Source organism: Stenella coeruleoalba (genome assembly GCF_951394435.1).
Source record: "Stenella coeruleoalba genome assembly, chromosome: 12".
NCBI lineage: Eukaryota > Metazoa > Chordata > Mammalia > Artiodactyla > Delphinidae > Stenella > Stenella coeruleoalba.
The window spans coordinates 34,909,554-35,174,922 of record NC_137158.1 but is presented as its reverse complement, the minus strand read 5'-3'; the positions used below and the strand labels follow the sequence as shown (position 1 = coordinate 35,174,922).

At 34.5% G+C, this 265,369-nt stretch overlaps 1 protein-coding gene, 1 long non-coding RNA gene and 1 pseudogene across 9 annotated transcripts in view; 1 reads left to right on the top strand and 2 right to left on the bottom strand.

The window, feature by feature from the left end:
• Positions 1 to 37,343: 37,343 nt before the first annotated feature.
• LOC307195376 lies at positions 37,344 to 235,168 on the top strand. The gene is made up of 3 exons (XR_013830821.1): positions 37,344 to 37,416; positions 171,465 to 171,582; positions 234,736 to 235,168. It is a non-coding gene; the product is annotated as an uncharacterized lncRNA (long non-coding RNA).
• Positions 162,499 to 164,490, bottom strand: LOC307195447 (poly(A) polymerase beta-like; annotated as a pseudogene). The gene has a single exon. The product of its transcript is annotated as a poly(A) polymerase beta-like (transcript).
• A 27,769-nt stretch (positions 235,169 to 262,937) lies between the features above and the next one.
• The window catches only part of GRIK2 (glutamate ionotropic receptor kainate type subunit 2), a 641,759-nt gene continuing 639,327 nt past the window's right edge, over positions 262,938 to 265,369 (bottom strand). For 6 of the 7 annotated variants that reach the window (XM_079938723.1, XM_079938728.1, XM_079938724.1 and 3 more), the window contains one exon: positions 264,756 to 264,876. Coding sequence is in view for 1 of the 7 variants with exons in the window: in XM_079938731.1 (XP_079794857.1) it covers positions 264,712 to 264,876 (165 nt within the window). In the remaining 6 variants the exon portion in view is untranslated. Of the gene's footprint in view, positions 264,877 to 265,369 lie in introns of all 7 variants that reach the window. The other variant, XM_079938731.1, reaches the window with a different exon arrangement.

The following is a 265,369-nucleotide window of genomic DNA, read 5'->3' as shown; positions in this document are numbered from 1 at the left end:
TTGAATCACTCTCAGATGTGCTATGTTCTCTCTACTACATATTCTATGCCTATCCTTCCTCAACTATCATCTCATCCCCTAGGCTCCTAACTGATATCACTAACTGTGAAAAGACTTTTCCAGAAGCCTCCTCCAAATCTAAATACAATCCTGTCTACACTAGCAAAACATCCTCCTTAAATCAACATCACATAATGGCTAATTTTCTTTACCTTGATCCTCCCACCCAAGATCAGAAGCTCATTAAAATTCAGAAAATTTTATTCATTGTTATGTTTCAGAGCCTGGTTTAGTGTTAAATAGTTAAGAGTTCCATACATGTTTACTTAGAAAGGTCCAAATTAATGGACAAAAAGAATTTCGTGCAAAAATAATAAATTCCAAAGAAGATTTATTGTGTGCTCTAGAAAGAATAATGAGATGAGTTATCTTTTGTAATAATTCACAGATAAGTATATAGGTACATAGATAGATTGGGTAGATAATATCTCAAGCATAAAGAAAAAGATCTAGTAATAAAGTGACCTTCAAAGAAAATATTAAAGAAAATTACTAAAATAAGAATCTTACTAATTTTTTAAAAGTGAGAACATATATATTAAAAATAACTTTAGTTCCATTTCTTATACCACATCAATATAAAATGTTTACTCAGTAGACAGTTAGTTATTAGAGTTTATTGAATTATTAGAGCTTTAGAATTTGAGGACTAATAAGAGTTTGTAAGGAGAGTGAAAAAAAGAAGTAAACCAAGATTCACTATTTTAGAGGTTTTTAAGCTGGAAATAATTACACTGATAATGTAGTTGCTAATGACTTCACTAGTATCTCTAATTCAAAAATATGTGATACAAGCAAAACTATTTTGTTATTGTATTTCTGATTTGCCTAATGCCTCATAGTTTCTAATTGTGAAATATGGTCTTCAAAATTGTTTAGTGAAATATGATATTTTGTTGTACTTGCATTTTCTAGTAACTTCCTCCACTGTCCCATTACCTTTGTCAAGTTGTCCACATAATCTTAAAATTCATCAATAATTGTTGAACTATAGCATCTTTCACTTTATTGTTATTTCCTTGGTATATTCTTACTAAGACTGATACTCATGTGTTTCCCCTTTGGTATGTCTGAGTTTTTGGATGAAAAGAAAGTCAATATTTTCCTTATGAAAATATTATGACATGATTTATTATGTTTAAATAGAAATTTCTAAGACCAAAGGAATTTACCAACTAAAGAATTGTTATATGCTGCCAATGGTGATGCCACCAGCATATCATTACTGGGGTAAGGTGTGTCAAATGACCTCATATCATCTATATTTTTATTACTGTCCATGATATGGCCCTTGGGTTTATGAGATTAAAACACATTTCACGTAAACATAAGTCAAGAAATATACAATATCAAAATGCCAAAATATGAATGTGAAATGAAAAATTACACTCGTTATCAGTGTAATGAATGTATATATTCTTTTGTTAATATATTTATGAGAGAAAAAAAATTAAAAGATTGACTAGAGAACATGAGTGGGGGAATATTGAGTGAATGTAATATTTAATAAAATATTTAGAAATACCATGCAGACAACTTAATGAATGTGTATTTCTGCCAGTGTGGCAAGAAACAACCTACTGTAATTTACAAATACACATGCCAATGGAAGTGGAATACAGAAATTCCATTTGCTAAAGCTACAAGTCTCTTTGGAGAAAGTTTGGATAGGAGTTATTATTGCACTGTGACTCTCCCTTTTCATACTTATAGTATCCAAAGTCCCTTTATTTTGATAAATATTTTATATCTAAATTTTTAATTACTTTAGATTCCAATATTTATTGAATAGAAGCTAATTTTGTCCCTTTTATGTGTGAAGAAGAACAAGATAGGCTATCTGGAAAAGACACTGTGTTCTATGACAAACCATAGATCATTGTGGTTAAGGTTATCAGTGTCAGGATCAAATCAACTCCTCCCTGTTTCATTTAACATCTGTGTGGACTTCAAAGAATCTAACAGATTTAATCTTCATTTATCTCATAAGTAAAATGGGAATAACATGCTTTGTAAATGTAATAAGAGAATACTTACCAAAGTATCTGGCACATAATAAGTATTGGATAAATGTCAGTTGTTATTATCATTGATATTATTAATTTAGGCCAGTGAAGAAAAGTACTGAAACCCAGATCAAGACTTTTTATCAAATATATTTTGAATTTTGTTTATAAGTTAGTTATGAACAAAATATATGTAAGTACATGTAATGTAGTAAATAAAGTTATAAATACTACATATTTCATTATCTATTAAGACTTTCAAAATTCCTGGAGAAATTCTTCTCTAGTATTTTAGGCTCACTGTCTTAAGGGTATGTGCTTATTTGCTATATTATAAAGTTATGTCTTGGGCTTCCCTGGTGGCGCAGTGGTTGAGAGTCTGCCTGTCGATGCAGGGGACACGGGTTCGTGCCTCAGTCCGGGAAGATCCCACATGCCGCAGAGCGGCTGGGCCCGTGAGCCATGGCCGCTGAGCCTGCGCATCCGGAGCCTGTGCTCCGCAACGGGAGAGGCCACAGCAGTGAGAGGCCCGCGTACCGCAAAAAAAAAAAAAAAAAAAAAGTTATGTCTTTGATTTATTCTTTCCGAAAGTCAAATTAGTAAAGTTGTGTCAGAGTTATAGCATTATCGTGGCATTTTTAGAAACCATGGGATTTGGTTACATTACTGAAAAATTTAAAACCAAGGTCTGATAGAGAGTTGATCTGGTTTGTAACTTTAAAATTTTAACGTACATTTACTATTTACAATTTACTTTACTATCATTGATTTTAAAACATTAAGTGAGGCTTCCCTGGTGGCACAGTGGTTAAGAATCCGCCTGCCAATGCATGGGACACGGGTTCAAGCCCTGGTCCGGGAAGATCCCACATGCTGCAGAGCAGCTAAGCCCGTGCACCACAACTACTGAGCCTATGCTCTAGGGCCCGCGAGCCACAAATACTGAGCCCACGTGCCACAACTACTGAAGACCGCGTGCCTAGAGCCCGTGCTCTGCAACAAGAGAAGCCACCGCAATGAGAAGCCTGCGCACCGCGACAAAGAGTAGCCCCCGCTCGCTGCAACTAGAGAAAAGCCCGCATACAGCAACGAAGACCCAACACAGCCAAAAATAAAATATATAAATTTATTAAAAAAAAAAACTTTAAGTGACAGAGAAATATTAAAATCTATGCTTAAGATTAATATAGAGCCAATCAAAATTATTTTATCATTTACACAGTGATTTCTCTCCTTTCCTTTGGTTATGTGATAAATTTTAGTTCTATAGTATGTTATATTCTGAGCCGTGTGTATTCTTAAATAACTATCAACAAAAAGTTAAACTGACTTTTTGGATATGATTTATAAAATGGATTAGTAAATGTAGCCTAAGGATTGTGTAAGCTTTTTTTTGACTGGAAATTCACTTGGCTTCAGAATAATACAGCAAACCACAATTTCAGGTAGACTCCAGAGAAGTAGTACTTCTGGGAATGAGTGTAGTGTTCTAAATGTTCTGGAGGCTTGCTATAGTGTTTTTCCTGCCTTCCTTCACTTCTTTTCTTCTTCATATGCCTGAAGAAAACCTCGGGCACTAGATACTGCAATAAATTGTTATAAGTGTTATATTAGGAAAGAAAAGGAGCTCTGAGGCACAGAACAGGGATATATTGTCTATTCTGTGAGGTCAGGAAAGTCCTTCCTGAGGAAGTTTTGAAGGGATAGAACGAATACTAATTACATGGGACAAGTTTTCCAGGCAGAGACAATAGCATATTTAAAGACTCCAGGAAAAAAAGTAAAGAAAAAAATCCATTTACCTTTCTATCTAGCTGTTTAACTGTCTGTCTGTGTGTATGTCCTTCACAGCTTTCACTGAAGTTACAATGGTGATTATACCCACAGATTAAAGCCACACGCTAGACAACCAATGCAGACTCTGCAAGGAGATGCCCTGAAACCTGTGTTGTCTCTTAGCCCACCTTACTCTAAAAGGCTTTTGTTGAAAGAAGCTGAGATATTTACTTGGCAGATAGTTTTGGAATGCTATAGGATATACTGTCCTCTCCCAATGGAAAGAGATGTTTGCTTCCCTTTCACCTCAAGTTAAAAGCGCCAGATTTGAAAGGGACTGCTTGGAGACCAGGGCATGCACATCTGAAACTTACGAGACAGGTTTCTGAATAGAAAGGAGAAAGGTTGGGGCCATTGGCTTGAAATGGCAGAGTAGTAAAAAAACTCCAGGTTAACTGCACTTCTACTTCTGGCAGCAGTGGAAAAATACAGAAAGGATCGATGACAATTTATCTGGTTCAAATATGGGTCATAGTGTAGGGATAATGGGATCTACCTTTAAAAAGTATGCTAATTGAAAGAAGCAAAACACAAAATCTGTGTACTGTATGATTCCATTTATATAAAATTCTAAAAACATATGTTATAGTAACAGAAAGCAGATTAGTGGTTGCCCCAATTTAGAGAGGTTTGAGTGCAAATGGGCACGGGAAACATTTTCCAGGTGAAGGAAATTTCTACATATTAATTGTGGTTAGATAATTGCAGAAAATTACCCAAATTTATTAATCTGTACTCCTAAAAATAGTGAATTCATTTTATGTAAATAATATTTTAAGAAATATTCATTTTATGTAAATAATATTTTAAGAAAGTTAGAGGGAAACTAAAGAGAAAATGGATGTATGATAGCAAAATTACTTTCTTTCCAGCACACCTGCATTGAAAGAGGTGCTAAAAAATTCTTCAGGCTACTGGCAGTAATTACGAGATGAAAGCTCAAATCTCCAAAAAAAGGAAAGAGTCAGAAAGCATAAATATTTACATATACATTAAAGTTTATTCATTATAGCCATAATTTAATACAAAATTAATGAAGTATTCTGCAGAATATGTGGAAGTATAATATGACAAGGAAAGCACAAAGTGAAAATCCTTGAAAAGGTATCTTGTCACTGACATTGACAGAGGGCTTTTAATTATCTAAAGGAAATTGAACAGATTTAAGGCCAGTCCCAGATTTTACATAAAAGCAGCAACAATATCAGAATTTTATGGGAGGAAAAAATTAAGGTTATTTTCTACTTGTACTCTAAGAGAGTCTTTGTCTTAATGCAGGCCCTTTATAAAGCAGAGCATTTAAGTCCTGATTACTAGGATTATTTATTTTGGATGTGCAAACCTAGAGAGTTGAAGGTGAGAAGGAAGAAAATGTGGGATAAGAAGAAATAGGAGCAATGTGTGCTACAAGGTAATGAAAGATAGCTGCGTGAGCTGTGAAGAAGACCTTTATTATGTTTAAGGTTCACGAGGAAACACCAGACAGTGGGACAATGTATATACGGATGAAAGAAGAGCATTTCATCTGCTCAGCTTTTTCATGTCTGTTATTTCCCATTTCTAAAGTTAACCCTAAAAGGGAGTGAACTCCCAGGCATTTCCACATTGTCTCATCCCAGCCTCACAGACTGCTCAGGAATATAGGTAAGATTCCCCATGAAATAGAGATAAAAATTTGAAGGCAGAGAGTTTAGTGAGTTGTGCTCTCTCGAACAGCCACTATAAAGGAGGAAGAACAGTGAGTGAGGCAGTTACAACAGAATGCTGAGTTCAGCTGAAGAGCCCTATATAGTCATCCTCAAGCCAGGCAAAAGGGTCAGAATTTTGTCTGTCCAGGGTGAACGTTTGACTTTACAGGAGCCTTCTGCTGAGGATAATACCTAGAAAATTTCAGCTGTGTCAGCAGGCAACATTTCCAGCCGCTAAAGAAACAAGTTTCCTGTCTTTGGAGGGAATATATGAGTGACTCATTGCAGTGTCCACCATATCCCACTTTGTGATGTGCTTTTTATTCAAGTAGCAGAGAAGTCACTCCATGCAGTATGTGGGACATGCGGGGGCATGCTAGCCAGGGAAACTTTAGCCAGATGGGGTAGCTTAGCCAAGGTAAGACTCAGGGTATGCCCCTGGAAGAAAAATGTAGTTGCCAAACTGGAGTAGGTGCATAAAGTTGTGTCTGACCAGTCAATTTTTTATATGTAGAAGTTATTACCCAGAGGATTCAGGGATTCATAGAGTATTCAGTTAATTGAAGGAAGTTCAATATGATGTGGAGTTAAGTGTAAGTAGGGCAGAATGTGAGATGCACTTAGAGAGTAAAGAAAGTGCCAGTTTATGTCATGCCTGAGAAGTAACATTTGAAAGTTTAGACTTTATCCTACGATAAATCAGGAAACATTGCCAGAAGTGACGTGATCCAATGTGAATTGCAGAAAGATTGCTTTTCTGCAGAATGAAAAATGGAGAAAATGAATGTTTAAAAATCGGGAAATTACTTGATCAAGGACTTCACAAACAGCATATTCAAAACACCAAAAAGCATATAAGTTGCTGAGCATAATTAATCACTCAGGAAATGAAAATTTATCCAAAATTAGACACTATATACCCATTATGTAAAAAAATGTTTTCTTGGAGATGCAGAGTACTGGGAACTATAATTACTGTCATGATTTTGGATTGATAAATGAATGAGAGTCCATCCATTTACAACATAAAACATACAAATAAAGGAGTGGAGACTATGAGAAAGAGATCAAATTCATTTTTATATTTTTTGAGTTTTAGGTGTCTCTGGACAGCCAAATGCAAGTGCCCAGGTGTTAAGTAGACAGGGGTAATAATATTAAAATATGGGTAGTATTAGGAACACTGGTTATAGATGAGGTTTACTATAAATTTTATGGAAAGTGATAATAACAAGATCTTGGGAGGAATATCAATATTCAAGGGCTGTGTAAAGGATGGTAGATCCATGAATGAAACTAAGAACAGATGGCCCTCTACAGATGTTTGAAGAATACTTACTGCTCAGAAAGTGCCAGTAGGTGTGGTCAAGTGAGAGAAATGATACAGAGAAGTAAATAAGATAAGTACAGAAAAGAGCATATTAAGAATGAAGTTTTGAATGTATTAGTGAGTGCTGTGTTACTAGAGTGTTGAGGGAAAAGTTAGGTTGATTGGTGAGGAGAAGTGCATGTAATAATATGAAACGATGAGTATAGAGCATGCTCTGAAAAACACTTTCTGAATCACATATATGGAATATGAGAGAACCTATTTCTCTTATTATATTGACTTCCTTGAATGTATGCATTTTCAGTAGAAACAACTATGTTTAAGTTGAACTCCTTGAAGGCAAATATAAAAAGCTGTACACATTCAACAACTTTTGTTTTATCTATTTAAAACCATTACCAGAGGTCTTACTCTAGAAGGGTATATCAACCAAAAGATAATAATAACATACTCTCAGTGTCATTGTTCCCTTTGTTATCGATTGGATTCTTAACTTTTTGCTGCACTTATATATTTTTACCTCGCAGCTATTGGGTTAAAATTTAAACAAGTTAACTAGCAGCTCTGCAGGTGACTTATGCCTGAACAAAAGAAAAATAACACTAATAAAGCATATGAAGAAGAATGAAAGATGTATCCAAAGCTTGACTTTACAGATAAGAATGCTTCTAAACTTTGAGTGATAATTGGATAAATTTTTAAGAAAAAACATTTGTAAAGCCCATTGTTGATTAATTGTTTTAATAATAAAACTAAGTGTAATGCCTCTTATATTTCAGCTCTCATCAACCATTTTATATACATATATGTATATATATACATACACACATATGCTATGTTATATTATTATAATAATGGTATATATAAATTAAATTAAAAGAAACCATATGCACATCATCAATATTAATATAATGTGATAGCTGAGGTTTTACACCTCTCAAACTGAGTGTGATATTGACTGCAGCAAACAAATTCTTCTCAGTTTGGCATGTTATAATACCATTTTCAATTCTGCCTCAATTGTTCTTTAATTTCATTATTTCACAATGTGCAATTTTGCTCATATATTTAGATGTGCACTTGTGGACTAAGTTCACTTCTTTTTCCCCCTTCCACTATAGTTCCTGATAATGAAAGTAGCACTTGGCACCAGTAAGATATTAAATATAAAGGGAAACACATATTGACGTGAAATGGTAGCTTTCTCTTTTTAAGTGTTTAACTAGATAATACAAAATTTATATATGCATTTATATAATTATTGAAGAGACCACAAGATTTTAAAATTTCATAAGGAACCTAGAAAATTACCAACAATATGTTTACTGATGCTTCTGCTGGGTTCATGGAACCCAGCTGGAGAATCACTGGAGAAGTGGGATCTGGAATTGGACAAACCTTCAAATCCTGGATCTAGCACTCTCCAGTGATATGATCTTGAACAAATTGCTTAACCATTCTAAGATTTCTTTTGTTTACGTACATGGTGAGTAATAATAGTAATATTACCAAAGAAGAGCAAAGTGTTCATCATACTTTCTTATATTTATTAGGCACTTAAAAATGTTAACTATTATAGTATTAGGTTGTCTGTATCCTCATCTCTGAGAGGAGATGATGAAGATTGGCCAGCAAAACTATAGACAGTACTAAAGGTGCTGGAGTGAAGCTACCTGGTGTATAGGCTTATTGGAATGTGAAAGTTTAAGGTTTGTAGCATTCTAAACTGATTTAATTTAAGAGTTGACAATACATGGTATGGATTTTAATAGCTTGCTAACCTTTACTGAGTCCAGATAAAATGTTGCATAAAGCAAAAGGATTTTGATACCTTCAATCCTTTTGATTTCCTTTTCTTACCCTATACTTTCTCAGTTTCTCACTCCCCAACAAACTGTTCCTCCAGCTTCAAAATGAGACTGCATTTTACTTGAACTTTCCAATTAGTTATTATTGATTTCAGTCTTTCATTAAGTTAGCATTTATTAATCCATCCTACCCTACTCCATGAATGTGGTGTTATCATAAAACTGAATAATTATATTTTAAAAAGTCATATTAAATTATAAACATCCAAACTGCTACTAAGGGTATAGTTGCTTTCTCAGTGTTTTAATCTAATAAGAGCTCTACTGGTTAAGTATACAAGGAATATATTTGAACATGGGTCTTCTTGGCTTTAGAATCAACACAATTTCAGCCCCATCTAGTTATCTCTCAGGACCCAGGCATTGCCTCATCTTTCTAAATGCCTAATTCATTACCTTTCATATTCCTTCAAAGCACAATAAAACACAGTTAGTGAAAGCCCATAATTAGTACAAGGTCTGAACCTAGAGAGGAGAGATGTCACAAATTTATTTTATTTCTATTCCAATGTTCCTTCTTCAACTTAACATAGCACCTCCTTGAATATACCAGGAAAAATAATATGAGAATATAAATTAATCAATTGTGTAATCATACAATCACAAATATTTATTTTATAAGAAAGGAGTTTTACAAATGACAATGAGTAGAGCTCAAATGAAGAAGTGTTCTCCTGAGTGCCTCCCATGAGCACTCTGAGAATTAATGAGTTAATATTTTAAAAGTACTTTGAAATATTTTGATGAGAAATACCATTAAGTACTTCATAACCTCAACTTCTTAATTAAGTTTTCTGAGGAATATCATTTTATTACTGCCAAATGCAAGTATAGGGTGTCTTCTTCAGTGTGACCTACAGTATAAAATTATAAATTTTTCCCCTCAAATTAAAAAGACTATACAGTGTTTTGTCAAAGTTAGATACTTAGGGTGAAAATTTAAAAGAAAGAGGTCTCTATCCAGAAGAAAAAAATTTTACTCAATTTTAGAACATAGACCTTACCTGAAGTGAGGCTGTTAAAATATCAAAATATATGTAGTTTCTTGATAATGCATTCAATCACTTACAAAACACCAATGAAGAAGTAAGTTCTAGATGGTAGCTAAATAAATGACTGATACGATACTCAGCAGACGTAGTTAAAGTGCAAACATATTAAATTTGTGCAATTAAAGGTTGGAAGAGATGGCAAGGGAGGCAGTAGTTATTAAAATCTCTGCAAAAAAAGAAGTTTCCATATTAAAAAGATAAATGCAAAGCAGATAACCAGTTTTTGTGTGGTGTTCTTAGCTCATTTATATGACACAGTTATATGAATGGCACAGCCAATGCTCATTCCAATCTGTAATTCTATAAAATGTACAAGAGGGAGCTAAAAATGTATCATTAATACTAGGTCTAATTTCCATAATTTATAGAACTCAGAACTCTAGGCAATAATAAAAGCAGCATTAAATAGCTTGGTTTATGTCATTTAGTGACTTTCTTCTTTACATGACCATTGTTAATTCTTTCACTAAAAGGTACTTCAAATTCTCTATTTAAAAAAATCACCAAAACAACATCACCAAGTCAAGAACCTATCTAAAATTAATAACATTTTTGTTATTTATAATACTGCAAAGTTTTCAACTGATAAGAAGAATAACATTGAATATTGCCTATACTTCTTAATAAATCTTGTTTCTACTAAGAAAATGATTTTTCTAACTGATACGTTTCTTATTTTATTTTATTTGAAATGTACACAGTCAGAAAGTGAGATATTGCCTTAGTGGCATTATTAGGAGGAAAAATGCTTTCAGAGGTACTGAACTGGTTCAAATATTAAAACTTTGGCTTTACAGTGAGGTCTGTGTTAATGGATAACTTAATTATCCAACTTTAAAAAAACTTATCTACCAAATATCAGTTGAAACATTTTACCATACAAAATGAAACAAATATGCTTCAATGTTCATGCTATCCAAACAATCACTGACAAATATTTACTTCTGATATATAGCTCTTTCGTGACTTAGGATGGGGTTACATGCTGATAAATCCATCATATATTGAAAATAATCCTAAGTTGAAAATGCATTTAATACACCTAACCTACCAAACATCGTAGCTCAGCCTAGCCTACCTTAAAAGTGCTCAGACACTTTGCATTTGTCTACAGTTGGGTAAAATCATCTAATACAAAGCATATTTTATAATGAATTGTTGACTCATGTAACTTATTGAATACTGTACTGAAAGTGAAAAAGGGAATGGTTGTGTGGGCACAAAGTGGGTGCAGAGTGTATGGGTTGTTGATTCTCACAATTGCGTGGCTGACTGGGAGCTGTGGCATCCTGCATCACCAGAGAGTATCTCACCACATGTCACTAGCCTGGGGAAAATATCAAAATCTGAAATTCGAAACTCAAAGAATTGTTTTTTACTGAGTGTATATTGCTTACACACCATAATAAAGTTGAAAAATCGTGAAATTGAACCATTATAAGTCAGGATCCTCTGTATTAAGGGACTGTAAACATAAGCTTTTATGTAGTTTTACGTTAAGTCTAGAAAAATCTGAAGATTTCCATGTTGCATTTTTTCCTAGTAATAATGCTTTGAAGTTTTATTTTTATTATTATTACTAGATGCATTTAAATGAGAATACTTTTGCAGTTTTTTTTGTATTTTAAGAGGGTTTTAAGGCATTTTTAAAAAATAATTTCACCAGTCAACTATTATCTATAATTACAGGTGCTGTTGTATATCCTACTTACTTTAGAGGATTAGAAAACTTTAGAATCTCACCAACGTACTAGAGCAAAATAAGTCAGTTGTCATAATTTTTTTTCTCTCAGCTCCACAATTTCTTTTTCTCATGTGAGATGATCAGAAATGTTTCCTACGCTGCTCTGAAAGTGTTGGGTCATAGCCTGAGCTTGGGGCAAAGGCACCAGAGAGAGTTCTTAAAGCAAATACTTTTTGGAAGATTCTGGAAAAGTAAGCCTCAGGATAGCTTCTACTGATGATTATCCTTGTTATAACAGATCACAGAAAAAATATTTCTGTGTCTTGAAGGAAAATGTTCTCAAAGGAGATGGACTTTAAACTGGATTCCATAAGGACAATAGAATTCTGTTAGGTGGAGAATGATGTGGAAGGCTAATACAAATGGGGAAATATTATGGGATATTAAAATAATTCTACAAAGAGTAGTATGGGAAACAATTGTGTTAAAGAAGTAGCTTGGTATCTTTGATCTGTCAACAAATCAGTAATGTAATTTAATATCCCCTCTAGACTGTGGAGGTCAATTTGTTTTATGTTAAAGTATGGTATTATCCTGTGGGTTAAAAACCACAAAACTTTTGATCATATAACATATTCGTTAAAAAAAAAAAAGCTAAAAATGACTTCTGTATGTTATCTATTTCTGTGTAGCAAATCACCCCAAAATGTAATGTCTTTAAACAATAAGCAGTTTATCTGTTCATGATTTTCTGGTCAGCAATTTGAGCTAAGCTCAGCTAAGTGCTTACTTATCTATCTATCTATCTGTCTGTAATCTATGTGTCTATCTGTCAATCTTCCATCTATTTTTACGATATGCTGAGCACTCTTCTAAGGGCTTTACAATGATTATAATCCTTCCAGAAAATTCTATGTAGAATTTTTTTATTATTATTATCCTTATTTAGAGCAATGGAAACTGAAGCGCACACATAAGGGACATGCCCAAGTCACAAAAGAAGTAATTGATGTAACCAGGATGTAATTATAGAAAAGTGAGATTTCACTTTTCAATCATAATTGGTGACATAGGAACGTATGAAATGGTCCATAGAGAAAATTAAATCAGGGGCTCAGAACAGAATCATAAAGAATACCAACATAGAAGTGATAGACAAAGGAAGAAAAACATTTTAACTATGCTCATAAACCTGGCAGTGCAGCAGAAACCTGAGGAGTTTGAAAGAATAAATACCCATACCCTGGGATCCAGTAAATACTGTGTGGGGCTTCAGAACCTGTATTTTCTCATACCAGAATTAGGTAATTCTGATGCATCCACTTTGCAAACATGCATTAAAAACTTTGAGATTATCTAAAAATTGTAAATGAGTAGCCAGAAAGTTGGTAGATGATCTGTTAGAGTTTAGGAAGTCAAGAGGAGATACTATTTCAGGTAAGAAGATGTGGTTGGTACTTTGCTAGGAGAGACTTGAACATTTTAAATTCTAATGAAAAAAAATAATCAATAGAGAAAGAGAATTAGAAGATATAGGAGGGATATTTGATAACTGTGGAATAAGTCCCTAAAGAGGTAAGAAAGTGCTAAAATAGAAATTGAGAGATTAGTCTTTAACAAGAGAAGGGGCATATTTCCCAAGTGCAAGCAGATGTGGGAAGTTTGAGCATAGAAAGTGTAAACAAAGCAATTTACAATGTATGATAAATAATTTCCCAAGGATACAAAGTAAAATTTAAAGAAAGATTTGAAAGCCTAGTTTTACTTAGAGAAGAATATAGTTTCCTTGTACCGGTCTGAAAATTTGTGATATTTCCCCTCACCAGCTCCCAGCAGCCATTGTTTAAGACAGATGAATCAATCCAAGTTCAATGTTTTGCCAGACATGGATAATGAAAAGGAAGTGAAACTCACTGACTGAACTTGATCAGGGTGGGAACATCAAGTCTAGGTTGCACAAGGAAGGGAGTTGTCATTAGGTACTTGGATATTTGGGGATATGGGGAGAGACAAGATTAAATTACAGTTTAGAACAAAGTATTTCAAGACAGAAGGGACCAGGTATGCATTCTAGTTTTGCCATGAACTGGCTCAATGACTTTGGGTACAGTTTATTTATCATTGTCATTTATCTGAGACTAAAACTCTGCAACTTAGTCTCTTTAGCAGAAAATATCAATCAATGAATGTATTCAGTTATTCAGCTGTTACCCACTCAAGGCTTTCTTTCCAAGTTTTGTCCTCCTCTCACCTGGCAATCTGAGGAGAACTGACAAAGATCCCCAGCAGTGTTTTCACCATGATCCCTGGTACATTTTTCCTAATTTCTTTCTTTCACCCCTTTTCTCTCTTCTAAAGTCTAAGCACCTGCACACAAGTGATGATGAAATATTTATTTAAGTGGACATTTACAGATCTCAGTGGAATTTAAAGGAAGGGGATTACTTTCTCAGTCTTTTCAATTTTAAAGCCTGGTGCTGTCACTTACACCCATGAGGCTGTCTGTACATCGTATCTGCCCACCAGGGGTCTGGGTAGGCTGGGGTTTTTGCTGTTCTTAGTACAAATAGATCAGAATTCTCAGGTAGCTCTCTGTCCTTTCCAAGCTTCTTGGCTTCTGGTTTAGTGGATCCTCAGAAAAGTGGTCTCATCTCTCCATAAGCCCCACAACTATCCCATTAACTAGTGCCACGCAGTTCTTTTGGGTTCACGGTCAATCCCTCACCTGAATCAGTTTCTGTGCACTCAGCTCACTTCTACCACAATAAGCACTATCAGAATTCTTTTCATCATCTTCTGTGCCTGACTGTGCATAAAAACCCATGTTCCTTCTGGCAACACTACAAGATATTTCAGTCATGCCTTACTGAAAGGATCTATTTCAGTGAGTTGTCAACATGTAGCAAATTTTAGAAAAGTTAACAGTCACCAGACCACTCTATTTATAAAACCAACAAATATGACTGTTCTAATCAAATTTTTCTAAAAATCATCCCTAGAGGTAGAGGGGAAGTGGAAATCATTTTTAGGTTCACCAAAACTCTTTTGTACTGCTCTGGTCCCTCAAAACTCCCCACTGTTTTTTCCACTGGTAGCCAGGTTTTATAGCTGGCCCAGGGATGGGGCAGTAGGCAGAGGAGGGAGAGTACAACTATGGTTAGAAATTCCCTGCGAAGACCGACTGCTACAGAGCCGAGCAGTTTGCAGTTCTCTGGGTTTGTACTCAGGTATTTATACTATAAGGAAGGAAGAAGTATTCTCTTGGAAAAGAAAAAAAGAAATGTTCCTATCTCAAGTTATTACCACAAGTACATATTTCAATCTTAGAATGTTACACTAGGTATGTGACCTTGTGATTAAAGTTTAAAGCCCTAAGAGTTTATTCACATAGAACTTGCTCAATAAACATAACTATTAATATTATACTATTATAAAATCAGCCCATGGTTATTATATTTTTAATCAGAGAGTGAAAATGATGACCACAAATTTTAAAGACAAAAGCAGGTTCTGCAATTAAACTAGGGGAGTGTAGGAGACAAAGATAGGATTCAAAATATTAATAATTGAAAGGGTAACAATCCATCTTTGAATAAGCTGGCTTTTTGATACAGTAGCACCTTTCCAGATGCTCATTTATTTTCTTTTGAGGACCTAAGGTGTTGGCTGTCTCTTTGATTTTTTTTTTTTTTTTTGTGGTATGCGGGCCTCTCACTGTTGTGGCCTCTCCCTGTGCGGAGCACAGGCTCCGGATGCGCAGGCTCAGTGGCCATGGCTCACGGGCCCAGCCGCTCCACGGCATGTGGGATCTTCCCGGACCGGGGCACGAACCCGTGTCCCCTGCATCAGCAGGCGGACTCTCAACCACTGCGCCACCAGGGAAGCCCTGTCTCTTTGATTTTTAACATTGTTTTTTAGTCCTTTCAAGGATCATTGCTCTTTACCTGGATCACTACTTCTATACCCAAAACACTCACACAGCTTCTGTTTCTGAATAAAAGAAATAACTTACAAGATATTTTGTAAGTTTTCTTTATTGTTAGTAACTACTGGGGAAACAGCTCACCGTCCAAAATTCAAAACAACAAAATCTTAATTACTCTGCTCACTTCCTAGGTCTATATTCATTTTTTCCAACTAGGTTCTTAGGAAAGACTATAACATACTGAACAAGTGAAAATGGAGAATGGGGAGGAGGTTAGAGATTTCAGCATATCTAAACCATGAAGAGAAGGGGTTCTATGGTTTATTAATTGTATTGTGCTACTCTCGGGTGGCTGGTTCAATACGAGGACAGGTAATAAATGTTTCCTACATTAAGAGATGGACAAGCTTCCCAGTGCTGCAGGATTACCCAGTTAGACTTGGAATCAACATAGTTAGAATGAAATCACTATTATAAACATTTAAAGTAAGTAGGGACTTTTAAATGAATTTCTAAATTTCAAAAATGTTAAAAAAACATTTATAACCACTTATGTTTTATGGGTTTTTTTCTTGGATGACATTACCTTCTGAAAATGTTTCTGGTGTAACTGTAAAATAAAGTATGTTGTTTAATTTGCTGTACATTGCCCCTGTCAGGTAGTTAATGCAAGCTCATCATGAGGAAGAGGTGTATAAAAAAAAGAGAGTATATCTTCTTTATGAAAATTTAACCATTTTGGACAGAAGACTGAGGGAATTAACTACTAATCAAAATTTTTAATTTATAAACTGGAAGTAGCCTACATACCAAAGGTGTATTAAATTTACATATTGTCATCTCAAAACATTCAAAATGCCTCATGTGTCTAATTATTAGTAATTTTTGTATTATCACAATAAAGCATAATAAAGTCATATTTGCTTCAATTTACAAATCAAATGGTAATAAAAATGTGAAGGGATCAAAGTAAGATCAGGCTAAAAGAGGTTGTTAGTGTTTAATATGCCTAGAATGTCAATTTTCAAATATTTTTATTATTTTTCTAGTACTTCGCTTTTTGAAAGACTAAGTAAATTAAACTAAAGACTTACAGGACCCTTAATCCTCAATTTCAAAGTGTGTGTGTGTGTGTGCGCGTGTGCATGTGTGTGCGTATATATATATATATATATATATATACACAAAAGCTCAGTTATTTTTATATACCCAGGGCTGTAATCCTCAAACATCTTGCTTTTCTGAGGAACTTGATATATAAAATTCCAGTAAGAAAAAATTCTTAGATTTAATATTTACCATCTTTTATTATCTCTTTTTTGTTGTTGTTGATCCATATTGAAATAATTCTCAAGTAGAAGTTTTTTTTAACTGTATTCAAAACCATCGTCCCTTAACTGAAATTCTTAAGGAATATATGTTTAAGAATTAATAAATTTTTGGATTTTTGAACTTTAATACAGGCATATGCCAAGTATTCTTTAACATGCACAGTAGTAACAAGCACCACACATAGAGTCCAAAATTGATATCTCTGTGTTAAAATAGCAAGTGGGATGAATATTTGTAAGTAGCCTCACACTATTTTAGGTTAGATTTTGCCATCAAGTAATTTAACAAGATACTTTTAATTCACATTTTGTTTTTTGATTCTTCCAAATTATATATAGTTAATAATGAACCTATATTCTTTAATGTTATGCTTATCTTTTTATAATGCATTCTTCCATGGTGTCAATAATGCAAATTATGTACATTATTCTTCTTAGAAACTTCATTCTCCATTTTGATTACCATGTTCTAGTCAAAATAATTTTGTCACTTTTGCTAATTTTTCTTCCTACTAACACTACCATTCTCTACTTTCATCCATTTGCTTCTGAGTTAAGTTTAAATTCTTTGCATAGTTTTGTACCCTTTCAAAATGATACATTCTTGCTTGTGTCCCTCATATAAGTCTTGCTACTACTCCATCCTTCTGGTGTAACTTTTATACCTGGATTAACATTCATTGATAAGCTGTACATGTAGTATGTTTATCACTTTTGAAATTAATGTTTTTGTTATAGTCATGAAAGTATGTTTTCTCTCACTAATTTACCACCTAAGTAACTACATAATCTTAGAAGATATCATTTCATCAATTATATCAATTTATTATTTCTTCATTAGCCAATTCAGATATTTTACATCATCTAGCTAGATGCACCATCCTCATCTCACTGTTATCCCTGGTCACTACACAAGATAGAAGCCACTCTGGGCATGTGTCCCCTCATGTATTCATCCCCATATTGCTTTTAACTACTTTTCTTCCAACCTAACCTCCCCTTGCTGCCCCAATCCCGATGTTGTCCACTGTGCTAGATCAAACCCCAATTATTTTGTAAACCAACAGCTGGCATCCTCAGAACTTTTTGTTGAAGGCTTTGCCTTACTACAGCTTAATTGAAAACTGGCTCTCTTCTAAGGACATGGCTTTCATGGAAGAAAACTGCTTTTTCACAGACTGTGAATCTCAGGACTAGAATGTGAAGCACATGTCTTCCTCATTCTACCTTGTTGAATTAAGATTTTCACTCATATGCTTTCATAAGGAAGAAAATCCCCATATCCCAATTCCTTTCATTTTTACACCATCTGACTATCTCAACATCTGTTCTTTTTACTTGCAAATGTATGTTGCTTTTCTTGTTCATTTGTGTAATTCTTAAACGTTGAGGCAGAACCTGAAAAGTGATCAGAAATCATATTTTCTTTTCCTCCTAAGTGCACAGTAGACATCATTTTCCAGTCTCTTTTACAGTTAGCAGGTGCCATGTGATTGAGTTCTGATGGAGAGAATTTGGGCAGAAGTGATATATAGCATTTCTGGGACCCAAATAAATCTCCAGTGTTCTTCTCCCTCCTCTCTCCCAATCTGCAAACTAAATATAGCAATAGAGGATGCTCTATAAGTGGCATAGTAACATGTAGGAAGAAGTATAGATCCCTAAATGACTGTGTGGTGGAGAGTGTCCAAACTGAGACTCAAGTAAGAAACTTCTGTTTTGTAGAACTACTGAGATTTAGGGGTTGGCTTTACAACAATTGGCCTACCTAGAGTAATGCAAAAACTAACCCATATTTTCTTTTCCCACCCTCTATGCTTATATTGTTTCAGTGACTTTGGCATATGGATGGTGTGTTGATGGCAATATTGGCCTTGGGAAACCCAAACTACATGACCCTTAATACTCAAGATTTCAGAGAAAATATAGATTTTCTCTCTCTCAGCATCCATAAACCTCTGTAAGAATGATTTTTACTGGCCTTACTTGACCTGTTTGGTCTTACTTTGGACCAGTCATTGTTTGAAGGACTTTGGGTATTTTGATTGTTCAGTTTGACTCAGATACTCCTCCCTGAGTTGAGATCAGAGCAGGGTAAGTTGGCAGACTGTCAATATCCCAAGTAAATGAGACTTTGGATATTATTTTTAAGAAAAAGAAAAGAAAGGGACAAGGGACAAAAACAACAGATATCCACAAAAAATGATGATAGTCCATGAATTCCTTGTTACCTGTCAGTAAAAAAAATTGAAATGAGAAATTTGACCTAATAATATTATATATATTTAATCTAATAAAAATGGGGCTTTTATTTCGCTTTTCTAACAATTCATTTTACTGTATTTTACAAAAGTATCTATCTTAAATGGATTTCAATCAAAGAATAAATACAATCTTTCACCACAGATAGCTTGTGAAGAACTGTACTGTACCTTCCAACATTTTCTCTCACCTGCAGAAAAAAAGCTCTTGATGAAGCCATCAAAAGCCTTTTAAAATACTTCTTATATTGTAAAGGAAATTGTAATATGTACTTTTTCTGTGTTGGTCATCATCATAAATTCACAAATTATTTTCTGATATTTGATGATCTCTGTCTTTAATGAATTAAAACCTATAGATACTAATCAATTTTTGTTCTTTAGAGTGACCATAATATTCTGGGCCCAAAAATATGATGCATAAATAATTACAGTAATGAAAGAATGAAGTGTATATTTTGCCCTTATAATATTTACAGTTGATATCTATCCTAATATGAATGTTAGCCACTTCAGAAAATTTTCTATATTCTGTATAAGAAATTAAAAAAAATTAAGTGGGAATGAAAGAGAAAGGAAAAGAAGAAACCATCACACCACTCCAGAGATTTAACATTTACTTTCAGGAACATGTTTACTGCCAATGAGCAGTTTAGGGACTTTTTTTTTTCAGCAAAACACCTGCAAAATTATTCAAATAATTAAACTTATTCTTTTTTTAAAATTTTTCACCTAAGGAGAACTTATATGTTAAAGTATACTACCTTCAATTCTTAGATTATTTAACTTTCAGATGTTCCACGGAGCTTGAATATTTAATTAGCTAAACTAGTATTGCCATTGCTCCAGGTATTTATTCGCACTCACTAAGTGGGTGACTTATATGGTAAGTGCTGGATGAGGAAGATTTCAGCCAAGGTAAGTAGCATATTTATTGAACTCTAAATAGTATTGCACATATATGAAAGGAAGGAAAGAAGAAAAGAAGGAAGGGAGAGAAGGAGGAGAGAAAGAAGAGAGGGAGAGGGAGAACGGAAAAAAATGAATGGAAAGAGAGAAAAACAGAGAAAAGAGAAAGCTTCATATCATTGTTTGATAGGAGTGTATCACATATGTATTGCTCTAATGAAACATCACAAATTTAGACAAAATCACATCATGACCATGTCTTATTTAGTTCATAAATCTGAATCTTCCTTAATGAAATATGCAAATAGCTTACTTCGTAGTATACTAAATCTTCTTGAAATCAAATACACATGATTCATTTAAAAATACTTTAGTGGATTAGTTTAACTCAGTATGTAACTTTGGTGTTCTTGTTCAGTTGTATTAAGAGAAAAATATAGTGCATATTTACATAATTTTTGTATGTTTGCCTCTACTTTCTTAAGATATTTAAGATAATTTTGACTCATCGTAATTGCATTTGTACAAATTCAGTAAAAATCTGTAAATAATGTGAACTCAATTCCTTTGAGTAGGTATATTTGTTCCCATGTATTTTATTTTTGTGTGTGTGTTTTATTTTATTTATTTTTTTATTGGAGTATAATTGCTTTGCAATGTTATGTTAGTTTCTGCTGTACAACAAAGTGAATCAGCTATATGCATACATATACCCCCTACCTCTTGGACCTCCCTCACCCTCCTCATCCCACCCATCTAAGTTGTTCCCATGTATTTTAAATAAGGAATTGGATTGCGTATATTTGAACAAACTTTGTTATATTCATGATACAATACATATATATTCTCATAAAATCAAAAAAAGATAATTCAAAAGAATAATTATTTAATGCAATTTTACTAAGTCGTGGAGCAATCATTTAAAAAATGGATTATGAATATGACTCCAGAAATATCTAACTTTTCCTAAAATAAACTGTCAACTAAGAAAAAACTTAAATTAAAAGCAATGCATTTAAAAATTATCCTGGAGCATCACTCTTTTTCAGAGTTTATCATTGTACAAACCCTCCCTGTCTTCCACTTTAGGTCTCAACTTCATTTTCTTCTCTTGACCTAAATGATTGGCACTATTTTTTTTTTTAATTCAATGCCCCTGTCCATTTTTATTTTATTGTATTTATTTTATCATTTAATTAATTTATTTATTTGGCTGCTTTGGGTCTTTGTTGCTGCGCATGGGCTTTCTCTAGTTGCGGCGAGCGGGGGCTACTCTTTGTTGCGGTGCATGGGCTTCTCATCGCGGTGGCTTCTCTTGTGGCAGAAAACAGGCTCTAGGTGCATGGGATTCAGTAGTTGTAGCACAAGGACTCAGTAGTTGTGGCACATGGGCTTAGTTACTTCGTGGCATGTGGGATTCTTCCGGACCAGGGCTCGAACCCATGTCCCCTGCACTGGCAGGCAGACTCTCAACCACTGCGTCAACAGGGAAGTCCTTGATTGACTCTTCAAATGAAATATTTATCAGAGTTATACAGCTTTGTTATGACTGTAATATCATAGTACCCAAATAATGAGAGAAAATTTTTGGATTTGAGTAGGAGTACAGTAGTTTAAAGTGTCAATTTAAGGGGCATAATTAATATGTTTCACAATGCTCCAAACTAAGTATTTCATCAGTCCAGAAAACAAACAGATTAATTATCATCAAATTACAACTGTGGCTTCAAATACCAGCATACACCCCTCCCACCCTCTAAGAAAGGCAATCTCTCTATAAAATTTAATAATATTGGGCTTCTCTGGTGGTGCAGTGGTTGAGAGTCCGCCTGCTGATGCAGGGGACGTGGGTTCGTGCCCCGGTCCGGGAGGATCCCACATGCCGCGGAGCGGCTGGGCCCGTGAGATATGGCCCCTGAGCCTGCGTGTCCCGAACCTGTGCTCCGCAACGGGAGAGGCCACAACAGTGAGAGGCCCATGTACCGCAAAAAAAAAAAAAAAAAAAATTAATAATATTATCATAAGTATCTGTGATCTAATCTTTGGACATGAAGGATATTAAAGTCCTTCAAAATCATTAAATTTTGAAGTATATTTATTTACTGAAAGTGTTTCAATTGTCCAAATTTCTGTATCTGGAAATATATTTAATTTTCATACATTATCTATCACCTTTCAAAAATCTATACCAACAACATATCTAAAAGTATGTTTTTAAGAAAGGCCTCTGTATTGGCTAGCTACTGCTGCATAACCTATCACCCCAAATTTGTTGGCCTAACAGAATAAACATTAATTATGCTCATGAATCTGCAGCTCATGTAGGAGGTTCTGATGATGTGGTCCACGCTCAGTTGATTTTGGCTGAGGTCACTCATACGCCAGCTGCTAGCTTACCAGTTGGCTGGAGGACAGATGGCTTATGATAACCTTATACACATGTCTGCTGATTGGGTAGACTGTAGATGACTTAGCTGTATATCTCTCATTATCCAGTAGGTTAGCCAGGTTTGTTCACAGAGCAGTGGTAGACTTCTTAGAAGCTTATGAAGTCTCTTAAATCTAAGCTGGGAACTGGAACACTATCATTTCTGTCACATCCTTGTAGTAAAAGCAAGTTATAAACCCGGCTTAGATGTTAGGAGTAGGAAGAGACACCTGATCTCTTGATGTGAGGAGCTGCAAAGAAGGGTTTGATTAATGGAAATGTGAAGAATTGGAGCCAATTTGAAGTCAATCTATCACAACGAGTCATGTAATTGTAACACCATAATATAATTTAAAAATACTTAGAAGAAAAAGAAAAAAATAAAAAAAAAATTTAAAAAATTTAAAAAAAATACTAGAAAATAATCCCTATAGCTGCCAAATACTCTCAAGATTTTAGATAAATTGAGTATAGTATTGTTAATTATGTATAAAATTAGTAAGAAGGTCATAATTTAAAATCAGGCAACTTAAAGGGAGGACATTAAAAGTGAAATATAGAATTAGCTTTGATTAAGAATAGAACTTCTGGTACTTAAATGAACACAACTCATTAATTGAGTTTAGTAGGAAGAGTAAACAAAAAAAAAAGAAAGAAAACACAGGTAAAAGTATATTAGAAAGAGTACATATAAGTTGATGGTGATATTTTGTCTTAAAAAAAGAAGAAACAGATACAAGTGGAAAAGTCCTATTTGGCAAGCTGAAAGAATGATTTTAGCAGAAATAATTCAGCAAAGATAATAACCAACTCCCTTTGAAAGGATTTTAATAGACTTTAAAGACAGAGGAGCACAATCCACCACTTCACAGTTTTACATCAAATTGTGTAAGGCAATATGCAGAGAATGGATAAGCAAATGGGTGAAAATAATAAGCAAATACATTTTTAAAATGTATTCTTATAAAATTAGCCCAAAATACTCCTGACTTGAAATCACTCAGGTGCCTTTATACTGATATACTTACTGGTAAGTTTGAAAGTGAATGCTTCTGAGGGAGCCAATAACAACCTGATTAGCAGAAAACCGAGTCAGTCTGAAGAATGAGTAGGAGCATAGGTTGACAGGGAAGGACACGAGGGAACTTTCTGTGTTGGTATGAATGCTCTAAATCTTATTAAGGGTATGGAGTACATGGGCAAATGAATATTTCAAACTTTATCTAATAGCACAGTTAAATTTTGTGCATTACACTTGTATATAAATGCCTAATAATAAAGTATATTTCATTATTTGTAAATATAATAAATACCACATAATAAGCAAATAACTAAATAACTGTAAACAAATATTGCTCTTGAGTTAGTTATTACGTTTGATATTTTCTGTGATATGGATAAACAATCTGCTGTATGTTATAAGTTTCAGCAAATGAGTAATTACGTTAAAGATAATGAGATGCAGGTCTCTCATAGTTGACGAAGGCAGATACAAATAAAAAAAATAAGAAATATTAAAACAAACTCTAGAATCTTGGATCAGAAGTATGTGAATTCATGGATTTAAATATAGATATTTAAATATATACATGAACTATAAATATATAAATGTATATGCACATATATAAACATATACTGTATGCATATTTTAGAGATAGAGAGATTAGATAGATAGTTGATAGATGATGTACACATATTCCCTAGTCACTTTGTCTGCTTAGAGAATTTAGAAGCAATGGTATACAGGTAGCAAAGGGTACACTAGCATCAGGATTTTAGTTTATAATATCATTCTCAAGTATTAGGAGTCTGGATCCTTAATGATTTGGATGATTCCAGAGCTGGGGCATAGAAAAAGTAAGTTAGCAACATCTTGCCATTGCAGAAGCTAAGTGAATTCTCAGATAATAATAAGGGCAAGTCAAAAAGTCAGGGAACCATTTTGAAGGGGTTCCCACTGGCTGTATCTGGGGTAAGATGAGTATTAAAATAGTGATAATATAGGCTTACAGTTTGTAATGTTTAATTCTCTGGTGAGCATTTTGCAATGGCTCCTAGCAGTGACAGCAATCAATATGACTAAACTAACAGCTCCTAAGAGGAGGTGCAACATTTTCCTTCTTTAATTTTTGAGATTATCATCAAACAAATTTGTTTCTTAACAGTCATTAACATATGTGCTCAGTTCAGTCTTCTACTTAACTGAAACCAATTAATTATACATATTCAAACTTCAGCACTTACTTTCATTACATTATACAATTGTCTAATGCATTTTTAAAAGAAGTCTCATTACAAGAAGAATAAAAGACTGAAAGGCCATGTCCAAAGTCATTCTTCTGGCAGCCTTGCTAAAATTACAGAGAATGTAGAATAAGAAGGCTTGTGTTTAAGTCTTGGTCTGACACTTTAAAATGCCTTGTATTATTGAGAAAATCACTTAATCTTTAACCTTTATCGTAGCTAAAAGATGTGGGCAATAAAAATAACAATCATAGCAACAATGTCTTCCTCACAGAGTTTTTGTCAGGGTTAAGAAGCTTTCCTTACAGCCATGTGATCCTCTTTTACTTCAGGCCTGTTCCAATGTCCCAATATAACTTTGGCACCCAAGGAGGTCTTATTCCTATTCCAGTGTCTTCAATAATATGTATCATCAGAAATATATCTCAGGGAAAACTTTCTGTTTCATTACAAATAATGTAAAGGGCGAACAGGAACCAAAACAGAGTTATGGTCTAATTTGGGTGTTTGGTTCTTCAAATATTTTTTTCTACTTAAGCTCTTCTTGTGAGTATATTATAGATTTTTCATGAAAGAATAGTTGAATGGGAAAGGAAAATCTTCAAATATCTCTAAGAAAGTTTTATATAAGAGAACTAAAAATCATTCAATATATTATTTAAATTAAGAGATATAGTCATATTAGATTTTGTTGAAGGGATAAATGAACACAAAGCCTACACATGTATTCCATTGATGCTTCATGTCAAATACAAAATAAAATATACCAGAATCTATGCACTTGTCAATGAGACAATAAAATACATTTTGCCATAATCCCCAGTCAAAAAAGATTTTGCAAATCAAGTTTACATGCTGAAATGCAATTGTAATGTCCTAAGGTTATATTCTACCAGATTCAAAATGAATACTCAGTATTTTCTCTGTAGGATTATAAATATGAATAAATAAAAATATAAATTTCTTACTCTAACTCCACATGTTTACAGTGAATCCTAAATATCCCTTAAGGTTATAAAAATGTTATGGCCTAAAACCAGAATTGAATTTGAGCTCTGAATTACTTTAATTAAAAAAAAAATCTATATATTACAAAAGATTTTAAATTGTAGAAAGGTCTTTTTTATTTAAAATTGTAAATTTTGTAGATTTACAAATATATTTAATTTAGTTTATTTTTTCTCTTTGAGTATAATTTTTAAGAACAAAGAAGTTGTTCTCAAAGAAATGAGAACTTTTTCAAGTTGCTTCATTCTCTCTACAGTGGATATACTACAGATCTCAAAACCTTTATCCACAATTCAGAAATCCAAAAAGCTCTGAACACTAGAAGGTTTTTTTCCAAAGGTTTGAAGTAAACTCATTTGGTGATAATATAACATGACCTATACCTACTTAGGCTATTATAGTCTTTTGAAAATCTCAGCTATGCAGTGAAGGTAAATTACTGGTTTAGGAACCTCTGAACTAAATTCATTCATTGGATTGGCCCTAGGCTTCCTCTCCTACTCCCAGTGAAAACAATGCTCATGGACAGTTACCAGAAATTAGGAGATTCCCTCTGGGGCAACTGTCAAATTCTTTGCAAATTTCTTTCCTTGTATTTTCTGCTTTCCTACTGCTCTTGGCCTCTGATTTCACACATACTTTCTTTCTGACACAGTAGTGCATTAGAAAACAGGATTCTTGTACGTTAGCCAACATGTTTACAGAAGTTTTACAGCACATCATTTAAGATTTAATTTAGCTTAATAGTGTAGATCCAGATTTCCTAGGTTTGAGTTCTAGTTCTGCCATGTCCCAGCTACAAGACCCTGAACAAATTATAAAACTTCCAAGATTTTCAATTCCTTTATCTATACATTGGGTGAAAATAACAGTAGCTACATCATGGCTTAACTGTGAAAAATACATGAGTTAACTTACTTAAAATAATTAGTCCTCAATGTTGCTGAAATTGTTGGTACTCAGTATTACTGGAAATGGAAAATTCAGTTATTTCTTCAATAGAATAAAATGATCAGATTTCAGAATCAAAATTAAAAAGCAAGATACTTGGATCCAACATGAGGTTTTTAAGAAGTAGCAACAATTCTGAGATCAGGATAAAGATGACTTCAAACTGGTCCATTACGTAGACTCACTTGATTTCGGAGAAACACATTCATTTTAATCTACAAGTGTGGTAGAGAGTCACCATATTACAAAAGGAAATAATTCTGCCCTCAAATACATTTAAAGACATCCTATGAAGAAACATGATATTTAACTTCAAAGGCATTGGATGATGCTTCCAGTGTTAAGCTTACAGCTTTTGCAAGTTTAGAATCAGAGCTTTTGGTTTATTCCTCAAAGTGATTAAAGTAGTTTATGCAATATTTTATGCAATATGAAAAAGTCTCAACTTCTATGGAATATCATTTTTCCTAAAAACCACTTTTCTAAAAAAGAAAGCTTGAGAATTTGATGCCCAAGCTTCCAAATCATGCTTTTATCTGGAAAGTTATCACATGAAATATACCTGTTAGTATAGCAGCATGGTGACATGGGACCAATAGATCTGTCCAGTTATTAATTTTGAGATTTCAAATCAAAGACACAGTTAAGGTAATTTTAAGAGAAAAATAATGTAAAATATAAATCTCTAAAGCATCAGTTCTTAGAAACAAAAGGAAGAAAAATTAGGTTATTACTTTACCCTTGTTTGTGACTTATTTTGTCATTTAACAATAGCCACCATCTTTTTTCATTTACAAAATCTAAGAAAATGTCATCTACAAGTTTAAAAAAATCATTTAGATTTATTTCAGATCAATCATTAAGGAAACTCAGTCACTGAGTTTGACACATTTTATGTGTTCATGAAATATTTCTGAAAGAATCTGTCCAAAAATTATTATCAGTGAGTTGAAGAGATAACTTTTCTGAGCTTTGCTACATTCATTAAAATCTGTGACATGCCAAGTTTTTTCTTTAACTTACTTCAATCTTTAATTTTATCTTAATATTCTTGCATTTTACAAAGTAAAACAGATTTTATTTCATTTGTATATTTCTTTGGTATAATTTTCCAACTAACCCTTCTTTCTTTCTTAATTTTGAATCCTAAATGATTTCTATATGTTTCCAAATCACACAGATTTCACAAATTGTGATGCTTGAAGTTATTCCATTGGTTCTGTTCCTCTCTTTCCAGTATGATATTAATATCCTATAATTCTAAAATCCATTCCATATATTACTCATTTCTCTAATAAAGCATTAATAAGTACATATTCTTCTGTACATTTTCTTTCCCTTTAATACTGCCTTTCAATTCTTAATTAAATGCTTTAAACTAAAAAAAATACTGTATATGAATTTATTTCATCATCTTTTCAGAGGTGTCCATTTCTGTAACTTTATTAGATACGTAACAGTTAAGTCTATCCTCCATAAACTATGCAATTACCATTTTTTCCAAAGTAGCTTTCACAGTGAGTCATTCTCTTTTATGGCATTAGGCCTACAAGTGGCAACAGATGCACTCACATGTAATGAAGCACAAGGCCCCAATTTGGCACTGCTAGTCAAGAGTTTCCTCTTATAGGAGATGTCACTTTTTGTACTCAACAAGCTCTCCTGCTAAATTAATCTTTGGTTGGCATTTGTGTCTACTTGAAACGAGCTTGCCACTTCCTCAGTATGGCACCATGACAACCTAACAGATGGGGCTAAGGACATGCATGCCAGATGATCTCAATGACAACCAGGTTTAAGTATTATGGGACAGATTCCCATCCTCAAATATTGAAATAATGATTCACATCAAATATGTGACTATTTTAAAAAATGAGTACGTATCTACCACTTAAACCTTATATAAGTTTTAAAATAATTTTTGCAAGTATATGTCAAAGTTGAAGATAAATCACACTCATAGGTACACCTATGTGTACTTCTTCCCAGATACCAGTTAAATGAAAGTGAGGCCAAACTGACTGTCCCAAGGCTCCTTAGAATTACAGTGGATAAGAAAGGCACCTTCCATTAGACAAAACATTGAAATATCTGAAGTCAGCTACTTGGTTTCTTACTCAACTTATTCTCAAATGTCTTGTCTCAGTTACAGGCTAGCTCTCTGTCCTAATCCTTGGATACTGTGCGTCTTCTGGCTCCTGCCGTACTCTAGATCACTAACTTTCCCTTATTCTTTGTTGCCTGTCTCTTTCATACTTCTATCTTCCAGTGTAGGTTTTACTCCTCATAATTACTCCAATCTCTGAAAACCTTGGCTCTTCATTATCAGTCCAGTTGTGCATATTTTAATTTACTGTGGTTATTATTTTACTCATTATTATTATTGCATTGCAGCATTAACTTCCCCTTTGAGCAATGATGTACTTAGCTATAGGATCCTGTGTTTGGCCAGTTTTCATTATTAATACTTTTACTGCCTTTACCTCATCTTTATCTTCCCTTTTCTGGTTTTGTACCTATTGTTTTCCTTGTGAAGAAACTTTAGGTTTATATATTTCTCACGCTTAGTGACAGTATTAATGAAAATAGTTCCAAAATCAGAGTGAATTAATGTTTGAAAGTGATATGGCTAAATGTGACGGTGTTCTCCTAAAATAATCATATTTTCCCCTGAGGGTTAGGAGGATTTAAGCGTTCTGTAATTTGGTTAGGTTTACCCAGTACCGGTTAAAATAGAAAACTAACTCAATTAGACAATTTGGAACCAAAAGCACTGTCATTGAAACATTGCATTGGGATGGCCTAATATATGATAGAAATGTTTTATTGTTTAAGAAATGTTATTATTATTTAAACCTTCTCAATTTTGAACTTGGATTTCCACCACATTTTTCATAAAGTTTCATCATATAGTTAGAGAGGAATTTACACAATACATTAGCATTTTACTTTTAAAAAGTTAACGTCACATGTTATTTTATAAGTATATAAGTAATATTAAGTGTTTAATTATGCCCTACAGAGTCACCCAAAGACTTTCTTAAGAAGATCAATATTCCTTCTTTCTTCACACCTTCTGCACATTCTTTCCAGTATACTGTGCATACAGCTTATACTTAAATAAAGATTTCCATAAGTATGAGTTAAGCTTCATTAACTACATTAAATTCCCAAATCACCTGAGAGTCTGGCATATACTTATTGCTTGATAAAACCCAATGTTTTTCTCTAAAATTATTTAAAATAAGACAATAAATGGCAATTTAAAGGATAGTAGACATTTAGAAAGAGAGAATGACTAATAGAATCAGCCAGATGTAGCCTAGCTATGTCGAACTCTTGACTCCAACTCCAGAACTAATTCCTTCTTTCTGTGAACCTCTGCGATTTTGAGTGCTTCCACTTTTCCTCTTTGAATTTACGTATTTTTACAATAGCTTACTGCATAAATTTTTCCTAGCCTAACTTTGTTATACTGAGTTTTAGAACCACAGTTTTATTTGAAGATCATGCTGAACTAAGACAGGGGAGCATTGCCTATAGGGAGCTGACTGCCCACTGGTCTAGGTCAACCCTGTAACATTACTTTAGTGCTGAATTGGGTCTTTATATTCTGGGAGCTGGACCTCACCTCTTCAGTCTCAGGATTTCTGCTATTCTTACATCAAGAGATGATCAGAATCTAAAGCAGGATATTCATTTACATTAACTAAACTCAAGGAGACTGATATAAATTCTAATAATGACTATGAATTTACATACAAGTTAACATGACGATCAAGTGAACTGGATCCATGATTACCAATTTGCTTATTTTCTCTTTATGGACATATCCACATAGAAAGTCTAATTCTAATCAGAAGATTTCTTAGTGAACTTGGAGTTAGGGGAATGGTTTTCTGTGTTCTCTTATATAATGATGAGTCAGGTGCAGCCACAAAAGGGGGCACTGGAAGACTTAAGAAAACAAAGTTTATTTTATTGACAGATCCTAGAGAGGGTATAGAGCTGCTGAAAGGGCCACATACTCATATATAGAGCACCCTCCAAACTAGTCAGGTTGTTAAGGGACACTTCTTTTTTTTTTTAAACTTTTCCAACCCTCCCTCATCTGTGCCAGCATTGCTCTGATATACTAATTCTTTTAGATATGTTAGTAATTTTATTTAGACTTCTACCAGCCCTTAGGTTAGGGATCCAGCTGTGTCTTCTAAGAGTATATATTTTGTCTGTCTCTCAGAAAAATCACCTTCTTCTGCAAGTTTGGATTAGGAGACCTTTATTGTAAAAAATAACTTAGCAATGTGGAGAAATATATATATTTTTAGTGTGTGTAACTTGAGCACTGTGCCACCTGACTGAGGCTGAACTTTCAGCCTAAACTTTTAGTTCAGTGCTACCTCAGAGCTTCTGAAATTCAGTATGAGTCACTGAAGCCTTTTAACTATGCTAAGTTTCATGCTCTCTGGCTAGCTCACTGCAGGAGGCTAATAGCCTGGCTCAAACCCTGCAGATCTAAAAAATCAAATTTTGAAAGTTGGGTTAAATATACTCTTTGTTTTGTCTACTAGTCTGAATCTCAGATTAATCCACTGAGACAGAGATAACTCAACCTTATTACCACATTTTTATAATAAATTCATCTTTTATAGCCTAGTCTTCCTATATCAGGCCCCTATCTACCTTCTTGTATCTTATTAGTAGGGGCAGGCAAATCAAACACCTGTGGTTTTGGTTTCTAAAGAATTTCTAAAACCACTTTCTGGCTTTCACTTCTAATATCTATGGGCTAACCATCAACATGACTTTAATTAATTTTGCCAACTTTGATCACTCTTTATGTTTTTTGATCAAGCAAAATCTTCCTTATCTTATTGATACTTCTGAATTGGGTTCTGTTAGACAAATGAAACATTTTTACACACAATTTCATCTCTGGCTCATCTTTTTTATTAATGCTTTACATGCCTAAGGATATCTTCAACACCAAAAGCAATTTCTATATACTTTATAGCCATCTTCTCTTTTTTACAGGCTGAGCATGCTATGCCTAGAAATTACCTTACACTGTGAAGAAACTTCTATCCATGTATTTATTTCTTTGACTTGGCTATTGTCTAGATTTTCTTTACGGACTAAAAAGGTGACAGCTCTCCTGAAATTCATATATTTGTCCCCTTCCTCACCTATGTAAAGGAACGTTAGGAAATCTAGATGAAAGATGAAAATGCTGCACACAGATGCACATTATCTGAGGAATTCCTCACCCAGTGGGGAAAAGGACACAATCAGAGTCTTAGTATATTACTCCACACTGTATTTTCTGCAATAAGAATAATAGCACCTATCTGCAACCATTTATTTCACTTAGTAACTGCCAAGGGAACAATAATTTTAAGAAACACATAAAAGCCTTTGAAGTTCTTAAAAGGAGAAAAACTTGAGATGAATTCCAGGGAGAAATTTAACTTACAGGTAATGAAACAATGGCAGTTTTTTTTTTTCCTTTAAATCTTTGTCTTTTCTATATTCAGTCCTTCCATTTTGCCAGTAGACCATCTTTATTCCCTTAACCTTCTCAAAAAAGAAAATATAAACAAACAAAAGCAATTAACAAAACTACACACAGACATACATATACAAATACTTTCTTATAGCAAACTCTAAGATTGCTCCATTCGTGTGTTCTTTTTTAGAAGTAGTTGTGTCTCTACTTGAAAGAACAGCTGAAGTGGTCAAGGTAAAGGTCATATGAAACTGATATTATTCATATCAGAACTTGCTAAGCTCTATTTTTTTTCAAAATTTTGAAAAGCAAAATCACACAAAGTATAGTAGTTTAGCCAGCTTATGGACAGATGTGTGATTTCTAGGTAGGAAATTAAGTGAGATTCTATCGTTATTAGTGATACTAGAAGGAATTCCTTCCTCACTTGAAATCCAACAGCACTCTACTTGTAATTCTTCATTTTTCTGCTGTCTATTATAAGAATGCACCAATCTGATCTCCCTTATTAGACCGCATACTCCATGAATATAGAGTCCATATCTAATGCAAAGTGGTATCCCCCTCTGTGCCTAACACTTAGAGTGAGCTCAATAAATATTTGTTGTATAAATGTCTAAGAAGCATTATGCAAGGATCATCTCTGGCTTGGGATAAAACAAAACATAATAGCATAAACGTGGATCATAAAGTTGCTATGCCAACATTTATCCAATTGAAACTGGACATGCTCACATTTTACCAGATGGACAGGCTTCCAGTAAATAGTATATAGAAACATTTTATGTAAGGTTAGAGAGATCTGGCTGTTATCAAGCTCAGGTCTGGCTGCTCACTGCTTGAAAGCCAATACTCAAGGCTAGTGGTGGTTGAAAGGAAAGTTGCTTTTAATCGGAAAGCCGGAAATCTGAGGAGGAGGCAGACATGTGTCCCCAAAACCAACTCAGAAGATTCTGCTCAAGCATGACAGTTTTTAAAAGGAAAAGGAAGGGGGAAGACTCTCGGTGAATCATCGAGGCAGGAGGTTGGATTCTGCATCATTCTCTATTGTGAGCAGACTGGCTGCCTATTTCTTCAGATGTTACCTTGCCCGTGTGATCTGTCTGCAGGATTACTAAGAGGGCAGGTAGAGAGCTAGTCATTCTTTAACTACTTAATTGTTCAATCTTACTTCTTTTAGTCTAGGAAAAGAGTCAGCAGGTTAGGCAAGGCATGGTGTGCATTCAGGAGAACATCAGTCAGGAGTTAGGTTAAATTGCCTAGTGATCTCATTCCTGTAAAGTTTGAGGGGAACAGAAATGGATGAACAGGAAAGAGGCAAAAGAGCTGCTTACAAATCCCTACTTGTCAGACATCATTTCTATGGGATTAGGAGTGAAGGTGGGTCTTCTGTAGCTTCATGCTGACATAGGGCACCATATTGCTAGAGTGAGATGTTGACATGGATCTGTAGCATCTCTTTGCTGACAATTTCAGTTGCCTGCTTACATATACAGGGAGAACAGCCTACAATTATTTTGATGCCCACAAAGATATAGATTATTATGGGCAATAGTGTTAATCCCATTCTCTTAAGGTCAGTTCTTGGAATTGTACTAGCCGTAAATTCTGTACTACTCAAGATGCAGCAGCTTATGTCATGACTACAGTCTGGTCATCACACAGTTAGCTTTTTCTCTCTCGTGGCAGTGATAGCATCTGTAAAACAACTCAGGAATGTGCATCAGGCACTGAGTCTGTGACTCTTTTGCCCTGATCACTAACTGCTCGAGCCTGCTCTTTTGTGACTCAGGGAGGCCTGAGAGACTTCACCTTTTCTACAAACAAGAAGCAGGGAACATGGAGGGGCCTTTGTACTTGGGGGGCCCCCCACAGGGTTCTGCTCAGTTCCATGGCCAGGCAGATAGCTCTTATCTTTTCATAGCTGCATCATGGTCTAAATCTCAGCCAGTCTTATGGCTGTCCCATGTCTTGCTATAGTCCCCTAATAATAAAGAACAAGAAGGGGGATATGGTCTTATGATAACTGTTTGGAAGGCATGTCATAGTGAAATAGCAGGCAATAAAATAGAACATGAGTCTTAAAGCAACTTTTTAAGACTTAGGCTATCTCCTAGATGGGATGGATTCTGGTCTCTGTCATGTAGGTAAATTCAAAAAGTGTATTTAAGTAGATTTTCTGAGTTTGCTCCTTGGTAGCTACTGAGTCTTGGTAAAGTCTCTTAGGTTTTTGAGTTGGCCAATGATAGGTGGGAATAAAGGAAGCTTGGGCCTTGGCAATATTTGTAGGTTTCTGAAGGTTTCTGAGGCTTCTTAGTCTGGTCTTCAGAGGCACATGCTGTGATCCAAACTTAAGCTGCCCTGGTTGGCTGCATTAGATAGGTATAGTGTGTAGTGGGCACTGATTGAAATTAACCCAGGGATATTCAGATAAGCCTCTAATATTTTTTTTTTTGAGCAGGAATGTGGGAGACTCTATCGAATCTTGAAAAAAATACACACACACACACATATATATATATATATATATTTTTTTTTTTTTTTCTGTATAGTTCTGGATCAACTGTCTTTTCCTGGTATCACTTCAGAGAATATTACTCCTGGAGAAAATTATTAGTGTAAAATGGACATCCTTGAAAATACATTCTATATCTATTACTTGGTCAGTCATAACTAAGAGGAAATCCTATATATGATTGATAGGAATTTCTCCCAGAGGAACTGTCAGAAGATTAGAACCTGGACAACAAAGGTGAAGTGGTCTCAGACTTTTAAGAGGCTTAGCCTTGCTTATGGCTTGGTTATCTGAAGAATTAAAATATGCCGGGTAAGAGAAGATGATAAGGATATCAAAGATTTTGATATCTTTATCAAAAAAGATAAAGAATTGACTTCCCCCACTGGAAAAAAACAATATTATAGGCAATTAGGTAGACTGAGAAGTAGTGGGAGAGTTCTCTGAAAGGGTGATAAGTTTTATGTAAAATGTTTAGGTTGCAGGAACGGGGACCCCTTCCAGGACCTGAGAATGGGCTCATGTCTAACACTCGGAAATGAATTGCCCGAGGAGACACATGTACTGACAAAGCAAGACTTTATTGGGAAGGGGAGCCCAGGCAGAGAGCAGCAGGGTAAGGGAACCCAGGAGAACTGCTCTGCCACATGGCTCACAGTCTCAGGTTTTATGGTAATGGGGTTAGTTTCCCGATTGTCTCTGGCCGATCATTCTGACCTCAGAGCCCTTCCTGGTGGCATGAGCATCGCTCAGCCAAGACGTATTCCAGAGTGAGGGTTTCTGGGAGGTTGGCAGGACATATCATCTCCACCTTCCTCCCGAATTCTTCCGGGTTAATTTCACAAGGCATACTGTGGGCTGGCATATCCTCCCTCCTTTTGGCCCCTCCCAAATTCTCCTGGTTAGTTTACAGTTACAGCACCGAGTTCTTTTTCATGACCTCCTGCTGTGAGAGAACTCAGGCAAGCAGTTACCATTGTGCCTGGCCAAGGTGGGCAGTTTTGGTCAATGGTTCCCTAACATTCAGGCAAAGAACATGCTCCTTTTTGGGAGGGGCAGGGTGTCAGACTTATCCCACTTGAGGCTTAATCATAGCTATCTGAGAGATTATAATTGAAAATTAAAAGTCCTGTAACAGATACCATCCCAGGCACAGGAAAAACAAACAAACAAACAAACTGAATGCTGATGGCTGTTAGAAAGAATAACCAGGGCTGAAAGTAAACAAGTAAAGCAAACCAGGAGGCAGGGCAAGAGAGAAGAAATCAGGATTTCCTAAACACTGAATAGAATATACCCCTCACATTGTGCCAGGGTGAACTCTGTGTGTCACATGTCATAGTCATGAAAGTAAACGTCCTAGTTGGGGAATTTAACATTCCATAAATAGAATGCAGGAGTCTTAAGCTATGTTGGATTCTCCAAGTCAATGGCTTTGCCTCAGGGTCTCACACCTGCCAATTCTGGATCAAAAGATCAAGGGGAAAAAAGAAGGAAGTGTATTAGAGAAAAGAATGTTTCACTGACCCCCTTGATGAAGTTAACTAAAAAGAGAGAAAAATAAACATGAGTAGAAATAAAAATGCTCTAATTTGGAACCTGTGTGAGTTGCAAGTAATATAATTTTTCTTGATTCTAAAGGAATTTGCTTAACATTGTGGGAACATATTTCTTTTTTTTTTGCTTTAAGGCAAAATATGTTTCCCTTAGATAAACCCAAACTATGAAAAACTCTAAATTTGTTCACAAAATCCAGTATTAAGAGATTTCAGAGTTTAAAATGTAATTGTTAATTTGGGGGAGTTACCTCCGAATGAATGACTGGCATTGCTTAACTGGAAAAAGAAAATCCCATCGTTAAAATTATGAGTTTTCTCTCCATGAATCTGTGAGTTGTGCCTGTACTTGGTTCATGTGTCTCCCACTCAGAATCTGCATCCTCTCCTTAGCTATTTGTGTGCACTTGTAACTTCTCACTTTCCTCTCTGGGATTAGATGGAGTTATGACTTGAACAGTAAAAATTTACACACATTAATATAATTATTATAATTAGTGGAGAAAAATGGACTTTAAATAATTACACCAAATTTTTCTTGATTAAATATGCTTAATCATCAGTTTACTTTCTTATTTTATCATGATTTTCCCTTTCTGTGGCAATTCCTTTTTGTATTTCACACATAATTTCTTGATGTTTGAGTTGATTTGTTGCTGCTGCTGCTGCTGTTGTTATTGTTATTATGGTTGGTTTTGCTTTTCAAAAGTAATTTCCCCTGCCTTTCAGGAAAGATTTTTTTTTAACATTTTAAAAGCAGAATTTATTGAAAATGCTTTTTGAAGCATTTAAAAAGCAGAGTTTGAAATCAACCAGAGATAAAAAGCAAAGACCGTTATACACAGAACTGCTACGTCTTAATGGTTAAGTAAAAGTTTTTACACATCTTTAGTATTTGCGGGGTAGCTCAAGCAGTAAAGGATAGGAGAATAAACAACTTCCTCCTTTATTTAGTAATAACAACCTTAATAATAATTTTTTAATTGGAAATAAAAGATGAAAATAATGCAAAACATTTTTAACCAAGAAAATTGTTATGTTTTAATCTCTGGAATTTTCTTACCTGAGTATTACAATAAAAATAGAATAATTTTATGTTTGGTGACTTTGGCTTTGTGTGTTTATTTGTGTGTTGAGGGGACTTTAATTTTATATAAGTAAATATATAAATATATTTTTATCTCTAGGTGACAGTACTATACCTAGAGAATGCTACGTCACAGAATGCAAAAATTTTGGAGAGCCCATGAAAACAAACGTGAGTCAAACTTTTTCTGTCTTTATGTAGGGCACTTCAGTTATATAGCAAAAATATCTAAAAACAACAATGTAAATATAAAGTATTATGAATTATCGCATAATTAAACATATCACACATATCGTGTCATTCAAAAGCAAAAAACAAGAATTGCTAGTATTATTTTTCCATGATTAAAGAGCAATTCAGTTTATGCATATTTAACCCCTTAATAACAGAGTCCAAGTTTTCTCATTAAACTGTTACAAAAAAAAGATTCTGAATTATTGTGGCAATATTTGGCAGAATTGAAAGGAAAAAGTTGTCTTTCTGTTGAAAGGAATGTGAGCAACAGAAAGTTTCAGAGAGGTGATGCAATATCACGTTGTCTTCAAAGTCTTCTACATATTTTATCATAGCTGTCATAATCTGTCAAATTATCATTTTATCTTTAAATTTTCTCCAAAAAACTGTATCTTTTTTTCGTTTTGCTATTTTTGCTTACAATTTTTCCCACATAAAACTAGCAATAAATTCGTGATTTTTATGTTATCAATGTATAATGTAATATTCATGCCTGCGAATATATATAGTTATCTTGAAAACTGTACAATTTAAAGATTTCTCATATTATATAGTTATTTTAGTAACTTTTCTAACTCTACAAAATAATCTCTAAAATGCAGTTTCACAGAACTGTATATGTCCCAGATACAGTTATTTATGCCAAAAAATATTTTACTAAATCCATGTCTGTCTCTACAAGTATTTTGCTCTATACTCTCTTATGAAACTGAAATAAAACATAGCATTCACACAAGAAATATAAAAACTATGTGCAATTTAAAGAATAATAATACCTAGGATCCCTGCTGCTTATGACTCAGACCTGTGTAGACTGAGAAAACAGCGCACAATGTCAAAGTTGTGAGTTAAGTTTTATTTGGGGTGAAATGAGGACTATAATCCAGGCGACAGCCTCTCAGATGGCTCTGAGGACCCGCTCCAAAGAGGTGAGGGAGGAGGTGAGTGTACATGTGATTTTGGTGAAGGGGGATACATGCAGTGAAGCATACATTTTGGCAGAGGGCTGCTGCCAGTCACAAGGAGGTTGCTTCTAGTCATGAGGAGCAGATGTCGCCATTAATGATTTTAGTGCTCTTCTAGATACAAGAAGATGCAAGAAATTGAGCTTATAAAACCTTCTCCTGAAATTATCTAACTGTCTGAAGCCCTGTTCTGCCAGTTTTTCCCAGAACGCAGAATGCCTCACCCCTGATCTCCACCCTGAACTCCTTTCAGGGTGTGTTGAAGGTCAGCAGCTGCAGTGGCTAGTGACTTCATTCTTATAGAACCAGATAGCAAGGGACAATTTTTAGTTGTCTCCTGTGAAGGAGAACTTTACCATATCTCAGAAGACCCTCAGGAGCCCTGCCCATCATGATAGTCTCCTTCCTCCCTCAAATACAAGTAGTATTTACCATCTCTATATGTATTCTTCCCCAAATACATTATTTTTAACTCTATTTGAAGTTTACATAAACAAAATCTACTTTACATTTTCTTCTGATTCATATTTCTTTTGCTTTGAGACAGATGGTTGTAATCCTTTGTTTTTTAACAGCTGTAGACTACTCTCTTGTAGATATAACACAACACACAACTTATTTTTCCATTCTAATACTGATATTTTTTTATTATTTCCAGTTGTTGCTATTTTCAACAATAGTTATATAAATCCTCTTGTACATGTTTTCTGATTCCCATGTGTAACTAGAGGTTTTAGGGGAAGCACATGTTTAATATTTCTAGAAAATCAAAACTATTTTGTAAAATGAATATATCAATTTACACTTAGACCCCAAAAGTGGAAAGTGTATTCCTGTTTTCACCCTTACCATCATTTAGAACTACATGGCTTAAAAAAAAAATAGTTTGCCTGTCTCTTGCTTGTAAAATGGTGTTATATTGTGGCTTTACTTTGTATTTGCTTTTCCCTTTTCAAAATTTATTGGTAATTTGCACATCTTATTTTGGTAAATTTCTGTGTGTTTTATTGGTCCATGTTCTATTGAGCTATAATCTTTCTTAATTCATATCTTTTTTATTTTTATATATTATAGACGTTAATACTTTGTTGGTAATTTGTATTATAAATAACTTTTCACTGCCTGTGATTTTTTTTCTGATGAACAGAATTTGCTAATTTACTGTTGTCAAAACTGTTAGTAATTTTCTAGTGTTTAAGTACCTGACAATCAGTTCTTTTGATTGTCATGTAAGTGCCTGACATTAAACTTTTGATTACCAAGACATCCACTTCAAAGAGATCAATCTCCAATAAACAGATTGCCAGCTACACAAGCAGATAAAGAGCTAGGCTGCCCGGCCCATGAAGTTCTCTGTATTAAGAAAGCTCTACTTGACTTAGATAACTGACCATTTTTATTTATTTATTTTTATTTATTGAGGTAACATTGATTTATAACATCATATAAGTTTCATGCGTACAACATTATCTTTTGACTTCTACATACACTACAGCATGCCCATCACCAAAAGTTTAGTTTCCATCTGTCACCACACAGTTAATTCCCTTTACGCATTTCCCCCTTCCCTCCCTTTCCCCCTCTGGTAACCACTACCCTGTTGTCTGTACCTGTGTGGTTTTGTTGTCATTATTGTTGTTTGGTTTGGTTTATTATTTATTTATTTATTTTTATATTCGACATATGAGTGAAAATTTACAGGATTTGTCTTTCTCCATCCTACTCACTCATTTCACTTAACATGATACACTCAAGATCCATTCGTACTGTCACAAATGGCAAGATTTCCTTTTTTATGGCTGAGTAGTAGTCCTTTTGTGTGTATGTGTGTGTGTGTGTGTGTGTGTGTGTGTATATATATATATATATATATATATATATACCACATCTTTTTTATCCATTCATCTGTTAATGGGTACTTAGATTGTTTCTATATCTTGGCTATTGTCAGTAGTGCTGCACTGAACATAGGAGTGCATATATTTTTTCAGATCAGTGTTTTTGTATTCCAGAGGTAGAATACCTGGATCATATGGTAATTCTAGTCTTAATTTTTGCTTGTTTGTTTGTTTGAATTTATTTTTGGCTGTGTTGGGTCTTTGTTGCTGCGTGCAGGCTTTCTCTAGTTGCCTGAGCAGGGGCTACTCTTTGTTGCCATGCGTGGGCTTCTCATTGCGGTGGCTTCTCTCGTGGTGGAGCACGGGCTCTAGGCACATGGGCTTCAGTAGATGTGATGCTCGGGCTTAGTTGCTCTGCAGCATGTGGCATCTTCCCCGACCAGGGCTCGAACCTGTGTCCCCTGCATTGGTTCTGGTCAGGGAAATGTCTGTGAGAGCTGCCGAAAATAATATGTCTAGGTAAGTGCCCCAGGCATTTCTAGTTAATAGCATCGTTATCAATAGGCTGAAGCTGACACAAAACAATTTTCCATTATGGTTTGCACTTTTGGATCCTTATTTACAAGGTCGTTTCACATACCAAGATCATAAAGTAATTGTCCTGTTTTGTAAAATTATATACATCTTTTTTATGTTTCATCATTTAATATTTATGGAATGTATTTTTTTGAATGATGAGAGGTAGGATCCTATTTTTACATTGTCTTTCCATATGACTAGTCATCGTTCCATCACTTATTTAAAAGTTCATGTTTCCTGATTGATCTGCAACACCATCTGTTCACAAATTGGGTCCATATGTATGTGGTTTTCTTCTGGGCTTGATATTCTGCTTAATTGTTCTATTCATATCATAAAGGTCCTATCTTTTTTATACTATACGGATTTGTATTAAGTTATGATATATGATAGAGCTAGTTCCCTAATTTTGTTTTTATGCTTAACATGATGCTGAATCATTCTGGAACATTTGTTCTTCAATATAAATTTTAGAATACATCAAGCTCCACCTAGGAAATGAGTTAGAAACTGTTGGAAATTTTATTGGAATTTCATTGAATTTATAGATTTTTTCTTAGAAGTGTATGTCTTTTATCGTATTAAAAATTCAAATTTAATAGTATGTTATCACCATTTTTTAAGGCTTTCCATTAATTATTTCAGTAATTTGTTATATTTTCACCAATATTCTCTTGTTCACCTTTTGTTATATTTCTTTATATTTGTCATGCAATTAAAAATATTGTTTTTAATTTATCTTTTATCTCTTTTGATTGCTAGATTATAGTAGTATATGTTGTTAAATTCTCATTAATTCCAATTATTAGATTCTATTTAATTCTTTATGTTGACAATCATCTCATTTGTAATTAGGATAGTTTTCTTTCTTTTATCAGAATCCAGTAGATAAAGACCACCATGAACATACCTGTATTTGAACAAAGTTTTGTTCATTGGTATATGTTGCATCAAGGGAAACTGTACACCATGAGGAACCATCTAGGTATTAGGAGGGGATAGTTATAGGATCTGGGTTGTGTTAGGAGGTTTTTGGAAGGCTTCATGGCAGTGTAGTTTTAGTCTATATTATTAACTGTCAGAACATGTGTGTAATTCTAGGATTAAGTATCCTAATATGCAATTTTTATTTCAGTTACTGGTAGAATGCAACATGGCTAAAGCTAAAATTGGTTTTAAAAAATGGAAAGCAGTTGTCACTCCTTTGGAAGAGGGAGATATTTGGTCATTTTTATATTGTGTATAGTACTTTTATGTTTTCTGTGCATAGACGTTATTATAATGGATTATATTTTTTCTCATTCTGTCATGGACAAAGAGTGACTCTGTATGATGTTAGTGTTCCATGAAATCGTTTAGGTTCAGTAGGGAACACCTTAGCATTGCTTCCCCCACCCCCATATTTCTAATCTTTCTACCTGTCATATATTTCTTATAGTTTCCTAACCAGTACAATGCTTAATAGAAATGATAGTGGGAACACTGGTTTTATTAATGATCTTAAAGGTAATAATACCTTCAACGTTTTATTACCAAGTACTTTGCTGAGGGGGTTCGATAGACATCTTTTATAATGGTAAAAATAAATTTCCTATTTTTAGGATTTTTTTTTCTGCATCAATTCATACAACTATAGTTATTATTTTTGTTTCCTATCTAAGAATCTTTTTTCTAGGTTTTCTTCTAGATGTGTTACAGTTTTATAGTTTATGTTATGTCTATTATCCATTTGGGATTGAGTTTTATATATAATGAGATAATTTTCTATATATTGATGCCCAGTTATTCCAGTTCCATTCTCATTTATTGAGTCTATTTTTCTTTATTAAATTACTTTGGCAATATATATATATATATATATAATCAATTATGTGGGGAGATATACTTCTGTATTCCCACTCTCATACATTGATGTATGTGTCCACTCTTTTGCCCACATCACACTGCCTTGATTATAAATATGATTTATAATATATCTTGAAAGTAAGTAGTTTGCATATTCTGTTTTGCAATTGAATTACATTTTGTATAGTAGTATATAGTGCAAAATACCAAATTTTAGAATATGTGTGTATTTATGAGAAGACATTGTAAGTCAATTGAGAGTATCAACATGATTTAATGACACCAAGGAATTTGTGAGAATACTCCATCAATAACACAGTGAAATAGTTGCTTAAGATGCCTCTTATCCATAGCATCCAAACTTTGGCCAACTTACATTTATATCCTGGTAAAATTCAGAGCTTTTGAAGGAGTGTTGGCATAACACCATAAACAAGGACAAAAACAAGGTGAATCTCAAAATTTTGTTGTGTTAGAAAATAAAAATCTTTTCAAATATGCTTGAAGTTGTGTTGAAAATAGAAACAAGTGTCCAACTTGTAGAGGACATTCACTGAAGAACTAGTCACTAATTAAGTACATATACATGTTACATATGCATACAATGCACACTCCTCACACACACACTTTTCTCAATGTAAATATAGATATAACTACTATTATGTGATAATTAAGCTATCACAGAATGTAAAAATTGGGGAACGAGCACAGGCACATCACATTGTAATTCATAAGAAGTATTATTTTATAAATTATTAATGGACTAAATCTGTCATAATAAAATAATTAAAATAATATGAAGCTGTAGTAAAAATATTGATTTTCAAAGTATATGTAAACAGACTGTATATAAATGAATCTTTGCTCAGTGAAATTTCCTTTCTAAGTCTAACATCCTTTTCACAAATTATGAAAAGTATAGAGAATGAGGAAGCATAAATAGAGCAGACTGAAACTCATAAAATATATGGGAGTATTTTATGGGAAAGATATTTATGCTGACCACATAGAATTTAAAACATTGTCATTATAAGAATAGGTTTTTCACAATTCTATATCCAAATTCTGTTCACAGAATTTTCTCAACAGTGTCTTTTCGTATGCCTTTTATACTTACAGTTTTCTTTAAAAATGCTTATTCCTCCTGTGTCTCATTGTACTTTTGTCCTCTGTAAATTAATCCAGTGACCATTAGGGATGCTTCCTGTGGGAGTGTTCTGGAGTATCTGATGTACACCAAGAGGGATGAATCTCAGGTGTTATTACAGTGCAAAGTCTCAAATTGCTAATAGTTGTAACCTACTGCAACATCTGGAACTGTTTTTTTAAAAAATAGTTCAAAAGGTCACTATTTTTATATTTTAACATTAGTTTGGAGAAAAGTTAAGTCACAGATGGCATAATTCTTTTTATATATCACCAGAGAGCTTTAATATATCATATTACAATAGAATGGTTTAGACATATGAGCTTTTTAAAATATAAAATTTGATATGTAATCCCTTGAACATGTTCTCAGAGGCCATAACATGGAGGTCAGGTATTATTAACCTTGAAAAATAAGGGCAATATAAAATGTTGAAGAAAATAAGAAATAAGAGACAATTATCTTCAAGATATATGGTAACCTTGTTTTTTATTTTTCCTAAAAAAAAAGTTTGCTTTCCAATTATGTTAAATTTAATGAATTTAAATATACTGTCTATATAATTAAATATTAATAGTTAATGTATAGATAAGTATATACATATCTTTGTTTTCAACAATATTACCACCTTTCTGAGCCTTTTTATTTCATAGTTTATTAATTAAAGGTACAAGCTTAAATATATAGACAAGAAAATGAAAGAGGCTAGAAATCTGTGATCTGGGTTAATTAATAAAACATTATATAAGAAAAATAAGGGGCTTCCCTGGTGGCGCCATAGTTGAGAGTCTGCCTGCCGATGCAGGGGACACGGGTTCGTGCCCCGGTCCGGGAAGATCCCACATGCTGTGGAGCAGCTGGGCCCGTGAGCCATGGCCGCTGGGCCTGCATGTCTGGAGCCTGTGCTCCGCAACGGGAGAGGCCACAACAGTGAGAGGTCTGCGTACCCCAAAAAAAAAAAAAAAAAAAAAAAAGAAACGATATAGAACTGATAAAGGAAATGTAAAAAATAAACATAAATTAGTGAAACAGAAATATATTTTTCTATATATAAAATCAACAAAGCCATTAGTTACTTCTTTGAAGATATTAATAATATCATAAATCTCTAGATATATTACTATAAAGTGAAACAAATAATAAAATAATGTTTATAATTGAGAACAACAAAGGAAAGCCAACACATAGTTTATAAATAATGAAAAGTTATTAAGATAATATTATGAACATGTTTTTGGCAATAAATTTAAAATGGAAAAGTTCTCCAAAATACAATGTACTGAAATTAAAAGAAAAGAAAATTGAATATCTGCATATTCCCTATTAAGGTAATTAAATGCATTATTAAAAATGTATCCATAAACAAAATCCCTGATGAGATTAATTCACCACTGAACTATTCCAGACATTTAAGAAAGAAGTAAAACCAGTCTTACCTAAAACTTCCCAAGTAATAAAAATATTGATGGAATAATTTCAAGCTAGTTTATGAATCCAGCATATCTGGATCCAGCATAAACCAAAATCTGACAAAAACATTACAAGAAAGAAAAATTAAAGATCTATAGCTTTTGTGGACAAAGATAGAAAAATCCTAACCAAATAAAATAATATATAAAGGACAATCTATAAAATAAAACTGATATGTGATGTAGGATAATCCATCATGCCCATGGGACATATTCCTCAAATTCATGGATGAGTTAACAATTAAAAACAAAGGAAAAAAAGCTATACAATCATCTCAATAGATTTAGAAATCACATTTGCTGAAATAAATTGATGTTGAATTTCAGCAAATGTGATTTCTGTTTAGGATCTTTTATCTTTGTCCATGAAAGGTATAGAAGGTGAGAATGTGGGAGAGTAAGCTAATTCTTTCAAAGGGTCAGTAGACCTATAAAATTGATAAACCACTAGCCAGGCAGAGCAAGAAGAAAAAGAAAGAAAAGAAAAGACACAAATTACCAATATTAGAAATGAAAAAGTAGTCATCACTTTGATTCCATAGACATTAAAAGAATAATAAGGGAATACTACAACCAAATCTATGCCTACAAATTTAATAACTTAGATTAAATGAATAAATTCCTTGAAAGACACAAATTACAAAAAAGTAGGATGATTATAGGCCTATATTTATTAAGGAAATTGAATTCACCTTAATATCCTCCCCCTTGCCCCCTGCCCCCAGAATTCTCAGGTCCAGACTTTTCACTGGTGAATTTCACTAAGCACTTACACAGATGTAGAACCAATTCAATACACCAAATTCACCAGAAAATAAAAAGGAGAGAAAACTTCTCATTTTATGAGGACAGCATTATCCTGATACCAAATTCAGACGAAGAGACCAATATTCATCATGAGCACAGGCCCACAATTCTCAAAAAGATAATTGGTCCATCAAATCTAGCAATATGTAATAAAACCTTACATTTAAGTAGGACTCATAAACGAAATGCAAGGCTGGTTCAACGTTCAAACATAAATCAGTGGTGGCAAGCACACCTAATGGCCAGGTCTTGGTTTGTCATATCATTCTCCAACAAAAGGAACCAGGGCTCCTTGAGTAAATGGCTTATTCTAGGGCTATGGTCTGGAATGTACGAGATGAATCTGGAGCATCTTGCTCAATGCCAGAAAGTAAAGCAATGTCCAAACCTCACCAAATACATACACATATACAAACACACACAAGGCAGGCCAAGGCATGAGTGTTCATTCTCATTACCTATGTTCAACATTGTATTTGAAATTTTAGCAGTTTACTAAGGCAAGAAAAAAAAAAATGAATGCAAGCAAATTGGAAAGGAAGAAACAAAATTGCCCATATTTACAGATGACAATATTATTTACCTGGAAAATCATAAACAACCTACAAATAAAAGTTTCTGAAATTAATAAATGAGTTTAGCAAGGTCATAGAATACAACTTAAAACTACATTGAAAAATTTTATTTCTATATCTTAGCACTGAAAACTAGAAACCACAATTTGAAAAACTATGATTTACAATAGGTCAAAAAATTGAGATGCTGAGCTATAAATCTTACAAAGCATGTGAGAAACTGCGGGCTGAAAATAAGGAATCAGAGATGCAAATAAATAGAGAAATATGCTATATATATAGGTTGGAAGACTCAACATACTGAGGAAGTCATTTCTTTCCCAAATTGACCTGTAAATTTAATGCAACCACAATCAAAATCACCTAAGGATTTCTTTTTTAGGTTATTGGCAAGCCAATTCTAAAATTTATATGGAAAGATACAGGAACTAAAATTACTAAAATATTTTTGAGAAAGAAAAACATAGTTGAATTACTCACATTAACCAATATCAAATAAACTATAATGCTACTTGCTATAACAAACAGAAAGTTGTGTTACTGGTAAAAGTATAGTCAAAAAGATCAATGGGAGAGAGTAAATACTAGTAATAAACCCACACAAATACAATCAGTTGTTTTTTTTACAAAAGTACAAAGGTGTAAGTAACAATAGAGAGGAGGTAGTATTTTCAACAAGTGGTGTTGATTCCATCTATATAAAATTCTAGAAAATGTAAACTATGGCGCCAGAAGACAAATCAATGGTTGTCTTGTAATTAGGAGATAAGGAAAGTTGCATCTTTGAGGGGCTGATGTTTGATATTTTGATTTTGGTAATGGCTTCCTGGGGCATGTATGCAGTTTAGTGTATGTCAATTATAGTTCAATTAATCTATATGAATTCTAAAAATCACATTGGCAGAAAAACACATTTCATATTATTATTTTAGATTATAGCATCCAGTAATCATCAGTTATTTAAAAAGATGTTTTACATACAGAAGAGATAATTAAAAAAAAGAAACTATTACTGAACTAATACTATCAGGCAGTGTGTGAGCGCTTATCCTGCTCAATTTTTACTACTGCCCTTTGAGGTAATACTTCATTTTAGAAATAAAATCAGAAGTTCGGAGAAGTTAGGTAAATACTGAAAATTACAAAACAGTGTCAGAGGAAATTTTATGAAAATTATGAAACTTACTGAACTGAACTTTTCTAATAAAATATGTATCTCCCTAAGAATGTAGTTTGTATGTTTGGGTATGATATCATCACATTTGCAATTTGAAAAAAATCACTGGAGAACAGGTGGAAAAGGGGTGGTGGGAACAATTAGTTGCAGAAAGACCAAGATAGGAGAGCTAGTTCAGTGTGCTATGCAGCAGACAAATGCAATACAAATGCAGTCTAGGAAAATGGGAATGAAGTGAACTGGACATATAAGAAAATTTATATATGTGTGTGTGTGTGTGTGTGTGTGTGTGTGTGTGTATGTATATATATCCTAGTGATTAAGTTAATAACAAAATTAATTACCTTTGCTTAACTTATTGGGGTATATTTGAATATGTTAAAGTTAGAGGCTCTAAATACTGCTTAATCTCAACTCTATCGTTAAAATTAATTTAACTTATATTTATTAAGATTCTACATTGTTTCCACTACTTGGCTAAATATGAAGGAAGCCAAGTTGTTGAATATATAATTGTAACATATACCAAATCCAAGTACATTAATATTGTTTTGAATTTCAGTTATCAATTTAGTGTTAACACCATCTGCTTTCAGGGACTGCAATTCCCAAACTTCTTTCAGGTGTGATTCCTGGATAGTCTGTTAATGTGAAGCAATATGAATGGTATTTGTGAGTTGGAAGAAGAGGAGAGACCATTATTCCCCAGAGGCAGTTACTGGCCTAGGGGTTTTCAGAGCAGCTCCAGTCAAGCCCCTGTGAAGCACTAGCTTTGCTGTAGCTGCTGGGAGACTAGCAAGGGCTCTAGACTTTATCCGACTACGTAAAGATTACTTCAGATGCATTCTTAGGCTTTTATTGTGCTCCTCCACACCTCTATATACTTATATAAAACTGCCCATAAGTGTTTACTGGACTTTTGAAAAACATTTATATCTCCTTTTATTAAGCTCAGAATTTTTAAACATAGATAATTTACTTTTGGATCTACGGTCCCTGCACTGCAGAGCCTCTGCCTGGAACCACCAAGTGCTCAGTCTGTCTATTAAATGAGAAGTGAAATGTTTATAGTATCAAGTGAAGTTATTTTTACCCAGGGATCAACTATTATGCTATATATTTTGAAAATAATAAAAAGAGTGTTATGACAGTGTCCATATGGACTGGGGAAGTATAGAGATACATTTTATGTAAAATTTTATATTATCCTCCCCTCTGCTAGTAAAAGAATCTCTGAAACCAATATTGGAAAATTAATGGTGTGGAGCCACAGTTTTATTATTTTTAACAACCTAAAGTTTGAGTAACCCATAATAGTTTTTGATAACTTAAAAAAGCAGGAAACTTATCTCATTCACTTAAAAGAAAAATGTGAAATGAATTCCCTGAAGAAAAAATTACCCAGGGGATATTCTGAATTTTGCAATATAAAAAACTTGCATAATTTCCTTTTATTAGTTTTGTAGACATAACTGCAAAATTAACAAACCATGAAATTCAACACCACACCAAACAGTAACAGACAGATGCCTGACTTTGCAGTTGCTAGAGCAAAAACCAACGAATATATTTCAAGAATTGGAAGAGAGTTCATTTTGCTTCTTTTGAAAATTCAGACATTTGCATGCTTTATACATACCCGTTTAGAAAAGATTCATTTTAAAGGTACACTCTAGATAACTGGTGCAATATAAGAAACATTTCAAAACTCATTAGAGCATTGCCATCCTTTGTCAACTTGCAAATATAACTTGTAGACAATAGTGATAATCACAAATAGTTCACATGGAGTAAAAATTAAATACCATGTCTTTGTGTGTGTTATTGCAGATCTACTCACAAGGGCTGTAACTCTTTCAGATAAGATATTAAAATTACAAGCAAAATTTTATTTCTAATTAAAGTAATATTTTAATGGTTAATGGATTTTTTCCTTCATACATTCACAGGATTACCAATATTAATTTTGTGGAGAATTATATTGCTGTATGTTAAAATTCTTTTGGAATGCTTAGATTTTGTGTAAAATAACTTTGAAATTATTGAGATGAAATTTAGTCTATTTATAGATAAACTACTAAAGTAAAAATAAAATCATACTCTTTGATAGAAGTATTCAATTCTTAAGGTCTTATCCTAAGGACAGAATCAGAAATGTACAAGAAGACTTATATACCAATATGGTCAGTTACATACTGGTGATATTTCTAATAGTGAAAAACTGAAGATAAGCTAAATATCCAATGATAACAGAATGATTAAATACAATGTATCCATGTAAGGAACCATGCAACCATAAGTATCTATGTGTTAGAAGGGACTATTAAATTGCATGATGAAATTGCTTATAGAAATTGCTTACAGTATAATGAGGAATAAAATGACAACAACAATTTTTTTAAAATGTTATAAAATATCAGCTACCACTCAAGTGCAAAATACAAATAGATAAACACACACATGAAATTTGTGACTGGTATATAAGTAAAGCAAAATGTTAGTAATAGTTATTTCTGAGATGAGAACATAAGTAGGTCTTTTATCTCCCTCTTTGCATATTTCTAGTTCTTAAAATTTTCTATCATAAACATTAGCAAAAACACAGTACTTCCTCCTGTTTTAATGGTAGAACATAGTTCACCCTCTCAGTGACCTGTAAAGTATTTAATATTATGTGAATTCAGTTTATGTGAAGTATGTAATTGACATCATGAGAACAGTAGATCTATAAAGTCTTGACTTAGAAATTAACAGATCACACAATTTTTTATATAATGATCAGGCATAAAGTTTCAGAATACTGAAATAGTCTCAATCAAATTCAATACAATCATGCAAATATCAATTTCTTGATAATATGCTAGAGGTAGGAATTCAGCAGTTATTACAAATAAAGAAAAAAGAAAAATAGGTACATTCCTTACCATCATAGGTATGAACTATGGTAAAGATTTTTTAAATTGGTTATTAAAAATATTTTCAAATACTCAAAGTATTATCAAATAGTTCAAGTACAGGAGAACTCATAACAAGTATACCAACCCATATATGAAAAGAAGGATCTAATTTGTGAAGGCTTCTCAGAGAAAAAAATGTTTGAGCTGAGACATGAAGGATAAACAGAATAGATAAAAAAAGAACATTTTGAACAGACAATAACTTTAGCTAAGAGGCAAAACTGGAATAACGAGCATTTAAAGAACTGTAAAATCCCAGCATTAGAATGGAGATGACATTAACAGAGTAACCTGAGGTGCTCCTGGAAAGCTAGGTGAGCCCTGTTCAAGCAGGGTCTTCTGCCACCTGAGGCAAGTGGTCTTTTACTGTGGAGACAAGGGGAAGCAAGTGTCTTAGTAAAGAAACGGCATTATCACATTTTTAAATGGTTATTCTCTGCGCTGGAGAGACCAGGCTGTAGGAGGAGGCTCAGCAAATGGATGTTAGAAGATTACCAATAAATTGAGAATGATGTTAATCCGGATAATAGTTGTGGCAATAAAGATGGACTGTAGTAGACAGCTTTGTGAGATCTGGGGCTGAAGTAGTAGGAAAAATCATGCATGACTCACAGGTTTCAAGCTTGAACAACTGGGTGAATGATGATGGCATTTATTTAAACTGAACTTTGGATGTGGGGAAGATTTAGAAGAAGATACTAAAACCAGTTTGATGTTCAATTTCAAGTATCTTTGTGATATGTAAGTGGAGATTTCGAGTAGGTGGTTTGATATTTACAGATGGAGCTCAGAAAACAATCTAGACTTGGAATTTTGTATTACTGGAGGTGGTCAGACAAATTTCTCACTATGGATCTGGACATCTTTTATCACTTGCTATTCAAATAATGATTTTTCTTTTTGTCCTTGGGGAAAATATATGATTAATAAATTATGAGTATTAAGTAAAATACACAAATATCTGTGTTTCTTTCAAATATTACTACAAAGGGAATAATAATAATAATGTTAAAGTTCTAGAGTAAAGATTTTCATACATATACCTATATGTGTATATGTAATATACATATATATACACATATATGTGTATATATATATATATATATAATTAGAAGTAGAGTATAATGTTCCACTTAATTTTCTATATGAGATAGGTAGATTGTGATAGGATGTCACCAATAAATCCATTCCAAATATTAATAGAAATATGCAATGCCTGGAGACTGCCTTTTCTGTCTCAAGGATTAAGACAAAAATGGATCAAAACACTATTCAATTCGAAACAGGTTCCCAGCCTTACCTTCAGACCTTGTCTGTTAGTTACAAGTAAATCCCTCTTTGTTCACTCATTTATTAAAATTAGCTCAGATAGTTGACTGCCAAGAATATTTGAAGATCTCTCCTTTGGTAGAGGGCTGATAGCAGTACTGATAATATCTAAATGTTGCTTACCATTTCACTGAAGACAAGTGTTCTGTTTAAAACACAACAGACAGAGACCCATCTTTGGAATCCTGAAACATCCTTTACATATGCCTAAAGCAAACAATGTAGGTTCTGTGTATTTATTAATACTTTTTCCAAGAAACCTTAAGAGTTCTAATTGAATTACCTGAGGCCATAAGTGTATTAGAATATTCTTCTGTGAATTACAAGTTGGTTAAATATAAATTTCTTGAGACATAACTTTATCCCTCAAAAACAGATAGACATGGCTCCACTATTTCCTAGCTTTACATGTAGTTGTAGCAAAGTCTGAGGTCAACCCATGTCATGGGCATGCTTATTTTTGCCTTGATAGCTTTTGTTCTGTCTCAATATTTCAAAGCTCTGTAATTTCACTTGAAGATGTCTTCATATTGCTGATTTTCTATGTATGTTTCTCCAGAAACATTGTACTTCCTTTCTATCAACAGATTTTTTTTCTTCTATCATCACATATAAATTAAAAAAAGAAAGAAAAGTAAAAAACTTTCCCCTATTTTGGTTCTGATTCTGTCTATCATCTATATCTATCCATAATCTATCTTTTTCTTCCTTACTTTTGTTACATAAGTTACTGTGATATTTTGTCTTTTTCATCGCCATCCCCCCACTATACTTTAATTCTTGTCAGCTACATGACTTTCCTCTCCATAGTCTATATGTTTATTTCAAATTCTTTCTTCATGCCATTGATTCATTACCAGGTTTGTTTCTATTCTTCCTTTTCTCCTCTTTATTTTCCTTTATTTCTAAGTCCCATGATAGGTTTACTTCAGTTTAACTATCCCTCAACTTGGATCTTAATCTTTTATATCACATTTCATAGTCCTTAAATAATCTAATATTTCTTCTCCTTCTTGACCTTTAATGATTCTGAGAAGGTATGAAACATTTATTTTTGAAAATTATGTGTTTCTCTCTGTAAAATATATTATTCATCTGTCTTTTCTATATTTTATATTACTTTTTACTTTTTAACTCTTGCAGTGTTTCTGTGTGGTCACTATTTTTTTCTGGTTATTTTTTTAAAGCAGAGAGAATATGTATGTTTTTAATTTAATTCAATTTTGTTTCTCTCCAAATATATCATTGGTACAGTCTCTTTCTTGCTTTTACTGCCATCACATATAGTTATTTATACAATTACAGTTGGTACTTGAACAATGTAGGATTTGGGGTGCCTGTCTTCCATGTGGGGGAAAATTCACATATAATTTATAGTCTGCCCTCCATATCTGAGGTTCCTCTGTATCTATGGTTCAGCATTTACAGAGTCAACCAACCATAGATCATGTAGTACTGTTGTATTTACTATTACAAAAAGTCTGCATGTAAGTGGACCCATGCAGTTCAAATCTGTGTTGTTCAAGGGTCAACTGTACTTCTAAACACGAGTTTGAAGACTGTGGGCTGATGGTCTTTATCCTGGGCATCTGGTTTCATATCTGGTAGCATTATGCTGTCTCACCTATCCACCAATTCACAAAGCAACCCATGTTCTTATGCCTAAAAATCAAACCTTTTAAATATCTTGTTAATTGAAAATCACTATGGATCAGTGCCACAGTTCTCAAACACATGTGATCACAATATTACAGGGTATTAATGAGACACAAATTGGAATTCATGAACTATACTGTGTCTTTTATTTAAATACTCTTCAGTCAGAAACTTTGATGCAAAATCAAGTCCATTTCTATATATGTTATTTTTATCCAAACATAACATAAAGTACTGTTTCAAATCGTATTGATATATTTGAGCAAAAGAGCAAAGAATATGAACTGTAAATTCTACTATGTTAGGATGTAATTAATAAAGCCATGCCAAATATCAATGACTATGCAATCTCTGGTAACTGACATCCTGATAGTTTTGTGTCTGAAATTTTTCACATTTACTTTGCAACACTAAAAATTTGCTTGTTGATTAATCATATATGATGATATATCATTTTGTTTAAAGGTATTTTCCATCATAGATCCATGGTTAATTAATTTGTATAATGTGTAAGTTTCATGTATACAATAGTAAAGGTAGTGTACAATGAAAATATAAGAAATAATGATATTATTTTTAATACTATCTGCACAATACTCTGAAATGATCTTTATATTTTTGCTCATTTAATCATTGCAACATAACAAATATAGGGGTATGATCATTCTGCCTGTTTAGAGTTAACTGAAATTTAGAGGCACTAAATAACCCGCCCAAGTCACAGTAATAAAATTAGAATTAGAAGACAGTCTGACCTAAGAGACAATATTCTTTATCACGATATATTAATTTGCTATACTGCTTTTTTTATTCTTCCCTCTCTCTCTTCTTTCCTCCCTCTCTCCCTCCCTCCCTCCCTTCCTTCCTTTCTCCCTTTCTCTTCTCCCTCATCTTGGTCTTTCTGTTTTGTTAATGACCAAATAAAACTTTGAAATATTTCTACTACTCCTTATCCCTTTCTACCACACTGTGATAAACACCTCTGTCTGGATTTCACATTTTATCTGTACTCAAATACTGATACATATGTATATGCATATGTGTATATGTATATATTATATGTACATCTATTATATCTTAATGTCCCTATGGACTTTTAGTATTGTTTTAAAAAGTGTATTATTTCATTTCTTTTTATGGCTGAGTAATATTCCATTGTATATGTGTGCCACATCTTTATCCATTCATCTTAACACATATATATGGAATCTAAAAACAAAAACAAAAGAATCGTTCTGAAGAACCTAGAGGCAGGACAGGAATAAAGGCGCAGATGTAGAGAATGGACTTGAGGACACGGGGAGCGGAAAGGGTAAGCTGGGATGAAGTGAGAGAGCAGCATGGACATATATACACTAGCAAATGTAAAATAGATAGCTAGTGGGAAGCAGCTACATAGCACAGGGAGATCAGCTCGGTGCTTTGTGACCACCTAGAGGGGTGGGATAGGGAGGGTGGGAGGGAGACGCAAGAGGGAGGAGATATGGGGATATATGTATACGTATAGCTGGTTCACTTTGTTATAAAGCAGAAACTAACACACTATTGTAAAGCAATTATACTCCATAAAGATGTAAAAAAAATTAAAAAATAAAAACATAAAAAACGATTTTAAAAAAAGTATATTATGCCAGAAAAAACAATTAGAAAATGATAGATAAATAACAATTCCATTAAAATGAAAAAAAAACTTAGCTACTAGAATGAATTACATGGTATATACAGTTGCTCATTGAATAGGTGATATACATCAATGTTATGGTTATTTGTTAATGCCATCACACTTCTTAGACCAAAATATCATGCATGCATTCACTCAATGGGATAGCAAATAAAACTTCCTGGCATTATCAAGAATGGCATATTGTCATTTATTACAGAAGTCTTACAATCAAAGGTATAGGATTAGATCTACATATGTGTTTAGCATGTTTACAGTTGTATATAATTTATTTAGTAATTTAAAAAAATTACTAAAGATATTTTTGTAGGACAATTAGTAACATTTCCAATAATACATTTTCAGAGATATTTGATTAGTTGCAACATTAATGAGTGATTGCTTTACAGAGAAAAGCAATCAGGTTATCTGTCCTCACAGGTATAAAATTAATGTTTTTCGTAAAAATTTGAAAATACTACTTTCACTGTGGTTAGGACATCTTTTACATGAGTGGTATTGATCATCTCAAATATACCAAAATTTATGAGTATTTCTCCTTAGGCAAATCATTTTCCCCTGAGTTGGAAAGAGGTTAGCATTTAAAATATTAAGAAATACGTGATGAAATTGTAACATCTTGAAATGATATCGATTTATTACATCATTGAGGTTTCCCTGATTAAGAAGAACAATTAAATTGGATAAAAAATACCTGACCTCCTCTTTTCAAAAGAAGGGACACTCTCTCCAATATGAGTGTTCCTAAATAAAATATTTGTAGAAGGTCAAGTGGAACATTAATTCTGTAAGTTATGATCAGTTTTGAACTATGCTTCAGAGATGATCACTTAATTCTAGCACTTACAAAATAAATGTTCATATAATCTTATCACACAGGAAAGCAGTGAACACTATAAGGTTCTTGAGAAGAATGCAACCAAAAGGAAAATAATTTAGATTTTAATCTAAGTTCTTAAACAGAATATCCAATCAGCTAAAATTGGATGAGTTGTCAATATATTAACAAATATAACATTTGAATTGTAACTTGAAAAAACAAACAGCTCTCCAATAATTGGACTATAGCTTTCAAACAGTAATTTAGTTTCAAGAATAATAACATTTATTGCTAGCTGTCATGAATAACTAGAATTATATGCAATCTATCTAGTATTGGCAGCAAAAGTGAACCCATATTAAGCACAATTCCTGTAGGAGTGTCTGCATATTTATTATTAGTGTATTTATTTTAAGAAAGATGTTTTAAATCTGATGTATCTTTTTAAAATTTCAGATAATAGTTAAAATGGATAATGATAAGACTGACAATTTTTAGATAACTTTTCAAGGTAAAAATGCTATTATATTTTCTCATCACAAAATATGAATATCTACAAGTATATCTTGAAAGAGTGGTTAGAGTGTTGTCATGGAAACATTGTTCCTATGCTACCATTCCATGAGGTCATGGCAAAATTTCCCAGACTCTGCTCACAATAACCTCAGTATTATGCAATAATGCCGTTGATGGGATGCACCCCTCTTTGTACCATGTATATTGAAATTGGTATGCAATCCTTTAATTTCCATCTAAAAGTGAAAAAAAATACAATCTATATAAATTGACAGTAAGACATTTTTAATTCACATAATAGAATACCTACTGATAAAGAATCTGGATTATAACAAAGGTTTATTTTTTAGTCATTAATTTATGTTTAGAGTTTTGTAGGAAGATACTTACAGCTACTGCAAAATTTTCAATAATATTTTGAGATGGCCATGATTCATGGTAGAATTTAAATCTGAGTGATGTACATTAACAACCATTAAAATTAACTTCCATTATAATGGGCTTAACTTACTGATTATTTTCCAGATCGTTTAACACTGAACTTGTTCTCATCTCTTGGTCTTAGTAAGCAATTTTGTGTATTTTGAACAGACATTGAGTAAATTAAACAAGCACTTATTAATTTTCTATTATGGATAATCTTTGGGTATGAAAATCAAGTAAATAATCATTACGATAGCATCAATAAGTTATGTGTAATTCATAATGGGTGGACAGGGAATAATAATAACAGCTAATCTATATTATTTGTCCTATTACAGGCACTTTGATTAGAACTTGCAAGTCTCTGTTGAATTCTATGAGACTTTATTCCTATTTTATAAACTAGGAAATCCAGGCTCAGAAAGATTATGTAATTTGCCTAATATTGCAAAATTATTAAGTGATGAATATGAAACTAGAACACCAATTTATCTGACATTAAAAACAATTTTCATAGCATTAATATATACTGCTTCTCAGAGCAGTGGACTCTGGCTATTATAGTTGAGTCTAGCTTCAAACAAGATACAAACATTAATTTAGGTTTTAAAAGATTAGTAAGAATTCATCAGGCAAAAGAAAAAATTATGAGCAGTAGAATCAAACATGTTGATTATCCTGAGATTGTTTTGATTATTGTTCCACATAAATCCTTATGATAACCATTCTCTTCCTGACTTCTTAACTGAGTGATCTACATTTCTTGCAGAGTAAAAAGTTACCACTAGAAAAAGTGAAATTTTTCCTCATTAACATAGAAGTATTTAAAAAGCTGATCTACCTTTGCTTTCTTGTCTTTATATTTGTCTTTTCCTCACCCCCTTCCCTTTTGTTTCTTCCTTAAATCTTTTCCTCATCCATAAGACAAGAGAAGCAAATGGCTGGAAAAAGAGTCATTAATGTGAGCTGAGGTGGATCCCATGCTTAAGAGACCATTCATTGAAGCTAGGTACACTAGAGAGTCAGAAGGAAACAAACAAACAAACAAACAAACAAAAGTGAAGATCATGATGAATATGGAGAATGGAAGTAACAGAAGTGAGAGATTGGGAGAGTCAGAATGATAAGATGTTTTGATTTTTTTTAAAAAGGGATAGTTGTGTAGGGAGAAATAACAGCTATTATAAAGTTTAACAAAGACAGAAGTTTATATTGTTAAAAATTTAAACTAATCTTTACAGATTTCTTTATGGATCTATATCATACATATGCAGTATACGTGTGTGATATACTGGACTGTATGTGTGATATATATTGGATATATATATATATAATTGGATATATAGGGTATGTGTTGATATATTGTATGTATAATTATACATATAGGGTATATATATTACATAATTGTAAATATATATTGTATATATAATCAAATCGATCTGCCAGTTGTAATAGAGCAGAATGGTATGAACCTCTGTAGAATGAAAATATATGAGTTTGAATATTAACAACTTTTTAGCTATTTGATTTGGGGTGCTATTTAAATTCTTATTGCTTCAGTTTTTATACCTCTAGAAGTGCTATAACAGCTTACATAAACAATGTATTTATATTAAAAAAATAAAGCATATAGTTTCTATTACAGTCCTTAGACATAGTTATCTTTCAACAAATCTCACTTAAATTTTAACTAAGTATATATGGACGTACTGCCATCTTTACACATTAGGCTAATGAAATTTAACATACTGTAAGCTAAAGGTTTAAAAATCCATTTAAAATCTGATTCCCTGAGGTTTTCTCTGATTAAAACACTCGGTTGCCCTCTATTTGATATAATAATTCTTGATTGAAACTCTTGGACTTAACTGCTTAAGATATAGTGTGACTCGTTAGGTTTTAGGAGTTCCTCAGTTCATGTATGTTAATTAACTTCCATAAGAAATCAGGTAGTTTTGCTTTTGCATAAGGTTAAAAATGCCACAATTGAAGATCATTCCTATCTTAAAAAGTGGGAAACCCTTCAAAATCATAATTTTTTAAGCCCATGAGAGACTAAAGTCACAAGTTGACTAGGTGAACTGAATTCCAAACGATGACATGCTCCTTGCAGAAAAGAGACATGCAAACTGTTTCACTGGGAAAATCATGGGATGAAGAAGTAATTACCATAAAAGTTTGTAAGAAGAAAATAACTACAATTTAGCAAGTTCTTAAGGGCTAAATGGACTGATGTGATACTTTAGAATCTCTGGGAGCCCCAAACTGAAGAGGAGTCTGACCCAATTGCCATCATTTGCCCTTACTGGTCCACAGAGAAGTGATCATGAGAAATATCAGGATATGATATTCGAAAGAGCTCTTCTGGGTGGTGCTAATATGCAGGCCCTGCTAAGATCTGATATGGATAGGAGTACCCAACAAAGTTCATCAGTGCTCTGAAACTTGCAAGACAACAAAGTGGTAATTAGCAGTTGATTTCCTCATGTCCCCAAGACCATTTTCTGACAAGAAAGTCGTCTTCTGCTTTAAGAGAAGCAAGCCTTTATTCCACACTAACAATTAGCAATTGTAATCATGTTTTAGTCACGTGGACTTGACCTTCATTGTTGAACAAAAAGAGCATGGAAAAACAAGAAATAGAGCTGCTAAAATCACTTGCAACCTAAGCTGATTCCCCAAATCCATCAATACAATTATCTCTACCATTCTCCAGTTTAGGAATAGTTTCTATGCAGTGGTAACAACTAGGGAGAATAGATGAGGCAACTTGGATTCATGAGCAGCTGGTTTATTTACATTGCCAAGAATATTCAGCTCTGGAGATATCATAAGTCATTGGAACCCAAGAAGTTCCAGAGCTCCTATACTCAGCACAATCTCATTTAGTTACAAGTCACATTGAAATTGTTCACATCACATTCTTTGTGCAGGAACAATAACACACTCCTTCCAATCAAATTCCTGTTCTAATCTTTCATAGGAGAATCTATCTAGATCATGTGGCTTTCTACCTCTAATTACTGTTTAACTCATTTGCATGTGGATTTTTGCAATAAAATATTGTAAATAAGAAAAAAGAGTCACATAAATGGTTCAAAAGGGAGTTGTATGCAATGCACTTGATGTGCCATTTGGTTGATTCCATTTTTCTTCTTGGCTTAAATCTCTATCATGGATATGTGATTTTCAAATTGCACAGTCTCTTTCTCCATAACTTGACAGGTTCTTTAAAAAGAACTCCAACAAATTCCCTTATTTGATGTATTCCATTTTTATTAAGTAAACCTAAAATATATTACCTACTTCCAATATAATAGATTTCCCTTCTTATCATACTATTCTTCACTTATATGTAGGTGCTGGTCTCATTTGTTCAGCATAATGATTAAGAGAGATTTCTCTGGAATCAGATGTATAAGTTCAAATCTAGACTATGCCACATTTTGTCAAGTGTCCTTGGGCAGGTCATTGAACCTCTTTTTTGCTTCAAAATGTTAATCTGTAAAATACAGGTTAATTAGTATCTATCATACAGGAGTGTTGTGATAACAAAATTAATTTATTGATGAGAAGCATTTAAAATAATCGTCACACTTAATAGCCACTCAAAGTTAGCTACTTAAAAGTAATTATTTAAAAATGGTTTTCAGGTAAACAGTGTGAGTTCCAAATAAAGTATGGTTACTTCTGTAGAATTATGAAAAATGAATTCACTGAAATATTCAAAATGAAAAAGAATAATAAAATACAATTCTTTTTAAAAATATATTTGACACCTAATGTAAACTTATAATTAATCATTTTGGTTATTTTATTTAGTTTTTTTTCTGTTTTTTTAGAAACTTGGTGTTATTTGAATAAAAATTAAGATTTAATCAATCCGACTTTTCTATGATAACCTTTCGGTAATTTTCTTAACCTCTTTTTAGCTTAGTTTCTTCATTATATAATAAGGATAATAGAAGTTTCTATATCAAGTAATCATTGGGGGGTTGATAATTTAATATACGTAGAAAATTAATAAATATTACTTTTTAAAAGAGGAGGAGTTAAAAGAGAAACATCGACAATTTCATATGATTCAACCCAATACTTACTGTCCTATATACTCTTACTCCAAATTCACTCACTAAATTTGGACATTTTTGTTGTGGTGGTAGTCATTATAAAACAAAACAAAACAAAAAACATTATAAAGCAAAAAAAAACAAAACTCATTCAATAAATGATTATGAAATTGAACTTAATTTTAGGCTACTCTGTTATGATCTCTTCAGTGCCTTTACCTGTTCAGGTTAATTAATTGGTATACGGTCTATAGCAGTAAGTCACACTGAAAGAATGAAGGTATTTACTGTCTGGCAAGTACCTCCTCTGTGCCTGATGACCTTCGCATGACAATAATGTTATTATGAATAATAATGAGTAATATTTATTGAGCATTGACTATGTGCCAGGCACCATGTTAAGATGGTCACATGCATTTAATACTCTAAACAATCCTATGAAGCACTTATTTTTTTAATCTTATTCAGCTATATCTAATCCTCAGTAAAACTCCAGAAGCTGTGACTTGTTTTTTGTTTTTTTATTTTATTGTAGTATAGTTCATTTACAATGTTGTATTAATTTCTACAGTACAGCAAAGTGATTCAGTTATACATACATATATATTCTTTTTTAATATACATTCTTTTTCATATTCTTTTGCATTATGGTTCATCAGAGGAAATTGAATATAGTTCCCTGTGCTATATATACAGTAGAACCTTGCTGTTTATCAGTTCTATATGTAATAGTTTGCATCTGCTAATCGCAAACTCCCAACCCCCACCAACTTGGCAACCACAAGTCCATTCTCTATGTCTGTCAGTCTGTTTCTGTTTCATAGAAAAGTTCATTTGTGTCATATTTTAGATTGCACGTATAAGTTATATGGTATTTGTCTTTCTCTTTCTGACTTACTTCACTTAGTATGATAATCTCTAGGTTCACCCATGTTACTGTAAAATGGCATTATTTCATTCTCTTTTTATGGCTGAGTAGTATTCCATTGTATATATGTGCCACATCTTTATCCATTCATCTGTTGATGGACATTTAGGTTGTTTCCATGTCTTGGCTATTGTAAATAATGCTGCAATGAACATTGGGATGCATGTATCTTTTTGAATTATAGTTTTCTATATATGCCCAAGAGTGGGCATATATATATGCCCAAGAGTGGGATTGCAGGATCATATGGAAGCTCTATTTTCAGTTTTTGAGGAACCTCCATACTATTTTCCATAGTGGCTGCACCAATTTACGTTCCCACCAACAGTGTAGATGGATTCGCTTCTTACCACACCCTCTTTGCATTTGTTATTTGTCAACTTTTAATGATGGCCATTCTGACCAGTGTGAGGTGATTCCTCATTGCAGTTTTGATTTGCATTTCTCTAATAATTAGTGATGTTGAGCATCTTTTCATGTGCCCATTGGCCATCTCTATATGTTCTTGGGAGAAATGTCTATTTAGGTCTTCTGCCCATTTTTCAATTGGGTTGTTTGTTTTTTTGTTATTGAGTTGTATGAGCTGTCTGTATATTTTAGAAATCAAGCTTTTGTCAGTCACATCATTTGCACATTTTTTCTCCCAGTTTGTAGGTTTTTTTATTTTGTTTATGGTTTCCTTTGCATACAGGAGTTTGTAAGTTTGATTAGGTCCCATTTGTTTATTTTTGCTTTTACTTCTATTGCCTTGGGAGACTGACCTAAGAAAACATTGGTACAATTTATGTCAGAGAATGTTTTGCCTATGTTCTCTTCTAAGAGTTTTATGGTGTCATGTCTTATATTTAAGTCTTTAAGCCATTTTCAGTTTATTGTTGTGTATGGTGTGAGGGTGTGTTCTAATTTCATTGATTTACATGCGGCTGTCCAACTTTCCCAACACCACTTGCTGAAGAGACTGTCTTTTCTCCATTGTATATTCTTATCTCCTTTGTAGAAGATTAATTGACTGTAGGTATGTGGGTTTATTTCTGGGCTCTCTATTCTGTTCCATTGATCCACATGTCTGTTTTTAATGCCAATACCATGCTCTTTTGAATACTGTAGCTTTGTAGTATTAGGAAGCAATTATTTTATTGTTTCTCAGTATACAAAATAAATAAAATTTATTTTGTTTCCCCAAATATAAAACTCATAGTGCTTTGTCCAAGATCACAGAGGTATAAGCTGGAAAAGCTGGAAAAGCTGGAATTCAAATCCTAGATTATCTGACCAAGTGGCTATACTCTTAATCACATATATATACTGCCTCCATAAAATGGGAGGTAGACATTATCCTTCCATTTCAATAGGGAACCTGAAGGTGAAGTGGTTAATTTCCTGTGGTGCATTTTTTGTAATCTGAAAATGCATGTAAAGTATATTTAGCTAGCACATCTAGCATATCGTAGGTGATCAGCACATGCTGATATCATTTTTAATATTATCATTATTTAAGGAATTTAACCAGTTTTGGAAAAGCTAGGGCTTCAGCCCAGGACTCCGTTCCAAATGCGTTTATAATTGCTGGCACAAAAAGGACAAACATGTATTCAATGTTCCAATGCCTACAGTGCTGTAGATTAAAACTGATTCAGCCTTCCTGGTTATGTCAACAAGAAAAGACAATCTCACTTTTATTTGGGGTTAATTTTTTGTACATATAAGGAAAAAATTTAAAGAGTCACTTTTTAAAGACACTTTCCTCTTAGACTTTATTTACATCTGTGTTACTAAACAATCCTATTATTCCAGGTTGTAGCTTTTTTTTTTTTTTTTTTTTCTTTTGCGGTACGCAGGCCTCTCACTGTTGTGGCGTCTCCCGTTGCGGAGCACAGGCTCTGGATGCGCAGGCTCAGTGGCCATGGCTCACAGGCCCAGCTGCTCCGCGGCATGAGGGATCTTCCCGGACCAGGGCACGAACCCATGTCCCCTGCATCGGCAGGCGGACTCTCAACCACTGCGCCACCAGGGAAGCCCCAGGTTGTAGCTTTTAGCTTCCTTCCCAAGGTTCACATTGTTGATCATTGAATCAGAATATTTTCTTTTCTAATCATGCTCCAGTTACTCTTTACATCATCCTGGGTTGTGCTCCAAGGAGATTTTAAGACTTGAGTATTAAACCTTAAGCATTATTAGCTTACAGCAAAAAAACTCAGATATTCATTTCTATCATTTAGCAGGTAGTGAAATAAGGACACTGGAATTTTGTGGTAGTAGTTTGTAGACTCATACATGTTATGATATTATTTTTAGGTCATAACCTCAAAATGATTCTCAGGAGAGAGCATGGCCTGATGGACAGAGGACAGATTTTGGCATTGGACAGACTTGGCACAAACACTTGCTTCCTCACATACTCATTGTGTGAGCTGTAAAATACTACTTTAATTTTGGCTCTTGGTGTCTCATTTTCCCAATCTAGTAAATGGGAATAATGAAATCTACCTTACATGTGTTGAGGACTAAGATAATATATGAAAAGTCATTCTATGAGTATTAGTCATTATAAATTCAAGTCATTTCTCAACACTACATCCATTGATATAATAACCTTTGGATTTTCAGCTTATTGTTTATGTTAATGAGTTTCATGTGAGAGTTTGGAGAAGGTTATTTTGATAGAAATAAAATTATCTGTTAGTATTTTATCAGTCAGTTAATGCTACTAATATTAGCAGAATTTTCTGTCAGTCATCATCATTACCACCATCATCATCAGCAAATCTGACCACACCAGCTTAATGGAAAATCCATAATGATCCATAAATCTACACGAAGGACTAACTATGTAGAAGCTATTAATATTTTATTAGCAACATAGTTGCAGCTGTCTTTATAAAAAATTAATTTTAAGAGAAGATTTTGAAAGACTTTTCTCTGTTAAACAATTGAGAATATAGTTATTTTCATTCTTTAAAAATATGGCTTTTAACATCAGCTATGTCATTGAATTCAGAAAGGAACATTCAATCATGTTTAACGGAAATAACTTATTAAATATTGTAGAGAGATGACTTTGATGATACTTTCATTAATTGAAGGTTGCCATAACAACTGAAGCTCCACATTCACCACCTTATAGTTATAAAGGGAACTAGCTGTCCTATATCACCTTTATTATAATTCTTAACACTTGCACATGTGTGGCATGCCTAATTTATCTCAAAATGATATTGAGGTGAAAAGGACACGGTAAAAATGCAAATATGGAGACTTATGTCCATTTTGTTCGCACAGAGTATCACAACTTAATTCATTTTCTCTCATTTTCTTTCCCTGAATATGTTAGAATGTATTTATTGTTTTCAAACACATAATTGTGCAAGGCAATGCTCATCAAATTGGATCTTTACGAAATTTTCTAAATATGTTATTTATAAATTCCTTTTTATATAGTCGTAACTCTAAATATCAGACAGATCTTTTCATCTGATATAACATATGCACTAGGAGTAAGCCCCAAATACATGTTTGTTGAATGAATATCATATTAGAAAATAAATAAGAAATTTAATTAACAAACAAATACAAAGAGTTAATGTTATCTGTAGAGCAGCATGAAGTAGGGTTTCCAGGGAAGTGGTGGGTATGTAGCTCAGTCATCACCTTGCTGAGACCAAACATACGGTAAACCATAGAAATCCACATAGTTTCCACTCTGTAAAGTATATACTGAATCCAAATCCCCATTTGGATAAGCTGATTTAAAATTTAACTTCATGCCTTTCTGGGGTTCTTTCTCCTATCCTCAGGACTGGTAAATATGTTTGATTACACAAAAAATTAGCCAACATTTTCATGAAATGAGAAAATTTCTTTTGATTCTGTTTTAATATGGTCAAAGGCCCTTTTTTACCACCTGCTGTTAGCAACCCAGAGTTCTCCCATTACTGTACTATTCATTTATGTAGTTGAATTTTATTAATACTAAAAAATTCCTGGGTAGAAAGGCAAAGTTTTAATTAGTCATTTACGTCTTTGTTCAAACATTTTAATAGGACCTACACTTCTCTGACCCACCTGACCTGCCTACCACACCTGAATATTTGAGCTCATTTTGCTCTGCCACCATAGCTTCAGACATAGTGGCTCTTTCTCATTTGTGAAAACATACTCTACTTTTTTTGCCTTGATTCTGTCTTGCATGCTCCTTCTTTGATTTGAAGTGTTCCCATCTCAGTGTGATAGAGGCTTTACACAGGCAGATATAGCCAAGAATATGGGGCTTCCTTCCCACAGCAACTTCCAGTCTAGGGGGATGGTTCTTGTGGGAGGGGCAGGTGACCAGCATGTCTCATCACTCTCACCCCCATGTTGCAGAAGCATTATTTTAAGAATGTACATCTGAGACATGTGGGCCTCCTACCCTCTACTCATCCTCCACTTGTAAGATGGAAGCTCTATCCTCGGTATGGCAGGCCAAGGACTTTGATGGGCTTTGATGGCCCTCAGCCTATCTGACTCTTGGGGTGGGAGTTCCAACCCAGGAGAGGCAAGCTGAGGAGATCAGGGACTGCCATCACCACTCAGTGCCTCACTAGTGAAGCAGAGTTGTCACCCTAAGAGACGAAGGCCCGAAAAAAAAAAAAAGTCCTTGATCCTGGGGTCAGGTATACCTGGCACTTTTATATAAGCAGTTCTTTTTTCTGTCTACTTGTTGCTTTCATAGTATCATTCAGCTCAGAACCACACAATCTGAATTTCAGAAGGAATGCCTCTCAGTTTTTTTCTAAAACTCTAACAATCTTCTTTATGTATTGCTCCTTCATCCTGTTGCCGTTTTCATTGCTGAAGGAAAAGAAGCTTTCTCATTTTCCTTCCAGATCCATGGATCCAGACTGTTAGATATAGTATAACATTTTCAATGAAAACAGAAAAAATTGTTTGAAGCACTTTACAAAGTACATGTTACATATTAAGCAATATTTAATTTTCTAGAATGGGTAGTGCAAAAATTCTGAGCACATTTATTGAAGTTAGAAGTCAAGTGTTTTTTTTTCTTATTACATACTAATATGTTTAATTGTTAAAACTCAGTTTTAGTGTAATTTATTCTTTTAGTCTGCTCAGGCTGCCATAACCAATTGCCATAGACTAGTGGCTTTAAATAACAAATTTATTTCTCACAGCTCTAGAGGCTGGGAAAACCAAGTTCAAAATGCTGCAAATAGAAAAAAAAAAAAATGCTGCAAATAGGTTTCATCTGAGGCCTCTTCTCTTGGTTTGTACGTGGCTACCATCTTGCACTGTATTCATGTGATGTCTTTATGCATGGGTAGAGAGATCTTCCTTCTTCCTGCTGTAAGACTACCTATCAGATTAGAGCTTCACTCTTATGACTTCATTTAACCTTAATTACCACTTAAAAAACATCTTCAAATACAATCACATTGGAGGGTTATGGTTTCAACCTAATTTGGTTGGCGGGGGGGGGGAACAATTTATTTCCTAGCATTTAAATTGGGCTTTTACTGTGAATATGTAGTGGAAGATACAGTCATTGCCCCAGTAGGAGTCTATTTTAACACTTCATATCCTTGAAAATGTTTTGTGGTGAGATTTCCTAGCCTGATGCAGTTTAATACTTGACCTTTCTTTCCTTTTAGGTTGGTTGTCAAATGGTCTATAACCTCTGCTATGGCTAATTTTATAGTCACTTTCATAGCAAAGTCATTATCATTTAGCAGTTTCTGAATGATTTTCCAAGGATATTTCACGTGTGAAACCTGTAAACATTCCAATGTAATATTTGCTTCCAATTGCATTGTAGCATTTTCAAATATGCCTGCATAAAATAGATTGACAAAAACTGAATTTAATATAGAACTTCAATTTTTGCTTTGGAGAATAGATCACAAATGGAAGGAATCTAAGATATTTTCCAGATACTGGGGAGGAGGCTAAGGATATTATTAAAGTGACCTGGGCTAAAATATTTAACTTGATGCTAACGTAATTTACATGTGCAAAATGTCAAATGTTTTAATGATGATGATAAATTTAAGTTGAATTGTTACTATTTTCCTCTAAACTACTTCAACTGATATTCACTGGAAATATCAACATGAAATTTTAGCAAACTCTTTCATTAAAAGAGTTTTATACCACTACTAGGAAATAGAAATAAAACTAAGCAATAAAAAGACAACATGGTAAAAAGATACAGGAGAGCAAACAGCTTCAGGATAATTGGGGGTTAAATAAATTTATAAATAAAGATAAAGATAAAAATTTACAAATAAAGATAATAAATCTATGGGGTTTTTTGTTTGTTTGTTTTGCGGTACGCGGGCCTCTCACTGCTGTGGCCGCTTCCATTGCAGAGCACAGGCTCCGGACGCACAGGCTCAGCGGCCATGGCTCACGGGCCCAGCCGCTCCGCGGCATGTGGGATCTTCCCAGACCGGGGCACAAACCCGTGTCCCCTGCATTGGCAGACGGACTCAACCACTCTGCCACCAGGGAAGCCCTAAATCTATGTTTTCATCATTGTATTTAGCAAGCTTTTTTTGCATTAAAGATTGACTACATTGCTCAGATATTAAATAGCCACAACTGAAATATTTAGTATCTGTAAATTTGAGATTCTAATACTTAAGATTTTTTCCTTAACTAAATCCATTATCCTAATTAGGAAGTTACTATTTTTCAAGTGTGTTGTCTTAAATTACAAATATTTTTAAGGAGCTAATTAATGTTGCTTCTCTAAGATGAGTGACAGCTGTTTAGTTTTGCCATTTATTATATCAAAATGCATTCAGATTAACAAAAATAATCTATTTTAACTTTACTTTGCTATTACAACTTAAAACTATGTCCTCCATGACAACAGATCAAAATGCATATTTTAATGTTAGAAGTGGAAACATCTTCATGTGACTTGATATTTCAAAACTCTTTTTATACAGTCCTATTTTTAGTATTCGCAACTTGCTCTTTTTTATATTATTTCTTCTTAGTTTGTCTCATGAATATGACAAGCATAAATAGAATTTGTTCTGTATTGGAATATTCAAAGAAATATAGATAGCCTGTTCTTATTAAAACAAATTGAAGGAAAAAAATTTCTGCTTACTCTAAATCATATGTCTCCAGAAGTTCCCTTTCATTTCAAAAGGTATAATTTCTTATTCTGACCTTCAAAGAAAGGGGGCATGAATTGGGACCTAACTGCTAACTACTTACATTTTTGTGGCCCACATTCTAGGTAAGTGTAGGAGGCCCATAAAATCTATTTTGAGACTTATATCCCTAATACCTGGACCTTAGTAGAAACTGCTAACAGTTGATCCAGAATAAGGGAAAAACTTAAAGGAGAAGTAAAGGACTCACCCTCATATTTCTTCACATATGAAGAAGTCAGCAAGATTATAACAAAAGGAATGTAGTTTTTAAAGGGGAATTATCCCAAATCAAAATCCCAGCTGGGTATTCTGTAGATATTGATATATGGATTCCAAATTTATATGGAAAGGCTAGTTGTAGGTTTTTTTCCTTTCATCACTTTAAATATATAGTGCCACTCACTTCTGGCCTGTAAAGTTTCTGCTGAAGAGTCATCTAGGAGTTTTCTTGTTGCTTTTGCTTTGTTGCTTTTAAGATTCTCTCTTTATCTTTAATGTTTGCCACTGAAATTATAATGTATCTTTGTGTGAACCTCTTGGGTTTTTTTTTTTTTTTTTAGGCAACTGGTCAATATGGTTTTATTTCAATTTTTTTTTTTTTTTTTTTTTGTGGTATGCAGGCCTTTCACTGTTGTGGCCTCTCCCGTTGCGGAGCATAGGCTCCGGACGCGCAGGTCCAGCGGCCATGGCTTACAGGCCTAGCCGCTCCGCGCCATGTGGGTTCTTCCCAGACCAGGCCACAAATCTGTGTCCCCTGCATCGGCAGGCAGACTCTCAACCACTGCACCACCAGGGAAGCCCTTTATTTCAGTTTTTACTAAAATTTTAAATATAATCACATAAAAAACATTTCTCAAAGTGAATTAGAAAGCTAATCAGTGTTATTAATCTTTCCACACAAACAATCTCTTTTGCTGAGATAAGCAATACCAGTTCTGCAGCTGGGAATATGTATTTTGTTTGACTCTCTGTGCATCCTAGACCTGGATGGAGCTATTATTTCTTCCAATAAGGTATCTGCCCCTTTCTCTCTCTCTCTCTCTCTTCTTTTCCTATAACTTCTATAATGCAAATGTTAGTACACTTGATTTTGTCCCAGAGGTTTTTTTAAACTCTCCTCACTTTTTTAAAATTCTTTTTTCTATTCAGTTTGGGTGATTTTTACTACTCTGTCTTCTAGGTCACTGATATGTTCCTCTATATCATGTAATCTACTGTTGATACCTTCTAGTGTATTTTTTATTTCAGTTATTATATTCTTCAGCTCTGTTTGGTTCTTCTTTATGTTTTCTAACTCTTTGTTAAAATTCTCACTGTGTTCATCTATTCTTATTCCAAGTTCATTGAGCACTTTATCATCATTACTTTTAACTAATGGGTAGATTGAGTATCTCTAATTTATTTAGTTCTCCTTCTGGGTTTGCACTTTGTTTCTTTGTTTGAAGCATATTCCTCTGTCTCCTCATTTTGCCTAATTATCTGTGCTTATTTGTATGTATGAGGTAGGTGGGTTATGTCACCTGATCTTGGAGAAGTGACCTTGCATAGAAGACATACTATGGAACCCAGCAGCATACTCACCTCTGGTCACTAGAACTGTGTGCTTTAGAGGTGCCCCCCATGTGCACTGCATACACCCTTCTGTTGTGGGCATTTTAGTAGGTGTGACTCATCCCTGGTTGGCTACAAAATCTTAACTCTTATGGTGGCTATGGGCCTGCTGAAGGGTGGGGTAGTCTTCCTCCAAAGTTGGCTGTGTGGCCTGGTGGTGTTTGGCTGCTATGAGCCTGCTGGTACAGGGGACAGGCTCCCTGCATGGCTGGCAGCGTGGCCTGGAGGCATGCACCTGCTGTGGTCCAGATGGTGGGTGGGGCAAGCCCTTGGCATCAGTAGGCTGGAAGGAGGATTCCAAAATAGCACTTACCAGCACCCATGTCATCAAGGTGGATTGAGCTCCTCAAAATGGCTGCCACCAGTGACTCCATCTCCAGGGGGAGTCCTAGTTGCCTCCTGCCTCTCCATGAGGCTCTCCAAGGTCAGCAGGTGGGCTTCACCTACACTCCTTTCAATCTATTACCTCTACCCTGGGTCTCAGAACATGTGGCACCCTTTAAGAGCGGAGTCTCTTTCCTATAACCCGCCAGCTCTCCTAAATGTAAGCCCCACTGGTTTTCAAAGATGGAAGTTCTGGGGGCTCATCTTCCCAATGCAGGACCCCCAGGCTGGGGAGCCCAATGTGGGGCTCAGAGCCCTCTTTCCTTGGGGAGGACCTCTGCAGTTGTGATGCTTCTTCCTTCTGTGGGTTGCCAATTCTGGGTGTGGGTTCGACTGTACCATGTCTCTGCCCCTCTTACCTGTCTCACTGTGACTCCTTTATATCTTTGGTTACAGAAAATCTGTTCTACTAATCTTAGGATTCTTCTCTTAAATAGTTGCTCTGTAAGCAATTGTAATTTTGGTGTGCCCCTGGGAGGAGGTGAGTTCAGGGTCTTGTACTCTACCATCCTGACCCGCAAAAGCATGTTAATATGTTATTTAAGTTGCCTATACCTTTCATGATTTGTTTTTATCTCCCTGTATCTTGATAGAGGCATATTAAATATTTTATTTACAATTGTGGATTTACCAACTCACCCATGTGATTTGGTTTAATTTTTCCAGTTTTATTGAGATATAATTGACATATAACTTCACTAATCTTCAGGGAAATGCAAAATAAAAACCGTAATGAGATTTCACCTCACACCTGTTAGAATCATTATTATCAAAAAGAGAAGAGATTAACAGGTGTAAGCTGTTAATCCTTGTGCACTCTTGATGGGAATGTAAATTGATACCATCATTATGGAAAACAGTAAGGAGGTTCCTGAAAAATTAAAAATAGAACTACCAGATGATCCAATATTCCCACTTCTGGGTATTTATCTGAAGGAAATGAAATCACTATCTCAAAAAGATATCTGCATCCCCCATGTTCATTGCAGCATTATTTACAATAGCCAAGACATGGAAACAACTAAAATAAATGACCATCAAAGGATAAATGGGTAAAGAAATTGTGATATATATTTCCCTGATGATTAGTGATGTTAACCACATTTTCATATACTGTTTCTCTCTTTTAATTGTGTCTCTCTTTAATTATTTCTCTCTTTCACATGCAAAAATATTTGTAGCAAATTTTTGGTAAGATTGGGAAGGAAGAAAGGAATATGGGACTTAGGGTGCAGTAACGTCTTTCCAATTGATGGAACTATGTACTATTGTGTTCTAAACAAAAAAGGATGCTGTCACATGATAAAGATTTCAACTGTAGTAAGAGAAGATTTTATGTTGTGGTAATTTCTATATCGGATCTGGATGTGTTTTCTTTATACAGCAACCTGTGAGCAATCCTGCTACCTATTACTTCATACTCACAGGAAGATGGTAGACAGGGACAGAATAGCCACAGCAATCACTCTAATTTATGGGAAATAGGGCAATTCTGAAATCCTCCTACTAGGAAAATACTATGAATGCTGCAATCTTGTGGAAGAAGAATGTTCCTTGATTCTACCCAACTTTTGTCTTCTGCACTGCTTTGTTCATTTTACTCCATGATTTCTCTGGGAGACCTTCTTTTTCTATTAACTTTCTAAAACTCAGGATGAAGTGTACCTTGGGTACATATACTCCTTGAATGGTTTGCATATTTTTAAGATGCTTCTTCCTGAAGGAGATTGGATGTCCACTGTTCTAAGTCTCAAACAGTCACAACCGTAACTAGCTTGTGGTTTCTTGGAGGTACAACTCTCACACAAACATTGTACAGTTTGTATCTGTTTGATTCCTGGCATCTCCAGTTTTCCAGGAACCACTCTCACCGTTGTTTTCACATTTTAGTTTGTGAATATGTTATATTTTTTCTATTTTTTTTCCCTGTCGTTTTATTCTTTCTCAATTTAAACCAGACTACCTTAAAGCTGTTGTGATTCCTTGGGAAAGGCTTGATCAGGCATTTGCTCTGAAATACTTTATTCATCTAAAAGGTTTAACAGATATCACACTTTTAGTCTGATATTAGCCCTGATTCAAATTTACTCGCTTAAAATGTTACTGGATGTTTATCTCTCGAAGATTTTCTCAATTTTTTTTTCCTTTGGTGGGGGTGGACTTAGGGGTCTCAAATCAATTGGCTTTTATGACTTTGAAAAGCCCTAGATTGCTCAAATTTTCTATTTCATTTCATTTCTTCTTTCAAACCTAACGATTCTTTCCTTGACTTACTTTTATCCCTCACACACCTCTCCAAATATAGCCAACAATAAAAATATTACTTATATTTGGTTTACTGAACTCTTTTGCTATAGCCACAGGTTCAGAAGGGAAAATTTCAGACTTCCAAATTTTCTCAAGTAACAGTTTTATTAAATATTTTGCCCCGATTGCCAGTTTTCCAGAATGTTTCTTCATCATCTATTTTCCTAAAGTATAATTTTCCTAATGATAACTCTTATTTCTTAAACAGTTACTTTATTCAAATTATTTGATTTTTCTTTACAAGAAAACAATGTATAATATATATTTAAAGGATTTATTTAATAATTGCTGAATTTAAAGTTGGTACATTACACAGAAATGATTATTTATGAAAATTTCAGTCATGTAAAGTAATCTCTCCAGTACATCAGAGGCCATATCCTTATCTTTGTTTTCATTAGAATAGAATAAGTTAAGAAAGTCTGTATGATCATTGACCATTTATACCTATAAGAGTACAAAAGATAATTAGAGAAAATTCTAGTTAATGTTCAGAGAAGAAGCCCAGATTGAAGGAAGAATAGTGATAAAATTCCTTGGTCACTTTTAATCTTTGTAATATGTATAAGATACTGTGGTTGGGAGGTAAAAGTGAGGACTCGTATGTTTGACAACAAGGAGTTACAGAACCTGAGGTAAAGTAGAAAGCTCCAGGCTCTGAAAGGTTATACAGGGCAAGAGTCACAAGGATGTCAGGAAGAGAATCAGAGCAGGGATTCAGGTAAGTAGGAATTATATAAGGCCCTAGTTAATGAAGATGAAAGGTCATTCTGTGTGTTTGTTATAAACCAGTAAATTAGTTACTATAACCAATGTAAGAAGGAATATCAAGGGTGATTAAAAGTTAAGCTATTAATAAAATATTTTTAAAAATTAAAAAATTTTTAAATATTCTCAACTAATTTTTAAAAGTTATCACTGAACTCATAGATACAGAGAACAGATTGGTGGAGGATGCCAGAGTTGGAGGATGGGGGCTGGGCGAAATGGGTAAAAGTGGTCAAAAAGTACAAACTTCCAGCCTTAAAATAAATAAATCTGAGCGATGTAACGTACAGCATGGTGACTATAGTTAATAATACTGTATTTTATACTTGAAAATTGCTAACAGAGTAGATCCTACTGTTCTCATTACAAGAAAAACAATTGTAACTATGTGTTATGTAACTATGATAGTTGTTAACTAGACTGACCACTAATTGTGGTTATTGTTTCACAATATTTACACATATTGAATCACTGTGTTGTACACCTGAAACTAGTACAATGTTATATGTCAATTATATCTCAATTCTAAAAAATATTATCTAAGTCTGGGATACACCTCAACTACAGATGGGTAATTTTTTGTCATTTAAAAACAATTTATTGAAGTACAGTTCATTTACAATGTGTTAACTTCTTCTGTACAGCAGAGTGATTCAGTTATATATATATATTCTTTTTCACATTCTTTTCCATTACGGTTTATCACAGCATACTGAATATAGTTCCCTGTGCTATCCAGTAGGACCTTGTTGTTTATCCATCCTATATATAATAGTTTGTGCCTGCTAATCTCAAACTCCCAATCCTTCCCTCCCCCACCCCTTTAAATGGGTATTTAGTGGCCAAAACTAAAAAATGTAATATTTTTATAGAAATATAGAGGTAATGAAGTAAATATATCCTTATAGTAGTCACTAGGAAATACTAACTCATTTGTAGTATTTACCACTTTAAATACTTTTTCCTATAATATATGTTTTAAGTGTTCTCATAAGCTGGGACATTACCAAGTGATCCATTAATTTCTATGATTACTATAAGTAAAAATGAAATGCATAAAGATTTGATCATTATAACACACGAAGAGCGTTAGAAAGGTGGAGCCTAAATGTATACCAAGCACCATTAGATGTTTTATTCATATTGTGGCATATATTCCCAAAGAATGAGTTATTGCTATTATTTCATAACATTTTCCATAAAAATATCCAAACATAAATTAATTAAAAGCTAACACCTCTGGGGAAATTACTAAGAGTTATGATGTGTAATCAAATTACATATATTATACTAAAAGTCTCTACTATGAGCTTATAAAATATCTCCAGCTGGTAGGTAATGGTAGTCTGGTATCAAATCGTGATATATTAAACAAAGACACCTTTAGTACATGTTCCAGTGGCACAATAAGCTACTTTTATATTATAAACCCTTCCAGTCTCATTGTAAACCCGGGAGCTGTTTCACAATTGTGAAACACACGAAGTAGAACATTTATTGCTATTATGCCAAATAAATGAAGTGAAACAACCACGAGGCCTTTAAATGAGCTGTATTTTATGGCTAAAGCACACAGAAGATTAAATGAAAAATCAACCTGGAGTTCATTCAGCCATTTTACTTATTCATTTATGTGTGTGTAAGAGCACAGTCCATTCAGAACAGAAATGCTAGGTTCTGGTGCTCCATTATTACAGTAGAGTTATGAAAGAGCCTAAACCAAGAGAAAGAAAATGGGCATGGCATATAATATCTGAATTATATAATTTAAAATACAGAGAAGAGAAAGGATAAAAACTGATCATTTTTCAACTCCATGTGGGTACAATAAAGTCAAAGCGTTTTAAATTTCATAGGAGAAATTTGCTCATATCTAAGTACATATCAAAAATAACATATTTTAAAATATTCATTTAAAACCAAATTTTTAAAACTTTAGTCTCCAAACTTTTAAAAATGTGGTTTTGGAAAGACAAAGTATGGATTTGCTTTTTTTATGTCTTGACAAATGGCTTCTGTCCTAGTTCCTTAATTCATGTCCTGTGTTATTCTCATTAGTCTTATTAGCCTAAAAGACTCATGTTCCTATAAAATAAATTTGCTGGTATGGGAATATTAATTTGTGTGGAACTGTGGCAATGTTGTCTTCAAAAAAAGTAGCATATACTGTCATAAGCTATTGCAGAAAATCAATAGTCATACATAGTTAAAATCAGTATGATGTTGAAATGGGTTACAATGATATGTTATTGATCTCCTCTTAAAATATTATAACAACCATAGGTCAGTTTTGGGACCATAGCATTAGCTATATATGAGGCCAGCAGCAGTGCTCATTTACTGTCTCTGTTGATTATCCCTTAATCCTTTTCTTTAGAAATAACAAAACGAGAAGAAATCAGCTAACCTTAAGGTAGCAAAAACATGTGTCTTTCAGTGCTGCTGGGGTTTTCTCTCTCTTTAAATCTGTTTAATCTCTCCTTTTCCTGAGCCACTAGCCTTCATAATGCACTAGAATTTGAAAGAAGGACAGAGTGAGAGAGAGGCAGGGGGAAGAAGAAGAAGAGGATGAAGAGGAGGATGGGTGGGGAAGGGGGAAGAAGGAGGGGGCGGGAGAGGGGGAGGAGGTGGAAAGAGGGAGAGAGGAGGGGAAGAGGAGGGACGAAAGAAAGGAAGGACTGTAGCTAATCTCATTACTACTGGTATATTTTTCTTTTCTCACAGCTAGTAGTTTTGGGGAAAAAATGGTTTATTTCAAATGTCTCCATTTTATCTCTTCTAATTCCTTTCTTTTTTTTTTCCTTTATAATTGTTTAGGAAGTCTGTCAACCTCTCCTCCATGGAATTTATCATTACTTTGGCTTTGAGTACACTATATTATCCTAGTTCTTCACTGTCTTTATAATAAAAGCCTCTATCTCGGGCTTCCCTGGTGGCGCAGTGGTTGAGAGTCCGCCTGCCGCAGGGAACACGGGTTCGCACCCCGGTCCGGGAAGATCCCACATGCCGCGGAGCGGCTGGGCCTGTGAGCCACGGCCGCTGAGCCTGCACGTCCGGAGCCTGTGCTCCGCAGCGGGAGAGGCCACAGCAGTGAGAGGCCCGCGTACCGCAAAAAAAAAAAAAAAAAAAAAAAAGCCTCTAACCCCATTCCCAACAATACTCTGACATATTATCTAAAGTTGATCAGTCCAACTAGTTGATCAGCTTCATTCTCATTAGAGGCTGTCTATTCTGTATGAGTAATAAGTAGGTTTTAGTCTTTCCCTTTCTCTGTCTCACATTTTCTCCCTTCCTTTTTGCTCCAGTGATACATTGTAAAAAGAGTAATATATTACTGATTTATTTCTGGAATTTTTGAGTGGAATTTTGGCTAAAATTGGGTGAGGATTATATAATTGTGTTGTAGAATCTGGAAGACAATCAAGGGTTGTAGAGATGTACCTTATCTTCCAAGTGACTGCAGACATGCCAGTTGAAAAAATTTTTTAATAATTTGGCATTCTGCTCACCAAAGATCTACCCCGAATATGGATCCTATTTTCTCATTTCCTCCATGAGAGCTCCATATGAACCCTAACACATCAAAAGGACATAAGTCATTTTGGGATAAAGACACTGTCTGTTTTCTAGGGACTCTCAGTCCCTTAAGGACTTTTGTTCCACAGCTGCTAAAAACACTGATGATCTGAAGTGCAGCAATGGAAAGAAGGCAGTTTTACTGACAACTTTTTAAAAGAAATATGCTCATGAGTAATGATCAAGCGACGCTGCATCATAAGATAATCCGGCCTTGGCTCACTGGCCTATCTTGATTTCTTTTGGGCTATTCAAATTATCTGACTAAATAAGACTTTAAGCTGAATTTTTCTTAAACAAGATTTAGTAACAAAAGTTCCAGTCACACTAAACCGGCATTAGATCCTGTCAATTCTATTTTATTAGCCAGGGTTTCTAATTCCTACATTTTTGTTTCCCACTTCAGATCAGTCAATCAATCAAAATAAATAAGTGAAACAGAACCATAATACGAAGCTATCTGGGGTTTAAACTGCCTGTCTTCCCTCTAGCACCTTGATTTTGTAAGATCTTTCTTACATGAACTGAGAAGCATGAGCCTCAGTGTGTAGTCGAAGAGCTAGGGAATAAAAGGAAAGGTGTAGGGAAATTGATTTTTCCTTTATCTGGGTTGTTTAAAATAAGTTATTTTAGAGGCCTCTATCCTAGAATGGCTTGGGTAAGGTGTTGTCAGCTGTGCCTAATGTCTACAGCATACTATATAGTGGTTCAGAAAATAATACCACGTGAAAGTGTGCATGTGCACAAGTGCAGAGGAAGAAAACAAAAGAGACAGAGCCACAGAGAGAATGAAAACCAAATGGTGCAAAATGAAAGCAATGTGGGAATCAGGGAAAGGGTATATTGAAACTTCTCGTACTATTCTTGTAACGTTTTTGTAACTTTGGAAATAAAAACAAAAATGTACAGAAACAAAATTTAAAATGTAGAAGGAAAAAGACTGAGCAGGATGGAGAAGAGCCCAAGATGAGTTTGGAGAAATAAATAGGAACTGGATGATCTATGGCTCTGTGGCCCATGGCCCAGGTTTGGATTTTACTCCAGCTGCAATTGAAATTCATTAATTGGTTTCCAGTAAAACCTGGTGTGATGGAGGAGTTTCAAATCATTGAGCTACAACTTGCATGAGATTTTTGGTTTGGGGTTATTTGTTTTGCTATTGTTTTTGCATTTTCTCTAATAATTGCTATCAGCTGTGTTAAGTGAACTTCATTTCCCAGTGAGAAGCAAGTTCACTTATTGACATCAGTCTAGTTCAGAGCACTTCAGATACTTTGATGTCCAGTTCTCCCTACCTGCAAGACAATATAGGGTGGTGGCTCCAAAAGAGTGTGGCACAGTAGTGGAGAACCGTCTCACATTCCATCCTTGCCCCTTTGTTCGATTCTCTGCTCTAGGATCTGAGAGAGAGGGTTGGAAAACAAAGGCCTTGTCCGAAGCCTTTGGTGATATTATTTTTCTACTTGTTTTTTAGAATCAATGTTCCTAAATGACAGCAATAATGGGAGTGAACAAGCTGACCCCTTTCTGTTTCCTCTGATTATTTAGCTGAAGTTTTAAGTGGCTAAGAATTTGACTTTAGTTCTTACTTCAGTTGACTTTGTTAAGATCAACCCAATGTTCTTTTTCAATGATTATATTTAAACATATTTATCATATTTTACTTGAAAAGTACTGTTTCACAAAGCAGCATAATTAAAATAGGCTTTTGTTCACATAGTAGGCTTAAAAAATAGAAGTTAAAATTTGTTATATATAAAAATAAGGGGTATGACTAAATAATGTATATCAATATATAATTATGGACATAATGAAAGAAAAGATTTTAAATAGCAGTAAAAAATAAAATTATGCTTAATTTTGATTGTGAACCAACATATGTAGATCACTGATTTTTTTCTAATTATTTTCTAGAATCCTTCATTCAAATAAAATGTCATATGAAACCCAACATAAAATAGATGGGCATCAGTGGCCTTCACCTCTTCAGCTCTCCCCAGTTCCCATCACTTGCAGAGACCCCTTAGATCACTTCTAAGCTCTGCATAACAAACTTAAACACTTGCCTAAATAATACTCAGTGTTTGCCATATATCTCGTTTTTCCTCTTAATAAAATAAGTTTAAAAATTAGTGTAATAGTTTATTAAATAATTGTAATATAAGATACTACAATTAACATAATGTTTTCTATAAAAACAAAAATACCACTGATATTATATTTACAAAACGCATGATATAAAATGTGTTTACAATGGGACCTCTCTTTTCTAAAAGAATGGGTATAAATATAAAATATATTGGAGTAGAGAAAAATGTTAACCATATTTTTCTGTTTTGTAATTTTTTTTTTACATCTTTATTGGAGTATAATTGCTTTACAATGTTGTGTTAGTTTCTGCTGTACAACAGAGTGAATCAGCTATATGTATACATATATCCCCAAATCCCCTCCCTCTTGCGTCTCCCTCCCGCTCTCCGGATCCCAACCCCTCTAGGTCGTCACAAAGCACTGAGCTGATCTCCCTGTGCTATGCAGCACATGCCCACAAGCTATTTTACATTTGGTAGTGTATATATATCAATGCTACTCTCTCACTTCTTCCCAGCTGACCCTTCCCGCCCTGTGTCCTCAAGTCCATTCTTTACGTCTGCGTCTTTATTCCTGCCCTGCCACTAGGTTCATCAGTACCAGTTTTTTAGATTCCATATATATGCACTAGCATAGGGTATTTGTTTTTCTCTGACTTACTTCACTCTGTATAACAGACTCTAGGTCCATCCACCTCACTACAAATAACTCAATTTCATTTCTTTTTATGGCTGAGTAATATTTCATTGTATACATGTGCCACATCTTCTTTATCCATTCATCTGTTGATGGACACTTAGGTTGCTTCCATGTCCTGGCTATTGTAAAAAGTGTGGCAGTGAACATTGTGGTACATGACTCTTTTTGAATTATGGTTTTCTCAGGGTATATGTCCAGTAGTGGGATTGCTGGGTCATATGGTAGTTCTACTTTTATTTTTTGAAGAAACCTCCATACTGTTCTCCATAGTGGCTGTATCAATTTACATTCCTACGAACAGCGCAGGAGGGTTCCCTTTTCTCCACACCCTCTCCAGCATTTATTGTTTCTAGATTTTTTGATGATGGCCCTTCTGACCGGTGTGAGGTGATACCTCATTGTAGTTTTGATTTGCATTTCTCTAATGATTAGTGATGTTAAGCATTCTTTCACGTGTTTGTTGGCAGTCTGTATATCTTCTTTGGAGAAATGTCTGTTTAGGTCTTCTGCCCATTTTTGGGTTGGGTTGTTTGTGTTTTTGATATTGAGTTGCATGAGCTGCTTGTATATTTTGGAGACTAATCCTTTGTCAGTTGCTTTGTTTGCAAATATTTTCTCCCATTCTGAGGGTTGTTTTTTCATCTTGTTTATGGTTTCCTTTGCTGTGCAAAAGCTTTTGTTTTATTAGGTCCCATTTGTTCATTTTTGTTTTTATTTCCATTACTCAAGGAGGTGGGTCAAAAAGGATCTTGCTGTGATTTATGTCATAGAGTGTTCTTCCTATGCTTTCCTCTAAGAGTTTTATAGTGTCTAGCCTTATATTTGGAGTGAGTTTTACTTTATTTTGAAATTGTATATTTTTTCTCAATTATTTAAAATATATCACATAAATATAATAATATCAGGAAAAAGTTTAAACTTAGATCACTCCCAAAGATCTCAGAAAAAATATTTGTTTAAATTTTATTTAAATTGTTTTTAACCCAAACTCTTTCCTAATAAAATTATTGTGGGAATTATAAAACAGTATAGATTTTCTCCTTAAGTCCATATAAAATCAGTGTTCTTGAAAACACTTTTATGTTATTATATAGTCAAATAATTTGGGAAATACCACATAGAAGCCTTTAACTTTAGATTCATAATTATATTAGAATCTTAAAGGCTAAAAATTAAAGATATTTAACTTTGTTTAATCAATCATTTTCCAAAGTCATTTCATTTAACACCCATTATAATTTTTGGTAACACATGATGCAGTATTAGCAATAGGCTACTCACTTTAGAGGTGGGATACCTAAATCTAAGAATGAGGTCTCTGCCAGAGATCACGTATCAGGATAGAAATAGGAGCTAGAACATAGGTTTTTAAACTAGTGTGCACAGTCTATGGATACAGTCCACTGTTTAGTACTGTCTTCTAGTCTTTTCAAAAAAGTGTATCCTGGATATTTAATTGAAGGCACACCAAAAGGTTTACTGTATTCAGACAGATAGTTAAATTTTATTAAAAATATTTATCACATTTGCCACAGCATTCAGGAATTATCACAAGTCCATAGACTATCATTCTTTTTCAAGTATGAATTGTAATTAAATATCTGTCATGCCAGATAAGCAAAAGATAGGAGTTGAGAAAGAAAGCAAAAAGAAAAATAAATATAAATAATCTATTTAAAAATAATTATAAGATATGAGAAAGTAGTCAGTTTGATTCTTTTGTATGTAATTGTCCAGTTTCCCCAACACCATTTATTGAAGAAGATGTCTTTTCCTCATAGTATATTCCTGCCTGCTTTGTCCTGGATTAATTGACCATCTAAGTATAGCTTTATTTCTTGACTCTGTATTCTGTTCCACTGCTCTATGTGTCCATTTTTCTGTACCACCATACTGTTTTGATTACTGTAGCTTTGTAGTATAGTTTGAAATCAGGGAGCATTTTCCTGATGATTAGTGATATTGAGCATCTTTTCATGTGCCTGTTGGCCATGTGTATGGATTCTTTGGACAAAATGTCTTTTCAGGTCCTCTAGTCATTCTTAATATTTTTGTTTGTTTTTGATGTTGAGTTGTATGAGTTCTTTGTATATTTTGGATATTAAATCCTTGTTGGATATCTTATTTACAAATATCTTCTTCCACTTAGTAGGTTGCCTTTTTGTTTTGTTGATGATTTCTTTTGCTGTGCAAATGCTTTTTAGTTCAATGTAGTTCCGTTTGTTTATTTCTTCTTTTGTTTCCCTTCCTTGAGGAGATATATCCAAAAAAATATTGCTAAGATCAATGTCAAAGAGCATACTGCCTATGTTTTCTTCTAGAAGTTTTATGGTTTCAGGTCTTAAATTTAAGTCTTTAATCCATTTTGAGCTTAGTTTTATCACTAATGATGCATGATTATTCTTTTAAATACTGCTTGGATAGACTAATATGTGACCTTTCCAACCTCCTCTTTCTTTACTATAGACAGTGACCCTTCTCTGAATAGGCCATTACTCTCTCCCATATGTACAGGTGATAGAATGAATTCATTTTACTTTACCTGATAAACTCCAGGTTGCCCTTAAAGAGACCGCTCAGCTACTACTCTATAAAGCATTATTCGGTGCCATTATAGACAGAATGAATGCACTGTGCTTCTACAATACAAAGCACAAGTAAACAGTGACAAAACCTAAAAAAATTAACCTTTCTTTTTTTTAATTTTTAAAATTTTTTGGCCACACTGGGATCTTAGTTCCCTGACCAAGAATTGAACCTGGGCTCTCAGCAGTGAAAGCACAGAGTCCTAACAACTGGACTGCCAGGGAATTCTCAAAAATTAACTTCTTTTAGGGCTTCCCTGGTGGCGCAGTGGTTGAGAGTCCGCCTGCCGATGCAGGGGACGCGGGTTCGTGCCCCGGTCCGGGAAGATCCCACATGCCGCGGAGCGGCTGGGCCCGTGAGCCATGGCTGCTGGGCCTGTGCATCCGGAGCCTGTGCTCCGCAACAGGAGAGGCCACAACAGTGAGAGGCCCACGTACCGCAAAAAAAAAAAAAAAAAAAAAAAAAAAAAATTAACCTCTTTTAAAACAACTCTAAGGAATACTGCTTAATATTACCCACTGGGACAGATTACCTTTTTCAAAAACGGCCAATTGCAGTTTTATGTGATCTTCCAGAAACATGTCAAAATCTGTTTTCCCTTTGAACTGGTGCAGAATTCTATGCCTCGAGGAATATATAAAAATGATGCTGTATTATAATACTTCCTAGTCTAAGTCATAAAGGTGAAATGGCTCTCATGCTTGAACTGGCTCTTTCTCTCGACATTTGCCACTAGACACCAGCAAAATGAAAGATTATTTCCTGTCACTAAGTTTTGAAGTAATTTGTTACACAGTTCACAGAGTTACTGATATGCCCATTGTAGACACTAAAAGCCACATAGGTCGACAATTTTAGATACTTATTAAATTACAATATCGAGAAGATGTAGAGATGCTATGAAGTCAATAAAAAGTATGGTTGAGAATGATTAACACATACAGTGAACTTAGACTATAAACACATTAAAATATTCATAATATAAGCACAAACAAATCCAAAACTTTTGCATTCTAATAATAATTTATAATTATCTTCTCAATAAGGAATTATCAAAAATCCTAAATATGGCGTACCAAGGGAAAATGTCTTTATTCTGATCATATTCACATCTTTTCTAAGTTTTGTTCTTTGTCTTATGTCCTTTCTTTGATGATTTTTATCACATGCAATTTTATATTAGGATATCCCTCCCATGTATAAGACCCATATTATCAGTCTTTGTTAATAGACATCCTCAGTATTCACTAAAAATAGAGCTTCAATCAATCAAGTTGAAAGCAGATTGACTGCTTCTAACACTTTCTTTGTAATAGCTTGTCCACTTATTACCAGTTAGCTTTAGAGTGGCTTTTCTGTGTATCTTTGTGACCCTGCAGCTTTCTGATCTCAGTTCTGAGCCAGGGTCAGGATCCCGGGTATGGCCTATGCTGTGGTGAAGGTAGGGATTAATTCTCATCCTGTTCAGCATAGAAATACCTTGCTGTGTTGTAAGCTGATGATTGACTCTCCCAGTTGGACAGCACACACCGAAATGCCTGAGGCTATCTGTGTTGCATTGTTAAACAACTGCCCTGGCTGAGGGAGGTGGGAAGTGTTTTCTTTCACCCTGTCACCTCTGCAGTGCAGACTATCAGACCACATTATTCTTTTATTTTGATATTATCCACTTGGCTAGAATCTCAGCTTCGTAAGAGGGTAAAACTTGTCCCACCTTCATTTCCACAATGCTAAGGACAATTTCTCTTATACAGGAGTTGCTCAATAAATATTTTTGAGTGAATCTTTTATTTGTAAATCTTAAAATCAAAATTAATATCTGAAAATAATACTATTCATTTAATTCTTACCAATTGTTCACTCTGTAGTTGTTCTTTAATCTTATCAAACATCCAGGTTCTAACTCCTCTCCTTTCTCTCAGTCTATAAACCCTGTTGTATATTCTTCTTTTCCTATATAGGCTATTCTCCACAACCAAGGCCCTGCCTATACCCACAACTGCAATATATAAAATTGCAAGTCCAGAGTAACCAGAATATATGCCATTTTCACCCCTTTAACAAGCTGAACTTGACCAGAGAAAAAAATATCGTTGAATATATAATGTATTATTAGCACCCAAAATTCCTAGTCTCCCATCTTCACGGCCCTTTAGAGCTACCAGGCAATCATTCTGTTTTTCCAGTAAGTCCATCTCCCATTATCCTTCAAGGCTCTTTCAAAATGTGTTCACTTACCCAAATCCCTTTATCCACTACTTTTCTACTCACTCTGGATAGACGGTCCCTTCCTGACAGAGAAGATAGCCTCTATCAAACACATCATCATTCATTCCTCTGTACTCTTTCGGAAACTTATTGCTATCCTTCCATCCATCTGTCCACCCATCCTTCTTTCATATCTAATAGATGAAATGTATCTCCCTCCACTTGTGCTTGAGATCAAGGCTACCATCTATGTCAGCCTCCTCTTCACTCCAAAAAATCTGACAAATTATGCCAAATCTCTCATTTTTCAACCTCTCACTTATACTGGTTCTTCACATCAACATTTAAACACAAACGTTCTTGCAAATTTTGTGAAAAAACAGATTCTTCCTCTACCCTGTACCATACTGTAAGTGCCAGCCTGTCTCTCTGCTCCCCTTCAGAAATTATCTTTCCTTGACTTTTCTACTTCCACACTCCTAATGAAGTCCTCAAATACTTCACTTTCTTCCTTTCCTTATCCAACCACTTTCTCATTGAAATAGTTACCTACTTATGGTTAATGCAATTGGTGTTAATTAGTACTTTTATATTTTGTCATCAGACCACATTCTAGCTTTTGATAGTTTTAATTGCCTTGATGTTTTTACTTCGATTTACTCCAGTTACAAAACCCTGATTTTCAGGCCATTTCTCCAGCTACTTCTTAATTTTTAAAATAAGCTTCTTTTTCTCTTACTACACCCTCAGTACTTGTTTCTCTGTATAACATTCTATTTTTCCTTTCTTAACTCTATACTATTTCCCTGGGTGATATTGTCTGTATCTTGCTGATGCCCACCCTTAGCCCCTATGTTTCAATCATGTTAACATTCTTTCACTTTTAACCAAGCTACCAAGATAAGTATTTTCTCAGGAACTGTGCAAATATTTTTCAATCATCCTGAAATATTCAGCTGCATATGCTACCTTCATCTTGATTCCTACTCTTCCTTCAAGTCATAGCTCATTTCCTCAGAGGAGCTCATGAATGAGCGCATGAAGAACTCAGCAGAGGCTAGTATAACAGGATGGTTTCACCATTAAAATGCAAAAACAATAAAAATTGGGGGAACTGTGATGATGAATAAACAATGGTAGATCACAGAAAGGTCTTCTCTGAAAAAAATTAACAGATATGTGATCCCTTGGGAACATTATTACTGTTTGATGAAAGGTACGGAGAATAAAATATTAAAATAAGGAATTGAGTCATGAGAGTGAGATACTTTAAGAGGTATAGAAAAAGCAGATGGAACACAGGTCATTATGACAGAGAAACTCTCAGCAGGGAATCAAGGTCTACACTCTGTACAGAGGCTATAGATTTGTTTTCACAAATCCACAACCCATTGCCCAAACCATGTGCAAAGAGATATCTTTTGGAATTCAGATTTTTTTTTCAGATTTTAGGAAAGTAACATGATGAATGTTATTACTAAGCAATCCTGGCAATACATGACACAGCACTCTATAATGAGTTGCAGGAAAAAAAGAATGTGGATCTTTATCTCTTGAGAATCAGAATGCAGTGAACACAAGTAAAAATGAAAATCAAGACCTTCAACATAGGATTAGAAATGTAGGTACATAATCCCTGTACTGCATATGGTATATTAAATCAAACTAGAAATAATTAACTTGTTGGAATTTACTTTTAAGGTCATAAGAAGATAGAACAAGGCAAAATGGAAGGAAACAATTAGTGGCTAGGGTACATGCGTAAAAGTTCAAAGTTTTAAATTCTGAGGTAATATCCTGGTTTAGATAACGTAATCAGCCATTTAGTGTTTCACATGCTTAATCCCTAAAATGGAAATCTGTCCCTGACATCTCCTACCTGTGGGAAAAACTAGCTAATCTCAAAGTATATATAATATAGTGTGAAGGTCATGGACTAAAAACAATAACCTTTATAAAGATTAATGAACTATTTAATTAGAATATATTTCTGTACTTATTTGGAGGAAATTAAGCTTTAAAAAGTTTATAATAAAATAATTAAGAAATTCTATTCCCCTGGGGAGAATAATTATTTGTATTAAAATATAACATTAAAGTGTTCTCAAATAAATATGTCTCTAGGTTTTTAAATGTTTAGAGATGTTCACAAGTTTCAATACCACATCAAGTTTAAAAGACTAATGAACACGATTAGCTTAAGTAATGCTATCAATTTAGTTTTATCCAGAAGAACTTGATTTAAAATGTCAACTTGATTCTTTTATCACAGAATATAAAAAAAATTTAGTGGAGTATTTTCCTCCTGTTTTCTAGATGAAACAAATTCTACATCTCACCAATGTGTTCTTTAATTGAATGATAATTTCATTTCAAGTTTTTATATGCCTTCCTAAATTTTGCCATTACTCCACATGTTCTTTTTAATTTTAAGCATTAGAGACCTGCTTTTATGCATATGATTTTACCTCTAAAATAATCCTTAGATCTGCTTCCATCTCTTCATTCAATCCTCTGCTGCTATAGCACATGATCTTACCTCCTGGCACTTGCATTGCTGCAAACTTTTCCTATTGATATATTCTATAATTCTTAGAGGCTTCTGCCCATGGAAAGAAATAACTTTGAAAATGTGTGTCTTATTTAATATTCAATTATTGAATAATATTCAATTACTGAAAATATTTATCCCCAAACAAAACTTTGTATATTGGGGTTCTCCAGAGAGACAAAGAATCAGTAAGATATATTTGGATATATATAAATACACACACACATATATGAGGAGACTTATTATAGGAATTAGTTCATGTAGTTATCGAGGCCATGAATTCCCACAATCTGCTGTCTGCAAGTTGGAGACAGAGAAAAGCTGGTGATACAATTCAATTCAAGTCCAATTGCCTGAAAACTAGGGGAACCAGTGGTGTAATTCATAGCCTGAGGCTGAAGGCCTGAGAACCAAGAGCTCTGATAACTGAAGGCAGAAAAGATGGACATCTCTGTTCAAGAAACAAGAGAGAAAATTCACCCTTCCTTTTTCTTTCTGTTGTATTCAGGTCCCCAGTGGATTGGATCTTGTAGGTCCACATTGGTGAGGGCAGATCTCTTCAGTCTAGTGAATCAAATGCTAACCTTCCACAAACACCCTCACAGACACATCCAGAAATAATTTAACAATGTTTTACCAACTATCTGGGCATCTCCTTGCCCAGTCAAGGTAACACATAAAATTAACCATCACACTTTGAAAATCAAAAAACTGCATTTATTTTGCTTTAAAATATTGATGAAAATTTTGATAAATTGTATTCTACTAGAATTAATCTGTAATTGCAAGATTTATTCAGAGGATTCTTTTGGATGGATAAAACACAGGAAAATACATTGCTGATATCAAGAAAGAAAAGTGCATCATCACAGGAGAACCTACAGATGCTAAAATCCCAATAAAGCAATATTAAGAACACATTTATGTCAATAATTTTGGCAGCCTACAACAGAGGTCAGTAAACTACAGGCCATAGGCCAAATCTGCCTACAGCCTATTTTTGTATAGCTTAAGGGCTAATTTTAAATGATTGAAAAATAATCAATAGAAGAATCATATTTTGACACATGAAAATTACATGAAATTCAAATTTCAGTGCCCATAATTAAAGTTTCATTGGAACACAGCCACACATTCATTTGTATATTGTCTATGGCTGCTTTCATGCTATAACAGCAAAGTTGAATATATGCTCTCATCATCACTGCTCTTCTGCACACTACAAATTGCTGTAAAACAGTTATAACTCTATAGTGTTTCACTCCAATTAAGTGAAATGTAATCCCCCAGGAAAGACTTTAATTCTTCTTGTTAGTCAACTTGTGTTACAAAGTATAGTAGATGTATATTGCAAAAAATTATAATCTATTATCATATTTAAAATTTCTCTCTTGTATGGAAGTATCTACTTAATTACCTTGATGTTGTCTTGGCCCACAAAGCCTAAAATATTTATATGTGGACACTTAGAGAAAAAAAAATTTTGACCTCTGGCAAAGATGAAATAAATTACTTGATATGTACATACTACCAAACAAAAGTAAGGGATAGAAATCTGAGTCGTCTTATATCTATTAAATAAAATAAATTTATAATTTAAAAACTTTCCACAGAGGAAATTTCAGGCACAGATGGATTCCCTGATAAAAATTTCATCAAAAATAAATGTATTTAAGAAAAATATATAAGAAAAAAATAAACGTGTAAAATTATCTACGCAAACTCTGTCAGAAATTAGAGAAAGGTGGATCACTTCCCAACTCATATTATGAGGCCAGTATCACTCTGACCAGGCAAAAGTTCACAAGAAAAGAAAGCTACGGAACAGTAACTTTCATAAACCTCAACAAAAAAATCAAAAACAAAATATTAGCAAATCAAATGCAACCATATGTAAATGGACAGTATGTCATGACCAAGTGGGTTTATTTAAGGAAAGCAAGTTTGGGTTAACTTAAAAAAAAAAAACAACAATATAATTCACCATATTAAAAAAATAAAAGAGAAGAATTAGATGCCCATATAAATAGATAAAAATTTTTTTGACTAGTTTAATACTCATTCATAATAAAATTTTAACAAACTAGGAATATAAGCGAACTTCCTGAATCTCATTAAAGATTACTATATAAAACCTACCAACATGCTTAATGGTGAAAGACTAAATGGTTTCTCTTAAGATGGAGAATAAGCTAGAGAAGTCTACTCTCACATTTCTATATGTTCCAATCTATTCCGTACATATACATGATTCCCCTTATGTCAATACCACACTGCCTTGATAGCTGGATCTTTCTATAGCATGTCTTCAAATAAAGCATTATGAATCCTCAAAATATGTTATTTTGTAAAAAATAGTTTTTGGCTCATTCTTGGTTCTTTGCCTTTCTATATGAATTTTAAAGTAAGATGATCAATTTCTTAAAAAAATAAAAAAGAGAGGGAAACCTGTTGGAATTTTTATTGGTGTTATGTGGAATCTGTAGATTCATTTGGGGAGAACTGGCATCTTAAAATTACAGTCTTCTAATTCATGAATATGGTATCTCTTTTTCTGTAATTATCTAGACTCTTAAACACATAATTCAGGAATACTATATAGATTTCAGTGTACAAATCTCACACATATTTCATTAAATTTAACCCTAAATATTTCATGTTTAGGGTATTGCTAAAGGTATGTTTGACATTTCATTTGCCAATATTTTTATTACTAGTATTCAGGAATAATATGTTTTGTGTAATAACCTGGTATTTTGCAGGCTTGTTAAATTCCCATGTTATTTCTGGTTGTTTATTTATTTAGTTAGTTAGTTAAGATTTTCTAAAGGCACAGTCATATTCTCTATGAATAAACCAGATTCTTTATTCTTTTCATTTATTTTGATGTCCTGTTGCATCAGCTAGGATGATCATATGACCATAACAGTATTACATTCTACCTATATTATGCCATCTTTAGTGCTCCATGTAACATACAAAATATCTTCTTAAGGTTTTAAATTGCTAACTCTAATCTGAGTTTACATATTTCCTCATTGTTTACTGTTTTACTTCCTACTGTGATGACAATCTATGTCATTAAGGGAGATTTGAACTGTCAAATATTGTAGTAGTTCTTACTTCAAACCCTCTACACTTGGGCCAGCAAGGACACATATTCTTCTCTGGGCATGGGAAAGAGGAGGGAAAAGATCAGAAGAGATATGCAGGTATTCCTAAATAGATTCTTTATCCTCTGCTGTGTAGGAAAATCCATTTTATCCACTCCCAAGTAAAACATGTAAACTAACAAGAAGAAAGACATTGCAAATCATGTGCTGATAGTAAGTTAATAGGTAAATATTAAAATAGTAGGACATATTAAAACTTGAAAAGTAGAAAACTTAAGGTTTTATTTCATTTCCTTGAGTTATTTATTTATACCTTAAAAGGAAAGAACCATATTAAAAAAAAGAAATCAAGCAGTGAAATTTTCCCCACTATAATTACAATGTTTTTGATATAATTGTTCCCTCAACTTTAACATACATATATATACTCAGCAGTGTACACTGACTAAAAATTATGTATAATTATGAAATTATTTACTTATCATTTTCAAATATAACCGTACCCGGTTCTGTGAGTTAGGTCCACATGCTACTATTCACTGTTGCCTATGCTAGTGTTATTTAGCACTTCTTCAGGCAATAATAGCTCCAGAGTAATTATGTAGACAAAGTATTTCTTTGTTATGGGGTTTTCTATACTTTAGAATTCTCCCATTTAACTGTCTTCTGTCTTATCTTCAATACTGCTTTTTATTGAGAAGCTCTCATCAATTTCAAGTTGGAACTGAGTAACAATTAACTAAAATTGGAAATAAAGCTCAGAGTGGCAAGTGTCTGGTTTTCAAGAAGTGAATACTTTTAAGGGAACTTTAGGAAACATATATTTTTCTTAAAGACACCTGAATGAAATTATCTAGTATTAAAAACATTATTAATACAGTTGTATATAAACAAATATATTTTGGTCTTTATAGAGAAATCTAAGGCCTTTGGCATAATTATTATATTCTTATGACACACATAGCATCTTTTTTATGATTAGCAATATTTGTGAACTGTTTTATGGAAACAAGGGAGATTGGAATAATAGAGATAAATCTAAATGAACAAGTGGTAAACACAGAAGAAGAAATATAAAGGTCAAAATTACCATTTCTAGCTAGATATATTAAGATCTTTTATTCTTTTACTCAATTTGTTTAAATATTTTCATGTTAAAAAGTCAGAGTGGTACATATTAAAATTTTATAGTGCAGTTTGTCTTCCACAAGCATGACCAACAAATTACCTAAGCCACAGACAGCACCTAGAGTTGACAACGTGAAATTAAATTTTGTATATGAATTATGACACGCTACGTCTTTGATATTCTAGACTAAAATTTCAAGGAGGAACCTCATGTACCCAGAATGGTAGACAGATTATTGGCCCCTAAAAGATGTCCACATCCTAATCCCTGGAATCTGTGAATATGTTACCTTGCATGGCAAAGGAAGATTAAGGTAGCAGTTGGAATTAAGGGTGCTAATCAACTGACCTTAACATGGAGAGATTATCACAGTGGGTCCAATGTGATTACAAGGGTCTTCAATGTGAAACAGGGAGGCAGAAGTTTCCGTGTTTGAGTGATGCTTTGTCAGAAAGACTCCACCAGATTTTGCTGCCTTTGAACCAAAGAAATGTGGGCACCCTCTAAAACCTGGAAAAGAAAAGGAACTGGATTCTCCCCTAGATCTTCCAGAAAGGAATGCAGTCCTGCTGACACCTTGATTTTAGTTCAGTGAAACAGACCCGTGTAAGATTTCTGACCTAAAGAATAATAAAGATAATAAATTTGTGTAGCTAAGTTTATGATAACTTGTTACAAACAGCAGTAGGAAACTAATACATTCACCAAAAACAGATATTAAAGAAGAGATAATGTGTAAGCCAAATTTATATTTTAAATGCATTTTGTAGAAATTAATATATAATAATTATAAAAATTAAACCTAGTTATCAAGCTGTTTTCAAATGTATTTTTATATCTAATATTTTAAGACTCTCACTTCCTCTATCAGACCTTTCCTAAAAAGTTCAAGGTAAATCTAGTATTTCACATTTTCTAGGTTTACCTGAACTTTTTAAAAATTTCAAAATGTAAATATTTAATGTAAAATGTATGACATCCACATAGTCAAATATGCAGTTAACTCCCAAAGTAGCCACTTTAGTTATAACATGACTACTGTCTCACAGCCTTTAGTTTCTGTTGTGCACGTGACATCTCATTGAACAGTCTATTACCACTACAAATGCTACAAGCCTTAACACAAATTTATAAATTCTCCAGCTTCCCACTTCTGTACATGTTTATCCTGCTTTTGATTAATATCACTTTTGTCTCCATTATCTACATAAAACATTGTGTGGGTAATTGTTTTTATTCTGACCACGTAACCAGTCACTATGTTTTGTCAAATCTTCTTTTACTTCTAGTCTCATTGCCATTATCTTAATTCTAAGATCTTTCATTCCATGCCTTCTTGACTACTTAACCTGAGATTTAGTGTCCTTGTTTGTAAAATACAAAGGAGTGAGAAACAGGAGTATTAAAGTTCATTACACATACAATCTAATTTAATGAACATGATGTTCTTGTAATGTATTCTTTCTAAAACATTCTATGAAATACAACAAGCATGCAGTAAACTGAGTTAAATGTATTAATTTCAGTATACAGCTCAATGAATATTTACATATGCACATTTAAATATGTACACGTGGATACATATTTACCCAGGAAAGTTCCTTAGTGCCTTTTCCTAGCCAATTCTGGCCCCTAGGACCCAAACAATACCTCATTCTGACTTCAAACACCATTGAATCATTTTACCTGCGCAGGCATACCTTGGAGATGTTGCCGATTTGGTTCCGAACCATTGCAGTAGAGCAAAGATCAAAAATAAAGCGAGTTACTTGAATATTTTGGTTTCCCAGTGCATATGAAATTTATGTTTAGAAATTAAGCCCTTGTTGGTCGCATTGTTTGTAAATATTTTCTCTCATTCCATGGGTTGTCTTTTTGTTTTGCTTACGGTTTCCTTTTTTGTGCAAAAGCTTTTAAGTTTAATTAGGTCCCATTTGTTTATTTTTGCTTTTGTTTCCCTTACTGTAGGAGACAGATCCAGAAAAATGTTGCTGTGATTTATGTCAAAGAGTGTTCTGCCTATGTTTTCCTCTAGGAGTTTTACAGTACCGGTCTTCCATTTAGGTCTTTAATCCATTTTGAGTTTATTTTTGTGTATAGTGTTAGAGAATGTTATTTTATTCTTTTACATGTAGTTGTCCAGTTTTCCCAGCACCACTTATTGAAGAGGCTGTCTTTTCTCCATTGTTTATTCTTGCTGCCTTTGTCATAGATTAATTGACCATAAGTGTGTGTGTTTGTTTCTGGGCTTTCTATCCAAAATAGCCGAACAGTTTATACAGCCCAATATCAAACAGACAACCCAACAAAAAATGAGCAGAAGATCTAAATATATCTTTGCCAAAGAAGACATACAGATGGCCAACAGGCATATGAAAAGATGCTCAACATTGCTAATTATTAGAGAAATGAAAGTCAAAACTACAATGAGGTATTACCTCACACCGATGAGAATGACTATCATCAAAAAGACTACAAATATAACAAATACTGGAGGGGGCTGTGGAAAAAGTGAGCCCTCCTACACTGTTGGTGGGAATGTAAATTTGTGCAGCCACTATGGAGAATAGTATGGAGATTACTTAAAAAACTAAAAATAGAGTTACCGTATGATCCAGCAATCCCAATCCTGGGCATATATCTGGAAAAGATGAAAACTCTAATTCAAAAACATACACGCACCTCAATGTTCATAGCAGCACTATTTACAATAGCCAAGACATGAAAGCAACCAAAATGTCCATTGACAGATGAATGGATAAAGAAGATGTGATATATATATATATATACACACACACACACACACACACACACACACACACACACACACACACACACATTGGAGTCTTACTCAGCCATAAAAATGAATGAAATAATGCCATTTGCAGCAACATGGGTGGGCCTAGAGATTATCATACTAAGCGAAGTAAGTCAAACAGAGAAAGACAAAAATCATATGATATTACTTATATGTGGGATCTAAAAAAATGATACAAGTGAATGTATTTACAAAACAGAAATAGACTCACAGACATAGAAAACAAACTTATGGTTACCAAAGGGGAAAGGTTGGAGGAAAGGATAAATTAGGAGGTTGGGATTAACAGATACATACTACTATGTATAAAATAGATAAACAACAAGGATCTACTATATAGCACAGGGAACTATATTCAATATCTTGTAATAACCTATAATGTAAAAGAATCTGAAAAACTGATCACTTTGCCATACACCTGAAACTAACACAAAACTGTAAACCAACTATACTTCAATTAAAAAAGAAATTTTAAATACTAAAAAAGAATTAGTTTTAAAAGATGCATATATCTGAATAATGAAGGTTTTGTAAAGTTTTCTTATCAATTATGTTAATAATTATGATGATGTAATGTAAATGGAAGATTCATTTTAACTAAAAATCCAGTTACGATTATTTTACTTTGCATATTCCTCCACATAATTGTTACTGCATGTTGTGTTATTTGCGCTGAACACTTCATTGTGGTTGCTATGTGTTTAGAGTAATCCCATCGCTAAAAAAAAGGAAAATAATTCTTTATCAATTTGACCTTGGAGGGAGTTTGAGGATAAAATGTATAAAATCTATGAAGCACTTTGAGATCTTTGAAGTAGGAGTTGCACTATAATGTAATATCATAGAAATCTAAGAGATTATGAAAGAGCAATGTATTAAAGATAGTTTATCCTTCAACAGACTAATCTCTGACAGAACCCCAGGCAACTGCTAGGATGCTAGCACCACTGTCAGTTAGACTCCTGAAGAGATACAGTAAGAGCTATACAAATACTTACATGTTACTTTTTATTTTTTATGACTCATACTGATAGAAAGAGAAAAAAATGGTGCAAATAAATCAAGAATTAATATGCTGTTTTCTGTAGTCTTTTAAAATGCTTGGCCCTTTTAACCTTCCACAAAGTAGAAAAATTGGAACTAGTCATTTTAAAATGGAAAGTTATATTCTTGTTTAAGTTTATAGAATATTTCCTGAACTATATTTTACACATGAATGCTTCTATAAACAGTATATATTTTTCTTCCACAAAAAGCCCCAATATAAAACTCCAATGTAAGTGTACCACAGAAGTTATTTTCATCTTTGAAAGTATGTTATAAAATTCCATATTAGTGTATCAGATTGACATTGAAACAAATGCTTGTAGTTTGGGGACTTTATTTTTATTGCATGTGTAGTTTTAATTTTAGAATTTATAGTATATAATAAAAGACAATAGATTTAGAGATAAGGGAGCATTTTTCAATATATATTTTGTCTAAAATTTACTATAAACACCTTTGAGATTAAAAGCCATATATGCTGAAATGTCCACTATTCTCTGCCAGCACCAGTAGTCTTGGGCTTGAATAGATGAACACACTCCTGCAACACAATAAAGCAAGTTTATTTAGCTTTAATAAAACATAGAAGGCAGCCAATAGCATATACACAACAGAATAGTGAACTTCGTACTCTCACTTGGCACCCAGATCAAGATAGATGCAGCCAAGTGGATAAGAAACTCTTCTGTTTAGGGAATTATCACCTCTGGCATCCCTTTAGATCTTTTACTTTGGTGGTCACATGACCCCCTCACAATGACATCACTAGCCCCTACCCTTTAGTTTAGCAACATTCCATCAATTTATGACTACTCATCAATTTTAGGTTATAAATAATCAATTTCAACAACCAGGTGGCTACACAACAACCTCAGTAGTATGGTCATTTAATTTGAATCTGATATATTCCTATCCATGAGTAAGGAATATTAAGGAGAATCAGATTCTCAGGCATTCTTGATGTTAGAGGAAAGACTGAAGGACAGCTGTTTAACCATTTCTTTTGAGATCTTTCTGAGTCAAGCTTATGCACTAGACTTAATTAGCCAAATACCTAAAGCCAATGTCTTTCTGCCAAGGGCTCCCATAGATGTTGTTTCTAATTTTCGTTTGGGATGTTAGATATTTTTCTCTTCTGTACAAAATCTATTCATATATATGTGTGTGTGATTTTGTACAGAAGAGAAAATAATTTGCTCTTTATAGATTAGAAAATGCTCTGAAGGCATTTTCTGAAGAAAATGCTCTGAAGGCATATATATATATATATATATATATATATATATATATATATATACACACACACACACATATATATATATATATAAATGCACACACACACATATTCTAGCTGTTTCTCTTGAGAGGGTCTGCAAATAACCAGTGATAACCTAATAGTAATGAACACATCTAGTTCTCAGATCTTTGTTTCTAAAAGTTATTCTCCAATAAAAAGAACTAAGATTCCTTGACAAAATCACTGATTCTCGTGCTAGGAAAAGGAAAGCATACGATGAGCATGGAGCCTCTTGTAGTGCCATAAGGTAAAAAATTCGTCAAAAAGATAAATAAATAAAAAGGATTGGTGTCATGTCAAAGGACAAAGGAGCCAACCTCAAAAGAGCTCCTAATGGTCAAAACTGGACCAATTAGAGCAACAAAATAAATAATGTTTCTTATAACTCAAAGAATAAAATAAACAACATCCACACATCTTTGAAACCAAAATAAAATAGAGACATGGTTGAAAAAATAAAGAAATTAGAGAAAAAGGAAGTCTTTATTATAGAAGAATTCCAATAAAACTTATAGAAGGCAGGTGGTCGTAGAAAATCACCGTTAGTACTCCACAATAATGAGTACTGCAGGTAAGATCCATTCGTGAATATTAAATTAGCAAGCCAAACATTAAGGAGGAACAAGATATTTGCATACTTTCATATAATCTTTTCAAAAATATATAAATTGATGTGATCATTTTAACATATATTCACAAAATCATTAATATCTCTCCTCCTAGGGGTAGGCATTAAATACATTTTCCTTGAAAGCTGGCTGGACTTAGTGAATTGCTCTAACAGATAAATTATGGAAAGTGAAAAATAGTAACTTTAGAGAGGAGAAATCTGGAAGATATCATGTTAATTTAATGATCAATGTTAACATCACTAGTGTAAGTCATGGTGACATGTACCCTCTGATATGACATGATGAGAAGGGCACATCATGTTTGTGTTATTCTTCTACAAAAAATATAATCTAGTGTAATCATAAGAAAACATTAGGAAAATTCAAATGAGAGACATTCTACAAAATTTGACCACTGAAGTTCAAAATCATCAAAGTCAACAGAAACAAGGTAAGCCTGAGAAACTATCACAGATTAAAGGAAACTAAGGAGATATCATGATATCAAGCTCAACGTGGTCTTCTAGATTGTATCCTGGGACAGAAATGGGACATCAGAGGAAAGACTTGAGAATTCTGAATGCAGTGTGTTAGTTTAGTTAACAGTCTTGTACCAGTGTTTATCTCTTACTTTTGATAAATGAACTGTTTGTCATAAGATGTTGACATTTGGAGAAGATGAGTGAGGAGTATATAGGATGTCTCTATACTGTCTTTGCAGTTCTTCTGTATATCTAAAATTATTTCAAAATTAAAATGTTTAAAAGACCAATAACAAAGATAACTCAACATGCAATCAGTGAAAACTGTCTGACAAAAGACTATGGGAATGCCTGGGCGTGCATGTGCATGCGCAGCCAAGGCCGCAGTACTGCCAAGAGATCACTGCAGAAATCAAAGAGGAAATCAAAAAATACCTAGAAAAAAATGACAATGAAAACACAACAGCCCAAAACCTATGGGATGCAGCAAAAGCAGTTCTAAGAGGGAAGTTTATAGCAATACATTCCTACCTCAAGAAACAAGAAAAATCTCAAAGAAACACCTAACCTTACACCTGCAGCAATTAGAGAAAGAAGAACAAAAAAACCCAAAAGTTAGCAGAAGGAAAGAAATCACAAAAATCACATCAGAAAAAAAATGAAAAAAGAAATGAAGGACACAATAGCAAAGATCAATAAAACTAAGAGCAGGTTCTTTGAGAAGATAAACAAAATTGATAAACCATTAGCCAGACTCATCAAGAAACAAAGGGAAAAGGCACAAATCAACAGAATTAGAAATGGAAAAGGAGAAGTAACAACTGACACTGCAGAAATACAAAAGATCATGAGAGATTACTACAAGCAACTATATCTCAATAAAATGGACAGCCTGGAAGAAATGGACAAATTCTTAGAAAAGCACAACCTTCTGAGACTGAACCAAGAAGAAAGAGAAAATATAAACAGACCAATCACAAGCACTGAAATTGAAACTGTGATTAAAAATCTTCCAACAAACAAAAGCCCAGGACCAGATGGCTTCACTGGCAAATTCTACCAAACATTTAGAGAAGAGCTAACACCTATCCTTCTCAAACTCTTCCAAAACATAGCAGAGGGAGGAACACTCCCAAACTCATTCTAAGAGGCCACCATCACGTTGATACCAAAACCAGACCAAGATGTCACAAAGAAAGAAAACTAGAGGCCAATATCACTCACGAACATAGGTGCAAAAATCCTCAACAACATACTAGCAAACAGAATCCAACAGCACATTAAAAGGATCATACACTATGATCAAGTGGGGTTTATCCCAGGAGTGCAAGTATTCTTCTATATATGCAAATTAATCAATGTGATACACCATATTAACAAATTGAAGGATAAAAACCATATGATCATCTCAAGAGATGCAGAAAAAGCTTTTAACAAAATTCAACACCCATTTATTATAAAAACCCTGCAGAAAGTAGGCATAGAGGGAAATTACCTCAACATAATAAAGGCCATAAATGACAAACCCACAGCCAACATCATTCTCAATGGTGAAAAACTGAAAGCATTTCCTCTAAGATCAGGAACAAGACAAGGATGTCCACTCTCACCACTATTATTCAACATAGTTTTGGAAGTCCTAGCCACAGCAATCAGAGAAGAAAAAGAAATAAAAAGAATACAAATTGGAAAAGAAGAAGTAAAACCGTCACTGTTTGCAGAGCACATGGTACTATACATAGAGAATCCTAAAGTCATTACCAGAAAACTACTAGAGCTAATCAATGAATTTGGTAAAGTAGCAGGATACAAAATTAATGCACAGAAATCTCTTGCATTCCTATACACTAATGATGAAAAATCTGAAAGAGAAATTAAGGAAACACTCCAACTTACCATTTCAACAAAAAGAATAAAATACCTAGGAATAAACCTACCTAAGGAGACAAAAGACCTGTATGCAGGAAACTATAAGACACTGATGAAAGAAATTAAAGATGATGCAAAAAGATGGAGGGATATACCATGTTCTTGTATTGGAAGAATCAACACTGTGAAAGTGACTATACTACCCAAAGCAATCTACAGATTCATTGCAATCCCTATCAAACTACCAGTGGCATTTTTCACAGAACTAGAACAAAAAAATTCACAATTTTTATGGAAACACAAAAGACCCCGAATAGCCAAAGCAATCTAGAGAAAGAAAAACGGAGCTGGAGAAATCAGGCTCCTGGACTTCAGACTATACTGCAAAGCTACAGTAATCAAGACAGTATGGTGCTGGTACAAAAACAGAAATATAGATCAATGGAACAGGATAGAAAACCGAGAGATAAACCCATGCTCTTATGGTCACCTTATCTTTGATAAAGAGGCAGGAATATACAATGGAGAAAAGACAGCGTCTTCAATAAGTAGTGCTGGAAAAACTGGACAGCTACATGTAAAAGAATGAAATTAGAACACTCCCTAACACCATACACAAAAATAAACTCAAAATGGGTTAAAGACCTAAATGTAAGGGAAGATACTATAAAACTCTTAGAGGAAAACATGGGGAGAACACTGTATGACATAAATCACAGCAAGGTCCTTTTTGACCCACCTCCTAGAGAAATGGAAATGAAAACAAAAATAAACAAATGGGACCTAATGAAACTTAAAAGCTTTTGCACAGCAAAGGAAACCATAAACAAGTCAAAAAGACAACCCTCAGAATGGGGGAAAATATTTGCCAATGAAGCAACTGACATAGGGTTAATTTCCAAAATTTACAAGTGGCTCATGCAGCTCATTATCAAAAAAACAAATAACCCAATCCAAAAATGGGCAGAAGACCTAAATAGACATTTCTCCAAAGAAGATATACAGATTGCCAACAAACACAGGAAAGGATGCTCAACATCACTAATCATTAGAGAAATGCAAATCAAAACTACAATGAGGTATCACTTCACACTGGTCAGAATGGCCATCATCAAAAGGTCTACAAACAATAAATGCTGGAGAGGGTGTGGAGAAAAGGGAACCCTCTTGCACTTTTGGTGGGAATGTAAATTGATAGAGCCACTATGGAGAACAGTATGAAAGTTCCTTAAAAAGCTACAAATAGAACTACCGTACGACCCAGCAATCCTTCTACTGGGCATATACCCTGAGAAAACCATAATTCAAATAGAGTCATATACCACAATATTCATCACAGCACTATATACAATAGCCAGGACATGGAAGCAACCTAAGTGTCCACTTAGCACTATCATCAGATGAATGGATATAGAAGAAGTGGCACATATATACAATGGGATATTACTCAGCCATAAAAAGAAACGAAATTGAGTTATTTGTAGTGAGGTGGATGGATCTAGAGTCTGTCATACAGAGTGAAGTAAGTCAGAATGAGAAAAACAAATACCGTATGCTAACACATATATATGGAATCTATAAAAAAAAAAAATGGTCCTGAAGAACCTAGGGGCAGGATTGGAATAAAGACACAGACAAAGAGAATGGACTTGAGGACATGGGGAGGGGGAAGAGTAATCTGGGACGAAGTGAGAGAATGGCATGGACTTATATATACTACAAAATGTAAAATAGATAGCTAATGGGAAGCAGCTGCATAGCACAGGAAGATCAGCTCTGTGCTTGGTGACCCCCTAGAGGGGTGAGATAGGCAGCTTGGGAGGGAGACACAAGAGAGAGAGGATATGGGATATATGTATATGTATAGCTGATACACTTTGTTATACAGCAGAAACTAACACAATATTGTAAAGCAATTATACTCCAGTAAAGATGTAAAAACAGAAAAGACTATGAAGAACAACAGACAATAAGAATAGATGTATAAGTAATCTAGATAATGCAGTCATCATTATGGAGACTTTAGAATAAGTATGGTTAATATGATCAAAAGAATAAAGAACAATGTTAAAAATTTCACCAGAGGACTGGAAACTATAAAAGAAGAATCAAATATATATTTTAGAACTTGAAGCTACAGTAACTGAAATTAAAATCACCAAAGACCATGGCATTGCTTTGCTGAGAAGGCACTTCTCTGCTCCTATTTTACTTGTGTCTCCAGAGTATTTGAAGTTGTTGATCAACTGTCCCTTTTAGCTCTTACTGCTTCTGATCAATTTTCTCCTCCAGCGTCATTCTGTTGGCTCAGTCTCTAAAATCTGTGCCTTCTAAAACTCTTCTGTTTTGTGTATTCATCTCTATATGCCCAAGATTTCCAGATTTGTGTTCTATGTCATCCTACACAATTCGTGATAAGTTGCTTTTGATGGGTATAGTATTTACCACATATTTGGCAAGTATTTACTTCTCAGAATTTTTCTTTGTTCCTCTTTTTTATCATTTCTTTTACCAAAAAGTAATTAAGCTCCTTGAGGATTTGTGTTTTTTTGAGACCCTAAAGCTTTTAATACTGTGATTTCCATATAGTAGACACTCAAAACATATTGACAAATAAAACTTTTACAAGGAGCTTTATTATAGTTTAGTGTCACATTATTACAGTCTAAGAACAAATGCAAATATTCTTAGTATTTATGGTAATATCAGGCTTTCAAAATTAATCTTTAATAATCTTTTTTTATTATGATGACACCATTTAATTAGAAATGACTTATGTGGAAAATTAAAATGTCACTTTTAAAAATTCTGTATGCAAAGCAGAATTTTTTTGATTTATGGTCCTTAATTTTGAAAAACAGATTATTTTTCTCTTGTTATTACATTTCACCATTTTAATTATTGAATATGTTCAGAGATGAAAATTACTATGAAATGAAATGCCTTTTTGTCATAAGCAACACTGAATGATTGTTTTACTCTAACAGGTACTTTGGGAATGAAACACAGTTGCTCTGTGCTTACAGCCTATTTGTCTTCTGAGTTACTAGATATACTCACTAGGCATCCACTTATGCAGCAGAGGAACTAATATTCCTGATGAGGACAATAAATAAGGCAATCTATGCTCCTAGTACAGAATGTGTATAAGCAAAATGGAAAAACTAATCAAACTAACTAGACTGTGCAAAGATAGAATGAGATGAGTTATATGAATTCACTTTTTTTTTTTTTTTTGCGGTACACGGGGCTCTCACTGTTGTGGCGTCTCCCGTTTCGGAGCACAGGCTCCGGACGCGCAGGCTCAGTGGCCATGGCTCACGGGCCTAGCCGCTCCGCGGCATGTGGGATATCCCCGTACCGGGGCACGAACCCGTGTCCCCTGCATCGGCAAGCGGACTCTCAACCACTGCGCCACCAGGGAAGCCCATGAATTCACTTTTTAAATGGGAAATCAAGACACAAATGCAAGATGATAGAAGCATAATTAATCTCAAACTTCTGTTTAATGATTTATTGAATTTAAAATATATACACAATTTTTATTAAATATTATACGTTTATAACAAATTTAAAAATATTTCACACTAGAGAAAGCTCAAAGAAAAATAGCAGTTCAGAACTTTTAGCACCTCAAAGCCAAAAAAAAAGGGTTGGGGGTAGAGTGTGAGAGAAAAAGGAAGGGGAAGGGGAGAAGATAATTCCCATATATGAGAATATATGTGGCTGGAGTTGCAAAGCAAACAGCACATGAAGAATAATAATTGCATTATTACTGTTACTACTATTATTATATAAAGCAAACAGAATTGAGCTCTGATGAACTTACTATATATAAAACGTGTATGTGAAAGTCCCAGTGAACATTGGCACTGTGTAATCCACCACATCATATTTCTCCATTGAAAGATGAGTAGCATTTTCAGAGCTGTTTAAATGTTAGAAATGATGATCCAAGGTTATAGACTGGTAATACATTATTCAGGATCATGAATTCAAAAGCAATCCTTTGAGTATATCTTGAGATCTATGCTTGAGGTTATATTATAAGGTGGTTTAGGGTCATTTGCCTTTTTTAAAGAAACTGACCCATATATGTGTTGCCTACTCTTTTCGCCATGTAAATTTCCTTGTATTAACTTCCATCAGATTGTTGATCTTTATGTAAGCAGCTGCTCATCAATAACTTTTTGAACCATAGGATTATAGGAAGTATATTCAATTAAAAACATGTCAACACAATTTTAATCTCTTCTACCAATTTAACCCTAGATTCATGCTGCTTCAAAGTATTAAAAATCCCCAAAACCTTGTTTTACATTCTGACCCACCTCAAAAGTATACAATGGAAAAATACATTCCGTAGTTTTAGTATCAAGCCTTTTCCTGTCAGCCACAATATTTGTCCGTTGCTTTATAATAGACATGTCAATATCAGTTTCACTAACTTTTATTTTCTTGGGCATCTTGAAAAGTTGAGTATGAAACAATAGTAATTCAATAAGTCTGTTTTCTTTCCTCATCCAAATGTTCTAAAATTGAAAACCAAATGATTTTTCACCTTAGCAGTAGTGGTATATTTCTGTCATTTTAAGAATATTTCTTTGGGAGTGACCTATCTTGAATATATCCATCTAAAACTGCCTAAATGTTATATGCTACTACATACATACATACCCAAACTGGTCTCTTTTTTTTCCTGTGTTTTAACTTCTAGGAAATCCTTCTCCTGGGCTTTATTAAGACTTGGACTCTTTCTAGTGACCAGTAAAAGTGCTAAGTGGAGGCACAGAGACATAATGCCCTATAGGAAACGAGCCATACATTTGGAGTGAAATGTGTTTGCCTCTGAACTATGCAAATTTTAGCCATATTAACTTAGTCAGTGTACTTAAATTCTAAAAAACAACTTCCTTAGATATGATACATAGTTTACAGATAAAGAAAACGTAATTATATGCCTTCTGCATAAATCACTACTTTAAGCACATAGGATACAAACAGGAAAGCATTTTAAATTGTAAAAGCCTAGAAGTACATACAGTAATATTTTAATAGGCTGCCTGATGTATATTTACATATCTAGTTTGTCTATTGAAAATATCATAAGTGGATCAAATTGGGCATTAAATGTGAAATTATAAAATAGTCAGGACCCTCTAAATATTAGTTTATGTTGAATTCACCCAAAGACAAGAAGCATATTAACTAAATTCCATTGTTTTAGGAGTACTAACCATCTTGCCATGAGCTTTATTATTAATTTGTAGTTAAAATAATGCAAGTTTGGAGAATTTCATTCGAAATGTGAATCAAGATATAATTAACAAGGGAAATGATGTGCAAGTTAACAATTGTTTTCATATGAGGAATTTGATCTTTACGTTTATTTAAAAATAGGCAAATTATTGCAGGTCTAATTAAAATTTTACTGTGATACAACCTTGATCGTAGGTGAGATAAATAAAGAATGCATACTCTTTAGACTAAAATATTATGGTTTACTATGGCATTGACACTCTTCCTTATTAAATTTTCTGTCTTTTATGTGAAAAAGTAAAAGTGCATTTTCAGGCTTAAAAGAAATTCATGTGGTATTAAATATGACTTCAGTACTCTCTAGTATATGTTTTTAGAAAGATTGTAAAGAATATAGATTTTATTTAAAAGTAAAAAATCTTTAGAGGAATAAAGAAATGTATGAATGAATTTTATACACAGACATTGCCTCAAAATTAATTTCATATAGGGATTGAATGTTGAAAACATATAGAGAAAAAAGAAGAATAAAATGAAATATGTGTAAACATCCCAGATTAACCTAGAGTAGATGCTGATTCTAATACAGTAATGTCTCTGTAACTTCTGTCTCTACTGCCTGCTTTCAATCTACAAAAATTAAAAGCAATACCATTATTAATTCAAATGATAGTAATATAGTCTGTCAAAATATGTTAAAAGGTAAAAACATCTAAAATTATGAAGCAAACTTCTTTTTGAACAAGAAAATATTAGTCCGCAACAGCAATATTTTACATGTTAGTTTTTATATAGTTGGTAAAGCAATATGAAGATATACGTGTTGTTGCTTCATTTGGAATGCTGCCAATAAATTAAATTTGTCTCTGACCTCTGTCTTATCTACATTTCCAGGTTACTTAAAAAACCTTGTTAATAAGGTAAAAGTATAGAAATCAATACATATTGGCAAACTCATCACTTAAACCTAATAGCTGACATTTACAATTTTGTGATACAATAAGTCACCTGGATATTCTTTTTCACTTTAAGCACACATTTTGAAATATAAATATATTATCATATCACCATCAACAGAAAAGCTTCTTCATGGTGAAACCACTATTTAAAGGCTAAGTAGGAAATCTGTGTCTTTGAGGAAAGTAGTTTTTAATGCCTTTCAGACACCTATATAAAGTAGATGAAACAATGTATTATATCAAGTAATGACTGATTTCAATATTATTTTTCTTTTGTTTGTGCCTACATACAAACTATATTCTTCAGTCTTTTAAAAATTAGACCTACTATCAGGTATATAATAAAAATATTTAGATCAAATCTTGATTTTAAACTTATTTGATATTGTTTCATTTTATAGAATGTTCTTTACATTATGTTTGTCTACTAAAGGCCAACTGTATTGGAGTGTAAAGATGTGAATAAAATGCACAAGTTGTATTATTGATCAGAGAAGAACTAAATGTGATAGACATACATGATGTCAGTTATCAGAGAAACCCATGCTGTGACAGGGCAGAACATTATTATTAGTTGTTACTGTGACCTATAAAACCGACAGGGGAGCATATGAGAATTTCCTCTTCGGAGAAGATGGGGCACATACACAATTTTCAAAAACATCACAATTGGCTTCAATATCTGTACACAATGAGTCATTGCCCCAGAACACTATTTCTCAAACTCTAGTGAGAGTCAGATCACTTGGAGGCCATGTTAAAATACAGATTTGGCCTACCCTGAGGCTTCTATTTCAGTAGTTCTGTGAGAACCCTGAGAATTTACATTCCTACCAAGTTCTTTGTGCTATTGATGTGGCTGGCCCAGGCCCCACAAGTTGAGAAACACGACCTTAGAAGAAGGTCCTGTTTCTCCAGGACATCACCATTCATGAGACCTTGTCAAGGGTGAGGGAAGGTATTCTTTCCAATGGTGATTCTACTCTCTGGATCTTCAACTGATATTAGACACATAGCCTGCATTTTTACATACTAGAAATATAAAGTACTAACAATTTTTTAAACTTAGTATCTATGATGTAATAGACATGTGAATACTAAAGTGAATGCACTGGGGCCTTTCTTTTAACATAGTATCACCTAGTTCAACCTAGTCAGGGGTTATGTCTTAAAAGATGGATAGGAATTACCCAGGTGTCACAGTGAAGTATTTTCAACAATGGAACACTCTGTGATGTAATCTAATCCATCTTTTTCATATGTGTGAAACATTAAGACAAAAATAAGTTTTCTGTTATTACCTGCTCACAAAATGATTTGACCGTAGTGACCCTAGTATGTGCCCTGCTTTTTTTTTTCTCTTTATGATTTTGCTCAATTCTGAATACAAATTTTGTATTTGTTTTTTGAGTTGGAGATAGATTTGTATTTCCAGACTGATTCTCATTTCACTAAAAAGTTTGTTCCCTTGACTTACACTGGGAAAAACTGAACCTTCAGATAAATGTCTATGTGTTGTTTTCCAATGCTAAAAAGAAATATAAATATAAACACAAACAGAGTGACTCATACCTCCTACTGCAAGAATGGTGGATCACAGGGAGAATGCAGACATACATGGAGGTAGTTTCTTGCTGCTCTGTGCTTGTCCACTAGAGGGGTTAGTCTGAGGGCAAGACTGGCCTGGGCTTTTGAAGAGAAAAATCTTAGCATACTGCAAGAGTAATTTTTGCCACTTCTGTCTCCTCCCATCCCCTTTAGGAGCTTGAAGGGATTTCTTATATAGGGGAAAGGAAAGCCTAAATGTCTACTAACTAGAAAGGACTGTTTATGAGATATTTAGTGGGGCCATACTTGTTCCAGCCAAATCAATTTGGATTTAAAACTGTTGATCTTAAACATTTCAATATTTAATATTTAATCGCCCTAACAATGGCAGAAAAGAAAATCATTCCAGGCAGAGGATCTAACATGAATAGCAGCATTAAAACATAAATCTGAATGTGAAAAAATCCAAGCAGTTGTTTTTCCTGGAACATAAAATTAAGATATAAGTAAAGCTGGAGTAAAATAGAAAAAACAAATCATATAAAAACTTATGTATCATTCATTGATACACTGATAAAGTTCTCTTTGTATTTAGAGTGTGTGTGTGTGTGTGTGTGTGTGTGTGTGTGTGTGTGTGTGAGAGAGAGAGAGAGAGAGATAAATCCACATAATGCAGTGGTATACAGTTATTAAGAATTAAGAATACTAAGTTTTGCATAAGATTAAAAAGTCACTTGTGTTAAAATAAGTGAACATTTAGTTTGTAAAATTGCATATGCTACTAAATTCTCAAATATTTATTAGGAATGCTATCATGTGTCAGATGCTTTTTCATGATACTGATGATACAGTGTTAAACAACACAATTCCTGGCCCTCATCAAGACTATATTCTATATCAAAGAGACACAAAATAAATTGGAAAAAAGAAGAAATATATCATATATTTCTAACAGAATTCATTATGTATATAATTACTGGATAAATACATCTGAAATATCTAAAGTCTTTTCATAAAATTAATTTTCAAGAGACACTGGAAGGTCATCTCATGACGGACACCACTGTTAAAAAAAAACACTCAGAGAATAAGAGAAAAATAATGGAAACCAGGGTTGCATAGTATAAATATTCCCAATACAATAAAGAGCTTTGATAGGGCATATGAGATAGGAAAATAAAATTTAGTTTAAGATACTATTTTTAAAGATGATAGAACTGAAATATAATATGTAAGTGAAACTCTCATACTTTTCAAAGGCTAACTTTAGTGTTGAGTGAAAGAGCTAAAAGTTGGATCATAAGTTTATTTTAAATGTCCCTTTGGAAGATTCTCCTCAACACCACAATCTTGTCCTATTTCTCCTCTTTTTGATGCAGTCCGTTGCTCCCTTTGCTGTTAACCAATGCCCAGAATAATAGACTTTGCCCCTTAGAGGATTTTACTCCTCTCTGCAAGTATCTGAGAGAGTTGGGTTAAAGGCAGTGTCTCTCATCTGCCCTTTTTCAGACATTCTCAATGTTCTGTTTACTTATCCAAATAATTTTTGGGGTTTTTTTCTATCCTAACATTCCTTGCTTGTTCTCTTCCACATAAACAAAAAATGATAGATTACTCCAAACTATATTTCCTCTCGTTAGTGTAAGCACTTAATTTATCCTTGTATACTGGCTTGCTAAGTTTTCCTGCTAATGTTAAAATCAGTTTCTCATAACTAGGAAGTTTCTCATAACTAGGAAAATAAACGTGATTTACAGTTATAAACTTAAATATAAGAAGATCCTTATTTCTGAATGAAAGCAATAATGAAAGTTTAAAAACAGATTTATGTGTAATTATACATAAAAAGAAGAAACATGTTCTCCAGATAGAAAAAAAAAATTTTTTAAGTGTGATCAGTGAGAATAATCAATGTCTCAGTGATAACAAAATCTTCAAATTTTCTTTCCCTCTACACAGTCTGAAACAAAACAATTAAAAAAAAGAAGTTAGGCTCTGGATGTTGTACACCAATAAAATGAAAATGTAGAGCATTTCTGATAGAAAGTTTTGGTTTTAACTAAAATAAACTTGTATACATCTACTCATTTCATAAAACATTAAATTACACAATGTAAAAAGTATAAAAGACACGTATCTATATTGCCTGTGAGACTCTAAATTGGTTGAAATTTCTAAAAAAGTAAATTAACATGGAAATACCATTTGACTGCATAACCTATATCTTGTCAGATGACTTCTAGAAAAATTAGAAATGCTGACACTATCTAAAATATGTATAATCATTATTGTCTTGAATAAAAACATTATAAATGATAGTTAACATTTCTTGACTGCTTTGTATACAGCAGGAACTGGGCTAAGTGTTTTATATATGTCATGGGAATCAGAGATTTTAGGTTCAGATTTCAAGTGTGCAACTTATTAGCCATATTGACCCAACGCAATAACGTAACCCTTATGAAATTCATGATCTTCATCTCCAAAGTGTGGTTGTAATAACAAATAGCAAGAAGTGTGGTTGTGTAAATGAAATGAAACAATACATACGGAAACACCTAGCAAAAAAGTTATTTCTCTTCATTAACATTTCTGACCTGTAAGAATAGGCTGAAGCCTGGTTAATTTTTAAAAAGCAAGAGTTTTGATATGCGTATTTAAAAGTTGCTGCCACTTAAAATGTAAAACCAAAACGTATTTCAAAAGTAGCCAATAGCTATGGGTTACTTGATGGGAAATTATATAAGCAAGGATGTTAGTTCATAAATATACTACACATAATTGAGTCAATACTGAATGTCTGTCCAAAGGGAAGAAAAAAAAAAAAAAACTAAAGAAAGCCAAGTCTCGAAAAATGTCCCCTATGATTAGACATGTTCAAGACATGCATAAAACACTTCAAAAAGCAGAAGGATGCTGACTGTTATTATGAGTCTTTTGTTCTTTTTTCTTGAATCTCAGAAGGTTAAGAACTTGAAAGATGAAATTTCATAATACAGGGAAATGTAACTGAAACAATAGGCAGGAAAACATATAGATAAATGACAAGATGATTTAGACCAAACGTAATAAATAATGAATAAATTAAGTGAGTTAAGAACAGAGAGTTCAAGCCTGAAACTTAACAGAGAAAATAAATGGAGAAACACTCTTCTAACTCATTATATGACCCATTATATGACCTAATTACTACCTACAAATAAGAACTATACAAGGAAGTAAATTTAATGGCTATGACAGGTATTATTTATTTCAGTTTTTAGCATAAAAATTATCCCAAAGTAAGTGGCATAAAACAACAACCATTTCATTGTGTGGGGCAGGCATTCTGATAGGGCACATCTGGATCATTATCTCTATTTCCTTTCTCTATTTGCACTCCTCTGGTAGCAGTATATGGTGACCCAGCTTAGAAACATCTGGCCCATCTGGAAAGCATCAGCTATTTCTATGAAACATTCTCTTAAAATACCTGCAGGTGAGGAGTGCAACAGAAGGCAAGAATTACCTTGATACTCATTTGCATCTCATCTAGGCTGAGATGACTTATAGATCAGGATCAGCTAGGAATGTTTACCTACCTGTGGCCTCTCTGTGTAACTTGAGCTTCCTCACAGCACGGTGACCACTAAATGTTTGAACTTTTAGTATAGTGGCTGAGGGCTCCAAGAACAAAGCAAAGGCTGAAAGTTTAAGTAACTAGTGTATAGAACTCACCTCTTATTGGGAGGAGAGTAAAAGATGTAGTCCTATTTTACAATCACAGTATTACTCGTGCTCCATGCCATATCCCCTCGGTCTACCTCTGATTTCAGCTTTATGTGCCATGGACCAGTCCTTTACATGCTGCAAGCAGTCTGTCTGTCAAGTTCCCACTGCGTGCCTCACCTGCTCTTTTGCTCCCTGCTTTTCTCTCCCTCCACCTCTTTTTTTGTGGTTTGGGTACAGATATGTATATTCTATTTCACAAATCATGGGGAAATTGTTCTTTTGCAAATAATAATAAATTAAACATGTTCATATCAGGAAAAGTAAAACTAAGAAAATAAATAAATAGATAATTCTCATAACTGATTCAGCAAGTCCTTAGCAAGACAGGGCCACAGTTAACACACTGTGGTAACCAACCAGCTTAGTGATTCCATCTGTATTTGTTTTTGGCTTTCTCTTTCTCATGTTCTTTGCTCTCTCATGTTTTTGAACTCTTCCCAAAGAAACTTCCTGCAGACAAGTTGTGGTCTTGGTTATGTTTTTGGACAAGGGGTAAAAACAAAATAGAAATCAATCTCATTTATGAATGAATATAGAAGTAAATACACTAAAATAAAACAAAGCAAAAATAAGAAACCATATTAAATAGTACATTGTGAAAAAGTGGCTTACTTTATGAACGCAAAAGACTTTTATATTTTATTGAGGTATAACTGACATACTATGTATATAGATGTAAAGCATACAATTTGATATATTCACCATAATTAAGATAATTACCATAGCCGTCATCCCCAAAATTCCTTTGTGCTCTATTTTAATCTACTCCTTTATCTATAGTATCAGTGAAATATAAAACTAGAAAGGCATCTTATTTAATATTAAGCAATTGACAAAATCTGACAATAGTAAATATGAATGAAGATTAAAGGGATGAGAGTATAACATAAGAATGTAAACTGGTACATCTACCTTGGAAAATAACCTTTCATTATTTTTAATATGAAACATGAACAGAATTTATGACTTAGAGATCCTCTTTTAGATTTATATCCTAGATAAACATATACATACATATATGCTATATGCTCATGATAGCATAGTTGTGGATGCAAAGCTCTCCTTCGAAAAGATAAAAACAAAATAATATTACAGAGAAGTGAAAATAAACCATAGCACCAAACAAGTAATAGTAGAGCATTGCTAATGGAGGGGCCACCTGACTTAATGAGTTTCCTAATGTCACATCACTTGCAAAGAGTCTACACCAAATAAAATTTCACGTGACTATAATCAGTTCTTTAAACCTGCCTTCTTTTTTTTTTTTTTTGGAAATACAAGAGGTGAAGATCAGTTTAATAACACCTCAAGGACACAGTCAGACAAATCCAGACTATGTGACATTCTACAAGACAACAGCACTTGTCTCTTAAAGTAAATACCATGAGGAAGATGTAAGAGGGTGATCTGTTTCAATATTAAAGGAGGCTAAAGAGATGTCAGTATACAACGTGTGCACACTGAAAAAAGCCGAAGAAGGCATTTTTGAGACAATTATGAAATTTCAATATGGATTGAATGTTAACTGTTCTAGGGAATTTCAAATTTTTGTGTGTGTTTTTTTTTTTTTGCTCAATGGTATTGTTCATTTAGAAAATACTTCTAATTTCTGTAGATGCATGCTGAATTGTTGTATACAGCAAATGTGGTAATAAGTTAAAAACTGAATCTAGCTGGGGTACATGTTCAATGAAATTTTATTAATTTAAATGTTTAAAAATAAATTTTATAATTATTAATGAATTCAAATTTATTTTAAAATGTTGAAAACAAATATTCCTCTCTCGCTTCTCTAGATCTCTGTCATTCTTTACATTGCTGTCAGAGTTATCTTAGTCACACACAGGTCTGATTAAGCTATTTATTCCTCAAGGCTTAATTTAAATAGCACTCCTTCTGAGAAGCTTCATTTAACTTCCCAGGAATAATCCATTGTTTTGTTTGGTTTGTTTTGGTTTTGGTGATCCCCTATATGTTTTGCCGTAATAATTACACAATTGATATTCTATCATAGTCTAGTTTTTTATTCAACTATTTATTACACTTTCTAAACTCTAATGTCTTTTTGTATGCAACTGAACTCCTGAGATTTAGTCTGCTATCATACCTTATATATGAGAAATAATATGCACATTGTAATATGTACATCTGAATATTTATTCTTAAACATTTTAGTATGCTATTATTTAAGCATTGAATTGAATTTAAAAAATCACTTAATTAAAAATCATTATAAATAGCTATTGTGTCAAATACGTAACATTGATTTCATAATATATATTGAAGAATAAAACTTTCCCAAGGGTCTAATACAGTGCTCTAAAAATTAGAGATATCTACATCAAATTTACTATTATACATTATGATACGAACTATTATACATTATGATACATACATTTTGACAAAACTATGGCAATTGTTACTCAAAGAAGTTTACCATTTTTTAATTTTAAATCTCCTTTTAACTAATATAGAAATTTTATGCTAAGCACCAATTTCTTTTTTTTTGTTTTTTTTTTTTTTTTGCGGTACGCGGGCCTCTCACTGTTGTGGCCTCTCCCGTTGCGGAGCGCAGGCTCCGGACACACAGGCTTAGCGGCCATGACTCACAGGCCCAGCCGCTCCGCGGCATGTGGGATCTTCCCGGACTGGGACACGAACCCATGTCCCCTGCATCGGCAGGCAGACTCTCAACCACTGCGCCACCAGGGAAGCCCAAGCACCAATTTCTTGAAATAAATTTCTGGCAGTGTTTTTCCTTCTGAGTTGTTTTTAAAATAATGTATAATAGATATGAGAGAAAATCCCTCAATAATAGAAGAAATTCTGACCATCTAAACTACTCTGATATGTTCCACTCTAACATGTGAGTCATTGATTCCATTTCTGTTGGCTTCTTAGATTGTTATTGTTACCGACATTTTAATAATCATTGTTGAGAGAAAATTTAGGTAATGGAAGGTTTTGTATTTAATTAGCTCTCAGATTTTATAGTTTGGATGACAAATCAATTTCTTTAATATACAAAACTAAATGAAAAACAAACACTATCTCATTTAGTCTATTGATTTCTCCCTAGTTTTTGCTGTTCCGCTTTTAGTTATTTATTTTTTTATATTTTTCTTTTCATGCTTGGATTGAAGCCTAAGCTTCCAGCCACAATTGCTACCATTCAAGCTAGTCTTAAAAGTGAAGTAAAATATGCTTCTCTCGCTGACCTTCCTGCCCTTAGCTTAGAATTAGACAACTTATTCCCTCTCTTATACCAATGGCAGAACTACTCCTTTCATGAAAAGCTGCTACATCCATATGTATTAGACAAGGCATGAAGCACCGGCTGCTATGTACTGCTTTTCTAGCACACAGAGCTTGCTCACTGCTTATACCTCAGCTCAGGAAACAAACAAAAAGGCTTAAGAAGGCTCCTATTTGTTTTGAGGTCTTAGTTTATTCTGCCAAGTAGAACTACAAAAGGCTTTGTATTATTATATCTTTTTTGATGATGAGTCCACAAAGGAAATAATTTATATGGCTTCCCTCCTGATACTTGCTTAAAAGAAATACACTTAAAAGTAATAGATATAATTAAATTACAATACACCTGTAAACTCTAGCCTTTATTTTATAGATTGATGGTCAGAATTCCATGTTTGTGCAACATAAATAAATATTACTTTTTAAATTGAGGCTGAAACAAATGAGAAGGCATCCATCATTTTCCCGTTGTCAAATTGCATTATTCCATTGCTGAGGAATAACAATACAGCTATTCTGAAACATTCCCATGGTGCCAACCTCAATAATGATAGTACAACTACAACTATTTCTGTAAATCCTTTACAGCTTACAGTATATGCATTAGATCCAGTGATATGTATACAGATTTAATTTTATATTTGCTAAAACTGGGACTGGGAGACCTCTTAAGTCAAGTAGTTTCTTAACATTAAAAAACATTACTGGATAGATCACTCTTTTATATTTCAGATGTCATTTTCTATAGGCAATATATCATAGTGGTTAAGGACTTGGATTTTGAAGTGAGGTTGTCTGGTTCTTTGTTTCACAAATTCTGTCGATTAGTAGCTGTGTAATTTTTGACAGTTTACTTAACTTTCTATGCCTCAGTTTCCTCATATTCATGTTTGGAAGACAAATTGAGCTCAGCAGAGTGGATGGAACATAACATGAGTCAAAGTAAACAGTAGTTGTGTGTGTGTGTTTATTTTTTTTTGATTTGGTTTGTCTTTTTTTTTTTTTGCGGTACGCGGGCCTCTCACTGTTGTGGCCTCTCCCGTTGCGGAGCACAGGCTCCAGACGTGCAGGCTCAGTAGTTGTGGCTCACGGGCCCAGTTGCTCCGCGGCATGTGGGATCTTCCTGGACCAGGGCACGAACCCACATCCCCTGCAGCGGCAGGCAGACTCTCAACCACTGTGCCACCAGGGAAGCCCATAATCTTGATACATTTTAGTACTCTTAAAATCTTTTGTTTCCTATAAGGATATTTTTAATTCTCCCATAGACATTAACACATTTAAAATGTATAAGACAGGTGATTCTTAATGTATGTGTAAATGTTTTTATGATTATAAAAAGTAATTATGTTGACAAGCAATTGATTTGAAAATGAAAGAAGCTTATGAAAGATTAACGTCATTAATGAGCATGATGGCTCTTAAAAATGTGATAATGAAATGAAATATAGAAGTCACTTTGGCATAACTTCTTTGGCATAACTTTTTTTGGCTTCATATTTTTTCTCATAACCAAACAACAAAGGAGTTTTTCTTGAAATCTTTGCTCACTCACATTGCAGTTAATTACTTTAAATTAAAGATTAGTCATGAGCTGTGTAAATGTTATTAGAAGATAATAGTATTATGAACCACATAGTCATGGCAAGAGATACTTAGGATATTAAAGAAATTAATGTGGCCTATTCTCAATGAACTAAAGGAGATTCAAATAATTTGATGATAAATACGTACTTGAAAACTTTACAAGATGGAAAGAGAGCTTTGATGTACAAAATTAGACTTATGGGTCAAAATGTTACTGTATGATACAGAGCTTTTGAAATCGACAGTTAAACAACTAAAATTTCCAGATGGCACAGGTTCATTTCCTACCTGATGCAAGTTTATCTAGCTATGTACTTTACATGAGAATCATGGTAAAGTAATATGCTTTAACTGTCTAAAGGCATGCTTTAATTCAAGTGGCTTAATGATTTCATTGTTTTTCTAAACCAAAATAAAAACACGAAGCTCCAAGTGAACAGGCTAGCACTCTGGAAGAATTACAACTTTATCTTATATTATATGGAAAAGCACAACAACAACAAAAGGATATGCTTGCCTTTTATGATGGTTGAAACCCACAAGTGAGAAGAAGCTGACTGTAGATACCGAAGTGTAGAGCTGGGTAGTGTTAAAAACTGAGAGCAGATGCCAGCGGTTTAAAATATAAGTTCAAAAGGCTGGAGAGACCCTTTATTCTGAGAAAATTTAATAGCTGCGAGAGCATTTAAAGCTCAGAATCAGCAGCAAATGTGTAATAATAAGTTATGTAATACCTTTATTCCAGCTGGTAGGTGCATGTAAGCAAAAGCTATGGTCATAAAAAGAGAATGGACTGAGATTTATCATAGGTAATAGAAAGGATTAAAAAAAATACAAACACAAGCAATAAAAGAGATGAGTTGAAAGTGAGAGCTGTGGTTAATAGTGCAGTCTCAACTCCAAATGAGACTTGTTTCTTTTAGTGCTTACTTGAACATCTTTCATCAGTTGCTTAAAAAAAGATTTAAGCAACTTGGGAGACATTATCTAAAGAATGAGTGCTGTATTTATGTATTAAAAAGCACAATTAAGTATGCTAACTTGGGGCTTCCCTGGTGGTGCAGTGGTTGAGAGTCCGCCTGCCGATGCAGGGGACACAGGTTCGTGCCTCGGTCCGGGAAGATCCCACATGCCGCGGAGCGGCTGGGCCCGTGAGCCATGGCCGCTGAGCAGATATCTCTAGTTTCTACTTCTACCCATGCTGGATATACATCATTTTATTTGTTTCAGTTACTTGTATCACCATTCAACTGATGGCAAGCTACAAGAATGAAAGAGAAAAATTAAAAGAACTTATTTGTAACTTTTGGCAATACTGTATGTTAGGGATTTGGGAAATCTTCCCTATTCTATTTCTACATGCATAGCTAGTTGGGTTATTTTTATGGAATTTACCACACAGTAATAATAAATAAATGTTTGTCACATTCATAGTACAGATATTTTTCAATAACAATCTCTAGAGCCAGAAAAGAGAAAAGGATAAAGAAATAGTTTCATGAACTAGTAATTCTTATATCATAACTGGCATGTGACAAAGCACAGATTAGGTGCTCAATCAGTGCTGAATGCAATTACAAGTTTATCGGGATATATACAAAATGTCCCCTACATCTCATCAATCTGTGGTTCCTGTAGGAGTTGCCTTAATAGTCTGTCCCTAAATCCAATAGACTTATGGACTTCCTAACAATTTAAAAACCTTAATCCCTTCCCTTCCTTGAATTGTGGCTCTTTAGAAATGAGGATGAGGCAGGACAATGGATTAAAGTACTTGCATTTGCCTTCTGCAGTTTTGCAGATCTTCTCACACTCTTTGGTGTCCTTTGCTTTAAGTCTGCAGATTCCCTGGCCTTGTAAAGAAGTGGGCTGGCCCACTCCTGATCTTTTAGTCTTGCAATTTAACCATGTTGTCAGCCTCCCAGGGTCCAGGTGCAGACACCTGAAAATAAACAAAAAACGCCTTACCTTTTACTGTTCATTAATTTTAGATGGTTGTGTCTGCAGAGTAGCTCAAGAAATTAGAAGTTGTTTTCTTTCTTTTTTGTTGTTTTTTACATTATTTTACTACCACACTCTCTCCTCTTTCTTAGGACGTATAGGCTAGTGGAACTCCATCGTTTTTCTACAGCTTTGCATCTGAGGAATGTGACATATCCCTATCTTTATCACTGAATCACTAATGATTTTTGTGGCAGTGTTTGAGTTTCTGTGTGTGTTGGGTGGGGGTGATTGGACTGGGAGAAATTGATGGGTAAGAGGAAAATGACCTATAAAATGTATCTGTATCTCCAGGGTGTCCACAAAAAATTAATCAGTCAATGTAAGAAAGAAATGGAATTTTTTATTTGTGTAAAATTGAGGATTATAAACTGGGAACAGCCTCTGAGAGACATCTGAGAACAGTTCCACTCACTAGAAGTTAAAGTACAGTTATATGGGTTTTCTGAGACAGAGGGCTGTACATTAAATGATGTATTATTGACAGTTTGCACAATCCAGGTCTGTAAGTACAAAGTGGTGGGTCATCGTGACCCTTACGATGTCACGAAGGAATATTGTCTTTTAAGGAGTTGTCTTGATGGTGATAGGAGAATGTTGCTCTTTATGGCTGAGCAGGTATTTCCGCCAGTGGGGAGGACTGGTCGTCGATGCATAATGCAGATACATAATGCACAATAGAGGAGAGAGAAGAGGCCAAAGGGCAGAGAAGAAATTTTTTGTTTAAATTTTTCTTGTCTTGCCATAAAATATGAATTTTATTTCACAAAGGTGTATGCATTGTTTGAAACATTCATTGCCACCACTGCCACTGTAATTTTGATAAAATTCCTTGCCTTAGAGTCACTGATAGGCAATGGTAGAAGCATAAGGAAAGAGTTCTGAACTTCAAAGGAGAGTTTGTGCTCAGTCTCATACTGTGTCCACCACAACCTCATTAGGCCAGCTTCCTACATGACATGCAAATCATCTTCCTTCACGTTTCCCATTGTCCTTCACTAAAATTTGGCTTTTATTGTCCCTCTACAGTCTGTCTATTTGCATGTAAAACCAACTGTTAAATGAAGACATTTGACTAGATGCCCATGTAAGTGTTTCAAGTACACTGACAGTTAAGAAGCCTTTGTCTGCTCAGAAAAGATGGAAGTTCTGGGCAGGGTGAATGGGATGTTACCTGATCCACATATTGGCACTTCAACATGTAAACTTCAGCCAAAAAAAGGCTAAGAAACATTGTTACAAATATACTCTTTAAATCTTTCCTCTCTTCATCCAAAAAAATCCCCAGAAAACTCAAGTAGGTTCTGGATTAAAATCTAAAAAAAAATTCTTATGTGGATATAATCTATTTATAATTGTTGCACATAGCTTAATAAGTTGAAAAGCATCTGTTCACACTGGATGGCCGGCTCCTTAGAAAAAGGAACCATGTTCTATCCATTTTTGTACATTCAGATTTTATTTATTCAATAGTTTATGTCAAATATTTAGGGAGTATGGTATTAGGTACTTTCCAAGGAGCTAAACCTTTGCATCTGGATATTGCAGTCTGTTTGCTTAGAGAAAGACAATTAAGCCATCAGTTTAATACCTTTTCATAGCTACCATAATGGAGGTAAGCACAGTGCTGTATGGGGGCATAGGAAGAAACACCAATTCTTGCTGGAGTGGAGAGGTCAAGGTGTCCTGGAGGAGGTGACACTTGAGTTGAGTTAGGAAGGATAATAGAATATTGGTGAGTAATGTATGAAAGGGAGAAAGATGAATTGCAATTCAGGAAGATGTAACAACATCATAAGGAACTGGTATGTTTGGGGAAGTAAAGGTAGAGGCCAGGTTGAACTTGAGAGGGGACGCAGAAGGAAGGGTTTTGTTCTTTATTCTGAGGCATATTGGAGAACAGAAGGAATTTTTTTACAGGGAGTAGTATGATCATATTTGGATTTTATAAATATCCCATCTGCAGCAGCATGGATAATTCATAGGAGTGGAACTGGACTGAAAGCAGAGGTACAAGTTATATTTTATTAAATGTATCACACTTACATGGATCGGATATTGGGTTCCATCGAGCTTTAAATTGGCCCGGATTATTTATTTTCTTATCAAAATATTATTATTAATAATTTTAGTAAAGGGAATTCCCTGGCTATCCAGTGGTTAGAACTCTGCGCTTTCACTGCCGAGGGCCCAGTTTCGATGCCTGGTCAGGGAACTAAGATCCCACAAGCTGTGCAGTGGGTCCAAAAAAAAAAAATTATTAATATAAGCCAGAATGGGTTTGGTACTTGGTACTTCCAGTCCTGACATTGTCTTACCTAGTAATATGTGCAACCCAGGTGTGGCAAAGAGCTTTCACATTCACATGTGGTAAAATCTGAGACAGACCTTATCTCTTTCCCCTACACTTGTGACTCAGTGTAACCAACATCTCTCTTTCAAGAGCAGCAAGCAAGGTCTTCACTAATAAACATGAAAGAAAATGTGACCAGTGAGGATTCACTTCCTGTTGATGGTGCTAAGTGAAACATTGGTTGCCATTTGGTGTAGCAGTAAGTTGAACCAGAGTGAACAGTGACTTAAACTGCATGAGTTCCACAATTCACCAGACTGTGATGGAGTCACTAGGGGCACGTGGAAAGATACCTTCAGAGGACATGAAATAGGTGTAGGAAATGCAGACAGAAGGTCCCTATTTGCACTCTGGAGTATCTTAACATTTGGGAAGAATCTTTAATGGAATTCCTGTATTTAACTGGATAGACATATATTCTACAGTGAAATAGAATACATTGGATAAGGCTATGATTTTTCAACACTTGAATTTGGCAAACTCTTCAAAAGAAGCATACAGGTAACATTTTGCTTTCTTGCCTCATAAAAATATTTATTGGCAAGAAAAGCACTCTAGCTGTTGACAAAAAGATAGTAGCTGTGTAAATATTTGGCTTGAAATATTTATATATATAAGGAAAAGTCTTAAATTGAGAGTATCCTTTCATTCTGCAATATTGGCTCTGAGCTTTTTAATGAATTTCCATTAAAAGACAAAGGGAAGAGTACTAATGCCTTAGATTGGGTTCCCTAAAAGCAGAGAGAGTGTTTTTGAGAAAGGAATTGATTGAGGGAGTGCTCTCAGGAGAAGAGGAGTGTAGGAAACAGGGAAGGTTATGGGATCAAAGGTAAAAAAGGATGTTATCTTGGCAGGCGATTAACTTGGGCCTGGTGTCACAATGATTTTCCTATTTCTTTTTCCCACCCCCTCTGATTACTTAACCACCAAATTTACCACAAGGGGTGAGACATTCAAATTGTTAATTCTAGATATAAAAAGGGGGGTTCATAGAAAAAAATCCTTATCAGTTTCCAAAGTCATCAGCTTTATGTCTGACTTTCTTTTCTCCCCTGAGGGACTTCCCTTTCCTAGTCTTTTGTGTGAAACCTGCCCACAATCCCCTAGTTTAATACCCTCAAGCTGTGTATATATCAGGACATAAACTCATAATCTCCATCCCCATCATTTTTCTATGTAAACAGAAGACCAAAATGTCTAAACCCTAAACCTAGCAAAAATAAAATAAATAAAATTTGTCCCATTTAATGCCAGGGGACCATATTTTTTAACTCCTTTGGTGAAGAGTCTAATAGTCCCCAGTAAGACAGATAGAGCTGTTCTTGGCCTGTTGAGAGCTATTCTCCAGGAGGAAGTAGCAACTCAGAGTATGAGAGCATCACCGGCTAAAGGTATGGGGAGGAACAGAATCAACAGTGTCGATTACAACTGAAAACCAGACTTGTGCATTTACATGTTAATTTTATATTTACTACATATGAATCTTCCATAGAATTTCCTTTATAATATACATGTGCTGCTACATTTTAAAATATATCATGTCTTCAAAATGTAGCTTAAAAAATCATGAAAATATCTCCTTTTTTTCAATGATTTCATCACTCCAAATTACCCAGTTACTTTTCTAATTTAATTGGAAAAAAATATACAGTTACCCTTTAAACATTAAATACCAATTTAAAATTTTTCATAGTACCATTTAAAATCCTTGAAAAATAGGGGTTACAGTAGAAGTACTGAGAAGACCTTAATTATAGCACTGGGAAAAGTAATGCTCTAATGGCTATATAGCAGATTGTATTTCAAGTGAAGAAACAATAAAACTGTAAACCATGAAGTGCAAGCAGGGGATAAGACATATGTCTCATGCATTCAGCCTCGACTAAAGTGACAATTTTCAGGCGCAGTTGGATTCTTAATCAGATAATTTTATCAGGTACAAAGAGCTGTCATTCTCACTGGCCATTAAAAAATAGCTTTTAGATGGTGTAAAAAGATCATTTTCTCTTTTCCTTTTCACTGGCACTAGTTTGCCAGCAGTATATCTGTACTCACTTCTAAGAGCCCAACTCACTTTCATTTAGGTCTTTTTAATTTTTTCTCAGAAGTGACAAAATTTAACAATGCTAAAGAATTTAATCATACAGCATCCATAGCAAAATAAATAACTAAAACATTTTCACATTTGCAGTACGTTTTTTATTTGAGGATGAAGTCATAGGCTTTTTTGTTTTTTTGCGGTACGCGGGCCTCTCACTGCTGTGGCCTCTCCCGCTGCGGAGCACAGGCTCCGGACGCATAGGCTCAGCGGCCATGGCCCACGGGCCCAGCCGCTCCACGGCATGTGGGATCTTCCCGGACCGGGGCACGAACCCGTGTCCCCTGCATCGGCAGGCAGACTCTTAACCGCTGCGCCACCAGGGAAGCCCCATAGGCTTTTTTTTTAAAGAGATAATTTGTTAATTCAAATAAGGATTGAAAGGCTTCTGGACAACAGGTGAAGAAACCTATTTGTCCAGTGTAGGTCACTGTGATAACAAGCTGTGAAGAGCTAAAACAACCATGTAAAACTATTTCAATGTTATATCCAATGCCAGAGTTTCTCTACAAATGAAATAAAATACAAACATACAGGCAAAAAAATTACATAACCTCCTTTTTCTGAGATACAAGATTGAAAGGAAGAAGACTAAAAGATAATGAATAAAGAAAAGAAAGAATATATATATATAAAATATATTCACATACACAACAACATCTTATACAAATCTTATTCCCAGCCACAAAAATATGAATTGTGTCTTCATTTATCCCAAACAATGAAACGCAAATTTACTTTTGTAATCAGGTTCAATTCCTGCAGTATTTGCTAAATTTTTTTATATAATAATGGATGATAGGTAATAGTTAATCCATTAATAAAAGTTATGTAATGATCTTTTAATTTCTGAGTTTCCTTCAGATTCATGCTTCCTATTTAGTAACCCAGTTTCCGTTCTGGTAGGCATGAGAGTGACAGAGTGAATAAATGTTATTTTAGAAAATCAGAAGATGGGACATATGTGTGTCTTAACCAGGAAAAAGGGAAAAGAGAAAGCACATCTTTTCTGCTCCTGTGGACTGTCAAAAGAGGAAGGGGAAAAGCTGACTCTTGCCACTCAGTGGGATTGTGGGATGAAGGGTAGGGATTTTCAGGAAGGCAGAGAGAGGGTATGCTGTGACCTCCACTCATTTTTTGCTAAACTGCAATCCCAGGGTCCCTGAGGAGTGATAAACAGGTTGAAGAGACAGCCCAGGGCAGAGGAGTTGTTTCTTTTCTGTTTGCGCTGTTGTGGGAAGACTTCTAGACTTGTAGACTGTGTCTTTCACATTGTAACCGCCATGAGAATAAAATGAGCTTTGAGACCTGTTGAAGCAGAAGGAAGGCCTGAGGGTCTCTTCAGCACCTGTGTCACATGAATCTGATGGTTCTGTTTGGCAAGTTTACTGGGGATTTCAGGGAAGTGGAAGAGAAAGTACTTTGTAACTGAAACCTCCAGAGCAGAAACCTGGGGTCAGACTAAAGGGGAATTGCAGTGGTGGTATGGCATAGCTAAGGTGAGGTTAAGTGACCTCTGAAAAGCCAGAGAAGAGATCACAGCAGCCATCAACTTGACCTGCACTGGGCCCAGGAACAGGTTCTGCCTGATCTCTTCTCTGGGAACAGTAACCAGTATATATTTCCCAAAACATGATCATGCAAACTTCCGTATACTGATACTGTCTGGGGAAGAATCTGGAGGTGTGATTTGAACCTGAAATGTTGAATTATCAAGAACAAATAGATTGCATAAACTGATGGTAAAACTATTTGGCCATTCTGAGCTTATCAAACAGGGTTATACTGCACTTTCAGGACATGCATGTGTTTGTATGTTTGTGTGGGGAGAGTGTGCATGCATGTGAGTGTGAGTGTGTTTAACACCACACTTCTCTGTAAGTCGAGCGAAGAGGGTACATGGAGAAGGATCAGATGAATTACGGGAAGAGTTAAAGAAGCTAAATTTGCTTATCTGAGTACAATGTGGATAAATTTGCAACTTCATCATAGTCAACATTTAAAAATTCTAATTGGGATACCAATTCTCCAACAAAGACATAAAATATAGGCATAAACCACCTAGGGTCTCCCATGCCTTCTTCTTGTCACTACTTTGGCTATTACCCAAAAAATTAAGAGAGATTTGTACTTCCAATTCTGAATTGGGTCAAGGGCAAATCACTCGAAGCATAATATTCTATTCTTAGCCAGATAATCAAAGTATGAGTCTCAGGAAACAAATTATCCATAAGTAATTTAGGCTTAGTTTTTAAAATATCTTAATATCAAATACTTTGTGCCAAGTTCCTTCTCTTTTGCTTTTCGTCTCATTAATGTGTTGTCACTGCAAAGGGATTGCACATTGTACAGATGGGGAGACTGAGGCGCCAAGAGATGAATTGTCTACACTCACATAGCTAGAAGTAAAAGACTTGCGGTTTGAATGTGGAGACCATGGCCTTTTTACTTCACAGGACTCATAAGTTAGCACTCTCAAGGGCAGGAAAAGTACTTGAGAACTTCGGTTGTAGTTGAGAGATGATACATGAGAGAAGGTGGCAGAAAATCCCTACTCAGACTATGGGGAAATGGGATATAGAAGATGGGTAGGGGGGCAATGAGTCTCTGGAAAAGAAGTAGTAAAGGCCAATATAAATTGTGCCATTACATGCATTCATCAGAATTGCTTGACAATTTAATATCCATTACAGAGCTAATGAGAAGATTGAAAACTAAAGCCAATTGAAAACTAAAGCCAAACTAAAGCCCTCTCTCCCTCTCCAGATCCTGAATTGAGATACAGCATTAGTGTTTGGCTTATTGGTCCCCAGTCATGTCAGTGTGATTTTAGACGGACTATACACGTTCCTAAAAGAATTGCTGCGGTATTTTAAGAACCTTGTACTTCGTTAGAAGTTTGAATCCATCCTAAAAATGTCTCTTCCTAGGAAGGGCAATTGAGTTGCTATTTAATAGAGACAGCCGTACCTAGCTGTCAACTCCAAAGGAGCAGTTTTTCAGTTTCTCTTGAGGCATGGACTTCTATTTATTCACCTGTTTCTGACTGCATATATGATTTTATATTCATAATCTGTGGAGATAAGCATTTCATCTTTAAAAATAGAATGCAAGTGATTTTATACTTTATGAACTGAGAAAGTAAAATGCTTAAGAAGATTATAGATTATCATCACAATCTGCATATAAGATGTCTTTCATCTGGGGAATATTAAAAAAATCAAGAGAGATTAAATATAATTAAGGGGGGGAGACAATGAATGAGTAATCCATAGAACACCATCAGAATTTTCCACATTCATAAAACTTATTTAGAATTCAGTGAACTAGACAATGAAAAAAATGATAAAGCAACCCACACAAAAAACAAAGTAGGCAAATAAACAATTCATTAATGTGGCAAAGCTTGATATAAGCAAAATGGGAATTGACTTTTAAAACTATAGCTTCTGAAAAATTAAATATGGTTTTAAAAATTCCTTGTCAATATGCACTGTGCACCACCAGCTTTTCTTGTTTACAGTATTTCATTTGTAAATAACCTCTTCAAATGCAATAAATATTTACATGTAGGAAGGAATTCCAAACATCTTAATTTACCTAAGTAATCATACAGTAGGACTGAATGTGAATGGTTATACATATACTTCTTTCAACTAAATGAACAAACTTAAATTTTTCTTTTAAAATGTCCATTCATAGAGTCTATGAGTGAAAAACTTATTGAAAGCAGATCAGGGGATAAGGATCATTCATTTTCTGATTCTTTGATTATAAAACTTGCCCATTAAGAAATATCCCATGGTACTATGCACAGACATTTATTTAGAACTAATCACATTATGTTGTGGTTAGCTCTTTACTAGTTTGTTTTATAGAGGAGTCTGGATTGATATGGGGAAGAACATTTGCTAAAAGGATATACTTAAATTCTTGGACCAGATGAGAAGGGTATATGGAGAAGAGGTAAAATATATATAAAATATACAGAATTGTAGGAAAAGTATGTTGAGTTTATAAAAATAAAAATATATCAAAATTGTGGAAAGAATACTGTTTTAAATTCCTAAAGCCAGTTTCTACAGTAGTCTTTTATTTATCTGAATTGGGAAAGTTGTATTCTTCAGCATATCATTTTAGTTCCTAATGGCGGGAATTGATATTCTCCTAGTTACCTGTCAAATGCATCCCTCTCAATCTATCCCCCTCAATCCAAACTCCACACAACCATTGTGAAAATAAGAAACCCATCAGGGAAGTCCACAACTATGGTATTAATATATATATATACAAATTTTTTATACATGTAAAGTTATACATATACAATTTTATATATATGTTTAATCATACATATTTTATACACACATATGAGTCTGTATGTATATATTAACAAATATGTTGTGGGAGATGATTAACAAACCCACAGAGCATTTATCTCAAATTAAATCAAGAACTCAGAAGAATACAGGAAGAACAACTAAAAAAAGAAAGTGAATTGAACAAAATGTTTCTGGTAAAACCAGGATGATATTTCTACATTGTTTGTGTAATAAGAATAAAATAAATAGAATTGGACGGAAACAATTACAGAGATTATGATTCAGTCAATATGAAAAGAAAATTAAAATTGTCTATAATTTTGAAATAGTCATAACCCTTAGTCATAATCCTTTCCTTAAGGAAGGAAAATCCATTTAAAATGTTGGAATGTTCGTGGTTTGACTTAGAGTTGATGGCTTGTAACATAGATGATTAGGTATATTCATATTACTTTTTTTGCTTTATGACTTTAATGTTTGTTTAGTTGAGGATTATCAAAATAATCCTATATGTATGTGATGAAAATCAAAGATTACATAATAGTTTATTATCTTATGATGAATGTTACCATTACTAATGTTACAAAACGAATTGCTTCAGAACTTAGTGTACTAGAGCAAGCCTTTATATGACACTGAGTATATTAATTAGAATTTGATTAAAGCTCCCATTTAAATTCTCTCTTTTTTCCCTCTAGGGTAGTTTTTGTTTTATCTTTCTCTGTCATGCTAGTGACATATATATAACTATAGTTATAACTATAGTTATATATATGTCTATATATGGATTATATATAATCCATAATGAGAAACATCTAACCATTTACATTTCTGGAGATAAAGATTACATTTTTATATATATCTTTGGTCATTTTAGTACAAAAAATACTACAATATGATAGATTATTTTGTATAATAATATATTAAAGCAATGTAATTTGAGTAGTGAAGAAATGTTTTCATCTATGTCAGAGCATAGATGTATTTTATTTTGTTATAAATGTTTAGCATCCTGGTTATTTTATAATCCCTCTACCTCCAAATTAATATGGTCTTTGAAGTCTAAATATCATTTAAATGTTAATTTAAAATAAGAACTCTGTTACCCAAGTAATTTCAAAGTAAGACAGTGAAATTTAATATTGACCTCTGAAATAATCTCAAGAATGCTCTGACTTCCCATTCTCTGATGATTGAAAACTGTGGTGACGTTATAGTTCTTAAAACTACATACTTTTACTAATTTTATTTGATTTTAATATTTTTTATTTCACAAAATATAATTTATCCCTTGTTTGTTTTGCCCTTTTTGTTTTCTCCCAGAAGCCTCAGTGTTTCATTTTTTCGCACTCTTATGTTGGTTTGTGCTGGAGTCCAAGTGGTAAGGAAGAGTTAACAGATACTTTCTAGATTTTCCTCTAGCTCTAGAGATGTGTGAACATCCATCAAATCTTTCCTGAAAGAGTAACTTAAGAATTCTCTAAGAGCATATGCAGAGCCACATAAATGAGAATGTGCCAGGGGGTATGATTTATAGGAACAAGCACCTGTTTCTCATTATCAAGAATATTTATCGAGTACAGAGAAATAAGTATTGATGAAATACAGTTGTCCCAGATAATACAATTTAGCTGTGTCTTCCTGAGGATATCTCACTAGCAAGCTAAAAGCTGGAGGGTTGATGGCATCTTTCACTTGAGATGGTCTGTGTGAGCTCAATATGACTAAAGTCACAGTGATCTTGGTACATCAGCATCTATGCCTGGGAATCACAAGACTTTCAGTCTACAATAACTATGAATGCTATGTTGTTGCCCTTTAAAATTCTGGGTACACTTGGTGCTCCTAGTGAAAGCTATCGTGTTTTAGGAGTTGAATTTTCAATCTGAACTGGAAACAACCAACAGTTGTAGTCAAAGAGAAGGAGCATTTCAATAAGCAAGGTTTTCCTTCACAGTTAAAGCCTTTGTTCCAAACCTATACCAATGCATTTGTGTAAAAATTACACCAAACCAATCCAAATCTAATAAAATAAAACAAAATACAACATGCACACACACACACACACGAGAGAGTGCATACCCACACAACACTATCATTTTTAAGTATTGAATTATTCTTTTATGCTCCTTGTAGGTATCTAATTGCGAGAGACCAATAAATCTTTTTGAAAATGACAAAATGTTAGTTAACTCTACATCTAGACAAGACCCAAGTTCATATTAAGTGATATAAAACCTCTAATCAGCTTTTGAAAGTTAGCATGCTTGGTAAAATTAGGCAAAGATTATTTTTATCTAATGTTAGTTTTCAGACTACATATCCTGCTGTGCACTCGCAAAGTAATAAAAGGTCTTATGTTAACTAGACTAGATCTCATGGTGTTAAAAAATGTGATAATTTACAAAGAGAAAAAGTCCTCAGATATAATTAGCAGAAGTGTTAAACAAATAGCTCATATGCTTTAATTAAATTGCATATTAAACCAGGTATCTGTATTTTAATCTCCATAGTTTGAGTATATTATGTATCTTTAAAGTTTTATTAACTGATCTATGATGAATCAAATAACACTTATGTATACTCACGTAAGTACAAGAGATTAAAACATAAATTTAATATTTAAATGATTTATTTGCATAGAAAAGACATTTAAAAGTAAGACTAATTAACTGCTAAATTCATCTATAGTGCATATAAGAAAATTCAGCTAAAGGGAGTTTTAGCTCAGTGCATTTGGCAAAGTGACTTAATTTAAAAGGAAAAAAAAAAAACCCAGAAGAACCTATAATAGAAGTTTAGATTTTTGAAATATAAAATTCAAAACATTTAACTACATTAATTTGGAAGTAGAATTTTCAGAATTAGGTGGTTAGTTCCACAGAATTCACTTTTCTAACTTTTTTGAATTACTTCAAAATTTTAAAATTACGTATTTTGGAACAGATGTTATATTGAGTTATATGTTCTTGTGCCTGTATAAAACAAGATTTATAAGGGTATATAATAGGACTTTCATTTCCCAGATGATTAGGTCTGCCGTGGGCCGCAACACTAAGCACTTTAGATTGCTAAATTCATTCATATAGAGAAAAAGAGTTTCAACAACGAAAATGGAACTACTTAATTTGTATGGAAGGAGACCAGTTTATTGGAGGGATTATAAAATGACACGAAACATAGCTTTTATAATGCCACAGTAGTTGTTTTCCAAAGTTTAGGAACTCCAGAAAACACACATTATACTGTCAACAAAGAACACTTCTAGGTTTAACCAATATCTGAAAGTCATACTCAGATTATGAAACCACTAACCATATTTCTTCTCTGTTCCTTTTGAAATAGAAATGTTTGAGGAATTTAGATAATCTGTATGTTTCTTGGTAGCCTTATTACTGTAAGTTATTAGATTTAGCAATGACGTGCTTTCGGAGCTTACTATTGGATCTGAGAGTCAATTGTTAATGTACAAGAATTTTTGTGAGCTTTGCTGTCCACCTGAAATTAACACAGTATTGTAAATCAAGTATACTTCAACTAAAAAAGAAGGGAGAGAGGGAGGAGAGAGGACAGGAGAGGGAGGAAAGAAAGTTAGAAAGAGAAAAGAAGAGAAAGGAAGAAAGAAAGAGTTTTGTGAGCACATTGGTAGTTTGAAATCGGCCGTGGAATATTTACACCATAATCAGCCATGGTCTGAGTATTTACACCATGTACTTGGCAGATGCAGTATATCAATTTTTTCATTTTTTTCCCTGTTTTCCCCTAAAGAAATGATTGTTAGTTATTTACCAGCACAGTATTGGTTTTATCGTTCACAGTGCTCATATGTGTGAAAAAATTTTTGAAATAGCCCTGATTCTAAATGGAGTGATTGGTGAATTTCTTTGTGAATGAACTATTGGTTTCTCATCAAATTCTACCCTTGCTTCTCGACTCTGGTCATTTTGCAGAAGGCTGGCTTCCATATCCCCAAATACTATCCTTTACAGAGCCATCGACACATCTTCCCAGAATGACACTTTCAGCATATAGTTTTTCTGCTTCCATATCTGATACTTTTGTTTGTCTGAACTCTGGGCCTAAAACCCTCTCTTAAATTTTCTGTTTCTTTGCACCCTACCCTCTGCTCGAGCCAAATGAGTCAGCTTGCCAATGCCATCTTTTTTTGTCCATAGCCTTTCTCTTTTCTTAGAAAGTCCTCCCTGTTCTCTAAATTTATTGAAATCCTACTCATTCAATAAATAGGTATTTCAATAAGTAGGTACTGAAATTCGTCTACTTATCTGTCGTTTTTCTCTTTCACCCAGGCTGTCACAGATTATCTCAGATCTATATTAAACATTTTACCCATCCTTCTTATACATCCTTTTTGTACAACATATTCCAGTCCCTTTTCTTGCCCCGACTGTTACAAGATTATTTACCCTGATGCTAGAGTCACCTAGCATAAAGGTAGAGCTGCATATCTCACTCTCTCACAGAAACCCAAAGGCAAATAAAGTTCAAACTGCAGTCACCCTGCATATACGGGGGTTTCACATATGTGGATTCAACTGTTGATCAAAAATATTCCAAAAAAAAATTCCAGAAAGTTCCAAAAAGCAAACTTGAATTTGCCCCACTCTGGGAATTATTTATGTAGCATTGACATTGTATCAGGTATTATAAATAGTCTAGAGATGAGTTAAAGTATATGGGAGGATGTGCATAGGTTATATGCAAGTACTATGCCATTTTACACAAGGGACTAGAGCATCCACGGATTTTGGTATGGAGGAGTCCTGGAGCCAATCCTCTCCGGATACTAAGGGTCAGCTGTACTCTTCAAGGAGTACAAAAGCTATCTCAAGTTATCTCTACTTACTTTTCCAGCCACTTTGCCAAATGTGGAATAGTAGAGTCTTTCACATACCTGTGCCTTATGTTCATTCTTCCTTCTACATAGAATACTCTCTATCTTTTTCTTCATTTCACAAATGCCCAAACATCTATCAAGAGCTAGGTCCTATGTCACTATCTGCTTCGTGAAGAACAGTCATTTCATCTCTCCCAAGTATCGGAGTTACTTTGTACTACCATGGAAGGGTATTCACATAGCCTATCTTTATATGGGGCTTAATCTTTTCCTAGGATGTGAACTCTAAATTTAGAGATTGTGTCTTATTCAATTTTATGTTTGAAGTAGTTAGTAAAGATTTCATTGAATATTTATTAATTGGTCACTTTGAATGCCATTTAATTTTTCTAATGCTTGAATCGTCTTGCCAATCAGATTCTAACTGTGTGTGTACGTGTGTGTACGTGTGTGTGTGTGTGTGTGTGTGTGTGTGTGTGTAAAAAAGTTCTGACCCCGCAAGTCTTTGTATGCCTATAGTTTTGGACTGATGGCTGCTTCTGCCTTTCTGTTTCATCACAGAAAGAAACAAACACACTCACACAACTATAACAAAAAAAGAATTAACAGGCATTGGACACTCAAAAGGATAGATAATGTGTACTAAATGGCCCTTGCTATTAATTACCCTTGAACCTGGCAAGCAACTTACACAATTGCTTCTCCGAAATGTGGTATATGTTTTTAAAATTTTTTCAGTGGTCAGTGTTCCTCTTTGCTTGTACTTATCATTTTATATAAAAAACTCTGCTTTATTTTTTTCTTTTGTATGTTCTGATTTCTATTTAAAGCTACACCTCCTTTACCACCTTTATGATGGTGTCTCTCTTACTATGAATGGCTGTAAATCTTATGGTTTGTGATTTTATATGACACTTAGCATTTGGAATTAAACAGTGTCACATTTCTCCTTAAGTAGATGTTTAAGTCTGTGTTCTGTACCTAGCACCACTTATCTCTACCTCAGTATATAGCAAATAATAATAAATGAGAACAATGTAACATTTTCCTCATTTTAGGGATCATAATAAAACTTAGGATTTAGAATTAACAGATACACACTACTATATATAAAATAGATAAAAAACAAGGACCTACTGTATAGCACAGGGAAATCTATTTAATATCTTGTAATAACTTATAATGGAAAAGAATCTGAAAAAGAATATATATATATGCACATAACTGAATCACTGTTGTACACCTGAAACATTGTAAATCAACTATATCTCAATTTAAAAAAAAAAAAAGAAAAGAAAATGAAGTATTAAAACTAGCCTAGAAAATCCAGGACCTATGATCATAGATAGGGATCACAGAGCAATTGGGATTTAACTGTAAAAAAAAAAAAATAATTGTTATTCTCTTGTTTGACTTTTTTGCACATTTTGCTTTTAATCAGAAAGTAAACAGGGTACTATTCTTTTCAGTTCCTCACCCAATGCCACATACTACATATAATAACTATATATGCATGTTTGTACACACATGCCCTCATAACCCCATGTATTGTTGCATGTCATATTATAAGAATTTTTTCAGCTGTTATAAATATGGATTGCTAGCCATGGAAAACACTGGTTACAAGCTAATGCAAGTGCTATAACCAGCTTTCTAAACCTTGCCTTTCTCCCACTTTAGAGGCTATAAAAAGCCAGCTAATTGCTTTTGTAGCCTCTCTTATGGCTTGTGGTACCAATGTAACAGACAGTTGTCTCCATAATATGTAAAGAAAGTTTACAATCCAATAATAATAAGGCAAATGATCCAATAAAAATGGACAAAAGATTTGAACAAACACTTCATATAAGAAGACACACAAATGGCCAATAAACACATACAGTTGCTAAAAACCATTAGCCACCTGAGAAATGTATATTAAAACCAGAAGGAAATATTATTACATACCTGCTAGAATTGATACTACCATGCATTGGTGAGGTTATGGGCAACTGGAATTTCATACAACCAAAGATTTTGTGGATGAATATAAATTAATTTAACTATGGATTTCTCATATTTTAAATTGGGTCAAATAAGACCATTAAAATCCAATATGGACTTCAAGGATATTCATTCCCCTGGAAGCTTTTTAGTCTACTTCAGGAGGTGAATACAAATGCAGTAATAATGAGTTAATAATTGTGATAGAGGAAGTATGCACACTTCTACAGCTGCTAAAAGAGTAAAATGCTTTACACTGATGCAACTACAGTAATTGGTTTGTTCTGCTCTGAGTTCAATTTAAAATGACAATTATTTTTTGAATATGTGATTTAAATCTTCCAAGATATATTACAGTAAAAAGGGAAAAAGCCTTAGAATTGAAATGGAGACTCACAACTAGTTATGGAGGAGAAAATGAGTGTCCATGAGATAACATTTAAACTTTATGTTGTGACTTCAATCAAGAATGAATTTGAATTTTTAGAATGTATTATAAGAGCATTTGAATATATAAGACTAACCATTTAAAAATGACTTTTAAATTTACAGTTAAACCCTAATTAAAGATTCTAAATGAGGTCTCAGTCAAAATTGCCAGCTGTGCCACCCAAACATCCATCTAAGGCAGGTCCATGTGTTATCACGTCAATATGTTCACAATTATATAATATTATATTGCAAGTAAGACTATCTAGGTTAAATGATCTCAGCTCACTAATTCTAACATTTAAAACTGTTCCGTTAAATGATCTCAGCTCACTAATTCTAACATTTAAAACTGTTCCAGTCAAGGAATAATGGTTTATTCCTCTTTATGACAAATGTTCATCTGCAAATAAATGCTGTAGGGTTGAAGATTTAGGAAGACATTTGTGATTTTACAAAATGATGGAGCCTGCTTACAATAATTCACAATGCAGTTTAAAACAGCAACATCATCATTTTAATCAAAATTCAGTAGGATAAGAATTTTGGGAACTAATAAATTATAGTGACGCTCATGATAGTAAAATCACACTAGAGTTATATCACTTCCATGTAAACCAGGAAAACATCAATTAAAAAATTCAAAAACATATTGGGGAATGTGCATTTTTATGTATTAATATAGGGGATTCGTCCAAGGAGTCTCCTTAAACTTATTTTACAAAAGAGATATATTATTATTCCTTTTCATTAATTTTTCTTTTTGTGATACATTAGAATAAATAATATTACTCACTTTTCTTTTACGATGATGTGGCTATTTTCCCATCCAGTTTACCAATACAAATGGACAAATTAAACTGATCTACAGCCGCCCTATTACTACCAATATTATTTCATATTTATTGGATGGAAGGGGACTGATAAGAGCATACCAGCTATTCTTTTTTTTTTTTTAAACACCTTTATTGGAGTATAATTGCTTTACAATGGTGTGTTAGTTTCTGCTTTATAGCAAAGTGAATCAGCTATACATATACTTATATCCCCATATCTCTTCCCTCTTGCGTCTCCCTCCCACCCTCCCTATCCCACCCCTCTAGGTGGTCACAAAGCACTGAGCTGACCTCCCTGTGCTGTGTGGCTGCATTCTTTAAATCTGCATTCTTATTTTAATTTCCCTATATTTAGTCCCATCCCTCAAGGGTGATTTTTAAGTCTCATAGTTACTAATGCCATGTTGGCAAAATGATTGGGGAATGGAAGCATGCATAGCATATTTACAGGAAGCAATGGCAGAGAAACTGGCTTAATGTCTACAGGTCTTCTGGCAAGAGGACATTCTAAAAACAACTGGATCTTATTTACTAGTTAGAGTTTAATTAGAAACAAAAGCAGAACAGCTTTTGTTGGGGGGGAAGGAATTTTAATAGCTCTATTTCATTACTTAGTTTTTCTAGATACTATGCTATGTATTTTACAGTTAGTCTGTATCTCCTAACAAAAATGTGTTAGCTGGTTGTCATTACCCTCATTTCACAGGTGAAGAAATTAAATAGGAAATGTTTGAACTTTGTGCTAACCTGATAGTGAAAATTTGAAGTATAATATTTTATACACGCATACACATTTTCAAAAAATACTTAACTCAATTTTTCAAACTAATCTTATATTTATTTTCATATCTGAGCCTTCATATCTGTGCCACATTCCATATAATGAGAAATAGATTATATCTACTAGGTACAATCTTGCAACCCTTTGACACAATTAAGCCTTAATAAAAATATACTCACAAATTCTGGATAAACTGCATTTGTATTAGTTTCTTAGAGCTGCCATAACAAAATATCACAGATTGAGTATCTTAAACAACAGGAACTTATTTTCTCACAGTTCTGGAAACTGGAAGTCCAAGATCAAAGGGTCAGCAAGTTTGATTTCTTCTGAGGCATCTTTCCATGACTTGAAGATGACCACCTCCTGTGGTCTTCCCTCTGTGTTTGCCTGTCTGTGTCCAAATTTCCTTTTATTTCAAAAAATGCCAGTTATATTGAGTAAGGCCTATCCTGATGAACTCATTTATTCTTATATGATTCTCTCCCTTTAATATGTCTCAAAATTATTATTTTACACAAGCATAAAGGCAATATAATTCGTATCAAAACAGAAAAATAGTTTCCAGTTAGAGAATCTCTTCTTGAAGCATGTTTATTATCTTGTTAAATACAAATATTCAGAGAAAGAAAAAAATCAATTAGTATCCTACACTTTCATCAAATTATGAAATATTTTAGATTTTTTTTTCCGGTGGAACAGCTACATTGGATCAAAGCTTGGTAGGGACAGACTTTGATTACTCTGAAAGTCTTTTCAAAATACACTTATGGGGAGAGGATGCTGCCTTAGCTTCTTGCTATTAAAAGTGTGGTTCAAACATACCCTAGGCACTCACTAGAAATGCAGAATCTTGTGCTCTACTCCAGTCTTTCCAAATCAGAATCTGCATTTTAACTTCCTCTGAGGTGATTCTTATATACAATAACCTTTGAAAAGCTCTGATCTGAAATATAGCAGGTTTTCCCCAAAAGCACCATATATAAAAATGAATGGAGGGGCTTCCCTGGTGGCCCAGTGGTTGAGAGTCCGCCTGCCAATGCAGGGGACACGGGTTCGTGCCCCGGTCTGCGAAGATCCCACATGCCGCGGAGAGGCTGGGCCAGTGAGCCATGGCCGCTGAGCCTGCGCGTCCGGGGCCTGAGCTCCGCAACAAGAGAGGCCACAACAATGAGAGGCCCGCGTACCACAAAAAAAAAAAAAAAAAAAATCAATGGAGATATAAGTGGGCGCGAGATCAGGAGCAAGGGGAAATGATGCAGAAGATTGATTTTCCTTTTGTTCTATTTTTTCCCAGCTACCCAACTTGTCTATGCACATACATCATATCAAATAGTATTGTTTAAAAATGTTTCATAATTGTTTTATTTGTTGCTCTGGAATAAATTCACTCCAGTATTCACAGTTTTATATGTCTTATGATAGCAACTCACAAATGAATTCCTTGAAATTCTAAAAATATTTTGGGAGAAGGAAAAGGATTCTTTGGTCGATAAGTTTGAGCAGATTGTCATATTAGATCCTTCTTATATAAAGTACATTAATTCACAATGTGCATTAGCATATAAAAGACTTTGAACATTTCAGCAGTAAAGCAACATGTCTAACGTTTAACTCTGCCTGTGTCCCAGACTAATTTTACCATGGATACCTTTCATCTCAACTTCTATCAATATGTGAGAGATAGTGGAATTGATGTGTTCATAGACTTTGGTGTGCACACATCCAAGTTCAAACTACAGCTTTATTACTTCATAGGTATAATTTTAGGCAATATTTAACATATTCAAGTCTCAATTATCTTGTAAGTAAAGTGCAGCATGGTAATATTTACCTATGTCACAAAGAGTGGCCCAGATTCTGAATACATGCAAGCTATTATGTCATGGAATATATCTTGGGGAAGGCTGGGACGAATATATATAGGAGTATATGTGTGTGTATACATATATATATATATATAAGGATGAATATATATGGAAATATATGTCATTATATGACAGTATATGTATAAATATAGTGTATATGTATAGAGTTGTAGTATATGTATTAAACTTATATATAAAATAATTATAAATTATACAGAGTTCTATAGTCAGTCTATGATTTCAAAGTTCATATAACGTTAACACTTTTCATGCTTCACTTAAGTAACAACTTGATATAAAAATGTTCTAACTTCATCAGTTACTTTCATTTTCAGAATGCTTGGTTTTATCAAGTTTTATCCATATTACTTTGCAATTCTCTTTGCTCTCATTCTATAACTCTTCTGCCAGAATCATCTTAAATGATTGGTTTTCCATAAGTCTACTTGGTCTTACAAGGAGAAAAAAGAGAAATGGCTGGAAACCTAAGACACAATTGGAAAAATGGATTTCTAATTTTGCATTAATGGACAAAGTTACAGTTTTTCAATGTAGACCTATGCTCAAGTTTTAAAGGGATGTGGCTCAGTGATTTTTTCAGTATAGTTCTTAAGGAACCTGGTAAATTAGGGTTCATGTACTCAAAAACTAACTACACAATAAAACTGAACAAGAATTACAGTGTTTGCATAAAACCAGATTAGGATACCTTCAAAGTCCCCTCTTTCAAAACATCACTAATAGTGATCTGAAATCAAAAATAAAAATTTCCTTTCAAGCAATGCCAAAGAATATATAAAGATATTTTCTAGTGAAATATATATTTTTAAATTAATTAATTTACTTATTTTTGGCTGTGGTGGGCCTTCGTTTCTGTGCAAGGGCTTTCTCTAGTTGCGGCAATCGGGGGCCACTCTTCATCGCGGTGTGCGGGCCTCTCACAATCACGGCCTCTCTTGTTGCGGAGCACAGGTTCCAGACACGCAGGCTCAGTAGTTGTGGCTCACGGGCCTAGTTGCTCGGCGGCATGTGAGATCTTCCCAGACCAGGGCTCGAACCCTTGTCCCCTGCATTGACAGGCAGATTCTCAACCATTGCGCCACCAGGGAACCCCGAAATATATTTTTTAAGACTGAATTCCATGTTCCAAATAAATATTCAACTTGAGAGAATATAAACCAACTTTATATAGATTTTATTTGTCAGGATTCTTCTTTTGGAAAGTGGGATTAATTCTCCATAACTTTATTAATTACCTGTATTTTTTTGTATTCAAATTTCTATTTAAATTTAGACTTGCTGCTAAATTTCAATGTATTTTGGCAGTTATTAATTATAAAATGAAAATGGACTTTCTTAGATTATTGACATTGTATATTATACTCATAGATTTTTTTCACAGTGAATCATTTTTGCATTATTCAAACAAAACTAGTTCAAGGTGTTAAAACTTTTAGTATATGACTGTTTAATTTATTTTCTTAACATTGTTGCATCCATAGTCAGAAGTCTTTTTGTTTGTTTTTTCTTATGGTCTATTATGTTTTGATTATTGCAAAGCAGATATTGGGAAATTAAAAAAAAAAATTCTAGTGCTATAACAACCCAATGAACCAAACCAATATGATGTTGGTCAAACATCAATAACTTGCATTTTGGATGACCATTAACAAAGACTCACAGTCTGATCCCTGAATCATATTTGACTTGTTGTCTTACAACAATTTCGTGCCTGGTAAGTGATTAAGCTAATGACTTTTCATTCAGGAAGTGTATATAAGCTAGACATCAGTAGTTGAAATTAGCTATTTTGAAGCTGCATCTAAAGTAATTTTCTGGCCCCTCATTTGGAGAATATTGACTAGAATCAATGTACCTAGGTTTCCCATCTGTTATTTGACTTCATGGTACCCCTTCATCCAATGTATCCCAAATTTGTAAGGAGAAATGCAAAATAATACAATTATTTACTCTCATTTGTCATTGAGCATTGTATCTGAATTAATCAAGTTGTTTATTAACACATTTTCATTGCCACTGATTGTATGAGAAGTTTAATCAAAGCAGCTCCCTAATTATATGTAATTATGAGCTTTCCTTCAAACCTCCTCAGTGACATTCAGTTGTTTCTTTGTTTATTTGTTTAAATGTTGATCAGTGTAGGCTGAGTAAAGTTTCATTTTCATTTCCAGAGAGAAAAAAATAGAAAAAATAAGAAAAACTCAGTGAAATAGTTCTCAGGAGAGCCAATTATAAACTTCTCGTTATATACTTTATAAGAGAAGTGTATGAACTGAATTTAAATACATGTTCTTAAATGATGAGACTGTCAGCCTTTTAAAGAAATAATGACTATTAATATATGGCAGGAATATGTATTATGAAAAGAACTCTTTGAGGAAAGGGCATATCCTCAGCTCACATTTCACCAGAAATTATGTTAGCTATTTTTCCCAAGGTCTTAAAATAATAAGTACCTTTGCATAAATTCAAATCCAGGCTAACTCCAGAGCATGCATATTGTTGGATAATCTATGCCAAGAATAAGATAAAGCAGAGGTTTCTGTAAATGATACCATATATATTGGGAGACAAAGATCGTCATCAAAAAAAACAAAATAAAACAACAACAACAAAAACCACAGAAATCCCTGGACATATAATCAAATAGTAAATACAGAAAGCAAAAAATAAAATGGATCAAGAGTTGTCAATGGCCTTTAAAGGCTAAGTGCAAAGCCTCAATTCCCAGGCTTATCACTGCTACTCCGTAATGTAAGAAAAGAAAAATGAAATATACATAAACACCAATTTAGAAAAAGCCCAGAGTTAACTGGATAACAGAATATGAAAAATTTAATGACTTATGGTAAATGAGATTATTTTCTATTTTAGTTTGTGACATTTCTTGAAGAGATAAAGAGCACTTAAATTTTACAGGCATCAGTATTTGAAGCTAATTTGAAAAAGATTAGAAAAGTAGGTGGCAGAAGGAAATGGAAGAAATGGGGAAATATAAGTATTATTTACTTATTCAATGTATAATAATTAAGCACTAAATATTCCAAGCACTGTTCTAGGTTCTGGAGACTGTGGTACACAAGACGGAGTCCTGGTCATTTAACCCTAGTCTTGAGATGTGACTTGTGTGGGTGATCATTGAACATCATGAAGAAATAGTCTATTTTGAACCATTATATATAACCACTAAACTCCAAATCCTTTCTGGTCTATTAGTTTCACACAGGGTCCAGAAGCTCCAGAGGAAGAGAAGATTGTGTTGCTGACACCCCAGGTGTTCAAGCATTCTGGCATAACTTCAGAAATGTTCAGAAGATTTGCTATTTACAAAGTGTGGGAAGAGAATAGGGAAGGCCAGTTAAAGTGATCCCAATAAATAATCTTGGCCTATATGAGAACATATTGTAACCTTTATCCCTACACCAACAGAATACAGTAGAGGGTAGGAAGAGTCACCAAAATAAAGCTGAGGATTGGTAATCCTAATTTACTAGGAGTCAAAGAAAGGTAAAGACAAAATTTCATACTTTGTGGAAAATGCAAAAGTTAGGAGACACTTAGGAATATCAAAAGAAAAAAAGAAAAAGAGAAGGAGTAGAAGGAAGACTTGCATGAGAATGAAGAAACTAGGCTTTATGAGAAGTTACTTCCTCATTAGTGGGAGAGTGGGGAATAAGTAGTTATCCTCACATTTTATTTTATTTTATTTTAGTATTGAGGTATAGTTAGTTTACTATATTATGTTAGTTTCAGCGTACAACATAGTGATTCAATATTTTTATAGATTACACTCTATTTAAAGTTATTATAGAATATTGGCTATATTCCCTGTGCTGTACAATATATCCTTATCTATTTTATGAATAGCAGCTGGTACCTCTTAATCCTCTACCCCTATCTTCCCCCTTCCCCCTTCCCTCTCGCCTCTGGTAACCACTAGTTTGTTCTCTATATCTGTGAATCTGTTTCTGTTTTGTTATATTCATTCCTTTATGTTTTAGATTCCGCATGTAAGTGATAACATACAGCATTTGTCTTTTTCTGTCTGACTTATTTCACTTAGCATAATACCCTCTGGGTCCATCTACATTGTTGCAAATGGCAGAATTTCATTCTTTTTTTATGGCTGAGTAATATCTCATTGTTTATATACACCACATCTTCTTTATCCATTCATCTGTTCATGGACACTTAGGTTGCTTCTGTGGCTTGGCTGTTGTAAATAATGCTACTGTGAACATTGGGGTACATGTATCTTTTTGAATTAGTGTTTTTGTTTCCTTTGGATAAATACTCAGGAGTGGAATTGCTGGATAGAATGGTAGCTCTATTTTTAATTTTTTGAGGAACCTCCATGCTGTTTTCCACAGTGGCTGCACCAAGTTTCATTCCCACCAATGGTGTTCTAGAGTTTCTTTTTCTCCACATCCTCCCCAACATTTGTTATTTGTGTTCTTTTTGACGATAGCCGTTCTGTCATGTGTGAGGTAATATCTCACTGTGATTTGCATTTCTCTGATGATTAGCAGTATTGAGCATCTTTTCATGAGATACCTGCTGGCCATCTATATGTCTTCTTTGGAAAATGTCTATTCAAGTCTCTTGCCCATTTTTTAATCAGTCTTTTTTTTTCTATATTGAGTTATATGAACTGTTTATATATTTTGGATATTAACCCCTTATCAGTCATATCATTTGCACATATTTTCTCCCATTCTGTAGGTTGTCTTTTTGTTTGTTGATGGTTTCCTTTGCTATGTTTCCTTTTGCTCAAAAGCAAAAGCTTTTGAGTTTAATAAGGACCCATTTGTTTATTTTTGTTTTATTTCCTTTGCTTTAGGAGACAGATCCAAAATAATATTGCTTACAATTTATGTCAAAGAGTGTTCTGCCTATGTTCTCTTCTGGGAGTTTTATGGTTTCCATCTTACATTTAGGTTTTTAATCTATTTTGAGTTTATTTTTATATATGGTGTGAGGAAATGTTCTAATTTCATTCTTTTACAGGTAGCTATCCAGTTTTCCCAGCACCACTTATTGAAGAAACTATCTTTTCTGTATTATATTTTTTGCTTCTTTTGTCGTAGATTAATTGACCATATGTACATAGGTTTATTTCTGTTCTCTCTATTCTGTTCCATTATCTATGTGTCTGGTTTTGTACAAGTACTCTACTGCTTTGATTACTGTAGGTTTGCAGTATAGTCTGAAGTCAGGGTGCATAATATCTCTGGCTTTGTTCTTTTTTCCTCAAGATTGCTTTGGCTATTTGGTGTCTTTTGTGGTTCCATATAAATTTTAGGGTTACTTGTTCTAGTTCTGTGAAAAATGTCATGGATATTTTGGTAGGGATTGCATTAATCTGTAGCTTGCTTTGGGTAGTATGGAAATTTTAACAATATTAATTCTTCCAATCCGTGAACACAGGGTATCATTCCATTTCATTGTATCATCTATTTCTTTCATCTGTGTTTTATAGTTTTCAGAGTATAGGTCTTTTACCTCCTTGGTTAAGATTATTCCTAGGTATTTTATTCTTTTTGATGCAATTTTAAATGCAATTGTTTTCTTACCTTTTCTTTTTGATTGTTCATTATTAGTATAGAAAAGAGCAACAGATTTCTCTGTATTAATTTTTCATCCTGAAAATTATGAATTCATTTATTAGTTCTAATTGATTTTGGTGGAAACTTTAGGGTTTTCTGTATATGGTACTATGTCATCTGCAATAGTGACCGTTTCACTTCCAATTTGGATGCCTCTTATTTCTTTTTCTTTTCTGATTGCTGTGGCTAGGACTTCCAATGCTGTGTTAAGTGGTGAGAGTGGGCATCCCCTCCTTAGTTACCCTATTTCAAAAGGAAAAACTTTCACTATAAGTCTTGGCTTATCAACTCAGTGTCTAGTGATCTTTGAAAAAATATTCATGCAGTCTTGTGCTGTTTTTACGTTTGAGTTTTGGTTGTGGTAAACACAATTTAGGGTAAGTTCCAGCAGGGATTTTAGCTCAGGGGTAGAACATTTGACTGCAAGATAGGTTCCCAGGTTCTAATTTCTTAAAAAAGAAAGCCTGGATATAATAAATATTTCCATAGATGTTCCAATTATCAAGAAACTGGCTCTCAGTTTCAAATACACCCTATTTGCCCTGCTTTTTAATACTATCAATGGACCCTGGAATCCCAGTGGCTTCCCAGTGAATCTTGACAATACTCCAGTGTGATGATTCCCAAGTCTTAGCAGCACTCTAGAGGGCAGGTTTCTACTGGCCTCCTTCAGGTTTGGGGAGGAGTGTGGTGACTCTCACAAGTCTTTTCCTTCCTTGGGTACTGTATCTCAGCCCTAGAAGTAGTAACTGTGCTTTGACATCTGCTACTCTTATTTCTTATAGGTTTATTTTTATCCTTCTTAGTAGTTAATTCCCTTTTACTGTTGAAAACATCTATATTGAATTTTCTTTGCCTACTGACTGGACCCTGACTGGATACATAAGGATGCAAATATTTATAAGTAAGAAATTGTGTCTTTAGTTGTTTGAGATCAACAATTGTCTACCTGTTGCTGTTTTGTAAAATTATTTTCCCTACCCCACCACCCATAAAATCAGATAAATCACTCAGTATTCTTTACCTCAGGGAAGGGATGACCAGAACATAAATGCTAAAAGAAAACAAAAAACAAACTTGGATTTCCTGTCCAAAAACCCTTAATTTATAGTGGACTGCAGAGGATTTGTAATATAGATTAAAATGCTATGGAAATAACACAAGAGCAGAAAGAGTCTCTAATTCCCTACCTATACCAACTCCCCAGACAAGAGAAACCAATCATTTTATTTGAAATTAAAAGTACAGAGAGAAAAGGATGAGAGGAGAAATGTGAATGCATAGCTGTGCCCTGAAACCTTGTCTGTTTTTAAAAGTCTGTGTTGCCTTTCTATCTGAAAGAAATCTTGACTGATTGGAAAAAATCTTGGATTTAATATTACCTCATTCATATCTTCGGTAAATTTTTTTCTGCATTGAACCTGTATGCATAGAATATAAGACTACCTAATACATTATCTTTTATATACATGATATTTCTTTTTTGAGGTTTTTAAAATTTTTTCAATAGACTAAATCTAGATAGTGTTGATTAAATTAGATAAAATTTACCTGTAATAAGATGGCATATTAATTTGTAGATTCTGTTATTTTTTTATATTTGAAAATTTTCTTCTATTATACTTTAAAGATTGTCGGTGTATATTTAATCAGCCCTCTATTTATAAAACACTAACAACCTCTCTGATCAATCTCTGTTGTCTGACTTCAAAAACTATCTTCTCTAATTGGTTCTTTGTTCTGCATTTCTTGTCATAACTTGGAGATTTTTTCCAATTAACTGATTCAGTTTTCTACCATGTCATTTGGTTTTATCTATTAATTTTACATAGTGGTCTTTTTGAAGTCAAACTGATTTTTCAGTGATATATTTTTGCTTTTTCATTCTAATCAATTTTACTTTCATTTGAGTTTGTATTTCTTATTTCATCATCTTTCCATTTTGCTGAGAGTTAGAAGAATTTATCAAAGGGAAGAAATATTCTCTTTACTGAATATATCCCTTCTAGAAATGATCCTTTCTTTAGCATGCCATGTTATTTACCACTTTATTCCCTTTTTTTCCACTCTGTAAATATGTAAATGTTTTGAAGATTCTCCCATTCTATATATTTTCTTCTGATTCATGTTTGACATGAGTAAATAAGTCTAGATTTTCTCTTGGCCTAAATTTATTTAGTTGAGGGATAGTCCTTCTTTATCTTAATAGTCTTTGTGACTTCTTCCTAAAAATCCGTTGATATTCACAATTAAATATTATGAATTACAGATATAATTTCTTCAAATTTGCCATCAAATATTTTGATCACTTAGACAAAGTATATGTTGAGTTTCTTGTATATGCCAGACCCTGTACACTGGGAAGGTATATGTGAACAAGATAGAAAGGCCAGTACCCTCGTACAATTTATGATCTAAGTGATGGAGTATGAAACTATCCAGGAGACTCTGAAGTTCTTAAAGAGAGTGAATGATGTCTTGTTTTACAGAGAGAATACCAAGCTCAGTTTCACTCAGAGGTTAAGCTCAAGTTTGGATATAGCTTTTGCTCCTACCTGGGTTTAATCTTTTATAAAAATAGCTGTTAACTTAGCTGCAGAGAATTTTCTCCCACCACTACTTCTCATCATGTGTGACATTTGAATGAATAAAACTACTCTTTTAACAAAAGATTGAGGTTTTGGATTCAGGTATCTTCTAGAGTAAACTCCTTGTAAATTGCCAAATCCCTAGAATGAGGCAACACATTGTCATTAACATCCTTTAAAATATTAATGTGGGTTTAAAAACCATAATGTAGTAGTGCGTGTATTTATTAGAATTATGAGTGAGATCTTTTTGGAATGCGTCTCTTAATCACACTATAATGTAGACTAGTACATTCAGAAAATGTGCATAGTTTGAATATTCTCATGTAAATGTAACATCTAATTTCTCTGACAGAGATCCCACTATTGCTTGCTTAAATATTATTTAACCTTTGTTTAGCACAAATTGTATGATATTTTATGCTTCCAGTAATGTATTTCTAATAAAGTGTTTTTTTTAATAATAAGGTTAGTAAATGCTTAAAATAGAAAGTGTTTAACTAGAAAATATAGAAAAGAAAAATTATTCACCAACAAGAGGAAAACTCTATTAGCTTTGGTATGTTTCTTGCCAGACTCCCTCATTTCACATATTCAATGTTATATTTTTCTTTTAATTACTAAACATGATGACATAAGAATGTTTCAAAGTTATTGCAAATTCTTAAGAAGTATGTTGCTTCATCTCAAAACTTTACCTTTATCCTTTTTACTACTGTTAGACATTTGGCTTATTTTTTTTAATCTATTGTAAATAAAACTGCAATGTATATTGTAGAGTATAAAACTTTTGTTAATATATAATTTTCAAAACGTTAAAAATGATTATTATGGAAATATAAAATACATGGCAAATATTTTATTAAGCTTGCTGATTAATGAGGAAACCAGTAAGATATTAAAACCACTATGAAGGAGAATTTGAACACCAGAAGTAGATAAAAGCAATCAGGAATGCCGAACTTAACATGTTAATAAATGCAACTTTGGTTAGCATTCTATGAGGCAATAAAATATAATGCTTGGGATTATGTCTCTGAAGACAGGAAGTCAATTTTCTCTAGTGTGGATGATATCTATTTGCATTGCTGTGGACAAAAATAATTGGTATGACAACCATTATTCAAGAATACTCGTACACTTACAAAGTGGTAAAATAGACTAGTCATTAGAAAGACAGTCAAAGGTGCACACCCTTATATCCTAATAATTCCTAAGGTGTACATCTTCTTTTTTTTTTTTTTTTTTTTTTTGCAGTACGCGGGCCTCTCACTGTTGTGAGCCTCTCCCGTTGCGGAGCACAGGCTCCGGATGCACAGGCTCAGCGGCCATGGCTCACGAGCCCAGCCGCTCCACGGCATATGGGATCTTCCCGGACCGGGGCACGAACCCGTGTCCCCTGCATCGGCAGGTGGACTCTCAACCACTGTGCCACAAGGGAAGCCCCAAGGTGTACATCTTAATAAATATCATTATATTATCAGCTCCCTGTGAACGTTATACCTACTAAAAACATGCAGTAGTCTCTTTTGCCCATTGCCAGATCTTAGAAAATATTTCCTGACACTTTTATTTTTTTGTGAACTCTGACGAGTGTCTCTCCATTTCCCCCACCCCTAGCCACCATCATTCTACTTTCTATAAGTTTGACTTTTTGTTTTCATCGTATTTGTCTTTCTCTGTCAGACTTACTTTTTTTTTTTTTTTTTTTTTTTTTCGCGGTACGCGGGCCTCTCACTGTTGTGGCCTCTCCCGTTGCGGAGCACAGGCTCCGGACGCGCAGGCTCAGCGGCCATGGCTCATGGGCCTAGCCGTTCCGCGGCATGTGGGTTCTTCCCAGACCGGGGCACGAACCAGTGTCCCCTGCATCGGCAGGCGGACTCTCAACCACTGGGCCACCAGGGAAGCCCTAGACTTACTATACTTAGCATAATGTTCTAAAGGTCCATCCATGTTATCACAAATGGCAGGATTTCCTTCTTTTTTTATAGCCAAATGATACTCCATTGTGTGTGTGTTTGTGTATACATATCTCATATTTTCTTTATCCATTCATCTGCTGGTAGATTGTTAACATGTCTCAACTGTTATGAATAATGCTTCATTGAACATGGTGGTGCAGGTATCTTTGAGAGAGTGATTTTGTTTCCTTCAGATATATACCTAGAAGTGGAATGGCTGGAGCATATGGTAGTTCTATTTTAAATTTTGTGAGCAACCTCCACACTGTTTTCTACAATGATTGTATCAATTTACATTTTCACCAACAGTGCACTAAGGTTCCCTTTCCTCCACATTGTCAACGAAACTTGTTATATCTTGTCTGTTTGATAGTAGCCATTCTAACAGTGTGAGGTGACACCTTGTGCTTCTAATTTCAGTTTTTCTGATGATTAGTGATGTTGGGCAACTTTTCATGTACCTGTTGGCCATTTGTATGTCTTCTTTGGAAAAATGTGTATTCAGGTACTTTGCCCATTTTTTTAATCAGATTGTGTTGTTGCTATTGAGTTATATGAGTTCTTTATATATTTTGCATATTAACCTCATATATGGTTTGCAAATATTTTCTTACATTCTATAGGTTGTCTTCATTCTATTGGTTGTTTCTTTTGCTATGCAGAAGCTCTTTAGTTTGATATAATTTGGCTTGTTTATTTTTGCTTTTGTTGCCTGCACTTTTGATATCAGATCCAAAAATCATTGCTAAGACAAATGTCAAGGAACTTTTTCCCTACATTTTATTTTAGAAGTTTTATAGTTTGGGGTCTTACGCTTAAGTGTTTAATACATTTCAAGTTAGTTTTTATGAATGGTGTAAGACAGAGGTCCAATTTCATTCTTTTGCATGTAGCTATCCAGTTTTCCCAATATTATATATTAAAGAGACTATCCTTTCTCCATTGAGTGTTCTTGATTCCCTTGTCAAATATTAGTTGACCATAGATGAATCTGTTTATTTCTAGGCCCCCTCTTCTATTCCATTGGTCTATGTGTCTGTTTTTAATACCAAAACTATACAGTTTTAATAATGATGGTTTTGTAGTATAATTTGAAATCAGGAGGTGTGATGCCTCCAGCTCTGTTCTTAATTTTTCTTTGGCTATTCAGGGTCCATACAAATTTTAGGATTATTGTTTCTATTTCTGTGAAAAATGCCATTAGGATTTTGATAGAAATTGCATTGAATCTATAGATGGCTTTGGGAATTACAGACATTTTAACAGTGTTATTTCTTCTGATTCATGATCATGCAATATCTTTGCATTTATTTGTGTCTTTTTCAATTTCTTTCATCAATGCCTTATATTTTTCAGTGTACAGTTAATTTCACCTCCTTGGTTAAATTTATTCCTAAGTATATTATTGTCTTTGATGCTATTGTGAATGGTATAGTTTTCTTTATTTCTTTTACAGATAGTTCATTGTTGGTACACAAAAACACAACAGATTTTTATATATTGATTTAGTATTTTGCAACTTTACTGAATTCGTTAATTAGTTCTAAACATTTTTTGGTGACATATTTAAGGTTTTCTATATATAAGTTCATATAATTCATAAACAGAGACAATATTACTTTTCCTTTCTGATTTGGATGACTTTAATCTCTTTTTCTTCCTGATTGCTCTGGTTAAGACTCAGGTACTATGGTGAATAGGAGTAGTAAGAGTTGGCATCCTTACCTTGTTCCTGGTTTTCGAGAAAAAGCTTTCAGCTTTTCACCATTGAGTATGATGTTAACTGTGTGTTTGTCATATATAGCCTTTATTATATTGCAGTCTTGCTTTTCTGTATTGAATTTGTTGAGAGCTTTTATCATGAAAAAGATGTTTTAACTTTTTTGTTAAACACTTTTTCTGCATCTATTGAGAGGGTCATATGGTTTTCATACTTCATTTTATTAATGTAGTGATCTTGACATTTTTGGCAATTCAAATTAATTTCAGTAATGGATTTGGAGAATTATTAGAAATAAAATTGCCAAGTTCAATAGTATAAATTATTATTACACCAAATGAAATAAATTAACGGATTGCAAAATTTTCAGGAAGACTTTAACAATATAACTTTTACCAATATCACTTGAGACTGTCTCTTTCTAACCATATTAACTGGAATTAAATATTACAATATTAAAATGTTTCCAAAAATTATTAATTTTCTAGGCCAATAAAGGTTTTTTAGTAATTTTTTTTTCTGAAGCTGAACATTAAGAAAATATTTAGAAGTCTTTTGTGTTTTTTCAAGTATAAATATTCTCTTCTTGCTCTTTGCTATTTTTTTCCAGTTCAGCCTATATCAGTGTCTTTATCGACTGATATTGTTAATTTGCAGATTAAAAATATCAATCCATTTTTGTACTTGTAGCAAATTTTTTCACCTAAATTTGTTTAGCTTTTTTAATTTTAAGCTTGTTGTTGTTCTGTGGTTTTTGTTTCAACAGAAACTTTTATAGTTTTATAGTGATGAATCTGTCAGTATTTTACTTTGAGATTGATTCTGCTTTTATACAAAAAAATTTCTAAATTCACAGAGATATTCTAATTTTAACTCTATTTTACCTGGCATTTTGTGTGTGCTTACGCACGTGTGTATGTTTTGGGCTGATGACCTAGATATCTATTTCCCGCTCAAATTATTGACTCACTTGGTCAATAATTATTCTCTTACTCTCATGTTAAAATTTTACATGAAATAATGTTTGTTTCCAAACTATACTATTTACTATTATTATGGCCACATCATATTATTAGTACATTTCTAAGGAGAAGTTGTTTTCATTACTTTCTGTTACATAACATTGCTCAGCACAGTTAAAAAATAAAAGGTAAATTTCTTTCCTACTCAAGGATGCTTACTGATATTCTTTCTAACACACAGAGTCATTTCTGTTTAGTTACACTTATGCTAAAACCAAATCAGAGCAAAGTGGCACCTGAAAAATCATTCTGGAATGTATCAGTTGGCTTTCCTTTACCATAGCTCTATAAATCCATAGACAGAAATAGAGTCACAAGGCCCCTGCATATTTTGTTTTTCTTCCTTCGCCATCCCAAGCTGAGATAGGTAAAAATAGAGAAAGAGATGTCAAGGGGCATAGTTGAAAAAGAAATAAAATATACATTTTCTACATTATATATGTATTATACAATATATTTATACATTTATATAAATATATATTTAGAAATGTATACATATATCTGTTCATGTTACTATATCATATATTTATTTATGTATAATTATATAAAAGTTATATTGCATTGTATATATTATTCCATATATATGGGATACTATATATATGTGTGTGTGTGTGTGTGTATATATATATATATATATATTGCATCTCTACCATCCTCTTTTCCTCCTTTCTCTTATTGTTAGTTAATTAGTACGTTATGTGAGTGTACTTAGGTGAAAAATGCATAAAATACAATCCAATCTCACAGCAAAAGCTGCTGTTTGCTTCAAAGAGACAACATAGGAAAAATGTAGAGGAAAATGTTACTTCTTCTTCTATTTCCATCAGATATAATGAATGTTATAACCTACGAATCCAGAAAGAGAAATCTGGGGTGAGTGATACCACACCAAATGTATGACAATTTTCAAGCACTATACGAAAGTGTATTTTTTCCCTGAATTGTGAGATTTTGATATACTCATTTATATTTTAAATCAATCTCTATCATCCTACCTTGCAGCAGTATTCTGGCCATCTGATCACCTCTCATCTTTTGACATTTCCCTGGTTGTAAGGGTTTGGCATCTTTCATGTTCTTTGGCACCATGTACAGTATTTTAACTGTGGTTTCAGTTGTGCCATAGATAGAAGGCTCAACACCCCTAGCTTCATAACATAATGTCCCTGAGTACCCTGGGGTGTATTTCTTTACTCGAATATTGTTTCCTTGATTGTTTTAACAGAGTTGATGCGTTTTCCTAGGGTTCATCTATCACAAAACAATTTACAATGCCTCACAAAACCCCACTACCTTGGAAAGAATGTATTTATGTTTTCTTTGGCTCAGAGTGAATGACTCAGGTAGTACCATGTCCCTGAGGCCTTGTTCTTTTAGGTTCTTTCTGTTTAAAGAAAATACATTTAGGTCAAACACTGAAACAGGAACTACATTTAGATAGCAGTGAGAATTGGTGAAAAATTGCTTGGCAAGCAAACTTTCTTAGCAAAGTTCTCTTGCTGAACTTAAGAGCCTTAAAGCTTAAAGAGCCTGTAGCCTTATATTATTTAAAATTGCAGATAATTTAAAATTAGTATTAAAGCAAATAAAGCCTTTACTTAATGAAATAGAAAGATATTGTTTGATTTTCTATCTGTGTCGATGATACTTGTCCTCCAAGACTAAAATGAAAAACATTGTTTCATTCCTGCCACGATTTTAAATGGGCTGAGCATGTGTTCATACTGTGTCTGTAGCATAAGAATACGTTAATACGCAGAACTTGAGAGAATGTTTCTTTGCCAGTATAATTTTGTAAGCACAGAATCATAATGGTATAATAATATAGAATAGTGAGGTTTTGCAAGGCACTCTAAATTGTTTTATGATAAATTGAAGCTAAGTTGGAAACATATTCCCTAGTTTTCCATTTCTTGTATGTTTCTGGGTTAGGTTTGGTCACAAGAGGGATTTGTGCCAGATTTAGAAGGTGGAAGTAAAGCAGTAGACAGTTTCCCCAGTGATCAGCACAGAGCTATAGGCATTATTGCAGTCCATACAATATGTTGGGGATCTCCTGGCTCACAGGGCAGATACCTATAAGTCCTTCTACTTTGCAGTTTGGGGTCCTGGCTTACGCATTTAAAAGAATATTTACTCAGGGCTTCCCTGGTGGCGCAGTGGTTGAGAGTCCACCTGCCAATGCAGGGGATACGGGTTCGTGCCCCGGTCCGGGAAGATCCCACATTCCGCGGAGAGGCTAAGCCCATGAGTCATGGCCGCTGAGCCTGCGCGTCCGGAGCCTGCGCGTCCGGAGCCTGTGCTCCACGACGGGAGAGGCCACAACAGTGAGAGGCCCGCGTACCGCAAAAAAAAAAAAAAAAGAGAGAGAGAAAATATAGGCAAACAAGAAAGACCTAGAATAATAGATTGGGGAAAATTAAGAATAGGAAACCTTATTAGGAAGGTCATTTAATGTTGAACTTATTTATATTCTTATCTTTTGTCTCTTATTGTATCTTACCTGTATCTTATGTTTTGAAAAAAATTAAAAATATTTAAATTTCTAATATTTTCACAAAAAATCCCCATTAGTTTACTAATCTTTTGGAAAAAAATAAAGTAATGTCATGAAAAATTTTTATTTAATATTATATATTCTTTAAAACCAATTTAGACATAATGACCACGGATGCAATGAACACTGTGCAATTTAAAATTTACATATTCAGGCTTAACATAATAAAACAAATTTCTCAAAAAAGCTTTCTATTGTATTTCACAAATGTTATTAACATATTTGGCCTCATTTGAACCTAAAAATAAGCCAGGGAAGTGTGCCAAATGAAAGCTCTGACAAGGTTTATTATCCGTATTGTCTCAAATTCAGCAAATCAAATTTCACATATTTCATTTAATAAGGTACAAATGTATATATTAGTAAACACTGAATGAGAAAACAACTACACAAATATCCTGAAGGCAAATAATAAAGTTAATAATGAGACATTGACCAAGACTTGACTCTAAAATTAATTTTTATGTATATAAACAGTGAGATAAAACTTAGTAGAACCTCCACATATGCATTAATTTAAAGTTTTATGACATTTTTAAAACTTATTCAGGTTTTATGTTGATGCTTTCTTTTTGTGGTTTTCTAAGCAATTTCCTTCTCATCATTTTCTTGACATTTCAGTTATTTTTACAAAAAAGTTTTTTTTTTTTGTCAAATAAAACCTATTTTTCCTTCCAAAGGGAAAAAAAGTTCTGTAATTTAAGGCAATTTGAAATAATGAACAGGTATAGAATGTATCTTTTCTACTTTTTACAAATAAATCCAATATGATCCTCTCTCACATACTGACCTTAGGGAAATCCCCCATCTTATTTTTTCCTTTTCAACTAAGGGGGAAAAAAGCATTGGTACATCCTCAGTGCCAAGATTACATGAAAAACAATGACTACAATATTCATATCTGTCTTTCCAATTTGTTCCTAATATTATCTATGATCTTATTTTATTTCTTGTAATTTGACTTATTTAAAGGTGTATACTTTGCAAAGCATCATTGCTTATTGTGTTCTTTGAAATGCTTAAATGGAATGTAATTTTAAATTCTGAAATAAGGATTTAAGGATTCTTAGCTTTCTTAAGCAAATCTCCACTGTCTTATAAGAAGACTCATTGAATATGCTAATTGTTTAAATCCTCCTTAATGCAATGTTAATAAATGTAGGTTTAGTTTTAAAACGTTATTTATAACCACATTAAAATAGACATTCACATTTTAGAATTCTGGGAGATATATTCAATTTAACTCAACAAATAATAAGCATCAGTGGTGTACCTGGCACTGTGCTAGTGACCAAATATACAGAGAAACTTTTATCATGATAAATCATCAGTCCTCTCTACTAAAACAGAACTTCATCCTGAGCTATTATTTTGATGTCTAGGAGTTAAATATACAAAATTGTTAATCTTATCTTGATAGATACTGGTAGTCAACTCAATAACTCTCTATATTACCTAAAAGAGCCCTAGAACTGTCCATCCCATTGGCGACATGTACTCTAGTAGATGCCCGGAGTAGCACCTGGATGACACTGGTCCACAGGGCAAGTTTCTTAACACTTTTGTGCTTAGGGTCCATCATCTAGTTAATGAGGGGATTATTCCAGATGAACATTCCATGAACAATATTTTACATTGGGTCTCTCTCTCCGCTACTAGAAGACTGAGTAGTTTCCTTAGCACGAAGCAAGCTGATTCTTGCACTGATTCATAAGGAACAAAAGGCATGGGTTCAATAATATTAAGCAATCTCGGTCAATTGAATGCTGCTCAGTAAATTTTAACTTTAGGAAATGGTTGTGAGTGAAAACTTGAATTGTATTTCATGAGTAAATGTATAGACGAGCCCATAAAAGACGACATACCATGTCTCATATTATTCCCTGAAATGTTCATTTCCTTTATTAATTTGATATGTTACCATTTAGATTTCATTATAGGCAACTGATAATTGTTCAAGTTTTACATAGGATGATGCTTTCAACTAGAACAGTCTTTTATAAATTTATCATATAAAGTGAAATGAAAATACGTTGAAGGATGAAGTTTGTTAAGAAAAGTTTTAAAATTCATTCCATAGTTTCTTTTAGCATATTTTAATTCTTTTCCCACTTTTTGCTTAATCCTCTCATTGAAGTAGTACAGAAAACTGTAGCTGTCAGATAAGTAAGCTTTAAGGAGTGTTGCCATATTTTTTAACAAAACAAAAATTGAAGGCTTTTTTTTTCCTAAATAAACTTGCAATCTTTGGAGAGATTTTATCTCATTTCTGCATGTTAAATTTACATCTTCACAGAATTCTGCCAGTAAAGAATTATGTTGTGCACTTTTACACATTTCACAGATACATAAGGATTTAAATAAATTGTTAACCTATGGCTCTCATGTTCTGCCTTTTACTCTCAAAATAGATAAATTAATCCATGTTATTGCTCCTTGATAATCACTTCTTTAAAATTGTCCCTTATATTCATTGGACAACATACATTTTAAGGTATATGTGAGACTTTTCCCAAAGTGTAAGAGAGGATGCTCAACTTTTACACTGAAAGAAAAAGTTAATTGAAACATTGTACATGCTGTCACGGATATGTAATCTAATGGATTAAAGGATACCAAATTTTATTGTTTTGAATTCACAAGCTACTTTTCAGATTTTTTAAAACAAGATAGAAGAAATATATTTGATCTTTCTTTTCTTTTAATATTTGAACCCATATTTTGAGTAAAATTGCTGTATCACTCAATGATCATTAGTGGGCAGATTTTCTCTTTTTTACTTATTTCAAACATATATATATATATATATATATATATATATATGCATGTTACTCTGAAAATATACACACTGTTACATTTTATCATAAATCAAATGCATATTACATTTATTATATTTTTGTTTCAGAAATTATTTCAGAAAAAATAAAGCTTTAGCAACAGAAATATTTTAGTAATAGCATTTTGTAACAAAATAATAGAGTACTAATACTTTCAAAATTTCCCGTCTTCTTTGGTATAAAGCATGAAAGAGCCATCTACCAGGCAGGAGAAGAGGATTCTTGTTAGGGAATCACTAGATGATCGCCTTGGGAACACTTCTTTTTTTTTAAGTTGAGATGTAATTAACATATAATATTGTACTAGTTTTAGGTGTACAAGATAATTATTTGATAAATGTATGTATTGCAAAACGATTACCACAATAAGTTTAGTTAACATCCATCACTACAATCAGTTATAATTTTTATTCTTGTGATGAGAACTTTTAAGACATACTCTCTTAGCATCTTTGAAATATACAATATAGTATTGTTAACTATAGTCAGGAGGCTGTGTATTACATCCCCAGGACTTATTTATCTTATAACTGGAAGTTTATACTTTTTGACTACATTCATCCATTTCACCCAATTTTCCCAATATCTTAACTTCAAAATCCAGTTTCTTCATCTAACCTGCTACACAAAAAGAGTTCTGCACAAACTTGTAAATTTAAAGACTAGGTTACTGAAACCCCTCCCAATTCATTATCAGAATTCATGCAAATGAGCAATCATCAGGCTTTTAAAAAAGTTTAGAAGTAAAGTTATTGTATATTGTGGCCATTGTTGGATCCAGGTTTATTATGACCCAAATCTTACACAATTTGCAGTCCCACTTTAAGGAAAATAACTCAAATCAGGCACAGGGCATCTTAGAAGTAGCCCATGCAAGTGAGAGTCTCCACAACTTAAACTTCATTAGATTCTTGAAAAATTGATGAAAAAATGAAGGTAGATTAGAAGGAATTTGCTACATAAGGATAGATGTGCAATGAAAAAGAGGAAAATAAGTGCCGGAACCCTGTGATTGAAGGCAGTATGGTATGTTCAAGGAGCTGAAAACAAAACAAAACTGTGTGGCTATAATAGGGGATGTTCGGGAGAATGTGGGCATTAAATTTGATAAGTTTTACAAACTTGCTCTATAAGCTAGCAAAGGGTATACAGATATTGAAAATAATTGTATATTTAGCATTGCCTAGACATTGAGCAAGGGAAAGCATGATTAGGGAAGACGCCAGTGGGGTAGAGATGGTCAGGAAACGTAGGGCTCCACAGGCCGTTTTAAGGTATTCTTTCTTCACATTACAGCAAATATAACTTTTAGAAAGTTTCAAATTGGGTATGTAGGGGTGAGGACAGAGCAAATGAGTACAAGCAGATTTGATTTCATCAAGCCTAAAGTGGCTGTCTAGAGAAGGATTTAGAGAAGAGTAAGAGAAGCTGTTGCTGCCAAAACACACAGGAATAGCGGTGGTTTAGACTGGGTGGCTACTGGGTGGTAAATATGGGGGAAGTGGACTGATTTGAGAGATATTTAGAAAGGAATATCTATAGGGAAATACAAGAGGTCAATGTCTATGATGACTTGGATTTTCAATTTATGTAACTAGACAAGTGGCAGAATATGGAAGAAATGCAGATAGAAGGAAAATTCAGTCTTGCTTCGTTAGTAGTAGGTAGTTTTCAGTGATTCCAAGAGGTAAGACAAAATACATCCAATCAGTAGCCTCTAGCTATTTAAATAAAATGAAAAAAATCAGTCTCACCACATTTCAAGTACTCAATAGCCACATGTAGCTAGTGACTACTCTTTTGGTCTATACAGATATAAAACAATCCCATGATAGTGGAACATTCTGTGGAGCTGGACTGATCTAGATTAAACTTCAGTTTGTGATTTGTCTATAGAGAGATGTACATAAAAATATTAGATGAAGAGTCGCAGGCTAGGCTGAGACTTGCAGAATGTCATCATTCAATAGAAGTAAAATAGTTATGAAGGCCAAGAAAAGTTTGCATCATAAATCCAAGAAGAGAAAACTTCAAAATATAGAGAGCTCTGGACAGGTTTGAGTGCTTCTGAGAAGCTAAGTAAGATGAGGCAGTCAAAATATCCACTGGGTTTAGTGATACTTCCCATTTCCAGAAGCATGTTATGGTATAAGCTAGAAAGGAGTGGCTTAAAGAACTAATGGGAGATTGGAGAATGAACATAACATTATGGATTCCTGGTTTTGAAAGGAAGGAGAGAAATTGCAGTAGCTTCGAGACCATGAAAGGTCAAGTGGAAGATCTATCTATCTATCTATTATCTATGTTATTTTAAAAAATTTTAGAAAGAGCAAAATGAATTTAACTTGAAGAAGAGTTATCCTGTTGAAAGGGACGGGAGATAAATATACAAGAGGGAGAACAAATAATCTACAGTGTAAAGTCCGTAAGAAAGAGAAGAGATTTAAGACGGAGCAAAAAAATGGAAAGATTATCCTGAGATAGATTCATACAATTTACCAGAGTTCCTGTGATTTTAACACCATTTGAGTCATCTTCAAATACATTTTTTTAATGAAGCATTCCGAACATCCGTTTATAAACACACACAGAATATATTTTATTTACAGGTGTTTCTGTTTCCATGCTTGCCCGTTGTTTACATTTGTTCTTCCGTAACAACTTCAGAGAAATGAGGCAATGAAGTTCAGTTAATCCCTGTAAGACTCCTCTGTATTTCTCCCACACGGCAGTTACTTACCAAATGTTCACTCTTTTCCCTCTCTGAGGGAATGGAACATTGTTAATGAGTTAGATTTTATAACTATAACAGATTTATGTTTTAGGCAATTTCTTCCTCAGTTAAGTGGAGAAAGTTTCTAAGCCAAAGAAAGACTGGAGTTAGGGAGGATAGTAGAAGCGACTGCAATAAACCAGAAGAGAAATGGTAACAGCCAGTGTCATCTGGGATGAGAATGAGAAGTGTCAAGACCATGAACAATAACAAAACCAGACTGGGATACAGAATTACTCAGAACAGAAAGAATTTCAGTAGCTTCCTAACTGTGTTGTCTTTTTAATATCTTGGTCTAAGATTTAATATTAGTAACAGGATTACAGTATATATTAGTTCTGTCTAGTGTTTGTATACATAGATGTATTATAGATACATAGTATATATCTACATATTGAATAAATATGGATTATTTATCTGCCTATTTGTATCTATATGCATATGTATATAGTAAAGTTTAAATTGACTCAAAATTTACCAAATTCTCATTTTTTGAGGATTCAGTCTTTTTAATTTATTTGCCTTTATAGTGTTTCAGTTTTTTCAGATATATTCAAAGATTGACCGGGTAGACAGATTTCAACTAATAAGTACAAAGCATTTTAGAAACTTAGAGTGGTTAGCCCAGCTAAGTAGTGGTTTTTATAAATGAAGCATTATGTTTGGGTTTGTTATGTTTTAGAACACATTAAGATACAAATTATAGACAATAGTAGAAAATCAAGAATATTTAAAAACGATGAGAATTTAATCATCTAAAATGTATACAGAGGTCTCAGCATATTGTGTTTTCCTAAAGTAGAAACCTATGTCTTCCCTGGATTTCCATGCTCCTCTAAGGCTTGGTAGGACTTAAGTTATTTCTTTTATACTATATGCTCCAATAATCATAAAGCTTAGTCGTGATTCTTTGTCCAGCTTTGGATTGACACATATGAGTGTATCCAAATGAATGCATTTTATTAGTAATCAAAATTAGCTCAAAATACCACAAATGGAACCAATCACTTTCACAACAAAATATGTTCTTTCTATCCATTTCTTATCTTGGCTGGTGTGCTCAGAATGTAACCAGTCACCAAGTCCAGAAACTTGAGTAAAATCTTAAATTCCACATTCATCTTTACTCCACTATTTTAGTCAGAGGTTCTGATTCACTTACAATTTCTGTTTTATGATAATCTTGGTCTACTCCACTTCACTTGGCAATATTCCCTTTAATAACAAAGAAAGAGAAATTGTAAGCTTAGTTCAAAGTTTATGTAAAATGTATTTTCACTATTTTAGCTATCTCTGTTTTCAGTCACACATGTTCTAAAAGCACCCACAGCCTCCAGCATGCTTTGAATATCCTGTGTCCAGAAATGGAGTCTATCCTGTGCACTCTCATCTCCTCCATTGCATTAATAGACTAGTTGTAATGCTTTGGGAATTTGGGGGGGAAATAACTCCCAGGGTGGTTCTGAACTGAAAATGTCTCCCAATTGCACGAACTCTGTCAGATAACCCCCCTAGGTACAACTTCTGACACTTTGTTCAATAATCACTTCATGCCCACTGCATTTAGTCTTCATTCTTTTTTTTTTCTTCAAGTTTTAGCCCAGAAATTCCAAAAAATATATTTGTACTGGTCAAGAATAGAGTTACAAGTGGTGAAAAAACCCTCAACTACAGTATGAGGATCGTTGATTAGCATACTTCAAACGTAGGAAACTGTAGGAAACTGACCCAATGTCACTACTGGAACCAAGGTTTCTCTACTCTGTTTCTATTTCCCTTTTGTCTTTACTTCCCTGTCATATCACTTAATTCTCCAAGCATGATAAAGATACTCTGAATGGTTGTGGAAACACTTTCCTAGAACCCTAGGTTTATAGTCTAAGAGCATTAGAAAAAGGTTGTTTTCTATCATCCATGCTTAGAAATACGCTGGGGAAGATCTTTGATCACCTGACTTAGTTCTATACCCACAATCATAGGCTAATTAACACGGCTATGTGTGTAAGTTTTGTAACCAGGAGAATCAATAGAAAGGCAGACACAATTTTTAGCAACTGTACTAGTTATAATAAATATATTTTATTTCAAAAATATGTTCAGCATATTTTAGATCTTTTGATTTTGAATGTTACCTTTTGTCAACACATATTTATAAAATGTGTTGTATGTGATTCTTCCATTTATTTACTGCAACAGAAAGGATAAATAATCCCTTTCTTCTGCTTCTTGGTATATTTAGTCCTACTGCGTAAGGAAACAGCAGAAAAAAGACATTACCTTATTTATCCTTGTTCTTCCGGTAGTGACTAGTGATAAAGCTCATAATGAATGAATATATAGTGACTGATGCTAAGGTCATCATGGCATAGTATTTAAAGATGTGTGCTGAAAAGTCTACCAGGCCTGATTTTATTTTTTATTTTTTTCCTGATACCAGTTTGTATTGCAAACTTTCCCCAACAATGCATCAAACATCAGTCCAGTCCCGATGTCAGTCATGGGTACAAATATAGCTGGAGGGTTTTTTTCCTCTTAAAGGGCAGGAGTCCTTTGAAATAGTTAGCATCACTGTGGCTGACACATAAATAATCTGACACATTAATAACAGTACTTCTAGCTTCACATACTAACCTGGACTTCTGATCAAGATTAGCCCAATTAAGGAAGTCATCCGATAAGCCTAACAATTCTATTTTGAACCATATCTAGTTTGGTACCCTTCGTCCTCCTCCTTTAGCATTTGAAGACAGCAGTCTGAGTTGGCAGATACTGTTTATGGATGCTTGAGGTTGTTTTTCTCAGTTCAATCTGTTTCAGTGAATTCTTGATGATAGAAATAAGATTTGCGGGGAGAGCAGGGGTACTGAGAAGGTCTGCACTGGATGTTCCCCATGAGGCCAACAGAGAAGCTGCTGTCTGAATAGTTTCCAACTGAGTCACAGTTGTCTCTTGATGAGACAAGTTCATCTTCTGTTCTGGTTTCCTTGGTCCTTTCTTCTTTGTAACGTGACAATGTCCTCTAGACTCCTGTGATAGGATTAGCTATGTTTGCTGCTGTGCTCCCTGGGTGGATGGTTGACCACACATGTTGCGGAAACAACTCTGGCGACCATGGGCTTCGGTGGTGGAGAAATAGTTGGTTGTGGGGCAGTCTGAGGGATGCTTTTGCTGGACGCGCCTCTGGGCTGTCACTGGGATTTGCTTGTTGCAAGAAAACTTTGGGAACCTGTACGCTGGTCACAGATGCTGCCGTCACAGCTGGGGCAGGACTGCTTCTACCCTGAGCACTGCCAGTCACTGGGCCAGTCTTCATAGAGCCAGGAAGTGAAGACACAGATGTGCTGTCTTTACTGTCTACAGACAGGTCGAGGCTGCCATCATCCAAAGCTGTTAATCTGACACCTTCCGTCGAGTGTGTTTTCTTTTTCTGAAGCACGTGATTAGGTAGTAGTTGATGAAGTTCCTTTCTTCTCAAATGCATTGCAGCAATTTTCATATCCATCTCAAACATCTTGCTATTTATCGCTTGCCTATAAACTGTATCTGTGAAAGACTGGATATCATAAGTGAGATCAATATTGAGAACTTCAGAGTTTTCTGGGTTTTTTAACACTAACCAATCACCCACACTGTATGAAATTCTTCCTTGTCAGGATTTTCCTTGGGTGCTGGAAACAACTGAGGATTCACATGTGCCAGTGTAATAAATTCATTCTTCTCCAAGCTTCCAACCAGGATTCGGATTTTTGATTCCACCAAGCCTGCCCATTTTAGATGTTGTTTTTCTGTTGGTGCACTTGCTAGAAGTGCAATATAATGCTTGTACTTTTGAAAGAAGCTGGGAGCTTCAAAAAGTTTGGACCGATCTGCCTTACTCAGCAAAATCTCATGTGTGATAGCAAGCCCTTGCTTACACTCCTCGATCATGACCATTCTTGTTGAAACAGACACGTGGTAAATGGAGTTCTTCTGTGGGTAAGCTGGTGTAATTATAGGCATGAAATGGTACCTATCGCTGGGATTTACTCTCGGGTCCCAGATAGGCAAATTAAGATTTCGTTTTTCAGGCTCTTTCAGTAGCACTGGATTTGGCCATTCCCATTCAGAAAACACCAAGAAAAATTTACATACAAGAGTTGATGCTATTGCCTTTGGGTAAAGCTGGCAAGTTCTTGCTCCTAGCATCGCCCAGGAAACACCTCCTAGGAAACCTAATATATTGTAATAGATATTGTGGCATTTGGCCCACGACTTGATGGCTCTCAGAGTTAATCTGAAGTTGTCAATGTTTGGTACCAGATGTAAAATCTCATCAGTTACCCAGCAACCATTAAGACTTATTATGCATCTAATATCTAAATTTTTAAGCAGACTGTCATCTCTTAGGTCCAAATCTTCCAGAATAGTCTGCAGTGCTAATCTTGCAAACAAAATATCAATCTCTATCCCACTAAAACACAGTTTGATAACTGGTACAAATGTCTCCTCAACAGCCCTTAAAACCTTTACTTCTTCATGTAGTTTCAATTTATCATAGAAGTAGGTGAAAAAGTCGCTTCGATCAACACGTCTTGGTGCCACGCACAACGTGTCAATATCTGCACCCTTCGTATGCACCCCTAATCTATAAGAACCGAATGTAAAGATTTTCCCTCCAACATTTTCAATTACAGCTTGTGGAAAACTCTTGCTTTCACTGATTTCTCGTATCCATTCCTTTACCAGATTATTTAATTTCTCCAAAATTAAAATCCTACGCTACAGTTACTCTTCCTCCTCAAAAACCCCAAAGGGTTTCAATTAATTTCTGGGTGAGTACGCAGTCAGTCTCCCTGGGGGGGGTGCTAAACTGATGGGGGAGGGGATGCCATAGTGCTTGGGCGGCGGCGGAGTCTGTTGTTATCCCGGGGTGGTCACCGGAAACAGCATCACCTCTAGCGCTGGCCCCGCCACGCCGCGTCCGCGCCACCGCGACCTCCGCAGCCGCAGCCCGGGTCATGATCCGCTGAGGCGGGAGGGGTGGGGCTCCTACCAGCCCAGGTCCGACCCGCTCCCGCCACTTCAAGCGCCTCTGCGCCATCCCCTCGGCCCCAACACGGTGCCGGGACCCTCGCCGCTGCGTTCTAGCAGGCCTGATTTTAAATGCTAGCTACGCCACAAACTACCTGGGTATAATTAGGAAATACTAACGAAAGTATGCAGAGGTTCTCTTATGCCACGATGTGTTCTACACACTTGGGATATGTAGGAACTAAGGGTTAACTTTTCCAAAGTGGATTCTCTGCAGGTTGGTCTCCTACAAATGTCCACGGAGGCCAACCATTGTTCTGAGGGAGCCACGCCTGGATGAGGCTGAGATGGAGGATCTTGAAACTGGCCTGACATGTTACGCAGAGGCAAGACAAGGCTGGGAACCTAGCCTCCAGATTACACCATGATGGTTGCCCACACTGAGCACGCATACATACATAGCTCATACGTAACTATGAGCATACATAGTTCCTCCGACTATGTACGCTGAGCTGGGAGATCAGCACTGGAGCCGAGTGCCTGCCCACTGGAGTGCTGTTCAATCCCAATTCTAATCAGGCCAGGGAAGGGATGATGATTTCTTAATCATGCGGTCTAAATAACCCCACAGTCTAAGGGTTTGGTCCTTCTGCCAGAGTCTAGCAACTGTTCCTGCGCTATTCCTAGGCTCTAACCCAAAAAGTAAGTGGTTACAGGAGATCCACACTTCTACCATTGACCCAGACTCATAGTTTACCCCCAAAATTGTTCCATCAACTCAACTCTGATGTGTGTGTTTGTTCTCTGACATCTATTTGACCTTGTTCACTTGATATTATATTCACAGTTGTTTTTGCTCATTTTTCAAAATACTTTTCTACAGGTAAACTCACAGCCCAGCATTCTAGCTTCCCTCCAAGGCTACACAAATTTTCTCTTCTGTCCAAAATATCCTTTACCTTTGCTCAGTAAACACCTATTCCTTAGAATCCAAGTCAGGTCACTTTCCCAAGTCACTTTCCCTTTATGCTTTACCTTATTTCCCTGACAGAAATAGATGGAGGTAATTGCTGTAATTTGTAACAGTTTTGTAGTTTCTATGTATTTCTAGAGAAGAATATAAAAATTATAATTTTAATTATTTGTTTGCATGATTTGCCTCCTGGAGCAAAATATGTTTTTCAAGGGTAGGCAGCATTCATCTTTTTATCCCTATTCCTTAGCAACATGTCCAAACTAGAATAGACGTTTGACAAATTTGTGGGAATGGAAATCAGCATGAAATCACCACTCAAAATCCACTGTGACAGAAATAACCAAAATATTTAGATAATAAAGTTCAAAGCTACATTTCGAATGAAAATAATGCCACCATCTGGCTCATCTCAAAGAAAAGAGAAAAGCAATCTCTCAGAGTACTGATTACAAAGTCAAAATGCATTTGGTAACTGAGAGAAATAAAAACTTTACCAGTAACATTTCCTTAAATTGTCACTCATTATTTTAAAATGGCATTGGAAAACTTGAGCTTGAAAAACTATCTGGTTAAATTTTCATGGTAGTTGACAGACCATCTGAGTATACTGAATAAATGGCCTCACTTGGTCACAATACCTGACCCACTGTTTTAAACCAGTACCTGTAATTCCTGTCACTTGTATCATTTATTTAGTTATGTATTTGCATCTTCTTCAGAAGTAGGTAGCTTAATAGCAATGACTGATTTAAAAATATGATTTTTATCCTCTCATTTATCCAGGAAAACATCTCCCTGAAATTTGTAGCTTGCAATTATTTCTGAAGTGAGTGTCATATCTTGTACTCTATACCACATATTTTATTTTTCATAAACAGTTATCTTCCTTCTACACCACACTGCATATTTTTAGATCATTGATAACAATTTACAAATATATTAGACATTTAGAATTCTCATTTTGGAATGTAGGTATGAGATCCAAGCAAATAGAATAAATGGAAGTTGTCCTTTTTCAAATGGCAATAATTATATAAATAGATATGCAGTGAAAGTACATCAGGTGAGAGGAAAGCCCAGAGAAGTTGCAGAACCAATAAAGGAAAGGCAGCTGCCCAGTATTCCTGAGGGGCACTTGAATGCAGGGAATACGTGTACCGAGTGTGCTAAGAGTGCACATTTTCAACAACAGAGACACTGCATTTACACTGAAATTAAAATAAGCACAAGAGGGACTTCCCTGGTGGTCCAGTGGTAAAGAATCCACCTTCCAATGCAGGGGACGTGGATTCAATCCCTGGTGGGGGAACTAAGATCCCACATGCCACGGGGCAACTAAGCTTGTGCACCACAACTACTGGCCCCAGGAGCCTCAACTAGAGCCCGCGTGCTGCAAACTATAGAGCCCACGTGCCCTGAAGCCTGTGCGCCACAACTAAAGAGAGAAAAAAAACCCGAACACCACAATGAGAGAGAAGCCTGCGCACCGCAACTAAAGACCTTGCATGCCTCAACGAAGATCACTCATGCCACAGCTAAGACCCAACGCAGCCAAAAATAAGTAAAATAAAATAAGCACAAGAAAACAAACAAGAGCAAAGCTTCCTAGAGAAAACTCACCTCTGTCTGATTAATTTTGCAATGAGCATATAAATTCACAATGAATCTTTAAACCAAATATCTCATGGTACATTTTAGTTAAACTGAAAACAAACAAGCCAATTGATTTTATTACCTAAATCATAGACATCTCTATGCTTCCAAAATGTTATCTTAGTTGGAAACTTTCTAAAGAGATCTGAAGAGAGCATAAAACTATAAAAACTGTCAAAAAAGTTTTATGGATTTTCTTAAAAACAGTATCTTCTCCACTTTAGCTAGAAATGGACAAGGAAGCAAGTCTCTTTCTGTGTACACTTCATCATTAGGAAATAAATTTCATGCCAATCCCACAAAACCCTTGCTAAGCATGAGTTAACATGAAGGATCAGGTTATCAAATCAGACTCACACAAATGAGAGATCTTATTCAGTTTTAGCCTTTATTAATAATTTCGAGTAAATAGGCTTTTAAGAGTCATGAGTGATCAAGGGTGAGGTATAGGGATTTTTAGTGTGCCTTCCTACCTACAACAGATGCACCCTCTTGCCCAAGTAAAAGTTGAGGTCTCAAGTTAGGAAAGTGTACATCTCGTCACAGTCAGGACCAGATTCAGTTACAAAATACCTCAATTTTCTATTCAGATAGTTACACAGCTTATGTGACATTTTCCAGAGAGCCATGCTTAATTCACCCATAGATTCCAAGTGTGTTTGTCTTAAGTAATCTTAGATCATGGACATCTGACATTCAGTATATTTATAGAATATAAATCTATATTTTTATATATATATATATATATAGCATATCTTTTAAAGATATTATATAGCATATCTTTTGTGCTACAGAAAGACTCTTTTGCATTAAGTTGTTTGCCAAAAGGTCAGTTATTACTATGTTCATAAGGAGATTAGACCAGGATCACGTACCTGCCTTCTTTCTTCCTTGAATTTGCCCCCCTCAGCCTCAGGAATAAGAGCAAAATTGATTGCAAGCAGCTCCTCGACTCCTTTCTCCTTAGCATGCATTGAACTAATTTAGTTCTAATTAACAGCAAATCATTAACTTTCCCTGGTCACCCACTTGACTTGGACATTGGATAAGCCCATATAAGGGACTTCTTAGTAGGAATTTCAGGTACCAACAAGCAGCAGTGAATCACTGGGTATATTGGTGGTAAACTTCTAACATTAAGGAACCAGTTGCAAATACGGTAAGGTACAAAATATCCTTCCCTTCACTGTGAACTCCTCAAGAATCTGGTATTTAGGAGGAGCATGGTAAATATTTGTCAAATTAGATTTTTTAATGCAGAAACATCTCAGATTTTTGAAACAGAAAACTTCAATTTAGCTTTCCTATATTCTAATTTAAACCTCTAAAAAGTTTTTAATCACATCATTTCAGAATACACAAGCTAAATTTGACAAGTTTCAGCACTATCAAGCTTTGTTTTTTAGCTCTAATAAAAAATATATAAATCCTTCTTGAGTAGCAGATAAAAATAAATAAATCTGTCAGAAAAAATAATGTTTTCAAGCTTTCAAAACCATGTTACATAAATAAATAATAGTAGTAAAATATATACTCTGTAATAAAAAATAGATATACCTAATAGGACTGTTTAATGGACTCCTACTGTCTTTTATTAAATAGTAAAATGTTAGCCACAATCAGTCAACTTGAAACCAGTAGGTTTAATTTATTAAAAACTAAATGTTTATCATCATGTTTGTTAACTTTTTAAACAAATCTGTATAAATTTCCTAAAAAATTCACTTTTTTTTTTCACAATTTGCTGCTTTGTAGAAACAAAAACACTAAAAAGGTTCATCAACACAAATGTCATTAAAAATGAATTTTAAAAAATTACCTTCTCAAACTAACCATTGAAAGTCAGAGCACCAATAAATAAAATGGGTAATGTGAATTACTAGAATCAGAGGTTTCAAATTAACTTTGAGGTAAATTAATAGAAAATATTCCCACTAGTGTATGAGTTTTTTATAAGTATAAATGAAAATAAGTAATTTTATGCATAATGATGATTAATATCAATCTATTTTACTTTTGTCTTTATTAAATGTGATAAAATATCTATATTCTCATTGCAGTGGAACTCCTCACATTATGTGATAATTGAAGAATGAGTAAACGTTTTTAGAAAGAATTTATCATGCAAATTTGGGGGAGGAAAATGTCTTAAATAAAGATTTTTTTCACAATTTTCACAATTCTTTTCACTTTTTTGCTTTGGGGTGATTTCCGGGGAAACCCAGATGAGAAACAGTAGACAATAAGTTCCTTATAGTCACTAATTTTGGTGTCAATGTGAAAATTCACATTTTCCTTAATTGAGCTAATGTATTATTGTGAAACCTTGTAAATATTCAGAGTTGATTTTGTCTTCACCGATTTAGGAGTAACCATTAGAATGTCAAGATTGCAGAATTTATCTACAACAAAAAATTGTGATATCCATTATCTTAATACTGACTATTTGTTATTTTCATTTGTATTTAGATATGTTCTAGATATGCTACTCTCAAATAATACTGCCCCTTTAATAATATTTATAATGTACTTTTATAATAAATGTATTTATATTTTATAATACATAATATATATTTTATATATATTATATATATATTATAATATATATTATTATATATTATAATAATATAATATAATATATATAATACATAAAATATATTTATTTATTATGTTTATAATCAATTATATTCTATATATGATCATATATGATGTATAAAATAATATATAGTTATAATATAATAAATATTTTATATAAAATTATATTTATTATATATAGTATAAAGTAATATTTAGAGGGCATTTTAATTTGTATAATAGTATTTATTTGTTTAGTAGTTTTATTTATATAACTATTTACCTATATGTGAAATGCTTCTATATAGTAACTTTTAACTTTTAGATATTGTGTATGTGCTGAGAGAGAGAATTCTTTATGTATTCAGCCATAATAAAACACAGCGCTTACCTTTTAAAAATTAGCAGAGGACTGTAAAATTTTCTTTAATATTTTTATACTGTGTTCAAAATGATTATACAGATTACTGTGAAGATGAACACGTTGATTTATGTTGTAGATATGTACTCTACTTTTTTTCAACTGTGTTTTGATATTAGAAGACCACAGAGATATAATATTTAACTTTAAGTTGACTCTGAGAAATTTTTCAGTCTATTGTTTAATATCACAGGACATTTTTTGTGATGGAATGGCCTGATGATCCATGTATCCAATTACATTATAATTTGCATTTGGGAAATTCAAGTAGACTTCTTTTATTTATAATTTGCTTAGCTTTGAAAATACGTTATTAAAGGTTATATTATTATTAATAAAAATAAATATGTTATTAAAGGTTTTAGAGGAGAATTATCTAAAAGAGAACAAAAATTGCATTCATAATGTAAGATGTCTGTGCTGAAAAAAGCAACATATATTTGGATAGAAACCACAATACCTGATAAGTTGCTTGTTAAGTATAGTTCTAACATATATTTAAGTATAAAAATGTGCCAAGAACAATGGTTCTTTTATTTTTGAGGATGTATTTCTTTGGAATGCCAATTTTTTTGAAGTTTTAATAAATCACTTGAAAGCGAAGTGATGAGGCATACATATATTAAACATGGCCATAATGAACACTTAAAATATTTATAAAGATATTTTGAAATTCCTTTTTGTTTACTCACCACTGTTTGGAAACTATTGATATAAGGGACACCATTAGGGTTGACATACAAGCAAGTGGAATACATGACCACGTACCTAATCTATTTTAGACGTCCTCATGATTTAAAAAGTAATAATTCTGGAAATTTAATAGCTAGAAGTTTGTTTCTTAAATCTAAGCTTTTATACCAGACTAAAAGGAAACATACCTTAGTCAAATCACACTTGAAGTTTTCTGTGGAAGAAACTAGAAGGATAGAAAATTAGGATGCACATGTTTTCTGGGTGGGGCTTAATAACTGTACTTAGGTTTTGGCTTTTATGGAAATATTAACCTGTAAAGTTGATAACACAGAATATTGTTTCACCACAAATTGTCCCTCCAACAGGCTGAAAGTTTATGTTATTTCCTTACAGTTATTCCTTTCTTCCCCATCATTAGTTACCTCCATTAACTGAGAATATAATCCTACCCCATTGCTGTTGGGTGTATCCACATGATTTGCTTTAGCCAATGGAATGTGGGGAGAAGAGACAAAGTGCTAGTACCAAGATCAACATTTAATAGGCATCACCTTTTCCCACTTGCCCCTGTAGTGGTTCTGCCATCTGCTCTGAGAATGCTTGTGCTGGGAAGTCATTGGTCTAAGGAGAACAAAGACACTTGGAGGACACCTGAACCTAATCACCACCCCTGCTGCTCACCAATTCACGGGTAAGAGAGAAAACATTCATTTTTTTCATCATCAGCCAGTGAGACTTTGGGGTTGTTACTAATTGAATTCTAATCAATTTTTCCTACAACTCAATTAACCAGTCATAGTAATATATTATTCTATCTATATTTGAATATAGATATGCTAGAAAACCTAGTGTGTTGATATCATTTTCTGTAAGGAAAATCTGAGTCATGGTCTATGCATTCCTCTGCTGTTTTTGCCTTCATACACCGAGAATTTACACATCTATGTTTGCAGTGTCATGTTGACCCCTTTCAAAGATTTACCAACCTATGCATACCTTTTCCTACCCTTCCATCTGGAAAACATTTCTTTTTTGTTTGCTATAAACTCTAACCTATACAGGGCTCTTCACAGTATGGTTCTAACCTACAATTCCATGCTAATCTTTGTTCTCTCCAGTACACGTAATGCAGGTCAGTGAAGAATACCCTAAGGTGTCCAAAATTTCTGACAGCTGTGCCTTTATTTATATGTTATTTTTCTACCTGGGAATCATTTCATGTTCTAGTTTTTGTATTCCCCATTCTTCATTCTTGCCCCAGAACCAAGATGCTGAAGATCTTGTATTGAACTAGTTGTAACAGGTTCTAACTGAAAAAGAAAATGCCAACTCAGAAAATAGTATATATAAAAAGGGAGCAGAAACTATTTTCCTCTTTTGCTTCCTTTTGTAAAGAAAAAATCAAAGAAAATGGAAGATGATTATTTGAAAGATGCCAAAAGTATAAAAAGATACTAAAAATTCTGGTTTATATAAAAAAAAAGATACAAACAAAAACATATCAAAGCAGACATCCTCAAAACTTCATTGATGGTGCAAGAGAAAATAGGTCACTCCTGTGTGCAGCCCAAAGCCAAGAAAGAAAACCATAACCCATTGTTGAGATGTTATTTTAAAGATCAAATACAAGCTATTATATTCTAGAAAATTCTAAAATTTTATTTTAATGTCTGTCATTTTACATTTGTTTATTTTTCTTTATATTAATGGTCATTATTCAGAACAAATTGGTTTTAATATTCATGTTTAAGATTGAGAATAGAGGGGCTTCCCTGGTGGTGCAGTTGTTAAGAATCCACCTGCCAATGCAGGGGACATGGGTTCGTGCCCTGGTCCAGGAAGATCCCCCATGCCATGGAACAACTAAGCCCATGCGCCACAACTACTGAGCCTGTGCCCTAGAGCCCGCAAGCCACAACTACTGGGCCTGCATGCCACAAATACTGAAGCCCACGTGCTTAGAGCCCATGCTCCACAACAAGAGAAGCCACTGCAGTGAGAAGCCTGCGCACTGCAATGAAGAGTAACCCCTGCTTGTCACAACTAGAGAGAGCCCACATGGAGCAACAAGCCCCAGTGCAGCCAAAAATAAATAAATAAATAAATTTATTTTTAAAAAAAGATTGAGAATAGAAAAAAATTAGCTAAGGAATATCTGCTCGTTAAGAGTGATATATTTCATGAATTTTGCACATTTGTTGTGGTTATGACAATAAAAGTAGACTAGTAGAGTTTTGCACATAATGAAAATTATATATTTGTTTTATAATGTTCTTTATGCAGATAAGAGAATATATCTGCACAAATGACTTTTTTACTGGTGTTGAAAAAGATATATTTGCCTCATTCTAGAATTTAAATAATACAAACTATATAATCACTACTTATATTGAAACAAATGCTCTTTCAATTTTCCTTTCTTAACCCTTATCTTTATCTATACATATAATTTTTAAGTTTATAAATTAAGTATGTATGAAGAAATTGTAACTTTTTTAAAAAATGCGTTTTAATCTTACATTAGACTGTAGTGAAGAGAGCAATTTAAAAAAATTCTAAAACTTTTATTTTTGGTAAACTAAAGAAACATAATATTCTGTGCAAGAGGACTTGAAGTTTATATGATGAGATTCTATTAAAATAAACTCAAAGAAAGATAAAGGTTGACCTCAAGAAAACTTGACAGGATTATATGGAGGAACACATATCATTCTGATATTTTATAGGATAAAAGCTTCAATAAAACAAGAGATGTTATTTAAAAATATATTCATAGAAAAATCATATATTTCAGAAATTGAGAAAAATTGTTTGGTATTGTACAATTTTCAAAAGCCAATGTATTTTAGAAACTGATTACATTTCTCAGTTTAGTAACCTTAACAAAACACATGGTAATAGACCCCAAAATCAGTCTAACCATATTCACATTAAGTCCACAGGTAAATTAAAATTGCCAACAGTTTTGAGCACTTGCTAAATCCTAGGAGCTATGGTAAGGTTATTATAGGATAGAATCACTTAGTCATCACAATGATCCTATTAAAAGATATTATAATTGTTTTCCTAAGGAAACTGAAGTTTAGGTCATCACTTACCTACAGTCTCACAGTGATGGGCCTGGATTTTAAAACCACATCTATTTAGGTCCACGTTAAGAATTTATATTTTACCATTTGCTTATTTACACTCTATTATTCTTTCATTCTATTAAAGTGAACTCAAAGAAATATTCCTTGAGCCATGTCTATGTTCCAGGAACAGTTCTGGGTGATATAACAGTGAACAAAGCAGAAAAACACTTGGCCTTCTCAGTAAAACATGTCAGAAAAAGCTAAAGAGAAAACTAAAATGGGGAAGAAGGAAAGGAATTATGGGGTTGGGGGATTTGTAGTTTTAGAGGGTGGCTAGTAAAGTCCTAACTGAAAAGAAATGGATGCATAAAGCCTGGAGATGGCTGGGGAAGAGGTCCTGTGAGTATTCCAGGGAGAGTATTCCAGGCAGGCGGGAAGAGTGCGTTAAAGCTTTGAGCATGGCTAGTGTGTTCAAGGAACAGAAAGAGGATGGTGCGGTTGGAGCACAGGAAACAAGAGAGGAGCAATAGGAGACATGTTCAGAGAAATAATTAGGGGCCAACCATGTACATCCCCCTCGTTGCTGATGTTATATCTGTTTTACTCAGAATGATTTACGGAGCATTGGAGAATTTTAAGCAGAGAACTGACATGAACTGGCTTCCATTTATAATACTAGGATCATTGCAGCTGAAGTGTTGAGAATAAACTGAAGGGGAGCACATACAAACGGAGGGAGACTAAACATAGTGTTCAAGTTCAAGTAAAGCAGCTAGGGAAGTATTGAAATATCAAAGGGGATAGAAATGATTTGCATTAGGTTTAAGGACATGAAGAGAACTGGAGAAATTTTTATTAAATATTTAGAACATAAAGATCAACAGCATATTGTGATGGGTTACATATGAAGCATCAAAGAGGAGAGGCGAGTGTCAAGGATGTACTTGACTTCTAGGTTTCTGTTTGGGAAGTAAAAACGAAATGCAAAAGGAGAAAGCTGGTTCTTTGCATTATCCATTTCCTTTTACATAAATACTCAGTGCCCTGTGGGTACTGAGTATCTTTATGTAGTTCTCAAAGACCATTAAGCAATTTAACAAACCTAATTAAGCAAAATGTTCTCTGTACTGAAATGACTAAATGCATCACATTAATGGTCATAAACTCAAATGCCTGGCCCCACCAGGAAGTAGCATAAAGGAGTGAAAGGGCAGGAGTAACAGTGAACAGGACAGCATATGCTTTCTCAAGAAGGGCAGCTGCCACTGAGCTTTGGGTCATTGTTGCTTTGGGTGCTTGCGGCTCCTTCATTTTTCATATGAAATCTCCCTGTTTTTAATTATTAGAAATTGTTCAGTTTCATTAAAACAGTGTGAAGGCTGAGTGCACAACATTTGGTATGAGAATTATTTGTCATAATCTCAGTTTTACCTACAAAGATATAAGTAAAAATATAAGCATTTTTACTACAATAACAAAGTGATAGAACTTGGGATGTGACTCCTAAAATCTCTAGGGCACAGAATAAACATTAAAATATACAGTGACATACAGCAAGCAGTAAATACGTCAATAGAATAAAGAACAAGCAGAGCTTCCAGAAAAGGTGCCAAAGTAAATATGAGAGTCATCTTGATGTCTCATCTTATGACTCAAACTACAGACATTGCTGTGATTACACACATTCTTGGGTCAGAAGAGAAAGAGAACAAGCTGGTTTCACAACATCCTGTGACAATAGCCTGCTTTCTAGTGTATCTTTCCCTTAGATCTCTGGGAATAAATTTCACACAACTCTGTTGTGTGCATGTGCCTGAAGCAAGGCTCAAAAAATAACAATCTCACTGTATTCTTTCACTGGAGAAAAATCAGAAAGAGAAATGTAGAGATAGAAGACCCAGAGGCAAGGGTGTCCGAATGACATAAAAGACATAGTACATTTATTTTTTTCTTTATTTTTCTTTCTTTTCTTTTCTTTTTTTTAACATCTTTATTGGAGTGTAATTGCTTTACAATGGTGTGTTAGTTTCTGCTTTATAACAAAGTGAATCAGCTATACATATACATATATCCCCATATCTCTTCCCTCTTACATTTCCCTCCCTCCCACCCTCTCTATCCCACCCCTCTAGGTGGTCACAAGGCACCAAGCTGATCTCCCTGTGCTATGCGGCTGATTCCCACTAGCTATCTGTTTTACATTTGGTAGTGTATGTATGTCCATGCCACTCTCTCACTTTGTCCCAGCTTACCCTTCCCCCTCCTCATATCCTCAAGTCCATTTTCTAATAGGTCTGCATCTTTATTCCCGTCTTGCCCTTAGGTTCTTCGTGACCATTTTTGTTTGTTTGTTTTTTAGATTCCATATATATGTGTTAGCACACGATATTTGTTTTTCTCTTTCTGACTTACTTCACTCTGTATGACAGATTCTAGGTCCATCCACCTCACTACAAATAACTCAATTTCCTTTCTTTTTATGGCTGAGTAATATTCCATTGTATATATGTACCACATCTTCTTTATCCATTCATCTGTTGATGGACACTTAGGTTGCTTCCATGTCCTGGCTATTGTAAATAGAGCTGCAATGAACATTGTGGTACATGACTCTTTTTGAATTATGGTTTTCTCAGGGTATATGCCCAGTAGTGGGATTGCTGGGTCACATAGTAGTTCTATTTTTAGTTTTTTAAGGAACCTCCATACTGTTCTCCATAGTGGCTGTATCAATTTACATTCCCACCAACGGTGCAAGAGGGTTCCCTTTTCTCCACATCCTCTCCAGGATTTATTGTTTGTAGATTTTTTGATGATGGCCATTCTGACTGGTGTGAGATGATATCTCATTGTAGTTTTGATTTGCATTTCTCTAATGATTAATGATGTTGAGCATACTTTCATGTGTTTTTTAGCAATCTATATATCTTCTTTGGAGAAAAGTCTATTTGGGTCTTCTGCCCTTTTTTGGATTGGGTTTTTTGTTTTTTTGATATTGAGCTGCATGAGCTGCTTGTAAATTTTGGAGATTAATCCTTTGTCAGTTGCTTCATTTGCAAATATTTTCTTCCATTCTGAGGGTTGTCTTTTGGTCTTGTTTATGGTTTCCTTTGCTGTGAAAAAGCTTTTAAGTTTCATTAGGTCCCATTTGTTTATTTTTATTTCCACCATTTCTCTAGGAGGTGGGTCAAAAAGGATCTTGCTGTGATTTAGGTCATAGAGTGTTCTGCCTGTGCTTTCCTCTAAGAGTTTGATAGTGTCTGGTCTTACATTTAGGTCTTTAATCCATTTTGAGTTTATTTTTGTGTATGGTGTTAGGGAGTGTTCTAATTTCATTCTTTTACATGTCGCTGTCTAGTTTTCCCAGCACCACTTATTGAAGAGGCTGTCTTTTCTCCACTGTATATTCTTACCCCCTTTATCAAAGATAAGGTGACCATATGTGTGTGGGTTTGTCTCTGGGCTTTCTATCCTGTTCCATTGATCTATATTTCTGTTTTTGTGCCAGTACCATACTGTCTTGAATACTGTAGCTTTGCAGTATAGTCTTAAGTCCAGGAGCCTGATTCCTCCAGCTCCGTTTTTCTTTCTCAAGATTACTTTGGCTATTCGGGGTCTCTTGTGTTTCTATACAAATTGTGAAATTTTTTGTTCTAGTTCTGTGAAAAATGCCAGTGGTAGTTTGATAGGGATTGCATTGAATCTGTAGACTGTTTTGGGTAATAGAGTCATTTTCACAATGTTGATTCTTCCAATCCAAGAACATGGTATATCTCTCCATTTGTTTGTATCATCTTTAATTTCTTTCATTAGTGTCTTATAATTTTCTGCATACAGATCTTTTGTCTCCTTAGGTAGGTTTATTCCTAGATATTTTATTCTTTTTGTTGCAATTGTAAATGGGAGTGTTTTCTTAATTTCACTTTCAGAGTTTTCATCATTACCGTATAGGAATGCAAGAGATTTCTGTGCATTAATTTTGTATCCTGCTATTTTACCAAATTCATTGATTATCTCTAGTAATTTTCTGGCAGCATCTTTAGGATTCTCTGTGTATAGTATCATGTCATCTCCAAACAGTGATAGCTTTACTTCTTCTTTTCCGATTTGGATTCCTTTTATTTATTTTTCTTCTCTGATTGCTGTGGCTAAAACTTCCAAAACTATGTTGAATAATAGTGGTGAGAGTGGGCAACCTTGTCTTGTTCCTGATCTTAGTGGAAATGGTTTCAGCTTTTCACCATTGAGGACGATGTTGGCTGTGGCTTTGTAAGACATAGTACATTTATTTTAAGGACATTCCAGTGACATAAGCAATATAATATATTTATTATATTTAATTCAGGATAAAATACATTTTTTAAATACTACGATTTTCCAGGTGTTTTACCTACATTACTTTGTTTAATCATAGCAGCAACCAATACAGTGTTATTATTCATACTTTTTGTGTAAAGAAATTGCTCTTGAAAGAGAGTACTTAATGTACCAAAGAATACACAGCTGGTAACGAAGATTTCAGAAAGAAATGTAGTTATATCTAGCTCCTTCAATACAACACCATGCCACTGAAGACAGGAAAGGAAAACACTTCCCTAGCCAAGTTTCATGGTCTCCGAAAAGTATGGTGGAAAGGAGAGGCAAACATAAATTTCTACTCTGTTATTGACTCTGCCAGTCTTCTTGTCTGTCTTGTTGTGAAGATAAATATGAGGTTGTTATAAAGGATCATCCAGGAATTTAGATAAAGTCCCTCCAGCTCCCGTAATACATAGCAGCCTTTGGCTTTTTAAATATATATATATATCAATTAATGGTAAGTCCTTTAAAATTGTTACATTATTTTATTTCAAAGTAATATATAAAATATGTATCACATTATATAAAAGATTAAAAAATTTCAACTACTAAGAAATGCATACAATGAAAATTCTGTACTCTTAGCTTTGGAATCTGACCTTCTCCCAGAGGTAACTATGCTTAATAGTTGCTTATATGAGCTTCTAGAAAAAAAAAAAAAAAATATATATATATATATATATATATATATACATACATATATATATAAAAAGTAGGTGTGCATATGCAGATATACATATATAACCCTCTATATATAAATATAGATATAGATACTTCATTTGTACATATGTACGTACACACATGAAAATATAAATTTAGTGACGACTAAAATAATTACCAAGTAACACAATTTTGCCTAAGTTTAAGCTTATTATTATTTCACAAATGAGCAATGTGTCAAATACTCTTCATTGTGATTTCAAATATATCTAAACAAAACATAAGATTAAAAATATATCTACAAGAAGCATAGCAAACTTTTTTGATTAAAAAAAGAAAATTAAAACTTCCTGCCTCAGCACCAACAACGTAATTGGGAATTTTCTGCAATATCCTTGCTATCTTATAAGTAGAAAAGAAAATATTTATGTACATCTGTGCCACAGAGTTTTCAATAAAAATAAAAGTGAAGTAGTCAGTATTCAGTATGATCGTGTAGTATTTTCTATCCTTAATGGAATTTAATCTGCTTGGCACACTCATTTTGGATTTTTTTCATCTCTGTGTGATCTTGTACTGACTTTAAGAGAGCTTCCATGAAATACTGGTGATGTTGTGCCATAGAGTATATAAAAAAGACCTTTCTAAGGTATAGAGTATTAATACCCGAGAAACCAAAAATGTTTTTTATTGGTATTGGACTATTAGCATGTGATTATACTAAAAGTTCCTCTAGAGCTTTATTTTTTTTAATAGGTTACTATTTTTTCATCCATGCAACAATAATTTTTGAGACTTTAGGTCGTTTATTTGAAAAGGAAAAAAATGTTCCTTTTTTTTTTTTCCCAGTTTGAAGCCTAAGATGTCAAACTAAAGCTTCTGAAAATTAAAAACAAAACAAAATGAAAAATCATCTCTGGGCATTGACCTATATGTGGATGTTCTATAAGCTGTTTACAGCTTGGTCATTAGAAATCCTCATGTTGCTTTGGCTGTTAGAAGTTTGGAATTAGTCATATTTTTGTGCTTGAAGTAATTTCACTGAAAAAAATAATCTGTTTTATGTTGATCCAAGTAATAATGCCTAGGATTTTAGAACTTTTGTCTGGTTCTCTTTTTAAAAGCATCTGTCATTTAATTAAGAGTTTGTCTTAATACTGTCATTAGGAAATTAATGCTAGATTGCTAACCCCCATGATCAACAGGAAAAAAAAAACACTGCAAGTCTTTCATGTCTTATCTCATAGCTGACCCCACTGAATGGAAGTGGAGAGAAATCACCAGTAATGATCATTCCCTTACAGGGAAAAATTCAGTGTTTTCATATATGGTCTTCCATCTACCTGGGAAGCTTTTACTCTCTCCTTTGCCAAGCTAATGCTTTTCAGGCATGCATCTCTTTAAACTTTACTTCCCCAAAGAGTTAGATAATGTCAGTACTCTATCCCATCTACCTAAATCCTTCCCGTCTCACTAATGCTGAAGTGCAAATCTCTACTGAATAGATCCATGTGTCTATTCTAAGTTTCTAACATCGCATACCTCAGTATCTCATGCTCTTACTCCACACCAGTCGCACTGGTCTCCTTGCTGATTCTCAAACATGCCAGGCATTCTCTTTTCTCAGGATTATGTCATTGCTGCTCCATCCCCTGCTATGCTCTGCACCAGTTGCCAGGAGGCTGGCTCCCTGTCTCATTCAAGCCTTTGCTCATGTCATTTTCTCAGTCTTGTCTTCTCTGGCTATTTATTTAAAACTGACTCCCCCGATCATGCACCAAACTCTTTTCCTTATTTATTTTCCTCCATAGCACCCATCATCCTCTGATATACCATACTATATACTCTAGATTATAAACTTCAACAAAGCAGATATGTTTGTCTGTTTCATTGACTGCTATATCTCCCCCATATTGGAATAATGCCTGGCTTGTTTTAGGTACTCAATAAGAATTTTCTAGTAAACACACGAATGGAAAATATTTATGTTAAGGACATTTAATCTGGGATATATGCAGGTCCATAGATTAGCTTCATGAGTTCAATGAAACTCTTGAAACTGATTACAAAATATTCATAGGTCTTCCTGTATGTATTCTAAAAAGTATGTGGCTAGCTATCATCATTCTGAGGCTTAACATAATGTACCTTTCAATGCTTAACACATAGGAAGTACTCAAAATTATAGTTAATATTAGTACTATATTGAATGGCAAGTACCTGTTCATGCTTTTTTTTTTTTTGGACTAGAATACAAAGTGCTCAGATAACTTTGAACTCATGTTTTCTAACATAATCTTTGAACTCATATTCTCATATTTGAAAATATCTTTGATCTCATATTACCAAGCATGAGCAAGCTAACCTTGCTTAATAAATATTTGATGAACTGAACAATTCATATAAAAAGTCCACAAAGAAAAAATGAGAACTAGTTCAAGTTGGTAGATTGAGTGAGTAGCACTCAATGGTATCTCCTTCCCAAGACCCCATTAAAATAAGATTAATACAACAAAATATATAAGAAAATTCACCAAAAAAAATGAACAAGATGTGAACATCATTGCACATAATTTTATTAACATTTTGGAAGGTGAAGAGTGAATGAAAAAGCAGTTACTGTTGGAGAGCTTTCAGAAAATTTGACTTTCTAACCTCTAGAAAGCTAAAGAATGCCCAGGATGCCTGGGCATACAAAAAGGCAGGTAGCAGTAAGGAGAGAAATTAAATCTGAATATTATTTGAAAATCTATAGCTGAATAGTCAATCTCATCACTCTTCCACACATATACTCCACACTCCACCCTATATCCATTCCACAAAAGTAAATTCAGGGTTACTTCAACACTAGAAAATAAGCCAAGAAAGAAAATATGCAATAGAAGAAATTATGGCTGCAGTCTAGGAAATCAAAAGATGTTGACAGAAGAGAGATGTCAGAAAGATGGCAGAATAGAATGCTACAGACCTTCCTTCCCCCACAAAGACATTGAGGTAACAGTATATAAGACCAGAACCCTAGAGAGTGGTTGACAAGCTATAGCACTTAGGTATACGTAAAATCAAGAAGGAATTCAAGCAAAACAGGTTTGAAAATTCATGGAGTTTTAAATACTCATTTGTGTCTGTCCACCTACACAGTATAATGCATGCAACCAGAGGAAACATACCATACTTGGGCTCTCCCATTGGATGGAAACAAGAGTGCATCCAACATTCTAGCTTGTTGGGAGCCTGCCTGATGGAATGGCTTTTATCTTGCCTGTTTTGGAGCACTTAGGGAATAGTGGCAGAATTTGGAAGCCACTAAAAATAGGCAAGCACCACTGCATGTAAGAGCTGCAGTTCCACAGACAGATTCCAAGGGGAACAAGAGATCAGAAAATATTTGAGAGGTCCTAAAACCTTTAGCAAGGCTGACTGGCAAAGGTTTTTCCCTTCATAAAGCAAGTATGCAAAGACTACAGAGGAGGTTGTCTTCTTCAAATGCCCATATCCCAGAAAAAGATTAAAAGGCATATAAAGAAATAGTAAAATATGGCCCAATCAAGGGAAAAATATAAAATTATGGAAACCAAACCTAAAAAAATACAGATCTATCAGCTACCTAACAAATAATTTAATAGTAACTGTCATAAGAATATTTAACAAACTTAAAGAGACTACAGATAAACAAATAATTGAAACCAGGAAAGCAATGCATGAACAAAATGAGAATACCAACCAAAAGAAACTATGAAAAGAATCAAACAGAAATTCTGGAGTTGAAAAAAACTAAAAATTTCACTGAAGGGTTTCAATAGCAGACATGTTCAGGCAGAATAAAGAATGATCACACTTGAACAAAAGTCATCTGAAGTCATTAAATGAGAAGAGGAAAAAGAAAATAGAATTAAGAAATAAGAAGAAAATCTAAGAGACTTATAAGATACCATCAAGTGGACTAAAATACACATTATGGAAATCCCAGAAGGAGAAGAGACCAAAAGGGACAGAAAGCTTCTCTGAAAAAGTAATGGCTAGTGGCTGATTCACTTTGTTATAAAGCAGGAACCAACACACCATTGTAGAGCAATTATACTCCAATAAAGATGTTAAAAAAAATAAATAAAAAATAATGGCTGAAAACTTCCAAAATCTGATGAAAGAAATAGACATATAATTTCAAGAAGCTCAAAGACTCCATTTGGGATAAATCCAAATAGAACCACAGTGATACACATTCATTATAGTAAAACTACCAAAAGTCACAAAGAATCGTGAAAGCAGCAAGAAAAAAGTAACTCATCACATAAAAGTAAAACTTCCATAAGCTTATCAGCAGATTTCTCAGAATAAACTTTATAGGCCAAAACAGATTGGGGTAACACACTTAGATGCTGAAAGAATAAAATTGTCAACAAAGAATATTATACTATATCCAGAAAAAATGTTCTTCAAAAATGAGCAACAAATTAAAATTTTCCTAGGTAAGCAAAAAGTTAGGCAGTTGATTGCCACAGGCTAACTCCACATGAAACACTAAAGGGAACCCCTTTAAGATGAAACAAAGGGAATGCTAGACAGCAACATAAAGCCAAATGGAAATATAAAGTTCTACAGTAAAGGTAATACATGGACTGACATAGTAACCTGTGTTACTGTAACTTTGGTGCCTAGGATTTAAGTGACAAAAATATTTTTTAAACTATAAATCTATCTTAATGGGTACACAATATATTAAAACATTACAACTGATGACACAGATGGAAAATGAATTATAAGATAATATTATCAACAATTGTGCACCAAAATATTTGATATCCTAAAAGAAGTGCATAAATTTCTAGCAACACACACTTAGCAAGACTGAATTATGAAGAAATAGAAAATCGGAACAAACCAGTAACTAGTAAGTAGTTTCAATCAATAATCAAAAGCCACCCCTGTCCCCAAAAATAAAAGCCCAGGATCAGATGGCTTCACTATAAAAATTAACCAAACATTTGAAGAATTAGCACGAGTACTCTTGAAACTCTTCCCAAAAATTGAAGAGAAAGAAACAAGTCCTCATTTTATAAGAACACCATTACTCTGATACCGAAGCCAGATAAAGACAATACAAGAAAACTACAAACCAATATTCCTAATGGATATTTATGTAAAAATCTTAACAGAACACTGGCAAACTGAATTCAGCAGCACGTTAAAAGAATTATACTACATGACAAAATGAGATTTATTCCTGGAATGTGAGTACGGCTCAACATATGAAGTAAAAATGAAAATCAATCAGTGTAATACAGCACATAACAGAATGGACAAAAACCACATAATTATCTCAATTGATGAAGGAAAAAAGCAAGATTCAAGAACTTTTCATGGTAAAAACACTTAACAAACTAGGAATAGAAGAAAACTACCTCAACATAATAAAATCCATCTATGAAAAGCCCACAGCTAACATCATAGTCAATGGTGAAAGAATGAAAACTGCAAATATGTATTATTTAGCCATAAAAAAAAGAAAATCCTACCATTTGCAACAACATGGATGAACTTTGAGGGCATTATACAAACTGAAATAAATCCGACTGAGAAAGACAAATATTATATGACCTCAATTATACCTGGAACCTAAAAAACTCTAACTCATAGAAACAGGGAGTAAATTCTTATTGCCAAGGGCAAAGGGTGAAGGTGGTCAAAGAGTACCAACTTCCAGTTACAAGATGAATAAGTTCTGGGGATGCAATGTAAGGCATAGTGACTATAGATAACAATACTGTATTTTGTACTTGAAAATTGTTAGGATAGTAGATATTAAAAGTTTTTACCAGACACAGAAAAAAGTAATTACGTGAGGTGATAGATTTGTTAACTACCCTCACCGTGGCAATCATTTCGCAGTATATATGTCTGTCAAATCACTGCGTAGTATACCTTAAACTTACACAATGTGATATGTCAATTTATCTCAATAAAGCTTGAAAAAAATAAAATTAATACAATAAAAATAGCATTTTGGTTATATAAATTAGAAGAATTGTATTCAAAACAGGCTAAAGAGTTTACTTCCCCTGAGTGGGATTAAATAAGAATGGCAAATGGAGCCAGAGGAAGGCAGAGCAGAAGGGTCTTAGATTTCACAGAAGTTCTTATGGATACAATTTAACTCATTAGTATGTGCATGAAACATATTGATAGGACATATAAATTATTTTAGGGTAAAAACAGCTGGGTTTTTGCTGGAATACTTGCAGTATAAAATGGGATATGGGAGAGAGCAATTCTATAGTGTAAATATTCTATTCTTAGTTAAGAGATTTAAAAGACAGCAGGTATCAACCTATTTTGACACGTGACAGATTTACATGAGTTTTTCCTTTAAAAAATAAACACTACTCTAAAGGGGAGTGGCTGAGGATGGATTGAGGAGATAAGGATATCAATAGCAATCCTTTTGAGTCTATTGTTGAAGAAGCAGAAAACTACTCATGGATACTGTGAAAAACAGCAGAGGCAAGAATCTTGGTATCTCTTTTGTGTAAGATGTACAAATCAATGAAGGGCAAATAAACCCAGCCAATGTACCAACCTCCACAGAACCTTTAAAATAGAAGTCACTGCAAGAATATAGACTCATTTCCTAGGAATAGGTTAATGTAAATTCATGAATTTCTAATTAGCAATTACCATTTAAACAAATAGAGAAAGTACTATATTCTCTCTTAATTCTAATACATAGGTGTATTTTAGCTGTTCTCCTTTAGAAATTTAATTCAATAATTTATGGACTTTTCTAAAAAAAAAAAGTCTCTTTTAACATGCCACAAATAGTAGACTATTTTGTGTGGCTATATTTTCTTTCTGGACCATCTGCCTACAAAGCAGGAATTCAACAAGTTTGAACTCAAAATAGTACCACTCTCTCTGAAGTCTCTCATTCACCTTTAAACCCAAATGTCCAAAATTAGATACATCATCTTCTCACAGCTCACCCTCCTCCCTCACCACCAGGCATATTCAGGCTGCCTTCCCTAGAGTTCTCCAAAAACAAACCCCTTCGTCTCCAGCCTCTAGCCCCAATTTATAAATCTCTATCTCCATTCTGTCACTTTCTTTACTACAACTGTTCTCCCAGATTGATTTTTACACCCAGGCATCTAAAAACTTGCAGCAGCTTAAAACTGGTTTTCTTTACTCCAGTTGTACCCTTCTCAAACCCATGCCCACAATGTTGTCAAAATAATCTAATTACAAACCAATTATGTGCACGTCTCTCCACTGTTTAAAATGACTTTCTGGGGCTTCCCTGGTGGCGCAGTGGTTGAGAGTCCGCCTGCCGATGCAGGGGATGCGGATTTGTGCCCCGGTCTGGGAAGATCCCACATGCACGGAGAGGCTAGGCCTGTGAGCCATGGCCGCTGAGCCTGCGCGTCCGGAGCCTGTGCTCTGCAACGGGAGAGGCCACAAGACTTTCTTTTAGCTTCAAGATGAAAGTTAAGCACTTAGCGTTGTTTATGAGGTTCTCCATATTCTGATCTCTGTCACCTTCTTTAGCCCTGCTACTCTTTGTCTCCCTGTGGTAATGATAGGTGGCCATAAAATCTTTGTACTCTTCCCATTGAGAGGTAGAGTCCAGTCACAGTCACCATCACCATACCCTCATGACTGAATCTCTCCATTAGAATATGGCAGAAGTCATGCTGTTTACCTAAGATCTAAATGCAATTAACTAGTTTACATATATTACCCCTTGCATCATGTCTATGATGTAAGCTTACTAGTCCCATTCAAAAGATGAGGAAATTGAGGCACAATGTCTTTACAGAAGTGGCTAAGATTCAAATCCAAAAGGCAGGCTTAAAGAGCTTTGCTTCTGCTTTCACCCTTGTCAATAATACTCATTCTTGGAATCCAGTTTTGAGATAGACCAGAGAGCCACGTGGAGAAGTCCACGTGGAGGAGAATCCAAACTCCTAATAGCTGACAGCTCCAGCTGAGACCCCAGCCAGTGACCAGCTCCAACTGCCAGTCACATGAGTGATGCTTGTGTAGCAGATGATCCATCCCTGCCAAAATCTGCCCTAATTGTATAATCATGAACAAGTAACTTATTGCTGTTACTTTGTTCGCTGTGTTGATAGAAAATCAAAATACACATGCTTAACAAGCTATATATAAATATATGTATATACACATAAATATACACATATTACATATACTTAAGTTCCAAAGACAGATAGTTCATGCCTATGCCTCTATTATATTTTATAGACCTTTCTGAAAAACCTTTTTTAGCTCACTGTTCAAACTCATTTTAAAGATAAGTAAAGGCAGAATCCTCTCTAAGATGCATTCTGTGACACTGCCATCTCACCCCCTCTCAAATTGCAAAGTTGGGCTTGGTACCCTTCCTTAGTGCTTCTACGATATCTATTAGAATGAAACTTTCTGAGAACAGGTGGTGTGTATTAATCACTTTCATTATAATATTTTCTTATCAGCTAGTCTCCCTATCCCTTGTACATGCCTAGACAAATAGGCTTCTATTAAATATTGAAATAACTAAATTTTCTTATTGTGTTAGCTACCTGAATTGTGGACAAGTGATCTTTGTAGTAAAATGAGAACAAGGAATTAAGAAGGTGGTGAAGGAAGGAGGAAATAAAATCTAAATATAATGCACATATTTACACGTATTTAACCCTTATAGTGTCTTTATGAAACAAATGTTAGTCCTCTTATTTTACAAATGAAGAAATTGAGGTTCAAAATGTTTACAGAGATAAATGAGATTCAATCTCAAGTATAAGTGACTTCAAGGTCCTTATTCTTCTTATTATACTGTTGTGCCTTATGTTCCCAACCCATGCAGTCCTCTAAAATTAGTAAAGTCATATAGAATCAGGAAATATTACTCAGCTAGTGTATTGTGAAGAGTTGAACATAACATCATCCTGATGCCTGATGTTTCATAGAGTAGTGCTACAAAAATTGTGTTCTGGAAAACCATCATTACCTGAGTACTTGTGAAAAATGTGAATTCACGATCCTCACCCCTGCCATTGCTAAATCAAATCTTTGGTGTTGGGTCCCAGAAATTTGTGTTTTAACAAGCCCCACAAGTGATTTTAATGCTTTCTTAATTGAAAACTACTGCCTTTGAATATCACAACCTTTGTGATCACAGACCATTTAGTATGATTTTCTCTTTTCACAGATAAAGAAACAGAGGGTATCTGTGTTTGGCCTTGTGAGTTTATTATAATTAACAAATAGCAAAGCAAAATCTAAAGTCAGGATATCCTGATTACCAGTTAAAGGCTTTCCTTGCAACTCAGTGAGATTTTTACTTGTAACGTATGTCAAATTTTGACTATCAATAACATAAAAGTTTTGTTTCAAACTAAAGAATCAAAAGTACATATACCTACATATACTTATGTAAATACACTGAGATGGCGATTGCTCTCAGAAGGACATACGCAGAGACTCGAATCTCAGCAGGCTAACCTACCCAGCTGTAGTAGGGCAATGACAAGGGAAGTTCACAAAAGAAACACGCTAAGGATACATTGAAGCAGCGTGAATTGATGAGGCATGATTATAGAGTACTGCAATATAATCATAGCATAAAGAACAGGCTGAAGTACCAAAATCAGAAATATGAGCAAAAGCTCTGCAAACATCTGCTTTACCCCAACTCAAGATTACTGGTCACATTTGCCTGGGGTAAAACAATCTGCTGGTCACACTTTACCAAACTTAGATGGCAATTCTGAAACATGAGAAGGCCAAGAAAATGCATGTGTGCTCAAATGTACATAAATACCCAGAAAACAAAACTTCATAAATAGATGTAATATATATAAATGCAGATGAATTTAGATACATGGCATTTTAGTATCCTCAAAGCCATAAAATATCTCTTCATACTTTGAAAGGTTTAGGAAAAAGTTGAATATGATAATCTCCTCTTGGAGATTTACATGCACTTTAGTGTATCAATATCCTTAAGGTGTTCTACAGCAAATAAAACCTTTCTTAAGCTTTCGTTACCCATTCTTCTTTGAACATAGATTTAAAAAACAAATTCTAACAAGTGTATAGTCTTTTTCTAAGGACGAATCCCCATCCTCTTACTCCCCTAGGATTTCAGTGTCCCTGCTGCCTATTCTTCTGTTGGACAAGAAACAAAGACTATATATGCCTAGTAGCACTAACACTCCTGTGGAAAAGGAGGCATAGACTGAAGAGATTTCATATAAAATTTTGGGGTTTTGCTTTCTCTTGAAAAAAAAACAATCCGAAAACACTGTGCTTACCTTCCTGTAAGACAACAATTAGCTCTCACCTATTAGTGGCTGCAGTTTTATGCTGAGATAAGGGCTCTTCTGTTTGCCACAGTGCTTACCACTGCCTAATTCAATTATTTTATCTGCTTGCCCTTATAAGTTTCAGAATTTGTTATCCTTATTGTGGGACTTAGAGGGAAAAGGGTCACTCACTTCAGATGACAAGAAATTGCCAGTGATTTAGGTAGAGGTTTGTAATTAATTACTTTGCTACTTAGTGGATTTTACTTTTGCTTAAACTACTTGCTGATGATAGTCATAGGTCACAATGCAAACACTCACATTGTTTTCCGACATATCCACTCCCATTCTGTCTGGTTTTAGATGAAAATAATGAAGTCAAAGAACTATTGATAATTTGTGGTCTGAAATATACATGTAAATCAAAAACCTTTCCCCCTGTGCTCTAATAAGATGATTTTAAAATAATATCACCTCTGTTCTTTGGAAACCTACCTTTCATTAATTGATATTCCAGGCAATGTTGTTCCCATCTTCTCCATGTAAATGAGGGAATCAGATTGCCATTTGCTTTCATTCTATTTAAACATCTATGAGGAGCAAGAGTAAAATGATAAATATGCTAAACTTGTTTGAATTGCTATTTAGTACGATGCCTAGATTTTGTTATTTGAAGAGTATTCCTCCCACAATAAAATAATTATTATTTAAAAAGAAACAATCTGTATGTCCAAAGAAGACATACAGATTGCCAACAAACACATGAAAAGATGTCCAACATTACGAATCATTAGAGAAATGCAAATTAAAACTACAATGAGGTATCATCTCACACCAGTCAGAATGGCCATCATCAAAACATCTACAAACAATAAATGCTGGAGAGGGTGTGGAGAAAAGGGAACCCTCTTGCACTGTTTGTGGGAATGTAAATTGATATAGCCGCTATGGAGAACTGTATGGAGTTTCCTTAAAAAACTAAATATAGAACTACCATACGACCCAACAATCCCACTACTGGGCATATACCCTGAGAAAACCATAATTCAAAGAGTCATGTACCACAATGTTCACTGCAGCACTATTTACAGTTGCCAGGGCATGGAAGCAACCTAAATGTCCATCAACAGATGAATGGATAAAGAAGGTGTGACACACATATACAATGGAATATTACTCAGCCATAAAAAGGAGAAAAACTGAGTTATTTGTAATTAGGTGGGCGGACCTAGAGTCTGTCATACAGAGTGAAGTAAGTCAGAAAGAGAAAAACAAATACCGTATGCTAACACATATATATGGAATCTTAAAAAGTGGTACTGATGAACCTAGTGGCAGGGCAGGGATAAAGACACAGACCTAGAGAATGGGCTTGAGGACACAGGAGGGGAAGGGAAAGCTCTGACGAAGTGAGAGGGTAGCACTGACATATATACACTACCACATGTCAAATGGATGGCTAGTGGGAAGCTGCTGCATAGCACAGGGAGATCAGCTCGATGCTTTGTGACCACCTAGAGGGGTGGGATAGAGAGGGTGGGAGGGAGGCTCAAGAGGGAGGGGAGGGGCTTCCCTGGTGGCGCAGTGGTTGAGAGTCCGCCTGCCGATTCAGGGGACACGGGTTCGTGCCCTGGTCCAGGAAGATCCCACATGCCGCGGAGCGGCTGGGCCCGTGAGCCATGGCTGTTGAGCCTGCACGTCCAGAGCCTGTGCTCCGCAACGGGAGAGGCCACAACAGTGAGAGGCCTGTGTACCGCAAAAAATAAAAATAATTAAATAAAATAAAATAAAATAATAAAATAAAAAAAGAGGGAGGGGATATGGAGATATATGTATACTTATAGCTGATTCACTTTGTTGTACAACAGAAACTAACACAACATTGTAAAGCAATTATACTCCAATAAAGATATTTTTTTAAAAAGTTAAAAAAATAAAAAGAAATAGAGACAGTTTGGGAATAATACATCATATTCAGCTTTTCTCTCTGGTTTCTAAGAGCGGCCTTTCTTCTTCCTTCTGGGCATGCAAAGAAGATAAGCCACTCTGACTTTCTTCTGCTGCTCATTTTTCTTTTCTGGCTATGTCTGTTCCTGAAGGGAATAGAAAGTGTCAGGAAGCTTAGGAAGCAGCTTAAGTGTTATCTGGGCTGGTTTTTCCATTCTCTGCTTGCTCAATAAGGAACTATAGTGTAACTGTCACCCTCCTCAGTACTGTTAGGGCCCTCTTGGACAAAAGGGAAAAGAGTAATATGGAGCATTAAAACAAACTTTCTATGATTAGATAATTTTAAATTCACAGAAGAGTTGGTAAAGATAGTATACAGAGTTTCTATATACATTTCCACTAGCTTCCCTTTATGCTAACAACTTAAACACAGAATATTTATCAAAACTAAGAAGTTAACATTGATACAATGCTATTCAATATTAACCAAAATATGTAATTTATGTGAATTTCATTTTTTTTTAAATTTTGTCCTTTTCTGTCCCAGGATCCAGTCCAGGATATCACGCTGCATTCAGTTGTTATGTCTCCTTAGTCTCCTCTAACATAGGAGAGCGCCTCAGACTTTTCTTTAAAAAAAACTTTATACTTCCGAAAAGTACTGGTCAGTTTATAGAATGTCCCTTAGTTTGGTTTGTCTGATGTTTTATTTTGATTAGATTGAGGTTATGCATTATTGCGAAAGATAGCTCAGAAAATCATATGCCTTTCCTAGTGCATCATTTCAGGGGTACGTGATATCTGTATCTTATTAGTGGTGATGTTAACCTTGCACTTGACCACTTGGCAAAAGTGGTGTTTGCTTGGGTTTTGTCAAGTTGCTGTTTTCCCTTTTTAATTACCAAATATTTTGTAGGAGATATCTTGAGACTATACAAATACCCTATTTCTGCTTAAACTTTTGTCCACTAATTTCTACATCCATGCCTACTACTTTTCCATTTGCTGCTTTCTTTCTGTCACCAATATTTGAAATTCTTCTGTAGGGGATATTTATCTATTCTCCTCTATTTATTTATGTATTTATTTTTTAATAAATTTATTTTTGACTGTGTTGGGTCTTTGTTGCTGCATGCGGGCTTTCTCTAGTTGCAGCAAGCAGGGGCTACTCTTCGTTGTGGTACGCAGGCTTCTCACTCCCGTGACTTCTCTTGTTGTGGAGCACCGTCTCTAGGCACGTGGCTTTCAGTAGTTATGGCGCATGGGTCTAGTTTAGTTGCTCCGTGGCATGTGGGATCTTCCCGGACCAGGGCTTGAACCCGTGTCCCCTGCATTGGCAGGCGGATTCTTAACCACTGCACCACCTGGGAAGCCCTCTCCTCTATTTATTAATTTATTTTGTTATTTATTATATCATATGGACTCATGAATTTTATTTTATCACAAGAAACAGTCATAGACACCACAGAAATGAATGTGATTATGTTCCAATAAAACTTTATTTATGGACACTGAACTGAATTTATATGATAGTCACATGCTGTGAAATATTATTGTTTAATATTTTTCAACTATGAAAATGTAAAAATCATTCTTAGCTCACAGATGGCAGAAAAACAGGCAGTGGGTAGGATTTGGCTCACAGATTATAGTTTGACAATTTCTGATCTAATTAATAAATTTAACCATTTTCTAAATACCTGATACCAAAATTGTGGAAGAAATCCAGAATAACCACAGTTAAAAACTTATCCAAGGAAAGAGATGTATAGTGCCTTGACCACTGCCTCAAAAATATAATATTTAATAGCCTCCAAAATAGGAATAATGAATCTCACAAGTTTCCATTCGTTAGCTTGCCTTCCTTAGCAGTTTATTCTCACTGGAAGACTTTTCCATATATAGAGTCCACTAGGATCACCTTCTGAGAGTGGAGTTGAAGTTTTGTTGTTTATTTTCCCTGTTGTGACATTTATTTTTTCAATAAATCTACAACAAATATCTATCTTTATCTAGAACCTCTACTGTGCCAGGAATTTTTCCAGACACTTGGAATATAATAGTAAACAAAACAGGTAAAAATCTCTGTATTCACAAAGCTTATATTCTAGTGTATCTTTTGATGGGAGGGGATAGAGACAGATATGAAAAAATAAAAATAATATAAAATTAAATAACATGATATCTGTGAAGGGTTAAATACTATGGGAAAAAAACAGATCAAGGCAAAAGAGAAAGGAGAAATGGAGTTGGGGAAGTTCCATTTTAAATCAAACAGAGTAGATCTCACTGAGAAGATGATTTGGGAATAAAAGATTTGAAGGAGGTTAGGGAATTTGCCTTGGAAAAAGCTGTAAGCTGAGAGTTCCTAGAGGAGATAAGAGCCAGTGGGAAATCGCTAATATCCCAAAGCCAATATGTCTGCAGCAGAGTAAGGCAAGGCAGGAATAGCAGCAACAAAAGACGGAGGGATGAAGTGGACTGTTCGTTTTGATTTAATTCTGTGGAGAAAATAGCTTGGCTAATCAGGTGCATGCCAGAATTTAAGAGAGAGAAAGAAAGAAAGAGAGAGAAAGAGAGAAGAGAGAGAGGGAGGGAGAAGGAGGTGTTAAAATAAAATGGAGACCAGGCTTGAAAATCCCCAAACAAACAAAACCATTTAAGCCATGTAAGCAAAACTAAATCTAGCTTATATTGTGAACAAGCAAAACTTAACTTAGGTTGTTTCTTATAAATGCTTCTGATGATAATCATAAAAGAAACTTAAGTCATCTTTCTAAAGTGGTATAAGATAGTCACTTTTAACGAATCCCATAACGTTGGGAACCACCATTGTAATAACGTATCATTGTAAAGGTTAAAAACTTCCTTATTTTCACTTTAAAAGTCATCCTGTAATAACATACCTCTAAGCTTTGTATCATTTTTGGATTTGAAGACTCCCAGTTTATGAGCTGTTCTTCTATGTTCAATAAACTCTTGCCAAATACTTATTTTACTGATCTGGTTTTAACATTTACTGTTTCTGGATTTTTGACAAAGGGAAGATGGGAAGGAGTGAAGGAGGGAGGGAGGGAGGAAGCAAAGAAGGAATCAGAGAATGAAGGAAAGAAAGAAGGAACAAATATACTACTTATATATATTTTATGCAAGTATATTTAAGTATATACTACTTAAATATATTTTATATATATTAATATAAAAATTATCTGAAGTAACATCTCATAAACTCAAAGGGGATTGTATTTTAGTAAAAAAACGTTAATAAATATAATGTTTAAAATAAATAAACTCTATGATGAGTTAATTTGTTCCAAGCACTTCATTAAGCATTTTCTATACATATTCTCATTTAATCTTCGCAATGTGAGTAAACAATCTTCATGGCATTATTTTAAAATATCCATAACTTGGAAATAAGTAAAAGATGACTGCATGTCCATTCAGTGTCACACTTGAGCATTATCTGACAGGACTAGCCAGGAGTTCTGTAATTTTCTAGTGTTATATACATTTTATTTTATTTTATTTTATTTTATTTTATTTTATTTTATTTTATTTACTACTGTTAGAGGATTTAAGAACTCTGTAAAGGTAGCTAGTGATTTGTATAAAATTGATAGTATTGTAAATGCTTCATGTCAAATAGCAATGCAAATGAATGTTGAGATGCAAATAGAGATACAAACATGCTAAAGATTTCCCCCCCAAAGTTTTATTTATTTTTTTATTGTCCAGTGGGACATCAACCTGTTTTGTATGTGATTTAGAAATCCTGTTCCAGCTTTCTATCTTTTTAAATAGAAAAGAAAGAAATACTTTGAATAGAAACACTTTGGTTTTTCTTAATTTTTTAAAAGCAAGGTTTCTCATAAAGAAGTTTAATACATTTTGACACATGCTTATTCTATATTTCTACAAAAACTGTACTTTTAACTTTTTGCAAAGTGTACTTTGAGAATTTCAATGGCATGCCCCTGATTGAGCCTAGGCAAATAGGAGAAACTCTCAAATTGCTGAAGCTGTAAGATAAAGATTCTGGAACGGTTCTTGACCATGAAAACTCTTGTGAACCAAAATTTTAAGAGAGTAGAAGGAGAGAGATAAGAAGGAAGATGCACAAGGAAGATAGAAATGAGGTGGAAAGAGTCTTGACATTGTTCAAGTACTGGATTCTACTTTTCTCTGAAGTCTAGCTCAGATCCCATCCTCAACTTCAACTGGACAGCTTAGAATAATTATTTATAAGTTCATCATTCTTAAGCTAATTTAAGTGGTGCTGTTATTTGGTTATTTTTTGTAATGCAACCCCAAATACCAAAAAAAAAAAAAATAGCTACATCTCAAAATGTAGCTGGCTGCATGGTGGATCCTAGTAAGGATCCCGTCACAGTGGGTTGACAGATAACAGTCTTTTTGATATTGCTTATTTTCTCTGAGGCACATGCTAGAGAACCACTGGAATGGGAGATTTAAAGTGATTAGTAGAAAGATATCAGGTTACCAGTTCATATATATCAAGTGTCCTGATATGTGTGAGCTCTGCTCTAGAAACTAGGGAAATATTACTCAAGTAAACTGACAAAAATCTTTTCCCTGAGAAGGAACTTATACTTTGGTAAAGAGTTGTGCTTAGTGAAATCTTATTCTCTTTGGTATGGCCCACCTGAGAATAATTAAGAACTCACAATACAAGCTAGTTTTGTAAAAAGAAACTCTTTTTGCCTACCTTCAGATATATGAGATTTTGTGAGATTACCATGATCAAGAAAGACATTCTGGGTAATGGCGAGGGGAGATTGCGTGTCTTGTGACCCAATACCATTGCTGTGAATCCTTGCCAGGAGGCAAATGACAATGTACCTAAAGACAGAAATACTGAGTCTCCAGGCCTATTACTAAGAAACAGAGCCAAAACAATGGAGTCCAAATCAAACTGCAAGATTTCCCAAGATTTCTGGATTTTGGTTACCAGCAAATAGAACTCCTTCAAATAAAATTGCTAATAGCAAAGTTTTAAGGATTAAAAATTTAACATTAGTTCATATAGTTTACATCATTTTTGAATGATAGCTATTCTATACAAGCATCCTGAATTTACTGAAAGCTTTAATTAAAGTATGGACGTGATTCATATCTTTGAGGAGTTCATAATTAGGCTGTGCAAAGCTGCGAGGAAATAAATAACAGTGCAGAGTAGAGAAGAAAAAAAGTCCAGAGGGGTGAGCAAAGCCATAGATACTGCAACTGTCAAAGGGCCCAGATTTACTCTAAGCCTGAATCTATACACTTGACATTCAGAATAAAGCCAAATCTCACTTTAATGAGACCATTTTAACATCAGCCTCTGCCTTTCTCCTACAAGAAGCTAGCTGTTAAGAGCAATATGTTAATGACCTGCTTCCAAAGCAAACTTTGAAATAAGAAGTCCTAAAAATACTACCTTATTCATGCATCATTACGTTTATATAGCAGAATATTTTTTAATCAGTGTCTATGCCTTCTACTATGTATGTATTTGTAAATAGTGCCTTAGCGTCCTGTGGAAAGAAGAAATGCAAAATACATCCAAGAATAGCAACGACAAAAGAATAAAATAAGATAAGGAAACCTAATCTGTAGAATCTCAGATTTTAGAGCTAGAAGAAAATTTAGAGATTATTTAAATCAATTCCCTTCATTTTGAAGATAAGAAAAGCCCAGATAGGTTACGCACATATAGAGCCAGGAATAGACACAGATATTCCAATGAAAGTGGAAGCCAGAACCACAGAGGAACCAGAGTCTGTACAGTCTTACAGCTAAAGAAAACACACACACACACACACACACACACACACACACTTACACACACACACACTTACACACACACACACAAGAGCCCTACTTTCAGGTGTTCTTTGTTTGCATTGTTTAATGCACAAAAGCACCACATTTCATTGATTCCGTAAATATGTATTGAGAACATACCATACACCAGGCTTTCTGTTAAGTGTTAGCAAATACAGTGTCTGCTCAAGTATTTGTTTTCTGAAACAAATAAACCTGCAGGACCATGCTTTGAAATAAATAAAGGTTATGTTAAATCACGTTTTACCTATACCATGAGGCTATGACTCCTAATTGTCACTAAATTAAAATTCTAAAAGCACAGATATTGCCTGAAATAGTGTTTTCAGAAAATTACAGTGGATGACATAAATAAATAGCATGCCATGCTTAAGTTTCCTGTAAGAAAGAGCAGATTAAGTTATGATTGCCACAAGATGGGAATCAGAGAAGCTGATAGAGGGGTATGAGTCTCTCCACCGTATCAGACCATCAGTTCAAGAGGAAGACATAGAGAGTTCGAATAGCATCCAGACTCTACCAGTGGTCAGCAATGTTCACTCTGAAGTGGTAGAGAGTAACATGCACGGAGGGATTTCTGTAGGATTGTCATTTTCCACAACAGCAATGTTCTCAAGTTTCAGGTTGGAAAATTTATCTGGTCTAATTAGAAGCATACCAAAAGATGGCAGTGATCATAGGAAAGGTCCTGGAAAGCAGAGAAATATGTGAGAACATCAAGGTTTCTAGATAAAATCTGCCTCAGGGCCAGGTTCCAAATAACATGGAAAACAATTCCTACGACATAGTGGGAACCTCATAAACTTGTTGAATTAATGAATAAATTAATGATATTGTCATCATTCACCAGTTTAAGTAACACATTACACTCAATCTTTCTTTGAATACATGTTGCTTTGGTACCTATAATATTCAAAGTATTCTGATAGGTTCTATTGATGATAACAAAGTAAAATGGATACAGCTCTGACCTCAAAGACTATGGAGTATAGACAGGGAGCCATGGCAAGCGTATTCATATCTGATTTATAAGGAGGCATAATAAATGCACATAACTGACAGGTATAAAATTCAAAGGAAGAAGTCATTTGTGGTCAGACGAAAAAGTGAAATCTACAAGTTGATTATGAGCAAGAGAGCAACTGAGATGGAATTAACAGATGTGCACTGGCATTTAGGAGAAACAGTAAAGGGTATGGGCCAGAGTATAAGGTATAGAAACAATGAGTAGAGTAATCAGAAAAGGGGTTACAAGTCACAACAGGGTCAGATCCTGGAAGCCTTGTAAATTATTCTTAATTTTCACTTTACTTTGATAGTATAAAGAATCTGAAGGTCTGTGAGCAGTAGGGTCATAATCTAAGTGGCTTTGTAATGTTTAATGTGGCAGTCATTTGTGGGATAGATAGAAAAGGAAGAAACCAGGTGCATATAAATAAATTTGATGGCTATAACAGAGGTCCATATTAATAAACTTTTAAAAAACTATTATTTCCCATGAATTTCAATGTAGGAGGATGTAACTGCATAAAAAATAATATCTTGGTTCGTATAAATTGGATATTTTATAGTAAACTCTTAAAAGTCAAATATTGCCTGTTTTAGAAATGTCAGAAGTAATAAAAAATCAATGTAATATTAGTTATCCTACTTTACATTGTAGCTAACTCATAACTTCTATCGACTAAATGCTTTGAAATTTCTTTAAGGAACATTATAATAGAGTTTTTAATGGAAAAAAAAGCAGGTCAGTTTCACCCCAAGAGAGGTCTCCATCAGATAATAGGAGAAATTCACAGTTCACTGCCTTTTTCTATAGTGCATCTTCTCCTGTTTCTTGCTTGAGTTAGGGGCAGATAAAAATGACAGGTGGAGGTGGCAAAGGTCAAATTGCTCTGGAGGTGGTGAACTAAATCATTATATATATTAAAGAAATGATAGAAAAGGCCTGAGCAGAATTCTCCAGGGAAAGAAACATTAAAATAAAAACGATTTGCAGCTGTCCTACAAAAAACTAGATCTCTGTTCTCCTAATGTTGCAATCAATTCTTGATTACCTACACTAATTTGGGAAGTAGTGGCACATTTATCTCAAATTCATTTGTATGTGATGACTGACTCAAGGACACTTGATAATATTCATGGCCTGTTGAGACTCTTCGAGGACCATGTTCTAATGATCTAATACCAGTATTCTAACACCCATTCTTAAGACTCTTACAGTGCCCTTGAGAAGACTGAAAAGGAGTGAATAATACAGAAAAATAAGTATTTCATTTTACTTCATTAACTGTAGAGAACCAGGATGGGCATGACAGCATCAACTAAAATGCAATTTTCACAGGGCTGTCCTAGGATATACTACCCAGGCAAAGCTGTGAATTTAGTTCCATAATGGAAATACGTGCTTTTCTAAAACTATAGAAAATAGAATAAAATCTAAACCTACTGTATGACGAGGCACTGCATAACTATGTCAATTCAAAATCTGACTTCAGAGACCAACAAATCCTGCCATTAATCACATTCAGATGAGTTAGAACTGCAGAAAGTAATCCAAAAGCAGTGGGTTGAGCAGTTTCTCTCTCTCTCTCTCCCCTCCCTTCCCACATGTGTATGTTACTCACAGGTCAGTTTGCACTTCTGATGAAAGTTATATACCCTAATTTCAGAAAAAAAGTGCTAAATGTGCCTAATAATTTCCATACAGTTTGAGGACGTTCACCAATCCCCTAAAACCTCTCTAGTGAGACAGTGAGGTTTTTCTTTTGTCTCGTGTACAAGGTCTTCAATTCCAGTCAGTGCTACCCAGTAGTTAGTAAGGTCTTGTGTTGTTGAGAAGAGATTGTAATCTAAGTGTGTCTGTCTTACAGTATGAATGTCAGTATGGATGTCAATTACAAATACTCATAATTGTAAAAACAATCAATACCTACACCCAAAACTGAAGATTTTATTTTAACTTCTTAATTTAAGACAAGGCTTTTGTTTAAAATAACTAGGGGAAATAGTTTCTTTATAAGTAATAAACAGGAAACTACAAGATTTGTTAAAGCTACTTAACCCAAGATTATAAACTTAGTCTAAATGTTCCCTTAGAATATGAATTCCTTATCACTGAACCCGCTTTAACTAAAGCAGTGCTTTGCCCACAATGTAGTTCTCCTTTAAAAGCCTAGCACTTCTTTTCCTCTGAGTTTAGGTGCTTTATCATTTTAGGTCTTGTTTTTTGTTTGTTTGTTTTGTTTTTTTGCGGTACGCGGGCCTCTCACCGCTGTGATTTCTCCCGCCGCGGAGCACAGGCTCCGGACGCGCAGGCTCAGCGGCCATGGCTCACGGGCCCAGCCGCTCCATGGCAAGCGGGATCCTCCCGGACCGGGGCACGAACCCGTGTCCCCTGCATCGGCAGGCGGACTCTCAACCACTGCGCCACCAGGGAAGCCCTTAGGTCTTGTTTTGATAGATGTGTGGCTTTGTGATACACAGGACAATTTTCGTTATTTCAAGAAGAGAGTCAGCCAGCCCCAAAGCCTGTCGGGGAAGCCTAGGAGAATGGTAAATGTGGGTAGTTCGCTTTTAAGGGAAAACCTTCCAGTGTCCCTGGTGTTGTAACCACTGACTTGTCCAAGGGGCAAGCAGAGAGATGGAAAGCGGAGTCTGCAATGCATTTGGAGGATAAGCAGTTGGGAGGGTAGAATCCCAGCTGTGAGAATGGCAAGGAGACTTCCTGCCGGCTTGATGAGATTCTCACCCTAATCAGGTGACATCAGAGCAGTGGGACCTGAAAGCCAGGGAGACTGTCCTTTCAGTGGGGCACTGCTGTGTGTTCTTTCCCACATACAAGGGAAATCAGAACATTTGAAATAGAAACATTTGCCTGGGGATCTTGGAATCTTTTTCTTAATCGCTACCATCCTTGTGACAACCCAGTTACACATCTATTTTAATTTAAATTAGAAAAATAAGGACATCCTATACATAGTAATGATATAAAGTTCATTTTAAAGTATGTAAAAAACAGAGATAACCAATAAAAATATTGTTCATAAAAGTATAGATGGTATAGAGATATGGTAAAAAAAAAAAAAAAAAACTTAGTTGTTTTAACTGAAGACACTAAATCTGGGAAAGTGATAACCGAACCAGGATTACTCTTCTGCTTCATCCATCTGTCATATAATGCCTTCTGTATCCTTGATGGTGGCTTCCTTTCGTTACCTGCCTTTAGCATACTTCTCAAGATTGTATCTTTGGTCCTCTTCTCATTGTCCCATACATGGTGCCAAAACAAAACATGACATAACGAAACAGAAAAGAAGCAACAACAAAAACATTAACTTTATTCTCTCAAAAAATGTGGATCAGTTTCCCCTTTGTGGTACCCACTATCCACGTAAGCATTCATTACCTCTCACTCAGATCCAGGCCCTGCCCTCCACAGTGCCTGAAGATCCACGCTTGTCCTTACTCCAGCCTTCAAGTCACCCCTTTGCACAACAGCACCTAATAGTACAGAACAAATTTCAGAGAATATTGCACACGTTGAAATATTTGGACCTTATCACCCTTTCCATTTTTATTGCTGATCCTCTCAGCATCCCCCAAACCTTCATTTCCAAGCACACCTAGAACTTGCTTCTCAGACCATGCCCTGCATTTTCTTCTTTGCTTCAACTTAAGATGCACAATCTCTGCCCTCACTTTCCTTTCATGACTGCTTCTTTCGTTAATTCATCGGTGACTTTCTAGGTCGTAATATTCATTCTCTTCTCAGTGTCCACAGCACTGTATTTAATTTTCCACTTCTATTTTCATTTGCATTAAATTTGCTTAGATTCCCTTCACTTTTTGAAAAGCCTGCCATTTTAAAAATGTTTAAATTTGTGCCATTAAATTGACATTCACATTTCTTCATAGTTTCATGCTATTTTTACTTCCAACTTACCTTTTTTTATCTCACTGTCATTTTTTTCAGTCTCAGGATAATTCAGGAATTACTCAATCATGATTCTTCTCTTCCGTGATGTTTGAGGGAGGAAAGTGCCAGTGTAGTGAGAATGAATGTGGTCAAAACACTTTGTGATCAGACAGATCTGGGTTTGGATTTTACGTCCAGTGCTGCCTAGATATGTAGACTTAGTCACCATTCTTATCACTTTCAGCCAATAGTTATTATAATACTTACAACCGAGGGTTTTTAAAAGATAAATGTATCAGTGCATGTTAAGTGCTCGACCACTAAGAGGCATTAAGATACATTATTTCCTTTCTTCTCTTGTTTATGACTCAGAACAAGTAAAGAAATAGGTAAACTTAATTATAAACCATGTAGAGCAAAATTCCCACACTGAGCTTTAATTACAGCATTAAGAATATAGTTTTATGATTCATACTTAACAATGTGAATATCCCAGTGTCTTGCTTGTGAGAAACAAGGCTGGTGAAAGAAAGCTGAGTTCCAGTCCCAGCTGTGTCACTCCCTTGTTATATGACTCTGGGCAAGTTAATTAAAGTACCTGAGTTTCCACTTACCTACGTGTAAAAAAATCAGTGTAATAGTGCTTATCCCTCAAAGGATTGTTCAAGGATTAAATAAGATTGAGTTTGATTCACAGTTACACCTGTGCATGTATTGATGATGATTCTTGAAGGAAATAGTCTTATGGTTTGATTCTTTCATAAAGCTGAATAACATGGCATCCAGAATTGACATGAAATTTTGTAGAATAATTAAATCACTCCTAGTAGGCGTGTATAGAAAACATTTCTCTCTGTAATGTGCTTCTCTTGTCAGAATAAGAAACAAACAAAAACTTAGCTAATTAAATATCTTACAATTTTTCACACCTTCTTTTCATTCTGTTTTTATTCATTCTGCTCTAGTTCCTTGTGAATTTGACTTCATATATGCATATATTTCTTCCTATTCTCTTCTGCTATTCCCACGGTTCACAGCTCTGGCTGCACGTTAGAATCAACTGATGAGCTGTAGAGAAAATATGAATGCCTACACTTCAGATAAATTGAATGGGAATCTCACAATTGTTCTTAAATTTTATCATGAATCAGATTCATCTGGAGAGCCTGATAAAACATTAGTTTCTGGGATTCATCCCCAGAGTTTCTGATTTAGTAGGTCTGTAGTAGGGCTCAAGTATCTGCATTTCTAACAAATTCTCATGTAATGCTGATGCTTCTGGTCCAGAGAACGCTTTTGAGAACTACTGAACTAGTAGACACTTACTAGAGTGAGACACTGATATTCGTATTTTATAAAAAGTTCTCACATGATTCTAATCATACCAAGAGTTGAGAATTCTGGTGTTACCCTTTGCTTGGCTTCAAAAGCTAGTGATTTTGCCATTCACTGCAATGCTGACCATTTTCAACCCACAGCCTGGACCTGCTATCTTTGGTCATTAAAATAGTACTGTAAGCACATCATCCATCCATTAATTCAGTCATTTAGGTAGCCGCCTATTCAGTCAACACTTAACAATTGAGATGAATTTCTTACTGTCAGGATTTCAGGGTCTCATGAAAAAGACTAACAAACAAAAATTTCAGCATAATGTAAAAGTGTTTAATTTGGGGTGTAGGTTTGGGGAAAAAGACTTGTTCTGACTTCAAGGGACACATAGTGTTGATGTCAATGCTTGAATTATAAGTACGGATTCAACAAGTGAGCCAAGTAGGGAAGAGAATTCTAAACCACATTTTGGTTTTGTTTTTAATGTTTATTTGCTTAGAAGAATGTGCAAACTGTAAAGATTTCATTGTTAGAAGATTCATTTTATGATAAGAGGTGTTTATCACTATGTGATCTAGGCTGACTGTGAGATATTTGGGTGGGGTGTGGATGAGAAGAGGACAAATAAATTTGGCTAAGCTACACTGAAATTCAGTACAAGTTTTAAAGTCAATGTCAGCACAAATCCACATTCTATAACTCAGAATAATCCTTACTTAGCAAAAAGAGTAATAGGACAGAGGTGCAACAATTTTCATCCAAAAATTTATCACAGCTATTTATTATTGAGCTCCTCCAGTGTCCCCATTGCATTGGACATCTGGAGTTACTTATTTTTGGTCAGTACTGTTGAAAATAGGCTATAAATCAGGCTCCTTTCTTTGACTCCATTCGTGCCACTGAAAGAGTAATTAGCACCTGCACCACAGGCTCAGGTTGCAACTTTGCTGCCTGTTTATGCATCATTCCAAGTAAAAAAAAAAACTACTTCTGCTGCCCACTCTGACCACCTGCCGCCCTGAGCCTTTGTCATTTCTCTGAACATAACCTTCAGAAGTCATCTAAGTTATGACAACCTAACAGCTTTTTTGAAAGGCTCACTTCATGTGCCTGTTCATTTAAATGTTCAGTGCCAATTATGTGCTGCTTTGTACTGGTGCCTACCTACCTGCTAAATTGTTGCTGCCGGTTCCCATATTCTTGCTATTAACAATGGCTGCTGTTGCTGTATCTTAACTTAAATATCTGAGGTGAGTACACAGTTCAAATACACTTGTGACAAACATAAAAGTGCTTAATTTGTTCCCATGACTCCAGCACTGAAGTAAATAATATCTGCGTTGCTCCTGTCTGACACCTGCAGTGAACATTCAAATCTTTCACCTGCTTCAGTTTCTAATTCCATTTCCCAGAACCATTTAAATTCTCTGTGTGCACCAGGCTGTTTTTATTAATAATCTTAACCTCAACTAATTTACAATATATGAAAATAATAATATACACATTTTTATAATGAATGCAACACAAAAAATATTTTTGGCATACATATACAATACTAAATGGAACACTTACAGAATCAAAGAATCATAGAGTTTTAGAAAGACCTTGGATGTAATCTAGTCTTAATTTACGTACACATGAAGATATCAAGATCCAATAAAGTTGTATAACACAGACCCTTAATAGGAGAACTAAAATTCCAGATATTTCACATTCAGGACTCTTTTTATTAAACTCAATTTTCAAAGTGTTTTATTTAATAAAAACTGCCTAACGATGGCAAAGTTAATGTATAGAACTAAAATAAAATTATGTATTATTAATAAAATGTCCACTTTTAAAAATCTTTGATGCTGTATTCCTGCAAAATCAAAAGTGTATACTTTAAATGTTGTCTATGTTCATTTGTTAAAGATGCTCTTATAGGGCCAATGTAATTTATTCATTCTGCTCTAATGATGCCATTTTCTCCACTTGTTATTTGACAACAGTATTCACTTGTCTCTTTGGAGCATCACAGACAGCTGCAGAAGAGAGATCCAACTGCATATTGGCAGGAGCCCACAGACATATAAGGCTGTTTGGGGTACAATTGCAGTTTAATTTAGGTTGATGAGAAAACACACCAGAGTTTGCTTGTCAGGAGTTTGGCCACATCTTTTGCTGAATATTTATGTGCTTCTAAATTTCTACTATTCTTAAGAAATACAATTTTTGGTCTACTTAACGTTCTGTATATTAGGGAGCTGGGAGTTTTCTCACTGCTTCTTTACACTTTAGAGTCTAAGATTATCTGGTTCAAGCAGAAGTTTCACAGATGAGAAAACAGATCCTGAGAGTTTAAGGGATATTGGCAAAGGCACACGTTAGTTCATTACAAAACTAAATTTCAGGATTCTCAGTTGTTTCCGATTACCACCGGACAGCAGCTTTTTAGCAGGCATTATTAAGCAAATATCATGTTTGAAAATGATGTTTTCTTAATATAATTCCTAGATAAAATAATGCAAAATCCATGATTCCTACTTCCCTCTAACCCACTCACCTCACCCAGATTACCACAGTGCACTCATAATAAACTGTGATGATGTAAAGCCATTCAATAATTATTTTCTGGTCTGTTTTTTAAACTGTAGTGTCATCCTCTTTATTTTTCTAAGAGTCTTAAAATTAGACTCTGTCTGAGAGTTCATCTTGTACTATCTTCCTTGTAGTTTTTTAACCTTCTGCATTATTCCACTGTGTGGATCAGCTAACCTCTCCTTGAACACTTTCAGTAGCTGAAAACTCTGTGAGGCAAACTTTCCTTTATCAGTCAACTCTAATAGATTCAGTGATTATTTTATTTAACTAGTATTTAATTTAAGTTTACTATGAGACAGGTGATATGCTAAGCATTAAGACAATTAAAAAAGTAATAAATCGCAATTGGTGACATCAGTTGTTCATAGTCTACAAGAGGACAGAAGCAAGGCTTGTATGCACAAAAGCATAATACAAATTAAAACTGATGTGTTCCATTAAGGCTTTAGATAAAGTAACAAGAGCTAACATTTCCTGAGCCATATCTCTGTGCCAGATACTGTCCCTGGAATAGTGATGTGGTAAAGTGCTCAGGGAAGTAGAGACTGTCATCCTCTAAATATTACTCATGAGGAGATCAAAGCTTGGAATGTCAGATGCTATCTCAAAGCCACATAGCATGTCAGTGGTGGATCTGGAACCTTAACCAAAGTCTGTTTCAAACCAACACTTCCGCACTATGATATTCTGCCAATCTTAAAGGGAAAGGATGATTAGTAGAATTAGAGGTGGGGTAAAAATTCACAGTGAGAGAATAAAATCGACAAAAGCTGACAGAAAGAAATCTTAGATCACAAACAGTAAAAGTGTTTCAATTTCAAGAAAGATGAGTGAGAGGGGATAGGTAGGAAACATCGGCTGCTATAAGATTACAGAGAAGCTAGACCAACCGCCCACAGTGTGTGGTGATTATTGAGGAGCTATTAAAAGTTTTGAGCACAGAAATGACATAATCAGAGTGAAGTTCAGGGATATTAATTTTGGAGGAGTTTGAGAAAATGTTGGATGAAGCCAGAGATGGAGAGGCACATAGGTTCGGTTGTAGCAGAGACAATGAAAGTGATATTTTTTACCATGAGCCAACATATTTCTCCTTACTTTTTTTTATATGCTTGATCATACTTCTGCTTTCTGGGGTGACAGAGGATATGCGCTCTGATATTTTTTTACAACCTAATATAAGGTTATAAGAAAAAAAATATATTTCAAAATATCAAAATCGTCTTTTGCCCTACTTACTAAATATTCTATTGTGGAAACCTGACATATAGATGAATATGTACTTCCAGGTCCCTTTAAAATATACAAGTAGTATTTACACCAATAGCACCTCCTAGACAGCAACTATATAACAGATACATTAATGCTTTCAGGATTTATACAAATGTATGAGAAAATTTCCTGAATGCATAATGCATAGTAATACATGATTGCATTTGATTAAGTGATTTATGAGAAAGATATATGGAGTGTTAATGGTCTGACAACAGGAGTACAAAAACATTTTATCAAGTCCAGTACTATAGTGAAGTACATAGGAATTGATTGTACCTATTATTACAGAATTTATAATATTAAGATGAATATAAACACTTAGCCTTAACCTGTATTCTGAAACTACTTGTCCTAAGCAACAAAATAACAATGAAAACTATATTTTGATGTCCTTTATGTATATATATTTATATTTCACATGAAAACTGGATGCTAAGACAATCTTTTTGTTAACCAGTTGATCCATTTTAAATATATTCAGGATTAAGGTCAAAATTCCTAAGAATGTGCACACTATATAAATCATCAATTTCAACTTATTCTTAGGATACACTAATGGCTATATGCTAGAATGTAGCTACAAGAATGTCTATTATACCCTTGCTAATATTAAAGAAAATTTGAGGATTCATTGACTAATTAATGACCTGATACCTTAGAAATTATTTTGGTAAGTGTATATTTAGTAAATAGGAAAATATTTTAAATAATTCAAGTGAAGAAGCTAGTCTATATGACAATAAATGGAGAATAATAAAATGTATTCATTTCTAATATATATATAATATTAGTTTCAGTTTTCACTGGGTGGTAGTTTCATAGTTGTTTTTATGCTTTTATTCATTTAGCAAATTTTCTGCATTGGGACATATCTTGGAAAGGTATCTTTAAAAGTTTTTGTGTGAACTACAGTGAGTCCTTTTGGTTTCCATACTCTGAGGCTATTTCACTGCAGTTTTCTTCAATCATGTTTCTGATTATGGCTTTCATCCCAAATTTTCTGTTTCAGATATTTGTTTTCGCCATATGTACCAGCTTGTCACAGATTATTTTCATTCATTCTTAAGCAACCTGTAGGAAATAAATTATACCTCTAAACTACTCATTCAGTTTTCTATATTGTTTACTCATCTTTATAGTGCCTTGATATTTATATTCTGTTGTGATATATTTAGTTTCTTTTCAGTCACCCATGCCACACATAAAATTAAAGTGGTATTTTTTCATCTCAGTGTATATCCTCTTCATGGTATTTGTTTTTCTCTCAAGGTAGATTTTCTGTGTGTTATTAAGGATGCTAATAGATTTCTGAATAATTCTCTGAGTAAATAACTTTCAGAGGGCTATATGATCCTTTCCGTAACTCTTCAAGATTATATTTCCATGATTGGGTGCTCGGTATAGTTTGCTGGTTGCTTTGCTTATTAACAAAAGAGGTCTGAGTCCTCATTCAGTTGAGTCCTGATCAGATCTCCTTCATAGACACAGCTTAATAAGCATGTTTCAATGCATAATTTCCAGCTTGATCTCTAGTGTCTAATGAGCGTTCTTGGATCAAGATTATCCTATTAGTATAACGTAGTTGTTAACAGTGTGGATTTTGAAACCAGAGCTTGAGTTCATTTACTAGCTATTTGAACTTGAGCAAGTTACTTGAACTTTTCATGACTCAATCTCCTCTTTTAAAAATTAAAAAAAAAATAATAATCCCTACTTTATTGGTTGTTCTGAGAGTTAACTGAGTTAAGATGCATAAAGTGCTTAGAATAACACTTGTCACATAGGAAATATTACAAAAGTGTTGACTACTATTTTTAGACAAGAAAAAGGATAGTCTCAAGTGTACAATGACCTCTGCGCCAACCTATAGCATAATAACTGTGGATCCCATACCTTCAGAGAAGTGACTTAGCCATCACACCCAACCCTCCATCTACTGTTCTGTGTCTTGTTCAGATGCATTTTGTTATTTAGCATTTTCAGGTGGTTATTTAGAGGTACCATGAAGGTAACGATGGTGGTGTGAGGACAAAGCACTATGGGTCACTCAAAATACAGTATATACACTATAGGAATAGTATCCATTTTTTTATATTCATTCCTCCTATTTTTTTGAGCCAAAGACCATACATGAGGAAGAAGTGGATCCACTTCTTATAGGCTTTCAGGAGACAGGAATGTCACTTTCGCCACTGTTGTATGTTTATCTGATGGAATTTTTTTTGGTTGTTTTTGATTTTGAAATCAGATGCGTTGTACTTGGCATTAGTAGAAATGTTTCCTAAATATTATTAATAGGTTGAATCTCAGATCTAGTTTGGAGCTGCATCCTTAGTTTTTAAAATTTGTTCATGTTTTTATAAAATTTTAATGGGAATTTGGAAGAAGCAGTAACAAGTGTTGCTAGTTAGATGCAAATTTAACTAAGGTTGCTTATAAGGGATAGCCCATTATGCAAGCATTTGGGATGCCATTTTCTTCTCTCTCTCTCTCTCTCTCTCTCTGTCTCTCTCTGTCTCTCTCTCAGAGCAGGAGAAGTAGAATGAAGTGCTAATGATCTATAGTGCAAAACACTATACACTCCCTAGGAAGATAGCAATTCTGATGCTTATTAACTTTCCTGCCAAGAGGCTATTAATGTACCCAGTATGAATTCCATAGTGAACTAGATGAAATTTTGGCAGATGGATGACAGATAATAGATGAGAGATAGATGATAGATAGATAGATAGGTAGATAGATAGATAGTTAGATAGATGGATAGATAGATAGAGAAACTCAGTTGATAGATTTAGAGACTAAATGAAGGAGGTGGCTGAGCAGGGAAAGAAGACTCCTGTGGTTTTAGTTTGACCTATTGGGTCCTGAGTTGCCATTTAATGGGATAGCAAATCATAAAGAACGCTCAGATGTTTGATAATAAGTCAAATTTGGGAAATATTAAATTTGATATGCCAATAGGGCTTCTTATGGAAATTGGCAGTAAGCTATTGGAAAGAAGAGGAGTACGGCCATATTAAATCACAAATTATTTAATAAATACTTAATATAACATACAATGTGATAGACACTGACCAAGACCTGTGATATGACAATGACTAAAACCAAACCCACCTTTCCTCTTCTGCTGGAGCCTTACGGTTCAGCAGAATGAGCCAGGACAAACTCCACAGGCTGCCATTGATAAAAATAATAACTTAGGTTTTGCTGATTGCTTTTTTTGTTTTGTATTGTTGCTCACTTGTTTGTTTCTAAACCAGCAGAGAATATACAAGAGGTTATAAAAGTATTTGTAAGAGAAAATGACTATCAATTCCTTCCAGTTCCTTGTGGATGTGAGCTCAAAGTTCTAAATACGTGCAATAAGGGGTAAGAAACCCTCTAGGCAGAGCAGCCCCAAACTGAGGACTTGCTGTCTTTTATACCACCTTAGGCTGAAAGTGCTGCATTAATGCTCAAGGGTCTATCTAAGGGAATTTTTGCTGTACCACAACCACACATTTGCATTCCACTTCTTAACATGTCACTGTTTCTACTTGAGGTTTCAACAGACAGTCCTGGTGGCCCAATCACAGATAATCCATAGGCAACAGGCATCCCAGTAGCTTATATGCTTCATACAATACAGAATAATACTAGAGTCTAGTGCCAGGGTCCTTCTTTAACCCAATCCCAATTGGTAACAATACTTATAGGAATGCCTCAGAGATCTGAAAAGCTATCTTGACTCTCTCTCTCTCTCTCTCTCTCTCTTTCACACACACACACACACACACACACACACACACACACACACACACAGAAAATCTGGGAGTCTTAGCTCTTCTTTAGGGCCTTCCAACTGATTGTCAGGCCCATGCAAATGCAAATTATCCAGGATAATCTCACTTACTCAAAGTCAACTGATTAGGGAGTTTATTTATATCTGAGAAGCCATTTCACAGCAACATATAGATTAGTGTTCGATTAAACATTTCGGAACTGTAGCTTAGGCAAGTTGACATTAACAAAAACTCCTGTCATAGAAGGTTACCTGAAAACTACCCATATTAATTCCACTCAATTTTCGCTGGGAAAAATGTAATTGTAAGACCCCATATTGTTATAAAGGAGATAAAAACTGGCAGTCTTCAGCTAGGTAGTTGTGTACCCAGCTAAAACACCATTACCTTCACTGATTACAAATTGCATATAAAACATTTTATAAAGTCATATCACTTTGTCTAATACAGGTCAATGTCTTATTTTTTCTCCATTTGGCCTTTCAATCCAGTCACCCAGAGTTTCTAATCTTTTCTATATAACTTGCTTCTCTTCAACTGCCATTCCTGGCCTTCATTTTTATCTTTCTTTCCCTTTGCCTCAATTTTTTCCTTTCTAGCAACACAAATATTACCTTTTCTAAAATAAAACTTATAATAAAAACATTCATATCAAATCTCTTCAATTAATTTCATCCCACATCCATCTTTCTCTCATTTATATCCTTTAGGCATCAGATATCTATGTACTTTACTATCATATTTACTTCTTTCTTCAATGTCTTTATTTAGTTATTTATGTGAGAAAATGGAATTTTCTTCTTCCTTCTATTCATCTCTTTAACTCTAGTAAGATAAAGTAAATAAAACAAGATTCACTAGTTTAATAAGACATTGAAGTTTTGCTATGGAAAACATTCAATGTTAGCAAGAAGAACTTTGCCTTCTAGATGCTTCATTGTGAAAGCTAATTAAATATGATGGTGGAGGGCTTCCCTGGTGGCGCAGTGGTTGAGAGTACGCCTGCCGATGCAGGGGGCGCAGGTTCGTGCCCCGGTCCGGGAGGATCCCGCGTGCCGCGGAGCGGCTGGGCCCGTGAGCCATGGCCGCTGGGCCTGCGCGTCCGGAGCCTGTGCTCCGCAGCGGGAGAGGCCACAGTGGTGAGGGGCCCGCGTACCGCAAAAACAAAAACAAACAAACAAACAAAATATGATGGTGGAGATGGGGAGCAAGAGAGAAAAGAGATGAAAGGAAAGATCATGGAGATAAGTATTCCTCCAGGAGCCCGTCTGAGATTTATCCCATTTGGGCTCAAAGAGAATACCATAGAAGAATAATAAAAGGTTTTGCAATATGTACTTTCTTTTTTATCAATGGTTGCCTACTTGTAGATTGTCTTATATTGGTACCTACCAAACTTTGATGAGATACCAAGAGGATTATATTAGGATACTTCATCTTCCCCGATGAAGTGTAACCTTCACAGGAATAAGGAGCTCTCTTTCATTTCAGCACTTAACACTACTGTAGGCACCATTGTATGAAATATTTAATAAATGACTTATGAAATGGACAAAGTTGTAAGTCAGAACTCGATGATGATCCCTGGCTAATATTCACTCCTCTGATGACTTGACTTGTATAAACAAGACACTTCTTTCCTACGTGTGACCCCTCACAGGGTTCACCATAAGGTACAAGATACTGGAGACATTTATGATTTTTTCTCACATTTTTTCCTCTTATCACAAGGAGAAAGAATCGAGTCTCCTTTCCACATGAAAACAAAGTCTTGGATTGGATCTAGGCCCACTTGCCCACATCTTTACTAGGTTCTCCTCAAGTAAGTAAAAATTGAACATCTTATTAGTCCAACAGTCATGAAGTCATATCTTAAGAGTGTAGTTAAAGCTAATGCATATTCATGAATTCATTATCTTCTGTTTTCTCAGTAAACAAAGGGTTTACTCATCAAGCTGGCTTAGTTCAATGTTTTAACTACCGTTTATCTTTCTGAATTCATACACAGTGAGCTGTCTTCCATTTCCTGTTCTCCTTCATAGTAAGTACTCCCATTCTAGGGCCTGATTCCTCTTCCATGAGTAAATGAACTTTAGTTTTCGAAAAAGGAGATTGAGGGGATCTTATATTCCCAGGAATCCATCCCAATTCCCAGAAAAATTGACCAGAGAAGGCCTTCAGTGGGAGAGGAGGGGAGGGCCTTGTCTGAAGATGTGACATATAAATTGGTGTTCCCCAGACATACTTTATTTCATATATTTCATGTTAGGATATATCTTTGATGTATATGGAAATCTTAAGTAGAAGGATACATTATTGGATTAGGAAACTAATTTCCTATCCCTGATACCCACCAGCAAGATAAGTATAGAAGGCCTTTGATACAGTTTACAAACTGTCAGAGACAATCCTCATCAATTTTTTACTGCCCTCTTTCTGATAAAATTTAATATAACCTATTATCTTATCAGAGGACTCAATTAAGAGCCCTGCAAAACTGAGGTTATTTTTATTCTTATTGGCATGAGTAAGTTATTTAATTTGATTGGTAACACAAGGGCCAGACATTTCTACCAGAATATCCACTGCAAGGCTGTCACACTACCATTTTCATTTGTACACCTATCTCTTTTATTCCTTTATTTTTTCCTCCCTACCTTCTTCTTGCTTTCTACAAACCTTCTCATTTTCTCCTTTCCTTCAGAATGTTTATGCCTTCCTGGTGAACTCATAGGAACCACTAAGCTCTGTATCTGGCTCTTAAGGATAAAGCAGGTGTGCACTTAAATTTAGCCCAAAAGCTGACTGTGCTTTCTAATTCTCAACTAGATGATTTTCCTTCTCATAAACATCATCCCAAATATTCTGTTATCTGTGTTCCTTTTTATTGTGCAACCACTGGGCAATAAAGTGGCTCTCTTTGTTCCCTCAGCACACTTCAAATGAGGCTACTTTAGCACTATGCGTGAGTCGGCAGCACTTCAAGAGGCCAGTGATGTGGTAGTACTTTGTGGGGGGGATTAGCAAGGCATGTCCACTGAGACTGAAGCATTCTTCAGAAATACTGAATGGAGAAAATCAGACATGAACTAAGAACCCAGAAGATTGTGTTACTTAAGGGCCATGAAATTACTTGGAAACTTAATTACGAAAAAGGATGAGATGATTCTAGGGCAGGAGGTCAACTGTGCCTCTGATTTTCACTCTTATTAATATGGAAAAAAGTCCTTTTATCTGAGATGAAATTTGCTAGGCAACTCCCTTAAGTTTCTTATTATGTATTACTAATTAAAAGCCTTTTCTAACCTTTAAATGATGAATGACCAGTAAATATCTCCATAATATTCACATACCTGGTATAATTTCTTTTAGAGCAAAAGGCAGCTGGCATAGCATTATTTATTAAGAAGAAAAATTGAGCTCTTCATAGAGTACTGAGAATGTGTTCCTCTGGCATATTCTAAACACAGATCCTTGAAAACACTCAATTAATAATGTGTTGAGATGTATCTATGCCCTTCCCACGAATCACAGGATGAAAACATAGATTCTTTCAGTTTTTTCATTTTTAGATGTTTAATCTCAAAATGTAAATTTTCCCCTACAGACAACATCAAAAGACAAATTCCCTTAGTGGCATTTTACAATTAATTTTAATATCCATGAACTAAACACATAAATTCTTCCAGTCGTAGCATATGCAAATGTGTTTCTGCATATCTTTGAAGTAGCAGTTATTAAACACAGATACCATCTCTGCTTGGGGCTGAGCATTAAAATAGTTTTTACAAAACTACAAAATATGCTGTATGTTATTTTCTAAATGGTTTGTTTTATTCAATAAATTTCCTTAGACAGGAAAAGTGAAAATGCTATAACTCAAATTCCATAACTTACACTCATGGAATGTGAGTCTAAGTATGAATAAAAGTTTCAAAATAATTAAAGTCAATATCCTCAAACTGGAGAGTAAAGATATAATAGAGAGGAAAGCCTGGACAAAATCCGTTCCAAACAGAAAGATTCTACTCAGGAAATTTGAATTAGATACATGATAAAATGCATGATCCCAAGTTATGAAGACCTTGCAGTATTTTCTGCACCTGTTTGGTAATATCCCTATGTATTAGTCAGGGTTCTCCAAAGAAACAGAACCAATAGGAGACTATATATATATATATATATATATATATATATATATAAAGGGGTTATATATATAAATATATATAATATATAATAAGGCTATACATATTCTATATTATAATATATATTTATATAATAAATTATATATTATATTTATTTATATATTGTACACTTTATACATTTAAAATATGTATAGATTTATTATATATATATGTGTATATATACATATATATAAAATAAGGAATTGGTTCACACAATTATGGAGGCTTGGCACATCCAATCTGCAGAGTGGGCTGACAGGCTAAAGACCTAGGGAGAACTGTTGTTCCAGTTTGAAGGCTGTCAGGCAGGAGAAGCCAGTGCGTAATCTGCTTTATTCTACCAATTAGAATGTTAATCCCATCCAAAAACACCCTTGCATAAACGCCCAGAATATTTTGGCCAACTGTCTGGGCCCCCCACGAACCAATCAAGTAGACACATAAAATAAACTGTCACCCCCTCTAAATCATTTAAAATGAAAATTCTTGTCAGTATATAGCAAGTAAAAAATTTATATAGCAGATTTTCACATCAAAATATCCATTAGCATAAAAAGAAATCGTCATGTATGTAAATCTGACACTTTCTATAAAGTAAATTTAAATTAAAATACTTATCTAACCAAACTTGGGAGATACAATCATTAATTTTAAATTGAAAATCTCGTACCATGTTCAATATACGGTAGGGATTAAAAGTTTGGTATTAAGATAGAACGGTGTGTTTAAAATGAGAAGTAACTGCCATTAAGTATTACTCGAGAGTTTTCAGGAAATCATAAAATTCAGACTTGGAGCCCTGAGTTAACCTCATGGGGTACATATGATGAGCTTGGTTAATTTTGTTCCAGGCAAAGAGCTAAGATGATAATAGAAACATGATCAATAATCTTTGAAGAAAACACATATGGGTTTAGTAGAGGAAGAAAGCATCCATGAATTTTGAAAAATGGTTTAGTCTTAGCTTCTAAAATTTCCAAAATTCTAGAATTTGTTATTAAATGGAGGGACTGGAAGGCACCTTAGAAGCTGTTAAAGTAGCATTGAATATCCTTTCTTTTTAAAGAATTAATAAATTAGTATAGCAAGATAAGGATAAGTAAATTTCTATAAAGGATATGGCAAGAGTGTATTAGACAAATTGGAATTAGGCTGAACAAATATTCTGATGATTCAGTTTCAACTAAGGATAACATTGGATGGAATTACGAAGATTTTTCTCCATATCTCTGTCCTGGTTAGTATATTTCTAATGAATAGAAAACAGTTAAAGGGGGAACATTGAGTATAGATGTAGCTTCCAAAAGAATGGAAAGGTTAATAAGGTGTGATTTAAAATAAAGAGTAAACAAGGATTTCATAATTACATCAGCACATTTTTGTTATGGAACAAAACTAGGGAGATCTCACAGGTACGATTGTATTCTTATATTCTGGTTTTAGAAAGCAGTATTTCTTCAACAGCTCATGACTGAGATTGTGTGGAAAAGAATCTCAGAAGCGGATTCCATTTCTGGCTGTTTATGAGGCTACACATCCTGAAAATTCTTATCAATAAAAAGCAGCTAAAGTAATGGCTAAATATTGTTAAACCTATTTTTAATTCAAAGACTGTAAAGCAAGAAATTAATTTTCTCAGAAGCCAGATCTGGTTTTTTTTTAACTGGGTTTTAAACAATCTTACTAATGTATAACTGGCATTCAATAAACTGCACCTATTTAAAGTATATGATTTTATGACTTTTGACAAATATAAAATATAAATTCACGGAAAGCTTACCACATTCAAGATAATGAATTTGTCTATCTCCCCAGATATTTCCCTGTGAACTTTTTGTAGTCCCTCCTTTACCTCCCTTCCCAGGGGACAACTGATTTGCTTTCTGTCACTATAGATTAGTTTGCACTTTCTGGAATTTTATCCATCTTAAAACATAAATATGTACCCTTTTTTGGTCTGATATCTTTCATTCAGAGTAATTATTTTGAGATTCATCCATGTTGAAGTATGCATAGTGCATTCTTTATTATGCTAAATATTATCCTATTGTAGGAATATCCTACAGTTTGTTCATCCATTTACCAGCCAATATACACTTGGGTTGTTTCCAGTTTGCGGCTCTTGCAAATAAAGCTGCAATGTACATTCATGTACAAGGTTATGTATAGAAATATGCTTTCACTTCATTTAAGTAAATACCTAACAAACAGAATGGTTAGATCATGTTGTAGGGGTATATTTAACTTTTTAGGAAACTGCAGAACTGTTTTCTAAACTGGTTGTAACGTTTTACATTCCCAGGAGAAGTGATGCGAGCTCCATTTTCTCCACAACTTTGTCAACACTTTTATGGCTAGTCTTTTAATTTTTAGCCAGATTAATAGTTTTATAGTGCTATTTCCTTGTGGTTTTCATTTGGACTTTTCTAATAATGGTGTTGAGCATCTTTCCATTTGCATATTTGCCATCTGTATATCTCCTTTGTTGAAGTGTCTGTAGTAGTATTTTTGGTGAAGTGGCAAGTCAGAACTTTGACCAATTTTTTTTTTCTTTTTTTTTTTTTTTGCGGTACGTGGGCCTCTCACTGTTGTGGCCTCTCCCGTTGCGGAGCACAGGCTCCAGACGCGCAGGCTCAGCGGCCATGCGCACACCTAAACCTAACACAACATTGTAAATCAACTATACTCAAATAAAATAAATAAAATAAATAAATAAATTTTAAAATTGAAAATCTTAAAAAAGACAATATATTGTTCCAAAGGGAGATGGTATGGAAACTTACCTCTTTGGCTATTGTCTCTTAGATGAGAGGAAAATAATTAGAACTGAAATTATATTTTCATTAACCAAAATTTATGCGAAGCAAAATTTATGGTTCAAAAACACACGAGCTTAGAATTTGTCTAAAATAATTATCCAATGGTAGCGATTTCAGATACTTGAAAGAAATTTAAGCTGATGCTCTCAGAAGGAACATATGTTTCAGTTCATGACATCTGACAGAAAGACTAGATTAGATGGGCAAGAGATTTATTTGAGAAAACACTTGTGAAATATAAAGAGCTTGGGAGAAGAAATGGTTAGGAGGAGATTTCAAATTGTGATGCAGGTCTGTTACCTGTGGAAAAAAGCATGAGACAGAAGTATTGGGTAGAAAGATGGTATCTAAGCAATAGCTGGTTTGTTTCTGGTTGGCTTCCTCAACAAATAGTGTCATATCGAGGACTAAGCACTGGCCTCTGTTGCTGGAAGTTTGGATGTTGGGAGCCAGCGGTAGCTTCCTATTGGCATATTGGATGGTCACATGGATCAAGAGGAATAAGTAGATGTCAGAGGTAGATTCACATATGTGGATTACACATATAAAACGAGGCAGTATTTATGATCAGTAGTGAAGAAAGGTATTAAAAGCAGTGCTATAAATCTTTCCTAATAAAGGTGTTTTCCTAATAAAACAAGCAAAAAAAATTTTTTAACTTATCTAACAAGTACTTAAAATTCCAGATAGGGCTTCCCTGGTGGCGCAGTGGTTGAGAGTCTGCCTGCCAATGCAGGGGGCCCGGGTTCGTGCCCCGGTCCGGGAAGATGCCACATGCCACGGAGCGGCTGGGCCCGTGAGCCATGGCCGCTGAGTCTGTGCATCCGGAGCCTGCGCATCCGGAGCCTGTGCTCCGCAACGGGAGAGACGACAACAGTGAGAGGCCCGCGTACCGCAAAAAAAAAAAAAAAAAATTCCAGATAGATTTCGAGCTGAAATGTGAAATGCAGATATTTAAAATTCTTCAAAACAATATAGGAAATATACTCATGACTCTGAAGAAAGGAAAGATTTTTGTTTTATTTTGTTTCATTTTATAAATAAGATAAGCAAACTATCATGGGGAAAGTGATAAATTAAATCACAAAATTATAAAATTCTGTTGTCTTAAGATACTATAAAGAAAGTGAAAAGACAAGTCCTCAACCAGGAGGCAATATTTCAGCAGATGTAACAGAAAACTATTAGTGTAGAGAAAATATACAAATTTTGCAAATCAGTAAGATAAAAAGAAGAACTCTAATAGAAAAGAAACTATATAAAAAGAAATTTTACACAAAAGAAAACACAAATGAACAATAAATATAGGAATGATGCTCAACATCAGGAAATGCTGCATAATAAAAGTACAATGAGAAAATAATTCACAGTAACAGATTTGAAAATTTTTAAATATGTTGCTGCAATTATAGAGCAAGGTGAACCAATATACTGATAGAACAAGTGGATACTGTGCAAACACTTTGGAAAATAATTTATTAGTAGTACTTACAATCAACTGTGTGCATACTCTAGACAGGCAGCAACACAGGTACAGCACAGGGTCCAGGAGAAGGGATGTGAAAATTCCATTGGATAAAAACAGAACATGTTGATCAGGACCTGGTGGTAAAAATTCAAGGATGATAACACATTGAGGAATAACAACAATCTATCACAGGCATAGAAAATGATCAGTATCCTTACCCTGAGCCATGTAAGAAACAGTAATAAGATCCAAGGAAGGATTTTTAAATGTTACTAAGTGATTTTAAAAAATTAAGAGCGTTGTCTGTGGACGACGTGTGTTTACTCTGTTTGGTCACAGCAGCCAAAAAAGAGCCAGAGAACAAATGTTCAAAAATTAATTTTTACCTAATTAGGAAAAAGAATACTTATTTAAATGTTAGATCTGCCTTAGAATATATTGCATTTCAGAGGTAAAGGGACATGATAATATCTCCAACTTACTCCTAAATGATTGAAATATTGAGGATATATATATATCTTTCTCTCTATGTATATAGAGAGAGGAAGAAATATATCTGTATATAATATAAATATACATGGAGAGGAGAGAAAAATATTTATTTTCTTTCTCTATATATTTTTTCTTATTTATTTAAACAATAGGATGCTGAACAATAGGGCTGATTTTCTACCATATTTTAGTAAAATAACCTCCCCTTGTCCCAAATGCCACAATGTATCTGAAGAGATAATGTCATTTATTTAGTCTTTCCTTTATCTCTCAGATAGCCCTTATAACACATTTCCAGAATTTCATCATTCCACAGAAGACACTTTAAAAGTAACCATTTCAGAGTTGCTCTAATATGCCATGCAAGGATCAAAGACTGTGTGGTTCCATGGGTAACTTCTGCTTTAGAACAGCAGTTTCTGTCTGAATGAATTTATCATCAGGGATGTGGTGCAGACAGGGAAGAATATAGACCCAGCTTAGACACTTCTCAGAGGTGTCATCTTCTCTGAGCTTCTCCTTCTTCATCTGTAATTTAGGATAACGATATTGACTTCAAAAGACTGAGATGAGGATTATGTGGCAGAAATCTTGGCATCGTGTACAGGACTTATCACAGAGTAAGCTTTTAATCAAGTTATTATTAACAATACAGGAATCAAAATCTCATTTTTTCCCCTTATTCACACCAGTGGATCTTATGGATAGTTTTATTCTACACTGAAAAATGCCAGAAAGGAAACTTAAACACCATACCAAGAGCTTTAATCAAAGTATAAAATTTCAGATCCTTCCCTAAAGTTTGAGGCAGGAGTTTTATAAAGAGCCAATTTTATGTTTTATTGGCAAAATTAATGTTTGATTAACACCTCCTATAAAGCACAGCAAATGTATCATCATTCACATCAAGGTGGAATTTCAAGTAGTAATGGCATATTGAGGCCAAGCAAGAAACATGCACTTACATATCTGTGGTAGGCAGATAGCCCAGGATTCACACCCCCTGATGTGCACATCTTGCAAAATCCCCACCCCTTGAGTGATGGAAGAACATGTAATATTAATCTCATAAGTAGGCTACTAACCAATTGATTTTGAGTTAATCAAAATGGAGATTATCTGGGTGGGCCTGTTGTAATCAGGTGGGCCCTTCCTGAAGTCAGAAAATTGGAGGCAACCACATGGCAAAGGCTTAAAAACTGACAGCCAGCAAAAGAACGGGAACATCTATCTGGCCTATGGCTTCAAGGAAATGAATTCTGCCAACATCCATGTGAGCTTGAAAAAGGATCAGAGCTTCATAAAGAAAAGAAATACAACCAACAGCTTGATTTCAGCCTCGTGAGAGAGACACTAAGCAGAGGCCCAGTGAACCCATACCTAGACAAGAGACCCAGAGAAACAGAGATAGTACATTTGTGTGTTAATCGCTAAGTTTGTGATAATTTTTATACAGCAAGAGAACATCAATGCAATATTAAACCCAAAGAAGAAAGACAACATAAGCTGGTGATCTTAAAGGGTAAGGTTGTGAGAAATGGTTTGCACAAAGAAAGAACCTGGGCTTCTATAGTTTCCTTGAGTGCCAGGTTTTATGGTTTGTTCTGATTCAAGTAGTGCTAGTATTGTTAAATACAACATGTCCATGCAATTGGCATAAGTCTTTTAGAAATTTTTTCAGAGATTGTTGTTTCCACCAACACTTCATTTGTATGCAATGTCTGAATCCCCTAAATCCTACCTACCCATATAGACAGATTCTGAAGATAATGAAAGCACATGAAAAATTCTTAAACTGAAAAGAAAAAGATTGTATCTTTCAAATAAGACTACTGAAATGAATGGTGTTTTTCTAACATTCTATATCTTAAGAGTCTAAAATATGTCATGGGAGGAAACCTTCATGATGGCGGAGGAGTAAGATGTGGAGATCACCTTCCTCCCCACAAATACATCAGAAGTACATCTACATGTGGAACAACTCCTACAGAACACCTACTGAACGCTGGCAAAAGACCTCAGACTTCCCAAAAGGCAAGAAACTCCCCACGTACCTGGGTAGGGCAAAAGAAAAAAAGAAAGAACAGAGACAAAGGAATAGGGACGGGACCTGCACCTCTGGGAGGGAGCTGTGAAGGAGGAAAAGTTTCCACACACTAGGAAGCCCCTTCACTGGTGGAGATGGGGTCGGTGGGGAGAAGCTTCAGAGCCACAGAGTAGAGCACAGCAATCAGGATGCAGAAGGCAAAGCTAAGAGATTCCCACAGAAAGGATCAGTGCCGACCAGCACTCACCAGCCTAAAAGGCTTGTCTGCTCCCCTGCAGGGGCAGGTCGGATCTGGGAGCTGAGGCTCGGACTTCGGAGATCAGATCCCAGGGAGAGGACTAGGGTTGGCTGCGTGAACACAGCCTGAAGGGGGCTAGTGCACCACAGCTAGACAGGAGAGAGTCCGGGAAAGAGTCCGGACCTGCCTAAGAGGCAAGAGACCATTGTTTCAGGGTGTGCAAGGAGAGGGGATTCAGAGCATCACCTAAACGAACTCCAAAGATGGGCACTAGCTACGGCTATCAGCACAGACACCAGAGATGGCCAGAAACTCTAAGGCTGCTGCTGCAGCCACCAAGAAGCCTGTATGCAAGCACAGGTCACTATCCACACCTCCCCTCCCAGGAGGCTGTGCAGCCCACCATTGCCAGGGTACCATGATCCAGGGACAACTTCCCTGGGAGATCACACGGCACACCTCAGGCTGCTGCAATGTCACACTGGGCCACTGCAGGCTCGCCCCTCATTCCGTACCCCTCACTCTCCCCACCCCCCCAGCCTGAGTGAGCCAGAGCTCCCTAATCAGCTGCTCCTTTAAGCCCGTCCTGTCTGGGCAGGGAACAGACACCCTCAGGCATCCTACACGCAGAGGTGGGGCCACATCCAAAGCTGAAACCCAGGAGCTGTGGGAATAAAGAAGAGAAAGGGAAATCTCTCCCACCAGCCTCAGGAGCAGCGGATTAAATCTCCACAATCAACTTGATGCACCCTGCATCTCTGGAATACCTGAATTGACAAGGAATCATCTAAAAATTGAGGTGGTGGACTTTGGGAAGAACTGTAGACTTGGGGTTTTCTTTCTACATCTAATTTGTTTCTAGTTTTATGTTTATCTTAGTTTAGTATTTAGAGTTTATTATCATTGGTATATTTGTTTGTTGATTTTGTTGCTCTCTTCCTTTATTTTTATATATAGACTTTTTTCCCTTTTTCTCTTTTCGTGAATGTGTATATGTATGCTTCTTTGTGTGATTTTGACTGTATAGCTTTGCTTTTACCACTTGTCCTAGGGGTCTGTCTGTCCGTTATTTTGGGGTTTTTTCCTTTTCTTTTTTTTTTTTAGTATAGTTTTTAGCACTTGTTATTATTGGTGGATTTGTATTCTGGTTTGGTTGCTCTCTTCTTTTTCTTTATTTTTAATTTTTTTATTTTTAATATTTTTTTTTAAATAACTTTATTTTATTTTCCTTCTTTCTTTCTTTTTTTCTCCCGTGTCTTCAGAGCCATGTGGTGGACAGGGTTGTCTTGCTCTGGCCAGGTGTCAGGCCTGTGCCTCTGAAGTGGGAGACCCAAGTTCAGGACATTGGTTCACCAGAGTCCTCCTAGCTCCACATAATATCAAATCTCCCAGAGATCTCCACCTCAACATTAAGACACAGCTCCACTCAACGACCAGCAAGCTACAGTGCTGGACACCTTATGCAAAACAAGTAGCAAGACAGGAAAACAACTGCACCCATTAACAAAGAGGCTGCCTAAGATAATAATAAGGTCAGACACCCCAAAACACACCACCTGACATGGTCCTGCTCACCAGCAAGACAAGATCCAGCCTCATCCACCAGAACACAGGTACCAGTCCCCTCGACCAGGAAGCCTACACAACCCACTGAACCAACCTTAACCACTGGGGGCAGACACCAAAAACAACAGGAACTACAAACCTGCTGCCTGCAAAAAGGAGACCCCAAACACAGTAAGTTAAGCAAAATGAGAAGACAGAGAAACGTACACCAGATGAAGGAGCAAGGTAAAAACCCACCAGACCAAACAAATGAAGAGGAAATAGGCAGTCTACCTGAAAAAGAATTCAGAGTTATGGTAGTAAGGATGATCCAAAATCTTGGAAATAGAATGGAGAAAATAAAAGAAACATTTAACAAGGACCTAGAAGAACTAAAGTACAAACAAATGATGAACAACACAGTAAATGAAATTAAAAATTCTCTAGAAGGAATCAATAGCAGAATAACAGATAAGTGACCTGGAAGATAAAATAGTAAAAATAACTACAGCAGAGCAGAATAAAGAAAAAAGAATGAAAAGAATTGAGGACAGTCTTAGAGACCTCTGGGGCAACATTAAACGCACCAACATTCAAATTATAGGGGTCCAAGAAGAAGAGGAGAAAAAGAAAGTGACTGAGAAAATATTTGAAGAGATTATAGTTGAAAACTTCCCTAATATGGGAAAGAAAATAGTCAATCAAATCCAGGAAATGAAGAGAGTCCCATACAGGATAAATCCCAAGGAGAAACACGCCAAGACACATATTAATCAAACTATCAAAAATTAAAAACAAAGAAAAAATATTAAAAGCAGCAAAGGAAAAGCAACAAATAACATACAAGGGAATCCCCATAAGGGTAACAGTTAATCTTTCAGCAGAAACTCTGTAAGCCAAAAGGGAGTGGCAGGACATATTTAAAGTGATGAAAGGGAAAAACCTACAATCAAGATTACTCTACCCAGCAAGGGTCTCATTCAGATTTGAAGGAGAAATTAAAACCTTTACAGACAGGCAAAAGCTAAGAGAATACAGCACCACCAAACCAGCTCTACAACAAATGCTAAAGGAGCTTCTCTAGGCAGGACACAGAAGAGAAAGGAAAAGACCCACAAAAACAAACCCAAAACATTAAGAAAATGGTAATAGGAACATACATATCAATAATTACCTTAAATGTAAATGGATTAAATGTTCCAACCAAAAGACATAGACTGGCTGAATGTATACAAAAATAAGACCTGTATATATGTTGTCTACAAGAGACCAACTTCACACCTAGGGACACATACAGACTGAAAGTGAGGGGATAGAAAAGATATTCCATGCAAATGGAAATCAAAAGAAAGCTGGAGCAGCAATTCTCATATCAGACAAAATAGACTTTAAAATAAAGACTATTACAAGAGACAAGGAAGGACACTACATAATGATCAAGGAATCAGTCCAAGAAGAATATATGACAATTGTAAATATTTATGCACCCAACATAGGAGCACCTCAATACATAAGGCAAATGCTAACAGCCATAAAAGGGGGAATCGACAGTAACACAATCATAGTAGGGGACTTTAACACCCCACTTTCACCAATGGACAGATCTTCCAAAATGAAAATAAATAAGGAAACACAACCTATAAATGACACATTAAACAACAAGAACTGAATTGTTATTTGTAGGACATTCCATCCAAAAACAACAGAATTACTTTCTTCTCAAGTGCTCATGGAACATTCTCCAGGATAGATCATATCTTGGATCAGAAATCAAGCCTTGGGAAATATAGGAAAATTGAAATCATATCAACTAGCTTGTCGGAGGGAGACGCAAGAGGGAGGAGATATGGGGCTATATGTATATGTATAGCTGATTCACTTTGTTATAAAGCAGAAACTAATACACCATTGTAAAGCAATTATACTCCAATCGATATGCTCAAAAGAAAAAAAATACAAATTCACACCGAAAAAAATAAAATAAAATGTCATGAAATTTAGATTTTCTGGTTCAATATTTTAATAACTAAAAAATGTACTTCCTAATGCTTCCTCCCCTGCCAGTTTTTCATCTTTCTCTCTCACAAACACTAATGACTTACTGCTGCATGGAGAAATGTGAGCACTTCAAAGGACTTGTGGTGTACACAGCATGGCAGGAGGTATATGAAATCCAGCTACTTGAAAGACATGGTCTATGTTTCATGTTAGTGGAAAACAAATAATTTTCACACACATCAAGTTACCGCCAATGGGCTTTTTATGACTGTATTGAAAGTATTGCACTCTCCATTACCTCTTTTTCATTACAAACACTGTGTCAGGTTCTTAACTCCTTTCTGTGGTTATCCTTTAGTTATGACACAGAACGAAACTGCTTGTCATGATCCTCCTCAGGCATCATATTTACAAATAATTTCATACAGTAGTTGAGAAAGACCACCACTGAATTGTTCACAGTCTTCATAGAAACTGAATATGGTTATATCCAGCTAAAAGAAGGTATTAGTACCTACCTTTCAGGAAACTTTCCCAGATTTTCCTTGCTGCATTAAGAGGGCAGTGTTGTTCATGTTCAAAGTAAATATCTGCTAGGAACTGGAGGCACAAAGTGTTGCCAGTTCATCCTTAGATAGTCTGTAAAGTTTGAAGCTCACTCCACCACTGTCACAATGGAAACGTGTCACTCTCCATCAGATTATAAGAAATCTGCTCACCATCATGTTAAAAATCACTTCCCAGTTTGATAAGCAACACATTAGATCTTAAAATATTTTAAATTTTGTATTTCTTTCATTACTAGTAAGGTTGTTACTATTTTTTAAATATATTTCTTGGTCATTTATCATTTCTTCTGCCCTGAACAGACTCATGTCTTCCTCCTTTCTTAAAACACTCGCTTTTAATTTCATTACCTCGTAGATTCAGACAGGATTCTCCACAGATTGCTCAAACATTTTCCTCTTTGTTTCTCCAGAAACATAATTCGTAAAGGCAATTTTTTGGCTTTCTCAGTAGGATCTATGTTAATACACTTGAAATAATAAAATGTTTTCAACTGTATTATTAAATTTATAGCTGTTCATTATGGCAATTACCAATAGACAAAGGCTCATAATTTATTCTTTTAAAAATACATATTAACTGGAAGCTATTATTCAAAAGATAAAATGAATAATCAACCTTAGTAGAAAGAACTGCTATATAATTTCAGTGATGTTAAAATTCAATATCAGTAAGATTTTTCCCATATAGAACAGTAAATATTGATTTTATTCAGTGTAAATTAGTTTCTTTCAAGTTTTAATATGTTTGCTAATATATGATAATTACCATATTTTATATCTAGAAAATTCACTCTTTATATCATTATTTCTTATTACAGTCATTTTCTGTTTCGCCTCTTCCCCAATTCAGACATGCTCACAGTTTAAAAAAATGAAACAGATCGAGACAAAATAGAAATGTTTTTAAACAAACTATTGACTTAATTTACTAAGATTGATTATATCTAGATAATTCTAATCTGTGAGATGATAAATCAAAATAGTTATACATTTCAATGAATATGCTTATGAAGTCCATTAAAAATAAATTGTGTACAGTGGATTTTAAATATAACTATTTATGCTCCATCTCAAAAATTATCTTTTGTTTTATGGAATACTTCTATCATAAGGAAGTAGACCTTAATAGCGTTTTAAGTTTTTCCTACTCATAATGTGCCAAAAGAGATTACAAATATTTTCATCATATATATTTCAGCCTATATATATAATATATAATATATATTTCAGCATATATTTAGAAAATAACTGCACCTATAGATTTTCACCTTAAATTACTTAAAACATTTATATATATAAATGTCGATCACTTTTTTCTGAAAAGAAGTGTGTTAATTTTCTATTGCTGCTGTAATGAATTACTGCAAATTTAGTGAATTAAAACAATAAAAATTGTTTTTCTTTTATCAGTTCTGGAGGCCTAATATTCAAAAGGGGTATTACAGGGCAGAAAACAAGAAGTTGGCATTGTTCTAGATGCTTCAGGGGAGAATCTGTTTCTTGTCCAGTTTCTTAAAGCTGTTGGCTTATGGTCACATCACTCCAACATCTGCTTCTTTGGTCATATCACCTTCTCCTTTCTGTGACCTATTACCTTCCTTTTATAAGGATCTTTCTGACTACATTGGACACACCCAAAAATCCAGGAAAATGACCTCATATCAAAACCCTTAACCTAATCACATAGGTATGTCCCCTTTTACCACATAAGGTAATGTATTCTGATTTTAGAACATGGACAATTTGGGGGGACAACTATTTAGCCTATCACAAGAAGCATCTATTTATCTTTTAAAATGAGAACATATGATACAAAACTGCCATCCAGAAATCAGTAAAGTTTTACTTACTCTTTGGAAAAGGTGTTTGTTTTGGGGGCAATAAGCCTATACGAATTGTACATTGTACCAGGTAGAAATGTGTAATATAATTTTTTTTACCCACAAGTATGACTGCTAGAGTACTGTTAATAACCCAAGTTTGATAGATTTATAATTGATCTACTTTTGTTCTGTGCTTTTACTAAATATGGATCATTGTGTTCCGTACATCGAAATATGCAGAAAAATAAATGTTTCATTAAAGTAAATGAAGGAAATTCACCCTCAGCTCATAGTATACATTGATTTTCAGCTTGAAGACTATCTTTACTACCAGAAGGAATGTAAAGTGTACTTTAAAAAGGGAGAGTATATATAGTATACAGAATCCATAAAATGTGAGGAAAATACCTTAATCTAGAATCCAGGGATTTTCTACCTTCATGGATTTCCTCTGCCTATGCTTATCATTCCACTTGGCTTTCAAAGAAAATTATCAGCAAGGTTCTTAAGAAGCAGGCAATATTTTCAACTAAGTTAATAAATGTTTATATGATAATACTCTCAGGTCATTCCGATGTTTTCCTGTCCCACTACTTAAATATTCCACTTTACATTATTCTGCTCTGCCTTAGCTTCTGCTCTGAACCCAGACAGTGAATACAATGAATCATGTTTCAGAGAACACAGTCCCCATTGTAACTCAATGACATGTATATTCTCAGTAGGAATCAATTGTTAATGTTTGCTCTGTCTCAATAGTACTATTTGCTCCATAAGTGTAGAAGTTAGTACACTAAAGGGGAGAGAGAGAGAGAATGAATACAGGAGAGAGAGATTTTAAGGAGTTGGCTTGCAAGACTGTGAGGGCTGGCAAGTCTAAATCTGCAGGGCTGACCGGCAGGCTGGAAACTCAGGCAGGGTTTGTATTTTAGTCTTCAGGCAGAATTCCCTCTTCTTTGGGAAACGTCAGTGTTTTCTCTTCGCAAACTGATGCGATGAGGCCCGTACACATCATAGAGGGTGATATGCTTTACTTAAGGTCTACTTATTGTTTAATGTTAATCACATCTAAAAACAAACAAACAAACTTCACAGTAGCTAACGTTTGGCCAAACACTGGGCACCAGAGTCTATCCAAGTTGACATATAAAAGTAACCATCACAGTCAGGAACTAAAATCTCTATGGAATGAATATGATAATCCTATGGATGTAGAAGACTGAAAAAAGAGAGTTAGCAGGTGGCAGGTCTGGACCAGAAGATTAGAATCTCAGTGCTGAACAACAAACCTTACATTCTTATTTCTAAGTGAAAGTAGCCAATCTGAAAAGGCTACCTACTGTATGATTCCAGACACATGACGTTCTGGGAAAGGCAAAACTGTGGAGACAGTAAAAAGATCAGTGGTTGCTGGGGGGTGGAGATGGGAAGAGATGAATAGGCAGAGCACAAAGGACTTTTAGCGCAGTGAAAACACTGCAAGATATTGTAATGATTATGATGGCTATGTCATTATACTTTTACGCACACCCATAGAGTATACACACCAAGAGTGAACCCTAAGGTAAACTATGGGCTTTGGGTGATTATGATGTGTCAATGTAGGTTCATCCTTGGTAAAAATGTACTTTTTGGTGAGTGATATTAATAATGGGAGAGTCTGTGCATGGGAGGGGGCAGGGGCTATATGAGAAATCTTTGCACTTGCGTCTCAGTTGTGTTGTAAATCTAAAACTGCTCAAAAAATAGTCTTAAAAACAAACAAACCAAAAGCTATGTTTTTGGGGAAAGGAGCAAATAAGTATGGTTTAGATCTAGAAGCAGGAACAAGAAGTAAGTAGGTCAGCTAGTAGACTAGTACTGCATAGTTTACACCATGCTTTTACATGTTTTATTCCTTTTAATTTCATTATTGGAACACTCTTAAAATTAAGGTAGTTTACTTGTCACTCATTCACATAACACATATACTGAGTGGCTGACGTGTGCCAGATCACGTGGGAGATACAGTGGAGGACAGAGTCTCTGCGTTCTTGAAGATTTTTGAGGAACAAACTGAGATACTGAGAGGGAAGATGGCAATTAAAAGGCTTTTCTGTAATTAAAAAGAATCTACCTCCTCTCATAAGGTGCTTTTATGTGTTATCATTCCACATTGTCCTGTGTATTTTTGAGTCTATTTATCTCTGGATGAAGGACTGAGATGTACAGATTGTCACATTACAGACAGACATTCTCAATTTACCAGTCACTTTCTGAGTTTATTCTCAAGGCCATGCTATGAGATGATTTGAAAACTGACAGAGAAAATTGCCTTAGGGACTCGAATAAAAGCTAAAGAATTAGAATTTGTTGTGATTATGGTGTGTTGAGAATGGTTTAATAGCTAATACAAAATGATACAGTCATGGTTCAAGGAATTTTAACATTTAGTTTTATGTCTGTAAATTTAGGATTATGGCACCAGGGTTTATACACAATTTTACAGAAATGTCAACATGTTATTTTAAAATATACATACCCTGTGGTTTGGAGGCAAAAAAGGTAACCCAAGAGATCCCTGAGTCCACTTTATCATTTTAAGGATTTAAGAGAAGTATAATTGAAATGTTTCTGGTTTGTATTAAAGGGCAGAAAAAGAATTTCTCTGGGATTACAGTGAAACTGTACAGTGAAACTTTCTCAGAATCTAGATATTATTCTTTATTCTCAATTTTTGCTTTGTTTAGGAAAGTGTTTGAGATAAACTAAGACAGTAAAAAATTAATGCCAGCATAACTAGCTGCATATTTAAAATTCAATATATTTAGTTGTATCTTTTAAACACGGTGATAAAACTTATTTTGGAAAGATTACTTAATTTTTTTTTGTTATTGTTTTTCTGCCACTTAAAGGACTAATGTTAGGGCTAAACATAATTCATTCTGTTATTCAGACTATGCAATTTCTATTATTTTGTCTTCTAGTTTACCAATTCTTTCCTCTGTACTCTCCATTCCACTGTTGAACCCATTCACTGAGCTTTCATTCAATTGGTAGTTTGGGATCTTTTGTTTGTTTGTTTTTAGTTGTAAAATTTGGTTCTTCTCTATATGTTATGTTTCTTTGCTGAGATTTCCTATTTCTTTGCTCAGGCTTTCTATTTCTCATTTGTGTCAAGCATGTTATTAATTGCTGTTAAAACATTGTTATCATGGCTGCTTTATTTATTTATCTTTTCAGATAATTCTAACATTGCTTATCTTAGTGTTGCCATCTACTGACTGTCTTTTTTCATCCAATCTCCCTGATTCTTTTTTGTAAATTAATTAATTAATTTTCTTTATCTTTTTGGCTGCGGCGGGTGTTAGTTGTGACATGTGGGATCTTCATTGAAGCCTGCAGGATCTCTCACTGCAGTGCAGGCTTCTCTCTAGTTGTGGTTTTCAGGTTTGCTCTCTCTAGTTGTGGCACGCGGGCTCCAGAGTTTGGGGGCTCTGTAGTTTTTTGTGTCACTCGGGCTCTCTCATTGAGGCCCTGGGCTCAGTAGTTGTGGCATGCGGACTTAGTTGCCCCGTGGCATGTGGGATCTTATTTCCCCGACCAGGGATCAAACCCTCATCCTCTGCATTGGAAGGTGGATTCTTTACCACTGGATCACCAGGGAAGTCCCATCCCTGATTCTTGATATGAGATGATTTTCATTTAAAACTTGGACAATTTCATATTATAAGAGTCTGTGTCTTATTTAAACCTTTGTTTTAACTGGCTTTCTCTGACACCATGCCAGGAGGAGAAGGAGACCTTCTCAAAAGTCTTCAAGGAGACAGAGACCATTTGTTCTCCACTGTATTTCCCATGTGAGAACATATTTGCACATGGGAGCCACTCAGTAAATGTGTTACGTGAATGAGTGAAGGGTGAGCTACCCAACTATGAGGAGTGTTCATACTTGACTGAAATGTTAAGTAGAGGTATAAGAGCCGGTTCTCCAATTAACACCTTCTGACACCCTGCAGTGGGGGGCGGGGTGACCCTCCTCGTAACTGCTAGAATGGGTCCTCATTACAAGTGGGCAATGATAAAAGCCCTGACTCTTCGCTAGGCCTCCTCTGACACCACCCCAATGGAGAAGGGGAGGTGACATCTTGTAACTGCCAGTTGGAAGTGGAAACCCAAGCTTCCCATAGAGTCTCCACTGACATGAGGAGATGGTGGCTTCATTATCAGCTGGCAGGGATGAAAGTTCCAGCTCCCTCTTTGGCCTCCCTGACACTCCCTGACATTTGTGTTGGGAGACCTCCTGGCAGCTTTGCAAAAGTGGAAATCTAACTCTCCACTCAGCCTTTGCTGGCACTGTGTAGCCACAGTTTTTCCTGTGGTGTCTTCCTGGAGTACACAGATAATTGTCTAAAAGTTTTGTTAAGCTAAACCTTTCCTGTTCCTTTGGCTAGAGAGAGCAGGTTTCTGTTTAGACTTACTTTGGTCAGTGCCTATCAAAGATTCTAGGTTGCTAGATCTTCAGCTCTAGGGATCCCAAGATCCCAAGCCAGTCTGCCTTCTCCTCTTATGTTTATTTTTTATATAATGTTCAGGGATTTTAGTTTATTAGTGGTAGGAATAAGGAAAAATCCATCTTTCTCTCTTGGTTTATATTTTTGATATAATGTTATTAGTGTGATAAATACATTTTAATCTGTTTCTGCTTTGGTCTATGTTGTCAGTCCTAATGATTCTGCCTTTGCTTGTATGCAGAATGACAGCAGATGTTTAGTTTTGTGAAATTATTAAATCCTGAAAAAAAAACTAAATGTTTGCTTGACCCACCGCAAAGCAATCATTTGGGGATAATATATTTCATCATTGAACAATGAAGCAGTGGCTTGTGATCATTATGAATATATTTTCAGGCAACTCTATGAGAAATAGCTGAAAACATTAAACTTTTGATGATCTGTTATTGGGAAAAACAAAGTTAATTGTTCATATCATAAAGTCTTTGCTTTTAACAGAGTTGTAAAAACCTATAATAAAAGTAAAGAAAAAGATTTTAAAAGCTTAATTCTATGATATAAAGAAAAAACGATTTTCATATTTCAAAGAAAATAATAATTCGTTTCTTCATCAAAGCCCTCAATGAAAGACCCTGAAATGTTTTCAGGGAGAATCTCATTAGCAGTATATTAGTTTGGGGAAAACATATTCAAAGCCAGTCAGCCTAGATAACAGATTCTCAAGCCTAATGTAAACTGTGATGTCAATTGCAAAAACAAAAACAAAGCTGTGGTCTTCACTCCCACATGGAAGAGTGTAGCTCTATAGAGTCACTTGAAATGTTTGCCTGAATTGATAGTCCCACGATGTATTAAGCCAAGCTGCATCTGGGTTAGACTCTCACTTACGTAACTTTCATATTAGAAATAACTTTTCGATAAAGATTTTCTGAAGGTTAGATTACAGAATAGTCTTGATATATGTTCAGGATAAAATATGGTCTCTTAGTAACCTGAAAGTGTCAAGGCAAAAATAGTCAAAAAAAAGAGGTTACAGCTGTTTTCAAAACGTAGGAATGCATACTCGAACTTTTAATCAGAAACCCCCAAATCGAAGCCCCCAGTGCTTTCTTCAGTGAGGGTTCAAGTTAGCCCTCACTTTTGCCCCACAAGGCCTTTACCCCCTCCGGGAAGCAGCTGAAGAGAAAGGAGGGTTACTAGAGTGCACGTTGGGGGACCTAGGAATCTGTAAGGAGGGGTTTGGCAGGTTCTCAGAGAACCCTGATAAGTATAGGGATGAATTTATCAGGCTGGGGTTAACATTTTCCCTGACCTGGCAGGACATCATAGTTATTCTGGCCCACTGTTGCACCCTGGATGAAACAGAGCTTATACTGAGAAAGGCCAGGGGACACACAGATTGCCTATTGGCCACAAATCCACACCACCAAATTTATCAAGCTGGTGGTGGTGCAATCCCACACTGGGACTCTGACGATCACGTAGGCCAGGCTATGTTGACACATCACTTGTATATCAGAAGGAATGAAAAGGTGTATGGTGAAACCTGTAAATTATGCTAAGGTCCAAGAAGTTACACAGGAGAAGGATGAAAACCCTACAGTCTTCCTGAGCCTGGTGACAGTGGCATTCAGGAAGGACTCAAGTACAGACCCTGAGTCTTCAGAGGGGAGGTCGCCATGGCCATGCATTTTATCACCCAGTCCACTCCTGATATCAGGAGAAAATTACAAAAGCTTGAGGCTGGGCCCCAAACCCCATTGTCAACCTTGGTAGAGGAGGCCTTCAAGGTCTACAATAACCAAGCCTTAACAGATGAGGCCAATAAGGATAGAATAGGATAGGATATTCTTTGTTCTAATATAGAAAAAAAATGCAGCTTTTGACTGCTCTGATTAAGTGGCCACCTTCAGGCGACCCTAGAGAGCTGAGAAGACCAAACACACAGCCTAGAAGCCGCCTGGACCAAAACCAGTGTGCCTTTTGCAGAAGGAGGAACACTGGAAGGGAGGGGATGTCCAGAGCGCCCTCCTGTGGAATAACCAAAGGACAACCTCAACTGACCCCAGTTCCTCTTGAATCTCTAGGATAAGAGATTTGGACACACAGACTGAGGGAGCCCCAATGTCTGCCTGGCTTCAGACCCTGCTCAACCCATCCTCATCACTCTGGCAGAGCCTCGGGTCACCCTCGACATAGCAGGTAGGAGAACTGAATTTCTTGTGGACACTGGAACCACCTGACTTGGCTGGCTGGGCCCCTCACCAACCATGACTACTGTGAAGGGAGTTGACAGACAACCAAAGGTAAGGTGATTTAAACCTTCTCTTACCTGCAGGGTTGGCTCCATTGTTATTATTATTATTGATATTATTATTTTTATTGAAGTATAGTTGATTCACAATGTTGTTTTAGTTTCTGGTGTACAGCAAAGTGATTCGTATATATATATATTCCTCATATTCTTTTCCTTTATGGTTTACTATAGAATATTGAATATAGTTCCCTGTGCTATACAGTAGGGCCTTGTTGTTTATTTTTTATATAGTAGTGTATATCTGCTAATCCCAAACTCCTAATTTATCCCTCTCCCACCCCATTTCCCCTTTGGTAACCATAAATTTGTTTTATATGTCTGAGAGTCTGTTTCTGTTTTGTAAACTAGTTCATTTGTATCATATAAGTAATATCATATAGTATTTGTCTTGTCTGACTTACTTTGCCTAGTATGACAATCTTTGGGTCCATCTCTGTTGCTGCAAAGGGCATTATTTCATTCTTTTTATGACTGAGTAGAATTCCATTGTATATATATATATCACATCTTCTTTATCCATTCATCTGTTGATGGATATTTAGGTAGCTTCTGTGTCTTGGCTATTGTAAATAGCGCTTCTGTGAACATTGAGGTGCATGTATCTTAGCGAATTAGTTTTCCCCATGCCCAGGAGTAAGACTGCTGGATCATATGATAACTCTATTTTTAGTTTTTTCAAGGAACTTCCACACTGTTTTCCATAATGGCTGCACCAATTTACATTCCCTCCAACAGTGTAGGAGGGTTCCCTTTTCTCCACAGGAATCAGGTCCATTATTATTACTCACTCCTTGTCATATATGCCAGAATACCCTGTCCCTCTCCTCAGAAGAGATTTGCTAAATACATTAGGACCTAGTATATTCTTAGGACAGGGTAAAGTCCAAGAAGGTAGAGGATTCAAACAGAGAAAGTATCTATTAGTAACCCCAGATGACCCGACTGCTGGTCATCAAAATATTCCCCAGGACATCACCCAAGAAAATAGAGAACAGGTGGATCCTGTAATTTGGGATACCTCAGTGTCAGGAAGGACAAAATGTGTACCCCCAATAGAAATAAGATTAAGGGCTGGGGAAAAATACTCCGGGAAGAGACAATATCTTTTAATACCTGAAGCCCCGAGGGGGATCCAAATTTGGGATCCACTGCTTATGAAATTTCCAAAACACAGACTCATTAGGCCCTGCCAATCCCCTTGTAATACCCCAATTCTCCCCATTCAAAGCCTAATAGGAAATATCAGTTTATGCAAGACTTAGGAGCAGTAAATGAAGCAGGAATCCCTTTTCACCCACTGGTGTCAAACCCATACACCCTCCTTGCCCAAGTGCCATGGAGGGACCCTGACACCCTGGAGGCTACACAATATATTTGGACAGTGTTTCCATAGGGTTTTGGGGACAGCCCCCCTCTTTTTGGAAATGCCTTAGCAAGGGAGCTGAGTCTTGAAAAGGGAACTCTGCTACAATATGTTGATGATTTATTGAAAAGTACTGAGACAAAGCAAGATTCAAATCAAACTACTGTTAAGATCCTAAATTTTCTGGAAGAAAGGGGATATAAAATCTCCCCAACCAGGACTCAGATCTCACAGCAATGGGTTCATATTTAGGATCTGTTTTGACCCCAGGGGCAGGAGCCCCTGACATAGATAGAAAGACAGCAATTAGTACATTACCACCTCCAACCACCAAGAGGCAGCTCAGGCTTTTCAGGATCTGGGTTCATATTAAGCAGCCAGCTGGCCTCCCCTCAGGGATTGAGCAAGGGAAGCCGTTACTTGTTTTCACTCTCTTGTGATGCAGCGTGAGTCCCAATATAGTCTTGTCTGAATTTCTTGTCTGGTCTCTTATTAATATTTATTGATTAAATTGTCCAAGAACCTGGTGGATAACACAATCACTTGTGCATACATATTAAAACGTATACTCTTCCATTACTTTCATAGCTACTTTATTTTCTTCTCCTTACAACATAACTTACTGACTTTATATTAAATTTTTATACTTACAGAAAACTACTTTTTATAATTGATGTTGATTTGAAAGTCACACTGTGTGTTTACGGTCATAAGACAATCCATAGCAGAGAAGAACAATTTAGAAATATCGTGAATGGTTTCTACTTTCCCAAAGTTAATTGTTTAAGCAGAAGGTTTTGTCTCTATTACAGACAGTTCAGTAATTGAAAGCCATTTGTATTTCCCACTAGAGAGGTCAGGTTTATGTTCACAGTAACACCTCAGATTAAGAAATAGACCCCAACTAAAGAGAGAATTAACCTGGAAAATAGAAGTTTATTCAAGAGCACACTTTGTGAGTTATTTTTTCTGTTAGGTGAGCCTTAGCCCTTTACAAAAATGGCTACAATGTCTGCCTGAACACACATTCTCCCAAGCCAACACTCTGCTGCTCTGCATTTTACACACAGGCACACAAACACACGACCCACTGATTTCCCCAAGGCCTCTCTGATATAAAAGCAATTTTCTTCCTTTTCCCTCATGAAGTTTGTAGTTTCAAACTGCTGTGAAACCATGCATTTAGTGTAGCTCTTCATTTCCTTTTCAATTACTTAAAAGAAATCTCCATCTTTTAAGTGCATTTAGGAATGTATCATCATCGTTCTAATAGGAAAGACATCTTGTATAGACTCTCTTCTTATACTTATGGTTGTAATTGATAAGCCAATATATTTACATTGAAATTGATTCCCAAATACTGGCAGTTCTATATGATTCTACTTATATTTACTTTGAATATCATTTGTTTATGCTCAGATTCCATCAGCAACCTTAATGTAGTATTTACAGATAACTTATGGGGTGATAATATTTTGTCAATAAATTATCTTTTTAATCACATTAAGTGCACTAACATTTAATAGAATTTTAATATTTACTAGACAATTTACATTTGTTGTATAAAAAATACTCTAAGTATTTTTTATGCTTTGTGAAGAGAGATATTTCAATCAAGTAGATTGAGAGTTTATATATTACAATATTTTTTTGAAAATAATTACATGAGCTTTACATTCTGGTCCTGGATGATGATTTCAAAGTGAGTATCACTAGTTTAAAAAACAAAATATAATTTTGTTCATACAATTGAAAGTTGGGCATTGACTGCAAATAACATCTTACATGCAAAGAGTAATACGAACATACTAGTGTTTATTGGGTTTTTTTTTTAAATCAAGTAGCTTGAAATCTGTCACCTAAAGTATACATTTTTTTCTCATGAAAAAAATCAGGAACTCTTTACTAAGACAATAAGCATAACTAGTATACTGTGCATTAACTATTCACTGTTGAGTACTTTATATATATATTATATGAATTAACTATTTTGAAAAAATGTCATGTTTTATTTATCATTATATAGGTGAGTAAAATTAGACATGGGATGTTAAATAATTCGACTAAAGTCAGACCAAGATTAGACCCAGGTGCCACTATCTGCTCTTAACCACCAGGTCTATAGAAAAATCAACTCAATCTTTCTCACAACACATGTTTGAATGTTCTACTATATACCAAGATTTAAAACAAAATATCCAAATATATGCAGGCAAAAAAACCTGGAAAAATGTGTACTAAAGTATGTTAAAATGTTAATAGGATTACATTTGATCAATCAATCAAAATGATTGATTTTCTCAACTTTGATGTTTATAAAAATGTGGCTTAGGATCTCCTCTATACACATCATCTGAGGTGGTCCCTTTTTTTAATGCAGATTCCTGACACACATATCAATTGATCCAAAAATCTGAAGTAAAAGGTCAGAAATTTACAGCTTAATAAATTTCCTAGGTAATCTTCATGAAGACAAATGCTTGAGAAAACTGCTGTCTCTTTTTAAATGTTGCATTCTTTAATACTCTATAACAGCTATATCTATTTTAATGAGTAAAAAGTACAAAAACAATTTTAAAATTTTACGTCTCAACATGTTTTCTTCCCTTCTCTAACATTCATTTCTCCATTACATCTTTCTAAATTAAATGAGTGAATACATAAGTCTTTTTCTAATATTTCTTTCAACTTCACTTTTATTTACTCTAAAATAAAGTCGAAATCTAATTATTTCAGTCTTTGTCATGACTCCCCTTGCTCTGAACCCCTGATTTCTTACCTCCAGGTCTTTGAGATGAATATGGATTGGTGAGCAGTAAAAAAAATGCCGCATGAGCTCATATTCAAGGGTGTCAAAATATAGCTCTAGAGTGATTCTAAGCTTTAAATTCAGTTATTAATGGAAGTTAAAGGGATAACTTTGGAAGTTATCAGACTGTGGTATTCAGAGTCATGCTCAAACTCAGCTTAATCATCATATGAGTTATCTGAGCTGTTAGGACAATCCTTTAGGAGAAATACTCAATGTTATTAAAACTTATGTGTAATTTCTAGCTCATAATCAAGTGAGTGAGGGCAGAAATAAATAACTCTTCCTTTTGTCCATTATTTGTTTCTTTCCAGTATTCTATGATGTTTCCTCCTTCAAATCTATCTAATGCACTTGGTACAAAACTATCTTCCTTGAGTATAAATCTGATTATTCATTCTATATAGCAAACATAGCAAAGGAACCTAATTTAGTCTAAAGGGTCCAGGAAGGACCTTTGGAGGAAGTATAAAAGATGAAACATGAACAATGAGGAAGAATTTTCCAGGTAGAGAAAAAGCATTTTAAAGAAACTGGAGCAAGATATTATATAGCATATTCTGAGATAGGTTCAGATGGCAGGGAGCTCGGCTTGCCATGGATGGAGAAAAAGAATGGAATAGTTCAGAAGATGGAATTTTGATGCTAGTGAGAGATAAAGACACAGAGTTAAAGGCAATGCATGGACCTATAGGTAATTTTTAACCAGTTTTTCGTGTGGAGTCAGTAAAAAGTTTTAAAGTGGGGAGCTGGAATGTATAAATTGTTATTTAGAAAGAAAGACCACTCTGGTTCAGTGGTATCTTAGTCCATTCAGGCTGTTATAACAGAACTCCCTAGACTAGATGGTTTACCAACAACAGAAATTTATTTCTCACAGTTCTGAATGCTGGGAAGTCCATGATCAAGATGCTGGCAGATTCAGTGTTTGGTTCAAAGATGGGCGTCTTCTAGCTACAAGCTATAACTTCACATAGTGGAAGGGCCAAAGGAATTCTGTTATAAGGGCACCATCCCTTCTCATAAGGGCTCCACCGACCTGATCTAATCAGCTCCCAAAGGCCTTACCTTCAAGTACCATTACATGGGGGATTAGATTTTAACGTATGAATTTGGGGAGGGACACAAACATTCAGTCTACAGCAAATAGAGGAATTTTTGGACCTAGAATCCTGGGTGACATTCTCCTCTTTTCCAGGACATATGTTATCTCTTCACTTCTTTGAATAAGGCACTGAGTAAAAATCTCAAAATTCCCTGAGATACATATCACTCATTATTTTTTTCGAATAATATTTTTATTGTGATATAACTTAGATGCTGTGTAATACATAGATTCTGACAGCTTTCTTGAGGTGTAATTGACATACAATAAACTATACAGGATTAAAGGGCGTGATTTGACAAGTTTTGACATATGTGAACACTTGTGAAACATCAACACAAAACAAAATATGAACATATCCATTATCTCCAGAACAATGTAGTATAAAAGTGGGGGGAACAGACGTCCTGGTTCTGTTCCTGATCTTAGGGAGAAAACATTCCCTCTTTCACAATTAAGTATGGTATAAGCTGTAAGTAAGTATGGTATAAGCTGTAAGTAAAAAAAATTAGCAAGCTGAACAACAGTCTAGGATTAACTTTCCCCCACTACTGAACAACACCTTTTCTGTAAACAAATTACACGCAGAAATATTTATCTAAAGTTATACATGTTTTGTGGGCCACACATGGTATCTGTCTCATATTCTTCTTTATTTGTGTATGTTTGTTTAAAATCTAAAATCAATTTACCTGAAAGTTTATATCAAAATAGGCCCCAGGTCAGATATGTCTCACAGGTTATAGTTACTGAATACAGCTCTAACCAAGCATCGGAATTATGATTTTTCTGTCTCAACTGTTGGAAACAGCTGCCCTGTGTGAACTTTATCTATTATTTCTTCTAATTCTCTTGGGTGATTCCTTCTCTACCCTTTGGTTAGTTTCCTCATACACATTTGTTGATTAGTACTCAGCTGAATAATCAAAGAGTACGCTTTATACATCTCTAGATTTCTTTCTGTGCATGCTTATCTAATTTCTAGGACCCTGTCCTGTGAATTCTACCTGCCTTGGCATCTCCAAGCACTCAGCTCCATCTCCTCAACTCTGGGAGACTGCTGGGCTCTACGCAGTTGCCAGTCCCTGGACCACAACCTTTAAACCTTCTCTAGGCAATAAGCTAGGGGAATAATACAAGTCACTTTATCTGTCTCACACCACTCAGGTTTCACTGTCATGTTACCTGCTTTTGAAGATCCTGAGTGTCATTAGTTCATATATTTTGTCTATTTCTTTAAGGTGGGAGGAAAAATCTGGTCCCTATTACTTCAATTTTTCTGGAAACAGAAGTGTAATATGTAGGTCTAGATATAGAATATAATGAATTTAGACAAATATATATATCCATGTAAGTCAACCTAAATCAAAATACAGAACATTTATATTATGGCATAAAATTTCTTCATGACTCCTTCCAGTTAATCACTCCATGAGAAGGAAGTGTTTTACATAAATTATTTAGAATTATTCTGTGTGGGATTTTGTCTGTTTTCCATAATTATTTATTTACTTATTTAATCATACATTTATTCAGTGTTGACTCTTGGATATTTATTTTATACTTTGCATTATAATCCAATAGTATTTTATTTACTTTGTTGTTCAATTGGTTCCAGCTTTGCCATTAGGAGCTCTTCTAGCTTGCTTTTGTGTCCTTTTGACATACTTCCATCATTGCCTTTCTGTTTTTTTTTTTTGTTACTGTTGTTCTGTTTTATATTTGTCGTCGTTTCCACAAGCCTTTAGTTTCTGGCACTACAACATGCTCCAGTTTTATCTTGTATATTCTCTGATCCAGTCCTAGAATCAGCCATTTCTCCAACATTCCCTGGTTCATTTTATTGGATAATGACGTTAAAACCAAGATTTAATCTCTAATCTCTAATAATAATAATCTCTAGATCTAATCTCTAATAATAATCGTTCATTATTATTGGAGTGCCATATTTTCTAAATCTCTCAGTTGTCAGATCTTGGCCAACTAACCTGTGTGTATACTAACCTGTGTAAATAATATACATATCCATAAATGTGTCTTGATTGATCCTTCTTTACACATATTAAGCTGATGACACTGATGTCTCCAATTCTAATCCATCGCCACATAGATCATTCTAGCCCTTTGCTTCTCTGTAACCTCCACTCCAACAATGATCAATCTGATTCACACCATCCAACACCCACTTACTTCTTATTTACTTACTTACATCTACAGTGGTTTCAGAATTGTTAACTACTACCCCAATGGTACTGCCAACGAAAGGTAAAATTCACAACTTCACCAACCAGAATACTATGTTTTTGTATAATTCCTTTTTCCTTAATCTTACAGAATCCAATCATTTCCAAAGTTACATTAATGAGCACCTTTTTACCAAGCCCCAGTGAAATTATTACATATATAGCAGAATTAGATTCTTTTGTCACAGTCTGTATCCCATCTTGGGATCCCTGACCTACTAAATAACTTGTTTTAAAATCTGTATACATTAGGATCCACTCTTTGTACTGTAAAGTTCTATGAGTTTTGACAAATACATGGTCATGATGCATATACCTTATATCATACAGATTAGTTTCACCACCCTAAAGAATCCTCTGTGTATATTCAGTTCTTCCCATCGCCAAGTCCCCAGCAACCACTGATCTGTTTATTATCTCTAAATTTTTGTCTTTTCCAAAATTCCATACAAATATATGTATTATACGATACTATACAAGGTGTAGCTTTTAAGACTGGCTTCTTTCACGTAGCAATATGCATTTAAGATACTTTCATGTTTTCACGTGACTGGATATCTCATTCCTTTTTATTATTGAATAGTATTCCATTGTATGAATGTATCATAGATCGTCTATACATTCACCTACTGAAGGACACCTTGGCTGCTTCTAGTTTTGGGTGATTATAAACAAAGCTGTTATAAATATTTTCATTCAGATTTTTGTGTGGACATAAGTTTTGAAATCAGTAGGGTAAATACCTAGGAGTGTGATTACTGGATCATATGGTAAAACTATGTTTATCTTTGCAAGAAACTATTGAACTCTCTTCCACAGTAACTCTACCATTTTGTAACCCACCAGCAATAAATGAGATTATCCATTGCTCTCCATCTTCATCTACTATAAATTACTTTTGATTGCTATTGAATTTTAAATAAATAAGAAGCATACAGTATATACTGTTTTGTGTCTTGTTTCTTTTTTTATGCTTTTGATTTTCAACCACGTTTTTGCACGTCAATACGTTTTTTTCATTGCTTTGAAACATTGCATTATATAAATATACAACACCTTATTTATCCATCCTCTTATTGATAGATATTTGAGTTCTTTCTAGTTTTGGACTATACTGAATAAAGCCGCTACAAACATTCTTACCCAAGTGTTTATTTGAACATATGTTTTATACTTTCATTTCTCTTATACTAATGTGTAAAATTACTGGATCATAGGGTAATGTATGTTTAAGTGTTTAAGAAATTTCCAAATACTTTACTAAATTGGTAATTCTCTCTTACAGTTCTACCAACAAAGTTTGAATGTCAGTTGCTCCAACAGTCCACTATAAATTGGTTTTGTCAGGATTTTATTTTTTTTAATTGTAGCCATTCTTGTGAGTGTGATGTAATAAATTTTTAATTTCTGGAGGAAATTGGACAGTTTTCATCTGTTTATTTGTCATTTTTATATTTTCATTTATGAAGTAAGTATTTAATACATTTACTTATTTTTTCTTCAGCTACTTTTTGTTATTGATTTTTGAAGTCTTTTATATATTCTGGATATAGGAACTTGAATGAGATATAATTATTTTGCATATTTTACTCATTATCTGAGGTTGGCCTCCTCATTTTTCAGTAGTGTCTTTTAATAAGCAGAAAATGTTAATTTTGATAAAGCAGAATTAATTCATATTTTCTTTTACATTTAATTAGTATTATGTTTGTTTTCTCAAATATAATCTTGTATAATATCTTAGAACCTTTATAGTTTTAGATTTAATGCTTAGGTTGTGATAAATCTAAAATTAATTGCTGTGTATGGAGTGAGCTAAGGGTTGACCAATTTATAATATGCCTTTTCAACATAATTTTTTTAAAAGAAATTATTTCCACCCATCAAATTAATTCAGCAAATTGGTCAAAAATCAATTTTAGATCTACTTCAGGGCTCTCGATTCTGTCTAATTGATCCATTTGTTTATCCTTATACCAATACCACATTCTCTAGATTGCTGTAGTTTTTATATTACATCTTAAATGTTCTCCAATTTTGACATAAAATAGTTCATAACATTCCTGTATTATCTTCATTCTATAAAAATTGTAGTGATATATTTCAATCATGATATCAGTAATCCATATTTTCTTTCTGCTTTCTTGCTTGATTTTAACTAATTAATTTTTTTTTTTTTTTTAGTTTTTTCAAAGAACAAACTCTTGGCTTTTAAATATTTTCCTAAAGATTGTTCTTTTTTCATGTCATTGATTCCAATGTTATCTCTAGTTTTTAAATTTGTTTTGGATGTTATTTGCTCTTTTTCTCTTGCCTCTTAATGTAAACAGATCATAAGTTTTAATGTTTTTCTTTTCTAATATAGGCAATTAAAGTTTTAACCTTCCATACAAAGACATTTGTAGCTTTGTCCCACAAACTTTGACATTTTGTTTTCATTTCCTTTCACTATAAAATACATCCTATTTCTTTTGTGCTTCCTTCTTTAATTTATGGATTATTTATGTGTGTTGCTTAATTTCTAATTATTTTCATATTTTCTAGATATTTTGTCATTTACTTTTGATTGATCCTCTTGATTTCTAATTAATACACTTGTGAATAGAGATTACAAACCTTTTCATTTTATCAAAAGCTTTTTTTTAAGACCCAGCATATGATCTATTTTAGTGAGTGCTCCATATGCACATTTAAAAGAATGTGAATTTTGCAAACTCTTGCATGTAGTGTTCAATAATAGGTCAAATGGATCAATAGCATTCAAATTTTCTGTCTTTACTGACTTGTCTATTTGTTCTATCAGTTACCAGAAGGGGGCATTAAAATAAAGATTTTAACAATGATTTTTTTTTAAGTTAGTTTATTTTCAACTGTGATTATGGACTGAATTTATCCATTTTTCCCCTTAGTTCTAAGAATTTTTTGCTCTGCTATTTAGTGTATACACACTAAATATCTTCTTAGTATATTCATCCTTTTATCACTATGAAATATTCATCTTTTTCTATAGTAGTACTCCTGTTTTCAATTCTATTCTCTGATAACATAGTCTTATCAATTTGTTATATATATGTATATACAGTACATATATATTATATATAGTATATGTACACTATGTACTTCATTTTTATCTTTTACTTTTCATTGGCCTTTGTATTTATGTTGGGTCACTTATTTAAAAAATCCTTGGGATTTGCTTTTATATATTATGATAAACTTTGTTCTTAAATGAAAGAGTTGGCCACATTGGTATTATCAGACACATCCCTTGAAAAATCCCTGACCTCTAGTAGCCATGTGCAGTTCCAAGTCACAATTGTATCGCAAGAGGCTAAAAAATTACTTAGAAATAGATCTCCATTGGAGTGAAATCTGAAGTTTATCTTCTAGAATCAGAATAGGGAGGGTGTTTTTGACCATCACCTAATTTCTTGGTGTCAATATTGAAAAACAACTTTTTCTACATAGTAATACATTCTTACTAATGTCCCGTCATAACTGATCCCTTGGCACCTTTGCGTACATTCACTATGGCTTACAAAATCATCTCTAGTAAAAAAAATCTATTCTCTTGTATGAATTTTCAGTATTAAATAAAGCAAAAAGTCATAAAGCATTTTCAATTACATATGAATTACAAATATGCTAATAGTTAATTCTTAATAAATATATAAGTGATTTAAAGAAATTATAAGGCAAAATATTTTGTGGCATGTGAACAAGGTAACAGTTGCTTTTACACATTTGACATTGCTGATACATGGCAACTGTAATATTTAATATTAGAATTTTATCAATAGGTCATTCTGTTTTATTTTCTGATAAAGTTGTCATTGATTAGGCAATTGATCTCATTAATGCCTTAGTAATAGTACACTGAATATTAAAAACATTTTTTAATGCTTTTTTCTATAAGCAATATAAGACTAAGTAATGCTCTTTAATTATAGTGTCCTTTCTGCCTTTAAAAGGAAAAATTAATCATAATCCATATTCAAAAAGAAGATTATTTTGGATTTTGTCATGACAAACTATATAGTTTGGCTTACCTGCTATCTTGCTGTGTCATACCTGAAAATTAACATAAAATATTTGATGGCTTCATTATACTTTACAAAATATTTTGTAATGGGCAATACACTAGTTATAGGAAATTAAAAATTCTCAGTCCCATGAAATCTAATTCTCAAATAGTCATCAGTGTAATTATTCTTTTTTTAAATTTTTTTCTAATTGCCTGAGCAGAGTCTTCTACTTGGAGATTCACTTTTACCTGCACATACAGATTTTCATTCTATATTTTTCCTGTTCATTTTATTTACAGTTATAATGTCATTCTACATTGTAATGTTTTATGACTATGCTTATCACCATATTTATATTTCATTAAACTAATTTTGGGTCATTTACCCATTTCTGTGGAAGGAAATTAAAATGCAACACAACAATCACCAATATTATGCATTTAAAACAGTCTGAAATTACACTAAATCACATAAGTCAGAATAGACTGTAAACTCTTTCCTGAATACAGCTCTATAGCAAATATCCAAACTTTAAAACTTTTGTTGTTTAAATACTTGAAAAAGTTTATGAGAAAATAATAATTAAATTTTTATCATATTGTGATATTAATGTAAAACTTTTTATTGCATGCATTTCCTATGAAGCAGCCAAACTACTGAAGCACTATTGAGAAACACCAAGAATTGAATTTTAATAAGTGTTTATGGAGAATTCATTTTAGAGTAATGGCTCTCAATTTTTTTATTGGTTAACACCTTAGAGTATTGCCATGTATAATGTTCCCCCATGAATACTTTTTTTCTCAGCTCTATAGGAGAGTTTATGTACAAATTTTTCTGATCTAATTGTAATTTTCTTCCTCTAACTCCAGTTATATCATGGATTTAGATAGTCATCATGTTTTAAAGTGTTATTTTGAAAATAAGGTTAAAACTTTTTTATTGGTCTGATTTTTTTCATAGTATTCTTTTGAGATAATATGCTTTGATTTTTTCTCTTAAAGGAGAAAGCTGAGAAATAAAGGTAAAACTATCCCCTTACCCCCCCCTCAAAAGATCTGAGAGCATTGTGCTAGGTAAGTAAAACAAATACTTTTAATCTACCTAACTTTATAAATTGCAGATGAGAAAACTGAGGTTAAATAACTTGTACAGGGCTTCCCTGGTGGCGCAGTGGTTGAGAGTCCACCTGCCGATGCAGGGGACTCGGGTTCGTGCCCCGGTCCGGGAAGATCCCACGTGCCGCGGAGCCGCTAGGCCCGTGAGCCATGGCCAGTGCGCCTGCGCGTCCGGAGCCTGTGCTCCGCAAGCGGAGAGGCCACAACAGTGAGAGGCCCGCGTACCGCAAAAAAAAAAAAAATAATAACTTGTACAAATTTATACAACGAAGTTGGATCCAAACTCATAATTATTCTAATCTGATGCCCATTATGTTGCCTTTCAAAGGATAACAAAGAAATGATTTTATGTACTGACTAAAATTCATTGAGTGTCAAAGCGAAGTTCTTAGACCCCCGTATTGTACTAATTTGGAGTACTTAAAAATATAAGGCATGCCGACTGATTTAAATAATATTTCTTGTTGAGGCCAACTATTAAAATTATTCTCAACCACAGCCATATTCAACTGCTAATATACTGAAACTCAAGATAAAGGCAATATTTATTCGTTCTTTAACCAAATATTAGAGAATTTTTCTCATACTCATCAAATGAAATATTTAAATGAAATATAAATTTCAGTCATTGAGTTCTTTAGAAATGTAGAATTCAAAATGATTTATGGAGTTATCATATAAGCTCTGGGGTTTATATGTGTTCATTCATATTTACAAATTCATACTTATTTACAAATAAATCTCTGCTCAAACCCAGTTTCAATACATTGACATTCATATATTTTATTCATTTTATTTTCATAATTTGTTTACTCAGAAATACTGAATTTTAGAAATTCATTGCAATGGATTTCTAGGGATAGAACCTTATAACTGTGTTTATTAAGTACAAAACTCATTTTTTTTCTTATAATCTACTACGGGGTCATTTATTTTTGAGATGCATAATAATAATATTCTTCACCAATTACTTACCAGATCGATGTTAATTATTCTCAAATGTATATTTATGGCTCATAGAGAATTTGGACCATTTTGATAGAACTCAAAGTATTGGTCACATTATTGCATTTGATCTGGCATCTACAAATGGTAATGGTAAATATGAAGAGGGTTAAGAGACATTCCTGACAGATGAGGCTTAATTTTCTCCTTATACTTCTTTTAAATTATTTGTTAAATCATTCAAGTTTACTTGGCAGATCAGGTGAACTAAATCTAATGACTGCTCCCTGATTTAATCACTCAATTAAGTTGAAAAAATCGAGAAATGCTGTGTAGGTAAGCATGACAAAAGCCATAGAAAAGCTTAAGAGCTTGGAACTTATAAATAAAGACACCTTCTGGCATGGAAACTAGACTGGAATTAATAAAAAGATGTGAAAATTGTTTTACCTCAAAGGAGAAAAGAAGTGCAAGAGAAAGGAATCTAGTCAACGTGAAGCATAGGAAATGGAAATTCCCAAAGTTATAATCTGTGTGCCTCCAGCCCTCTCCCAGGAGATGATGTGCTGTCCACTAGTAGGAGAACTCTTTCCCTTCTCAGGCAGGCACACAGGGTGAGGATCCCTGATGAAGTTTCAGGAAAAAATAACTTGATGCTCTAAGCTGCTCAAAGTCACAAAACTCAATACCTATAGTCTGAGTTTTGTATCACCAGCAAGTCCTGTATCACTTCTGACAAAAATAATCAGCTTCCCGTGTAGGTTTTCTCAAAGGGTAGACAGTACCCGACAAACCAAGATACCTTTCAGTTACACTTATAACTTTTCATTCAGGTTAAAACATAAGTATATTGTCATTTTGGGGTAATGCCAATCAGCACAATAAGCATCCACATCTAGAAAAAGCATGGCTGCTGGAGGTGGTATGCTAGAGTGGAGAGCCAGGTACAGAGCCCCGGTCTAGACAATGATAGTTCTAATACCAGAAGTTCTCTGCAGCTGACATTGGCAGAGGCAGTGAAAGAGATCCAATCTGGGTTTTTTGTTTGTTTGTTTTTGTTTTGTTGTTTTTGCGGTACGCGGGCCTCTCACTGTTGTGGCCTCTCCCGTTGCGGAGCACAGGCTCCGGACGCGCAGGCTCAGCAGCCATGGCTCACGGGCCCAGCCGCTCCGCGGCATGTGGGATCTTCCCGGACCGGGGCACGAACCTGTGTCCCCTGCATCGGCAGGTGGACTCTCAACCACTGCACCACCAGGGAAGCCCTCCAATTTAGTTTTATTAGATCTGATAAAAGAAGACAATCAAAGCCAGGCAAATCAGATGCCTAAGCAAAACCTAAAGTGAAGAAATATATAATTTTATACTAAAGTCAAATAAGATTCAATAAATAACTTGGGAGAAAAATTTTAACTAATGAGGACCCACTGTATAGGACAAGGAACTATTGTCAATACTCTGTAATGGCCTATATGGGAGAAGAATCTAAAAAAAAGTGGATATATGTATATGTATAACTGATTCACTTTGCTATAGAGCAGAAACTAACACAACATTTTATTTTTATTTTTTTAACATCTTTATTGTAGTATAATTGCTTTACAATGGTGTGTTAGTTTCTGCTGTATAACAAAGTGAATCAGCTATACATATACATACATCCCCATAACTCCTCCCTCTTACGTCTCCCTCCCACCTTCCCTCTCCCACCCCTCTAGTAACACAACATTTTATATCAACTTTACTCTAATAAAAATGTTTTAAAAAGCTAAAATAAAAATTTCCTTTCTTATTCTAAAGTTGCCCTGTGCAGCAAAGTCACCACTAGCCACCTGTTATTACTTACACATAAGTTTAACATAACTAAAATTAAATAAAATTCAATTTTATCAATTGTAGATTTCAGTGCTCAATAACCACGTGTGGCTAGTGGCTACTGTACTGCATAGTGCAGATCTAGGGCATTTCGATCATTACAGAGAGCTCTACTGGACGATGCTGCTCCAAATGATGGTCTCAAACATTTGTAGGATAGTATAGCAACTTGCATTTGCAAGGATATGTAACCCAGGTTTAAAGGTACAGCTTCTAAAAAGACAATTCTATGGAGATCAACAACTCTAATTCAGATGGAATAAAAGTTCAGACTTTCAAAACTTGTGACTAGATTCTGGACTGCGATGAAAACATCAAAGTCTTGTGGAAACACACAGTTGTCTTTTCTCATTGGTGTCTCTAAAATTCCAACAGATATGAGTGTATTTCTGTTAGTCATTCATGGATTCATTCATTCATTCAAAAAATGTTGAGTATAAGAGACATTTGTTGGACACTATGGAAGAAGGTCAAAATACAAAGAACGCAGAGATACAGACAGTTGCTATAAGAATCTCATTGCCGAAAAGTGGAGATACGCCGTTAGTGCTATAATGGAAATAGTTCTAGCTGATTTCAAAAAGGTGATTCTGTCAGAAATTTTGAGAGTTTTTTAAGGCAAGATAAAACTGGGGACAAGAAAATAAGTTAATGTACCAAGTCTGAAATAAGGCAATAGTAGAGGTAATGAAAAGAAGATAAATTCAAAAATAGTCAAGAGGACAGTTGTCTACAAGTTCCTTAGAGATTGGGGCTAACTCTTAATATGTTAGTTCACGTATATTTATATCACTAAATAATCACTTCTTGAACGAAAAGATACTCAGGAGGAGAAGTTAATACAATTTATAGTAGAAGTCAATATAATTGAGTATAGGGGGGTAATGGAGAATGAGGTGTGAAAAATAACTCTCGCAAATCCGTTCCATCCTGTGTTCTCTTATCCTATTGTAAGACACAATTCTCCATGCTGTTGTCAAGCCAGAAACCTGAGAGTCATCTTTGATTCCTCCCTTACCTTTTCTCCACAAGCAGTTATATCTTTTGAGTCTAATTTCTTAATTTCTCTCAAAATTGTTCAAATTTTGTCATCCTTACAGGGATTACAACCATCAGTTTCTTTTCATTGTTGTTTTGTGTTTTTTTTTTAAAGACTCCAAATCTAGGTTCCTCCTCAAATGTATTCTCATCCTGCCACAGAGGATGGCATTCCTTTAGGGTCTTTCCTTCCTCCCCCTGATGTATTCACAACCTGAAAGGTAACCTTTGGACCCTAGTTAAGCTTTCACAGTTTTCTGAATGAGGTGTACTCTTGTTCCTCTTTTCCATCTTTAAACTTATCCCTCTACTGGCAATGCTCCTCACACCACACCACATACTTTGCCACATAGGTTCCAACAGGCAGCTTACGCACAAACTCCTGAGGAGGCTTTCCCCGTCCATCTTTCCCGGTCTTCCATCTGGATTAGGTGCATTCTCCACAAGGTCATAATATCCTGTGAAAGAGCGCTTTTCACAAAGGATTTTGACCTGTTTATTGTAATATATTTGATTTAGGTTTTTCTGCATCTTGTAGAATGCTTAGCAGTGACTCTAATCAGGATGTGAAATACAGAGAGGAGATTTGGGGAAAATCTATAGATGCCCAGTTGGTTATACAGAGGTGTCTGGCAATCAGAGAATTACTCTAGGCTTGATATAAATGTGAGAGTCACTGAAATCTAGTTAGCAATATAAGCAATGGGGTTGTAGTAAATATCCATGAAGAATACGTTGAGAAAGACAAGAAGAAAGGCAGAGTCTCTAGATGATTTCTTGATTTCCCTTTCACTCCATAGTTCAATATTAAAAGCTAAATAAAAGACTCACTGGTAACCCATGCCTTCTCCCATCTTTCTGTCTGATCCTGTTACTAGCTTAGAATATTAATGACATTTTCATATTATATTTTCTTGATACTATTAATTATTATTTCTTTAATTTTCAACTTGACTCTCCTAACATTTCAGTATAATCAGATCACCAGAACAGTCTTCTCTGCCACCCTCCATTCTTTGCCAATAGATTTTTGACTATTTATTAGTGCCTTGTTATTTTCTTGAGATGCACTGTTCACTTTTTTTTCAACAAATATTTATTGGAAATCTAAGCCTTGAAAATTTTCCACAGACACAAAAACAAATTATGTGAAAGAGAACAGGACATTGCCTCCCAGCTGCCTATTGAATAATCAAGAAGGATTTGTTCTACTAATAGGCATAAGATTTTTTTTCCTTCCTTTCTTACTGGGAAAATCAGCAAAGTAAGTCTTTGTGTATGTGGATCCATGCATTTTCAACATTTTGTTTTAAGGTGACAGGCTCATGCACACCCCTAAGTGTTATTTGGGTGCTCTTCCTGGAAACACAATTGTCAAAATTGTCTTTGAAAAACTCAAATTTGCACACATAGCTTCTCTAGTCAAACACTTTTAGTATTTCTGACTGTACTAAACATATAGAATTCTTTACATGAGCATCAAAGCCTCTAATAAGGCAGTCTATGGTTAAATGCCAGTCTTACTCTCATGTCATTCTTTTCCTCGCTCACTGTGCTTTGGTTACACTAGTCTTTTATTTTCCCTGCCTCAGTGTTTTCACACATGCTATTCCTTTTTTTTAAACTAATTAATTTTATTTTTTTGTTTTTTAATTAATTATTTATTTAAAATTTTTAAATTTTATATTGAAGTATAGTTGATTTACAGTGTTGTGACACATGCTCTTTCTTGAGTGATCCTTCCCTAGAACTTTCAGCTTCTCTCTCTTTCCTTATTCAATTCCAATTTTCACAGTTTAACCTAAAATTTAATTTACTCAGAGACAATCTTTATGTTCTGTACTCACTATACTGGGTAATTGGTTTAATGTGTAACAGTGTATCGATCTGTGTAATTACTTGTGCAATGTTTGCCTACCCATTATACCATAAGCTCTTTCAGAAAAATCCAGTCTCCTTGTTAACTGTTGAATCTTTAGTTAATAGTATAATATCTGTCTTACAAGAGTTTTTGAGGAAACTTTGTGGAATTAACATGCTTCAAGTTATTTTCTTTAGAGGGAATTTAATCATAAATCATGATCTACAGACTCTCAACTAGCCTTAACAGAAATATTACTGACACATGTGACAAATAGGATTTACTTCAGAAAGGACTGAATAATTAATTAACACCACAAGCATGGCAATGTAAAGCTAATCCCTAAAACATATCATTATGCACTTGAAACTATCATAAATGAATTATGTATATCAGTTCTGTGTCTGTTGCCACTATGATCACAAGAATTTTTTAAATTCTATTTTTAGACTTCTTTTACTGAAATTTAGCTAACCTTAAAACTAATTTGCTTAAATTTTTTCAGGCTATAAAATATAAATTAAAATTGTTTCTGAAAGAAAATTTTATATATCACAAATAATTGAACACCTACTATGTGAAAGACACTATGCTAAGTCCTAGAAGACTTCATAAAGAGATCTTAGATACATTTCTACTCGTAAGTTAGACCATGAAAAATAAGTAGAAACTTTTGTAGGGAGAGAATGAGATAAGAAACTTTCAGGTACAGCAAGTGTAGAAAATGAGAAAATTTATGGCAAAATTATTAATCAGTTATTGGGTATGTTTGGAATATAGAATTTTGGGGTGCACCAAGGAAAATGAAGCTAAAAGACAGTTTAGAATCAGTTTATATGAGTTCAAAATGTCTCTAAATGGCATGTCAAAAAGCTACTATTTATATTGTAGGTAACAGAGAAAACAATCAAAGACTATTTTGCTCTTTTCAGCAAACAAATGATTTATTAGGTCTATTTTGTAAAAAAATATAACACAACAAAAAAACTCTATTGGGGGTGTGAGGAGTGGAAAAATACTGGCAACAAAAAAACTAGGTAGAAAGTACTTGCACTGGAACAGCAAAGTGTAATAAGGATCCGGCCTCTGTGTGCCATGTATAAAGAATCCAAAATGTCTGAGGGCATTTACTTGTTTTGTACCTCCTCCACAAAGTCTGTCCCAGGGACAGGCTATAGTTCGTATACTATATCTTTGTAACTTGAAGATCAACAGTCTTTGAAATGTAAGTGGAGATCTAGACAAGTGCTGAGGGGAAAGGGAAATTTTTAGGTGGAGATTATTTAAGCAGCAATTTGGAAAGACTGAAGCAAAATGAGTAATGCCAAATAGGTTGGAAACATTTCCTTTAAAGTCAGGAATAAACAAAGATGTCTACTGCTACCTATTATATTCAACATTGTATTAGCGGTCATAGCTCCATAAGACAAGAAAAAACTTAAAAACAAAAGAGGAAGACATTCATTATTTGCATATCATGTGGCTGTTTACATAGAAAATCCAGAACAACCTAGACTCAAATATATAGAAATAAAAGGAGAATTTAACAAGGTGATTGAATATAAGATATACTGAATATAAGATATATATATGTATACATGTATACATATATATGCATTTCTATGTACAAGTAACATACAGTATAAAAACAGCATTTTTAAATAGACAACATTTACAATAGCTACAAAAACTATAAATTACCTAGGAATAAATAAAATAAATATGTGAGAACTATAAGCAAAGAATAGTAAAGGACATTAAAGAAGACAAATAAGTGTCTATGAGTAAGAAATAAATTCTTTCCAAATGGATACAAAGATTTGACTCATTATGATTAAAATTCCAACAGTTTGTGTGTGTGTGTGACCTGAATGGTTGATTTTGAAATTTAGGTGATATAACAAGATACTTCTCAAGACAAAGAATAAGAAATTATTAAATATAAAACCCAGAAACAGACCCATGCATATAGGAAAACTTAATATGTTCCACATGTGGCATAGGACACCACTGAGAGAAGATACCATTTAACAAATTGAGGGGGGAAATAGTTATACAGATGGGGGGAAATAATGTACACATTTGAATTTAACTAAAATTATAAAGTAAAACTTTGAAATTTTTAGAAAAACACATAGATGAATACCACTGTTATCACTAAAGAAAACGTTTCTTATACAGGGTTCCAAAAGTGCTAACAAAAAAGTAACAGAATGATAACTTGGGCAACATTAAGATTAGCAACCTCTGTTTATCAAACAGCCTTTAAGGGAAGTGAAAAATACATAGGTAACACATGGGGAAGAGCCGTTTGCAGAAAATAATATCAAGTAACAGATTAGATAATATCACTAGTATATAGGCTTCTAGAAATCATTAAGAAAAATAATTCAATCGAAACCTTAGTAAAAGACCTGAGTAGACATTCCAAGGAATGTGAAACACATGTAGCTAATACACATAAGGGAAGATAAAAATTGTACTAGTCGAGAGGGAAATGCAAATCAAGACCACAATGACATTTGACACGTTTGATAAGCAAAATTTGTTTTTTTAAATCTGACAAAATCCAAGAGTTTGAGAGGGAATGGATTATCAGTTTCTCTTACATATTAATGATGAAGATGCTGATTGGTACAGTGGCTTTGGCAGTGTTGTAGAGCAGAACATTGACATACCCTGAGGCTCAGAGTATATATAACCAAGAAGAATTTTAACACATTAGTGCCAGGAGACATATACAAAAATATACATACTAGCACGATGTACAGCTTAAAAAAGAAAAAAAAATTCTAATACCCACTATCTGGACAACAAATAAATAAATTATAGTAGGAGCAGTCAATAAATATTATACAGTTAAAAATGATGAACAAGAGCGCTCAGGAGAAAAACAAATCTTAGTAATATAAATTTCAGTTTAAAAAGGAAGTTTCAGAAGACATTCTGGAGTGTTACACTTGTTCTCTCTCTTTCTATCCATCTGTCCCCCAGGAAATTTACACTTCCACTCTGTATTGACTGAATAGTGCCTAAGAACATTGGAGTCATTCTGCCTGAGTTTGACGACTGCAATACTTTAAAAATTGATTTCAGTTCTCCTGTCAGTGGTTTCCTTGTCTGTAAAATGATAATAATATTAGCCCTAGCCCATAGGGTTACTCAGAGAATCGGAGGAGGTAATTCATATAAAGTACTCATTATACATTATGGCACAAAAATTGTTAGCAATCTTTATACTGATTATTGAATTCCTCATGAAACTATGTGAATTTTTGCCTACTAAATATTTTGAACCTGTCTCTGTTGATCTTCACTGCTACCAATTGGGTTTAATCTAAACTAACATAGTATCTTACCCAGACTACTTACTGATATGACCTCTTCACTAATCTCCTATAACCGCTCTGTTACCTATTTAAACCATGCTCCAAATTGAAGCCTGAGTGTTCTTTACAAAATGCAGATCTTATCCAACAATCTTGCTTCTGCTTAAGAGATTTAAATGGTTTACATTGCTCTTTGGATAAAGATCAAATCATTGAGGTCACTTGTATTACCTTGCCAAAGTCCGGCTCTGAGCTATATTTTAAATGTATCTCCATTACATATCCCCATGCCTTCTTTGTGCTCCATCAACACTGGCTGCCTATCAGTTCCTCAAGAACATGCCATACTCCTTCATATCACACGACTCTTACAGGTACTTTGTCACAGGCTTGTGAAACTTTTTACTGAGTATCTGCTTCTCATCCTTTATATCTCAGTGCAATCATCACTTCCTCTGGTAAGTCTACCCCAATTTTCTAGTCTAAGTAAGGTTCTTTTATTATAGGCTCTCATAAAACACCATACCTTTCCTTCCCATCACCTGTGTGAAAGAGAGTCAAGTGCATTTTTTGGCAAACTTTTGGACAAGAGCTAAATATTTGAGATTTGTCTATTTCACCCCATTTCAACAAGAATGTTCTCAGTGTTCCAAAGTCAATTGTGAGTTAACTGTTCACTTCTACCATGAAAGGAAAGCAAGAAACTTTTAAACAAAAAGAAAAAAAAAAGGAGCACTGATAGAATATTTTCTTGTACCTAGGTGAGGACAAGGAAAAGGAAAAAAGGACAAGGAAAAAAGAATCAACACAAATGGCAATAGTTTAGGTCAGAGAAAAACTTAGGTAAAGTTATGGTATCATATTTTGCATATAATGGGAAATCGCCACCCTGAGTAATAGGATGGCAGTAATGCTCTAACAGCAGAGTTGACATCTCAGTTTATGTTCTCCATACCTGGAAGAATCCTACCCTGTGCCACGGTTTGAAGTAATAGACATTACATAGTCCTGGGAGGAACACACAAACCAATAATATGTTTCATTACACCAGTAAGTGCTTCTCTGTGCATCCTTTATAAATATAATCCAATTTTTCACATTTTCAACTAAAACTGCACTACTTGAGATTAAGTGGGTGAAGTCTCATCATTCATCTGAATCTGAAAGAAAGGAGCACTTCTTGGTGACAGCCCTTTTCAGTTTGTATTTATGCATTTAGCACATTTAATGAAATTCAGCCTCCTCTTCTAGACTTTAAATTATCACAACAAGCACCATGTCTCTTTTTGATCATATTGCACACCCAGGATCTAACACAAAACTTAGTTTATAATGTAGGTTCACTGATGTTTAAATATAGACAAATGGGTGCATGCTTATTCTTGATGGCGGGGCACAGAGTAACAGGCCAATTCTAACCAAGGTGTCTGGGTTTTTAAAGAATGAGGAAGAATATTTTGGGAATCAAAGGAATGGTTATCTAAGACAGGTCTTTGTCTATAACTGAATGAAAGGTATTCTGAAAAGAAATTGCCAACTGCTTCCTCTTTTGTTGAATTTCAAGACAAATATTGTCATAAGGGAAAATCCAGGTTTCCATTAGGGAAAAATATAAGAAATGTAAAGAAAAACAGTAAGATATGGGAGAATCGGATAAAAAGAAAACGGTAGTGGTAGATGGCAAACAGGTGGAAAATGAACAAAATAGGGAGTGAATAGAACAAGGTAGGGTTTAGTGGGTTGGGGTGAGAGACCAGAAATACCGGGAGGGCAGAGATTGCAATTTGTTCCCCCCAATTTTTCATACATTTTTTAGTAATAGAACACCTGATTTTTAGGGGGCATATGGCTGCCCAAATTAAAGTCTACATTTCCTGTTCTACCTTAGAGCTAAGTGTAGCCATATCATTATTTCTGACCAACATAATGTGCAACTTGTGTTATGTGTCCTTACAAGGAAGGAGCAAGACCCTTTTAATTTCTTTTTGTTCTTCCTCCTGGTGGAAATGTGATTATAGTGGCTGGAGCTATGGCATTTATCCTAAGCTATATGAAAACCTTAGATTAGGAGCTGAGCTACAAGATACATGTTAAAAAATAACTTAAAATATTATAGAAGGAGCATGTGTGTAGTGTGTCTTTTATTTCCCCTTTTAACATGAATTTTGTCCAAGGTGAGGGGGATTTATGATTTTAGATTTTTCAGTGTATATATCAAATCCAATGATATTGGATTAGATATTAAACTCTACATATTGACCTTAAGGTTAACTGGGCTGGTAATTGAGAGTGTTATATTTTTGATGGTATAATATTATAGAAATCTCTAGTTGTAATGTAGGAAAACAGCTACTCTTCTTTGTAAAGAGGCAGGGATATACTTGTTTAATTTTTTTTTTTAATTACACTCATAATAAATGTGAAGGCAAGGTACAGTGTAAGGCAGTACATTAAAGAAAATTCTTAAAATCTTACAGTTCATCGTGGTTCACTAAGAAAGTGTTCCTTATCTACGTTATAACACATACGTCTTGAGCTTTACAAAATGAAGTTGGAATGTTTTGAATTAGACCTAAGCCCTTAGGGTATAAATTACATTGGATTCCAAATTTAGCATGATTTGACAGGCACTGAAATCTTCCCCATTTCAAAAATATTCTTGGGCTCCATTTTGTGAAATTCTTTTTTATTGTGGAAGTATCCCCTTTACATACCGAGTTAGAAAAAATATTTGGTAAGAAGTCATTGACAATATTACATTCTTTACAATTATAAAAGCAAGGTCTGTTCTGTCTCTACTCTATTAGAACCAGAGTAGTTCTAGTTTTTATTTGCCTCCTATGTTGGATTTCTGCATAATATTTTCTTTAGAGACAGGGTTCTTGTTCCAGATAAGAGTGAAGGATTGAATGCATGCATCAAATTTTGCTCCCTACTCAACCATAAAAATTATAGTAGAGAGGTATTTGTTGTTGTTGTCGTTGTTGTTGTTTTAAATGTATAAAACTCCAAGAATAAGAACAAGAGAGGTGAAAATTTCAACAAAATTTTTGGAAGGAGAAAGCACATGAACAAATGATAGTTAACCAAGCAGATTGGAAAAAATAGAATTCCAAGCGGTCAGTGTGAAAAGCTGAGAACCAATCAGATTATATCACAGAATCTTCCAAGGCACAGGACCCAGCTGTGCAATATGCCTTAATAACCAATAGTGTAGGAGAAAGAACACAACAAGGAGGTGTGAAAAGTTGAGAACCAATCAAATTATATCACAGAATCTTCCAAGGCACAAGACCCAGCTGTGCAATATGCCTTAATAACTAATAGTGTAGGAGAAGAACACAACAAGGAGGACCTATTGAATGTAGTTTGAAAACAGTGGATCCCTGTATTCTCCTCCCTCTTCTCACCCCTCTGAGGCTGTTCTTCACCCCTCATCAAAGTGATAAGGAATTATTCTCAAAAGAGAAAAAATGAAGGACTCCAGACTAGAAGATGCCAGGTCCAGTTGAAAGCCTGACTGCTAAATTTAAAACAGGGTGATTAAGTGACCTTAGTCATTCTGAATGCAGAATGCAGAGATCTCAAGAGCGCTTAACCTATGATTAGCAGAACATTGGCAGTCAGGGCCTTAATCTCCAGGCAGAAAATTAAAAGATACTCTTCTGGGTAATCAAAGGAAAGATCCAAAGATAGGGACATTTTGAAGGATTCATCAGCAAATAGTCCCTCTAGACTAATCTATGGTAAAGCTCTAATTAGGTAAATATTCTCCCCTACTGTGCTGTGCACATAGAGCTTCCAAATCAGATTTTAGTCCCCTTAATCATTAACAGTTTGCTCAGAATTAACAAGTATCTGAAGAAAACCTCTAATATGGAAGATAGAAATCCAAACAAGCACATAGGAAAATACAACTGGGAGAAAACTGAGGTCTTTTCAGGGAGAAAGAAATGTCCTAAGATTACTATTAATGTCTTCAGAGATATAAGAGAAATTATTACATTCATAAAACAAGAACTCATAGAAATTAAAATAATTTGGCAGAAATGAAAAACTCAATACAATACTTGGAATATAAAGATGACAGAAATGAGAAATAGGAAAGCAAAGGTAATAAATGTAGACTCAGCAGTTTGGTAGCTCCAGTATCTCAGGATGCTGGGGACAAGCAGAAGATCAAACAAACCTAAGAGAGAATTTAAAAAAAAAAAAATTCACATACCAAGAATTGGAGATCTGAATGGCTTCACGTTTGTACAGCGTGAATTAGAAGTAAGAAAACAATGAAAAAATGCTTTCAAATTTATCTAAGAAAATTATTTTCAATTTAGAATTCTACACCCAGCAAAACTAATAATTATTTATGAGAGTAGAATAAAAGCATTTTTACACATGAAATAGCTCAAAAAGTTGACCTCTTGGGTAATCCTTCTTTAGAAGTCACCAAAGTTAGAGATAAACCTAGAAAAGGGAGAACATCTGTTAAAGGCAACAGGGGATCCTACATGGTAGAGAGCCTAAGGGGATCCTCAAATGGCAAGAATCTCACAATAATGATTGTGCTGCAGACACAAAGGGCCACTCTCGTGGACTCAAATTGAGCAATAGGACTCAAATTGCAGATACACTCAGGACGGTCATGACCAAATTCTCACTGCCATTTACCATCTTTTAAACTGAGGACAAAATTCCTAGGTGAGCCTGGCCCATATTATTTTTTTCCTGCTCTGTTTCCGGAAACAGCTGGGCACTCTCTTCTCTCTATTAAAGTATTCTGCTTAAATTTACACCTCAGAGTTGGAGGTGAGTGACAGTAAGCCTAGTTTCAGAATATATAGAATAGCCCACTCCCAGTGACAAACAATTCTTGGTGCACACTACAGCCAGATGCCATGATTCTCTTGTACATATGCATTGTATATGATTTGCTATATGCAAATTTCATAATAAACAAACATTAAAAAGCATTGTGCTAAAATACTTTAAAATCATTAGTGTTTAGTACATATACTCATTCAGTAATAACAAGGAACTTATTCTTAAAAATATGTAACTGAATTGCAAAATATTTGAAAGATTTTAATTAATAAAATATCCTTATCCATTTTACATATTTGTAAAATAGAATCTGTCCCCTTGCTGCTCCCATAATGGTTAGGGTTATTCTTGTAAATGTGTGGATATATCTCCTTGGTATTCTCATAGTTGTTAGGGTTACTTAGCTGTGAAATACAATGAATATAAATCCTTGATACTTTCATCTGGTTAGGGTTATTTAATTGTGGCATGTGTAAATATACCCCCTCGGTGTTCCATACTGGCTAGAGTTATTTATTTGTGGTATATGTGTCTCCATTGATTACCTGGAGTCATCAGGTTACATTGTCGACTGGAATAGGCATTCTCTTCCTCTTCTTTTTATAATTTGAGTGTTAGATACTGGAGAATAATCTTACTCCAATATATTGCCTTTCCAGAGAGAGGAGACATTCTTTTACTGGTTGAAATTATTTTGAAAGTAATCAAGATTTTATTAAAATTAAGAATAGTACTTCATATACACATAAGCACCCAATGAGTAGGGCAGTATCTGTTTTGGTAATAATGCAGGAACCTTTTAGGAAGTGGATAAAAGTTAAATATTACACATCATTTATATGTTCTAAACTACCTTTGGAGTTAAAATACAACAGGTTTTTTAATACATTTTGAAATTTGTTAACTTAATACTTAAATAAAATTATTATCAAATCATACCAAAGATCTAAATAGTTATTTCCTGACTATTTAAAAATAATTAAAGTTGTCATTTTCTGCCAATTATTAAGGTTGTTTAATATAATGAAGAACTGAATTTAGAAGTTCTTTAAAATCTGATTAGAATCTGATTGAGGAAAAGCTTAATATTGACCAAAATCTAAACATTTTTATAAGCTATGTTATTTGAGGTTATTTACCACTAAAAAAAAAAAAAAAAAAAAAAAAAAACCAATGCTGAGATTTGTAATAGTGACTTATATAACTCCCTAAAGTTAAATTTTGGGACAGAATGAAGTTTTTTGTGTTTTTTTTTTAACTTATTGTTGATATTGAGCCTATCTTTTCCTCTCCCTTCATTGAATTATATTATCAATGCACAATTAATTCTTAAATTGGACATCAGTTGAACTTCAAATATAATATCAGCAATCACTATACAGTCTCACACAACCCTATTGACATAGTCAATATCCACTCACAGAAGAGGTAAGATCATGACTATAGCCTCTAGAACTGCTAGTTTTCTCATTTGAACTGCACTAAGCCTGAAGATTACATTTTATATCCCAGTCCAGCTTTTCTTACATCTGAATAGCTCATGGCCTGAGCTTTTTTCTTCTTTTCTCCAGGTAGTTGGGAAGTGGCCATCCTTGATGACCTGTATACTTCCCTTCATGCAAGGAGCATATTGTGTATTCCTTTACCCATACAAGAGAAAAATGAAAGTCAAAGATGAAAGTAAAATGGACATAATTTTAATGATTTTTTTAAATTTTGTGCATTGGATTCAAACAGCAAACTGTGTGCACTCAACTGTTATCACAATGTTGTCAAGAGTTCTGTGTCTTTTACCATTTTACACACAATTGTTCGTTACAGTATGTTATCAGCCTCGTGGAAACCAGGGGTGTGGCATGGTAAGCAGTGGTGGTAGTGCACCTAGCTTTTATATTATCTAACTTGAAAATATTTCTCTTCTATGATTCCTTTTTTTCTTGATAAAAATAGTTTTCACCAAACGTTGGTGGTGCACACGCACTACCATTCATGCTTGACATCACACCCCTGACAGGAACGCATGTTCTTATTTTGTTGATAAAAAGTATTACAAAAATTTCCATACAAAAACTATTTTCATAGAAATCTTGCATTTCCACAAATAAACCTGAACATTTTTTTGAAAAAAACTGCTCAAGAATTTTGTTCATTTAACATTGTGACTGTATTGATAAATGCAGTCCACGTCAAAGTTCACCACACGTACTTTTCTTTAGATGACCAGTCCCCTTTATCCTTTCACTGAGATCTGCCCAGGCTCCATCAAGTTCATTTATAGCAGGAAGGAGGGTTTGGATTAACATATCTGAATGTTAGAATGAAAGTTTCAGTCTTCCACAGAACTATCAACACTCAGCCCTCTTTTACAACTTAAGACAAAGATTGCAAAACATCATCCTTTTTGATTCAGAATCTCTGAACCAACTGTTGTTTTTTTTTCTCGGTGCGGGAGTGGGGAAAGGGTGTCTGGGGAATAGGTAGGGATTTGATAGAGTTACATGTTAAATCTCCTGCCATGGTGAATATAAGAGAAAACATTATTTCCTTGGTAATTGACATTTCTATCTCAATCAGTGACACAGACTGTCGAAAAAACAAAAAGAAAGAAAGAAAAACACTGATGAAAATCTGCTTCATATTCCACTTGCCATGAAAGTCAGATTTGTTTTGCATTACATTTTTATCACATCTTATAAACACGTATTGTCAATTCAGATGATCATTATACTGAGTAGTTGGGGGCTAGTAACATCACTACCCTCTTATCTGGATGTTCAGAAGACTGTATTGTTTCTTGCAACACTACAGTTTTTGCTGATTCCAAGTATTTTTATTCTTAATGATTTTTTTACCTCGTTACCCTTGGGGCAATTATGCTCCATCTCCTGGCAACAGTTGGGCCTCAAAAGGAACCTGTAATTTCTTACTGAACTGCATTTGAAACCAGCCACAAATGCGTACGTAACATTCACTCAGAAGAAGGGAGGAACCCATGATAAACAGTTTAACCCCGTGTAACTTGGTTCTCCATGATGCCTGTAACTCAAGTCTGATCACTGCAACTGCTTAGATCACAGAGTCTCTAGTTCATAGACACAGTGGCATGAGGTAACTCATTTTATTTTGCACAGGTTGCATATTTCCACAGGAAACATTCTCGCTAAATTGTTTGGAAAAACAGACGACAGTTTGTGCTTGGGTGTTTGGCCTCCCAGCTTTATGCCATGGTTTCTTTACCTGGCAACCTTCTGTCGTTAAATGTGTGCATGTTGATAACTTCTTCTGTTTTCACAATAACTGGGGCCTGTGGCTTGTGTTTTACCCGACGCTGGCACTTCAGGGACATCCTCAGTTCCTCTACCATGGCACTACAGAAGGACCTCTACAGGATAACACAGAAAACGAAATATTACAAAACAGATCCATGGCAATGGTCCTGAAACAATATTAAAATCGTTCTCAAAGACTTGTCAACATAGCAGCCTTGAAGTTTTGAAAAACTCCATTATGAAAATTATAACAAATTATTACAATTTTAACATACAAATCATGATAATTAAAATATTTTATCAGAGTGGGCAAGTTTAAAGAAAATCTCCACCTGATAATGAAGTGAACTGCCAACTAGGAATGCATACATTACATATATGTTGAATAAGATTTTCAGATATAAAATTAACATTATAAGATATAAATCGACCTTAAAATTTAAATATAAGCACATATACACAAATTGGTTACCAGAAATCCATTTTTGCTATTTTAAAAAATTAGAAAAAAATGAACTGGTTTTTAGATCACAACATGAGATATGAAAATTTTCTTTAAACGTGGATTCTTCATCATGCATTTCATAACAGAACAAAAATAGTACT